General features: G+C 42.4%; 1 protein-coding gene and 1 long non-coding RNA gene across 2 annotated transcripts; both read right to left on the bottom strand.

Annotated features, from left to right (window-relative positions):
- Positions 1-91906: 91906 nt before the first annotated feature.
- TGFA (transforming growth factor alpha) lies at positions 91907-224760 on the bottom strand. The gene is made up of 7 exons (XM_064269066.1): positions 224757-224760; positions 221787-222506; positions 175139-175192; positions 109219-109339; positions 100581-100730; positions 98788-98897; positions 91907-96598 (listed from the first exon to the last, which is right to left on the bottom strand). Exons 1-7 carry the CDS (start codon positions 224758-224760, stop codon positions 96591-96593), a joined length of 1167 nt encoding a protein of 388 aa, XP_064125136.1. The 3' UTR covers positions 91907-96590.
- LOC135227776 (uncharacterized) lies at positions 185920-221773 on the bottom strand. The gene is made up of 2 exons (XR_010317947.1): positions 188565-221773; positions 185920-186408 (listed from the first exon to the last, which is right to left on the bottom strand). It is a non-coding gene; the product is annotated as an uncharacterized LOC135227776 (long non-coding RNA).
- Positions 224761-288358: the final 63598 nt, after the last annotated feature.

Here is a 288358-nt window from a genome sequence, read left to right on the forward strand (position 1 = left end):
CTGGTAGTGCAGTGGCTAAGCTCTTGGCTGCAAACCAAAATGTCAATGGTCGAACTTATCTGCTGTTCCATAGGAGAAAGACGTGGAAGTCTGTTTCTGTAAAGCTTTACAGCCTTGGAAATCCTATGGGGCAGTTCTACTGTATCCTACAGGATCACTATGAGTCAGAATTGACTCAACAGCAATGTGCTTTTTAATGACTAATGATATTGAGCACCTTTTAATGTATTTGTTGGCCATTTGTATATCCTCTTTGGTGAAGCATCTATTCAAGTCCTTTGCCTGTTTTTTGATTGAGTTGTCTTTTTGTTGTTCAGTTGTAGGAGTTCTTTATATATTCTTGATATTAAATCCTTATCAGATATTCACCTAGAATCTTGCCACTTAATCTGTTGAATGAGTCTAAACATTTTAAATTGATTGCTTTGAGTTTTCTAATTGTACACTTACATTATCTACAATTAATGATAGCTCCTCCTTTCTAATATATAACCCTTATGTCTGTTTTATGTCTTATGGCCAATATGATTTGGGCTCTATATTGCGACTTATTGTACTGTAGTTTCATTCTCCTTTCAATAGCTCATTAACAATACCTGTTACCCATTGCTGTTGAGTTAATTAACTCATAGCAACTCTATGGGACAGAGTAGAACTGCTCCATAGGGTTTCCAAGGCTGTCATCTTTACAAAGCAGATGATGGGCTTGAACCTCTGACCTTTTGGTTAGCAGCCGAGTGCTTAACCACAGTGCCACCAGGGCTTCTTTCATTAACAATTGGGCAGGCTCTATAATAACTTATAAAGCAGAGCAGGATATGCATACAAAATTAGTTTGGTCTGTTTTTGGAAATGCTGAATAGCCAAGGTATAAACCTGCTTACTGGGATATTACTAGGAACAGAGGAATCACACTGAATGGGAAAGATAGCTCACCTGCATGTTCATGCCAACTGTGTGTTCCTTAGAAGCTATGTGACTAGGCCGGGAGGAGGGATGAAACTTTGAAATGTCTGTTCCAACAAACTATGAGGTACAGTGACATGTTTCTCCCTTGCATAAACAAAGGTGAAAGTATCTTCTGGTCTATGGATTTCTATGCTAAGTGGCCGTGTTTCAGAATGATCACCTAAAAGCCAAGGGAAGACAGAACACAGGAAATGTGGCAACAGGGACAGGACACGTCAGTGTGTGAAACTAAAGAGAGAAAAAGCACCAAGTATTTAAGTATTTGTGTGCCTAACATTCCACGGGTTAAGCGGTGCAAATGTAAGTCCCATAAGACAGAATGCCCTTTAGGAACTTTCTAAACAACCCTGCAGGAGTCATGTACCTGTATGCTGCTCCTGGTGGTATTCCAGCACTGGGCCATCCACCAGGGGGCTGTGGCTGGAGTCTGGAAGTTCATGCAAGGCCATTTGAGGGCGGCTGGACATGTGCACACTCAGGCACAGCATCTGGGGATGGTGAGGTCTTAGGCAGAGATGATGGGTGCAGGGGGATGTGGACACTTCTGTACAGATGAAGCTGTCCACAGGGATGGTTCTGGGTGTTGGGGGAGGTGGGTTCATCTGCTCGGGCCTGGAGCATGAGTCCTTCTTCAGGGATTCTTCTGGGAGAGCCTGTCTCCAGGGGCCATCTTCACTCCAGAAGCCCTGTCTTAGCTAGTGCTACTGTAACAGAAATACCACAAGTGAGTGGCTTTAAGGAACAGAAATTTATTTTCTCACAGTTCAGGAGGCTAGAAGTCCAAATTCAGGATACCAACTCTATGGCAAGGCTCTTTCTCTGTTGGTTCTTGGGGAAGGTCTCAGGTTCTGTAACCACAGTGTGTTCCTTGGTTCCTTGGTGATCCTCACTTGTGCTTTTTGTCTTCTCCAGTTTGTGCTTGCTTGTCTCTGTGCCTAACCTTTTTTTTTTTTTAATTTTATTGTGCTTTAGGTGAGAGTTTATGGCACAAATTAGTTTCTTGTTCAAAAATTTATACACACATTGTTTTATGACATTAGTTGCAATCCCTGCAATGTGTCAACATTCTCCTCCTTTCCACCCCAGGTTCCCCATTTCCATTCGTCCAATTTTCCTGTCCCTTCTTGCCTTCTTGTCCTTGCTTTTGGGCAGGTGTTGTCCATTTGGTCTCGTATACTTGATTGAACTAAGAAGCACGTTCCTCATGTGTGTTATTGTTTGTTTTATAGGCCTGTCTAATCTTTGGCTGGAGCCCTGGTGGAGCAGTAGTTAAGAGCTTGGCTGCTAACCAAAAGGTCAGCAGTTTGAATCAACCAGCCACTCCTTGGAAACCCTGTGGGGCAGTTCTACTCTGTCCTGTAGATTCGCCATGAGTCAGAATCGACTTGACGGCAATGGGCTTGGTTTTAATCTTTGGCTGAAAGGAGGAACAATCGAAGAAATAAACTTGATGGTGAAAGTGGCAACTTAAGAACAGGCTTGGGAGTCAGGAAAGTCATCAGGCTACTTGCTGTGTATTTTGGGTCTGTGAAATGGGTTTTACTCCCCCAGCTGTCTCTCTGAGGAGGGAGTGGTATACAGAGGACTGAGAATACTTGCAACGTGCCGGGAGTTCTTTAAAGAAAAGCCAAAGAGGACTAAAACCAAAAAGCAAGTCCCACTGCCGTTGAGCTGATTCTGACTCATAGTGACCCTATAGGATGGACTAGAACTGCCCCATAGGGTTTCCAAGGTTGAAATCTTTACGGAAGCAGACTGCAATATCTTTGTCCTGCGAAGTGGCTTGTGGGTTTGAACTGCCCCACCTTTCAGTTAACAGGTGAGTGCCTAACCACTGTGACACCAGAGCTCCCAAGAAGGACTACAAGGCATTTATTCATCAAATACCTTTCATCCCCCCAACCCCACCCCCAACATGGAAACCTTGGTTATAACGAAATAAAGTAATAACTGTGTTGCAACATGTTTTTCTTCTGGTCTGTTGGTGTAAGAGGCATGGACATTACAACCTCAACTGAAGGCATTGATTGGAAGGGCTTCTCCCAGAGTTGGCTCACTTGGAAACCAGGTAATCTGAGCTGGAGGAAAAAGGGGGGGGGGACCCAGCTTGTTAGCACGCACAACACAAAGCGTTTAACTCAGATCAGAGAGTTCAGTTGGTCTTTACGGGGCTGGAAGGCAGTTGAGTTCAGTTGGAAAGTGGATGGAGGGAATGTGCTCAGAGTCAAGATTCTGTTGAGGGGTGGGGAGAGGAGAGAGGGAAATTCGAAAAATGGCAAAGGAGGAGCCAGAGAAAGGTGGAGTGCGCTACAAATGTTCTTGAGAGTTATCAGAAGCTGAGCCTCCTTTTATGGAAACCTGGCTGTTGCGTTGGCTGATATGTTTTTCCAAACTCCAGACTCCCACGGTTTGGGACTGTGACTTTAGTAATTACTGAAGCACTACTTCACCCTTGTGCGTAAATGGCCAATTACCTCAAACTGCCAAAAAGGCCCAGAAGTCTCAACTAAGGATCAGTTTCCTCATGTCAGGGAATGAGCTGACCTAATTTTAACAAGTTCCAGGCATGTATCTGGAGACAGCATGGCTTTGTGTGGGTATATGGAAATGTGGGGGAGTCTTACAGGGCCTGGAAAGGCCAAAATGTACCGGGCCAGCCTCTGGAGAGAAGCCCCCACAACGTACCCACTGTGTGTTCACCACCTTACTGAGTGTTCATATACCCGTCCATTTATCCAGTAAACATATCTGAGGTGTTCACTGTGCCCTGTGCCCTTCTCCTTCCCTTGGACTGACGTATTTCTTTTTCAGTGAACATTTATTGAGCATTTCTTTTGACATGTTCTTTTCTAGGCACCAGGAACATGGTGGTGAACGAGAGTGTATAGCACCAAACTTAGGGTCTAACCAGTGAGATAAAAGTCAAACTGATAGTTACATGCTCACAAGACCAACACAGTCTATGGGAGGGGTGCATAGAATGATATAGGAGCACCCATGAGGGGCGCGTGGGGGAGGGGAACAGGGAAAAGATTCTCAAAGGAAGTAGACTGGATTGGGACATCTTGGAAAGTAGGCAGGGGTCCAAGTGTGTTTCAGGCACATGCCAAGGCCCCAGTAGGCCCTCCACAAAGATCGATTTCCCAGTGGATCCTCCTTTGCTATTTGGTTAGTGTGCAAATAGCCATGAGCAGACCCCAACAGGGTCTACAGAGGACCTAAGGGACGGAGTGAGTCTAAGAGAAGAGAGAGAGAATTGCTGGGGCCAGCCAGGAAGCATAAATATAACTTCCTCTCACTTTCCTGAGAGATATTACCCAGCCTGTCGTCCTTCTCTTCCCACAAATGTCTTCCTGGGGCCATCCATCATGTGACTGTTCTCTGGGACTCTGCGGTCACTCAGGGGAAGGCGCTCAGTTCAAATCCTGCCTTAGGTAGTCACAGATGTCTACTTTACTTTGTTCAGATGGGCAGGCCCCAAATGCACCACCAAACTATTTGGTTGTAGAGTGACCAACCATCCAGGGACTGGGCTGGTTTTAGCGCTGAATGTCCTGTGTCCTGGGAAACCCCTCAGTCCAGGCAGAGGTATATCGAAGGTATGGTAATTATGGCACATGCCCTGGGAGCCATGTGAAGGGGGCTCCACTGAGCAGTTTCTATTTACCATTGCAGTTCCATTGCCAGCTGGGAGAGATCATTCAGCAAGTTAGAACTAATACTTTGGTATTTGAGAGCCTCCATAGGTTAAGACAAACTCTGCCCTGTTGCTGTTCAGAGTGTAGAAAGAGAAGAAACTGAAAAAAAAAAAAGAGACTTTGAGCCTATCATAGACCCATTTTCGTCAGTGGAAGCAAAATAGGTGCCGTTGTAGTTTTCATGTAGTGCCATAATGTGTCAATTAAGAGGTTAACCAGTTTGACTTGTCTTTTTGAGCTGATATTATGGTAAAGTATCTAAAAGATGGGTGTCAGATGGTTGGGCTGGGGCACAATTTCAGTGCTTGCTGGAGGTGCTATTTTCTGTAGATGTATGCTTCTGAGTCCTGGGTAAGCTGGGACAGTTGGTCACCTTCTCAATAGACAGGTGCAGCCTTCAGAGAGGTTGGTAAACCATCTAAAACTAAGGGTCTTGATGCATCTGGGAGCTGCAGTGGTCTAGTTGTTGGGTCCTTCTCTCTGGAACTGGACAGACCTACAGACTTAGGCTAGGCTTTACGCTTAGTGGTTTCCTGACAACCACTAATGGACTTTGGTCTTTGTGCATTTGCCTGTTCTAGACATTTCATATAAGTGGAATAATAAAATACTTGTCCATTTGTGTCTGATTTGCTAATAATAATTTTTAAATGACTCTGAGGCACTTTGAAGGTCTACCTCTATTCTCCTGAAAGTGCTGAAAGTTACAAAAGTTAATGAATGTTCCCCAGTTATGAGCTGCCTTTGGGCTACTTATCCAACATTCTGAGCCTCAGCTTTCACATCTGTGGAACTGTGAGAATCATGCTAATCTCATAGGATTATTGAGGCTTAAATGAGAGAATGCCTATAGAGTGCTTGGCACAGTCCCTGAAACATTGTAAATGACCAATAAATGGTTAATACTCTTGTTCAGATGTTGGCAAGGGCTAGCTGGCGGACCAAATCCTGCCATTCTCCTGTTATTATAATTAAAGTTTTATTGGCACACCAAAAACCAGCTGCTGTTGAGTCGACTCCAACTCATGGCCATCCTGTCTCATGGCAACCCCGTGTGTGTTAGAGTAGGATTGTGCTCTATAGGGTTTCCAATGGCTGATTTTTTGGAAGTAGATTGCCAGGCCTTTTTTCTGAGGTTCGTCTGGGTGGACTTGAACCTCCAACCTTTTAGTTAGCAGTTGAGTGCATTAACCCTTTGCATCACCCAGGGACTCCTGTCGAACCGCAACCATGCCTGTTTTTTCGCGTGTTGTCCATGATGGCTTTCAAGTCACAAAGGCAGAGCTGAGTAGTTGCCACAGAGTCTATAGCTCACAAAGCCTAAAATATTGACTTTCTGGCCCTTTACAGGAACAGTTTGCTGACTCCTGCTCTTGTTAATATTCCCAGGCACAGTTGAGGGGTCCTGGCTCAGGGCCTAGAAGACTGGGCTCCATTCTTATAGGCATTAGTTCTTGGGCAGGTAACCCCTCAAGGTTTATCTCTTTGTCTGCAAAATATACATGCAATTTATAAGGTCCATCCATGTGGCCAACCTTCTGCGACTTGATTATGAACCTATGAGATGCTTAGTGAAAGAAGCTATGTGAAATTGAGTGAGAGGCACAATGAATTCTGGCTTCCCCAGAGTTGACAGGATCCTCCCATTCCTGGCTGCGCCCTTTACAGTAAGCCCAGGTAGTCTTCAGAAAGGCAGGCCTGGCAAACTCATCAAATCCACCAGAAAGTCCTTGGTCAACTGTTCTGGAGAAGCCAGGGGCTATGTCCTGCACCTTCCCCCCTCCTCCTCCAGGGACCCTGGTTTCTGGTATGAGGAAGAGTGAATCATAGCCCTATCATATCCGGTCTACCTGCCCACAACGGGTTGTGGTGAGTCACCCTTATTGCTGATAGTAATTTAAAAAACAAGTTTTTTATTAAGGTGAACATATATATAAATATAAATGAAAAAATATATATAAAACAAAAAGTTTGCCATTTCAATAGTTTTTGCATGTACAATTCAGTGACATTAATTATTTCATCATGTTGTGCAACCACTACCACTATCTGTTTCCAAATTTTTCAATCGCTGTTAAGAGAAGTTCAGTGCCCCCCAAGCAATGACTCCCTCCTTCCTGCTCTGCCTCACTCCTGGTAAAGCACTAATAGACTTTGGTCCCTATACATTTGCCTATTCTAGATATTTCATGTAAGTGGGATCATACAGTATTTATCCACTTGTGACTGACCTGCTAATGACAATTTTTAAATTACCCTGTGCCATTTCAAGGGCCCTCCTCTATTCTCCTGAAAGTGCTAATTACAGAGTGATGCCCTTTGCTTTCACAACTGGACAAAACGCACATCATGAGCTGAAAGAGAGAGAGAAGGAGAGAGATACACAGCACACTAGGCCCTCACGAGGTTTCCATAATTAATAGCCTGAAGCATAGAAAACTTCCACCTACTCTTCAGATGTGACTCCATTTTATAAAGAAATCTGTTTTTCTCTCCCTTTTCTCCTTCTCTGTTCCTGCTGCAGGTCCTCCCCCTTTGTGAAACTCCTCTGGTTAATCCGGTCCTGCCATCACTCCCTTTTCTGCATTTCTGGCCCAAACAATCAGAGTGCTCTACCCAGTACTTCCTCACACATCATCCCAGGTAGTTTTCTGCCTGTTCTGAGGGCATTAATCTCTTGTGTCCAGGACTGTAATTTCCACAAGGGTGGGGCCGGGGCTGTCTGCCTCATCTGCACTCCCTGAGGGCTTGAGCTGGTAGGGCACAGCAGGAAGCGTGGTCTTGGTAGACTGTTCTCGCTTACTGCTGCCATCTCCTGAATGAGGGCTGGGACTTTCTCTCCTCATTCAGGAGGTAACATCTAAGCCTTTCCCACACCGGGGCCTCTTCATGACTTCATTATCCTAGCAGGCTGATTTAATCCACCCTGGGTCTATTAGTATACGGAGTTCCTGGGTAGTGCAAATGGTTAAGTGCTCGACTATTAGCCAAAAGTTTGGGAGTTCAAACCCTCCCCAGAGGTGCCTTGGAAGACAAGTCTGGTGATCTGCTTCTGAAAGTTTACAGCCTTAAAAACCCTATGAAGCACTTCTACTCTACACACATGGAGTCTCCATGAGTTGGCATCAACTCAACGGCAACTAACAACAACAATTTTGTATCAGGGCTGGACCTCCATCTTGACTAGGATAATAGCATCCTGAGTTTGGGTGGTGTGCAAAAAACCAAACCAAACCCAGTGCCATCGAGTCGATTCTGACTCATAGCGACACCATAGGACAGAGTAGAACTGCCCCATAGAGTTTCCAAGGAGTGCCTGGCAGATTTGAACTGCCGACCCTTTGGTTAGCAGCTGTAGCACTTAGCCACTACACCACCAGGGTTTCCACCCTTCCTTAATGAGTAGAAACCAAATGGTAACATCACTGCAACCTAATATTTATCTATTTGTCTTGTTCTGTTTCTGCAGAATAATTAGCATTGTCATGTGTCTAATCCCGCTACGAGGGCCAAAGGCCCCATGGACATTCCTTGTTCACATAGAAGATGAGGACCAGCGTGGAACACATCAGTCAGGATCGTTCATTTACTCACTTTTCATTGTGTGCCTGCTAAGAAAGAGCCAATTGCTGTTGAGTGGACTCTGACTCACAATGATCCTAGGTGTATCATGGGGTTTTCAATGGCTGATTTTTCGGAAGTAGATTGCCAGGCCTTTCTTCCAAGACTTCTCTGGGTGGACTCAAACCTCCAAGCTTTTGGTTACAGCCGAGTGCATTAAACTTTGTCCCACCCAGGGACTCCAAGTATTTACAAATAAGAACACACTATTTTCTGTCTGTTCATTCAGCTAAGGCTCTGTTTTCCACACATGGACTTCAGATTTTCTAGTTCTTTATTTCCTGTCTAGCACATGCCTGGTGAACCAGCTCTATCTTGGAGTGGATGTGCAATTGGATGTTGAAAGGAAAATTTGACAGGAAGCCATTTGCAATTGCCCAACCATACTAGGCTTTCCTGTAAGAGTGATGCTCAGTGCCAGGCCCATAAAAAGCCCCAGGGACTGACTGATGCTGAAGAGCCCATGGGAAGCAAAGGAGCCACCAAGCTCTGTCTGGGAAGGCACCTTAGGTAACATGTGACTGACCTGCTCTATCAACTTTGTTAAGGAAAGTGTTGTGACCACTAGGGGATATGAATACAAAAGCTGTGGGTGGTTTTTGACATTTTTCCTTGTGTATAAAGTTAGCTAGTCAAACATTTGTTTGAATTTAGATGCAGCAAGTGATCACAAATTTCATCTTGTTCAGAGAGACCCGTACTTGGTTGGGAGACAAGGATCCTTTGCAAATGGTCAAGTTGAGTCTAGGCCAAGCTTGGAGAAGTGTTTCGATGTTATCTTGATGTTTTTTGTCCCAGTAAACACTAATCAAACCTGACTATATTGCAAGTCCCTTTTTAAAAGGGGGCACATTGATTTTTTAAAAACAGCTTTATTGACCTGTCGTTCATGTTCCTTACACCTTATCCATTTAAAGCACACAATTTAATGGCATTTAGTATATTCACAGAGTTGTGTGTCTCTACCACCACTTTCCCTTTCAGGACATTTCACTACGCCAAATCAGAATTCTGTACCCTTTAGCTGTCACCTCCCAATCCCCTTATTACCCTCCCCAACCCTAAATAATGATAATAATAACAATAATAAAACAAACAAACAAACAAACCCATTGCTTTCAGGTCAATTCTGACTCATAGCAACCCTATAGGACAGAGTAGAACTGCCCCATTGAGGTTCCAAGGAGCACCTGGTAGATTTGAACTGCTGACCTTTTGGTTAGAAGCCATAGCACTTAACCACTACACCATCAGGGTTTTCTCCCCAACCCTAGGCAACAGCTAATCTGTTTTTTTGTCTCTATAGATTGGGAGGCATATTGGTTTTATTTGTTTTTGTTCAGTTTGCCTTCTTATCAGTTCTTCCGCCTAATGTGGGCCCTAATTCATAACACAGCTCCTACCCCTCTGCACTTTTAAAAAAGTCAACACATACTTTGTTCTGAGTGATACAATTTCTGGTCAGTTTCTTACAGGATCAGAAGACTGCTTTCCAGACTTGAAACAGCTTTCCCTACCAATCTGGAGGCTGTTTTGCTCCTTGCTTTGGTGGGTTTCCAAACACAGGCAGGCACCAACGGATTTCTTTTTGCAGAAGGCTGCTGAAGATTTGGAAGAGTCTGAAGAAAGTGTGTAACCAGAGGAGGGAGGGGCTGCCCCTTGCCTGGCTTGCCCCTAGGTGTGAGCCTGCTGGCTGACAGTCTCCAGACCAGCCTTGCCGCCTGACAGTGCTGCTTATTTGGGACCAGGCCAGGGCTGCAGCACAACCTTCATCCTAACCTAGGGATTTTGTCACATGAATAAAGGCAAAACCTCATTTTATTTATTTATTTTTTATTGTGCTTTAAGTGAAAGTTTACAATTCAAGTCAGTTTCTCACACAAAAACTTTGTCTTATAGTTCAGTCTAATCTTTCTCTGAAGAGCTGGCTTCAAGAATGGTCTTAGTTTTGGGCTAACACAGAGTCTGGGGCCCATGAAAATTGCATTTACTTTTGAAAGTCCTCTGTTTGTTCTACCCTTGCACATGGAACTCCATGGCTGATGAGGAGAATCTGACAAGAGCGCCCAGGATTCAGAGCAACGGCTGCTGAAAGTTTGGGGTTTGACTCTTCAGGGAGTCCTGAGGTCCTGCTCTGGCTGCCTGACTGAGGGACCTCAGCTCCACTGTTGTCTCTAGACCAATGTCTTACCAGAGTAGCCCAAATTCCCCTTTGAGGGAAGAGGAAAATTTGGACAACACCCCACTAGTATGCTGAGAAGGAAACTTTACTGGGTCTGGTGTTTCTTATATTTCTGGCAACTATAAGCTCCTCAGCCAACCCAAGGTATTTCGTGGAACTTTTTTCAGTCCTTAGTAAACCCTCAAAGGACATTGCCCTTTAAGTCCGTCAAGTTTTCCACAGTGTTTGTGCCTTACTTTTTTTATTTTTTGCATTCTTTCCTTCTTGGTGTAGTGGGAAAACCATAGCTGGGAGTTAGGAGACCGAAGCCCTAGTTCCAGGAACACCCTTATCAAGTCATCTGACCTTGGGGAGGCCACACAATCCCTGAGGGCCTTGTACTCCTGACGTGTAAAATGAGCAGTACAGCAGGACTCTCTGGAGTGTCCCTCCCGGCTCTGAAAGACACTCCCAAGACTCTACCATTAGCCCTGAATTTTAAACTCTGGTGAGCTCCCTTTATCTTTTCTCAGGTTGCTAATTTCTCCCACTCATGAAATAGCTAGAAAATTCATTCTTGCTAATATGTGGAAGGGAGGCCATCAGACTAAAGGTCGTCTTAGAGTTCAGACATACCAGTAAGGGAAGGCAGAAGCATAGTTCCAATTCCAGTGAGACTTAACCTGAAATTCTAGAGCTGTCAGTTAAATTTCCAGTGATCTCTGACTTCGTTAGATCAGGCAAGTTGATGAATGACTTTTGTTGCAATAAAGGCAGTGGTTGAGGTAAAATCAGGTGTCCTTACAAAATCATATCATCATGAAGACATAAAATAGTGCAAAAATGGACTAATGGTGAACAAATCCTTTGAAGCTGGCACCTACTCTAGGGAAGCTTTGCATTCTGGCTCGGCCTATGCTTTGGTATTGAGTCTTGATCCAAATAAATTATGGATCTTCCTCTTTTTTTCCCTTCTGCACGTGCAGGCCACTCAATCCAAAGCTCCACAGGGTTCTGTCAGCTTACCTGTTGTAAGAGGTACTGGAGCCCACGTGTCATTCTGACATATACCTAGGGCCCATCCTAGGCATTACTCATCTGAAATTGGAGGCCACTGACCATTTTCTTGATGGATGCCCAGTGGCCTCACGTTTTGCTGTTATCTCTCTTTAATTATGCAGCCCAATAAATGTTGAGCACTTCCTGTGTATTCAGTATCATGAGGGGCACACAGTGTCACATACAAATGAAGTACATGACCCAATCCTGGACTCCAGGGTGCTTTCAGTTTTCCCAGGAAGACAAGATACTTACATGAAACAGTCTGAGAATAGTCAAGAGAAGAAAGCCATAATCTCTACTGGGCGAAATAGAGGCTCAAATGGATGGCGCAGTCAGTAAGTTCCATGACTGGGGAGGAAGGAGAAAGATCAGATATTGCTGCAATGTTCAGGAAAGGCTTCAGACAAAAGATGTGGCTTTGATATATTCTTGGCATTTTTAAATGAGTTAGCCGATATAAAGTTGATGTGTGCATTTCAGGCCCTAGAGGATTAGGGAGAAATCCCTAGACTCTTATAGAAATAAGACATTGGGGTGAGGGAGAAAGCTTTTAGGAGAGGTGAGAATTAGTAGAGAGAACACAGCAGAGATGGAAAGTGGACTTCAGAAAACAGCTTATTTAATTTGGACTGTGCGAGCTGGTTTCCAAACAAACATCCCTCCCTTCTCTCCATCCCATGCCTTCTTCAGTTTCCAGACCTTGACGTCATGAGTGCAGCTGAGTTAAATATCTTTTCCTTTCCGCTTGACCCCCCCGCTCCCCCCCCCCCCCCAGCTAAAGTACCACTTTCTTGGCACCCAAACTGAAGTGCACTGCCAATGGAGGAGTGAGAGATTGACTTTGGACTGTTAGTCCTGGTGGAAATCTAAGGGCTATTGCATGGTGTTCCCTGAGGTGGCCACTAAGAAATGGTGTGGGGTGATTCTTCTGGTGAGTGGAATTTGAGATGCCTACAAAATCCTTCTCTAGAACACAAACACTGGGGCCCTCCATCCTTCCTGAATTGGTCAGGACCGTGACCCTCTTTAGATGGAGCACCAGGGCCTACTCCCCTCCAGTGGTTCAGAGATAGAATTTTCTTTGGAGTTAATATGATGCTTTAGAAGCGAGGATGGCGAGACTTCAGCTCGCTTACTTTGGACACATCATTAGGAAAGACCAATCCATAGAAAAGAACGTCATGTTTAGTAAAGTAGAAGGTCAGCAAAAACAAAGGAAACCCTTCATGAGATGGACTGAAGGATTGCTGCAACAATGGACTCAAATATACCAATAATCATGAAGATCATGCAGGACCAGACAATGCTTTGTTTTGTTATATATAAGGTTGCTATGAGTTGGAGCCAACAGACAGCAACTAACAACAATAACAATGTGATGGTTGACTGAGTGTCCAAGGGAAGAGAGGGATGGTTGGGGCAACGACCCATGTGAAACTATGACAAGAAACCACAAACCTAATAGGAGAGAATAGATTTTCTTTTTTACTGGGAGAACCATCTCCTTGGAGGATACTGGGAGAACCATCTCCTTGGAGGATGCTAGGAGCCCATGGGCTTTCATTATTTAAAATATCATCTGAAAGAACTCTGGGTAGGTCTTAGTCTTTCCTAGGTGGAAGAATAGACACATGACCTAATGAGGGTTCCATTAAGATAACTGATATCAGAGGCCTTGGAAGTGGCACTTTGCTGCCCAGAACTCTGGATCACTCCTGTAAGTTAATTCATCCCTGCCCACATCTTCCCAAGACAGGTAAAAGGAGGGGAGAGCAGATCCACAGAGGGAAGCCTACAAGTTGTTTGAAAACACACTTTCTTTTCATTATGCTGCCATCATCTAAATTATTCATAGGCAGTTAAGTGTTGCTATGGCTGGTCCCCACTTCAGTTGTTCTGGTCAGACTCTGCTAGCCGGAAGAGATGACCTCAGTGACTCAGTTATCTCAGAAGGCAGCCTTACTGCTCACTGGCAAACACCTGAAGAATCCAAGTCTGACAGAAGAATTTGGGATGTATGTCTTTTCTTACGGAATTTTGACATAAGAAAAAAAAGGCGATTCACTTATTTTGTGGCCTTGTAAGAGGCAATGCAGTGGTTAAAAGCAGGGACTTTGGACAGACTTGTTCACGTTTTGTGTCCTTTGCTTAACAGCTGTATGACCTAGGCCAAATTTCTTAGCTTCTTTAAGCCTCAGTTTCTTCATTAGTAAAATGGGGACAATTAATACAAATCTAAGAGTTGCTTTAAGAACTCGGTGAGATAATATATGCATGGCACATGGTAATCAATCAGTAAATGAGATCTAGTAGTAATAATTATTACTTACATCTCAGGCTTGGATAGGGAAATACTTGGTGGACTTAATGAAATGGGTCATTTGGCAAAGAAATTTATTGTAATAGTTGTTATTAAACATAAAAAACCAGACAAATAAACATCAAAAACATTGAGTGGAATGAACCCCCAAAACTATTGCCCTGAAATAATTTTTAAATCTTAAACCATAAATATTTCCTGAAGTCTTCTTAAAACCAAACAACAGTTTATCTTAATTACTAAAGAATGCCTGCCTTGAGCGTTGTGCTCTTTTAAGCTCTATCTATGTGGGATCAAACTGACATCAGCAACTGCAAAGATTAGGTAGGAAGCTTAGGGAGCAGTGAGTTTATGTTAATGGTGGAAAAACATTTCAGAAAAAGAGGGTGAGAATGTTTATGACTTGAAGAATGTGGTCAATGTCACTGAACTGTACATGTAGAATTGGTGTGTGTTTTGCCGTGTATATTTTCAACAACAAAAATTTTTAAATTAAACAAATGAAAAAACTCAAACTGGAGATATGAGTAAGGTAGATGCCCTTGACCTCTTCTACGCTGGCTATGCCCACCTGGAACCCAGCAATAACCTCTGACCACTGGGCGGTAGACCGTGACCCATGAAAGCATAGTACCTTTTGTCTTGTTGGCAGCTAACACAGAAGGTCCGTGTTGGGATCTATAACATATTCACTCAAAAAAAATTTACTGAGGACCTGCTATACCACTATACCACATATAACATACATGCCAGACACTGTTCTAGGAGCTGGAGATCCAGCGTTGAATAGGTAATTGTCCTTGACTCCACAGAACATACATGGAGGTACAATTAAATTAACAAGGTAATTTCTGATCGTGATAAGCGCTATGGTCTATAGTCTCTTTTCCTCCAGGCTCATGTGTTGAAGTCTTTCCCATAGACAAAACTCCCGATGATGTCAAATATGGCTTTCAAAGCCATCAGGACTGATTCTATGGAGTCTACATAGGACTCCAGGGCAAAGCTTCTGGCTGATGAGACACAAAGGCCCCAAGGTCCTCCAAGAAACAGAGCGCCACTGAGCATGGGGAGAGTCTTGGAAAATCCTGTTCCTTTCCTGCTGGGATCATGTTCACAGCATTAATATCCTAAAGGATCCCTTTGCAATAAAGTTCAGCTGTTTCCACCCAACTCAATACTTCCCTGTCTCTTCCATTTATGCAGGTCTATGTGCTTGACTATTTGTGGGCTTAAAAAAAATTGTAGGGTCTTTGGAATTACATGGTTATTAGTCAAACAGAAATATGTTCCCTATTTTTTCCTACATGCAGAAAAGTATCTCTGGAAACATAACCAACCAATGCCAAGTGTCCAGGAGTCAGGAACAATGATGCTGCCAAGTCTTTAAAATTGGATACACTGCCATCCAAAGTAAAATTTAGGGAGCTGCCTCTCCTGAACTCTGGATTTGTGATACAGGAAGCTGAGTGGGCCCCGAATTAGAAGTCAGGGATCCCACATTCTCTGGCAGTTATTAGCCATATGACATTAGACAAATCACCAAATATCTTTGGGGCTCAGTTTCCTCATCCGTCAAATGAGGCTATTGGAGCATTGTTGCAAAGGTCAAAGAAGGCAAGGGCTACTCCCCAGTGCCTTGGCTGTGAGGATGTAGGCTAACAGCAGAGCAGGTGTGAGCTAGAGGGTATAGGCTAGGGCTCCAGGGACTGAGAGGTATGGTGGCATTTGGTATCTCAGAACCTTAGAGGGCACAGTGACCTCCAGTTGGAGCCAGCCTGCCAGCATCCATGACTTGTGGCTGGGGTGAGGCTGCGAGGGCTTTTGAGTAGGACCCTAGCTCTGGGGAGGTGTGTGGGAGGCAAAGCAGGGCTTTAGTCAGCAGGAAAGGGTAAAGGTAGAATGTACTAGGCTTCAGAGAAGGGGCTAGCGCATGCTAGGAAAGCAGTCAGAGCCCAAGCTAAGTGGGTTGGGGGCTCAGGGCAGTATAGGTCTCATGGGTACACTCGTAAATCTAAGGCAGAACAGGATGTGGATTATTGGCCTGAGGACTCCTGTTCAGAGCAGGCTTTGAACCAGTTTAGTCCTGTTAGAACCAGTTCGGTCCTGTTCCAACCTCTGCTGAGAATCTGCATTTCTAACAAGTTCTCAGGAAGGTACACATAAGGATCACCAGGGGATCCTGTTAAAATGTATGTTCTGAGTTCCTGCAGAGAGCACAGTGAGACGCAGACCACGGAGTGCGTCCCTGGGCCTTGGGCCAGCAGGTAAACTGGGGGGCCCGTCCTCGGCCCCCGGCCCTGTGGAGATCCAGAGCCTTTCCCGCAGCTGCCCATCTGCCCAGCTGCAGCCTTGAGGCAGAGGTGACCCCTCACCCCTCCGTGAACTGATGATGGCCTCTTGGAGCCTGCACTCCTCCGGCCACTGGGTCTCCCAGTCCAACCCTGCTAGGCAGCTGGCTAGCTCCCCGCCAAGTGGCTGAGGACACGGCCCCTTCGGATAGGGGGCGTGGCAGAGCGAGAAGAATGGCCCTCACCCTAACGCAGCCGCTGGAGGGCTGTTAGGGGGCTGTAGGCCTGAGAAGGCGGCCTAAGTGGCCTCAAGCTTAGCCACCACATCTTCAGGCCATGGACCCTGAAGTTTATAGGAGGGGCTGTCTTCTGGAAGTGACCTTTGTTAATTCTCCTTGGAGGTAGACGTCTATCTGTACTTAGTCATTGAAACGGTGGAAGAAAAAGGGGAAGAATGAAAGGCTCTGGCCCAGTATCTCCATATCTAGAAAAGTTTTATGTTATAACCATAAGCCTATATGTGCATTTTTTATAAAGACTCATGTTTATTGTGCATAGTGTTTATTATTTTGCAGCAATACACCTTCAGTTGCCTATCTCAGAGCTTCATCAACTCTCCAGCCCTATGTCATAATTTAGTCTGAAGGCAACTCGATTGCCTTTCACTTCCACAGGACGTCACACTGGACCATTACATTGATGACATTATGCTGATTGGCTCTAGTAAGGTAGAAGTGTAAATGACTCTGGACTTACTGGTAAAACATTTCCTTGCTAGAGGGTGAGAAATTAATCCCACAAAAATTCAGGCACCTTCCTCCTCAGTGAAATTTCTAGGGGTCCACTGGTGTGGGGGCATGTCAAGATAGTCCTTCTAAAGTGAAGGATAAGTTGTTGACCTGGCTCCTTTCACAACTAAAAAGGAGGCACAATGCCTAGTAAACCTCCTTGGGTTTTGGAGGCAACATATTCCTTATTTGGGTGTGCTACTCCAGCCTATTTATCAAGTGACTAAAAAAGTGCCCAGAACAAGAGAAGGCTCTGCAACAGGTTCAGGCTGCTGTGCAAGATGCTCTGCCACTAGGGCCATATGATTCGGCTGACCCAATGGTGCTTGAAGTGTCACTGGCAGATAGGGATGCTGTTTGGAGTCTTTGACAGACCCCTATTGGTGAATCACAGCTCAGACCCTTAGGATTTTGGAGCAAAGCCCTGCCATCCTCTGCAGTTAACTACTGTCCTTTTGAGAAACAGCTTTTGGCTTGTTACTGGGCCATAGTAGAGACTGAATGCTTAACCATGGGACATCAAATCACCAAGTGGCCTGAGCTGGCCATCATGACCCACAGGCTCATAAAGTTAGACATGCACAGCAGCACTCCATCATTTAATGGAAGTGGTATATATGGGATCTGGCCCCAGCAGGACCTGAAGGCACAAGTAAGTTGCTTGAGGAAGTGCCCCAAATGCCCATGGTCTCTACTCCTGTCACATTCTGTTCCATCTCCCAGCCTGCACGTATGGCCTCATGGGGAGTTCCTTATGATCAGATGACTGAAAAGAGAAAGCATGTGCCTGATTTACAGATGGTTCTGTGCGATATGCAGGCACCACTCCAAAGTGGACAGCGGTAGCAGTACAGCCTCTTTCTGGGAAGCTCATACCACAAAGAAAGCAGCGCCGGGAATACAGCATGTACTTTGGACCCTGGGTGCCCAGACAGAGAAGCTCCTAGTCCAGGGAAAGATTGATGACAAGGACCGTCCTCCAGAGCCAACAGAGAGAGCCTTCCCCTGGAGCTGATGCCCTAATTTGGACTTCTGGCTTACTAGACTGTGAGAGAGTAAACTTCTGTTTGTTAGAGCCATCCACTTGTGGCGCTTCTGTTATGGCAGCACTAGATGACTAAGACTTTGTGTGACCTCAACCACCTAAAAATGTATGCTTGGTTGTCTATATACATCCGTAGGATATAGAAGGACATGTGAAAATGAAATCAAATCACCAGCATGATTTTGGATGCCTTTTGTGTTCTTCTTCTTTGCTTTTCAGTTTTTAGTAATGTACATATTTTCAAAGTTTGAAAAGAAAAAATAAATGTTATTTTAAAAACCTGCAAAAAAAAAAAAAAAAGTAGATTCTGATTCTGTATATCTGGGGTGGAAATGCAAGTTCTCAGCAGGGAACTTATCAGATATGCAAATTCTCAGCAGGGATTCGAACCACAATGAATCGGTTCAGAGTTAGAGGGAATATTGCAGGTCAGGATTGTTCTAATTTAGGGCAGTAAGAGCAATTCAGGAGCCTGCCTAGGCAGCAGGGTAGGGGAGGTTGGGTTGCTAACACACTGCCAAGGTGTCTGGGACAGACACATGTTGAAAGGTATAATATAGTGTAACGTGATAATAATAGTTAATATTTATTCATTCAATGTGTTAATCACTGAGCTTAGTGCCTCATATGCATCACCTATTTTATTTAATCTTCCTAATAATCCTATGAGATTTCTCCCATGTTACAGGTGGGGAAATTGAGGCAGAGAGAGGTTAAATAACTTGCCCAGGGTTATAGTGATGGAGCTAGGGTTTCAAATCAACTTTCTCTGACTCCAGAGCCTGTGTTGTGGTTACGATTTTACTAACCAGCAATAGCAAATAACAAAACCATAACAACAATAATAGTGGTGGTGGTTGGAGTGGTACTGGCCCTGCCACATTCTGTGTAACCACATGGCTCAGTCTACTCCTCACACAACCTGTGACATAGATATGGTCTCCATTTTACAGAGGAGGAAAACAAGACCCAGGGAGGTAACCTGTCCAAGGTCACAGCTGATGAGAGGTACAGGCAAAACAAAAACCAAGTCTGTCCTATGGCAAAGGCTCCCTTCTCAGCTCCTGGAGATGGGCCGTGATTGCCCCTTTCTCTGAGAATCTGTTCTGGACTTGAAAAGCTTGTTCACAGCATATTAGTGGCACTTGAAGGAACTTAAAGGCCTATGTATTTAGTACCCACACAAGAGCCCTTTTCCTTTCACCCTTTTCTCAAATATCATTGCCTTTATAGTCCTCCTTGCCTCCAACGCAATTCGGGGTTAAAACTTTTTGAAAACACCCATTCTCTCATTCATTTTTTCTCTGTCTTTGTCTCTCCATCAGGTTAAAAATTTGAATTAAATAAAGAAACTTCTATTGGAAAGAAGGAAAACTTGGTCTTTTAGGAAGCGTAAAATACTTTGAGTGGGTACTAAACCCAGGTGTGGTGTAGCTTTCACTTGAGGTATTTGTGAGGAAAACAGATGATAGTGGCTGTGTCTTGCTTAATCCGAAAAACCAATTGCGGTTGAGTCTGACTCACGCTGACCCTGTGTGTGTCAGAGTAGGACTGTGTTCTGTAGGGTCTTCAACAGCTGATTTTTCAGAAGTAGATCATCAAGTCTTTCTTCTGAGGCATCCTGGGTGGACTTGAACCTCCAACCTTTTAAATAGCAGCCAAGTGCTTAACCTTTGTGCCTTCAGGGGCTCCTAGCTTAGTATCAAACTGAAAACCAAAAAACACCAAACCCATTGCCGTCGAGTCGATGCTGACTGATAGTCACCCTATGGGACAGAATAGAATTGCCCCATAGGGCTTCCAAAGAGTGCCTGGTGGATTTGAACTGCTGACCTTTTTCTTAGCAGCTGTAGCTCTTAACTACTATGGCCGCTAGGGTTTTCATCCCTCCTGATAACCCATCCAAAGTATGTGGGACGCGGTCGCGCCATCCTTGCTTCTAAGGAGCATTCTGGTTGTACTTCTTCCAAGGCAGATTTGTTTGTTCTTTTGGCAGCCTTGGTATATTCAATATTCTTCTCTAACACCACAATTCAAAGGTGTCAATTCTTCTTTGCTCTTCCTTATTCATTGTCCAGTTTTTGCATGCATATGAAGCAATTGAAAACACCATGGCATGGATCAGGCAAACTTTAGTCTTCAGGGTGACATCTTTGCTTTTCAACACTTTAAAGAGGTCTTTTGCAGCCAGTTTTTTTTTTTTTTTTTTTTACCCAATGCAATGTGTCTTTTGATTTCTTAACTGCTGCTTCCACGGGTGTTGATTGTGGATCCGAGTAAAATGAAATCCTTCACAATTTCAATCTTTTCTCTGTTTATCATGATGTTGCCTACTGGTCTAGTTGTGAAGATTTTTGTTTTCTTTATGTTGAGGTGTAATCCATACTGAAAGCTGTGGTCTTTGATCTTCATCAGTAAGTGCTTCAAGTCCTCTTCCCTTTCAGCAAGCAAGGTTGTGTCATCTGCATATTTTGGGTTGTTAATGAGTCTTCCTCCAATCCTGATGCCCCATTCTTCTTCATAGAGTCCAGCTTCTCATATGATTTGCTCAGCATACAGATTGAATAGGTATGGTGAAAGGATACAACCCTGACGCACACCTAAACACTTCAAACATTTCACTCCACTCTCTTGTTGCTTGCAGGGTTGTCTTAATTATCCAGTGCTGCTATAACAGAAGTACCATAAGTGGATGGCCCTAACACACAGAAATTACTTATCTCACAGTTTAGGAGGCTAGAAGTCTGAACTCAGGGTGCCAGAGCTAGGGGAAGGTGTTCTCTCTCTGCAGGCTCTGACGTAAGGTCCTTGTTTCTTTTCAGCTTCTAGTCCTAGCTTCCTTGGTGACCACGTGGTGTTATGGTTTGAATTGTGTCCCCCCAAAATATGTGCTGTAAATCCTAACCACTATACCCGTAGTTATAATTTCATTTGAGAACGGGTTTTCTTTGTTATGTTAATGAGGCAATATTTGTATGGGGTGTGTCCTAAGTAAATCTCTTTTGAGATATAAAAGAGATTACGCAAGGGAGCAAGTATTTCCCTTCCTCCACATTTGTTAGACTCTGTTAAACCTCACATATAAAATGTTTCCCTTGAAGACAAGCTGTTGTTAAGGAGAACAGAAGGACACTGTGGACATATTTCAAAATACTGGGCCTCCAGGAGTATTTATCTCTCAAGCTAATCCATGTTCACTCTCTAGCAATTAGTCCACTACCCTTTAAATTCCTACTAGATTCTGGGTCCAGTGGTAGTTTCTGCTCCCTGGAAGCTGGGGTTCTCTTTATCTGCCTGTATCTCCAGTTTTGGGGGTGTTGGTTTTCCCTGTGACCTCAGTTCTCTGATTCATTTAAGAAGAGTTGGTTTTCATTTTTTCCTTATTGTAAGGATGATACGGAGGAGTTCTAAGCTGTTTACATGTCTGATTGGAATCTGGAAGTGGCTGATAACTTTTTAATGATTAGGATTTCTGAATGTCAAAAATGAGGTAAATTTAAGTTTGAACTCACTGAGCACCATTCCACTACAAGGTGAAAGGAAAAAAAAAATAGAAATCGCTATGACAGATTGTATTTTCCAGTGGCCACACCAATATATTCCTGTCTCATATTATAAGCGCTTCCTATAATGTGAACTTGACACTCCTTCATTGAAAGTTGAAGTCTCTGCTTCTTCCACTTCAGTCTGGGTGGACTAGGCTGCAAGCGATGCCATATGATTATCAAGGCTAAGTCATAAAAAGTGATCCAGCTTCTGCCTTGAATCTCAGCTGCTGTATTGTGAGGAAGCTAAGCTGGCACAATAAAAGGTCACATTTTGGTGCCCTGGTCACAGCCTTAGTTATGGTTCCAGCTGACAGCTGGCATCAACGGTCAGACATATGAATGAACAAGCATTCAGATTATTCCAGCCTTTGAATCATCCTAGGTGACATTGAGACCAATTGTCCCTGATGAACTCTACCCAAATTCCAGACTTATAAGCTAGATAAATGCTGTTTTAATCTAACAAATTTTGAGGTGGTTGGTTATGCAGCAGCAGATATCCTTACACACCCTACTAACATTTATGGCCATGTCCTTGCAGTCTTCTGAAAAACTTTTCAAAAAAGTCGGTTTAAATTTTGACAAACAAGGAGCTGGAGTAGGTGTCTTCATTATACTACATATTCCTGCTTCCAAACCATTTCTCCTCATTCTCCCTTTAAATAAGCAAAAATCAAGAAATGAATAACCAAATGTACCACTTAAAGTTTGTACCACCCTTCTCTGATGTTTGTGCCACCTTGCCATAACACCTATTGCCTCTCCTCCCTTACTGATGGCTTTAGCACTATCTTCTTCTCCATCTGTACATTTATTAACGTTGATGACTTCAATACTTACTTGCATAACCTGTCCAACACCCTAGGATCTTTGTTCTCACTGCCAAGAAGCTCTTCCTCCATCTCATCTCAGCCACCCATTCTCTTGGCTGCACCGTAGATCACTTTATCGCCAGCAACTGTTATCACATCTAAAATTTGATTTCAAGGATTCCCTGCTCTGAGCATGAGATACTCTTCTAGCTCCCTTGAGCTCCCTTGCTTTAGTATCTGCACTGCCACAATTCTGTGATCTCCTTAGGACTACCTGCCCGTTGACTCTATCTCTCTGGCATTATTTGTATCTCTCCTTTTGGCCTCACTTCCTTTCTTGTTTAGTCTAGAATCAGTGGTTTATCACAATCACTTCTTCTTTCCTCTATCACACTTCTTGGCACAATTACAGCCATACTTGAGCCCAACTGTTCATGTTTTTCCAGCCGAATGTGGCTGGGGAAAATCATATAGCAGGACAGTTTTTCCTCCATTTAAATGCCATGACCCCATTCCTTTTCATTTCATTTACTTTTTTATTTTTTATTGTGGTAAGAATATACATCCTCTACTCATCTGTCAGTTTGTTGTACTGTGGGGGTTTGTATGTTGCTGTGATGCTGGAAGTCATGCTACCAGTATTCAAATACCAGCAGAGTCACCCATGGTGGACAGGTTTAAACTGAGCTTCCAAAATAAGACAGACTAGGAAGAAGGGACGGGTGGTCTGCTTCTGAAAAAAATTAGCCAGTGAAAACCTCACAAATAGCAGCAGATCATTGTCTGATATGGTGCCGGAAGATGAGCCCCTCAGGTTGGAAATGATGCTGGAGGTGGCATGATAGAATTTTGCAAGACCAATGACTTCTTCATTGCAAATACTTTTTTTTTTTCAACAACATAAAAGGCGACTATACACTTGGACCTCTCTGGATGGAGTATACAGGAATCAAATTGACTGCATCTGTGGAAAGAGACAATGGAAAAGCTCAATATCATCAGTCAGAACAAGGCCAGGGGCCTACTGCATACAGATCATCAATTTCTCACATGCAAGTTCAAGCTGAAGCTGAAGAAAATTAGAAGAAGTCCACAAGAGCCAAAGTACGAGCTTGGGTATATCCCGCCTGAATTTAGAGACCATCTCAAGAATAGATTTGATGCTTTGAACACTATTGATTGAAGACCAGATGAATTGTGAAATGACATCAAGGACATCATACATGAAGAAAACAAGAGGTCATTAAAAAGACAGGAAAGAAAGAAAACACCAAAATGGATGTCAGAAGAGACTCTGAAACTTGCTTTTGAATGTCAAGTAGCTAATGTGAACAGAGGAAATGAAGTAAAAGAGCTAAACAGATTTCAAAGGGCAGCTTGAAAATAAAAACTGAACTATTATAATGACAGCCTTAAAGACCTGGAGGTAGAAAACCAAAAGGGAAGAACATGCTTGACATTTCTCACGCTGAAAGAACTGAAGAAAAAATTGAAGCCTGAAGTTTGTATTGAAGGATTCTGTGGGAAACATATTAAATGATGCAGGAAGCATCAAAAGAAGTTGGAAGGAACACAGAGAGTCACTGTACCACAAAGAACTGGTCAACGTTCATCCATTTCAGGAGGTAGCATATAATCAAAAACCGACAGCACTGAAGACTGAAGACACTGGTGAAAAACAATGTTCCAGGAATTGATGGAATACCAACTGAGATGTTTCAACAAATGGAAGCAGTGTTAGAAATGTCACCCGTCTATGCCAAGAAATTTGGAAGACAGCTACCTGCCCAACTGACTGTAATAGATCCGTATTTTTGCTTATTCCAAGGAAAAGGTGATCAAACAATATCTCTAATATCATGCACAAGTAAAATTTTGCTGAAGATCATTCAAAAGCGGTTGCAGCAGTACATTGACAGGGAGCTGCCAGAAACTCAAGTCAGATTCAGAGGAGGATGTGGAATGGCGGATACCATTGCTGATGTCAGATGGATCCTGGCTGAAAGCAGAGAATACCAGGAAGATGTTTACCTATGTTTATTGACTGTGCAAAGGCATTCGACTATGTGAATCATAACAAATTATGGATAACACTGTGAAGAATAGGAATCCCAGAACACTTAACTGTGCTCACAAGGAAACTGTACATAAATCAAGAGGCAGTCATTTGAACAGAACAAGGGGATACTGCGTGGTTTAAACTCAGGAAAGGTGTGTGTCAGGGTTGTATCCTTTCACCGCACCTATTCAATCTCTACACTGAGCGAGTAATTCAAGAAGCTGGACTATATGAAGAGAAACATGGCATCAGGATTGAAGGAAGACTCATTAACAACCCAAAATATGCAGATGACACAACCTTCCTTGTTGAAAGGAAAGAGGACTTGAAGCACTTGCTGATGATCAAAGACCACAGCCTTAAGTATGGATTACACCTCAACATAAAGAAAACAAAAATCCTCACAACTGGACCAATTAGCAACATCATGATAAACGGAGAAATGATTGAAGTAGTCAAGGTTTTCATTTTACTTGGATCCACAATCAACATTCATGAAAGCAGTAGTCAAGAAATCAAATGATGCATTGCACTGAGCAAATACGCTGCAAAAGACCTCTTTAAAGTGTTAAAAATCAAAGATGTTACTTTAAGGACAAAGGTGCGCCTGACCCAAGTCATGGTGTTTTCAACTGCCTTGTATGCAGGCAAAAGCTGGGCAATGAATAAGGAAGACCGGAGAAGAATTGATGACTTTGAGTTATGGTGTTGGCGAAGAATGTTGAATATACCATGAACTGCCAGAAGAACAAACAAATCTGTCTTGGAAGAAGCACAGCCAAAGTGCCCCTTGGAAGCAAGGATAGCAAGACTTTGTCTCACACACTTGGAACATGTTATCAGGGGGGATCAATTCCTGGAAAAGGACATCATGCTTTGATAAAGTAGAAAGTCAGTGAAAAAGAGGAAGACCCTCAACGAGATGGATTGACACAGTGGCTGCAACAATGGGCTCAAGTGTAACAACGATCATGAGGATGGCACAGGACTGGGCAGTGTTTTGTTCTGTTGTACATAAGGCTACTATAAGCTGGAACTGACCCAACAATACCTAACAACAACAACAACAAGAATATACATAACAAAAATATGTCCATTCAATCATTTTCCAGGTACAATTTAGTGACATTGATTACAACCTTCATGTTGTACAGCCATTGTGACTATCTTTTTCCAACTTGCCACTGTCGTTACCGTAAACTCAGTGCCCCCTAAACAGTAACACCTCCTGTCCCCCTCCCTTCCACCTCTGGTAAGCATATTTCATATAAGCGAGATCATACATTATTTGTCCTTTGTGCCTGACTTATTTCACTCAGCATAATATTTTCAAGGTTCATCCATGTCTTAGCATGTATGAGAACTTCTTTTCTCCTTATGGCTGAGTAATATTCTACTGTATGTATACACGTTTTGCTTATCCATTCTTCTGTTAATGGACATGTAGGTTGTTTCCACCTTTTGGCAATTGTGAATAGTGTTGCAATGAACACTGGTGTACAGGTATTTGTTTGTGTTCCTGCTTTCAAAACTTTTGGGCATATACCTAGGATTGGGATTGCTGAGCACGACCTCATATCTTAAATGAGCATTCAACACTGTCTAGCAATTCCACTACGTTTCCCTGCAAGCTTGCTTTTCCACTCACCAAAGTGGCTATTTTATACTCTCTTCTCTTGTCTTAAACTTCCTGTATGTCTTCCTACACCTCCCTCTGATGGTAATTTCATTTTACAATTCACAGAGAATATTGAAGGATTCAGACAGAATCTCCTACATCTTCCCACCACCTGTCTACATACCTCTTCACACCTGTACCCACATTCCCCCATCTTCTCTCTTAATTCAAAGCGAAATCTACCGTTTTTGCCTGGGTCCCTCCCCTTCTCAACGACTTCACTCCTGAGGTTAACCTGTCTTCATTTTTGCATCAGTGTTCTCTCTACTGCATCTATTTCCTCACATACAAACTTGCTGTTAGATAGCTTAGAACAAAACCAAATACATTCACTTTTGACCTTGCATCCTGCTACTGCCAAGGTTCTCTGCCCCTTCTTGGTGACATACTTCCGGAGAGTTGTCTACGTCTCCACCTTCACTTCACTGCCTTCCATTTATTCTTCGACCCACTCCATTCTGGATTTTGCCTCTACTGCTCCACTGAAGCAGCTCTTGCCCAGTCACCAATGACCATACTGCCAATACAATGTTCACTTTTCTGTCCTCTTGCTTTACTCTCCCTCCTTTGGCTGGATACAGTTGCCTCTTTTTGTTTACCTGATCAACCCTCTGGTGTGCCTGGGTGGTATAAGTGGTTAACACACTTTGCTGCTAACTGAAAGATTAGCTGTTGAATTCACCCAGAGGCACCTCAGAAGAAAGGTTGGACAATCTACTTTTGAAAATCAGCCATTGGAAACCCTGAGTAGCTCTGTTCTACTCTGACACACATGGGATCCCCATGAGTCAGAATCGACTTGATGGCAACTGGTTTTACTGGATCAACCCTCTTCGGGTTTACTTTCAAACCCTCTGGCAACCCCCTCCTTCTCTCCTCAGTCTCATTTGTGGACCTTCTCCACCACCTGACCACTAAATATCGGTGGGCCTCAGGGCTCAGCTGGGCGCTCCCTTGCTCTTTCCTCTACCTTTCCCTCCCCTCCCCTTTCTTTGCCTCCCTGTTGAGTATCATGTAAGCTCTTCTCTCCATATCTACATTTAGTCTCTGGACGATATTACCCAGTTTCATCTATATGCTGACAAGTCCCTAATTAATATCTTCAGCTTTGACCTCATCACTGAACTCCAGATTCATATATACAAACACATACAACATATCTTCACCAGGATATTTACAAGCCACCTCAAATGTTACTTTCCAAAATAAAACTAAGGATTCCCCTCAAGATTGGTTCTTCTCTGGTGTTCCCTATTTTGGTAAATGGCACCACCATTCCACATACTTGCTCAAGCCAAAAATCTAGGAGTCATCCTTGATTCCTCGCTTTTCTCTCAGCCCTCTTTCCAGGCTATCAGCAAACTCTGTCATATCATGTCTGTGGTATATTTCAAATATGGCACTGCACTCCGTCTCCACTGCGTGCTCTGCATTGTGGCCATCATCAGCTCTCACATGGACACCTGCTATGGATTTCTCATAGGGTTTTCCAATTCTACTCCTACTTTCCTTCAGTCATTTGACAACTGGCAGAGTTTTTATTTTATTTACATCATTAATACCACATGCAAGCAAAATTTTGCTGAAGATCATTCAAAAGCAGCTGCAGCAGTATATCGACAGGGAACTGCCAGAAATTCAGGCTGGATTCAGAAGAGGATGTGGAACCAGGGATATCATTACTGACGTCAGATGGATCCTGGCTGAAAGCAGAGGATACCAGAAAGAAGTTTACCTGTGTTTTATTGACTATGCAAAGGCATTCAACTGTGTGGATCATAACAAACTATGGATAACATTGCGAAGGATGGGAATTCCAGAACACTTAAACGTGCTCATGAGGAACTTGTACATAGATCAAGAGGCAGTTGTTCGAACAGAACAAGGGGATACTGCATGGTTTAAAGTAAGGAAAAGTGTGCGTCAGGGATGTATCCTTTCACCATACCTATTCAATCTTTTTTTTTTTTTTATTCAATCTGTATGCTGAGCAAATAAGCCAAGAAGCTGGACTATATGAAGAACTGGGCATCAGGTCTGGAGGAAGACTCATTAACAACCTGCATTATGCAGATGACATAATCTTGGTTGCTGAAAGTGAGGAGGACTTGAAGCACTTACTGATGAAGATCAAAGACCACAGCTTTCAGTATGGATTACACCTCAACATAAAGAAAACAAAAATCCTCACAACTGGACCAATAAGCAACATCATGATAAATGGAGGAAAGATTGAAGTTGTCAAGGGTTTCATTTTACTTGGACCCGCAATCAACACCCATGGAAGCAGCAGTCAAGAAATCAAAAGACACATTGCATTGGGCAAATCGGCTGCAAGAGATCTCTTTAAAGTGTTGAAAAGCAAAAATGTCACCTTGAGAACTAAAGTGTGCCTGATCCAAGCCATGGTGTTTTCAATTGCCTCACATGCGTGCAAAAGCTGGGCAATGAGTAAGGAAGACTGAAAAAGAGCTGACACCTTTGAATCGTGGTGTTAGCGAAGAATATTAAATACACCATGGACTTCCAAAAAACAAACAAATCTGTCTTGGAAGAAGTATGACCAGAATGCTCCTTGGAAGCAAGGATGGCAAGATAGCATCTCACATACTTTGGACATGTTGTCAGGAGGAATCAGTCCCTGGAGAAGGACGTTATACTTGGTAAGATAGAGGGTCAACAAAAAAGAGGAAGACCCTCAACGAGATGGATTGACAGTGGCTACAACAATGGGCTCAAGCATAGCAATAGCAGTAGTTGTGAGGATGGTGCAGGACTGGGCAGTGTTTTGTTCCATTGTGCAAAGAGTTGGCATGAGTCGGAACCAACTCAACGGCACCTAACAACAACAATGTTTACTTCTAAAAAGATAAATCACTAAGAAAATGAAAAGACAAGCCACAGACTGGGAGAAAATATTTGCAAAACATGTATCTGATAAAGGACTTGTATCCAAGATTTGTAAAGAACCCGTAAAATTCAATAATAAGAAAACAAACGACCCAATTAAAAAATGAGCAAAAGATCTGAATAGACACCTCACCAAAGAAGATATACAAAAGGTAGACAAGCATATCAAAAGATACTATTATATGTCATTAGGGGTTTGCAAAGTAAGCCAACATGAGATACCACTACACGCCTATTAGAATGGCTAAAATCCAAAACACAGACAACACCAAATACTGATGAGAATTTGCTGGTGGGAATGCAAATGGTATGGCCACTTTGGAAAACAGTCTGGCGGTTTCTTGCAAAGCTAAACACAGTCTTACCAATAATCCAGCAATCATGCTCCTAGATATTTACCCCCCCAAAATTAAAAATTTATGTCCGTGCAAACAGCTTTATTCATAATTGCCCAAAATTGGAAGCAACCTAGATGTCCTTCAATAGGTAAATGGATAAACAATCTGTGGTACGTCTATACAATGGAGTATTATTCAGAGATAAAAAGAAATGAACTATCAAGGTATGAAAAGAGATGGAGGAACCTTAAATCCATATTACTAAGTGGAAAAAAAAAAAGTCTGAAAAAGCTACTTGCTGTACAATTCCAACTATATGACACTCTGGAAAAGGCAAAATTATTGAAACGGTAAAGAGAGCAGTAGTTATCAGGATTGGGGATGGGAATAGGGTGGGGAAAGATGAATAGGTAGAGCACAGGCTATTTTAAAGGTAGCAAAACTATTCTGTATGATACTGTAATGGTGAACACAGGACATTATGCATTTGTTAAAAGCCATAGGAATGTACATTAATGTAAACTATGAATTTATAGTTAATAATAGTATATCAATATTGATTCGTCGTATAACAAATGTACCACACTGATACAAGATGTTAACAAGAGGAGGAACTGTGTGCAGGGGGTGAGAGGGTAAATACTTTCTGTACTTTCTCCACAATTTTTCTGTAAACCTAAAACTACTCTAAAAAATAAAATGTATTTAAAAATTTTTAAAAACTTAAATCAGACCATATCATTCTATTGTCTGAAATGTTTTACCGGTTTCTTGTTGACTTAGAATAAAATCCAATGTCCATGTACTGTCTATAAGGCTTGCTATGATCTGGCCCCTGCCTATCAAGCCAACCTCCTGCTACTGCTACATGGATCCTCTTTTCTTCTTTACAGAGCCAGTGTTCAAGCCCAGACCTATGTGACGCCACAGCCCACAGCCATAACCAGTAAAACACAACAACACTGTCTCTCAAAAGCACCACTGAGCTTTAGCAATGTGCTCATGGCTGATGGAGGAAGCACATGGAACTATTTTCAGAAAATCTATTTGAAGAATCCCCAGGGGGATCTTTGGGGGCTTAATAACAACAATAACAGGTGTTAAAAAAAGAACACATGCAAAACAAAACCCTCCAACAGCACTCATCATTTCCCTTCTGGTGTTCTCTGCCACTGGCCTTGGCTGTAGGCAGGAGCAGAGCTAGCCAAGGAGGACAGGAGAGGTAGAAACATTGGGGAGAAAGGTGGGTGGGTGTGGCAGGGACTCTCCAAGTCCTACTGAATGCATTTATGAGATACGCCTTCAATCCACTCTTCTTTTCTGTACTCACTTTCATGGAAATATGTTAGGAGCTCATCACATTTCTTCCTGAGCGGTAAACATCCTCTTTGCTCCTGCTGCCACCCAGGATCCAATATCATCACCAAGCCAGGGCTTTCTCTGATGTTCATTTCTCTCCTGAAGAGCTCTGGTGATTTCCTTCGGTCCTGGCACTGCCCACCATTCCCGAGTGTCCTCCAGCTTTCTTCTCTAACTTCAGTTCCTGCCTACTCTTGACAACCCTTGCCCTTGCTCCAGTCACACTCACATCATCTCTTTCTAGCCCCCATGCTCTATCATTATATCCTCCTTTGCCTGACAAGGAACTCTTCCAGACCAGTCCAAGCATCCCTTTCCCTGTGAGAGAAGTCATTTCTCTGCTCAGAGCCCCAGGGGCCTCCTGTACATCTCCCTTCAGGACGGCCTTTAAGCACTGCACAGTGCTTTGTTGGGTTAATTTGGTTACTTCTGTCCCTAGTCTCTGAGCTCCTGTGGGATTCTTGTTCACCAATGCGTTCTTAAAATCCATTGTGCTTGGTAAGTAGTACTTGGTAAGTACTGTTGAGTGAATGAATGACGAAAAGAAGGTATATGCAGGTCATCTTCCCTAGCCACATTCCAAGCAGAAGGGAGGGGGTCTCTGGTGTCATCAGGAAAGATGTGTGTCTAAGCCATCCTTGGGCAGGGCAGCAGCCAGGTTCTTGTTTCCTCTCTTCTTAGGTGTAGGAAAACAAACCTGTGAGTGGCAGCTAGGGCGAGACACCATGTTCCCTCTGCTGAGAGTTGGCGTGAGATACGAGGAGAGCCCTGGTGGCACAGACTCCCCAGCCTGGGAAACCTCAGGAACTTGCTTGCACACAGATGAGGTCATTTGGCTGTGCACCTGCAAAAATTAAAGGCAGGGGTTAACCACAGCTTGCTCCTTCCTGTCTTTTTCCGCAGCTCCACCTTCCATGGTGCTGATGTGCTGTTCCCAAAACACATGCCTGAGGGTGGGTGATGCTGTTTGCTTAGAAAAAGCTCCAGAAACCAGGCTCGACATTGGCAAACAAACCTCTTGCAGTGGTTCTCAAACTCGACTGCACTTTGGAATCCCCTGGAGAGATTTGAAAAGACACTGATGCCTGGGCCCATTCCCAGATGCTTGGTCTGGCGGGCAGGAGGGAACCAAGCATTGATATTTTAAAAAGCTCCCCAAGCGATTCTATGTGCAGCCAGGTCTGAGAACCCTGAGGTAAGTGAGTTGCTGTTGTTAGCTACCACCCAGTCAGTCTCCGACACATGGTGACTCCGTGCACAGCAGAATGAAACGCCGTACAGTCCTGAGCCATTCCCATGATTGGTTGTGAGTCGCACCTTTGTGATCCGACCATAGGGTTTTTAATGGCTGATTCTTGTAAGCAGATCACCAGGCCTTTCTTCCTGGCCCACCTTAGTCTGGAAGCTTCACTAAAATTTGTTCACCATTATAGCAACACGTAAGCCTCCACTGATGGGTGGGTGGTGGTTGCACACGAGGTGCATTGGCGCGGAATGAACCTGGGTCTCCCACATGGAAAGTGAGAATTCTACCACTGAGCCACCACTGCCCTCAGTAAGTGGACCGAGCCACTCAAAGACCCATTGCCTTCGAGTTGATTCCGACTCATAGTGACCCTACAGGACACAGTTGAACTGCCCCATAGGGTTTCTAAGGCTACCATCTTTACAGAAGCGGTTTGCCACATCTTTCTCCTGGGGGTTTGAACCACCAACCTTTCGGTTAGCAGCTGAATGCTTAACCACGGTACCACCAGGGTTCCTTATCCTCAGGTATAGGGGTTAAGATTTATAACACATATTTTTGGGGGATATTAGACAGTATAAACTTTTCCTCTCCTGCTGAGATGGAAAGAGCCTTGTCTGCACATGGGCTGAGGGTTGGCTCCTCTGGAAGTTCTGACTTCAGGCATGGCTGCGCCCAACGCCTGGGGGCCCCTGTCAGGGCCTTTACACTAAGACAGGGGTTGGCATACTTTTTCTGTAAGGATCAGATAGCACTGTAAATGTTTTAGGCTTTGTGGGCCATTTGGTCTCTGTCACAACTGCTCAACTCTACCCTTATAGTGCAAAGACAGTGATAGGTAATATGTAAATGAACAAGTGTGGCTGTGTTCCAAAAAACTTTTATGGGCACTGAAACTTGCATTTCATATCATTTTCACATGCCATGAAACGTTATTCTTCTTTTGATTTTTTTTTCCAGCCATTTAAGATGTAACATCATTCTTAGCTTGTGTGCTGTACACAAATGGGTGGCTGGGCTGGATTTGGCCAGCAGATTCCCTGCTCCAAGAGATGAGTGGGAGCCACTCCTCACTGCTTAATAAATGGTAAAATGCTTCCCCACCCTTTCCCCTCCCAGGACCTTCCCATCTCTCCATTGGTAATGGCCTGCCAACCAACTCTCACCCACAGGAAACGTCAAGCAGGAATGCTAATTTATTTACCTGTCAACTTTACACTGGATAAAAGGTGCCCTGGCAGCACCTGAAAGAACTGAAGAAAAAATTCAAGGCTCAAGTTGCAATATTGAAGGATTCTATAGGCAAAAAATTGAACAATGCAGGAAGCATCAAAAGAAGATCGAAGGAATACACAGAGTCACTGTACTAAAAATACTTGGTTAGTGTTCAACCATTTCAGGAGGTAGCATATGATCAAGAAGCAGTGGTACTGAAGGAAGCCGTCCAGGCTGCACTGAAGGCACTGGTGAAAAACAAGTCTCCTGGAATTAACAGAATACCAACTAAGACGTTTCAACAAATGGGTGCAATGCTGGAAGCTCTCACTTGTCTATGCCAAGAAATTTGGAAGATAGCTATATGGTCAACTGATTGGAAGAGACCCACGTTGTTGTTGTTGTTAGGTGCTGTCGAGTCATTTCTGACTCATAGTGACCCTATGAACTACAGAACGAAACACTGCCTGGTCCTGCACCATGCTCACAATCATTGTTATGCTTGAGCTTATTGTTGCAGCCACTGTAACAATCCATCTCTTTGAGGGTCTTCCTCTTTTTCAATGACCCTCTCCTTTGCCAAGCATGATGTCCTTCTCCAGGGACTGGTCCCTCCTGATAACATGTCCAAAGTATGTGAGACATAGTCTTGCCATCCTCACTTCTAAGGAGCATTCTGGCTGTGCTTCTTGCAAGACAGATTTGTTTCTTCTTCTGGCAGTCCATTGTATATTCAATATTATTCACCAGTACCATAATTTGAAGGCTTCAATTCTTCGATCTTCCTTATTCATTGTCCAGCTTCTGCATGCATATATGAGGAGACTGAAAATACCATGGCTTGGGTCAGGTGCATCTTAGTCCTCAAAGTGAAGTCTTTGCTTTTTAAGACTTTAAAGAGGTCTTTTACAGCAGATTTGCCCAATGCAATATGTTGTTTGATTTCTTGACTGTTGCTTCCATGGGCATTGATTGTGGATCCAAGTCAAATGAAATCCTTGACAACTTCAAGATTTTCTCCATTTATCATGAAGTTGCTTATTGATCCAGCTGTGAGAATTCTTATTTTCTTCATGTTGAGGTCCAATTCATACTGAAGGCTGGCTCAGAATTAGGGTGGGTCAAAGTTCAGGGAAGTGTGGAAAAAGAGAAACTTAACTAAAATCTGGTTAATAAGCATCTTGTTTCTGATCGATCAGTGGGGACAGGAAATTCAGTTACTCATTTCTGAGTGTAAAATGGTGGGAGTAGTAGCGTCTGAACTTGTCTAACTTCAGGGGGGGTAAGAGAATCAAGATCAGCCCAAGGCTGATCCCTATGAGGAGGAGGTCAGACAAACTTTTTACCAATTCTGACACCAGGCATGCCTCCCACGGCCCTCTCTACTTCTCTTCTGGGTTTAATAATCCCTTGCAATGAACTCACAGGTCTCACAGGCCATACTTACAGTTAAGTGGTTTATTAAGAATTCTACAGGATACAACTCAGGATCAGGAATCAGGTAAGCAAAGTCTCCCTTCTTCAGTGCAGGAGAGCTCTCTCAGATCCTCTTGATTGTGCAGGTCTCCCTCTTTCAGGACAGGCCTCCTCTAGGCATCCTGAGGAGAGGTTTCTCTTGGCTCCTGAGGACAAGATCATCTTGGCCCTGCCATTTGTCATCACTGACTCTGCTGCAGGGTCCCTTCTAGGTCTGTCAACACTGGCTCTGCCACTGGGCCCTGTCACCACCTTCAATGTTACAGTCCTTGACCGTGTTACAGCTCTTTTAGGAGGTTCCTTGCCTCATCTCTCTCTCTCTCTCTCTGCTTCTGCTCTCTTCTTTCTTCCTTCTGCTTCTTCCTGTCTTAAAAACCTCTGTAGGATTGGCAGCTTGTATCTACAAACTTCTCTTAAATTTCAGGGCATGGTATTCCCACCAGGGCCACAAACTGAGCAATCCCCTCTTGGTAGGCCACAGACACTTCTTTTGCATAGTAGGCTATAGGTACTTCATTTGCATAGTAGGCTATAGGTACTTCATTTGCATAGTCTATTGACCAATCCCTGCAAAGTGCACACCAACCACAGGCCAGGCTGCAGCCCAGGACCAGAAAAAAGTATCAAACCAAATTGTTTACTGCTTACCTAGCAAATGCAACAAACCCTCTGGAGTAGAAAACTGGGCAAAGGTAACTCCTCATAGCTTAGGGGAAAAATCTCTCAAGCTGTTTTTCCAAAGAACCAAGGCAAAAGGCCACATAAAGGAACTCATTTCACCACAGTGAGGCAAGAAGTGGGAATGTGGACGATCTGTGTCTGGCCTTGTTATAGGTAAACAAGGGGCTATCCCTAGGCCTTATCTAAGTCATGTGGGAAAGGAGATTATTTGCAATAAGCCATTTTCCTGAATACAGATTGTGGGGGGATTTTGTTAGTCATCACTGTTTTCTGCGATCACAGGGTTCAGGTAAAATTTGACATTATCAAATCATTTTGAACTGGGTTTTGTTTTTTACAGCTGAAAACACTAAAACTCATACAGAGTTCTGGAAAGATACATCTTCCACAGCAACCAGTAATGGGCACATAGTTGGTTTCTAGATGATGGACTGAGGGAGCTATTTTAAGTGCAAGCATGCCATTGTTATCTAGCAAACAGACTTTATAAAGATGGCCCTTTGTAAAAGGGCTGCCTTCTTCCTGCATCTCTGGCTTGGGTAGTCATCTCCAGTTTATTTTACTTGAAGTTTAAGTGACAGATTACAGAAGAATTGGGGGCCCAAACACCTTCCCTCAAACTGAAGAGCATGTAGCACATGAACTGACCCTGTCCTACCAAGGGTGACAACCAAGGCACTGCTGGTTAACCCAACATCTTCTGAAACCCTGCAACTCTGAGAGAATGACTATACAGTCATTCTCATACCTAATGAACCGATCAGATATTTGCAAAGTCACCTTTGCAACAACGGATCCTGCTTTATAGTTTGAGATGCAAATAATATCTCCTCACCCATTCCAGTATTTTGGCTGCTTAACAAATTACTCCAAAATTTAATGGTGTAAAACCACCATTTATTATGTTCACAGATTCTGTGCGTCAGGAATTCCAACAGGGCATCTCGGTGGGGCAGCTGAAAGCCTGAGGCTGGCATCTCTGGAAACATCACTCACTCACAGGTCTGGTGGCTGTTGCTGGGAAGATTCAAATGGCCAAGGGTTCCTCTGACCTTTCTCTGTCTCTAAACGGCGTCCCCATATAGTCTCTCCAGTATGGCAGCTTCAGGGTAGCTAGACTTCTTACATTTCAATCTAGGCTCTCAAGGAGCATGCCTGGAGAGAGAGAGCCAGGTGGAAGCCATATCGACTTTTACGAATCAGCCTCGAAAGTCACTCAGCATCACTTCTACCTCATTCTATTGCTCCAGGCAGTTACATAGATCTGCCCAAGCTCTAGTTCTCCGGTTGCCGTTGAATTGATGCTGGCTCATGGTGATCCCATGTATGTCAGATTAGATCTATGCTCCATAGGGTTTTCAGGGGCTGATTTTTTTGGAAGTAGATCTCCAAGCTTTTTTTCCAAGGCAAATCTGGGTGGACTCGAATCTCCAAACTTTAAGTTAGCAGTCATACATGTTAACCATTTGAACCACTCAGGGACTCCTTTCCCAAGTTCAAGGGAAGGGGATATGGAGGAATGTCAGCATTACATTACATTGTAAGAACATGTGGCCTGGAATATATATTGGTTCATGCCTGAACTTTTGCTATCTCTCTAAGACATGAAGGAATTCCAGCATGTAAAGACAAAGGGACAAAGGGGAAATGTCCTGCAGCTGAAGCCCCAGCCAGGCTGAGCCCTTGGTGGGTAAAGTAAGTGATAGCAGCTGCTCTTGGGTTGGTTTGTTCCCAAAGGAGCTTGGATAGGGTTTTCATAACCTACTGAGGAAATTCCTTCAGGTTCCTGCCTCAGAGAAAGGGGTACAGATCTGTGTGGCTCAAAGGACTTTGGTCTGGAGTCAAATCCAGAGGAAAGCTTGGCGCTTGATAACTTAAACCTTCTACCTTTGAGCTGTTGTGGCTAAGAGGCCAGAAAATGAACCAACAGGCCGATGCTGCCTATGCATGAATTTTTAGGGTTTTATGAAGCAGCCCACGCTGTGTTTTATTGACAGATCATTTTAAACAAGCAGCTGAAGTCCACTTCAGCTCAAAAGTCAAATAATCACTTACTAGAATCACACAGAGATGAAAGGGAGAGAGAACTGTCAAGTGGAGGAAGTTGTGTGCTGAGGCGTGCTGGGGGTAAGGGTGGGGCAGGGAATGGGGAAGGGTGGCAGAGAAGGCAGAAGCTGTCCCAGAGTGCTCTTAGGAGGTGGGTCTGGAACCTGTCCCTTCTTTCCATAGAAAGCAGGAAGTGAAAATGCAAACAAATTTATACCTAAGTCAAGAAAATGGTGTTTCAGTGGACAAGCTGTGTGTCTTGATTGAAGGGAAAGAGGAATGCCCCTTCCATCAGCATGCCTTCAACTCTGTGAACCAAACTCTTTTCTTTCAACTTAAGCATTGCTGCAGTGAAACCAATGTCTCCAAAAATCAGGTACCAGTGACAAGAACGTTTTCTCTATCACGTAGTTTCCAATATTGGAAAAAAAGAAGCAAGCGGTGTAGAAAGAGAGTGGATTCCTGCAGATAAAAATGGTAAATAAATCACACCTGATCTGAAAATCAAAATTAATATCAGGAGAGATTGATGCTTGGGTTCAGCCAAACTAGAGAGAAGCCATGTCCAGGAAGTTTGGTTAGTCCAGTTTCTGGCCCAAGAGTATCTGGGCCAATACTGGTGTCCTAGTACTATTTGAGAGGACCAGAGCCTTACACTTCTTCTTTCCTCAGTCAGTATCAGGCTTTTTAGTCAATTCATTATGGTTACAAAAGCTGAAGATTATGTCTTAGGAGCATCTTCAGGAACTGGAGAGAAGAAGCCATTCAGAGAAGAGAAATAGGCCAGAGAGCAGGAGCAGGATTAGAAAAAAAAAGAAGGAAACAAGGAACCAATTCCAGATGGTTTTAAGAAAGATTGTAAAGTTCTCCTTGTAGCAGGGGAATAAGGACAAAAACCAGTTGAGAATATTTTTGCTTTGAAGAAAAATGAGTTAGGAAACTATCCTTTGTCTTTGCTTTGATAGTGGGCTATCCCCTCATTTAGCTAACTTTAACTGTATGCCAGGCAGCGTGCTGGGTATTCAGCTACTAATAACATGAATGGTTTCTTTTCTCATTGGTCTTATATTGCAATAGGGAGACAGACAATGAGCAAGTAAACAAATGGTAGATAAGATAATGACAGTGTACATCACTCTTTAGGAAACTGAATGGGATGATTCCATAGGGGAGCTGCCATTGCCAAGAGAGTGGAGGTGGGAGGTCTCTGAGGGGAAGACATTGGCCTGAGACCTGAGGATGGAAACTTTTCTGGTCGATAGACAGTGGCTCCCTATTGTCCCTACTTTGCCAGCCTGAGTGCCAATCATACTAAATCCTGTAGCTATTCTGGTCCTTCAAATCCTGGGTGTTATACTGAACACTTCAAGGCTAAAGCTGCTTTCTTCACTCAGGATGGCTGATACTAAGGAACTCAAAAGAGCAGGAGTGACGCCCTTTCAGGGAGGTTGAGGCATCCCTGGGAGGCAAGTTGCTGCTGAGAGCTCCCCAGGAGGAAAATAGTTGTTTGAAAGTTCACAAAAGGTAGCCCAAGGAGCCCTTGAATGGGAAGGAAGCTAAGCGAAGTTAAGTGATTATCTAGGTAGGTGTGGTTACCAAAAACCAAACCTGTTGCAGTCCAGTTGATTCCGACTCATAGTGACCCTATATGACAGAGTAGAACTGCCCCAGACGGTTTCCAAGGAACGCCTGGTGGATTCGAACTGCTGACTTTTTTGGTTAGCAGCAGAGCTCTTAACCACAGTGCCACCAGGGTTAGTCGCCATTATTGTGATCCATACTTATTAAAATCCTCAAGCTGGACTGGCTTAAAAATATGGATTAAGTTATACATATATATTATTATTTGATTTATATAAACAAACATGTAGCTATTGTTGTGCATAATTTTATGGAATTTTTTTCTGCATGCAGGGAAAGCCTGGTCCAGTAGTGGGCTAGCACCATGCTGTGCTTTAGCGGCAGGGAGGGAGAAGGCGGCGAGCTCTCTCATGTACGCAGGCTGATCGTCCTGAACATTCTATCAGAAGGTCTCAGGTTTTTGACATTTACAGTCCTGCCTGAGGAAAACTCAGAATCAATGTGAAAAATCCAAGTTTTCCACGTGTCTCTTCCCAGTGTTCAACAGTTAAGACCTCCATTCTAAAATTAAACAGCTGGTTAGCGTTGAATAAGTTTTTTCCCCTAAAATATTCAGATTTAGTTTATTTCATGTGAGTGCTTATAACTGCCTTTCTATTTAAACCACCCACGTTTGCTTTTTAAATGTGAAAGAGATTTTTGACAGCTGAGAAATTTCTTAAATTTGATTCCCACGGAATGTTCCAGAAAAGGCATCAGCTGCGTGTAAAGACAACCCAGGGAGTTGAGTTTTCAGGTAGCTTGAATGCAGTGGGAAATGTAAACTGTCCCTAGAGAGCAGTGCTGTACCCAGGGGCAGGCGTTAGGTACAGGAGGAGTGAAGACACCCTGTCTGTCCGCTGGTGTCGACCAGCACCTGCTCCAGGCCCTCAAGATGATTTTTAAGGGGTTCTGTCCTGAAGGGTCGCTATGAGTCGGAATCGACTCGACAGCACTGGGTTTGGTTTTGGTTTTGGGTCCCGAAGGCTATGAGGAATAGAGGTCACTTTGGCACTGGGGAGAGTTTAGAGAGAGGATATAGAAGTCAGGAATAAACAAAAGAACTGTCAGGTTTCCCCACTCAAGTGTAGAGATAAATTTTTTTTTTTTTTAGCGCTTTCATAATTTTCCACTAAAAGGTAACACCCAGTTAAATCTGCATTTTTAATATGTATAATATTCATAATGTAATGATGTGCTTAATATGTCCCAGCCGTTTTTCTCAGTGCATCACATATGTGAACTCTCTACCACTTACAAGCTGTTGACCTTGGGCAAGTTACTTCATCTCTTTATGCCTCAGCTTCTACATTTATAAAATGGAGATATATTAGCACTTCTGTCTTGGTTATCTAGTGGTGCTATAACAGAAATACCAAAAGTGGATGGCTTTAACAAAAAGAAATTTATTCTCTCACAATCTATGAGTCAGAATTCAGGGTGCCAGCTCCAGGGGAAGGCTTTCTCTCTTTGTCGGCTCTGGAGGTAGATCCTAGTCATCAATGGACTAGGAGCTTCTCAGCACATGGACCCGAGTCCAAAAGACATGCTGTGCTCCTGGCACTACGTTCTTGGTGGTTTGAGGTCTCCATGTCTCTCTACTTGCTTCTCTCTTTTATATCTCAGAAGAGATTGACTTAAGACACAACCTAACCTAGTAAATTGAGTCCTTCCTCATTAACATAACTGCCAATAATCCTGTCTCATTAACATTATAGAAGGAAGATTTACAGCACATGGAAAATCAGATGACAAAATGGTGGACAATCACACAATACTGGGAATTATGGAGTAGCCAAGTTGACATATATTTTGTCAATCCTTGATAACCTCCCTTGTAGGGTGGATGTGAGGATTAAAACAATAATGGCTTCTATTTATTGAATTCTTACCAAAAAAAAAAAAACCCATGAAAATCAAACTCATTGCTGTCAAGTCAATTCCGACTCATGGTGACCCCATGAGTTACAGAGTAGAACTGTTCCATAGGGTTTTCTTGGCTGTAATCTTTTTTTTGTAGTGGTTAAGTGCTATGGCTGCTAACCAAGAGGTCGGCAGTTCAAATCCACCAGGCGCTTCTTGGAAACTCTACGAGGCAGTTCTACTCTGTCCTATAGGGTCGCTATGAGTCGGAATCGACTCGGTGGCAGTGGATTTTTTTAAAAATAATTTTTACTGTGCTTTAAGTGAAAGATTACAAATCAAGTCAGTCTCTTACACAAAAACCCATATACACCTTGCTACACACTCCCAATTACTCTCCCCCTAATGAGACAGCCTGTTCTCTCCCTCCACTCTTTCTTTTTGTGTCCTTTTCGCCAGCTTCTAACTCCCTCCACCCTCTCATCTCCCTTCCAGGCAGGAGATGCCAACATAGTCTCAAGTGTCCACCTGATCCGAGAAGCTCACTCCTCACCAGCATCTCTCTCCGACCCATTGTCCAGTCCAATCCATGCCTGAAGAGTTGGCTTCGTGGGAATGGTTCCTGTCCTGGGCCAACAGAATGTCTGGGGGCCTTGACCACCAGGGTCCTTCCAGTCTCAATCAGACCATTAAGTCTGGTCTTACGAGAATTTGGGGTCTGCATCCCACTGCTCCCCTGCTCCCTCGGGGTTTCTCTGTTGTGTTCCCTGTCAGGGCAGTCGTCGGTCGTAGCTGGGCACCATCTAGTTCTTCTGGTCTCAGGATGATGTAGTCGCTGGTTCATGTGGCCCTTTCTGTCTCTTGGGCTCGTAATTACCTTGTGTCCTTGGTGTTCTTCATTCTCCTTTGATCCAGGTGGGTCAAGGCCAATTGATGCATCTTAGATGGCTGCTTGCTTGGCTGTAATCTTTATGGAAGCAGATTGCCAGGCCTTTCTTTTGTGGCAGCACTGGTGGGTGGGTTCAAACCACCACCCTTTGGATTAGTAGTTGCATGTAAACCATTTGGGCCACCCAGGGACCTTTAAATTCTTACCACATGCCAGTTATTATTCTAAGAGCTTTTCATGGATGATCTCATTTTAAATGTGTGTGTGTGGTTTTTTGGGTATAAATAAAAGTTTATTTTATGAAAGCAGAATTGTACGGTGTATACTAGTTTGAAAATGCTTTTTTATTTAATAAAACAATTAGAACACCTTTTTTCTGTGTCCTTAAGTATTCTTATCTCCCATAGTTTTAAATAAATAACTTCATAGACTGCCATAATAGCGATGTGCTATAATTTATTCAACCAGTTTCCCTAACAATGGAGATGTATGTAGGTTCTAATTGTCTTCCATTATAAACATTTTGATGAACAAGCTTGTTGGGTAATTTTTAACTTTAGTTAAGCTGTTCTTTCTACTGTGAAGAGATTTTAAATGTTAATGTAGTCAAATTTATCAATCTTTTTTTCCCTTTATGATTTATACCTTTGGCATCATGTTAATAAAGGTTTTCTCTTCATCAAGATTACATACATGTTAATTTACTTTTTTTTTCATAGGTTCATTTTACACACTTAAATCCATACTTTATCTGTAATTTATGTTGATATCTCATGTAAGGAAAGGGTATAGCTTTCTTTCCCCCACCTAAATGGTTATCCACGTGCCTCAGACGATTTAGTTGAGAGACTTACTATCACATATCAAATTTTTATACAGACTTGCATCTGCTTCTGGGCTTTCTATTCTGTCCCACTGATTACATTGATCTATTTCTATGCCATACCATACTGTTTTTGATATTTTAGTTTTATAGCCTATTTTAAGATCTGATGGGGTGAGTACTGAGTCTCATTTTCAAAGTATTTCTTTGGCATTTTATCTCTGTTATTTTCCAGCTGAACTTCCAAATCATGATATGAAGTTTCAAGAAAATTCCATTTGTATTTTAAATGGTATTACAACAAGCATAACGAATTATTTCGGGGGAACTGACATCTTTCCAAAACTGCATCTTGTTACTCTGAGCAATACCTCTAGCATGCTGTATTTTCTTGATTCTAGGACACTACCAAGTAAGAACCACATCATCAGTCTGATAATAGACGTTTGAAAATGAATACAAAACATTGCACTAAATGTCCCACAACTTAAAAAAAAAAAAAACTAACTGGAAATAGCCTACTTTTCTCCATGAACTTGATATTGCTTCGATATTGCAGTTTGAGTTTGTATTTCCTTGATTCCAAGACTTCCAATTTAGGTCTGAGTCTTTACATTCAGAATTTAATGATTGTTCTAAATCACGTTTAGCCATTGACAGTAATCACAGTAATCAAAATTTTCCATTTCAGTGCTTTGTCTTATGATAAAAAAAAAAAAAAATTTCTGGCTTAAGCAATCAGGAAATTTATTATCTTACATACTTGGGAGATCTGACGTCAGTGGGTTTCAGGGCTGGTTGATTCAGCTACTCAGCAATGTTATCAAGGACCTAGCTTGTTTCCTTCCCTCTACTCTGCTATCCTGAATGTACTGGCTTCACCTTCAGGCTGGATGTAGCATCCGGTTAGCAATGTCCAAACATAGAAAGGAGCTGTCTCTCAGTCTCTTTTTTTCAGGAAGGAGGAATCATCCTAGAAGCCCCATGGCACCCTTCCCTTCTCACTGGAAGAACTGGGTCACTAGTCCTTCTGAAACTGATCTCTGGCCAGGGAAAGGGATGACCGTCATAGTTAAATGCTACACAGAATGTACCCCAAGGTGGTGGTGGTTGTTTTTTCGTTATTGGAGATCCTGAGGATTAAGAAAAAATTTGAGGTGCAACAAAAAATAACTGCCTCTTGAACTGCCTAATTTTGTGAACTTCCCAGTTTTGTTGAATTAGTATTGTAGGAAATTAAAAATGTCTCTTGAAAGTCATCTGGGAGCTTTTGACAAATAGCTGTTCATCACCTCACCAGTAATTCTCCACAACAGCCATGCATCGGCCATGCCAACCTCTCCTAGCTTTGAAATTCTATCATCTGTTCTGAGTTATTGTTTAACTGACCAGCTTTGTATGTGACAGGAAAAAGTCTGTGAAACACAGCTTTCCATTTCAGTGCTTTGTCATAATGTAATCCTTTCTGATGGTATTTTAGTTGGTAATTAGGGATCCAGATATAAGTTACTACTTAAGAATGGGAGGCTCTAACAATAGTAAGTATTCAACTGAGATGAGAGTCAGATGAACAGATACTTCTATGCATGGATAATTTCTCACAATCCTGGCTAATAACAATAGCATTTTAATTTTTTTGTCTGGTGGCTGGCTAAGTTTCTTTCACACTGATAGTAAGATATACCTTGATTTCCAAAATATTGAAATGTGAAAAATTTTGTATCTTCGACTGGAGACAGTAGAATAGAATGGTAGTTGATATACTACGTTAGGTCACCGGATCGAATTGAAAATTCATCCTGGTGGTAATTTACTGAAATTAACAAGATTCAGCTTAATAGGGTAAAGTGTTAGTTCACTTCATTAAAAAAGTCAGTAAGAGGTGGAAGAAAAGTCTTAACGGCAGTACTTTTGAAAAAGATCTGAGAGATTTTGTTCACAGCAAGTTCAATGTGAGTTATATAATGTAGTGATAGTAGCTGGGTAACATTCTGAGATATTAATTTTTTTTTTACCCTGTATATCCCCCTTTCCTGTCTTACATGTAGGTAAGCAGTTTTCAGGAAGCCCAAACATTTAGAAGCACTCAGTCGGAGGTGGAGCTGAAAGGGGAGAAGGAGAATGGAGGGAAGAGTCAGGGGAGATTGGCATTCCCTCCCACCCCAAAACTAGAGAAATTTCCAGACTGACAGACAGGGGCCAGAAGACAGAGAGAGCAGTTGGGGCTGGGGCCCAGCTTCATGGCAGTACAACCAGGAGGTGGCCAGTATACCCAGAGAATGGCTGTGTGGCACTCGGGCCTTTGTTGCTGTTAGATGTCATTGAATCGATTTTCAACTCATTACGACCTCTTGTGACAGAGTAGAACTATCCCATAGGGTCTCCTAGGCTATATTCTTTACAGGAGCAGATTGCCGGGTCTTTTCTCCCATGGAGTCGGTGGGTGGGTTCAGACTACAGACTTTTTGGTTAGGGGCCAAGGACTTAACTATTGTTCCACCAGGGCATACCTTTAATTACCTTCCTTCAATTGTATGCAAATTGCACCCCAATTTAAAAAAAAAAAAAGAAGAAATGCTAAAATGATCAATAGCTATTGGTCGCCTGAAGTCAGAATTTATTAAGCCAAGACCTCCTTATGTTATAAGTAAGGCCTTCTAATATTTCTCATGGGTGTCAGGGTACAGAATTCCTTGTGGCTTGGCCTGTGTCTCTGGGGTTTAAACATCTGCAGATTGAAGCAGAAGCGATAAAGGAGACCCTCAAGAAAAGAAGAGGCTCTATGTGAGCTTGGTGACTGCTGCGAAACTGTGAGCTGTTCCATTTAATACAATCGCATGACAGGATGATAAATCATCTCAAAATCATATAATAAAGACCGTAGATTAAACTAAACTCCTTTCTACACAGCAACTCCTGAGTCCCGACTTTCTCACTTCCCCCAGTTTGTCCTCAGTAGTCTGTTTCCAAGGAGCTCTTGTGGCGCAGTGGTTAAGCACTCGGCAATTAATCAAAACGTTGGCAGTTTGAACCCACTGGCCGCTTTACTGGAGAAAGACGTGGCAGTCTGGTTCTACAACGATTTACAGCCTTGGAAACGCTCTGGGGCAGATCTACTGTGTCCTGTAGGGTCACTATGAGTAGGAATCGACTGGATGCCAATGGGCTTGTTTAATCTTTACAGGAGCGGATTGCCAGATCTTTCTCCTTTGGAGATGCTGGGTGGGTTTGAACTACCACCTTTCAGTTAGCAGCCCAGAGCTTAACTGTTTTGCCACCAGGGCTCTTTCATGGGCCTGTAAAAACAAAAAACAAACCCCTCCTCCCAGTGGTAGTGTGGCATCAACTGCTTACATTCTTGAAACTTTGACATAACCCTGGAGGAAAGAAGCACAAAGATAACCAAGTTAAATTTTCTGCCATCTTGTTGGGAAGGGGGCCTGGAGTCAGAAAGTAAGTTATAAAAAAATAAAGGGCTATTTCTTGCACACCCAAATTTGGCAACTAAGATAGCTACAGCTCCATAATCTTGGGCTGAACTGACAGCAGCATAGTAGCTATAATACAATCCACTGTACCCTGCGCTGGAACATTTTATTTCATTCCAATGGCCAGAATTTTAAGCATGCAAGCAAACGGGAATACTTCTGTCCTCTAGGGGGTGCTCAAGATTCCCTCACCCACCTCAGGTACTCCTGGGATGTGAATCATGGGCAAGAACATTGCTGGCCTTACTACTAGCGCCCTGGTCACTCTCTGGAGGAGGCTTGTTCTTCTCACATGGGGTCTACGTGATAAGACACTCCAGCGGCTGCTGCCAACCTGGAAAGATGGGAAGGCCTGAGAAGAATCAGTTCTACTTTGACCTTAAGAGAGAGTCATCGCTTTCCCTCTTTTTCTTTTTGGACTGTTTTCTCACAGCCATAAGGGCAGAGTTTAAGATGTGAGCATTGGGAAAAAGGGCCCAGGATGCAGCTCCATTTGTTTTTAGAATTGGGCCTTAGGCCAACAGAGGCCCATAGCTGCACATAGTCCTGTTCAACTCAGCAGGAGACCAACTAGGGCTTGGGGCAAGAATGTTACAAAATACAGCAATTTGAGGGAGGCTGACAGAATTTTTCTTTTCTTAGGAAGTGGAAAGACCACCATTCCCCATTGCCTAACAAGCTTGCTTCACTACTACAAAGTATGTAAGAGACCACTTCCAAGATGACAAAGTATGTAAGAGACCACTTCCAAGATGGAGGCTAAATTAGAAACTATTGCTCACCTTCTCACAAGGATATCAGTATCAATCCCGTCATGCATTGTGCTCCTGTTTATGGCAAGCCCCACTAGAGTCCAAGTCCAAGTCTCCCAGGGTATCACCATCCAGAAGAAACGTCTCTATACTGCAGCAATGTACATTGCTTAATCTGACCAATCTCCTGCTCTTCTCTGTCCCCACTACTCCCACTGTGCCTTCTGGAACCCTAGGTTTGTCACCAGACGGATTGCCTACATCCTCAACTTTTTTTCCGAGTGGAACTTGACCTTGCTTTAATGAAAACCTTGTTGTCTCCTGAGGACAACATTTTTAAAAAAAAATTTTCAGGTTTCTCAAGGCAAATAACACACGGCCTGAAGGCTTGCTCCTCACTGACGCTTCTAGGATCTTTCTTCTTCCTCCTTCCTCAGCCCCTCCCCGCTCTCAGCTGTTGTGAGGCAGTACCATCAGACCCTACTCACAGGTTACTGCTCCTTCTTAAAGTCACATACATACCTTCAGTCTTTCCCCTTCTTCACTGGGATTCTAACAACTGGCTCACTGTCTTTCTCTCACCACTATTCCCGTTAGCATTCTTGGTGACTTCAACCCCTACATAGATGATTCATCCCACACATGGCCACTTTGTCCCTTTACCTCTTAATCTTTCTCCCTGCCCCAATGTCATCCATTCTTTCCAATGGTCATACCTTAAACTTCATCATTACCAATAACTGGTTGTTGTTGTTAGGTGCTGTTGAGTCAGTTCTTACTCATAGCAACCCTAGGTACAACAACCATTCTCATACTCGTTACCCTTGAGCCCATTGTTGCAGCCACTGTGTCAGTCCATCTTGTTGAGGGTCTTCCTCTTTTTTGCTGCCTCTCTGCTTTACCAAGCATGATGTCCTTCTACAGGGACTGATCTCCCCTAACAGCATGTCCAAAGTATGTGAGATGAAGTCTCGCCATCCTTGCTTCTAAGGATCATTCTGGCTGGACTTCTTCCAAGGCAGATTTGTTTGTTCTTTTGGCAGTCCATGGCATGGTCAATACTCTTTACCGAGACCGTAATTCAAATGCATCAGTTCTTCTTCGGTCTTCCTTATTCATTGCCCAGCTTTCACATGCATATGGGTCAATTGAAAATACCATGGTTTGGGTCAGGCGCACCTTAGTCCTTAGAGTGGCATCTTTGTTTTTTAAGATTTTAAAGAGGTCTTTTGCAGCAGATTTGCCCAGTGCAATTTGTCATTTGATTTCTTGACTGCTGCTTCCATGGGTGTTGGAACAACTGTAATACCTCTTAAATCTAGACTTCAGCATCCTCTTCTCTGGCTACCACTACCACCTCCACCACCACCTGTCTCTCCAGCTCATTTATCCAATTACTCCAACCCCAGCAATTCTTCAACTCCATTGAAGCCTCTGGTCCATTGACCTGACTTTTACACTGTCCACCTTCCCCCTCATGATCTCATTTCCTCCCTCACCCAACATATAGTCCAAGGTCCATCATTATAGTCATTTCTTTGTAAATACCTCAACTCCCTTGTCCTTTACTTTCCCTAGTACTTTCCAAGCAAAAACCCAATGCTGGCTAAAGTCATCTCTCTACCTACTCAACTTGCAAGCAGTAGACATGGCTGAAGAAAAATCCCACAGCCATGCTGACTATTCTTTTTTTTTTTTAATTAATTTTTATTAAGCTTCAAGTGAACATTTACAAATCCAATCAGTCTGTCACATGTAAGTTTACATACATCTTACTCCCTTCTCCCACTTGCTCTCTCCCTATTGAGTCAGCCCTTTCAGTCTCTCGTTTTGTGACAATTTTGCCAGCTTCCCTCTCTCTCTATCTTCCCATCCCCCCTCCAGACAAGAGTTGCCAACACACTCTCAAGTGTCCACCCGATTTAATTAGCTCACTCTTCATCAGCATCTCTCTCCCCCCGCCCGCTGACCAGTCCCTTTCATGTCTGATGAGTTGTCTTCGGGAATGGTTCCTGTCCTGTGCCAACAGAAGGTCTGGGGAGCATTGCCGCCGGGATTCCTCCAGTCGCAGTCAGACCATTAAGTATGGTCTTTTTATGAGAATTTGGGGTCTGCATCCCACTGATCTCCTGCTCCCTCAGGAGTTCTCTGTTGTGCTCCCTGACAGGGCAGTCATCGATTGTGGCCAGGCACCAACTAGTTCTTCTGGTCTCAGGATGATGTAGGTCTCTGGTTCATGTGGCCCTTTCTGTCTCTTGGGCTCTTAGTTGTCGTGTGACCTTGGTGTTCTTCATTTTCTTTTGCTCCAGGTGGGTTGAGACCAATTGATGCACCTTAGATGGCCGCTTGTTAGCATTTAAGACCCAGACACCACATTTCAAAGTGGGATGCAGAATGTTTTCATAATAGAATTATTTTGCCAATTGACTTAGAAGTCCCCTCAAACCATGTTCCCCAGACCCCCGCCCCTGTTCCGCTGACCTTTGAAGTATTTATTTTATCCTGGAAACTTCTTTGCTTTTAGTCCAGTCCAATTGAGCTGACCTTCCATGTATTGAGTGTTGTCTTTCCCTTCTCCCAAAGCAGTTCTTATCTACTGATTAATCAGTAAAAAACCCTCTCCCTCCCTCCCTCCCCCCTTCGTAACCACAAAAGTATGTGTTCTTCTCAGTTTTTACTATTTCTCAAGATCTTATAATAGTGGTCTTATACAATATTTGTCCTTTTGCCTCTGACTAATTTCACTCAGCATAATGCCTTCCAGGTTCTTCCATGTTATGAAATGTTTCACAGATTCCTCACTGTTCTTTATCGATGCGTAGTATTCCATTGTGTGAATATACCACAATTTATTTACCCATTCATCCGTTGACGGACACCTTGGTTGCTTCCAGCTTTTTGCTATTGTAAACAGAGCTGCAATAAACATGGGTGTGCATATATCTGTTTGTGTGAAGGCTCTTGTATCTCTAGGGTATATTCCGAGGAGTGGGATTTCTGGGTTGTATGGTAGTTCTATTTCTAACTGTTTAAGATAACTCCAGATAGATTTCCGAAGTGGTCGTACCATTTTACATTCCCACCAGCAGTGTATGAGAGTTCCAATCTCTCCGCAGCCTCTCCAACATTTATTATTTTGTGTTTTTTGGATTAATGCCAGCCTAGTTGGTGTGAGATGGCATCTCATCGTAGTTTTAATTTGCATTTCTCTAATGGCTAATGATCGAGAGCATTTTCTCATGTATCTGTTGGCTGCCTGAATATCTTCTTTAGTGAAATGTGTGTTCATATCCTTTGCCCACTTCTTGATTGGGTTGTTTGTCCTTTTGTGGTTGAGTTTTGACAGAATCATGTAGATTTTAGAGATCAGGCGCTGGTCGGAGATGTCATAGCTGAAAATTCTTTCCCAGTCTGTAGGTGGTCTTTTTACTCTTTTGGAAAAGTCTTTAGATGAGCATAGGTGTTTGATTTTTAGGAGCTCCCAGTTATCTGGTTTCTCTTCATCATTTCTGGTAATGTTTTGTATTCTGTTTATGCCTTGTATTAGGGCTCCTAGGGTTGTCCCTATTTTTCTTCCATGATCTTTATCGTTTTAGTCTTTATGTTTAGGTCTTTGATCCACTTGGAATTAGTTTTTGTGCATGGTGTAAGGTATGGGTCCTGTTTCATTTTTTTGCAAATGGATATCCAGTTATGCCAGCACCATTTGTTAAAAAGACTATCTTTTCCCCAATTAACTGACACTGGGCCTTTGTCAAATATCAGCTGCTCATACATGGATGGATTTATACCTGGGTTCTCAATTCTGTTCCATTGGTCTATGTGCCTGTTATTGTACCAGTACCAGGCTGTTTTGACTACTGTGGCTGTATAATAGGTTCTGAAATCAGGTAGCGTGAGGCCTCCCTCTTTCTTCTTCTTTTTCAGTAATGCTTTGCTTATCCGGGGCTTCTTTCCCTTCCGTATGAAATTGGTGATTTGTTTCTCTATCCCCTTAAAATATGACATTGGAATTTGGATCGGAAGTGCGTTATATGTATAGATGGCTTTTGGTAGAATAGACATTTTTACTATGTTAAGTCTTCCTATCCATGAGCAAGGTATGTTTTTCCACTTAAGTATGTCCTTTTGAATTTCTTGTAGTAGAGCTTTGTAGTTTTCTTTGTACAGGTCTTTTACATCCTTGGTAAGATTTATTCCTAAGTATTTTATCTTCTTGGGGGCTACTGTGAATGGTATTGATTTGGTTATTTCCTCTTCGGTGTTCTTTTTGTTGATGTAGAGGAATCCAAGTGATTTTTGTATGTTTATTTTATAACCTGAGACTCTGCCAAACTCTTCTATTAGTTTCAGTAGTTTTCTGGAGGATTCCTTAGGGTTTTCTGTGTATAAGATCACGTCATCTGCAAATAGTGATAACTTTACTTCCTCCTTGCCAATCCGGATACCTTTTATTTCTTTGTCTAGCCTAATTGCCCTGGCTAGGACTTCAAGCACGATGTTGAATAAGAGCGATGATAAAGGGCATCCTTGTCTGGTTCCCGTCCTCAAGGGAAATGCTTTCAGGTTCTCTCCATTTAGAGTGATATTGGCTGTTGGCTTTGCATAGATGCCCTTTATTATGTTGAGGAATTTTCCTTCAATTCCTATTTTGGTAAGAGTTTTTATCATAAATCGGTGTTAAACTTTGTCAAATGCCTTTTCTGCATCAATTGATAGGATCATGTGGTTTTTATCTTTTGTTTTATTTATGTGATGGATTACATTAATGGTTTTTCTGATATTAAACCAGCCTTGCATACCTGGTATAAATCCCACTTGATCATGGTGAATTATTTTTTTGATGTGTTGTTGGATTCTATTGGCTAGAATTTTGTTGAGGATTTTTGCATCTATGTTCATGAGGCATATAGGTCTATAATTTTCTTTTTTTGTAATGTCTTTACCTGGTTTTGGTATCAGGGAGGTGGTAGCTTCATAGAATGAGTTGGGTAGTATTCCGTCATTTTCTATGCTTTGAAATACCTTCAGAAGTAGTGGTGTTAAGTCTTCTCTGAAAGTTTGGTAGAACTCTGCAGTGAAGCCGTCCGGGCCAGGGCTTTTTTTTGTTGGAAGTTTTTTGATTACCGTTTCAATCTCTTTTTTTGTTATGGGTCTATTTAGTTGTTCTACTTCTGAATGTGTTAGTTTAGGTAGGTAGTGTTTTTCCAAGAATTCATCCATTTCTTCTAGGTTTTCAAATTTGTTAGAGTACAATTTTTCGTAGTAATCTGAAATGATTCTTTTAATTTCATTTGGTTCTGTTGTAATGTGGTCCTTCTCGTTTCTTATTCGGGTTATTTGTTTCCTTTCCTGTTTTTCTTTAGTCAGTCTAGCCAATGGTTTATCAATTTTGTTAATTTTTTCAAAGAACCAGCTTTTGGCTTTGTTAATTCTTTCAATTGTTTTTCTGTCCTCTAATTCATTTAGTTCAGCTCTAATTTTTATTATTTGTTTTCTTCGGGTGCCTGATGGATTCTTTTGTTGCTCACTTTCTATTTGTTCAAGTTGTCGGGACAGTTCTCTGATTTTGGCTCTTTCTTCTTTTTGTATGTGTGCATTTATTGATATAAATTGGCCTCTGAGCACTGCTTTTGCTGTGTCCCAGAGGTTTTGATAGGAAGTATTTTCATTCTCGTTGCATTCTATGAATTTCCTTATTCCCTCCTTGATGTCTTCTATAACCTAGTCTTTTTTCAGGAGGGTATTGTTTATTTTCCAAGTATTTGATTTTTTTCCCCTAGTTTTTCCGTTATTGATTTCTAGTTTCATTGCCTTGTGGTCTGAGAAGATGCTTTGTAATATTTCGATGTTTTGGACTCTGCAAAGGTTTGTTTTATGACCTAATATGTGGTCTATTCTAGAGAATGTTCCATGTGCACTAGAAAAAAAAGTATATTTTGCAGCAGTTGGGTGGAGAGTTCTGTATAAGTCAATGAGGTCAAGTTGGTTGATTGTTGTAAGTAGGTCTTCCGTGTCTCTGTTGAGCTTCTTACTGGATGTCCTGTCCTTCTCCGAAAGTGGTGTGTTGAAGTCTCCTACTATAATTGTGGAGGTGTCTATCTCACTTTTCAATTCTGTTAAAATTTGATTTATGTATCTTGCAGCCCTGTCATTGGGTGCATAAATATTTAATATGGTTATATCTTCCTGATCAATTGTCCCTTTTATCATTATATAGTGTCCTTCTTTATCCTTTGTGGTGGATTTAAGTCTAAAGTCTATTTTGTCAGAAATTAATATTGCTACTCCTCTTCTTTTATGCTTATTGTTTGCTTGATATATTTTTTTCCATCCTTTGAGTTTTAGTTTGTTTGTGTCTCTAAGTCTAAGGTGTGTCTCTTCTAGGCAGCATATAGATGGATCGTGTTTCTTTATCCAGTCCGTGACTCTCTGTCTCTTTATTGGTGCATTTAGTCCATTTACATTCAGCGTAATTATAGATAAATAAGTTTTTAGTGCTGTCATTTTGATGCCTTTTCATGTGTGTTGTTGGCCATTTCATTTGTCCACATACTTTTTTGTGCTGAGACGTTTTTCTTATTAAATTGTGAGATCCTCATTTTCATAGTGTTTGACTTTATGTTAGTTGAGTCGTTACGTTTTTCTTGGCTTTTATCCTGAGTTATGGAGTTGATATTCCTTTTTGTGGTTACCTTATTATTTACCCCTATTTTTCTAAGTAAAAACCTAACTTGTATGGTTCTATATCGCCTTGTATCACTCTCCGTATGGCAGTTCAATGCCTCCTGTATGTAGTCCCTCTTTTTGATTATTGTGATCTTTTACCTATTGACTTCCATGATTCCCTGTTATGTGTATTATTTTATTTATTTATTTATTTATTTTAAAAAATTAATCTTAATTTGTTTGTTTTTGTGATTTCCCTATTTGAGTTGATATCAGGACGTTCTGTTTTGTGACCTTGTATTGTGCTAGGTACCTGATATTATTGGTTTTCTGACCAAACAATCTCCTTTAGCATTTCTTGTAGCTTTGGTTTGGTTTTTGCAAATTCTCTAAACTTGTGTTTATCTGTAAATATCTTAATTTCGCCTTCGTATTTCAGAGAGAGTTTTGCTGGATATATGATCCTTGGCTGGCAGTTTTTCTCCTTCAGTGCTCTGTATATGTCGTCCCATTCCCTTCTTGCCTGCATGGTTTCTGCTGAGTAGTCTGAACTTATTGATTCTCCCTTGAAGGAAACCTTTCTTTTCTCCCTGGCTGCTTTTAAAATTTTCTGTTTATCTTTGTTTTTGGCAAGTTTGATGATAATATGTCTTGGTGTTTTTCTTTTTGGATCAATCTTAAATGGGGTTCAACGAGCATCCTGGATAGATATCCTTTCGTCTTTCATGATGTCAGGGAAGTTTTGTGTCAGGAGTTCTTCAACTATTTTCTCTGTGTTTTCTGTCCCCACTCCCTGTTCTAGGACTCCAATCACTTGCAAGTTATCCTTCTTGATAGAGTCCCACATGATTCTTAGGGTTTCTTCATTTTTTTAAATTCTTTTATCTGATTTTTTTTCAGCTATGTTGATGTTGATTCCCTGGTCCTCCAGATGTCCCAGTCTGCGTTCTAATTGCTCGAGTCTGCTCCTCTGACTTCCTATTGCGTTGTCTAATTCTGTAATTTTATTGTTAATCTTTTGGATTTCTACATGCTGTCTCTCTATGGATTCTTGCAACTTATTAATTTTTCCACTATGTTCTTGAATAATCTTTTTGAGTTCTTCAACAGTTTTATCAGTGTGTTCCTTGGCTTTTTCTGCAGTCTGCCTTATTTCATTTGTGATGTCCTTAAGCATTCTGTAAATTAGTTTTTTATATTCTGTATCTGATAATTCCAGGATTGTATCTTCATTTGGGAAAGATTTTGATTCTTTTGTTTGGGGGGTTGGAGAAGCTGTCATGGTCTGCTTCTTTATGTAGTTTGATACGGACTGCTGTCTCCGAGCCATCACTGGGAAACTAGTTTTTCCAGAAAATCCGCTGACTGGTTACGCTGGCTGCAGGCTCTGTAAACAATCGCTGCCTCCCCGTATTTGTTCGTTCTCCGTCTCTAAATCTGTGTTTGTTGTTCAGAGTTCGTAGATTGTTATGTATGTGATCGATTCACTTGTTTTTCCGAGTCTTTGTTGCAAGAGGGATCCGTGGTAGCGTCCACCTAGTCCGCCATCTTGGACGCTACTCCCATGCTGACTATTCTTGTCTTGCATTTATGACCACAAATCTCAAGAGATCTCCTAATGCTTTCCAGAAATCCTGCCAAAGTTTTCTTTTCAATTCATTTTCCTGATTTCCAAGAGGCCATTTGTACACTTCACTGTCTGTAAGATACAACTTGTCTTCTCCCTACTTGTTGTCTCTTATTTCACAATAGCTCATCTTCCCATCACCAAATTGACCAGCCTACCTGCCTCTGTTCTCATATACTCTACTTTTGTTTCCAGGTCAGTAGAGGTATTATCCCCTGGTCTAGAGCTAACTTCTCCACTCGTGCTCTGGATCCTGTCCCCTCTGGTCTACTGTTATTGTCTCCTCTTTCCTCCATCATTAAAATGTTACCCTCTCTCTGCACTCTAGTCAACTGGCCTTCTTGCTCTCTTCAAACCCAAGCTTGTTCTTGCCTCAGGGTCTTCTCACTTGCTGTTTCTTTTTACCAGGAATGCACTTTCCACATATTTCCTTAAGTCTCACTCTCTCACTTCATCCAGGTGTTAAGAGTTACCTCACCAGAGAGGCCTTCCCTGCCCATCATATATTAGATAGCCACTGGTCCCTGTGGCTCTCTATCCCTTCATCTTGCTTTATTTTTTTCTCCTATTACGTGCAACATTATATATATATATAAAATTTATTGCCTGTTTCCTCTACTGGAGTATAAACTCCGTGAGAGCAGGGACTTTTCTTAATTGCTAATCATTCATTGTTATCTCCAGCTAGCACAGCAACTGCACATAGAAGGTACTCAGTAAACATACTTTGAATGAATACGTGAATTAAATTGAAATATTTTCCCTACCCCTGCATAGTTTCTTGAAGAACCTGTGATGGACTTGAGTAGCCCTGGGACCTAGCCGAATACCATCTTGTGGCAACTAACAAATGCAGCCAGGAAAGGTGAAGGGTCTTGCAGCTCAGTCATCTGGGTGCTGAATGAAATACCTGGGGTGCTTCTTCTGAATAAAAGATGATTTAGGGAGGACAGACTAACTCTCTTTAAATGTTCAGAAGTATCCTGTGAAAGAGTGGTTAGATTCATTCATTATTGCTCTAAAACTCTGGTCTTCAAATTAAAAAAAAAAGTTCGTCTGTATCAGTAAAATAATTTCATCACCCTTCCAGTAAGTGTATATTTATTTGCAAATTATAGTCACATTAATCATTAGCAAATCTGGATATCTTTCTTGTTTTAAGATAGAAAATAAACAACTCTAGTGTTTTTTTCCCTGTTATTTGGCTGCTATTCATAAGGTTTTCACTGGCTAATTCTTTTCAGAAGTAGGCTGCTGGGTCCTTCTTCCTAGGCTGTCTTAGTCTGGAAGCTCAGCTGAAACCTGTCTGCTATCTGAGTACCAGTGTCATAGTTTCCAGCATCACAACAACACGCAAGCCCCCACAGTATGACAAACTGAGAGATGCGCGGGGGTGTCAACAAATGGATGCAACACTGGAGGTACTCACTTATCTATGGCAAGAAATTCGGAAGACAGCTACCTGGCCAACTGATTGGAAGAGATCCATATTTATGCCTATCCTCAAGAAAGGTGATCCAACCGAATGCAAAAATTATTGAACAATGTCATTAATATTACACACTAGTAAAATTTTGCTGAAGATCATCCAAAAGCAGCTGCAGCAGTACATCAACAGAGAACTGCCAGAAATTCAGGCCAGATTCAGAAGAGGACATGGAACCAGGGATATCATTGCTGATGTCAGATAGATCCTGGCTGAAAGCAAAGGACACCAGAAAGATGTTTACCTGTGTTTTACTGACTGTGCAAAGGCATTTGACTGTGTGGATTGTAACAAATTATGGATAATATTGTGAAGAATGGGAATTCCAGGACACTTAACTGTGCTCATGAGGAACTTGTACATAGATCAAGAGGCAGTTGTTCAAACAGAACTAGGGGATACTGCGTGGTTTAAAGTCAGGAAAGGTGTGTGTCAGGGTTGTATCCTTTAACCATGCCTATTCAATCTGTATGCTGAGAAGCTGAACTATATGAAGAAGAATGGGGCATCAGAATTGGAGGAAGACTCATTAACAGCCTGTGTTATGCAGATGACACAACCTTGCTTGCTGAAAGTGAAGAGGACTTGAAGCACTTACTAATGAAGATCAAAGACCACAGCCTTCTGTATGGATTACTCTTCAACACAAGGAAAACAAAAATCCTCACAACTGGACCAATAAACAACATCTTGATAAATGGAGAAAAGATTGAAGTTGTCAAGGATTTCATTTTACTTGGACCCACAATCAACACCCATGGAAGCAGCAGTTAAGAAATCAAAAGATGGATTGCTTTGAGCAAATCTGCTAGGAAAGACTTCTTTAAAGTGTTGAAAAGCAAAGATGCGCCTGACCCAAGCCATGGTATTTTCAATCACCTCATATGCATGCAGAAGCTGGACAATGAATAAGGAAGACTGAAGAAGAATTGATGCCTTCGAACTGTGGTGTTGGCGATGAATATTGAATATACCACATGAACTGCCAAAAGAATGAACAAATCTGTCTTGGAGGAAGTACAGTCAGGATGCTCCTTAGAAACAAGGATGGTGAGACTGTCTTACATACTTTGGACATGTTATCAGAAGGGATCAGTCCCTGGAGAAGGACATCATGCTTGGTAAAGTACACGGTCAGTGAAGAAAAGGAAGACCCTCAAAGAGATGGGTTGACACAGTGGCCATGACAATTGGCTCAAGCATAACAGTGATCGTGAGAATGGCGCAGGACCAGGCAGTGTTTCATTCTATTGTACACAGGGTTACTATGAGTCAGAACCGACTCGAAAGCATCTAACAACAACAACAACTACAGTGTTTTTTTTTCCCCCACATTCTGGGCATTATGGATTTAATTGTGTCCCCCTGCAAAGTGTATGTTGTAAATCCTAACTCTTATGCCTGTGGAAGAGCCCTGGTGGTACAGTAGTTAAGCATTTGGCTGCTAATCAAAAGGTCGGCAGTTCAAATCACCAGCCATTCCTTGGAAACCCTGTGAGGCAGTTTTACTCTGTGCTCCTTGGAAACTCTATGGGGCAGTTCTACTCTGTCCTATAGGGTCGCTATGAGTCGGAATCGACTCGATGGCAGTGGATTTGGTTTTGGATAGGGTCACTGAGTTGGATTCAACTCAATGGCAACTGGTTTGGTTTTTTGGGTTTTTTTTATACCAGTGGATGTAATCCCATTTGTAAAGAGAATGTTCTTTGTTACGTTAATGAGGCCATATCAGTGTAGACTGTCTTAAAACTACTGGTTTTTGAAATATAAAAGGAGCAAAAAAGGCACAGAGAAGCAAGTAAGAACAAATGGGGGAAAGGTAGGTGCTAAGTAGAAATCTCCAAGCAACACCAAGAAGAATGCTAGAGTAGCTATGGTAAGGATTTCCCCCAGAATGTACAGAGACAGCCTTCAGAGACAGCATTCCCCTAGAGCTGACACCCTAAATTTGGACTGCTAGCCTCCTACACTGTAAGAAAATAAATTTATGTTCTTTAAAACCACACATTTGTGGTATTTCTGTTACAGCAGCACTAGCTAACTAAGATACTGGGGGAAGTTCAACGGAGACCATGCTTTAGGGGCCCCAACTAGTACTAGTGGGGAGAGATTTAGGGAGGCTGACTCTGGCTGTACTGAATCATTTGATGAAGCTCTAAGCGCTTTCATGTTCACAGCCCTCTTCTAGGGAACAGCCAGGGTATTAGTTTCTTCACAAAGCAGTTATGGCTGGGCTTGTGAGACTCCAGCTACCTGATTAGATTAAGGTTGTTATCTAAGCCAGAAGCAAGAATGGCTACATAGACTGGACATAAAAGAAGTCGTTGCATATACTGTGGTGTGTTAGTTTGGATCCTTCAGGAATCAGATGGCAAGACAGAGTCAGAAGTACAACAGATATATGTGGGAAATGCTTGCAAAGGGTAAAGGAGAGAGAATGCAGGAGTAGTTGGGAAGATCTTGCTGATGACACCAGTGAAAGGAGAGAAAGAAAGAGGGATTGAGTAGGAAGAGCCTCAGACTGCAGTGCATCTCAGAAAATCTCGGCCTGCTGGATGGGGAGTCTTCATACATAAGTTGTCTGCTAGAAGAGTCGTTTGTCTGCCCAAAATGGCCTAATTCTTCTCTTTCACGCTCTGTCATTGACTGCAGTTAGTCTGGATAGAGTTCTGAGAAGATCATCTCCATGATGGCCTTAGGTGGCCTAGCAAAAGGCTGACCAAATAGGGGACTCTGAATTGGGTGACAACAAACTGACCCAACCATATTTTCTTTCTTGGGAAGAATGAATGTCTGCTTCTGAAGGCAGACAACTTACTGGGTCCTTAGAACTGCTTATTGGACTGGAATGACCATAAGCACTTCTTCTAGTTCCCCATGAGGGACCCCTGAAATCCAGGCCAGAGTCCTGCTGTGGAAGTCCTGCTTCCTTCCTTCTACATGTGGCCTTACATTACACTTTCCTTTCCTAGGGTCACCTGTGCACATAACTCCCCCATACCTGAAAGAGCTTTTCTGAAACACTGTTTAATGTAAGGAAGAACTTTCTTAAGGTAAGAGCCTCCAGTGGTGGAATATGCTGGCCTCTCAGGAATTGTGTGACGTCTTCACCTTAGGTGGCATGCTTTCCTCATTAATTTTGGAATTTACTGGAAAATTGGACTAGATCAATATTTCTCAAAGAGTGTATTGTCTGTATCAGAATCAGCTGTGTGTGTGTGTGTAGTGGTGTGTGTGTGTGGGGGTTGTTAAAAATGTAGATCTCTGGGCCTCACCCAGATCCTTCATATCTTGGAGAGGGATTCAGGGATCTGCAAACTTCAGTGGGAGTCTGGCTGGATAAAACACACTATGAAGTCTCTCTCTACTTTAAGAGCCTACGATTCAACTTCTAATGCTGTTTATTAACTGGTACGAGCTAGGAGCCCTTGGGCAGTTTAGTTAACCTTTTGAATCTTGACTTTGTCACCTGGAAAACAGAAGTTACTATACAAGATTCTCTCCTAGCTTTGGACTCTCATGAGTCTGTTTTATACCCTGTCTCCTTTTATTTGATGTTTTCTTCGTAGATGGGTACAAGTGGGCTTGTTAAAAAAAAAAATGTGTGTTCCAATGAAATGAAATAATAAGTGCTCAATAAATTTGCTTTGGTTGATAGTTTGGCTTAGTCAAAGGAGACCATTCAAAACAGCAGGAAAGCTACATCTTAAAAGCCAGGAGCTTCCCAAACCTTGGCTCACTTCAGAGCTAAACATGAAAGCCGTTATTTAAGTTGTACTTCTGAAATGAATTAGAGGGAGGAGGCAGTGACTTACACATCATAGGGCTGATACCAGCCAACAAACCCTCTGCTAGTGATGCTTGTTGCCTAAAAGAGGTTTTCCTTGTGTGGCTTTATCAAAGGCCACGAGCTGCAGCCGAACACACAGAGCTGCTCCTGTATGGGCACAGAGACCCTCTGTAAGGCTGCCCCTCAGAGGAGCCACAGGGCTGGTTTTCCATCCTCTCTGGAGGTAGGAGGATGGAGGAGGAGAAGGAGGCCCATGGGGTTTGTCCAGATCCCAGAGGTAGCAGGCAAGACATGCAATATTCACTGTCGTATCTAAAGATCCAGAAGTCCCAGGCTGGTGGCTTTGGCTGCAGTGCCTCCATCTACTTTGCTTTTGAGTGAATATTTAGGAAAAGGAGAGCTGTATTTCTCAGTCAAGGACATTTTATGTTGTTTGGGATCTGATAGAAACTTCTGTCAGAGTGGGACCTGTATGGCTCCTATTAGCTAAACCAAAACCAGACCAAACCGATAAGATTTTCAATGGCTGATTTTTTTGATGTAGATCACCAGGCTTTTCTTCTAAGCTACCTCTGTGTGGACTCAAACCGCCAACCTATCAGTTAGTAGCTGAGCACTTAACTGTTTGCTTCACCCTCCCCCCAAACAAAAACAAAACCAAACTTGTTGCCAACGAGTGGATTCTGACTCCCCAGGGACTCCCTATTAGCTAAAGGCAGCTGTTACTGAAGTCAGATTATCTGGGTGAGAACCTGGGTTCGTTCTTCACTCTTTTTCTGGAGAGTCTGCCCTCAAGAACGTTTGAGTGAGTAGTTTCTGCTGATGGTCATCCCTGCGCTTGTGGCCTTGGGAAGGAACCCAGTGCAGTGACTCAGTGATCTTACCCCTCGGTCCTCAGGCTCTGGTTGAGCACAAGACTTTTCCAGCCTCAGGAATCCTCAAGTGCCCCCCTGACCTGATCCCCTTCCTTGTTCTTTCTTGAGACCCTTGTCCTTTAGAGATAAGCCTCTGAAGTTCACCAGAGCTGAGGACTGGATGACATTCCCTGCCTTTTTCCAAACATTTCCCCCAGGGAAGAGAATTTGCATTAATTAAGCACTCATTAAGTGTGAGGCTGCGTATTTTTATACTCACGCTCTCCGAAGTGGGGTGGCCTTGAGATCCCCACGGATGGTCTATGGGGGAGCAAGAAGTACATACGAGGACTTCTACTTGTGTGTATTTTCTAGTGCAAGAAATAAGGAATAAATAAAATTTGCTAGTATTTAATGCAGTTCGAATCCACCAGGTGCTCCTTGGAAACCCTGTGGGGGCAGTTCTACTCTGTCCCGTAGGTTCACTGTGAGTTGGAATTGACTCCACGGCAACAGGTTTATTTTTTTGCTTTTTTTGGTTTAATGCATACTAGGAGTTCCTGGGTGGTGCAAACAGCTAAGCACTTGGCTACTAGCTGAAAGATTGGCAGTTTGAATCCACCCAGAGATGCCTTGGAAGAAAGGCCTGGTGATCTACTTCTGAAAGGTCACAGCCATTAAAAACCTTATGGAGCACAGTTCTACTCTGACAGACATAGAGTTGCCATGAGTTGGAACTGACTCGATGGGAACTGGCTTAAAGCACCTTCATGCCTGGTATGTGCAGTGTCCTGAGGGTAGAAAGGGGGGCTACATCTTCCCAGAAGGCTAGCTCTGACACTTCCTACAATCTGTTTGTTCATTTTTAACATATTGAGAAACTGCAGTAAACGTGAGCCAGAGCAAGTGAATTTATAGATTTTAAAATTATTCTCGCAAAGTGGACAAGTGGCTTAAAAAGATACCATGTGTTGAAAATAATACTGAAATGTGAATGCAAGCAAACAGCAAGAAGATGGGAGGCAGCCACTTCAGCTCCCAAAATGAGCTGTATCAGCCATGTTGTAAGTAAAACCAATGACCATTCAATCAGATGATCAGCTCTGACAAAAGTTCATTAGAAAAAAGAAAGAAATTGGAAGACTATTTGAAATACGGATTTTCTTTAAGGTGTACCTCCTTCTGAGTTTATATAGGCTTTTAATAATAGTTAATGATAATATAAAACCATCACATTTAGCAACATATTAAAAAACAAACACCCAAAACATGAAGACAGGCTTCTACAGTTTTTATGTCATGAAAAATTAATTCCATTTGTTAGAAAATTTCACTCAACTTAATAATGCATGCTTAAAGTCTCTTTTGAGGCTTCTTATACAATAGTAAAAGACAAGAAGTCATATACTTTTGGAGAAACACTTCCTAACTTAGTAAAAATGGATGAAATATGCAGAAAACAATATGGCAAAAAGAAACTAAGATACATTCTTTTTCAGCAAAAGAATATTGAAAATTGTTGAATGATGATTAGAAAACATAGTTTAAGATTTGAAACAAGAAGTATTAGAACAAATTGCGAAGGGTGAGAGGTTTTCTATACAGGTAGATGGAAGCACAGGTGTGTGTAACATGTTTCAGATTATGGTATTTCCTAAATTATATTTCAATAAATAAATACCAGGAAAATTTTGCTTCTTAAGATATAGAAAGTCTTAAGAGATCTTTGCTCTCACCCTAATAATGAGAACAAGCTGGATGATACACAAAGTCATTACATTTTTTTCAACCCATTAGAGGGCTGAGTTCTCAAAGCAACCAGGTGAACTAAATTCCAGAGAGCAAGTGACAAGCCTCTCTGAGGAGAAACAGGACACATGAGCTGTTTCACATTTGGTAGAGCATGGGGGCAAGAGGAATTTACAGTAAAAAGAAGATCTATATGGGATTGAATTGACAAGAGCAATTTGAAAGATTAGACAGGAAACTTAGGGAGCAATGAGTTTATGTTAACGGGAGTGGGACAACTTGGAAAAGGAGGGTCAGAATGGTTGCACAACTCGAAGAATGTAATCAGTGTCACTTAATTGTACATGTTGAATTGGTATGTGTTCTACTGTATATATTCTCAACGACAGCAACAAAAATAAAATAAATTATATTAAAAAAAGTGAGAAAAAAACAGCCAACAGTTTAATGAATTCTTAAGGATAAAGCGTGGGCTGGTATGACAGTTTAGGATCCCTGGAAATCTCATACCCAGGTGGAGTCTACACTGAATTGGCAGCTCTTTTCCGTGAGCTTCCACTGGGTGTTCATGAAAAAGATTTGGAGTGAGGTAGGAGACCTGAGAGAACCCTCCCCTCTGTAGTGCACAGACCTGAAACCCCACTTTCTCCCCAGATTCTTCCTTCATATGATGCAGAAGCTGTATGCTTCTAATGGATGGGAAAGGAAACATTCCCGTCCCCTGGTCCCTGGCAAAGATCTACTACCACTGGGCCAAGGATAGAAGCAAAAGTCGTATGCTTCTGGAGGAGGGATGGGAAAGTTACTTGGGGATTTTATAATATGTGTACAAGTTTAAAAAAAAAAATTTTTTTTTTAAATGAATAACAATAATAGCATGAAGGATGAGAGGGAGAATTTGGAAGCATACTGTTGTAATGTTCTCACACTATACTTGAGATGGTGAGATAATACTTGAAGGTAGACTGTATAATGTAAACCCCAGAGAATCCCTAAAAAATAAGACAAAGAAGCATAACTATTAATCTAGTAGCAGAGATAAAACAGAATTATAAAAATACTCATTATTCCAAAAGAAAGCAAGAAAAGAGAGAAAAAAAGATGAAAGAACAGATGGGACAAATTATCAGATAGCAGATTTAAATCCAAGGAGACCTGGTGGTGCAATGGTTAAGCTCTTGGCTGTTAGCTGGAAGATGGGAAGTTTGAGCCCCCCTAGTCACTCAGGGACTGGGAGAAAAAACCTGGTGATCTGGAGTTCTGCTCCTGTAAAGATTACAGCCTAGGAAACCCTACAGGGTGGTTCTACTCTATCACATAGGGACTGTATGAGTTGGAATTGGCTTGGCGACACACAACAACAACAACAGATTTAAATCAACAGTATTTATAATTATATTAACTATAAGTGGTTTAAACACTAAATGTAAATGGTTTAAACACTCCAAAGAAATGGCGGAGATTGTCAGGTTGGAAAGAAAAGAAAGATCCAACTGTATGATGCCTACAAAAAACCTACTTTAAATACAAAGATGTGTTGTTGTTAGGTGCCATTGAGTTGGTTCTGACTCATAGCAACCCTATGTACAACAGAATGAAACACTGCCCGGTCCTGCACCATTTTCACAATCTTTGTTATGCTTGAGCCCATTATTGCAGCCACTGTGTCAATCCATCTCCTTGAGGGTCTTCCTCTTTTTCACTGACCCTCTACTTTACCCAGTATGATGCCCTTCTCTAGGGCCTGATTCCTCCTAATAACATGTCCAAAGCATGCGAGATGAGTCTTGCCATCCTTGCTTCTAAGGAGCATTCTGGCTGTACTTCTTCCAAGACAGATTTGTTTGTTCTTTTGGGAGTCCATGGTATATTCAATGTTCTTTGCCAGCACCATAATTCAAATGCATCAGTTCTTCTTTGGTCTTTCTTATTCATTGTCCAGCCTTTGTATGCATATGAGGTGATTGAAAATATCCTGGCTGGGGTCAGGCACACCTTAGTTTTCAAGGTGACATCTTTGCCTCTTAATACTTTAAAGAGGTTTTTTCCAGCAGATTTGTCCAATGCAATACGTCATTTGATTTCTTAACTGCGTTTCCATGGGTGTTGATTGTGGATCCAAGTAAGATGAAATCCTTGACACCTTCAGTCTATTCCCTGTTTATCATCATGTTGTTTATGGGTCCAGTTGTGAGGATTTTTGTTTTCTTTATGTTAGGGTGCAATCCATGCTGAAGGCTGTAGTTTTTTATCTTCATCAGTAAGTGCTTCAAGTCCTCTTCATTTTCAGCAAGCAAAGTTGTGTCATCTGCATAACACAGGTTGTTAATAAGTCTTCCTCCAATCCTGATGCCACCTTCTTCTTCATGTAGTCCAGCTTCTCAGGTTATTTGCTCAGCATACAGATTGAGTAAAAAAATAAAAGATTGAGTAGGTATTATGAAATAATACAACCCTAATGCACACCTTTCTTGACTTTAAACCACGCAGTATCCTCTTGTTCTGTTCGAATAACTGCCTCTTGATCTATGTACGGGATCCTCATGAGAACATAAAAATATGAAAAGAACTATATTATGCAAACAGTAATTTATAAAAAGGTAGAGTGGCTATGCTAATATCAGACAAACTAGACTTCAGCATATGAAATATTACCAGTTATAGGGAGACTTTACATTAAAAGGACATAATAATCCTAAATACTTACGTACCTAATAAAAGAGCTTCAAAGTACATAATGCAAAAATAGATGGAATGTAAAGAAAGAATAAACGAATCCACAATTATAGTTGGAACTTCAAAAAAGAAATACCTAAAAAGATCTTTTTTTTTTTTTTGTAGTTGTTAAGGGAAGAATGTACAAAAATGATACATTTTTAATAGTGAATGGCTTCTTTAATAAACTGAATGATTTTAGAAAACATTGTGTAAACGTAACTATTAATGGAATGATTGCTTTGAATGGAACGCAAAACAGGATTCAGGGATAAGATTATAGAGCTAGTCCCTTAGATAAAATTAATTCTCTGAATTATTAAAAAGTAAAATTTTCATCAAAAGTTTTTGAAGCTAGAAATACTCTAGGGGCTATAAGATATTGCCAACCTGGTAATTTTTGTCAAAAGAAGGCTATAAAAATATAGTAGAATCTTAACGTTACTATGAATGAAATGGGCAGTAACCATAAACATCTTTTGTACCATGCAGAAATTTGCTAATTATCTTGTGGCAGAGTACTTAAACATAAAATGAGTTAAGCATTTTTCTTTTTATAAAAAGAGAAGAGTTCTGAATATGCCAACTTTTTATCAGTGATTACAAGTGGTTCTTGGAGGTAATTAAAGAAAAATAAACGCATATATTTTGTCCCTTCAAGGTTATGGCAATACTCTAGCAGTGAGGAAGAAAGAAGCTGTTTTATGACAGAAGCTTGTGCTGTGGAGAAAGCATTTTGAAAACAAATGTTTGGCAATATCATTATGTAATTTTTATACTCAAAATTGAAGTCAGTGGGTCACTTTAAAAAATGCTGAGGTCTTCTCTCTTAAAAAACACAAAAGCATGCTTTCTCACTGTTTTAAAATCTTTAAATGAAGAATTCCAGTGAATTTTAAACCCATTCATTAGTAATTTTAAAATGCAACACTTTACAATTAGCTTGTTGAAACAACTGACATCAAGAATAAGTAACTTTAGCAGCTGCATTTCAGCAAAAACCTTTGTTTTGTTCTATCAGTTTTAGTAGCATGACTCACATCTCTTAATTAGATGCCAATCAAAGGAAGCAGTGAAAATACTAAATTTAGGGAAGATCTTGGAATTGCTGCATTAAAACGAATCAAACAAGATTCTAAAATGTAATGAAATGTATCTAAGCACATTGTTCTCATTTAAAATATTAATAGAATTTTTAAGTGAGAGTACAAAGAATTTTTACATAGTTTAATAAATAAAACAAAATTTATGTCAAATTTTATTTCATCTTTAGCTTTTCCTCTCAAATTTTCTATTGTTTTGTGCATGCAAATAATGTTATATTAGAACAGTCATACATGTACATTATAAATAACTACATATATACATATATACGGAAACACAGGTGGCATAGTGGCTAAGGGTTCAGCTGCTAACCAAAAGGTCAGCAGTTCGAATCCATCAGGTACTCCTTGGAAACCTTATGGGGCAGTTCTACTCTGTCCTATAGGATTGCTATGAATTGGAATCGACTTGATGGCAATGGGTTTGGGTTTTTTTTTTTTTGCTTATATACATGTACATGCATAAAATGTTTTTTATTGACAAGGGTGCTGACAAAAAAATTTGGTGACCTCTGCTTTATAAAATATGTTTCATTTTCACCTTATCATAATTCTGTAAAAAAAAAAAAATTCTGTAAGGTAAGTATTAATAAACTCATTTTTTTCAGGTAGATAAAATGAGGCTCATAGAGGTAAGATAACCTGTCCAAGATTATATAGCTGGTAAGTAGCAGAACCGGGGTTTTACTTCAAATTTGTCTGATTCCAAAACTGTTCCTATGCTTTGCATCTCAAGTAGAAGAAGGACTGGAGGCCTTCAGAAAACTTCCTGAAAGTTCACATTCCTCCTAAACATCTCCCCTAGTAGAAAGGATTCACTCAAACCTTTGAGACATTGATTCCCCTGCCCCACTCCCCCACTCACCCCCAAATTGGCAGTTCTGACCCTGAAACAAATTCCTTTATTCTATCACTTACAGAAAAAATGCAGACATTTGGCACAGCCTCCCTGCTTTGCCTGAGAAGGTAGGTAGGCAAAGTCTAGTCATCCTTAGGCCTAAGACAAGAGGCTACTATGGGTGTCCATGGTGGGGAAGACATAAGAGGTTAAAGAAAATGATAGACCATGTCTATTCCAATCTCTTCGTTTTACAGATGGGGAAAGTGAGGCCAAGAGTTGTTAAACAACCGACCCAAGGTCTTATCACTGGGACGGGACGCCTGCCCTCAGTCTAGTGCTATTTCTGGGAGAGGAGAGAAGTGTAGGGGTTTGGAGGGGGCGGGGAAGAATACACACAAGAAGAGGAGAGGGGAGAGAAGAGGAGAGCAAGGTGGGGGAAGGGACCTAATCAGTGGTTTTCGGACTTAAGCTATGCCTTTTGTTATGTTCTAAAGCTTCAGTTTCATAATGATATGGACTCCCTTAGAGGGCCCGTGCGGAAGGGCCAGAGGGAAGGCCAAGGTAGGTGGTGAGACCCGCCTTGCCTGGGAGAATCAAGGTTTCACAGAAGGTGAAACATTTTACATGACTCCAGAACAGGTTCCTAAATTATCTGCCAGAACCACCAAAAATCTTTAAAACAACAAAAAGGGCTGATCCCTGGGCCCTTCCCCAGACTTACCAAATCAATATTTAAATGGGAAAAACTGAAAATCTTCCTATATTTTCCTTAATAGCTTCCCTGAAGGCAAATGGAGACCCTTGAAGGGCTGGAGCCACCGCTAGTTCCTGGAGCCTCCCAATATGACGCAGTTCCTCTGCACTCCTGTTCCCTGGGGCTGGGTTCGAGGCCCTCTGAATAGAAGACCAAGGTCCCGCCTGTTACTCTGGGTACATAGCCTGTCCAGAGACCAGGGTCCCATCATCAGTGCAGGGGCCTCTCCATGATATAATCTGAGCAGCTCGGACTTGTTTACTGCCATCTGCCTGAGGACTGTACTTACAGAAACGATTTCTTTGTGAAAACACAAGACTGGGAGCCTGCTTTGGCCCCGGGCTTCTGTTTCATAACCCTTTTTTATTGGAGCAGAAAGAAGTAGCACATTATTGTTCTGCTCCACGTTTTCTCATGGACCAGGAAAGCAACAAGTACTTTGTGCAAATAGAAAAGCCTGCTTTGTTGTCTGAGGACCAGGAGGTGAGGTTGTAAGCAGAAGGTCCTTTCACAGATCATAAAAGAGACACACCACACAAAGCAGGCTTGCTGTGGATGGGTGGGAGGGCCCGGGCATGGTGGAGAGAAAGGATTTGTACCTATTCACTGGCTACATCAAAGCTTTACATGTTTCAGCAGTGAAAATGACCTTGGCAGGTGTGGGTCAAGGCTTTGACAGGATCTCACTCCTGGCAGAGCCATTTTCATTAGAAGGATCACTCTGGGCTGATTTTAGATGAGCCACATTTTATGGAATCATGACGTTTCTGAAAAGCAGAGTGTTGATCAAATTTGTGAGGGTCACCTGCTGCTTTAAGAAACCTCGGTACTAACAATAACACAATATGCCTTCCTGGGTGTCATTTGTTCCTCCCTGTGACCTGTGAAGAGACGAGGTGGTGATTGTCACAGATGAAGCAACCAAAGCTCGGGGAGTCTGCCTTCTCTTTCCTCAGGTCACACAGCAAAGGCCAGGTTCAATTCCTGGTGCCAGTGTCCTTTGTACTTTACTCCGGGGTGTCAGAAAATCATTGTCATGGGCTTCACAAATCTGAAATTCTGCATGATGGACTTTCTTCAAGCAGAGCACAGAAATGGGTTCTTATCAGTCGCCACAACCTCTTATAGTACGCGCTCAATTTTGAGAAGCATTGCTCTCTAATATAATTACAATTTTTTGCAACAGTACAGAAGTGCACAGACAAGTTGAAATTTTCCCCTAAGCTACTTCTCTCCTCGCCCTCCTATAAATGCTCTCTCTGGAGCAGTGATTCTGAAATTTTAGTGAGCATCAGAATTCCCTGGGAGCCTTGTTAAAACGGATTGCTGGGCCCCACCCCCAGGGATTCTGATTCAGGAGGTCTGAGGTGGGGCCTGATAATCTGCATTTCTAATAAGTTCCCAGATGAGGCTGATGCGAGTGGTATGGAGTCTCATTTTAAGAATCACTGTTCTACAGTGTTTTTTCCTGTTCTAACCGTACACAAACCTGTGATGAAGACAGCGGTGGTTCAGTGCTGGAACTCTTGCCTTCCATGTGGGAGGCTGATTCAATTCTTGGTCAACGCACCCCATGCGCAGCCACCACATGTTTGTCAGTGGTGGCTTGTGTGTTACTATGGTGCTGAACAGATTTCAGTGGAGCTCCCAGACTAGGAAGAAAGGCCTGGTGATCTGCTTCCGAAGATCAGCCGATGAAAACCCTATGAATCATAATGGTTCACTTCCCAGCAGATCATGGGGATGGCCTGGGACTGGGCAGCCTTTTCATTCCACTGTGCATGGGGTCACCATGAGTTGGGAAACGACTCCACGGCAGCTAACAAGAACACACCAACATGTGTATCTCCATGTCCCTGCATGTATACATACGCAGATTTTAACACACGAAACCATGCTTTATTTATACTTTTGAAACTTGTTTGTTTTCATTTAACAAAATATCCTAGACGTCATTGCAAGTCTGTAGATTTAAGCTCTAAATTATTTTTAATGGCTGCATAGAATTCTATGGTACCTGTGAGCTATTAATTACAAAGAAGACATCCAGGCAATCAGCCCTCCTGGTTCAAAGGCATTAGGGGCTCTCTGGGATGGAGTTGGGATCTAGCAAGGCCTCTCAAGGCAGATGAGCTTGAGGTGGATCTTGAAGGGTGTGTAGGTAATGTGGAAGGTGCCCTGGGTTATCCATCCAGCAGTCATTCCCCTTCTTTCGAGCTGCAGAGGTGCTATTTGTCTTCTCATAAGTCCAGGAAAGGTGCTTCCCACCCCCACCTCATGGAGTGAATCTTGATGGGTTCAAATGAATCATGCTGGTAATTCCCCTTGTGGTGATTGGGCTTAGGCTAATGGGACCTGAAGCGAAGTCTTTTGGGAGGCAGGGGGAAGACTCCTGGTAGAGGTTGTCTTCCCTAATGAAAAGAGAGGCATGGGAGAAAAACCATTCTTCTTCACAGGCGTTGCCATTCATGCATAGGATTCTGGAACTGCAGCTGCCATCTTGCAACTGTGAGAGGAGATATCAACATGCCAAGGTTGGCAGAGCAGAAAGGTAGAAAACATTTAGATCTTTGAGGGTGTCATCAAACCTGCGAATTAACCAACTCTGGGGAAATACTTTCTACCCCTAAACACCTAGTACGTAAGATGAGAAACTTTTACTTCAGTCATTTTTAGTTGAGTCTTTAGTTACTTGCAGCCTGAAACATTAGCCAATGCAGGTGGAATGACTATTTTCTGGCTTGCAGTCCTGGGGTCCCAGTAGATGCTATTCATTTACTTGATTTCCCCAAGATCAAGCCTACAGACTGTGGGTGTACTACTGAATACCAAATCTGTAGTCTGGACTGTTGGAGAATTGGGAGATCAGGAGCTCGAACATGGGCCAGGGACCCCCTTGTCCACTCTCATCTTATGCCAGGCAAGTACCCAGCACATGGAGAAACCATTAGCATCCAAGCTGGAAAAGCAGCTTGGCCATTGTCTGGGTGGGAAGTCAGGCAGGCGATATAAATCAATGAAACACGCCTAGAGTTTGCTAATTAAATATGTAGAATATTCTTTACTTCACCAAGAAAGGTGGTGGTTGTTGTTTTGTCCTGTCAAGTTGATTCTGACTCCTAATGATCGTATAGGACAGAGCCCCATAGGGTTTCCTAGGCTGTAATCTTTATGGGAGCAAATCTCCAGGTCTTTTCTCCTGCGAAGCGGCTGGTGACTTTTTTCTGGATCTATCCGTTGACTTGCTGAGCACCTGCAGGTTATGGGGATGCCTGCCTGGAGGTAGAACCTAGGGACAGAGGTATCTGGAGTTAGGAGGGCAGAGTGGGTGGGGGGAGATGTAGGGAGACACAGGGAGAAGACAGGACCTTGGGCTTTTGATAGACAAGTGGCGAAATCTAGCCTGGGTGACAAACATGGTAATAAGTTTAATAAGCACACTTTGTAGAAGATACAGAAAAACACTATGAAGAAAATGAAAATCACTCACAGTTCTGCTATATAGAAAAAGCACTAATTTTTAGTCTCTTTCTTTTTCTCCTGACAGTCTTTTTTCCTGACCTCAGATTGTGAGTTCTGTCCCCTCATCGCTGAAAGCTCTCTGGAAACTTACTTTTGAATGGTGATAGCTAAGACGAGTGCCCTGACTATTAGGATATTCTATTCCATCAGAATAACACTTGGCAAATTTTGCCTGGCAGCTCCGTTTGCTCTGTCATATATGTTAGGCTGAAATGTCACGTGTCTTCCTTTAGCAGTAGAATGTCTGTATCCCAAGCTCATGAGGCACAGAAAAAGATAAAGACCAGAAAGAGAGAAATCTAGGGAGAGGAACAAGGCTAAAGTTGTCACTGCAGATGTTAAGTGGAACGAAAATCAAACTTCAGTTTGCTTTCTCTGGACGCGTCATCAGGAAAGACCAATCGCTAAAAAAAGACCAATCATGCTTGGTAAAGTGAGTTATCAGTGAAAACGAGGGACACCTTCAACGAGATGGACTGACACAACAGCCGCCACAATGGATTCTAGCACACCAACGATCGTGAAGGTGATGTGGGACCAGGCACCCTGTTATTCATAAGGTTGCCTGGAGTTGGAGGCCACTAGATGGCAACTAACAACAACAACAAAATCAAACTTATGCCATGCCCTGAGCGTGATTCCTTTTAGAAAAGTTCAATTAAATAAACATTGAGCCCTTCCTGGGAGTTTGCCACACCTGCTCCTGGGCTTCTCAGGGGCTCCTGGGGTGGGTAGGATGCTTCTATACTTGCTTCCTTCTAATGTTATTCTCAGGCAACCCGGAGTGGAAGAAAGGGTCCAGGCAAATCCATTCCCAGTCCTGGAAGGATGACTCAGAATGCTAGCCAAGCAACCATTTCGGAAGGCCGTTAGTTACTCAGCGCTCTCGAGGTCCTCTAGCTGTCTGCTCCAGGACAGGTGCCCCAGGGGCCAGCTGGAAGAGGTGTGAGTGAGGAGGACCTGCCTGAGGAATGAGATTGTCACATGGTTTCTGAGTCTCGTCTTTGTGTCTGTCACCACTCCCTGCTCCCTGGTTTGGGGAGGAGGGGGCCTGGCAGAAACACTGTACCTGCTTTGTGACTACGTGAGTCTCCCTGAGGGCGTGTTCCCTGTGCCTTGTGCAATGACTGCTGAGTAGCTGGGCACAGATCTGAATGCATTTCCCAGGCACCTGGCATGGTGAAACCCGGCTGGCCCAGCTCCCCTGCGAACTCTTGTCTTCCGTCATCTCAACTGTATTTCCTTAACAGACACTTGACATGGTAATGGGAACCAGCTTCAAAGATCATTCACAACACACCTGTGTTGAGTGAGATCTCGCTTTGTGTATATGTAACACGATTCCCAGGGATCAATGAGGGTGAAACCCACAAAACAAACAGGATTATAATGCAGATTGTTTGTACTGCTAGTAATAATTAATACAATAGTAATTATTGAGAATTTGCTCTGTACCAGTGTGAGCTAAGGACATTTAAGCCTCATGAAGCCTCCCTCAGTTAGGGACAAATATTATCCTTTTTTTCACTAATGAGGAAACTGAGGCCTAGAGAAGCTGAGTAACCTGTCCAAGGTCCACAGTGGTGGAGCTGGGACTCACTCACAAGCCTGTGCACTTGACCATGAAAACACGTTCATAGGAATTAACTGAAAAATAAGTAGTGGACCAATTTTTAAGCATGCTCCTTCAAGTAACAGTTACATTTTTAAATGTTTATTTTCCCATTATAAATATCAATAAAATACAGGAAATGATAGTAAAAGTTATTTATAGCTCATCATCTAGAGAGTCTCAAAAAAAAGCCCCGTTGCCATCAAGTCGGTTCCGACTCATAGTGACCCTATAGAGTTTAGGCAGTTATTATTACATGGTTTGTGCTTTTTTAACTTACAGAATATACTTTTTTTTTTACATAATTATCATCATATTGTGCATACAACTTTGTACCCTAACTTTTCCCTTACATTAAACCATATTTTTTCATGTCATGAAATAGTCTTCGTCAATTATTTCAAATGTTTGTGTTATAATGCATTGAGTGATATACCACAATTTACTTAACCATGCAGTTATTGAACATTGAGGCTATTTATGATTGTTGCCCAATTTAAAAAGAACAAGATGGCAAATAACTTTTTGAAGAAAAGGCTTTTTAGATCTTTGGGGACTTTAGCTTTGACTGTGGAATTATGGGATCAAAAAATCATATTTGGTGCTCTTGTATAGATGACCAATTACTTTCCAAAGGCTTTTAGCCATTTATAGTCCAACTCCACTACTTGTCTGTCAGTTTGCTCCACTGTGGTAGCTTGTGTGTTGCTCCAACATTGAAAACTATGCCACAGGTATTTCAAATACCAGTAGGATGGACAGGTTTCAGTGGAGCTTCCAGGCTAAGATGGACTGGAAAGAAGGGATGGGTGATCTACTTTCCAAATATTAGCCAATGAAAAACCTATGAATCAGAATATTGTCTGATATATTGTTGGAAGATGAGCCCCCTAGGTTGAAAGGCATTCAAAATACACAGTGACTACTCTGTTGGACTTGAGCATACCAACGATCGTGAAGATGGCACAGGACTGGGCAACGTTTCATGCTGTTGTGCATGAGGGTGCCATGAATTGGAGCCAACTCAACAGCAGCTAACAACAACATAGTTCAAATGTGCATGTGTGAGAATGCTCATTTTCATCACACCCTCACCACTGGACCTTATCATTGTTTCTAATCTTTGCTAACTTTTAGGGGAAAAAGAGATCTAGTTTTTATTTGTATTTCTTTGATTATCGGTAAGGCTGAACTTTTCCTGTACGTTTGTTTACTAATAGTAATTTCTTCTATTAAATGAGTAGTCATACTCTTTGTCCACTTGTCTTGTCTATTTCTGCCTTTGAACATTTCAATTGATTTATATGAATTCCTTATATAAGAGAGATATCCTTTTGTCAAATCTGTAGCAATTATTTTTCTTGTCTTTGTATTTTTCTTTTTACATTTAGAAGATTAAATTTTTGTATGTAATAAAGTCATCTTTTCCTCTGTGATATGTTCTGTCCCTTCCAAGTTAGGAAAGTTCTTTCTCCACTCCTAAGGTCTGGTAAATGCTCACTTCTATTTTCGTATTTTTTCCATGTTTTGAAATTTTTATATCTCATTTTTAATTCATCTAATTTATTGTGGTTTTTGGTATAAGGTGAGGATCTATAGTGATTTTCTTTTCTGAATTAATAGCCAGTTTTGAATTCCATTTATTGAATGATCTTCGTGTCTCAGTTGATTTTTTATATCTCTATCATTATTAAATTTTAAATCAGTGTATATACATATCACACATAAAAAACCAAACCAATTGCTGTTGAGTCGATTCTGACTCATAGCGACCCTACAGGACGGAGTAGAACTACCCCATAGAGTTTCCAAATAGCGCCTGGTGGATTTGAACTGCCAACCTTTTGGTTAGCAGCCATAGCTGTTAACCACTATGCAATCCAGGGTTTCCATATCACACATATCCATATATAAACTATTGTAATGCTTCTTTTAGTTTTATACTTATACCATATTGTTTGATTTATCACAGTTTCATAATAAGCTTTCAGGTCTATTAGAGTTTTATTTCTATTTTCACACTTTTAAAAGATTTCTTTTCTTTGTAATTTTCATCAGATAAATTTTAGGTAAGTTTTTCTTATAAAAAAATCCCACTGGGATTTTGATTAGAATTGCATCAAATTTATGAATTATACATTGGGAGGAAATAAAAACTTTACAAGACCTTTTTTTTAAAGTCAGGAACATGATATGTCTCTCCATTAAAAAAATTTTTTTTTTGCTAGAGCATAACAGTTTCTTCACATACATTCTGCATATTCCTCATTAAGGTTGTTCCTAGATATTTCATTTACCTTTTCTATAGTTAATGAGATTTCCTTAGAATTTCATTCAGCGAGTCACTATGGACTGTATATATATATATATATACACATGCACATATATATAATTTTTATTGTGCTTTAAGTGAAAGTTTACAAATCAAGTCAGTCTCTCATACAAAAACTTATATATACCTTGCTATATACTCCTAGTTGCTCTCCCCCTAATAAGACAACACACTCCTCTCTGTCCTGTATTTCTGTATCCATTTAGCCAGCTTCTGTCCCCCTTGGGCTTTACATCTTCCCTCCAGACAGGAGCTGCCCACATAGTCCCATGTGGACTGTGTATTATGTGCCAGGTTCTGTGCTAGGTTCTGGGATTTTAATGATGATCAAGGACAGGCACAGTCCTGCTCTCATGGATCTTATAACATTATGAGGGAAACTGTCATTAATCAAATAGTTACACTAGATTAAGGGTAGAGTTGCACAGCTGATAATTGTAATTGCTGTCAATAAGTTGCACACCTGTAAAAATTGGTATTGGCAAAAGTTGTGTGATAGATATAGTTACAACAACGACCAAAAAACAAAAAAACAAAAAAGGAAGTAGCTGCTGAGGCTGCTTATGTACAACCAAAACCCTCATGGGATTTGGTTTCTTGGTTTGGAGGTTTAGGGTCATGGTTTCATGGGACATCTCAGTTAATTGGCCTAATAACATGTTTAGTGCTTCTGTTCTACCCTCTAGTTCCTTGCGTAGAGCCTAGGGTCTTGACAACTTGCAAGTGGCCATCCAAGGCACACCAATTGGTCTCTATTTGCCAGGAGCAACAGAGGAAGAAGGAGAGTCAGAAATAGAAGAAGGATGTGGAATGTGTGGCTAATTACCTCCATGAACAACTGCTTCCTTTGCCATGAGACCAGAAGAACTAGATGGTGCCTGGCTACTATTACTGAACATCTTGATCAAAGATCCTATAGAAGAATCCTGATCAAAAGGGGGAAAATGCAGAACAGAATTTCAAATTCTCTTGGACTCCAGAGTCCCAGAGCCATGAAGGTTGGATGAATCCCTGAAACTATTGCCCTGAGACAGTCTTTAAACCTTAAACTGAAATTATTCCCTGAAGTCTTCTTAAAACCACACAATAGTTTAGTTTAACTAGTAAAAAATGTCTGCCTTAAGCATTAAGCTCATTTAAGAACTATCTCTATGAGATCAAATTGACAACAGCAACTTGAAAGATTAGATAGGGACCTTAGGAGGCAGTAAATTTATGTTAATGGGGGAGGAGCAAACTCAGAAAAGGAGGGTGAAAATGGTTGTACAACTTGAAGAATGTAATCAATGTCATTAAATGGTGCATGTAGAAACTGTTGAATTGGTGTATGTTTTGCTGTATAATCTCAAGAACAACAATAAAATAAATTAAAAAAAATAGCCACATTACTGGATGTGTAGCCACAGACTAGGATAAGAGTATTGAAGGAATGGAGTAAGATCCCATGAAAGCACATTGTTGTTGTTGTTGTTAGGTGCTGTCGAGTCAGTTCCGACTCATAGCAACCCTGTGTACCACAGAAAGAAACACTGTGCGGTCCTGCAACGCCCTTACGATCGTTGTTATGCTTGAGCCCATTGTTGCAGCCACTGTGTCAATCCATCTCATTGAGGGTCTTCCTCTTCTTTGCTGACCCTGTACTTTACCAAGCATGATGTCCTTCTTTAGGGACTGATCCCTCATGACAACATGTCCAAAATATGTAAAATGCAGTTTCACCATCCTTGCCTCTAAGGAGCATTCTGGTCGTACTTCTTCCAAGACAGATTTGTTCATTCTTTTGGGAGTCTGTGGTATATACAATACTCCTCGCCAGCACCACAATTCAAAGGCATCAATTCTTCTTCGGTCTTCCTTGTTCATTGTTCAGCTTTCACATGCATATGATGCTATTGAAAATACCAGGGCTTGGGTCAGGCGCATCTCAGTCTTAAAGGTGACATCTTTGCTTTTCAACACTTTAAAGAGGTCCTTTGCAGCCAGTTTGCCCAATGCAACGCGTCTTTTGATTTCTTGACTGCTGCTTCCATGGGTGTTGATTGTGGGTCCAAGTAAAATGAAATCACATTATAAAAAAACAACACTCCAAGACTGGCAAGGAGGGGCAAAAGAGGGCTTTCTGAGGAAATACCATAAACTGAGAGCTGGAATGTTAACAATTTTTGAAAGGTTTATGTTATATTTAATGAATTTGCTGAACTCTTTGTATTGGTTTTCTGTTGCTTTTCTAGGATTTCCTAAACAAAACAAAACAAAAAAACCCCAAATCCATTGCCACTGAGTCAATTCCAACGCGTGGCAACCCCATGTGTTATAGAGTAGAACTTCTCCATAGGGTTTTCTTGGTTGTAATCTTTACGGATATTGTTTGCTAGGCTTTTCTCCTTCGAGAATTTCCTAAGCATACATTAAATCATGATATTTCCTTGTCCTCTTCTATATTTGTATTTCTAATTTCAGTTTCATGTACATGGTACTGGTCAGGTCTTTCAAAATAGTGCTAAGTAACCATGACAGTGGTGAAAATTTGATGATTTTATAATGAATAATTTATGGTGTTTCACTACTGAGTCACCAGTGGTGACTACTGGTTTGAAAGAGATAATCATGGTAAGAAAGTGGCCTCTGTTCCTGCTGATTTTATATTTTGTGCTGGAAATGGATATTGGATTTTATCAAATGCTTTTAGGAAAACATTGACTCAATCATAGGGTTTTCCTCATTTACTTAATATAAAGTGTTTTTAGCTGCCCATCATTCTTGTAGTCCTGGAATAAGCTCTACTGTTTGTGAGTTTTTATAATATTCTTCAGATTAAAAATGTAAAATTTATTTAGGATTTAAAATTTTCGACCTATAAATGAGATCGAGCTATAGTTCTCTCTCTCTGTGTCGCATGATATCTGGACACCTAGTCATATTTGCTTCAAATCTGAAATAAGTAGCTTCCTAGGTTGTAAAATAATTTCTAATTCACTAGGGAAGGAGGGGAAGACTTTCCTAAGCAAGACAGGGAACCCAGAACCAGTGAAGAAAAAGAAAATTTACTACATGCATAACATTTTTTTTTAACATCGCAAAATACGACATAAATCAAAAGACAACAAGAAATTGGGAAATATTGGTATTACAAACAACAGAAAAATAGTTGATATCACACAAGGAGATTCTACAAATTATAAGGAAAGAAAGACAAACCTCTCAGAAATGAATAAAGAATATGAATAGCACTTCCAAGAAGAGAAAATCCAAATGGCCAGATACATGACAAGATACTTAGCCTCACTGTCAGGGAAATGCAAATTAAGACATCTTTGATATAATTTTCACACATCAGGCCAGTAAAAATGAAAAAGGCTTATTGTATCTAATGTACACAAGGATGTAACACACGGTTACTTTCGGTCATTGCTAGTGGAGGTGTAAATTGTTATTTGGAAACTGTCCTGGCACTGTCTATTAAAAAAATACACTATGACAGACATTCTTAGTTTCCTAATATCCACAGCTTTCTTCTTCCTTGCTAATAGAATTCTAATATCATTTATGGCAGCAAAGTGATAAGTTGTAATTGACCTAAGTGATCAATCATGACAATCCTGTTCTTTTCCAGTTAATTTCCCAGTCTCCCTAGCAAAGTGGTGGTCAAGTAACTCAGTTCCAGCCAACGAAACAGAAGGGAAAGACGGCTGCAGAGTCTCTGGAAAAGCCTCTGCTTTGCTGATACCAGGTGCAAATGTGGCTGTTGCTACCCTTTCCCCTTTATCTGGAATACAAACATGACTCATGGCAACCATCTTGTAGCTGCAAAGAGCATGAGAACAAAAAACTAACATGCTAAGGATAAAAACAAAAAACAAAAAAACAAAACCTATTGCCATCGAGTTAATTCTAACTCACGGCAACCCTACAGGACAGAGTAGAACTGCCACATCGCGTTTCCAAGGAACAGCTGGTGGATTGAAACTGCTGACATTCTGGGTAGCAGCCGAACACTTAACCACTGCACCACCAGGGCTCTTGCTAAAAATAACAGAGAAAAACATACAAGAACTTGGTATCCTAAACCAATACCAGATACTACTTACCTCCAGACTCTTGTTATGTGAAAAAAAAGATCCATATTTGTTTCAGCTTCTATCAGTAGGGTTTTCTGTTACTTATAGCTAAATGTATCTCTACCCAGACACACACATACCCTTTGACTGCCCCTCAAAGCAAAAACAAACAAAAAACCTAAACCATTGATGTTGAGTCTATTCTGACCCATGGTAATCCCATGTGTTACAGAGTAGAACTGACCCATAGGGTTTTCTGGGCTTTCCTCTTTATGGAAGCAGATCACCAGGCCTTTCTTCCATGATACTGCTGGGTGAGTTTGAACCACCAACCTTTGGGTTAATAGTCAAGTGCAAACCATTGGTACCACCCAGGGACTTCTGTGTCACCCACGGACCTTTTGGGCCAACCAATCATATTTGTGACACCATCCTAAAGAAATGAAAGCCCCAGTGTATAGAAGTTTATGTACAATTTGCGTATAACATTGCTTTTGGAAGCAAAAAACTGAAGAGAAATAGAGTGTTCATCAATAGCCATATTGGCCAAATAAAATGTGTATAATCATACAATAAAATTGTATGTAATTATTAATAAGAGTGATTTAGATGAACAATTATTGTCCTAGAGGTATGTTCATGATGGGTTATTATGTAAAAAACAGCAAGTTGGATAGTTAACACTTACAGTATAATTCCTTATTTGTGAAAAAAATTCTCTATGCATGTTTGTACATGTCTACATATGCATAGAGAAAGGGGTAAAAAACAGAAGTCATAAATTAAAATGCCTGATGGCTGAGGGAAGTAACGTAACTGAGTGAAACAAGCCTGATAGAAAAAATAAACTGCCTTAGGTATCATCAAACTTTATTTTCATTGAACTATGAAGAGAAGCATCTAAGGTGGCTTACATGATATTGGCAATTTTGTTTTAAATATAAAATTGGCTAGAAGAAAAACTTGACAATTATATATTTTTTTCTCTTAATTTCTTATTCCTTCTCTATAGATCATGAATTGCACCCTACCCCCAGCCTCTGTACCAAGAATTCATAGACAGGTTTTGTTTTTCTTTTATTGATGTAAAGGCAGAATTCAGCCTTGACTCCTTTACCTGGGGGTGGTATTTAGTTTTCAGAATAAAAGAAACATCTGTTTTTAAAATGTGGAATTTCTAAACAGAGATATAATGCTTGCAGAATGTTCTTGTTAGAATGAGGATAACCATTATAGGAACACTTTGTAGAATGCTGGTACACCAAAGCTTTTTAGTTTTCAGTACTGATTTTAAAACCTTTTTTTTTTTTTTTTTGCAGTTCTTCACCCACACCATCAATATTTATTTAGAAAGACAACTGAGAAATGTTAGTTCATTTTCGTATGTTTAATAATAGGGGCCCATTTATGGAATTCAATATTTACCTTCTCAATTTGAGAAGGAACTTCAGATCACCATTTTTACTACTAGAATATTGATTTTTAGGTAGTAAAATGAGCCAGACTATTTCTTGCTGAATAAATCTTCCAATTTCTCTACAAAGAACAAATCAAATCTTATGATTCAGGAACTACTTGTGAATTCCCTTCAAAGGCATTTTGTACGTACTGTCTTTTTTAAAATTTAATTTATTATTATTATTTTTGTGTGTGTGAAAATATGCCCTGCAAAAGATACACCATTTCAACAATTTCTACGTGGACAATTCAGTGATGTTGAATACATTCTTCAAGTTGTGTAGCCATTCTTGCTATTCTTTTCCAAATTATTCCACCACCATTAACATAAAGTCTTTGCACCCTAAGCTTCTCACCTGACCTTTCAAGATGTTGCTGTCAGTTTGATCCCACATAGATAATTCTTCAAAAGAGCACAATGTTCAAGGCAGACATGCTTTATTAATTAAGTGAAGCTGCTGTTTGGTTCAAAGAAGACTTCAGGGGATAGTTTTGGTTTGAAGTTTAAGGTTTAAAGATTATCTCAGAGCAATAGTTTTCGGGGTTCATCCAGCCTCCATGGCTCTAGGAGGTGGTGTCTTGCCAAAAAAAAAAAAAAAAAAGACCAAGAATTGATCCAATTTTAACTGATGAGCTGGGAACTTTTACTTGGATGACATAACAATTCCATTTTTCCCCCTACAGTTCAAAAAATCTCTTTTGCACCATTTTTTAGACACAATCTTTCAGTTCATGTTCTGAACAGCCTGGGTCAAGGCAGGGGTGGGAACATAGTTCACAATGTTAATTACTACATTCATCATGTGTTCTCTTTTCAATGTTTTAACAACAAAGAGATTCCTCGTGAATGACACAATGAATTTAAATTCCGTGTCCTTGCTGAAGGGTGCCACCTTGGAATTAGGTTTCATAAGCCGTCCATGTTAACACCAACATCACAACAGCACTGTCTCTATGTCATTATGCTGACTAATTTTGATCTGTCTGGATTAGTTTCAAGAATGTTCTCAACGGAAAATATTTTGTTCCCTAACATTGTATCTGACACGAGGACCATGTCTAAAAGTTCTTTGCTCATATAAAAAAAAAGAAGGCAACAACCAACAACACATACTGGATTCAGTGAGTAAGTATACCAAAACAAACAAACAAAAAACCCAATGCCTTCAAGTCCATTCTGCCTCATAGCAACCCTGTAGAATAGAGTAGAACTGCCCCATAAGGTTTCCAAGGAAAGGCCGGTGGGTTCAAACTGCTGACCTTTTGGTTAGCAACCAAGCTCTTAACCACTGTACCACCAGGGCCCTGAGTAAGTATAGTTAGCTGTGTATTATTTATATCTATGCTTTCATAAGTTACAAGAAAGAATATCACAAACTAAATAATTGTTTCCAACTAACTTATTCTCTGTGTTCTGAACCCTGTATTCATAATGCTGAACAATATTTCCAGAAAATAATATAGAGACAAAAACAACTGAAATGCCAGCTGATCTCTTTAGTTCAATAATTTTTTTAATCTGAATTCTTGTCTATGTACTGGTCACCATTTTTTTCTTCCTGTTCCATAATAGGGTCTTTAGTTGTTGTTTTTTTTTTTTTCTAATAACACCTTTATTAAAATATAGCTTACATTTCCATAAATTGATGAAATATACCATAAATTTCACCCTTTTTAAGTGTACAACTCAGTGGTTTTTGTATACTACTATCTAATTTTAAAACATTTTCAACATCCTAAAAAGTAACTAATGCCCATTAACAGTAATTTCTCATTTCCGCCCTCCCACAAGCCCCTGGAAACCACTAAACTCTGTCTCTTTGAATTTGCCTATTCTGGATATTTCACATAAATGGAAACATACAATATGTGTTCTTTTGTAACTGGCTTCTTTCATTTAGCATAATGTTTTTAACACCCATCCATGTTGTAGCAGGTACCAGTATGTCATTCCTTTTTTTTTTTTTTTTTACTTTATTCCTTTTTATTTTATGCCAAATAATATTTCACGGGTTGTTTCTATTTTCTGGCTAATATGCCACTATGAAAATTTGTATACACATTTTAGTGTAGGCATACGTTTTCGTTTCATTTGTTCTTGGGTCCATAGAGTTCTCAAGGCTGTGACCTTTCAGAAGCAGATTGCCAGGCCTGTCTCCTGAAGCACCTCTGGGTGGGTTTGAACTGCCAGACTTTCAGCTAGTAGTAGAGTGCTTAACTCTTTCTGTCACCCAGGGACTCTTAGCAATGTATGAGGGTTCCAACTACTCCACATCATTGCCAACACTTGTTATAGTTCATCTTTTTTATTCTGGCCACCTTAGTGGCTTGGAAGTGGTATATCATGGTGGTTTTATTTGCATCTCTCTAATGACTAATGATGTTGAGCACCATTGTACAATTTTTCTCTTTCTCACTTAGCTGGTCAGAAGCAATTCCCCATGAAGCAACAGGTGCAGACTAGGAGAAGAAGGTAATGTGACAGGAGTGGAGATCATGGGCATTTGGGCCACTTTCTCATGCAACTTACTTGTGCTTTCAGGTCCTGCTGGAGACTGATCTCGTGTATACCACTTCAATTTAATGATAGAGGGGTGCCATGAACATCTGACTTTATGACTCTGTGGGTCAGACAACACCCAGTTCATGATGGGCAGCTCAGGCCACATGGTGACTTGGTGGCCCATGTTTAAGCATTCAGTACTTACTAAGGCCCAGTAAAAAACCAAAAACTGTTTCTCAAACAGAGAGTAGTTATCTACAGAGGATGGCAGAGCTTTGTGTCAATGTCCTAAGGGTCTGCGCTGTGATTCACCAATAGGGGCCTGTCAAAGACTCCAAACATCATCTCTACCTGCCACTGCCACTTGAAGAATATTGAGTCAACTGCATCATATGGCTCAAGTGGCAGAGCAGCTTGCATGACAGCCTGAACCTGTTGCAGTGTCTTCTCTTATTCTGGGCCCGGCTCAAAACTAGCAGCTTTTCAAGTCACTTGATAAATAGGCCAGAGAAGCACACCCAAATGAGGGCTATGTTACCTCCAAAATCCAAAGAGGTCCACAAGGCTTTGTGCCTCATTTTGAGTTGTAGGAGGGGCCAGATTGCAACAATTTATCCTTCATTTTAGAAGGAATATCTCGACATGCCCCACACTACTGGACCTTTTGAAATTTCACTAACGTGGAAGGCACCTGGATTTTTATTGAATTAATTTCCTACCCTCTAGCATGCAAATGCCTTACCAAGAAGTCTTGCCTTACCAAGAAATCTAGAGTCACTGATACTTCTTCCTTACTAGGTCTAACCAGCATAATGTCATCAATGTAATGGACCTGTGTGATATCCTGTGGAAGGGAAAGGTGGTCAAGTTTCCTGCGGACTAAATTATGACGTAGTGCTGGACAGTTGATATATCTCTGAGGAAGAACAATGAAGATGTATTGCTGGCCTTGCTATCTGAAGGCAAACTGCTTGTGGCAATCTGTTGAAACCAGAATTGAGAAAAAGGAATTGGCCAGATCAATAGCTACATACCAGGGTTAAGGAGATATAGTAATTTGCTCAAGCAATGAAACCACTTCTGGAATAGCGCCTGCAATTTGAGTTACCACCTGGTTGTTTACGATAATCCACTGCCATTCTCCAAGATCCATCTGTTTTCTGCACAGGCCATATAGTTGAGTTGAATGGTGATGCAGTGGAAATCACCACCCCTGCATCTTTCAAGTCCTTGATGGTGGCAGTAATCCCTGCAATCCCTCCAGGAATTCAGTATTGCTTTTATTTTACTATTTTCCTAGGTAGGGTAGTTCTAATGGCTTCCACTTGGCTTTTCCTACCATAATAGCCCTTACTTCAAATGTCAGGGATGCAATGTGGGCTTTCTGCCAGTTGCTGAGTACGTCTATTCTAATTACGTATTCTGGAACTGGAGAAAAAACTACGAGTTGAATTCAGGGATCCACTGGACCCAATGTGAGATGGACCTGAGCTAAGACTCCATTAATAACCTGATATGCCCCTGGTGGCACAGTGGTTAAAGCATTCGGCTGCTAACCAAAAAGTCAGCAGACTGAATCCACAAGCCGTTCCTTGGAAATCCCATGGGAGCAGTACTACTCTGTCCTATAGTGTCACTATGAGTCAGAATCAACGCAATGGCAACTTTTTTTTTTAATGCCCCTAATCTGACTGGTGGGCCACAGTGATGTTTTGGGTCTCCTGGAATTAGTGTCAGTTCAGAGCCAGTGTTCAGTGAACCCAAAAATTCTAATAATTTTTTTTCTCTCCAGTGAAGTTACTCTTGTAAAAGGCTGTAGTCCCCTTTGGGGAAGGCTGGGAAAAAAATTAACAGCATAAATTTTTGTCAGTGTAAGTGGGGTCCTAGGGCCCTGGGGGGGTGCAGTGGTTAAAAGCCATAGCATGCTAAAAGGTTGGCAATTCAAATAAACCAGCTGCTCCTTGGAACCCCTATTGAGCAGTTCTACTCCATGTATGGCAGAGCCTGAGATAAATGAACAGCTGAGAGTGGAGGCTGCAAAGGGACGGTGCAGACAAGTTTTGCTGGGGCCACATAAAAAACCCAACCCACACTTTGGAAATCTATCTGGCGTTTTCTTAAAAAGTTAGAAATAGAACTACCATACAACCCAGAAATCCCACTCCTCGGAATATACCCTAGAGAAATAAGAGCCTTCACATGAAGCGATATATGCACACCCATGTTTATTGCAGCTCTGTTTACAATAGCAAAAAGCTGGAAGCAACCAAGGTGTCCATCAACGGATGAATGGTTAAATAAATTGTGGTATATTCACACAATGGAATACTATGCATCGATAAAGAACAGTGACGAATCTGTGAAACATTTCATAACATGGAGGAACCTGGAAGGCATTATGCTGAGTGAAATTAGTCAGAGGCAAAAGGACAAATATTGTATAAGACCACTATTATAAGATCTTGAGAAATAGTATAAATTGAGAAGAACACATACTTTTGTGGTTACGAGGCGGGGGGAGGCAGGGAGGGTGGGAGAGGGATATTTACTGATTAGTTAGTAGATAAGAACTACTTTAGGTGAAGGGAAGGACAATACTCAATACAGGGAAGGTCAGCTCAACTGGACTGGACCAAAAGCAAAGAAGTTTCCGGGATAAACTGAATGCTTCAAAGGTCAGCAGAGCAAGGGCGAGGGTTTGGGGACTATGGCTTAAGGGGACTTCTAAGTCAATTGGCAAAATAATTCTATTATGAAAACATTCATCCCACTTTGAAATGTGGCGTCTGGGGTCTTAAATGTTAACAAGCGGCCATCTAAGATGCATCAATTGGTCTCAACCCACCTGGATCAAAGGAGAATGAAGAACACCAAGGTCACACAGTAACTATGAGCCCAAGAGACAGGAAGGGCCACATGAACTAGAGACTTACATCATCCTGAGACCAGAAGAACTAGATGGTGCCCAGCCACAACCGATGACTGCCCTGCCAGGGAGCACAACAGAGAACCCCTGAGGGAGCAGGAGATCAGTGGGATGCAGACCCCAAATTCTCATAAAAAGACCAGACTTAATGGTATGACTGAGACTAGAGGAATCCCGGTGGTCATGGTCCCCAAAACTTCTGTTGGCCCAGGACAGGAACCATTCCTGAAGACAACTCATCAGACATGGAAGGGACTAGACAACAGGTTGGAGAGAGATGCTGATGAAGAGTGAGCTACTTGTTATCAGGTGGACACTTGAGACTGTGTTGGCATCTCCTGTCTGGAGGGGAGATAGGAGGGTAGAGAGGGTTGGAAGCTGGCAAAATTGTCACAAAAGGAGAGACTGGAAGGGCTGACTTATTAGGGGGAGAGTAAGTGGGAGTATGGAGTAAGGTGTATATAAGCTTATATGTGACAGACTGACTTGATTTATAAACGTGCACTTAAAGTTCAATAAAAATTATTAAAAAAAAACAAAACCCAACCCAGTGCCGTCAAGTCAATTCCGACTCCACATTAAAAAAAAAAAAAAAGTGCCTTATAAATTTGAATCACATTTAGGAATGGTGAGATTTCATGAAAAAATCCACATTTCCCACTTCTCTTGAAAAGTTGGAAAATCTGGCCCCCTGGGTCTACATTGCTGGATGTCCACCAGGGGTTGGCACTGAGGAGTGACGGGTGCCCCTTTCAGATGGGGTTCATGCCTCCAGTTATCACAACATCCACCCTCTCATCCCCAGATTCAGATATACTCAAGGGCTTTCACATGTCCACCAAGCTGCCTTACTAATTCAGATGCCTGGCTTCACTCCTGGAGGCATCTGAGTTTCCAGCCTCTGCTTAAGAATTCAAATCTACCAGCTGCTCCTTGGAAAGTTTTGGGGCAGGTCTACTCTGTCCTATAAGGTTCCTATGAGTGGGAATTGACTCGACTGCAATGAGTTTTTTTTTTTTTTAAGAATTAGGCTGCCTGGGTGGTGCAAATGGTTAAACATTTGGCTACCGACCATAAGGCTGGAGGTTCAAGTCCACCCAGGAGCACCCTGGAAGGAAAGACTGGCCATCTACTTCCAAAAGGTCACAGCCATTGCAAACATTACAGAGCAGTTTACTCTGACACACATGTGGTTGCCATGAGTTGGAATCAACTCAACGGCAATTTTTTGTTGTTGTTAAGAACGACTGAAATTAAAGAGTAAGAAGGAGATTATGGGCAGAGTTAAACTAGCAATGTTGGAAGCTATTACCACCCCTAGGACTGCAGGGACTAGGGGAGGAAGTTGTGTTACTGGGCCTTAATGAGAGCTGGAGCTAGTGGGGAGAGGCCATGAGCCTAGTCTTAGGGCATAATTACTGCTAGACACAGCCTGGGAGCAGCGAGGGAGAGAGGAGAAAATACCCTGACCTCTCTCCTCTTGTCCCCTGGTCTCCGACCAGGGCCTCGTACTGGCTGAACCAGAAGCCAGAAGGCAAGAAAGCCTCAGGGGTCAGCCTTGTGCACAGGCAAGGCAGAGGAGGGTGGAGTGTGGATCTGGGAGGGCAGAACCTAACCAGCACACCTAAGCACCAGTGGGAAGGGGGAGAGCCAGGAAAGCTTTTCCTGAAAACCATTCAGGCCGCTGTCCCTGTCTGGGGACCCTCCTAAGAATGAAAAGCCACAAGCTCTCATTCCAGCAGGTGGAAGAGAAGGCGCCTGGTGGGGCCTCTGCTTGATCATCTCTGGTGTGCACAAGCACACTAGCCCACGAGGCAGCCAGAGCCAGGAGGCGACATGAGAATGAAAGAGAAGCTTCTACTGAGCTGGAATCAACTTCTCTGTCTCCTGGCTTTAGGCCAGCCTGAACACCTTCCTAAGTCTGAGGGTAGTTTTCCTCACTCCTCTGGGCCCTTGACCTCTTCTAGGGTGGCATCCTGAGACCATCACCCTCTGGATGCAGCCCCATTTGCCACTGACCCTCTGGAAATGATCTCACGACACTCCCCGCAACCTATGCCTCCTTTACTTTGAATTGAAGGCTGACGGAGGACGGGGTAAGTGGGGCCTCCTTTGAGTTGGATAATATATTTATATTAATACCATTTAGGGTCACACTATGGAGCCCTGGTGGCACAATGGTTAATCATTCAGTTGCTAACTGAAAGATTGGCAGTTAGAACCCATCCATTGGCTCCAGGGAAGAAAGGTCTTGTGATCCGCTCCCGTAAAGATTACAGCCTAGAAACCTCCCTGGGGCAGCTCTGCTCTGTGGCATGGGGTTGCTACGAGTTGAAATTGATTCCATGGTGCCCAACAACAACAGGGGTCGCACTAGATCTTTTTATTCCAAGAATCGGGCTGCACAAGCGGTGTATTTGTAAGCTTTATCACAACAACCCCTGAGCTGAACAGGCAGGTGTTAATACTCTCCTGTACTGGTGAGCACCTGAGGTGCAGAAAGAACCAGTAACACCCCAGGGTAACATAGTCAGCAACAAGCGGGCTGCAACCAAGTCCTTCCACGCAAGCCAGAATCCTGGCATTCTGGTTGGGGGGCTTCGTTTACCAAGACAGGGGAGGGGTGTGGCCGATTGTTCTGGCAGGAAGAGGTTTAGGTGATGGTGGCTTCTCACAGCACAGCCCTTCTGGGATGTCACATTTCCAGATCCATCCCCCCCGAATGTGTAGGGCAGACCACTGGCTGAAGGCCCAGCCCCAGTTTCGTGGCGCCTGTTCTCATCCCCAGCTCTGAACAGCGCCTCCCTTGGGGTGGGAGTCTCCACCTCCACCTCTGCCCCTGCAGAGCTTGTGACGCACGACTTCGTGCCAGAAGGAGCACCTCTGGTCCTAGGGTGCGTGTGCAGCTGCCCACACGGCCTGAAGCATCCGTTGGACCAACTGTCCCTGGAAAAAGGCTTTTTTTTTTTTGGCTCCTGTTTCCGTTTCAGCATTACACACTCACCTTGTTTTGATTTCCAATGCAAAATTTGGCTCCTGAAATGCCATCATCCGCTTGTGTATGACCTAGAGCCCCAGCCATGTGCACTCCTGACAGGGTGCTATACTCTAGGAGTTTTCTCACTTCCGGAGCCTCTGTGTGTCCCCAGGGATTGACACCTGCTGGCGATTAGCGGACATTTGACCATGGACTAGGGTGGGATCCCTGCGTGGCACCAGGCACTCCCTGCTCCAGGCCTCGAACCTCTCCCGTGCCACCTGCTTGATGCACCCAAGAGGGCAGCAGGAATTGGATTAAAATCATCTGAAGCGATTTTAAAAAGATGCCCAAGTCCACCCCCAATGACTCTATTTCAGGTGATTTGGGGTGAGAGACACCAGCCCAGTGAAACAGGCATCGCTAGACCCAACTCGTGTGACCATGGGCACGCCACTCCTTATTTCGGAGATGGAAGACTGGCAGAAACCGCAAGGCCTGCTGGAAGCAGCACGTCCTGCAGAGAGCAAATGCCAAACGGAGTTTCAGGAGACAAGGGGGAGTCTTGGTGCTGGAATTCCAGAGGCTGCAGGGCAAGGAACTCTGAGCCTGAAAGGAAGGTAGGCTAGGGTCACAGACAAATATCCTCAAAAGTGGGTCAGGCAGAAGTCAGGGCATACAGAAACCAGGAAAAACAGGGGTGTGATGCTGGGCCAACAGGAATTAAAAGGCGGGGTCACAACAGTCTGGACCATGGATTCAAGCTGGCTACTGCAAGTCACCTGGATACATAAAGGAAGGCCTAGCTTCACTCCAAGTTCATAGGTGTGTTTTCCTGGGAGGTTTTCTCCCCACCCCAGACAGTCCAGTGCACCTGACCAGATGCAGGAATTGTCCCTGGACACAGGTTCTGGCAGGCAGGAAGAGGAGGGCTTGGAAATCAGGGAGAGGGAAAAGAAGGGGATGAGCTGAAAATCTCCCAGTTTAGTAGTAAGGCTTGGAGGCATCCCTGAAGACTGAATATGGCCAGTGGGGAGAAGGCGAAGTACAGGCAGCAGGTCTCTCCCTTCCCCTCCTATGAGTTGGGTAAATGCTCTATTGAGGAACAGACACCAGGCCAGGGAACTTGGGACAAAGAGTCGCCTAGGTTTCCATCTTCCTGCAAGCTAGGTGGACCCCAAGCCCGCTGAGGCCTGGACAACAGGCTCCAAAGGCTCATCCCTCACTATAGAGAACCAGACTTTGAGGCCAAGATCTCTCTCGGGCCATTCAACAACTATTTCACTCTTACCTCTTCTCCACGAACTCCTCAGACGTGGCACACATGAGGTCCACACATGGGTTAGAAGTGTGGAGGCTTAACCCCATGGGAACTCAAGTGCAGCGAGGCTTGTAGAACAGGGTTGACAATTTTTCAACAATTTCTTATAGTTAGAAACTGGGTGGGGGGGGTTGGGTAGGAGGAGGCTGGGTGGGCAGGCCTGTTTTTTCCTCAACCAAAGAAGATTCAAACAAATGCTGGCCCTAAATTCAAAGGCCATATTTCCTGACAGCTATTAAATTGGAACCCTAAGGGGTAAACTGTGTTAAGTTTCACTTCCTCTGCAAAGCCTCTACAAAGCTTTCCTTAAAAACTCTAGCCTCACACTAATTTATCCCTTCGATGAGTCCTAAGGCACAGTAGTGGTTCTTAAACTTTAGCGTGTCTCAGGATTTCCAGGGGGCTTGTTAAAATACAGATTGTGGGGTTCCACCCCCAGAGTTTAGTAGATGTTGGGGTAGAGCTTGAGAATTGGCATTCCAAAAAAGTTCCCAGGTCATATTGATGCAGCTGGTCTGGGGAAGACACTTTGAGAACCAGGACTATAGCACACACTCTTTACAATCTCACGCTTTATTTGTATTTTGCCTACAAATAACCCAGAATTATTTTCTGCAAATCAGTTTGTCTTCCCAGCCTGATCCCAGTGATGTTTGGGCAAGGATTGTGTATTATGTATTTTCCCCCACATCGGTCAGCGCACTGCTGGGCACACAGTAGATTCAATACTTATATTTTGGGGAAGAACTTCAGCGAATTTGGTTTCTTCAAGTAGACAGGGATCAACCATGGCTAATTTTTGGATGCCTACATTTTGCAAAAGATCACCTAATTTATTCTCAGAGTTCACATTTGTAGAGAAAAATCTTAATTTACTTCAAGCAATATCCCAATTTCATTAAAGAAGACTCGATCTTGAGTTGAGTTAGGAAAAAACAAACCAAAAAAAAAAAAAGAGTTCATTCCTTCATCCTTCCAAATAAGGTACAGTACAACTGGACAACAATGTACATTACTGGAAAAACACAACAACTGCATTTATATTGCTCACTACTCTTTAAATAACTATAATTCAGATATTAAGGAAAAGAACCGCTAATCACATTAACACATTACAGAAATCAAAATTAATTTACCACACAAAATAAATTAAAACATTAAATATTAACCTTTTCAGTGCAACATATACAGAAGTCGGAGTAACAAGTTATATATATATATATATTTATATAAAAAGCCTCAGGTTTGTTATAATAAAGGTAATGAAAAGTTGAACATTTCATAAGTGATTTCACTAGGAAGAGGGGTTGCTTTTCAATACTGTGTGTGTGTGTGTGTGTGTGTGTGTGTACACCACTAGATCTTTCAGAAAGCCTGGTAAATCCAGTGGCTAGAGAGAACAAGCTCTTAGGGTAGAACTTTAAAAACAAACATGGGTGTTTGCCTTGTTTCTGTGCTGTCCCCTTGGTCCTTTGGGCCTTTGATTCATCCCATCATCCCCTCACCTTGGCTGGGCAGGTTGGGAAGATCAAAGCCCAGACTCTACTAAGAGCTCTCATGAGGAGTGTTGGAGCCTAGTTGGTTCCTGCCAAAATTGCCTGGAGAAGCAACTTCTGGTGCACGTGCACGAGACAACCCTGGATAACCCAGCTTAAAGGTGCCGGGCAGTTTTCTCAACCTGAGGGTACAGTCTCCCAAGAAGCTCTAGAACCACAAACTCTCCTCCCTTACTAGTGTTGGTGGGTGCATGTCAATCCTACCTCCTCCTCCATTCTCAGGAAAAAGAATTCTGGGGCCAGTGTGCCCACCTCCTCTGCTGGGCCCAACTGCAAGCTCATCCCTTGCTTGGGTGCACGGGTATCCAAAATGGGCCTTGTCTTTCAGATCAGCATTGGCTGCTATTAATCTTCCCGTCTAGAAGAAAATGTTTCCTGCCAGTATGTTTAAAGAAGTCACAGCCTATAAAGCAGTGGGAAAATCCAGGCTCTACAATGGATTTGGAGGCCTTGTTTTTGAAAGGTGGCTTTTCATTGTCTCCTGAGACACTGGAAATGGCTGTGTTCCTACTGCGAGGTGTATGGCTGCTGACCAGGTCAGGTTCCCAGAATGATTCCCTAAGCATAATGAATACTCAGCTTTCCAAAGGGCAAGGAAATACATGGAACCTGCAGAGACGGATTAGGAAATGCATCTTTTAACCCAGGAAGGGAGCATTTTTACAGCTAACCAAAGAAGTGTCACTGCCATGAAATGGCACAGGAATCCAATGCCAATTGGCCATGGGGTTTGAAAAGAGAAATCATCAAGGAAGCAAGGCTCTCATCTCCTGGGGTGGGTACGCAGGTCCAATCCAGACTGCCTTGGCCCCAGCCTCTGCTTCCAGCCCTTTTCAGACCCACTGGTTTACAAATAACTGATTTGGAGGGCACTTTTTGGGAGGCACCCATTCGAGCATAGGTGTGCTGGCACAAGAAAGGAGGTACCATAGCTGTGACTGCTGGACACCCGGACCAGAGCCTTCACAGACACTAAATATGAAGTCCCCACAGGGAACCAAGAAGGTTTCCTCTGCTTCCATCATCTGCCCATCATCAACTTCCCTCCACCAGCAAGGGCTCTTGGATACCAATTACTGACACCGTCTTTAGGCTGAACATGGATCATTCCATCCATTAGGTGAAGAAAGCCCACTTCCACAAGACATTGTCACATTCTTTCATGCTTTTTTAAAGGCAATTAGAGCTCAAGCAGCCTCTAACAGACTGAAAAAAGATTTTCCTAAAGTGAAAATGTATGTGAACTCAAGTTAAAAATGAGGGATACTGCTCCACTTTCTTAGTGTCTCTCAACCAGCATCTCATGCTCTCAGGACAGTCTGGGGGGACAGATGTGTGTAAACAGGGGTCTCAAAACCAGTGTTAATGTGATGGGTCTCTGAGCTCTTAAGATGCTACAGTCAAGCCTTAGCCCATGTATCTGCTGCTGGGGAACTGGCCCAAGGAATGCAAACTTTTACAATTAAAACCTGAGTGCTGAGTCAATTAGATTGTTAGAAGGACCTGCTGGTGAGCAGACGCAGTTCCTCCTCTTAGTACTTCAAGGGCAGCATTGTTCAATAAAAGTGCCCAAGTTAAGACACGGGGCACAAGACTGTCTTAATTCTAAAACACAAAAATTCATAGAAATGGACTGGGGACAATGAATTAAGGAGAGGACAGCATTTTCTGACAAAAATTTCAAGCCAACTTGACATATTTTGAAAGTTTCATGATGTGAGGAGCTAGATGCACTGAAGGGCTTTTATAAGTAGAAATCTTTCATTTTTCAAATACAGGTTTACCCCACTATCCGAAAGTAGAGCATTCCTGTGAAACCTTTTGTAAACCCAAATGGCATAAAGCAAAGAAGGAATTACCATTAATTCATATGGGAGAATTTTTTCAGCATTCCCAGACTCAAAAAATAACCTACCAAATCATACCAGATAACACATAAAGCCCTTACGAGCTATCTTAGGCTTTTCTGATACCTCAGGACACATCTTGCTAACCGATGTACAAAATAAACTGAGGTAAAGCACACAGATGCTCACAGACACAGTTCGAACCTATGGCAGCTTGATGCTGAGATGTTGGGTGTAGCTTCCTGGAAAGGAGCTTGGCGATGCCACCCTCGCTGCTCGGGATGTGTGCTGCCTCTTTAATGGCTCCATGCAAAACAAACACTGAACGCTATTTCTGCTTTCACCTTTTCTTGTAAGAGCGAAAATCCTCTTCGGATTTCTTTCGGTTATCAAAAACAGGTACTAGTGTAGGTCTTTTGTAAAAGCAAGATGGCGTAAAGCGGACTTTTGAAAAGTAGGGGATACCTGTAGTAGTGATTAAAGAGTATCCTCACGTAAGGAGTTCAGACATTATTTCATTTGTTATTCTGCTTTCAAATTGTAATGAAAATTCCTAGGGATGAGACATCCACTGCTCATTTGGAGGAAACTGGTGCTTCCCACATACAGGCCAGAGGGCCTGGGAGGCCCAGTGGGTCAGAATGGACCCGGAAGCTCAGGAGAAAAGTTTTCTCCTTCTTTGAGGGGAAAATGAGACCCGCTCAGGAGAGATGGCGTGTTAGATTTTTTTGTTACTACAACCTGCATCCTGAATGGAAAGGAGAGAATCACTGAAATATTTCTCCAAATGCTTAAAAATAAATAGGAAAGTTAAATTTCTCCTTTCAAAAATAAAGCAACAAACCAAGCAAGCAACAAAATGGAGAATAAATGATTGGTTCCCTCTCTCACGGATTCAGCCTAAATACCCACGGCTCTCTGGGATTGTTCTACTTCTAAGCATACTGTCTCGGAGGGCTCACTAGAAGTTAACCAAACCAGACGCTGCTGAGTCGATTCCAACTCACGGAGACCCCGTGTGTGTCAGAGTAGAACTGTGCTTTCTAGGGTTTTCAGTGGCTGATTTTTTGGAAGTAGATCACCTGGCCTTTCTTCTGAGGTTCTTCTGGGTAAACTGCCGACCTTCTGGTTAACAGCCGAGTGCGTTTACCATTTGTACCACCCAGAGACTCCTAGAAAGTTACAAATTATGTTTCATAACCGAGCCGTGTAGTGTGACAAATGCCTTCTGTTGATTTTCTATCTGGACTGTATCCAGGGGATTTACCTATTCATCATGTCTTAAATAGCATGACCTCTGAACCCTAATCTTTGTTCCCATCAGTAACTCATTCGCTGGCTCCATTTCTGTACCCCTGGGTACCTTTGCCTGGGTCTCAGCTGTCCCAAGAGACTGAGCATTTCTCATCAGTGTAACCGCAATACATACATCATTAATGTAGAAGTCCAAAGGAGTTTTATGCTTTTTACACTGGCTTAAGAGATAAAAAATAGAACCATTACCCATCTAATAAATAAGACCACTCTGATGGTGGCAACAGCTTGGGAAGGTCTTCAACATCTTGAGTCTATAGAAGATGTGGGGTGGGTTGAGGGTCTGTATGACAGAGGGTCCAGCTCCTCTTATACTTGACGTCTTCACATAACAGTGAGTAGTTACCTTTTGTCCATCTTCCTCCCCAATAAGCCAATGAGAAAAACCTGTAACAAGTACAGGCCTCTCTGGTGTTGGGCAGGATGCTGTAAGGAGCAGATGATTCCATTAAAAAGAAGCACAGCCCAGGGTCCACGTCTGGCAGAGACAACTACACACAACTGGACGACACACTGACCGATGCACACCCCTTATCTACGTAAACAGGGTGTCCGCCTCTTTGCAGTTCTTTTTTGACCAGTTTTTACATCGTGGTCTGCTGATTTCTTTTCTTGGTCACACCAAATAACCCGCAGCAGACAGAGTTCTTCTCAGAGTTTTGAAGGCCCAAAAAGATAAAAGGCTGCACAGGCGATTTCAGGCAAAGAAGGAAGGATCTGCTGGCCTGTCCCAGGCATCCCTCACAGGGCTGTCCTGAGGAAGTCCTTTCTTCTCAAGTGGCTGCAGTCCACCTGGCTGAACTCCCTTTCTGGGCTCCTTAGACCACTGCAAGGAAGGAAAAACATGTTAATCACTGTGGGCCAGACCCCAGCCTCACTGAAAAAACAAACTGGGGACAGGAACTTGGAGATGGCATCAGCCAACATCACCAGGTTCTCAGGCAGTTAGGCCCGAGTCCAAATTCTGCTGGTTCAGTCTCAGAGGAGCAGCTTTTGAAACTGTGCCCAAGAAAGCCAGAAAGGATGACTGAAGTAAAGTGAGCAGAAGCAGAAGAGAACGAAGACACACCCTGTTGTGAGGATCTTAATTTAATTGGAGGTGATCCAACCGAGCCTGTGGCTGGCTCCCCTGCAAGGGGTGGCTTGGTGGGAAGTTCATGAGCTGGTCCAAGATTCTGGAGGCAGATTTGCTTCCCCTAAGGCTCTGGTGACATAGTGGTTAAGAGCTTGGCTGCTAACCAAAAGGTCGGCAGTCGAAATCTATCAGCCGCTCCTTGGAGACCCTATGGGGCAGTTCTACTTTGTCCTATAGGGTCACTATGAGTCGGAAACGACTCAATGGCAGTGAGTTTGGACCCACTTGTTTTTTCATTGGGTGGGGTCCCTAGGGTGTCCTCTGTGGCTGTCAGGATCAGGCAGCATGGACCTCTCCTCAGCAGCTCCTGAGTCCAGCTCAGCCTGGACTCTTCCTGCCCTGGTCCTTCCTGTGGTTTCTCTAAAGAAGGGGAGCATGCTGGCCCAGGGCAACCATAGCTGGGCTGCTCCAACAAGGCTTACATGTGAGTACCCAGTTCACTTATCCTTAGGTCCAGCAGGCCTGCTTGGTGCTACCTGAGGTCATGGAGGTAACTCATCATCTTGTGGGGAGGGGGCATCTCTGAAAGGTCGGATCCATCCCCAGGTTCAAAACTAACCTCTGTTCAAATGTGAGTAGAGAAGTGACAGTAACAAGAAACCTAATACTCCCTCCCAAACGACTCTGCTGAGGTGTGGACAAATGCTACAAAACTTACCTCAAAATTTTCTTTAAAAATTTAAACAATTTTTCTATTGGTAATAAAATATAAAGGAGAAATATTTACCTTTATTAGCTCAATGCATCCCCCCTCCCTTGCCCCAGCTGGTGGAAAAGACACTTGAGTAGGATCTTTAGAGGCTTGGTCCCATCCTCATTCCCTGACCCCTGATGCAACCCAAGCAGACCTTTGGCTGACTCAGTTTCCCTGTATCACTCACAAATCATTCTTTTAAGGCCATTATGAAAATTAATGGATTACCAGCATCAAGAGCTGTGGGGTCCAGCATCAACAGGCCGCTTGTGCACAATTATTACCATTACTGAAATGAAGAACAAGTAAATGATGCTCCTTGGCCTCCAGCTCCCTCCACGTCAGATTACCATGTGGTTTAAGGAACACGTGAGGGTTCCAGCTTCCCGGGTTCCTTACTCCCTACCCTTGCCATGCAGCCTTGACCTTCTGAAATGCCAACTGTTTACTAGAGAATACCGCCCCAGTATAGAACGGCCTCTTACAATTGTCTCCTGGCCCACTACTTCCTTAAATTTTATGATGGGCTCTATTGATCAAAAGAGCATCCCAGAGAGGCTTGTTGATGTGAGTGAAAATTTCAGGGCTTGTCTGGATAAAGGAGCTACTCAACTCCACGATCCCAGAGCTAGTGACACTCTGATGAGGGCTCCTGAGGTGCCAGTTTGGCCCCACATCCAGATGTCCAATCTCCTTCACGGGTGCTAGTGAAGATACTAATGCGAAAATGGTAAACTTAATGAAGATCCTACGATCTAAGAGTTTGAAAGGTCCTTAGAGACCTCTTCAAATCTCTCATTTTACTGAGGAGAAAGGGAAGCAACTTTCTTAAGGGAGAAAGAACGAGTATCTGTTGTGTGTCTATAATTCGTCAGGTATTTTATATCAGTACTCATTCAATCCACACAGTGGTCTTTTTAAGAGTATGAAAACTGAGGCCCAGAGAGGTTAAGTAACTAGTCAAAGGTCACACAGTCATCAACAAGGACAAAACAGCTCCGTGCTATGTAAAACATACCTTAGAATAAACTAAACCTGACTGGGGAGGATTAAACAACCTCCTCCTTTTTTTCCCCCTCTTCTTGCTTCATCCTCCAGGAACTTCTGACTTGGAGAAGGTGGTCATTTTCTCCACCCAACAGTGCCTCCAACCGGAGTAAAGGCCCCCTTCAACGCAGCCCCTTACCTGTTTCTGAGTGGCAGCAGGCAGTCCTCCCCTTCAGGAGGGCACTGGGCTTCTCGTGCCGGCAGATGAGGGCACGGCACCACTCACAGTGCTTTCGGACCTCACAGCAGCTGCAAAGAAGCAGAGAACATAGTCTGGGCAGGGGGCCTGGCAGTAGTGCCCAGCTGATGTATGTCTGCCTGACAGGCCTGCTGGGAAGCTCTGGGCTCTAATCCAGCCTCCTGTGGGGGCCTCCCAAGAGGGCGCAGCAGGAAGCTAAGGGCTATGCAGGACGGTGGCCCTTTGGGGCAGACAAAAGCACCTGTGGGCTGCTCTGAAGTACCAGCTGTGTTTCTGCAGTTCTGTTCTGGGCTCCAGCTTCCCCAGATGTCAGAGGTTACCAGCCACCCACCCAGCTGTTCCTCAATAAAGAACCAGTTGGGTAACTCCATGGATGTAGTAATGGCTCAGAACTATTGTCAGGACTGAGACAAAGCAGCTGCCTCAGGCTGGCAGGCTGGCAGGGCTCAGGAGGGGCCATTCATCAGATATTGCCAGGAGCAAAGCTGGGAACTCGGCCGGGCTGACCTGACCCATGGAGGGATCAGGGTCTGAGTCATGGATCTCAATGGCTTTGCATCTTGACCCCTTTCTCTGAGGACTAAAAGTCTCTAGTTGTGGAAAAGTCAACTTCTCTGTGAGCCTGTGTTGCCCAAGTACCACAAAATCAGAGTTATAAACGCGCCTGCCTCCCTCTTTGGGCAGGAACGAATGATTTTCAGAGTTAGAATGGAAACAGAATCAGGGAACCCAAAGAAAAGTAGAGGAGAAAGCGCTGAGACCTTGACTACCTACACAGACACTGCTGGCTATTTCCCCTGGGCTATAAAAAAAAAAAAAAAAAAAAAAAAAAATTTTTTTTTTTTTTTTTTTACCCTGTTTCTACTATTCTAACCTTAATGCACACATAACCTACGCAGCCACGGGCTGGGCCTGGGGGGTGCTTCCTGGCTGATAAAAGCCCAGAGACAGACGAGGACGCGAGCCTGTTGCCGGTCCAGGGTGGCATTTCACCACCCCCCTCCCAGCCTCTTGCTCGCCAGGCCCTGGTGTACAAAGCTGGGAAGGTTACTGGGATCTCTGGTCTTTGGGCAGCAGAACTGAGAGGGGGCCCTGAGACCCTCCCGTCCAACTTGTCTCTAATGAGTGGAAAATGTGAGACCAGAACACTCTGCCTGTGGGTGGAACCCTCCTGAATTGCAAAGTCCAGGCAGGAACCAGCTTATCCAAAGCTAGAGGAATCTAGAAGCCTTGGCCCCACAAGCCGGAAAGATCTAGAGGCCTTGACCCCATGTATCAGAGGGATCTAGAGGCCTTGATGCCACATGCCAGTGAGATCGAGAAGCCTTGACCCCATGTGCCAATGGGATCTAGAGGCCTTGAACCCACATGCTGTAGGGATCTAAAGGCCTTGACCCCACATGCCACAGGATCTAGAGGCCTTGACTTCACATGCCTGGGGGGTCTAGAGGCCTTGACCTCACATGCTCGAGGGATCTAGAGGCCTTGATTCTGGCTTCCTGTACTGCACACACCCACTGCTGGGGGACCCTCCCAGGATGCACGACCATTACACAGCCTGGCTGCCATACCATGCCAAGAGCCACCAAAGTTCCTCTCAGCTTTGCTGACACCCATCAGGCATCATAGCAACAAGCTGTGCCAAGGTGGCTCTGTTATCTCGGCATGCTGCAGACGTCCCCGGCAGGGACAGGCAGGCGGGACACCTGGTCTTAGAGGGAGCAAGTACTCACTGTATCAGCACACACGTGATGATGAGGATACCCAGGGCCACGATGGAGACTACGACCAAGGCGGTGATGGCCTGCTTCTTCTGGCTGGCGGCCACCACGGCCAGGAGGTCTGCATGCTCACAGCGTGCACCGACATACCCAGAGTGGCAGCTGGGGAGGGAAGGAACTTCAGCACACTTTCCAGACAGAAGGTCTCATTCCGCCAACTCCCCAGGGTAGGCTGGGCTGGAGGGACCCAACGCCGACAGGAAGAGCCCTGGGGCTCCTCTAGTCTTTGCTATTTGAGGTAAAGGTATCAGCAAAATAACGGCTAATTCTCTGCCATGGCCACTTCCTGGATGGGGAACCGTTGTTGTTGGATAACTGTTGTTATTAGCCTCTGAATGAAAACTTCCTAATGTGGGCAGACACCTGGGGTTGCTGTCCCATCGATGGGACCTCAGGTCATGGCCTAGGTGAGCTCCATGAATACTGTGGGCCTCAACTCCAGCTGGGAGATCCAGCAGCCTGTGGTTCAGGTTCCCAGGATTCCCCCAAGACCTCCCAGATAAAATATTTCTGAAAGAAAGAAACATCTAGGTGTTTTAAAAAAAGGCCCACAGGTAATTCTATTCAAATCAGAGTTGAGAGCCACCATGGTGGTTTTACCAGTAAAACCAATGGTTCTCAACTTGGCTGCTCACTGGGAACTACCTAGGGAGCTTTAAAAAATCCTGACGACCAGGCCACACCCTCAACCAACTAAATCAGAATCTCTGGAAGTACGGCCTGGGCATCAGTGTTTTTAAAGCTCCCTAGACGATTCCACTGGGCAGCCAAAGTTGAGAACCACTAGTCTAGACTTTTTGGCCTTGGAGTGGAGAGAGGCCTTTTCCCCTCCCCAGTCATTTATAATAATGGGGGTGCTATGACATGTAATTATTTATGACAGGAAAAAAAGAAAAGATTTTGTAACATACTTTTTTTTTTAAACCTCTCCAAGCCTCTACTAACATTAAAAAAAAAAATTAGCCTTATATTAATATTAATTATGCTGATTATTTTAGGAACAAGTCACGCAAGGAGGGCAAAAGGTCAGTTCACCTGGCCAGAAACGAATCACACCTGACTCAGCTGCTGCTGCCTTCTTTCTTTACCCAGCCAGGCACTGATTTTCACCTGGGCTGTATGTTAGAATCACCTGGGAAACCTTGGAAAAGGCCAGGGACAAGGCCATACCCCAGAGACGCTCCATTGGTTGGTCTGGGTACCCAGGTGATTTTAACTTGCAGCCAGGGTTGAGAACCACTGAGGCAGAATGATCATTTAAGAACACAGATCAAGAACCCCTAAAGACAAAATCTACCACTTCCCCTCTCTCTCTCTGGGCATTTTTTTTTCTGGAAAATGGGCCACCTCCTGCAGAGTGGGGAGATAACGCACCTCGGTTTATGAAAGGAACCTGAATAAACTAGGAGGTGTTCTGTCACGAAGGGGAACGGGACATGTATAAAAGTAAACATTCTCTTCTTCCGTCTGACCATCAATTTCATCTGTCAGCAGTGGGTTTGGGGACTCAGTGACTGCCATTGGCTAAACACAAGGTTCTGGAATGCTGTTTTGTCTTCCTTATTCTGAAAATGAGGCTTTGGAACCACGTTCAGGCTGTTCCTCCCCTCCCCCTGCCCTTCTACACACACACACACACACACACACACACACACTCACACACACTCACACACACACTCACACACACTCTCTCTCTCTCTTCCCCCGCCCCCGCCCTTCTAAACACACAGTGTGAAAGAAAGGAAGGAAAGAGTGTGGTCAGGAGTGATTAGGAGGTTGTCTGGGCTGCAGAGAGAACCATCTATGGCTGTAAAGAAAAGGCAAAGTGCCTAGCCATGTAGGTTCCTTGAAGTCTTTTATTTGCGTTACTGATCACATCTGGAGGGTGCTTTGCTGCTTTTCTTAGGAGCAAAATCTGGCTGGAGGCTTTTTTTAATCTATCTACTAATTTTTAATTGTACTTTAGATGAAGGTTTACAGAACAAGCTAGTTTCTCATTAAACAGTCAGTACACACACTGTTCTACGGCATTGGTTAGCAATCCCATGACATGCCAACACTCTCCCTTTTCAATCTTGGGTTCCCTGTTACCAGCTTTCCCGTTCCCTCCTGCCTCCTAGTCCCTGCCCCTAGGCTGGTGTGCCCCTTTTGTCTCGTTTTTCTTTATTGCCCTCCATTTTAAAAAGAATAATCAAATGATCTATGAAATGCCTTTTATTTCTCTCTGTTGCAGGTTTTCCTGTCCTGTCGAGTTGCTCAGTTTCTTCCTTAAGTTTCTATTTCACCTGGTTCATGGTGCTCATTTAAAGTTTTTTTTTAATGTATTCTCCCCAACTAGAAAATAAATGTTCATTATAAGCAAATTGGGAAGTATATAACATTATAATAAAGCAGAAAAAAAGAAAGCAAAGAAAGGCCACGTTATCCTCCCATCCCCAGCCTCAATGACAGTCCAAACAACATGGTTCTTTCCAGTCTATTTCTACATAGTTTTTAACATAGTTGAGATTCACACTTTCAAAAATACATAATTTTGTGTCTTTTTTCTCATTTAGTATTTCTCCACCACTTCACTGTGTCATTAGAAAACTCTTGCAGACATCATTTAAAGCAGTAATTTATGTACCACAATCTGCTTCACTGAACTGTTAACATTTAGACCATATCCAATTTTGATATAAATAATGACACAGTAATTATCATTGTGCACACATCTTTGTTTGCATTTCAGATTATTTCCCTGGAACAAGGTTCAAGAAGTAGGAGCAACATGGCACAGACTCTGAAACCCAATTGCCATGGGTTCAAATCCCATTCCCTATTTACTGCCTGGGTAAGCTTGGGCAAGTTACTTAACCTTCTGTGCCTCAGTTTCTGCATCTTTAAAGTGTTATACTAATAAAACCTACCTCATAGAATTACAAGCATTAAATGAGTTAATAGCTTGTGAAGTGTGAACAACATTGCCTTACACTAAGGAAGGGCTGTATAAGTGTTTCTTGAAACGTACAAATAAAAGGATGGGAACATTTTGTTGTCCTCATATACAGTGATATACTCTTCTGGCCCTGATTTTTAGCCAAGTCTTTTGGGGTAGGCCCCCAGATAAAGTCTTTAATATGGGGGCCAATGACCAAAATGGTTTCAGAAATATGTTTTACCCCAACTTGCCTTTAACATGGAGGAATTCCACAGGGCTGGGGTAGGAATGGAAACCCTGGTGGTGTAGTGGTTAAGTGCTGTGGCTGCTAACCAAAGGGTCGGCAGTTCGAATCTGCCAGGCACTCCTTGGGAGCTCTATGGGGCAGTTCTACTCTGTCCTATAGGGTCACTATGAGTTGGAATCGACTCGACGGCACTCGGTTTGGTTTGGTTTTTGGGGGTAGGAATGGGAGGCAATAAGCCCACAGACTTGTATATTGGGCTAATCCTCTTCTTAGTCTCTCAGGAACTGGACTGTCCAAGTCCTATAACCTCTCTGCTCCAGAGGGGATAGTGGGTTGGATGGGGTAAGGGATTCCTTTGCAGCTTTGATCCAAGGAACCCCCTGGGACAGCCACGGGGTTTATGGTCTACCCTACTGTCACAGCTCCTTTCAGCATGACCTCACGTGATCCCAGCGATGGTGGTGGTAAGAGTGGTGATGATGATGATGATGATGGTGCTGATGGCAGCTGCAATGGCAAACACTGGGACCTGGGCTTACATGTTCCCTGGGGCTAACAAAAAGAAACTGAGGCTTACTGAGGCTAAGTCACTTGGAAGAGTGACTCAGCTAGATGTTAATTTGGGTCTGTCTGACCACCAAATCCATACCCTTAACTGCTAAGTTATGCTACGTAGAGTCTGACCCTCAGTTTCTGCTTTTGGTGGGGCAGACAGACAGAACGAGAACACGTGCTTTCTTTAGACAGGTGGGTGGGAATGATGTCATCCCTCCTCAACTCCTGCACCCACCACCTGCTCTTTGGTGAAAGGATATTAGAGCTACAGAAAGTGACTCAAATGGCAACTAGAAAACCGCTCACAATCCTGATCTCTCAAGAGGTGAGGCCTTGGTCAGCCTGCTTGAGTACTGATGGCGGTCCTTTCTCTTCCGAGTTCCACTGGAATGTAATGTGGCCAAGGCCATGCGGAATGCTTTCCTTGGCTGACAGCAATATGTTTTCACACTCTGCTATGGGAAAGTTCAGTCAGGGAGTTCAGTCACTGAGCAGTGTTTTGGACAGGTGAGAAACTTCAAACTGGCTGGCACTGGTTGCCAACACTGAAACCTTAACACTTGAAGGAAGGTGGCATCCTTCAACTGTTTTGTTTGAAGGCTTCTGCAGGCAGCAGACCAGCAGTTGGAGGAATCTGCCTCAGGGAAGATGATGGTACGCTGAGTCCCAGTCTTGTCCTTCTGTACGTACAGTGCTTTAGTGTCCTTGAGGATTCTTCTGTCAATTATTTTCTCATGTCTTTGGGTACTAGTGGGGCTCCAGAGTTCATCTGATCCACAAATGTTAAGTACAATCTCCACGACCTTTGGCTATCTCTGACTAATTATTTGTTTAAGCTTTCTTTCCTTCCTGTCATTTAATGGTATGCAATGTCATTCTCCGGAAACCTAAAGATGATTTGTTCTTGTGAAAAACAAACCTTTAAGAATGACATATTTTTAGAAGCGCTCCCAGTTAATCTCCCAGTTAGAGTCTGTGGGTTTTCTTTATAATGTGGTGACAGACGGAGCCTCACCTCAAGGCATGTCAGTTTTATTGACCAGAATGTGTATGTCAGCTTCCCAAAGGTGGGGAGGTTCTTAAGAGCAGGGACAGAATGTTCTACCTTCTCTGCACAGACTCAGAGTTTCTGGTCTAGTGGGAACCAATTAATTAGAACATTCTTCTCGGTGCTGTAAATATAAAAAGGTATAAGGTGTGGTCCTTTCCTCAGAGCTTACAAGCCGGCCAGTGGGTAAGAGAAGCAGATCAGGAGCTGTGTCAGTGCCAAGGGCTTCACTCACCAATATATGCACCCTCAGAGCTCTGAGCAGATGGGATGACACATCACCCTCTACCCCCTCAGCTGTGCCCTTCTCAAAGCTGTCAGAGCTAGAAGGGTCTGCAGAAGACTCCTGTCTAGGGGTTAAACACTCACATGCCCCTAGGGGTCACTCTAGAGGGAGAAGGGGCAGTGGTGGTTCAGTGGTAGAATTCTCTCCTTCCATGAGGGAGGCCTAGGTTTAATTCCTGGCCAACCCACCTCATGCACAGCTACCACCCATCTGTCTGCGGAGGCTTATGTATTGCTATGATTCTGAACAGATTTCAGCACTCTGCTTCCAGACTAAGAAAGACTCAGAAGAAAGGCCTGGTGATCTATTTCCAAAAAATCAGCCAATGAAAACCCTACGGTTCACAATGGTCCAAGCTACAACTGATCATAGGGATGGTGCAGGACTGTGGAATATGTCATTCTGTTATGCACAGGGTTGCCCTGAATCAGGGGCCAACTAAATGGCAGCTAACAACAACCAGAGGCAGAAGTAAGCAAAGCAAACCCGTATAAGCAAAATACCAATGGAAGAAAGAAGATGGAACCAACATTTTGCTTCACTGTCTAAGAGTAGTGGGGAGAAGTAGAGACTGGAGGACTGGGGAGGGCCATCCCTGTTTGTAGGTGGTGGGCCAGGTGCAACTGAGTCCCTGCAAGTGGCTGCATTTGGGAGTTCAGAACTGGTCTTGCCATTCTTCTGCTTGTTCAAGAGAAGATGGGCAACTAGATGGAAATGTGACATCCTACTGCCACTAAAAAGAAAATCTGCGAGCTAATGCTGTCCCTGGGCCTTCAAAATCTCATGGGGAAACAGGTTTGGGTGGCTGTGCCTTCCCCCGATGGCCACTTTTTCCAAACTGTGACAGTGTCTCAGCTGTTCCTGGAGTTCCCACACTTGGCCATAGGAAGGACTTGCTTAGGGTCTGTGGTTAGGGGAATGATCTTGGGAGTGATCGTGGCCTGTCTCTGGAGGCAGGTGTACTTGCAGGAGAAGATGTTAACACCTTTTCCTGGAAACGAAAGGGCTTTGTCATTCTAGGTGAATGTTGTGAGGCTAAGGCTAAGTGCGCCCTCTGGACAGTGGCTAAGGGCATGGTTTTAGGACTGGAGCCAATTGGACTGAATCCCAGCTCTGCCACTTACTATCTGTGGGTCTCTGGGTAAGTTGCTGTCATGGATTAAATTGTGTCCCCTGAAAATATATGTCAACTTGGTTATGAGTCCCACGTATTGTTAGTTGTCTGCCATTTTGTGATTGATATAATTTTCCTATCTGTTGTAAATTCTAATCTCTGCCTGTGGTTAATGAGGCAAGATTAGATTACAATGAAGACGATTAGGGTGGGATATAACACCCTCACTCTGGTCACATCCCTGATCCAGTATAAAGGGAGTTTCCCTGGGGTGTGGCCTGCACCACATTTTATCTTACAAGCAGAGAATGGTGACCTCAGATCACCAAGGAAGCAGCTCTAGGAGCAGAGTGTGTCCTTTGGACCCAGGGTTCCTGCACAGAGAAGCTCCTACTCCAGGGGAAGACTGATGACAAGCACCTTCCTCCAGAGCTGACACCCTGAATTTGGACTGTGAGAATAAACGTCTCTTTGTTAAAGCTATCCACTAGAGGTATTTCTGTTATAGCAGCACTAGATGACTAAGACAGCTGTTTAACTTCTCTGAATCTCAGCTTTCTCATTTAAAACATTAGGGTAACGATGGCCTACTTTTGAGGGTCGTTGTGAGAACTGCATGAGACAATGGATGTGGAGTGCTTGGCACTGAGCTTGCCATATAACTATAGCTTCTCTTGAGAGATTACTATTATTACCAAGAGTAGTACTTATAATGTGAATGAGGAGAGAGGTGGTCAGTCCTTCTGATTACCAGAATGTAATTGGACAGACATTCAGTCATCCTGATTACCAAAATGTTAATGGTGTGTAAATGTAATGGCTAATTATCTTTCTGGGGTCAAGAGCAGAGCTTTGCACCAGATTGAGGAGACCCAGAGAGCAGCCACCACCCAGCTTTCAGAGTGTTTTTCCACCCAGCCATGGGTGGGTTTCAGCCAGAGATAAGGTCATTGTTTTGGCTTGTCTGATGCCCCATTAGCTCTGGAAAGTTTATACCAGCCCCTGATCTCGTAAGGAAGGTACCTGAGAAGGAAAACCTGAGCTTCCAACCCACTTTTGATCAGAGCTCTGCAAAGACTAGCCCTTTCTTTCCAAAAAGGATTTCCCTAACTCCAGGCCTCAAGCCTGCCCTCTGGGCCCAGCACAGGGGCTGATGGACAGGAGACTGCCTTCAGTCTGTTGCACAAAGGTGCTGGGAGGCTTCCTTCCTTCTGGGTCAGTCTAGATGCAAATCGTTACTTTCTCACATTGACTGGGTACCAATAAAAACAACCCCATCAGTCCCCCAGGGGCTGGCTTAGTGACCTAGCGAAGTATTTTAATAAGAATGATAATCACAAATAATGACAGTGCCTATTAATATCATCCTGTGCTTTGCATTTACAAGATGAGGAGGCCGCTTATGTGGGGGAGTCTTTTAGCTCTGCAGACACAGCTTGGGGACCTCACACAGTCCTCCCCCTAGAGGAAGGTGGCCTGGCTGCCTGTCCAGGTGAGGCTCAGAGGCATCTGGAGGGGCTGGCCCAGGCTCACACAGCTGCCACTGAGCGCTGCTGCAGCAGCCTCCTCTGGCCCCCATATTTCCTGGGCTAATGTGCCTGATACCATTACACGTCATGGTTAAGGGCTCTGCTTCAGGAGCCTGAGAGTCTGGGTTTGAATCTAAGCTCTGCTAAGTGACCTGCACACAACCTCTCTGTGCCTTCCTCATGGGGCCACTGTGAGGAACAAATGACTTAAACACGTGCATTGCGCTTAGAACAGTGCCTGGCATGAAGCAAAAGCTCAAAAAATGCCAGTTTTTTAAATAACATTTACTATTACTTATGGAAACCCTGTGGTGTAGTGGTTAAGGGCTATGGCTGCTAACCAAAAGTCTAGCAGTTGGAATCCACCATGCATTCCTTGGAAACTCTATGGGGTAGTTCTACTCTTTCCTATAGGGTAGCTATGAGTCGGAATTGACTTGATGGTGATGGGTTTTATTAGTTATTGGTACTATTAGGTTGTAAGGAGCCCTAGCTAGCGCAGTGGTTAAAGCGCTTGGCTGCTAATTGACAGGTCGCTGGTTGGAACCCACCAGCTGCTCTGAGGGAGAAAGATGTGGCAGTTTGCTTCCATAAACATTACAGCCTTGGAAACACTATGGGCCAGTTCTATTCTGTTTTATAGGGTTGCTATGAGTTGGAATCCACTCGATGGCCATGGGTTTTTTTTTGGTTCATTAGGTTGAACCATATGAAACTGCCAATTTTCAACCATTTTGATCTATAAAAACGGCAGTTTGATGTGGTTAGTGGTCTTAATCCAGGGCAATTTTACCCCAAGGGACATTTGATAATTTGATAAGGTAAATGCTCTCTCAAGTGGTTGCTGGACCACCCCTATCCCAGGACCCCAGGAGACCAGGGGATACTTACACACAAGCTGGCTTGTCCTCCTGTACCAAAAACCTGCAGGTTCCATGGAAGCAGAACTGGCTGTGGGAGTCTGGGCAGTCATTAAAATGGGATACCACAGCGGCGGCTACAGGCGGTTCTGCTGGGGAGAGAAAAGACATTGGGCTCAGATCCATGGCACAGCTGAAAGAAGTCCCCACATACCCACCCCCGTTTTCATGGTGTGCGGCAGCTCACTTCTCAGCTCTCGCTCACTTGCTAACAGCCAACCCAGCACCAGAAGCTCTTACATCCTGTGTTTTCCAGCAAGGTGGTTTTTTGTTTTTTTTTTGGGTAGAAAACAAAACAACCACCTCAAAAGATTCAGTGTAACTGAAAGACACCAGACCAATTTTACTATTCAAAGCCTATTATCCAATTTTACCTTTGCAAGGTGATGATAATCATTTTTAAAGTTAACCTTCACCAAAATTTCTGTTAAAATCAAGAAATCAGAATAAAGGTACAAGGGAGTATTATAAAACCAAAAAAAAAAACCAAACACGTTGCCGTTGCATTGATTCTGACTCATAGGGTTTCCAAGGAGCCCCTGGTGGATTTGCACTGCCAACCTTTTTGGTTAGCAGCTGTAGCTCTTAACCACTAAGCCACCAGGGTTTCCAGAGAGTATTACAGAACCATTAAATGGATGCTGAGGAAGATGAGTCAATGATGCAAAAAGATTCGTGATATATTGGTAAGTGAAATAAGGGGGTTGCCGGTATGTTCCATAGGGTATGATTCTACTTAAAAAAAGAAAATAATAATAACAGAAATTTAGACATTAAAAAGTCTGGGAAGGATATACACTAAATGGTAGCAGGGCTTCTCTCGCGTGGTGGGATTGGGAGTGGCAAGGCTACGAAGATTATTTAAAGGAAAAAAAGCCATCTGGGAGCAGCGCAGCCAGCACTGACTGGGAAAAGGAGCCAGTCAGGGAACAGACATGGGTCTTCTTCAAGGCTCCAGCACCCATAACTCTTATGAGCTTGAGGTGGTCACCAAATCTCTTGGGGTTTTTCTTCCTCTGCTTTCAGACAGGAATAAAAATAGCCAGTCTATTCGGGAGCATGAAACAGCATGAAAGGCATCATTTTTGATTTATTTTATTTGACTCTAATAGCATTATTTTGTCCAACACTTGAGACACAGCAGGTAGCTACTTCAAGACAGCATGATGGATGTCATTTCCATGGCTTCTTCCAATAGGTCCTCTTTTGCTTGTGTTTTGGGTATTTGGGTGAGTGAGCCTTTCCCACTTATTTTTTTGGGAAAAAAAGTGTTTTTGGAACTCTCGCTGCTTGAGAAAGGGCAGAACATTTCATATTGTGGGGTTTTAGACCCCAACTAAATATTAAATGCATGCTGACATCTCTCTATTCATAAATTGCTTCTGGAAGTATCATAATTTTAGAAATCTCATAATTCTACTGGAAAAATCAGAGGCTAAAAATGCAACCACATCTCTGATACAGAAGGTGGAGAGGGTGTAGTGATTAAAATCATCGGCTTTGGAGTCAGAGACAGGGGTCTGAATTCTAACTCTGCCATGGGTATGAATTACTTGACCCCTTCTAGTCTGTGTCCACAGCTATAATACAGGAATTCCATCTGCTGGTACTTCATAGGGGGTTAGGGGGTAGTGGTAGTTCAGTGGTAGAATTCTCGCCTTCCATGTGGGAGGTGCGGGTTTGATTCCAGGCCAAGGCACCTCATGCACAGCCACCCCCATCTGTCAATGGAGGCTTGCGTGTTGCTATGATGCTGAACAGGTTTCAGTGGAGCTGACAGACTAAGATGGATGAGGAAGAAAGGCCTGGCAATCTACTTCAGAAAACCAGCCAATGAAAATCTTATGGATCACAACAGTCCAATCCCATTGTGCTTGAGGTCAAGATGAGTTAGGGCTGTCTCAATGCTAACAACAAGGCTCTAAGGATTAAATGAGGCAAAGCTTGTAAGGTACTGTACTTGGCAAAGTGTCAGCTATTAGCTCTTCTATTAACGCCATTGACAATCGCAAGATACTAATGAACCCCCATATATGATAAGATCACCATAGTATATAATCTCCCCCTCCTCCATAAATTCAGTGATGTGTAACTAAAAGTCCCAGTGTCTCCTTCAGCCCTTAATGACAGTTGCTTTCACTTGTGCAGAGAAGCTGACCCAGGGCTGCCAGGTTCCCTGCCAAGCAGAAGCCTCCAGGAAGTGTGGTTCAACGGCCTTGGCTCATTACAGTTACCTGCGAGTCCCAGGCCTGGGGGATTCATGAAGAGACTCAGTCCTTCATGAACACTGGGCACTGGGGTGTTAAAGTGAGACTGGAGAGGGCCTGCTGTAGTTCATGGAAGTGGCTTCTCTGTGCTAACTGAACTCAAGGAGCAAAAACACAGAGATGAAGGGGCAAGGGACCACTGTATCTAATTGAATTTAGACATTCAAAAAGACCCTTGATGAGCTCCACGAGAGGTCATTCAAACAACCACCTCCAAGCAGCTAGAGGGAGTCCTTTCTCAGGGCTGAGAGATGCCATCCTCAAAGCGTGGTCTGTGGACCAGCAGCTCATATCCTCTGGGAGCTTGTTAGAAAGCCAAGTTCAAGGGCTTTACCCCAGACCTACTCAATCAGGATCTCTGGGGTTGGGCCCAGGCATCTATGCCTGACAAGCTCTCCAGATGATTTTTTGAAAGTCAGGTCTATTGAGATATACAGTAACCTTCAACCCAGGAGGAAAGGCCAGGCAATTTACTTCTGAAAACCAGTCAATGAAAACCCTATGGAGGGAAGGGCCAGGGAAGATGGGTGAATGGAAACAGGGAAAACGGGCAGGAACTACGTAGTGTACTGCAGCTAATGTCATGAAAGAAAATGAGTATAAATTGTTGAATGGGACACTATTCTGTTTTGTAACCTTTCCCCCAAATCACAATAAAATGTTCCAAAAAAAGAGAGAGAAAAAAATCCCCCCAAACCCTATGGATCACCATGTTAGACCCACAATCAGTCATGGGGACAGTGCAGGACCAGGCAGGGTTTCCCTCCGTTGTGCATAGCGTCACCATGAGTCAGGAGACAACTCGACAGCAGCTAACAACATCCATCTTTCAGGTGATTCGAACGCACACTAATGTTTGAGCTGCATGGGCTTATATTACACAGACAACAAAGGATAGAGACAAATGGCCACTTTCCTCCTCGGAGAAGTAAAATGGCAGAGTCCTGCAAGGTATCATTTTTGGAGCTGATCAACTTTCAGCTCTTCAAATCCTGTGTGACACTTACTAAAGCCTTATAAATCTGCTGAAGTTCTTTGTGGTAAAGTCTCAAGTCAATAAAAATACACTAAAAGGAAAAATAGAAACAAAATGGAAAAAACACCCTGCGTTTGTCTTTTGTGAGCATTACTCACAAACTAATTGGGAGACTCGATGCATTGTCTCATGTGACCTGTATTTCTCTATAGTTTGCCTCTTCTCATAAAGACTCTTTGCAGGGGGTGCTGTCCTGGACGCTGACTCACAGAAATTCAATGCGTACAATATGAGGTATGGGTCCTGTTTCCAAACTCATATTCTGCAGTTTTGGAGCTCTTCACAGGTTTTCAACTAGGGGATGTGATTTGCACTTGAGAAATAAGTGGACAAGGCGGAGCAGACGGTACAACAGCCCCAAGGTGAGCCCTATCCTGGCCATTCTGCTCCACTGTGCAATCCCAGGGGGAGCCAGTCCACCCGACCCAGAGGATGAGGGGGCCATTAGGAGTTGTTCACCCCTAGAGGTGCTGTGCAGGCCTTGTGGGCTACTGCACTTAAAAGCCACTGCAAAGTGTGAAACATGCCAGGAGTGAGAGATGGGGGTTACTATTACTCTTTGTGTTTTTTTAGGTGTTTGTCTCAGATACCACCACAGTCAGCAAGGAAAACCCCAACATCACAGCAAGTTCAGCCCAGACAGACAAGACTATTGCTACTGACAGTTCTAGAAGCTTCACCAATGTTCCAGAAGGAAGAAAGGAATGTTGCGGAGGGGTGAAGAAGGGAATACCATTTATTCAGAGCTTGTTCTGTGCCAAGGTTGCTGGGTGGTACAAACGGCTTGTATTTGGCTACTAATCTAAAGGTTGGTTGTTTGAACCCACCCAGTGGCTCCTTGAAAAAAAGGTCTAGAGATATGCTTCTGTAAAGATTATAGCCAAGAAAACTCTATGGAGCAGTTCTCTTCTGTAACACAGGGGTCGCCATGAGTTGTAACTGACTCAATGGCAACGGGTTTGGTTTGGTTTTGGTTTGTTACATGTCAGGTGCTTGTCTCATATCATCTTACCAATAGAAGTGGGGCAGGTGGTCACAACAGGCGAAGAGGTGCTGCCTTCTGGGTCCAGAAGAACTTGCTCAATAACAAAAAGCACCATGGCTTCATTAGGGTAAATTGCCTCTAGTTCTTTTATAAAAATAAGTATTACAAGGAAACCCCCAAATTCCCAGCATCTTCCCAAAGAATAAGTTTCTCAGCCTCTCTCCAAGCTTCTGTCTCCCTTTCCCCTCTTTTTTCTCTTCCCCTTCTCTTTCCCTCCCTATTTTTTCTCTACCTCCTTCCATTCTCTCCCTCTCCCCTCTTATTTTTTCTTTCTCTTCCTTCTGAACACTCAAGGAAATATCAAGGGGGAGAAAAAAAGGCCTAGAAACTTAAAATGGGGGAAAAAAAAATTAGAAAGGCAGGCAGGGAGGGTTGACAGGGACAGAAGGCCTCCGGTGAGGTCCCAGCGGAAAGGAAGAAAAGGCTCTGGCTGGGTCTCCATCGGGCACGGGGTCTGATTAGAACTCGGGACTGATATGAAAAGCAAACGTTCTGGTTTTTGGAAAAGACCTCATACCGAACCCATCAGCAGCTGGACTTTCAAAGTCACTCAGTTCCTGTTCCTGTGAAATTTATGAGTGGCCCCTCCAAAGTGTTAACCAAACACACATCTTGCAAACACCACTATTCTCCAGGGAAGCTGGAAAAGCTTTGCCCACAGACCACAGACCCCACTAATGAGACTCGGAGCTCAGCCCCACTCAGAGGAGGAGGGCCTGGAATAGTAATCGAGGGGCAAGACAATCACAGCTTCAATTAGCCGGAGGGTTTTCTCCAGTTCAGGGGCAGCCATCTGGACAGCTCCTCCCGACAGCTCCACTCCCCTGGGGAGCAGCGTCTACACCCAAGTATGATCGCCCCCCTTTAAAAGCCGGTCTAATTGGACTTTCCGGCTGAGGTGGTGGCTCTTCATTCTCTTCTCCAGATGTCCAAAACTGTGAGCAAGTGTGGCTGTCGAAAAGGTTACATCACTTATAACCATTTCATTACTTCCTCAAATATGGCTGGCGTCTGACAATTTAATAACGATGTCTGGCTTTTCAGTAGAAGTTTCAGCCAAAGTTTTTGACCTGGGATTAAATATTTCTCTTCAGACACTCCAACGGCAGAGCCAACTAACACCTCTTTGAGTGTCTAGGAGAAAAGGCAGTATATTAATCTAATAAAGATGGGAGTCAGCAAGCAACTCATGGTGAAGCTAACCAACTAACTGCCATCCAGTCAACTCTGGCTCACGGCAACCCCTACGTGTGTCAGAGTAGAACTGTGCTTCATAGCATTTTCAATGGCTGATTTTTCAGAAGTAGATTGCCAGGCCTTTCTTCTAAGGTGCCTCAGGATAGACTCGAACCTCTACCTTTTGGTTAGCAGCCAAGTGCAAGCCCCCAGGGACACCACAGTGAAGCTAGGGGGGTGTATGCATCTAAGATCTGCACTCTGATGGCCCTGGTGCCTAGGCCTCCATTTTAAGCCCAGGGCAGTTCTGTGCTCAGCATGCCCATTTTACAGGGATGGAACTCCAAGTTCACATGAAGCAATAGGTAAACCTGCAAGAGTAGCCTGTATGTGAACCAAAGGCTGTGAGTGAGGCTCATTCCCTGGGGCTGTAGAAGTGCTAAGCCAGGGCTTAGGGAAGTAAAAGGTATAGAACACACAGGCATGCTGCCGCTAGAGACTGGTGAGCAGAGGCTGTAGTTCCCTGTGCACTTGAAGGAGGGGCCAAGAATAATAACTCTTAAATTTTTTATATATGATCCCTGTTAAGGATTGAATTGTATACCCCCCAAAATGTTGTACAATCCTAACCACTATACCTGTGGCTGCAATCCTGTTAGAAATAGCATTTCCTTTGCTATTGGCCATTATCAGTATAGGGTGGGTCCTAAATCTAATCATTTCTGAGCTATAAAAAGAGCAGACTAGCACTGTGAGATACAGATGGATGGGTGCACAAAAGGGGGAAGACAGACGCCATGTGAGGGTCCTCTATGAGTCAAGGAACACTCAGGACTATCTACAAGGGAGAAATTGATCTGGCCTAGACCCCGATTTGGGCTTTTAGCTTCGAGAACTGTGAGGAAATAAATTCCTGCTCTTTAAAACCATCCACTTGAGGTATTTCTGTTATGGCAGCACTAGGAAATTAACAATCCTGCAAAAGAAGGGCATTGACCTTTGCCAGAGACAGGAAAGCCCCGTCAGAGAAGATAATAAAAGATACTTCCAGAGGCTGTGTGGGTGAGTGAGCAGACGAGCAAGAGGGAAGTTTTAAAATGAGCAGTGGAAGGTGACAGAATTCAGAAAATTAATCCCAATGACATTTATAGATGGAGTGAGAAATTCATCTCATCTTCATGCATTACTGACCAACGAAGGGAACTCGATTTTGCTGTTTTGGGCTCGTGTGCGTGTGCATGTGGTTGTGGGGATGAGATAAATATGACCACTCAACTCATTTACTATGGAAACCAAGGACAGTGAATACTTTCTAAATAATAGATACAAAACAATTAAGATAACAGAGCTTGGTTTCACAATGCCATCGTTTAAGAGAGAAGGGCGACCATTTTAGTTAAGCCATCACAGAGGGAGGAGTGACTTTCAACGGGGCTGCAATTCCTCCCGCCACTCTGCAGGATGAGTTGGGGAGGTAGACCCATTTTGTCACTATCATCCCCCAGCCCCAAGCCTCCCAAGTTACTGAGAGAGTTAACCCTTATACTTGAAAGAGACATTTTTTTCCCATAACACAATTCCTGAACACAAGTTTACTAATTATTTAGCAATCTTTTCCAATACTGGTTAATTTGAGCCCTATTTGATTTTCATCTTTCCTGATCCATCTTTTTCCCCCATCCACTTTCCACATAAAGGGCAGGAACATAGTTTTATCTCACTGAACTTCAAAACCACCCTCTGGGGTAAGCAGTTATTATTCTCTATTTTTCAGAAAAGGAAACTAAACGGAAGCTTAAATAATCTTGCCAATGGTCATGTGGCTAGAAAGTACCTGGAACTGGAATTTTAACTCAGTTCTCTCTGATTTTAAGAGGAAGAATTGCTGAAGACTCTTTAAGCCCAGTGAAACAAATGCTGAGAAGGGTCATGATCAAAATTTACCATTCATGCTAGCAGTGAGAAAGGTGTTAAAAGCTTGGCTGCTCACCAAAAGGTCAGCAGTTCAAATCCACCAGCCACTCTTTGGAAACCCTATGAGGCAGTTCTACTCTGTACTATAGGGTTGTTATGAGCTGGAATCAACTTGACAGCATCGGGTTTGGTTTTGGGTTGGTTAGTAACTGGAACAGGGCACTTTTAGGACAAACAAGAGGGAGTACTACTTTATTTGGGTAGAAGTGGGGAACTATTCATATGGAAAATATTATTCCCTTAAGGGAGCAGTGGCTGAGGAATATCAATAGATTCAAAAGAGATTTTTATACATCCACGGATGATAATTAATTAAGGAGTAGCTTGATGTAGGGTGTGGGGCTAGTTCACATGATGATGCCATGCCACCCCACAAAGCAAGTGCCTATGCCCTCCCCACCCATCCCACTCTCCTGCACCTCTGGGCTACATGGTACTCCTGTTCTAAAAGGCTGGGAGCTTCTGCTCACAGATGTGCTAGAACCAACTCCTGAATTGGTTCTGCAGCTTAAAACAGGATGCTTGGGGGAACCCAAGTGAACATCTGGTCCAATTTAATTCCCTCTGATTGTTTATCCCTTTAGGTAACACCCAAGGGGCATCTGATATGATGGAACCAAATTCAAGAAAAGTTAAAGAAGCAGACAACATATTTACTACAAAGATATTGGTTATTAGTAACATGATCTCTCTCTCTCTCTGTGGAGGATACACATTCACAAAGAAAGTCACTGGATGACCCCAATGGGGTTCAACCTGTTTGTGCTTAATTTTAAGTTGAAGGCAGGGTTTGCATAACTTTTGGTACCTTTTTTTTATTCCAACAAAGAGAAGAAAACCAGATAACATGAACTTAGGAGTGTTTTGCTAGGTTCATGGGCCATCTAAAGTACTTAGAGTTTTTAATCTAATGTGTGTTTTCTGGGGTTGGACTAAGATGATGATGATAATAATGAAGATGATGACTATTAGTAATTGCAGCTACTACTAATAGATTGGAGCCCTGGTGGCTCAGTGGTTAAGAGCTGGGCTGCTAACCAAGAGGTCGGTAGCCCAAGTCCACCAGCTGCTCTTTGAAAACCCTATGGGGAAGTTCTACTCTGTCCTATAGGGTCGCTATGAATCAGAATTGACTTGATGGCAATGGGTATATTGATAGGTTGTCTCCTAACTGTAAGCACTATGCCCAGCATTTTATAGACGGGATTTCATTTAATCGTCACAAAAGCCCGGTGAAGTAGTCATTCCTGTCTCAGTCTCACAGATGTGGAAACCGAAGTTGAAGAAATCAAGGTTGTCCAGCGTTGCTAATTTAGTAAATGGTAGAGCTGAAACCAGAACCCATGGTTTGCCGACTCTAAAGCTGTTGTTCTTTCTAATACACCACACTGTCTCTTTAGAGAGGGCATATGTGTCTCTGTGTGTGTCTGTGCGTGTGGCAGAGAGAGAGAGAGAATATGAATGGACAAACTGAGGGGTAAGAAATCCTTACGGGCACAGTCAAGACAGGGCTTTCATTTGGAGAGTAAACAGGGAATTACCACAGAATTCTCAGGGGCATTTTAAAATGAAAAGGACTAAGAGTCATAATGCGAAATGGCTTTGATTAGCAAAGTGGCTTTAGGAGTCTGAGATAAAACCTCAACAAAATCATGTGGAATCATACGGGCTAAAATCAGAGCTTGTGCATATCCCTCTAAAAACACACAATACACAGATTTCAAGTTGGCCCCTTAGTTGAACCCCAACTCCTGCCAGTAACACCACCGCCTCCCCCAAAAGGCAAGAGGATGGAGGGACATGTGTGAGGCACTCCACCCGGCCTGTCAATCTAGATTCACAGCGGATTAAAATGAGAGGGAAGCAGAAGGGAAATGCACAAGACAAAAAATACACCCTCCCCACCCAGCTCCTCCTCCTCACCACCCCATTCTCCAGCCCCCAGCTTGCTCCTCCCATCCCTACAGTGGCCTCAGGAGTTTTGAGCAAAAAACCAATTAGGAAAATTGCAGGTCACGATTTCTCTTTGGGGAGTAAAAGCCAAACCTCCCCCTTCTCTTTCAATATTTAATGATTTGATTTCAAAGAGACAGATCATTTCTTTCATTACCTTCAAACCAGAAAGCCCCTTATTCTAATTACATCCTCTTGGGCATCAATCAGCATTTTGAAAATACTTCACTTCAAATTTTCATTCACAAAGTAACCAAGGACATCAATGTTTGGCTGTCATTAGCCAGCTTTGAACCAGAACGTGAATGGCTTCGGAAACTATAGCTGAGACCTTGTTGGACGGGGAATTCTGTCTTGGCTTAGTGGGAGGAACGGCCCCGTTGGAGCCCAGGGCTACCTGGCTTTGCAGTTTCTGTGTGTCCCTGTTCTGTTTGTTAATATCAAAATTGTTAGGTAAAGCGGCTGGCAGGAAACCCTCAATTCACCCTCAGGAAAAAATGCTTCCTCTTGTTAAGTCTTTGAACCGTAATCCCTTCAAAGCCTTCACACTGAGTACTTGTAAGCACTACAGGATGACTGTTTCTCTAGAACATTTTATGTCCTCTGAACTTTTGACAGATGCCTCTTTCATCTACAGTCTGTAGATGCTGTCTGGGCAGATAAAGGGTATTCTTCATTTGAAGTGAGGAAACTGAGGCACACGGGGGTAAATTTAAGGGGCCAAAGGCAAGCTCAATAGCCTTGAAAACAAAGAAGTGAATTTGTGGCTCTAAGTTTGTCCCACGACAAAAAAGTGCTCCTCCCCCATCTGAGTTTTAGATCGATGTATTTTGGTTGCCTTTAGATAAAAGCCCTTCAAAATTAAAATTATATTCCAGAGGAAACATTCAAAGATGTTGAGAGTGGTGGGATTATGGGACATCATTTTCTCTTTTATAATTTTCTAAATTTTACAGAACAAACGTTTTAGAGTTTGAAAATAAACATTATTTAAAATTAAAAAAATTCAAAAACATTGTTAAAGCTTGAAATTTTTTATTTTATTTTAGGATTTTACTCACAGATGGAATTGTAGTTTTATAGATGACTGGCTTTTAGGAATCTAGATTTGAATTGGCATAGGATAAGTCATGTTATCATCTCATGTTTTATCATTAAGGAGGGGATGAGGAGGAGGACACAAAGTAATTATTAAGAGAAGATGGAAGACGCTCAGATGAAAGATGTTTGGTAAGTGTTGTCCTTGGCCTCTAGGGAGGGGCAGAACCACACACACTATAAATAATAATGGCAACAAAACCCAGAAAGAATGCAGCCTATTTGATCTACTACTCCATTTCCAACTATTACACTCAATTTTTATAGAGAGGAGGCAGCAGGGAAACAGTTCTATGAGGAAGACAGGGAATATGAGAAGGAAGGAAAAAGCCTAGAGCACACACTCCTATGAGTTCCCCTGAACCAAGGTTGTTTTCCCTCCTGGGCACACAGACTACATTTCCCAGCCTCCCTTGCAGTAAGGTGTGGCCATGTGGCCAGATTATGGCCAATGGAGTATGGCCACTTCCAGGTTTGGTCCACAGAAACCTACCTTGGTGAGATCTTTTTCCCCATCTGCCACATGAATGGAGAGGACTCCTCCAAGGATTGGAGGGAGCAGCCACATAAAGGAAGGCTGGGGCCCTGAATAACCACGTGGAAAGAAGTCTGTAGGGCTTATCTGTTACCGTAGGGAGTGCCACTCTAATGCCAAGCCTGAAGTCTGAGCAGTGTTTGGGGCTTGGTTAGTGACTTTCTGATGAGGGAAGAATCCTCACGACAAATCATATCCTTTTTGTCCGTTCTCCTAGTATCCCTTCTGGGAACCTCATTTAAACACCAATACACTGACAATCTGAGGTCAACCTGGTCCTGACTGGAAGCCTCCCTTCTGAAATCCTTGCTCTTCAGCTCAAGGTATGCCCTGTCCATTCTCCAGCCAAGAGGGGCCCGGTCAACCTTACAAACCTCTAGGGAGTGGTAATAGTTTTTTGGGGTGAGGGTGACCTGTGTTTGCTCTGAATGCTTATGAGGTCACCACTTGTAACTGAGCAAAGTATAGATGAAGCAAAGGCTGCTTGATCAACTGCAGTCTGAGAACAAAACAAAACAGTAGTACTGCTACAGTCACCAGCAGACAGGGTGTAAAAATTTGATTGAAATGCCACAGCCGATGCAAATTTACTGAGTCATCAAAACTCTCTTGACACAAATCACTAAGACAGAACAGCTTTGTAACTACTATAACTTTAGTCTTCTTGAAATGGGATATGGGTGCCCTATAATTTCTCCAAATTGCCATGATCTTGTATCTCGCCAGTTGCAAAGTCTTAGATCAATACCACCCTGACCCAGAATATCCTAATAATATCTCATTGTGGGTTTTTTACACATTCTTTAGTTTTACTGGTACTGTGTTGTATATAAAACAAATTTTTATAAGAGCCCCATAAAGTGTTTTTCAAATTATTATTTAAAAACTAATACATGTTCTTGCAGAAATTTTAAAAAATACAAAAATCCTAAATCAGAAAATTATTTGCCATCTTATCACTGAGAAATAACCACTACGTTCTTATGGAACATTCTATGAATGCTTATTGTTTCTAGTGGCTTTCCTTTTTTTTTGTCTTCTGCATAATGCTCTCTTTTCCCGTGTAGCGATTTAGAATGTACGCACCCTCTTTTTAATCTACTGATGACTACCTGTAAGTTTTTTTAGTTTTGCTTATTTTCTCTAATTATAAACGCTAAGAATGAAATTTAATGTTCTATTAGATAAAAAATTTAACAGACCTTTACTTCCTTCTTTCTCTTTCCCAGTTACCAGGTTTTGTTATTATCTGATATGAGATCCCTATTACATTATTTTTATATGCTACTTCTATTTTAATAGTAAGTTTGACATCTGTACCAGTATAACTAAACCAATAACAGAAACATGGACATATATTATCATTGTTTTTTCTACACCACATCTTCCCCATTTTGGGATTTTTATCTTGATAAATTATGGATAACATTGCAAAGAATGGGAACTCCAGACACTTCATTGTGCTAATGTGGAAGCTGTATAAGGATCAAGAGGCAGCCATTCAAACACAACAAGGGTACACTGCGTAGTTCGGAATCAGGAAAGGTGCATGGCAGGGTTGTATTCTTTCATCTTACTTATTCAATCTATGCTGAACAAATAATCTAAGAAGTTAGACTATGTGAAGAAAAACGTGGCATCAGGATTGGAGGAAAACTCATTAACAACCTGCAATATGCAGATGACACAACTTTGCTGAAAATGAAGAGGACTTGAAGCACACAGTGATGAAGGTCAAAGGCTACAGCATTCAATATGGATGAGACCATTTTGGGGAGTTAAGTAAGGTAGGTTCACAGTCAGTGACTGTGAGACTTTGTTAAATATTTTCAGCCCAGATAAAGACAGAAAAAAAAGTTTAAATTTATTGGCTTCAAATATCTGAGCAGTCTGCTTGGTAGAAGACACAGCAGGTACTGCAGAGGGTTTTGGAGCCAGAAGGTTGTTCTATGTCATTTGTTTTTATCCCCTGTGTTTGCCAGGCCAACCATGCTACACCAGAGGTAAGAACAGACTGAGTTCATCAACTGTGGCCCTGACTGGAGCCCTTGGTAGGATCCAGGTGTGCCTCCCCTGCCCCACTGCCACATGGTCCACCCTCACCCCATACCTTGGCCTTCCAAGGTTGGGCTGTTGGTGTCACTCTGCCCATGACAATCCCAAGCCTCCCAGAAGAGTGGCTGCTGCAATGGGGTAGGATGGGTCCCATCTGTATGTTCACTGGCAGAAATTCTTCAACGCTTCTAGTACTGATATAAGTTTAAAAAGAGTTTCATATTCCATTGATTATTTCAGTGAGCATCCAGTGGCATATGGGGGAAAAAACCCATTGCCACCGAGTCAATTCCAACTCATAGTGACCCTATAGCACAGAGTAGAACTGCTCCATAGAGTTTCTAAGGAGCTGCTGGTGGATTCGAACTGCCAACCTTTTGCTTAGCAGCCCGTAGCTCTTAACCACTGCACCACCAGGGCCCGTATGGGGAAAGGGAGAGTAAAAGTGGTATGCTTGTCTCCCTTCATTTTACCTGGAAGCCCTTCCTTCTCCTACAGTCATTTTCTACATTATCTGCACATAGGGTGACCAATCTAACATTGCCACATTACCTCACTACCCTGCAGATCAGTTAAGAATGTGCTGAGCTTAAAAATGAGTGCATGCCCAGTTCTCCCCAAAGGTATCCCTTAGCAAAGTGCCAGGAAGTACTTTTGCCTGCTCAAAGAGGAGATGGTTCCCATGGGGGGATGGCTGAGCCTTACTTGGCCAATCTCCATGAGGCTGCAGCCTCATCCCTCTTTCCAAGGTCTTCCGGGATTCCCAGTGAGGAAAAACTTAGTGCCAATTTTCCTGTCCCTTTCATGATCTAAAGGCTTTGCCTCATAAACTAACCACCTCTGAACTTTGTTCTTAGAAAGATGAATTATTAGGGGATTTCAGAAACACTAGGGTCATTTTTCCTTTTGATAGTTTCTCCAAGCCATACTGGTTCAGAACAAAGGCCTTATGCTTCAATGAAAGGTTTCTTTTCCATCAAAAGTAAAATAATAGAAATGATGCCCTAAAGGATTCCATTTCATGAAATTCTTTTGTACCCCAGAAATGAAATATCACAGAGTTGGAAGGGGCCTTTGAGGTGCTCAAATCTAACTTTCTAGCCAGTGTAAATCCCTCTCCATATGCTATCTCTAAGGGAGGGTGCCCAAACTATACACAGAGGGGATAGGCATGTGTGGAGCTAGCAGAAAGGGAAAGAGAGTCGGGAGGAGACTGGGGGAGAGCCAGGGACATCGTGGTAGGTGGGTGCAAGGTCACAGGAAGAGGGAGAACCAGAGACCCTAGAAGAGACGGGATGGGGCTGGAACTGGGTGGCCTCTTAGGATCCAAACAATGCCTGGCCAGGTCAACACCCGAGGACAACCACCTTTTCTCCAGTGTTTCCCAAGTCCTTCCATTTGGTCAGCAGGCTGGCTGGTCTTGGTGGGGACATGGGATTGCTAATGGGGAAGCCAGCCTAAAGGAAGCAATCTCTGGGAAGATCCAACTCACTCAACTGATCAGCACTCAGCCCTGCCCAATAGGCAGGGTGTGGTGTCCATTTGGTGGTGGGCTAGAGGCCTCATTCCTGTCCTTCCATCTAGAGGGAGTTGGTGGTGGTGGCTTTGTTCAGAGATACTCTGGTGTAATAGATTGAACTGTATTGTGTCCCCCCAAAATGTGTGTTAACTTGGCTATGCCAGGATTCCCAGTGTTGTGTGGTTTTCCTCTGATTTGTGATCTGTCCTAACTATCCTATGCGTTGTAAATTCTAACCTCTATGATGCTAATGAGGCAGGATTACAAACACTTATTTTAATGAGGCAGGAGGCAATCTACAGGATTAGGTTGTATCTCCAGGCAATCTCTTTTAAGATAGAAAAGAGAGAAGCCAGCAGAGCGGAGAGGGACCTATTAGCACCAAGTGATAAGAGGCAGGGGCAGAGCATGTCCTTTGGACCTGGGGTCCCTGTGTTGAGAAACTTCTAGACCAGAAGAAGATTGATGACAATGACCTCCCCCACCAGAGCTGACAGAGAGAGAAAGCCTTCCCCTGGAGCAGTGCCCTGAATTCAGACTTCTAGCCTCCTAAACTGTGAGAGAATAAATTTCTGTTTGTTAAAGCCATCTACTCATGGTATTTCTGTTATAGGAGCACTAGATAACTAAGATACCAGGTCATCGGGACACTCAAAGGAGAGATGCATGTGGCAAGGAACTGAGGCCTCCAGCCAACAGCCATGTGAATGAGTCATCCTCTCTCCCCAAGTCTAGCCTTCAGATAACAGTGCAGGCCCAGCTGACATCTTGACTGCAACCTCGATGAGAGACTCTGAGTAGAACCTCCCAGCTAAGCTGTTTCTGAATTCCTGACTCTCAGAAACTGTGTGAAATAATGTTTGCTGACTTAAGCTGCTAAATTTAGCTACAAATTACTTACAAAACAATAAATAATTAATACACACTTTGAGTTCTCTTTTTAAGACAGAAAGTCTGTAGACTCTTTACCCTAGGACACACTCCATTTTTTTTTTTAGTGCCCTTTGTAAATTAGTAGACTGGAGAGTAATAATGACAAAAATAATAACAATAATAAGAACATTCATGGAATGCTTTAGGTGCTGGCCACTGTGCTAAGTGTTTTACACATGCCGTCTAAGTCAATTCTTTAGAAAATCCCTGGGACCAACCAAACCAAACCAAACCCACTGCCATTGAATCGATTCTGACTCATAGTGACCCTGTACAACAGAGTAGAACTGCCCCATAGAGTTTCCAAGGAGTGCCTGGTGGATTCGAACTGCCAACCTCTTAGTTAGCAGCCGTAGTACTTAACCACTATGCAACCGGGGTTTCCTCCCTGTGACGCAGATTCTATTTTTCCATCCACTTACAGATGAGGAACAGAGGTTTAGAGAGACAGACAATCTTACCCAAAGTCATTGTACTAGGAGGGGAAATCCAAAAATAGGCGGAGTGACTCTAGAACTCATGCTCTAAAGCTCTGGCCTATGGGAACAGAGTACAGTAGGAATAGCATTTCCTATGGCCTTATTTCTATACTAATATAACTTCATTCTCCATTAATTTTGCTAGCAGTCCTGGAAAGCTGTTGGATTATGTAAGCTTGTGGTCAACGAAGGCCTTTAGCTTTTCTCCACATAACACTGCTGTCAAACTTGGACTCATATCCTTCCTTATTAAATCATTATTCTTAATCCCTAAATGCTAACTATTAAGCATATCACTGTTCAATTTAACCTCGTTGGTGGTCTTTGATCCATCATTTTAGCTTAATACCTTTTTTTTCCTTCTTCCTTTTGAGCCTTTATCACCCAGTATTTCAGCTATCATTCTGGGCTTTGTGTCACCTCTAAATTTGGCAAATTTGCTTTTCTTATGTCTTCTTTTAGGTTGCTTATAAAATTCTCAATAGAAAAAGGAGAGGACAAATCTTGCCGGTATACCCTAGAGGCCCCTTTCCAGATCAATATAAACACATCAGCAAACATTTTCTGGGGATGTTTAAAACTTCCTGTCCTTCTTGTGGGTCCTTCCCAAAAGTCTGCAAGTGAACCATGTAGATATGCCTGCGGATCCATTCATTTCAGGAGGTTACTGTCATTTTCCAGTCTTACTGAGCAACCAACTGTGGACCCTTTTAATTCATATTTCTACTTTCTGTCCATTGGAATACTTTGAGAGATTCTCTCATGCACCTTGCTGAAATCTAACTGTATTATCTCAGTAGCATTATCCCTGTAGCATTTCCCTTATCAGTTCTATAATGCTAAAAAAGAAATTAAGTTAGCGAGCTGTGTCTAATTTTTGGTGAATTCATTCAGGGTCCTCAGTATTCATTCTCTCTTGCTGTTGTTAGGTGCTGTCAAGTTGGTTCCAACTCATAGTGACCCCATGCACAACAGAGTGAAACACTGCCTGGTCCTGTGCCATTCTCATGATCGTTGCTATGCTTGAGCCCACTGTTGCAGCCACTGTGTCAATCCATCTTATTGAGGGTCTTTCTCTTTTACGTTAACCCTCTCTCTACTTTACCAGGCATTATGTCCTTCTCCAGGGTCTGGTCCCTCCTGATCACATGTCCAAAGTATGTGAGATGAATTCTCACCATCCTCGCTTCTCAGGAGCATTCTGGCTGTACTCCTTTCAAGACACGTTTTTTTGTTCTTCTGGCAGTCCGTGGTATATTCAATCTTCTTTGCCAATGCCATAATTCAAAGGCATCAATTATTCTTCGGTCTTCCTTATTCATTGTCCAGCTTTTGCATGCATATGAGGCAAATGAAAATATCATGGCTTGAGTTAGGTGCACCTTAGTCTTCAAATTGACATCTTTGCTTTTTAGCACTTTAAAGAGGTCTTTTGCAGCTGATTCGCCCAATGCAATGTGTAGTTTGATTTCTTGACTGCTGCTTCTATGGGCATTGATTGTGGATCCAAGCAAAATGAAATCCTTGACAACATCAATCTTTTCTTCATTTATCATGATGCTGCTTATTGGTCCAATTGTGAGGATTTTTGCTTTATGTTGAGATGTAATCCATGTTGAAGGCTGTAGTCTTTGATCTTCATCATTCTCTATCTGCTTTAATAATTTGGTATAGAATTTTCCTGGGAGTGTCATTAAGTTTTAATCATATATATTCTGAAGAATTTTCAGGTACTTTTACTTATTTAAAGTCAGAAACATATCTATTTCCACTCTTTGAGCAATGTTTACATCTGTGACTACTTCTTAAAAATCACCAATAAGGAGGGAATGATTTTTGTTACGAGTTACCTTAGTACACTGAGGTGTAATTCATCTGCACCCTTGAAAAATAAATTAATTTATGGTGACGGATGGTCTTTCACTAGGCTCCTCACTTCTTCTATTTTTTATTTTCTATGCTTGTTTTATTTTCTCCAGTTTGAAGATTCTTCTTCTTGACAGAAAATACGAAAGCAAAATAATAGCCAGTAGCAGTCTCTTCCTGGTCTTGCACTAACCTTATTCCATCCGTCCCAAGGAATGAACTTATTCCTTCTTTTTCACCTGTCTGCTCCCAAATAAATCCTTAGGAAGCCCCCTCCCCGCTTTTTTTCATGGCCAACAGCCATGTGGGCAAGCCTCTGTTCCTTCGTCCTTCAGTTTTCCTGACTTTCTCATCAACACCTGCCACCCAGGAAGCACCAGCATCCTTGTTTATTTAATAAAGTGTCATTCTAGATTGTTCTTTGTTGCCTTTTGGGACACGCCCTTCTTTTGATCTTCCCTGCACAACCTATTAAATGGTGTACCAGACACACTTGGGTTTTCTTTAAATGTCTCTTTACCCTTTTCTTTTTTTCCTTTCTCACACATTCTCTGGCTCCAAACTCAGAACCATTATGTACTTCCCAACTTTCCCAGGACATAGTTTCTTTTAAGATCCTGCTCATGGGATCATATCTGATTTTTTCTCTGAATTTTTGGAGACTCTGCTTTCCTGAAGTCTATCTACATAATGTTTCCTTCTTTTGCTGTTGTTATCCTCTCCGGTCAAGGCTGCAATCAAAGAAGCAGGTGTCCCTGTTGCCTTCTCTACCTTCTGAGTAATACCACAGCAGAGGTATATAAAGAATTTTTCAGGTGTCAACCAATTTGTAGCATGTAAATTTAAGATTTCCAGAAAACCTAACAATCTGAAGTTTGCAGTCAAGCGACATTCTACCCTTACAACTACTTCGGAATCAGAATTCAGACGGTATTAATTATTTGGATAGGCCATGTATCTGTAGACTGTATCCACGATATAACTTTTGATATTTTCTCCTTTTTATCTTGGATCAAACATCCACGTCTCCGTTGACTACATTTACGCCTGCCTGGTATACATTTCCCTACTTCCTAACAGTACCCAGATTTTCTTTCAGGGAATCACCTCTTCTCTCACTGGGCTTACACTGGTTAATGGCCACAATCAGACACCCTGCCTTCCCTTATATTCTCTTCCCCTAGAATGTGAACCTTGAGAAGACAAAGAAATAACGTGGCTGGAGCTCAGGCATTACAACTGTGGCATATTGAATAAAGTTCGGCTTCAAGATGGATTCTGTAATTCCTAATTCCTGGCTCCCTGGGGCCAACTTGGTTTACTGTTCATTTCTAAGTATGGTTCTACTGCTTTCCTGAAGATACTATGGGCTTCCAATAACCTTCCATTAAGGTTACTTTTGGTTGTTACCCAGAATTGATTGCTGCCACAAACGAACACTAGTTGATGTATCCAGAAAAGGTATATTCTTCCATGAACTTATTCCAATGATGCTCAGTTCCACCAAATCTCAAAATGCCCACAGCATCTGAGAACCACCCATTTAACTCACTGGAATCATCCCTTTGTTTTGGTTTTTCAAAAGCATTTGCCTAATAAGCCCAGAAGGCACAAATTGGATTAAAATTTCACGTTTAATCCTATAATGAACTCTATGCAGTCTACAGTTATCTGAGGGTGGAAGTATTGTCTATGGTAATGCTGTGTTCTGTGTCTTTATTGTTCTTTTGTTTAAAAAATTTTCTTTTGTATTTTTTTCATTTTTGTGTTCTTCTTTCTTAACTCAAGTTCTTCCTCCCTAAATTGATAAACATGACAAATTCATGCACTCCTTTAATGTTTTGTAAAATTTAAAAATAAATATTGTAACTTAAAACAAATCAAAACAAAGATGCTGAGTGCTGCTTAGTTTTCAAACTATACCTGGATCCTTCTCATAGCATTGTGCTGTACAGTTTAAGTCTTTATCTTTCTTTCCTCTGAATTTCTGCTTAAGGATATTTATCAACATAGTGGCTCTTTTGCCAAACATGTACTTCCGTGTCTTGGCACGTTAAAGTCCATCTCTTGCTGGAATCCCTATAGGCCATGGTCATATTTCTATATTATATTTACATAGGCAGCAACCTCATTTTGATGGCCACCTGTGTTGGCCATTCTCCATTATGTCTCAGACAGATGGTCAAGAAAGATCAAACGTTTACTAATAAGCTACCTCAAGCTCAACACCATACCCTGCAGCAGACAGTCACCATTCACAACCATATTGCCTCCTCCTGGAATTGAAAGCTTTCAGGATCTCCTACTCTCCCAGGGGAGCTCTGGTGGTATAGTGGTTAAGTGATATAGCTGCCAACCAAAAGGCTGGCAGTTCAAGTCCACCAGCCACTTCTTGGAAACCCTGTGGAGCAGTTCTACGGTGCCCTTTAGGGTTGCTATGGGTCACAGCTGACTCAATTGCAATGGGATTTTTTTTTTTAAACTCTCCTAGAAGTCAAGGTGATGGTATTTGAAAGAAAAAGTTCACATAGCAAGTATCCTAATTAATGTGTCCTGAATATATATATATATATTTTAGAATATATTGTTCCAAGTTGGCTTAGTGGTTAAGAGCTACGGCTGTTAACCAAAAGGTGGGCAGTTCAAACCTACCAGGGATTCTGTGGAAACTCTATGGGGCAGTTATGCACTGTCTGTCCTACAGGGTTGCTACGAGTTGGAATTGACTTGATCTATATGGTTACAGAACTGCCCTATACAGTTTCCAAGGAGCACTTGGTGGATCTGAACTGCTGACCTTTTGGTTAGCAGCTATAGCTCTTAACCACTAAGCCATCAGGGTTTCGTGTTTACCGTAGCCCTCCCCTGATCCTCTCTTGTATACCTCTAGGGTGTACTCCTCACGATGGTACAAGACCTTAACCACAAGAGTCTAAATGGTCTTTCAAAACATCTGAGCAAATCGCTTCCAGATTTTACAACCGCTCCCCAACCCACCTTCATTTCTTTCTTGCCTTGTGTTAATAACTTCTGAAATTACAAAAGCAGCGCACGTTCAAGGGAGAAAACTTGAGAGAATAGAAAGTACAAAGAAAAAATCCAAATCACCTGAAAGCCCATCACTCACAGATAACCACTGTTAGTACTTCGGAATATAAGCTTCATCTTAATTCTGTGCCTCCACTCTAACAGGGAATAAAATGATACTATCATGAACACGGAAACCCTGGTAGTATAGTGCTTAAGTGCTATGGCTGCTAACCAGAGGGCCGGCAGTTCAAATCCACCAGGTGCTCCTTGGAAACTCTATGGGGCAGTTCAGAATCAACTCGATGGCAATGGGTTTGGTTTGTTTTGGTTTATCCTGAATATACAGGAGCCCTGGTGATGCAGTGGTTAAGAGCTTGGCTGCTAACCAAAAGGTTGGCAGTTTGAATCCCTGAGCCTATTGGAAACCTGTGGGGCAGTTCTACTCTGTCCTATAAGGTCGCTGTGAGTCGAAGTCGACTCAATGGGACACAACAATGACAACATCATGAACATTTCCCCAACTCAATAAATGTTATACTACAAGGTAATCTTAACTGGTTGAACATCTCTGCCAATACATTTTATTCAAACAATCTCCTCTGGTTGGTCGTTGTGATTGCTTCCCCATGTCTCGCTATTGTAAATAATAGAGAACTGAGCTTCGCTCGACACAGATCTTTGTTCATGCACATTTCTGATTATTTCTCTGGGAGAAGAGCTGCTATGTCAAAGGAATGCTCATTTCTAACATTTCTGAGACATACTGTCAAGCTGTATTCCAGGACATTTGTAACAATTTCTTCCCATCCTTCCCAACACTGGCTCGTTCATTTCCCTCTTTGCCAAATTCATGGCTGTCAGATGGGAATCTCATATTAATTTGCATTTTCTTGGTTACTTGTGGCATCCAATAATTTTTCTTATGCTTATTAACCATTGTATTTCAACTTTGATTAATTAGCTATTTCTATCTTTTGCTCATTTTTCTAATCATATATTCTTTCTTATTTATTTGTAAGAGCTCTTTAAAATATTAAGAAAAACAAATCTGTACCCTGTTATATAGATGGCAAATAATTAATGGTTAGTGTCTTCATTTTGTTTATGTAGAAGTCACCTCAGCGTTGTTAGAGCCCTTTTCTTTCTCTTAAGATTATATAAATATTTACCTATTTTATTGTTTACATTTAATTTTAGACTATCCATAATTTCTGTTGGTGTACACTGTGTGTACTACACTATTTCCTAAACAGTACACCAATTATCCCAGCATCATTTAATGACTAGTTCATCATTGCCCTACTGATTTGAAATGTTACCTTTATCATATACTAAATACTTTCTGGGCTTTCTATTCAGTTTCACTGAGATTCTATTTCTGCACCAGTACCAAACCATTTTATTTACTGTAACTTTTTAATATCGTTCAATATCTGGCAGTCCAAAATTGTCATTCTCCCTTACCTTCACCTCTCACTTTTTTCTAAATTTTACTTATTTTGTTGTTGTTGAGAATATACAGCAAAACATCCACCAATTCAACAGCTTCTACATGTACAAGTTAGTGACGTTGATGACATTCTTTGATTTGTGCAACCATTCTTACCCTCCTTTCCCCGTCCCTCATTTTAAAAAAATAGTTTGAATAGTCTGACCTGTTTACTTTTTTGAGAAGAATTTTAGAATCATTTGTAAGTTTCCTCCCTCATTATCTAAATCTTTTGGGGACTAACATTATAATTATAAATTAATTTAGAGACGACTGGACCATTTACAGAGCCCTGGTGATGCAGTGGTTAAGAGCTTGGCTGCTAACCTAGCTGCTCCTTGGAAACCCTATGGGGGCAGTTCTACTCTGTCCTGTAGGGTTGCTATGAGTTGGAATCGACTCGAAGGCAACAGATTTGGTTTGATTTTTTCGACCATTTACAACTTGGAGTTTCCCCAAGTCACAAACATGCTGGTTTCCCCATTTATTCAAATCTCCTTTTTGTATCCTGCACTAAAGTTCTGCACATAGCAACCACTGCTGGATTTATTATTTCCATGTAATACCCTAGGCTTAGCATTACCCACTCCTGCTAGAATCTGAAAAGGCCTCCAGCCACAATGGCTTCTGTGATGTGATGCACCCGGGGGCTCTAAGGCAGCAACACAAAAGACTTCGAGGTGGCAGCCTGGGTCCTGGTGGTGACTTGGGCACACACACTCTTGAGGACATTGGCCGAGTCACTTCCTTCTCTGGGTCTCACTTGATACCTCTAAAAAATTAGGGGTTCATTGTGCATAACCAAAGTTCTTCTCAAAATTCTGATTCTATAAAAAAAAAATGAGACCGTGGACAGGAGAGGCCTTTGAGGAGGATGGTGCCCCGCAGAAAAGCAAGTGTTGGTCTATTGTTAATGGAATGCTTAGGTGCTGAAGGAATAAAGAATAAAGGGATGACTGTTTAATTGTGGCTAGTTTAGTCCGAGAAGGCTTGTTAGAGAAGGCAAGCTGGAGTGCAGAATCTTGAAGGGCGCAGGGAATATGTGGGATTAGCACACTCCATGTGGGGTGCATGTGCAGAAGTGCAGGGGTCAGGGGTGGGGTGAGGTGAGGGGTGGGAGGCCAGGGGACAGGGTCGGGGGAGGCAGATTAGATTTGCTGTGACTGGAGAGCAGGACCCAAGGTAGGTTCTTGTGTAGTGAACAGCAATGCAGGAAAATGGTGTTTGAGGAAGTTTTTAAATGTGCTTCCTTTAGCTCAACCTTGGGCTGCCATTCTACAGAATCTACTAACTCTAAATAAAGAAACCTAGTCCTCAAAGCCCAGCTTTGGGCCAAAGTTTTCCTTGGTCCCCAGGATGACCAAAGAATCCCTGCCAATTAACTTAGGGGTCTCGGCGTTGACTAGACCCCTCTAAGAGCTGTGTGGTCATGGGGAATACAGAGCACAGAACATGGGGCCTTTTGTGAAGGGCCGGGTATGGGAGTCCTGGGCAGCAGCTGCACCTCCATTCCACACCCAGGCCCCAGAGTAAGGCTCAGACAGGCCTTGGTGTTCTGTGCACCCAGAGCCATGCCAGAGACACCAGGCCGTCTGTCAGCTCTTACAGGCACACACATCCTGATGCTGTGCACCGCCTGCCTGGGCCCTGGGGAGAAGGTGCTGGCTAAGCAGCCAAGGGCCCAGGCTACGCAGCAGGTGAGAGCCTTCTCCAACCAGCTGTTAGAAAGAGGTGGGCGTTGGAATGCGGCTCCAAGGCACCCTTGGCCTCGCTCAACCTGGCATTTCACACACCCATTCCTAACCTCATTCTCTTCCCATCTCATTCCTCTTCCCACACTCCCACACAGTGTTTACTAAAATCTCTCCACTCCACCAGACGAAGCACGAGACCAGGGCTCCCGGGGCTGCCTGGGGAATGTTCCCACAACTGGGAGAGACGCCTGGTGAGGGATCTCCGTCAAGGTCGCCACCCTGCAGGCTGCAGCACCTAGGCCACCCACTCAGGAAAAGCACCCCATCTCCACCTCGGGGTGACTGATGTTCTCAAGGACAAGAACACCACCAGGCAAAGTCTCAGGAAGGGTGGCTTTTCCTCAGCATTCACAAATAAAAAAACAAAAGTCTTTACAGGAAAAGGGAAATAAAGATTCCGGGGACTTTGCTGTTTGTTTACAAAGCCAGGGCAGCAGTCAAGGGACAAGTAAAAACCTGTGTGGTGTTTTAGAATTACTGTGTCTACAACCTGGTGTCTAACTGTACGTTCACTTCTAGAGTCTAGGATCTTGCTCTTTAAAGTATGGTCCACGGACCAGCAGCCTTGGTGCTGCCCAGACGCTTGTTGGAAATGCAGACTCTCAGGTCCACCCCAGAGATGCTGAATGAGATCTGCACTTTAACCAGATGCCCAGGAGGTTCGTGTGCACACTGCAGGTTGAGAAGTGCGGCTCTAGGACAAGGCTGGTTCTCAGTCTTGGTCACACATTGGAATCACTTTCAAAAAGCACTCATGTCTGCCCCCCACCAAAATTGTAATTTAATTGTTCTGGGTGCAGCTCGGACAATGGGATTGTAAAAACTGCCCAGGTGATTCTAATATACAGCAAAGTTTGAGACGCACTGGTCTAGTACATATAAATGGATTGAAAGAAAAGGAAAATGAAACCAAGAAATTCCTTCCCAGGTTGTAAACAGAATCATAGAAAGCTTTGCGAATAATTATAGCAAAATTTACTGAGAATAAACTGAACATATAATCACCAATTTGACGTGCCTTTACCAAATACCTGGTGGTGCAGTGGTTAAAGCGATCTGCTGCTAACTGGGAGGTCGGTGGTTTGAAACCACTAGTGGCTCCACAGGAGAAAGATGTGGCAGTTTGCTTCCATAGAGGCTGATAGCCTTGATACCTTATGGGCTCACTATGATTTGGAATCAACTCCATGGCAGTGGGTTTGTTGTTTTTACCATATACCAGTTGCTGTCAAGTCGATTCTGACTCATGGCGGCCCCATGTGTGTCAGAAAACCTTGCTCACAGGGTGTTCAGTGGTTGAGTTTTTAGAAGTAGCTCACCAGGCCTTTCTTGCAAGGTGTCTCCGGGTGGATTCCAACCTCCAACCTTTTAGTTAGCAGCTGAATGCATTAACCGTTTGTACCGTCCAGGGGCTCCCCTTTACCATATAGTGTCAATAAATGATGTAATTAAAAAGGGGAAAATAAAAACAACATTTAATTGCAATTTTCAGTGCAGGTAAGAGACGACACTTCTCTCCCATCTTCTCACCTTGTGACTAATAAAAAAACAACCCCCCCGCCAAAAAACAAAAAACAAAAAAACAACCCATATAACAATTTTTAAACCATGGCGAATGGGATTATTTTTGTGCTTCGGTTTTGCTAGCACAATTTTATTTCTGCACTGCAAATTTCAGGTCTGATAATGCTCTTTGCACTAAGGCTCCATAGCACAGTGGAAGTTCTTGTGTTCACAGGCATACAGAGTTTCTTTTTACTACACGCTCCTTTAATGTAGTTGGACATCAATCTTTCTAGCCTAGAAAGAAGGTTTTATTTCACTGCCAGAGCTGGTATTTGGGGATAGAACTTCCAAAAAACACAAATGTCTTTCAGCATCATGTTGAGTAAATAATCAAGGGGGTATGAATTGGTCTCTCTCTAACTTCCTGCCTTGTTTTGCTTCAAACTCATAGCTGAGCTATGAAAAGACATGTGCCCTAACGTTCCAGTCACCTAGGCAGTATGTCAGCCCAAAGACAAGTCTTGGTTTCCGGTGCTTTCTACACTTTGCATGTTTTATCTGGTCCAGGAGAACGCCAACAAGAGAAACAAAAGTATAGGCATATCTGTGTACCAGTTTTCGCTCCCTTCAATTCAAGCCATTCATAATACCAACTCAGCAAAATACAAAGTGACTCCTAGTACAGGTTTCCCTAACCATAATCAGGTTTTATATACCACATGACCACATTCAGTGGGAACTAACAGAGGAAAAACTGTCAGTATTCGCTTCCAAGCCCAGCAGAAGCACGGAGTTCAGCCACCCACCCAATCGCCTTTAACTTCCGAAGAAGGCACTATTACCTCCCACGGTCCCACCAGAAACCCAGCAAGTTTGTTGAGAGTGGGGCTGAGGACAGTGAACAAAACTCCTGGATGGTGCTTCTTTCATACCATTCAGCGGCCAGGAATGCAGTGTCAGAAATGAGGTTGGAACAGAGTCCTCCAGGACAAACCTATGTTGAGGCAGGGCCATGATGAGTTGTCAAGAGGTTGCCAGGACCATTGGCTTTCAGTTCAGCAGAGTGAGGGTGACCAGTAACCCTCCTGACTCAAACCAAACATTTCAGCTTGGCATGACCCAAGGGAAGTCATCCCCACCACACACATTCAAAGGAAACCAGTTCCAGATGGTTCCATAAAGCCCACCCACGGCTTTCTTGAGCCTCCTCAGATTGTGAACCGGCCTATATATGACTTACCGAAAACCAAACCTGTGGCTGTCGAGTGGATTCCGACTCATAGCAACCCTACAGGACAGAGTAGAACTGCCCCATAGGGTTTCCAAGGAGCACCTGGCAGATTCAAGCTGCTGACCTTTTGATTAGCAGCTGTAGCTCTTAACCACTACACCACCAGGGTTTCCATATATGACTTGGGTTTTAAAACTTTCATTCTCTTTATCTTCTAGAATATTCAAAAAGAACAAAAGTGCATACTGTGAAAAGTCTTTCTCACCCTGTCCCCAGAGACAGTGGGGTAACAGGGTCTCATGCACATGACTGTTGACACCACTTTCTGGAAAAGGCTCTACTCTGATGAGTAAAGGGCCTTCTTTGCTCTTCGTCCGCCCCCTAAGAAAGGCTCACATACAACTTTGCTGCCATATGGAAGATATTACGGCTCTGAAAATTTCCTATCCTAATCTCTTGGAAGTACCAGGAGCCATGGCACAGATTGAGAGTGCATTAAGCCCAGAAAATGAGTGGCATGAAGGTACACCTCCAACTTACTGTAGGCGGACCCTGCGATTCCCCAAATGTCTTCACCAAATATTAACTGAGCATTTTCCCTGTGCAGAATAACTTACTAGAGGCTGCAGAAGATAAAAACTGTAAGCAAGTCATGCTCTGCCTTATCGGGACCTTATACCTGGGTGAGGTTAATACCCATACTCTAACTGATGGTGATAGAGGCATTGGTGCTTCAGTGGTAGAATTCTCACCTTCCATATGGGAAACCAGGATTTGATTTCTGGACCAATGTACCACATGCATAGCCACCACCCGTCTGTCAGTGGAGGTTGGTGTGTTGCTATGACGCTGAACAGATTTCAGCAAAGCTTCAAGACCAAGACAGGCTAGGAAGAAAGGCCCAGTAATCTACTTCTGAAAATCAGCCAGTGAAAATCCTATGGACCACAATGGTCTAATCTGCACCTGATCACGGGGATGGCACAGGGCTGGGGAGCATTTCATTCTACTCTGTATGGGGTAGCCATGACTTGGGGGCTGAGTCAATGGCAGCTAACGACAACTTATGGCGATACAAGAAAGAGAAAAACAAAGGTGTCAAGAAGGGAAGAGAAGAGTGGAGATAAGACTATAGACAAAACCTTGGGAGCCGACACAACAAAGGATTGGGAAGGGGAAGAAAAGCAATAGAGCTTGACCTGTATTGATTTAAGCCACTCCGCAGCCTAGGCCTTAACAGACACTTGAACGTGGCATTTCCTTCTCCACACCGGGCCAAGGTGGGGCTAAGGTGAGAGGATTCTACAGCAGGAATTCATGGGCTCTGTCTTGGATCATGGAAATTGAGCATGGCCCTGGTGTTTTCTCAGTGGGGTTGCGTACCTCCTGAGGTTCGGCATGGACTGGATATGTGGCTGCCATGTGTCAGCATTACCCCTAATTCTCGTAGGCACCAGACAAGGCAGGTACTACCGTCCTCACTTAATAGACAAGGAAACAAGATTCAGTGAAGTGAAGGGACTTGCCCAAGGTCGCAATGCTAGCTGGTACTAGTGCCATAGCTGGAATCCAAGACTACCTGCCTCTCAAGCCAGGGCTTTTCCTTGTTGTTGTTGGTTGTCATCCAGTCAATTCTGACTCATGGTGACCCCCATGTATGCAAAGTAGAACTGCATTCCATAGGATTTTCAAGACGGTGATCTTTCAGAAGCAGGTAGCCAGGCCTGTCTTCAAAGGTGCCTCTGCGTGAGTTCGAACCACCAATGTTTTGGCTAGTAGTTGAGCACTTAACCATTTGCCACCCAGGGATTCCTAGGCTGTTTTGTTCACCTTGATGTTCCTTGTCCTTTCTTCTGACTGTTAAAATGAATTCATGTAAAGGAGGGGTTTTCCATCTTCTCATCTTTAACTTCAAAACCCAAGTTCCATTTCACAACCTTTCCACATGTTGGGGTACCAAGTTATAACTGTGACCCTCTTGCACATTTCTCAATCACCAATTGTACTTCAAATGTGCTCTGAAAAACAAAGGTGGCTTTCATGTCATTCCTTGATGAAAACGACTTTATTTTTGTGTGAATGCTAAATTCTATGGCAGTTTGTTCCCAGTGGTTATAAGATTCTTTCTCATTTTGAATGTAGTCCTGATTCTTTACAGGCACAAACACAAATTTCAAAACTACATACATACATTCAACTTTAATATAGTCCAAGTCAAACAGTGGTGAATATTCATTATGATTCTTGTGCTTATATTTACAGGAAGAATGGACATGACAAAATCTGCAAATGTTCACATACTGAGTTACTGAACATGTCACACGCTCCACAGCATGGAGTGATAACTCTCACCATTAATGTTTTGAACAGTTTCCTTCAGCAACACTTACTTTGTGTTTTTTGTGGGCCAGCGGGCAGACAGCATGTAAGCAGAGAAGATTGGATAAGGTTCACCCTCCCTTCTGGGCAGGTCCTGTAGGCCTGCTGGATGAGTGACTGGAAACCCAGGCTGTTCTACTGCACGGCCTTGATGTGACATTATAGCTTCAAACTTCTCATTCTGTATGTATGAAACTTTGCAGTGATTTGGAGTAGGGGGTTGGGGTAGGAGGCACCCTTCTAGAAAATCCTTCTGGTTAAGATTTAGAACCACCACAGGATACTCTATAAGGCCCACATGCCTAATTCCAGGTGTACTTTGCCATCCCTTTGTCGTGGCTCTGATGGCTTCTAACCTCTGTATGTCTTCATTCACCTCCATAGCACTCACTGCAGATCCTCCATATTAGCACACCACACACTCAGGCACACACCCCAAAAGGGAAAATGTTAACAATAGTGTAGCCAGCTTCCAAAACAAATAAACTGAAATCTACTCACCAGCCTCACCCACACTTATCAGTATCATAACAATCTAATGATGGTAAATAAATGCTTAAGGAGGAACAGAACTGTAGAGCAAGAAGGGAACCTTAGGGATGAAGAAAATGAGATCTAGAGAGGTGGCCTTCCCAAGGTTGTGACTAGAAGCCAGGTCTGAACTTCTAACCCAAGACCAACTAGGGTAGAACTACGGCTCAAGTTTGATAATTTTCCCACCTTTTCCAAGTGTATTTGTTTCTTCCTGCTGCTGTACCAAAGCACAACAAACTTAGTGTCTTGAAACAATAGCAATTTTTCATCTTATAGAAGTGTGAGAGGAGTCTTATGGGAGTCAGATCAAGGTGTCAGCAGGGCTGGTTCCTTCTGGAGTTCTAGAGGAGAATCTAGAGCAGAATTCCTTGGCTTTTCCAGCTTCTAGAGGCTGCCTACATTCCTTGGCTTATGGTCCCATCACTCTGACCTCTGCTTCTGTCATCACATCTCCTTCTCTGACTCTGACCCTCCTGACTCCTTCTTAAAAGGACCCTTGTGAATACATTGGGGCCTACAGGATAATCTCATTTCGAGATCCTTAATTTAATTACACCTGAGGAGCCCCTTCTGCTATATAAGGTGACATATTCAGAGGTTCTGGGGATTAGGATGTGAACATTGTTGAGGGTCCATTGTTCAGTCTACCACATCAAATAAAAATAATTCTCTTCTGTTTGGCCAGTCATCTGTTTGTCATCCAGCAGAAGAAAATCTACAATTTTTTGTTTATACAGTTATAATCTGAAGGCCAATATCAAGTCAGGATTCTAGCAAATTACTAGGTCCACTAATACTATATAAACATATGCAGGCATTCAATAGCAAGGCTATAAATGAGAAATTTGGCCCTAAATTCAAAGTAACTTGAAAGATACAAGCCTGAAAAACTTCTAATGGAAAACAACAAAAAATGACAAACTACCAAATGTATCATTGCCATTTACATGTATGCCTCATTCAACCCTCATCCAGGGTCTTGAGCACTAAACATTACCTGTGGTTCAGTAAGATTCACATAGGCCCTACCTATCCATTTCAAAGCAATTCTAAACCTTCCCCAGCACTTCTTACCATTTTAATGTTATTATCGGGAGTTTTCCTGACAAAAATCTTACTGTGATGAACGTTATCTTTGCTAAGTCTTGACACAAATCTACTCATGCTTATTTCCTTAGGATAAATTCTTAGAAGCACTATTTCTGGGTCTATGGGTAAGCAGGGCATTTTAAAGTCTTATGATGAGTGTTACCAAATGGCTCTCATAAAAGTTGTAGCAACTTACACTCCCAACGAGTCCCCAGCCTTATCTACTTTATACCAACACTTATTTTTATCTTTGCTAATTTGATAAATGAAAATGATACACCTCATGAATCTGCATGTCTTTGATGACTAGCAAGGCTGGACATGGTTTCCATGTTTATTAGCCATACGCAGTTGTTCTTTTGTGACTTGCCTATTCAAGTAATTTGTTCATGCTCTTGTTGCTGTTGTTGTTAGGTGCCGTTGAGTAACTTCCAACTCATAGCAACCATATATACAACAAAAGGAAACACTGCCCAGTCCTGCGCCATCCCCACAATTGTTGCTACGTTTGAGCCCATTGTTGTAGTCACTGTGTCAGTCCATCTCATTGAGGGTCTTCCTCTTTTTGGATGACCTTACCAAGCATTATGTCCTTCTCAAGGGTGTGGTCCCTCCCGATAACATGTCCAAAGTATGTGAGACGAAGTCTTGCAGTCCTTACTTCTAAGGAGCATTCTGGCTATGCTTCTTCCAAAACAATTGTTTGTTCTTCTGCAGCCCATGATATATTCAATATTCTTCACCAACACCATAATTCAAAGCTATCAATTCTTCTTCAGTCTTCCTTATTGATTGTTCAGCTTTCACATGTATATGAGGTGAAAGAAAATACCATGGTTTGGGTCGGGTGCACCTTAGTCCTCAAAGTGACATCTTTGCTTTTGAAGACTTCAAATAGGTCTTTTGCAGCAGATTTGCCCAATGCAATATGTTGGAAACCCTGGTGGTATAGTGGTTAAGTACTACTGCTGCTAACCGAAAGGCTGGCAGTTCAAATCCACCAGGCAATTTCTTGACTGCTGCTTCCATGGGTGTTGTTGTCTTGGTCATCTAGTGCTGCTATAACAGAAATACCACAAGTGGATAGCTTTAACAAAGAGAAGTTTATTCTTTCACAGTTTAGGAGGCTAGAAGTCCGAATTCAGGGCACCAGCTCCAGGGGAAGGCTTTCTTTCTCTGTTGGCTCTGGAGCAAGGTCCTTGTCATCAGTCTTCCCTTGCTCTGGGAGCATCTCAGCACAGGAACCCCGGGTCTAAAGGATGCACTCTGCTCCCGACACTGCTTTCTTGGTGGTAATAAGGTCCCCATGTCTCTTTGCTTGATTTTCTCTTTTATATCTCTAAAGAGATTGGTTTAAAACACTATCTAATCTTGTAGATCTCATCAATATAACTGCCGCTAATCCACCTCATTAACATCATAGTGATAGGATTTACAATACATAGGGAAATCACATCAGATGACAAAATGGTAGACAATCATACAATACGGGGAATCATGACATAGCCAAGTTGACAGGTTTTTTTGGGGGACACAATTTGATCCATGATAGGTGTTGATTGTGGATCCAAGTAAAATGAAATCCTTGACAACTTCAATGTTTTCTCTGTTTATCAGGGTGTTGCTTATTGGTCCAGTTGTGAGGATTTTTGTTTTCTTTATGTTGAAGTGTAATTCATAATGAAGGCTGTAGTCTTTAATCTTCATCAGTAAGTGCTTCAAGTCCTCTTCACTTTCAGCAAGCAAGGTTGTGTCCTCTGCATATTGCAGGTTGTTAGTGAGTCTTCCTCTAATCCTGATGCTGCATTCCTCTTCATATAGTCTAACTTCTCGGATTATTTACTCAGCATACAGATTTAATAAGTATGGTAAGAGGACACAACCCTGACACACGCCTTGCTCTGTTCCAATGACTGCTTCTTGGTCTATGTATAGGTTCTGCGTGAGCAAAATTAAGTGTTCTGGAATTCCCATTCTTCGCAATGTTATCCATAATTTGTTATGATTTGCACAGTCAGATGCCTTTGGATAGTCAATAAAATACAGGTAAACATCTTTCTGTTGTTAGCTGCCATCAAGTCGGCCTCCAACTCATGGCGACCCCACACACAATGAAACGAAATACTGTCTGGTCCTGTGCCATCCCCATGACTGGTTGCAGATTGGCTCGTTGTGATCTATGGGGTTTTAACGGGCTGATTTTGTGGAAGCAGATTTCCAGGCTTTTTTCCTAGTCTGTCTTAGTCTAAAACCTTCACCAAAACCTGTTCAGCACCATGGCAACACGCAAGCCTCCACTGTCAGATGAGTGGGGGCTTTGGATGAGGTGTGCTGTAGTGTCCACCACTGAATCGCCAATGCCCTTCCCTTGCTCATTCTCGTACTGGTGTGTTACAATTTTTGTTATTGGTTTGTAAGAGTATTAAACGTATTAAAGATACGAATCCTCTCTAGGATTCAAATATTGGCCAATACTGTCTACAGATTTTCTTTAATTTTTTTTGTGTGTGTGATTATAATTTGTATGTATCTATTTTACTTTATGGTTTCTGTTTTTTTTGTAGCCCTTCCGTTTTGTAGGCTATATAAATATTAACCTATATTTTCTTAGACAGTCTATGCTTCCATTTTTTATACATTTAAATATTTCAATCGGCTATTCCTTATTTTAGAATGTGATTAAGTTTTCAGACCTAAATTTCTTTCTTTTCACATGTTGACCCACCATCCCATAATCCACTTTTCCCGTACAGATTTGAAATGTTATTTTTATCATCACATATTAATTAAATTGTTATGTGTAACTGGGTCTCTTCTTAAGTTTTGCCTGCTGGCTCATGGATGTATCTATTCTTGTGCCAGTGTCACACTGTTTTAATTGCTATAGTTTTATAATATCCTTCCATGTATTATAATCATCATTTTCTTGTGCCTTATTCTTAAAGACGAACTTTAGAATCATTTAGTCAAGTTCCCTCTTACCCATTCCGATCCTGTGGAAAGACTGTCTAGAACTTCCTTAAATTTCTAAGTTAATAGGAAGAACCAGCAATTTCATAACATTGTGTTTCCCCCCTGAGGCACAGGTTTCTTTATTTATGCAGACAAATAACCTCAAAAGGCAAATATTTTACAATATTCTTCAGATTCTGAACACATATTTTAAAGTTTATTCCTACCTAGTCTATATCTTTGTAACTGTTTTGAATGTAATCTTCCCTAGAATATTTTTCATTGGTTATTGATGGCTTGTAGGACAATCACTATTTTCTTCCTTGCACCCTCTTTTAATATTTCTAATAGGCATTCAGGTAGTTTGCATGCATGTGTTTTCTAGGGATATGGTTATACAGTTTGTAAAAATATATCTCCTTTCTGACAGGGAACACAACAGAGAACCCCTGAGGGAGCAGGAGAGCAGTGGGACGCAGACCCCAAATTCTCATAAGACCAGACTTAATGGTCTGACTGAGACTGGAAGGACCCCGGTGGTCATGGCCCCCAGACCTTCTGTTGGCCCAGGGCAGGAACCATTCCCGAAGCCAACTCTTCAGACATGGATTGGACTGGACAATGGGTTGGAGAGGGATGCTGGTGAGGAGTGAGCTTCTTGGATCAGGTGGACACTTGAGACTATGTTGGCATCTCCTGCCTGGAGGGGAGATGAGAGGGTGGAGGGGGTTAGAAGCTGGTGAAAAGGACACAAAAAGAGAGAGTGGAGGGAGAGAGCAGACTGTCTCATTAGGGGGAGAGTAATTGGGAGTGTGTAGCAAGGTGTATATGGGTTTTTGTGTGAGAGACTGACTTGATTTGTAAACTTTCACTTAAAGCGCAATCAAAATTATTAAAATATATACATATATATATCTTCTTTCTGACCAGGGGTTACTGAGAACCCTTTGTCAGTCTTCTAATCAAAGGAGTCTGGCTGTTGCCCTCGGCAGCACTGCAAAGCAAAGCTGCACCTACACGTGTGAATCCCGGAAGTCCCTGCACTGGGGGAAGGGGGTATTGTCACTAGACCATCAGTAGTGTCTGGAGCTTGGCCCTGCTTTTCAATTGCTGCCCTAATTATTTTTATTATTGTGTTTTCCAAAATCTAAACTTTAAGATGTTCGTTACTTTTCAAATAAGAGTTATCTGTAATCTTCATGCTCAGGCAGATGTATGCAACTCCCTCCCAAATAAGCTGCGAGAGTGAAACTTCCTTGTTACCCCCAAGTTCTTTGTGCACAAAACTGTGGGCAAGGGCCTATTTCTAAGGCCACAGACAAAATGTTTTGAGCCACAGGAAAAAATAAGACTCTTCATACTAAAATATCCAAAACTCAAGACTGAACCTTAACCTCAGACCTGAGTCTAGCATGAACTTTTGCAGGCAGATAGAGCTGAGATACAGTCTTAGCTGTTTGCAACTTACTAATTCTAGCCTTGGGAGAGTTTCTGAGACCCCCTGGGCCTCAGTTTTCCCATATATCAATATGAAATGTCATAAGGATGCAATGGGTGATGCAAAGTGATTGGTACAGTGCTTAGTAATCACTCACTCACTCACTCACCCACCCACCCACTCATTCACCCACCCACCCACTCACTCACCCACCCACCCACCAAAATATCAAGTACCCTCTATGTGCCTAGCACTTGGCTGGCACTGGGAATACAGTAATGAGCTAGATAGACAAGGACCCTGCCTTCAAGGAACTTACATCTAATGGGGGAGGCAGTCAAATGGTAAGTAATCAAACAAATAAAGTTATTACAGACAGCATTGAGTGCTATGAAAGAAATGAAGAGCAATGTGTTAGAGAACTCCTATGGGAGACACCATTCAGGGAGGACCTCTCTGAGAAGGTGAAGCAGATCTAAGATCTGAAGGACACAAACGAGTCAGCGATGGGAAAAACTGGGGGAAGAGCATTCCAGATGGAGGAAACAGCAAGTGCAGAGGCTTAGAGACACCTGGGAAAAAGGAAGGAGGCCAGAGAGTTGGAACACAGAAAGTAAGGAGGAAAGAGGCGTGAGCTGCAGCTAGAGGAGGCGGCGAGGGTTGGATCCGGCAGAGACTTGCAGGGCATGGCCAGGAGCTGGGGCTTTACTCTGAGATCAGGGTGCTGTTTCTACTGTTGCTCTTCTAAGTTGTTGCTGACGTGGAGACACTGCACTGGGTTTGCAGTTTAAACCAGAAGCTCCTATAAAAAACCAGTTCTCATCAAGTTGATTCCGATTCATGGCAACCCCATGTGTGTCAGAGTAGAACTGCGCTCCACAGGATTTTCAGTGGCTGATTCTTCAGAAGTAGATCACCAGGCCCTTCTTCTGAGGTGCCTCTGCATGGACATGACCCTTCCACCTTTTAATTAGCAGTTGAGTGTGCTAACCATTTGCACTATGCAAGGGCTCCAGAAATTCCTATACATGTTCCAATATCTCTTTTGCAACAACATATACCATAGAGATCATACAAAAGGAGGTTCCTTTTAAGGTTGCTAAGATCTCTGTTCAATTCAGTGAATCTCCTATGTCTATGCCAGACCTAATACCATGCGCATAATAAGGAAAAGCGCCTACTGCACCTAGTGCACCAGTGGTCCTGCCCTACTAGGAGCTGAGCTGCTTAAACATCTTTTCCTTCAGGCACATCTCATTCTAGCCCTGCCAACTTCTGGTTAAGAACCAGCTGAAGAAAGGAAGGTCAGGCTGATGGATAAGACAGAAAAAAGTGGCCACCAACCTTTGGAAAGGCTGGGGTGCTGAAGTCTGATATGTGATATAAAATTTCCACTGCCAAGAACCTCAGCTTATCAGCCTTCTCAGGCTGGAATGGGAATTCCAGAACACTTACTTATGCTCACGCTGAACCTGTACATAAACTAAGGGGCAGTCATTGGAACAGAGCAACGAGTTACTGGGTGGTTTAAAATCAGAAAAGGTGTGTCAGGGTTGTGTCCTTTCACCGTACTTATTAAATCTGTATGCTGAGCAAACAATTCAAGAAGCTGGACTATATGAAGAAGAACGCGGCATCAGGATTAGAGGAAGTCAACAATTCATGTCAAATTTACTTTTAGCAGCAACCTGGATTTTCTTAGGTAGCACTGTATTTATTGCATCATTTGTCAGTTTGTTGTACAGTGGTGGCTTGCATGTTGCCATGCTGCTGGAAGCTATGCCACCAGTATTTCACATACCAGCAGGGTCACCCATGATGGACAGGTTTCAGTGGAGTTTCGAGACAAAAACAGAGTAGGAAGAAAGGCCTAGTGATTTACTTCCAAAAATTAGCCAATAAAAACCCTATGGGTCATAACAGACTACAGTCAGATATAGTGCTGGAAGGTGAGCCCCTACGTTGGAAGGCATTCAAAATACACAGTGGCTTCAAAAATGCATTCCAACATGCTAATGATGGTGAAGATGACACTAGACCTGGCAATGTTTTGTTCTGTTGTACATGGGGTCGCCATGAGTTGGAGCTGACCCAATGGCAACTAACAACGACAACATTGCATTTATTTAGAGTGAAGAACTCTTGGCTTGCTCTGCCTGGAAGCTGTTAGACCTGAGAGGAAAAATAATTAAAAACAGCTTATTCCAGCATTAACTCTTGTCAATGGAAGGAAGTTGATGAGATATTTTCATAATCAAAGAAAATCACCTTCTGGGGTACATTCCAGTTGCAGATTGGTAGCATTTGAAGAGCATGTTTGCAAATCAGCTGGTTAGATTCCAGAATCCACTGGGAACAAAATATTGTAAAGAGTGGGTGAGAGTACTAGACCACAAAAGCTGGCCTTACCTACTGCATACCTTACCTCTCAAACGGAGAGCTGTGGAACCTGCCACCCTGACCAATACCATGACAGGACCATGCTTTGAGCACATGTTTTCTGAGTATGGCTCCCTATGCAGCTCAACCTATCAGAAAGCAGGCAAGAGCCTCACTCAGGGCCAGGGGACTCACTGCCTTTGCAGGCCTGGGGCTGAGATGTTGGAGGATGGGTCACAGGAAGAGGCTGGAGATAGGGTTGCTGGGGTCAGAGGTGTAAGGCACAGGTCCTAGGTTGAAGGGAATGTGAGGCAAATGGAAACTAGGGAATGGAGATGGCAGGATAAAAGCCCCAGGCTAGGGGCTCTGAACAGGCTGGGTAGAGGAAAAGAGAGGCAAGGAAGGGGTTGTTTCCCTTCTCTTTTATCCCCAAAATAAGCTGAGGGGAGGGGGAAAGGACCACCCATTTACTGCTTATCAAAGGAGCCAGGTGTCAAGGTAAGGGAGTATGGAGGGCACTTTCCTTCCTCCCCTGGTTCTCTGGGCAGGAGGTGCCATGTGCATAAGAGGGTACATCCTCCTTGTAAAGAAGTCTGTACCTGCCAGTATATAGCAATGGCCAATATTTGGTCAATATTGGAGTTGGCAAATATCTTCACATTCATTTGATCTTTGCCGCCATTTGAGAGATACGCAAAACAGGGCTCAGTCAGTATTAGACTCAGGATTCAACCTAGGGGGTCTGAATTCCAGGTCCTTGCTCTTTTTCCTACACCAGTAGTTTTTGGCCCTGGCTGCACACTAGAATCCCTGGGGAGATTTAAAAGGACTGATGCTTGGACGCCACCCCAGACCCTGTGCATTAGAACCTCTAAAGGAGGGCCAGAACGTGGTGTTTTTGTAAAAGCTCCATAGGGAATTCTGATGTGCAGCCAAGGTTGAGAGAGACTGTCCTACACAATGGTTCTCAAACTTCAGTGTGAATATGAATCACCTCTGGAGTCCAAAATGTAGACTCCCAGGCCCCACCTCGAGATTCTCATTTAGCTTGTGTAGCAGATATTATTATGGCTTATCAATATATGCACTCCTCTATTTAGGAGCCCTGGTGGTGCAGTGGTTAAGAGCTTGGCTGCTAACCAGAAGGTCGGCAGTTTGAATCTACCAGCCACTCCTTCGAAACTCTACGGGGCAGTTCTACTCCGTCCTATAGGGTTGCTATGAGTCGGTACTGACTCGACAACAATGGGTCTGGTTTTCAGTTGTTCTAGGCACAGGAGTCCCTGGGTGATGCAAACGGCTAAGCACTTGACTACTAGCCAAAAGGTTGGTGGTTCAAACCCACTCAGAAGCATCTCAGGAGATAAGTCTGACAATCTGCTTCCAAAAAGCCACAGCCTGGAAAACGCTATAGAGAAGTTCTACTCCGCACACACCAGGTTGCCATGAGCCAGAATCGACTTGATGGCAACTATTAATAACAACATTCTAAGTAGAAGACTTGATCTTTTCCAATTCTTGAGGTTAGGTCTGGCCATATGATTTGCTTCAGCCAATGAAAGGTGAGCAGAAGTGACACGTCTGGGTGACAGCATTCAACGGCTGGTGTTACACCTCACACCCCACCTGGCAATGTGGAGGTGCAACTTGAACCAACAGTCTGCCCTGGAGAGTCAACCAGGGCCCACAGTGGACTTTGAGTGAGTGAGAATTAAACTTATGTTGTGTTAAGTCACCGAGATTTTGTTACTGCCACATAACCTAACATCTCCTGATTTAACATGTTAGTTTAGAGTACAGATTAAAAGTTCATACCTCCAGGGAGCCTTCTTCAGTCCTTGCAGGCAAACAGAACCTCAGTGTCCTGGAAGTGTTTTTTTTACAACTAGCTGGGCAGTCTTTTAATTCCAGTATCACGTTGCAGTTCTACTCCTGACCCCTATCACTAAAGCTCCTTGAGGTCAGGGGCTGCCCCTTGTCCACCTCTGACCCCCAGCACAGACCTCTGAGCAAGCCCTCACCCTTAGTCTTAAGAATGTGAAAGAAAAAAATTCAACTTGAAATGGGCCAAAGATCTTAGATGGAGAAACTGAGGCACAGAGTGGTCAGGTAACTCACCTAAGGTCTTTCTCAAGAGTACTAAGAAACTTTTTTTCTCTTTTTAAAAAAAAGGTATGATTTCTTCCATGTTGCCACACTGAACCGTTAAGAATTTAATCCTAATAGCTCTAGTTCCTCAATTAGCTAGACTCTCAGTTTAATTATCTAATTATCTTTCCATCTTTATGCATTTCAAACCCCTACTTCCACTTAGATTCTTAATGCATTATAATCAAAAGGGAAATGAGGCGTGAACTTTGCCCACATAAGTCGCTATAAATAGTCTCCTCTGTGATCATCAGCCTCTCCCTGAACTTTTCACATGAAGTGGAACTCAGAGCACAACCCATTTGTATTTGATTTTAAATATGGTGTAAAAAGTGCTTCTATGTGGCAAGCGAAAACGTGAATTCTTCAACCAAGCGATGGTGTTATTTTCACTGGGCACTTAGCACAGGGAGCTGAGACCTTCCTTTGTCATCCTTTTTTTTTTCTTGCCCTCTGGTGCCTCCCCTCCCCAGCTGCTTCATCTTGGGACCTTCAGCCTTTCTGTAGGGCACCCCCCTGGTTTCTCCCAATTTCTCTGCTCCTCCTAAATCATGTTGCCCAGAATACAGCACCATGTCCCATGTCTCCCGTAACTGTCACCGAAAGGGCAGACTGTTTCCTCTGCTTCAGGTACCATAATCCTAAAAGTAAATTTTAAAAGTAAAGCTTCATTTTTTGGCATCTGCTGGAATTGCTGTTAGTTGCCATCAAGTCCATTCCGACTCTTAGTGACCCTATGTGTGCACAGTAGAACTGCTCCATAGGGTTTTCAAGGTGGTGACCTTTGGAAGCGGATTGCCAGGCCTGTCTTCTCAGTAGGTTCAAACCACCAACCTTTTGGCTTGTAGTCCAGTGCTTAACCATTTACACCACCCAGGGGCTCTCTACCGGAATAGCAGTTTCCACAATACAATAGGCAAGGTGAGGCCCACTTCTAACTGTTCTTTGAGTTTCAAGAGGATGCTCCTTAGCACTTGAGTTAAGGGATTTACCCTGTCAAGATCCTTTATGACTTCAACACCAAAGACACAAGGTAATTATGAGCCCAAGAGGTAGAAAGGGCCATATAAAGCAGAGACTACATTAGCCTAAGACCAGAAGAACTAGATGGTGCCCAGCTACAACCAATGACCACGCTGACAGGGACCACAACAGAGAACCCCTGAGAGAGCAGGAGAGCAGTGGGATGCAGACCCCAAATTCTCATAAAAAGACCAGACTTAATGGTCTGACTGAGACTAGAATGACCCCGGAGGTCATGGTCCCCAGACCTTCTGTTAGCCCAATACAGGAACCATTCCCAAAGCCAACTCTTCAGACAGGGATTAGACTGGACTATGGGATAGAAAATGATACTGGGGAAGAACGAATTTCTTGGATCAAGTAGACACATGAGACTATGTTGACATTTCCTGTCTGAAGGGGAGATGAGAGGGTAGAGGGGGTCAGAAGCTGGCCAAATGGACAGGAAAAGAGAGAGTAGAGGGAGGGAGTGTGCTGTCTCATTTGCGGGAGAGCAATTAGGAGTATATAGCAAGCTGCTTATGAATTTTTGTATGAGAGTTGGACTTGATTTGTAAACCAAGCACAATTAAAAAAAAAATCCTTTATGACTTCAAACTCTATCATGTCCCTCTCACCAACTGGCCCATGCCATTTTGGTATTTCAGACACTATTTCTTACAAGTATGGGATTGCTTTCTCATCCTCTGTCTTTGTAATCTATATGAAGAGATCTGTATTACAAATACTCACAGAGAACTTACTACGTACCTCGAACTCTTTTAAGCACTTCACATATCTTAGCTCATTTTATTCTAACAACGACCCCATGAAGTAGGTTTTAGTGTTATCTCCACTTCACAGATGGAGAAACTTAGGCACAAAGTGGTCAGGTAACTCACCTAAGGTCACAGTACCCAAGTGACACAGTTAAGATTTGAACTGAGGCTGTTTGACTCCAGATTCTGCTTTCACAGCTGTGTTATCAAACACTTAGGATTTTTATCCTTAGGCACCTTCCCATCAAGTCAAATTTAAACAGATAAAAAAGGTACAATTCCCTCACCTGCAAAAGAGAAGCTGAAATCAAAGAAAATATAAGCTCTAAGAATAAACCCGAGAATTTCTAACGAAGAAACCACCCGCACTGGATATATATACCTAAGGCAGCTAGGAACCAGGGAACACTGCAATTTTATGCACACTGACTTTGTGACCTTGAAGACCTATAGATTCAGTCCCTTGTATTTCAAGTGGTTGAGTGGTAGAATTCTCACCCTCCATGAGGGAGGTCCAGGTTCAATTCCTGGCCAATGCACCTCACGCACAGCCATTACCCATCTGTCAGTGGAGGCCTGCATGTTGCTATGAGGCTAAATAGGTTTCAGCACAGCTTCCAGACTACGACAGACTAGGAAGAAAGACCTCGAGATCTATTTCTAAAAATCAGTCCCCCATGGGTCACAAAGGTCCAATCTGCCGTGGAACACGGGGATGGTGCAGGACTGTGCCGTATTTCATTCTGTCGTGCTTGGGTCACCACGAGTGGGAGACTGACTTGACAGCAGCTAACAACTAGTAACAGTCATACTAGATAAATTTATAAAAGATTATTTTAGGAAGCACCTATCTGTGACCAGATTTATGCAAAAACTATTATAATATTAGTAATTGACACACCTTCCTCGGTGGGTTGCTGCTTTCTTCCAGCCTCACCTCCACACCCCACAAGCATACCCCTCAGGCCTCGGACCTTGGCAGTTCCTAATCCCTCTGGGCACAGAGGGCCTGGGTGTTTCTTTACCCCAACATCTGCCTGACCAACTCTTTCTCAGCCTTCAAAACTCAGCTCAAAAATCACTTCCTTTGAGAAGGCCTCCCTAATACCTCCCAAAGAACAAGTCTGGGTTCCCTCTTCCCCACCCACAACACTGTGTGTAGCCCCTGTTAACAAACCTGCCAAACAAGAATGCCATTGTTTGTTAGCCAGAGAATGCTGCTCTGGAGATGGTGAGATTTTCAAGGGCAGAAACTATGTCTTATCTGTTCCCTGACACTCAGCATATCATAGGAACTGAGACAGCCGTTGTTGAATGGAAGAATAAACAGATAAAGGGATACTCCTTAGCTTCATGTTAAGAACATAAAATTAAATGAAAGTGTACACACACACGCACACACACACAGGTACATATACATATGCATATGTGGATATACAGAGACATAATTATATACACACATATTTTGCTTTCAGATATATGTCTAATTTTTCAGAGACTGGAGAAACCCTGAGAGTATGGCCCCTGGACACTCTTTCAGCTCAGTAATGAAGTCACTCCTGAGGTTCACCCTTCAGCCCTTAAAGATTGGACAGGCCCACAAAACAAAATGAGACTAAAGGGGGACACCAGCCCTTGGGCAAGGGCTAGAAGGCAGAAGGGGACAAGAAAGCTAGTAACAGGGAATCTAAGGCTGAGAAGGGGGAGTGCTGACATGTTGGGAGGTTGTTAACCAATGTCATAGAACAATATGTTTATTAACTGTTTAATGAGAAACTAGCTTGTTCTGTAAACCTTCATCTAAAGTACAATTAAAAAAAAAAAGATATATGTTGAATTTTTAATGCAATGCAGGATTATAAACCCAAGAAAGTAGTTCCCAATCCTGGGGAAAGGGAAAAAAGAGAATCACTGAGTTACTTAATGCAAGGCACTTGAAATGCCCCTCAAGTAATACCCGCAGTCTGAATGAAATACATGTGTGTCTGCATGTTTAAGTTATACTTTTAAGCAGAGTAGTGAAGTGCTTGAGACTCTGCAACCAGGTTACTTGAGTTCAAATCTCAGCTTAGCCACTTTCTAACTATGTGAACTTGGGCAAGTTACTTAACTTCTCTGTGCCTCAGTTTCAATCAACTATAAAATGGGGCTAGTAATTGTACCTTCTCCTTCTTCTTAGGTATGGGAATTAAGTGAGGGTATATAGAAGTACCCGCACACAGTGAGAGGTCCTTAAGTGTTAGCTCATATTATTAGTTTGTGAATTATACTGTGATCAATAAAATATAAATTCATTTCAAAGTGCTCCTGAGTTCTCATAGCAGCCTTTGACCATTATATATATTAACTAAAATATATACTAAAGGCACAACTACTATCTGTGGGGCCTCACACACTTTTGATGTTAAAAATCAGCCTTTACTCTGAAAAAGGCTGGGAAGGACTGACCTCAGGTTAAATCCTTGGGAGGTGGTCCACAATGACAACTACAATCTGGTTATCATTTGGTCAGGTGTGCATCTAGGTTTCCGGAACCTTGCTGGGCTGAGCTGTGTCCATTTAACAAGATATCAGGTGGAAAGCCTGTTGGAAAGGGAATTCTATGGAGAGGTGGTTAGGGGATTAATGATTTTCCTTCTATGTCTCAGAATACCAGGAAGATTTATTTGTGGCAGATTTCATGGCAAGGTCTGACACCTCCCACCTTCAAGATCTCAAAAATGCCGTCTCAGACCTAAAATGCAAGTTAGGGAGAGGTGTTCACTGTATTCTAAGCTCCCAAAGTCAGGATGAATAAAAGGCCCAGAAACAGGGGTTCCTAACCAGGTTGCTAAGTGCTAAATGACTACTGGGAAGAAACGGGTTCTCTTTCTGAACCCCAGGGTGCATTGCACCAGAACCGTGGCCCTCCGCTCTGTTTCATCTTATCCATTTCCCTCCACTTAGGGTCAGCATGTTTCAGTATTTAAGAAACATTTCAGTCAATGCAACCTAGTGATAAAATGGCTAGAGGTGTGAAATCACCTTCCATTACAAATTCTGATAAAGAAGTTGAGCCATAACTTTCAAGACAGGAAGCTGAGAGATGCAGAATACATCCGTGAATCAGTTGCTGAGCCTGCAAAGCAGGACATCTGAGCCTGGTTGGATAGAACAGCTAAAGGTCCTTCACTGGCCAATAACCAGACACTCCAGGCTGTTCCCCAAACTCAGAAGCTGGAGGTTGGGGCTCAGGCTCCCTGAGAACAAAGTTGATGGCGTACGGAAAGGCTACCGTGTCTCAACATGTCACCACAGCAAGGCTAATGAGAAAGATGATGCCTCAAGGTGATGGCTTGAGTTCCAGGTTTTTGACTTTTTTTTACCAAGCTCCTGGGCGAATGCTAGGAAAGTCTGTCCTGGAGCACAAACATTTCAGATTCCCAGAAACCACCACTGTCCAGCTGAGGAGCAAGAGCTCTAGGGATGAGGAAGAGCGGTCGCTTTGGCTAATGCATGTTGGCCCACACGGCAGGGGCCACGTCCAGGGCTCACACTGCTCAGCTTCTGCCCTCAAGCAGTCATCAAAATGTGGCTGGGGCCCACGAATCTGCATTTTAACTCATTTAGTAGAATGACTGTTACGCACGCAAAATGTGAGAACTATTGCCTTAGGACTAATCTCCAAGTGATAGCAAGCACCATAAAGACACAGGTCTTGCTTCACAAGACATTAAAAAAAAAAAAAAACAAAAAAAACCCAGTGCCATCAAGTCGATTCCAACTCATAAGACATACACTACCAATAATAATATTAATAACAGTAGCATAGTAGTAGCAGCAGGAGTCCCTGGTAGTGCAAATGGCTCAGTGCTCAACTACTAGTCAAAAGTTTGAACCCACCCAGAGGCACCTTGGAAGACAGGCCTGGCGATCTGCTTCTGAAAGGTAATAGCCTTGAAAACCCTATGAAGCAGTTCCATTCATGGGGTTGCCATGCGTCAGAATCAACTTGAAGACAATTAGCGCCACCAACAACTGTAGTAGCAGCAGCTAACACTTTGTGCATTTAATGCGGGTGAGCAGAGTTCCACGTGCTTTATGTATATTAATCTCTTAACCCTGTCAACAACCTTAGGAGTCCCTTTCCCTCCCACTGCCATCAATTCAGTTCCGACCCATAGCGACCCTATGAGTAGGCACCATTATTATTTTCACTTTATGGATAAGGAAACTGAGGCACAGAGAGGTTAAGTAACCCCCCCCCCCAAGGTCTCACAGCTAGTAAGTGGAGAAGTGGAATTTAAACTCAGTCTATCTAGTTCCAGAGCCTTCACTAGCAAGAGACTGACCCTGGGGCTAGGGGCCCAGAAAGATTCAACCTCTTTGCTGAAGCCCAAAGGCATCAGGTACTCAAAATTTCTGCGAAGTGGATCAGGATTTAAGAGCTATCGGGCCACTGAGGGCGAGTGTGGACGAGTATTCCCAGAACTCTGAAGTAAGCTGACCATTGCTCTGGTGGGACCAACCTATCCAGACAAGGCCCCCAGGAGGGCCCACCAAGCTGCAGGGAACAGGGCAGCCCTCATGCAAGGCACTGTCCATGTGGCAGGAAGCAGGGTTCCCCATGAGACAAAAATAGCAGTAATGACTGAGCACTGGTATCAGCTGAAATTTCTGGATAGAAAGACCAGGGTAGCTTGTACCCAAAGCATGCTTGCTACCAGACCTACAAGGCAGGAAAGCAACCACTACTTTTTCTTTCTTTTAAAAATGTAGGCCTCCCCCCCCTTTTTTTTTATCGTCCTTTAGATGAAGGTTTACAGAACAAACTAGTGTCTCATCAAACAGTTAACAGACACACTGTTGTATGACATTGGTTAACAACCCCACGACATGTCAACACTCTCCCTTCTCAACCATGGGTTCCCTATTACCAGCTTTCCTGTCCCCTCCTGCCTTCCAGTCCCTGCCCCAGGGCTGGTGCACCCCTTTAGTCTTGTTTTGTTCCATGGGCCTGTTCAATCTTTTGTAGCCCCTTTTTCTGTTATAATATTAAAACATCCTCACTGTACACACGGTAGAAAAACAGGAAGGTACAAAGGAAATTAAAATCCGGTACACTCCTCTTGGAGTCCCTGAGTGGTACAAATGGTTAAGCATTTGGCTACTCACCAGAAAGTCGGTAGTTCACATCCACCCAGAGGCTCCTTGGAAGAAAAGCCTAGAGATCTGCTTCCAAAAAATCAGCCACTGGAAATTCTATAGAGCACAGTTCTACTCTGACACACACGGGGTTGCTGTGAGTCAGAGGAGACTCTCGGGCAACTGGTTTTTCGGTTTTTATATTCCCAAAACCAGAGATAATTACGGTTAACACTATGTTTGTCTTTATTTTTGCAGCTCTGTGTGTACAGTTCATAAACTGGGGATAGTATATCATTTGATTTTATATGCCACGTTTTCTATGTATATATCATGGATATCTTCCCATATCATGGAATATTCTTTATCGACATGATTTTTAAGAGCTCTATAATAATTTAAAAAAAAAATCTTTTTTTTAATAGTAGTTCATCTACCTACCAGTTCCATAACTATTTCCTTCCTGCTGACATTTACATTGGCTTGTTTTTTCTACTTTTTAAAGAAGGTTTTATAATTTTTATGAAGAAAAACAAAAATAAAAACAAACTTCAAATCCTTTACATGCTATGATACTAAATGTCACGTATTAAGTCTCTTGCAAGCAAATCTTTTTTAAAAAATATACATACTGTACATACTTACTTACATTCAAGTTTGGTAACTGAGGTCCAGGTATAGTTCAGGTTCTAATCTTGACCTACCCCGCGAATCTGTTCTGCTACTAACTAAATAGAGATTGTATCTTCACTCAGGCACACTGAGAGGTAGAAACTGCTTTTTAAAGGAAAAAAAATAGAGTGCAAATGAGAAGATAACCATTGCAGCAGCTTAGCTACATCAAGGGGCCTGGTGGCACACTGGTTAAGCATTTGGCTGTAAACCAAAAGGTCAGCAGTTCAAATCTACCAGCTGCTCCTTGGAAATCCTGTGGGGCAGTTTTACTTGGTCACCTCAAGAAAGCTGAATGCATGTAGCTTTATCCTTTACATAAGAAACAAAAGAACTTGGGACAGGTGCTCTTCTAAACAGACCTGGAGGCTGTCAGAGTTCAGCAAGTAATGCTGTGCCACTCTTTACCCCCAGAATCGCATATGACTAAGTCAGGCAACTGGTTGGCAGCTGGGCACCTTTTCCCTGATAAGACACAGACAGTGTGCAAACAAGTGGCTTAAGGGGCATAAAAATAATTTCTGTACACACACAGGCTTGAACTCAGAAGCCAAAGTAAAACATTTCTTTTTCCACCTGAAACTCGTATGAATTTATGCTAAGCCCACCCCCAAACATCTAACATCTGATTATTTTTTGTAGAATATATATCCCTAAAAAGCAATTGCTGGGCCATAGGGCATGAACAATTTTCAGGCTCTTGGTCCATAACACTAAACATTTCCCAGAGAGGTTAGGCCAATATATGTATCCATTAGCAATATACATAGCTGTCTCACCTCACTCACGCTATCATTCAGTATTCCTATTCTCAAAAAGATGCAAACTTGATAGATTTAAAAAATAGCCTATCATTATTCAACATCTTTAATGTGTTTATTTTCCTCTGGTATTTTTTTCTTCTGTGACTTGTTCATATTCCTTGGCTACTTTTTCTTTTTTTGAATATTATTGTTTTTCTCTTTGGTTTTTAAAAATACATGTGAGTGAGTGTGTAGACATAATTGATGTTTTCATAACACTTGGACAACCAATCCTCAGACAGGTTGTTTCTTCATTTGGTTAAACATTTTTGAAGGTCTCTTTGCAATGATTTGTAGTATTTATTCTTGATCATTTTTGCTTATGACCATTTTCTGATATTTTATAATTTTGGTTGCTATTGTGAATGTGATATTTTCCCTATATAGCCTATATCCTGTTAATTAACAGGAAAGCTATTCATTCTTGTCTGTTTATCCGTATACATTATTTCTTATTAACAATAATCATTCATGATTAATTGTATTTGTTTTTCAGTTCACCATCTAATATTTGTTGGGTATAGAATCATCTATAAGTTATGATATCATCTTTCATACCCATCTATCCATCCACCCATCCACCTACCCACCCACCCACCCACCCACCTAATCTTTGCCTAAGGCATTTCTAAAGCAGGATAACTGGTAACCTTATTGTTTTCCTGATTTTAATGGAATTGCCTTTTGTAGTTCACCATTAAGAATGATTCTGATTTCTGATTTAAGATAACTTTTTTATCATGGTTAAAAAAAAAAAAAAACTTCTGTTCATTACTAAACTCCCCAAACTTGTTCTTGTTTCAACCAAGAGTGTTGTTATAGTTTATAAGGTGTCCTTTTAGAAATTATTGAGACAATTCTGCAGTTTCTCTTATGTGACTATTGATGAGATACATTAATTTATTTCTCTAATATTAAACCATATTTTAAAACATCCTTGATGGTTTGGATTGCTTTAAAAAGAAATTGGCAAAATACTAGTGAACCAATTTTATTTAGGATCGCTACAGGTTTGATATCATTTCTAGCACCTTTTCAATGAATCTATATTAGTTATACATTTTTAAGCCCTTTCATACTACTGGGCCAATTTATATTGCTGCTGTCACCATAGATCCCGTAAGGAACACATTGCAGTTGAATGATCTGTAATCAAGTATATCCTAAAAATACTCAGTCCTTTATTTCTATCCCTCGGCACGTTCACAAGCAAAGAAAGATATTCATCTCGTTGCCGTTGAGTCAATTCTGACTCATAGTGACTCTACAGGACAGAGTAGAACTGCCCTATAGGGTTTCCAAGGAGCAGCTGGTGGATCTGAACTGCTGACCTTTTGGTTAGCAGTCAAACACCTAACCACTTTGCCACCAGGGCCCTATAAGAAAGATACAGCACTGAACATATCCCATCCTCATATTTACCCTTCTATTGTCTCACTGAGCATGTGAGTAAGATCTGGAGAAGGCTTGCCTGAGTTCAGGTACCAGCCATTAGGAGGGAGGGTGGGTGAGCCAAACTCTACAGGCCACTTGTGAGCTTAATGAAGGGGCAAGGAGAAGATGTGGTCCTGGGACCCGCTTTGTCCCTTTAAACACACAGAGGCTTATCAGCAAACACACATTTCCCAAAACATCAAGGGTCAGTCAAAATGTAGCACCGTAGTATTCCATTTTGTATATGTTCCACAGTTTGTTTACGCATTCATCCATTAGTGGGCATGAGAGGTAAGGCGAATGGAAACGGGGAACTCAGGGTGGTAATGGGGAGGGGGCTGACACATGGCAGGACACAATGCCACAAAACAATTTGTGTCTCAATTATTGAACGGGGAATTAATTTGCTATGTAAATATTCCCCTAAAGCGCAATAAAAAAATAAATAATAACACCCCTCCCCCCCCAAAATAGATACTGAAACAAACAAAAAATATAGCAGCATGCTCCAGCATCACTACAAATGCAAACTCTCTCTCCTGAGCTTGGCAAAATAAAGCAAAGAGTCCATCAGGATCTCTCGATAACTTGTCCATTTTCCCCACGATAAATGTCAAGGAGCACAGAAAAATTTTATATTGATCATTAGTGAAAACAACAACAACAACAACAAAAAATGTCCCAAATTTGGCACATTTCTCTCTGTCGGCGGGTGGGTTCTCTTTTACATGATATCCTGTAGTACCAGATACAGACATGGGGACAACATGGCAACAAAGACAGTAGGACTGAAGGAACCCAATCTGGTGAGGAGGTTCTTAGGGACATCACAGGACGTCCTTCTCAAATGTCTCACTAACCACTTGGATAGGGCACCGGGGCTACCAGTGGCCTTCTCGGTGCAGTTTCTTCCACGCTCTCTGGTCTTCTCATTCGTTCTCAAATTCACTAAGCACATTTCCCCAGGGCCTCTGAATTTGCTGTGCTCACTTCTGCCTGGAACCTTTTTATTTTTTTTCTGATAGTCTCACCTCCTTCAGGTCTGTAATGAGCTCCGATGGAGTACAAGTTAAGTGCTCAGTTGCTAACTGAAAGGTTGGTGGTTTGCACCCACTCAGTAGCTCCATGGGAGAAGGCCTGGTGATCTGCTTCCATAAAGATTAGAGCCTAGAAAACCCTATGGGACTCGACAGCACACAACAACAACTTCAGGTCTTTACTCATTGACACTTTTCTCACAAGGATCTGCCCACCACACATCTTTCTCCATTGGTTTATTCCGTCCTTTTTTTTAAATTGCACTCAGCACTACATGCATTTTATGTTGTTGCATGTGCATATAATTCTATAATATTATATCTGTCTTTCTCAGGAGAGTATAAGGTCCTTGATGGCAGGGCCTTTGTCTGTTTTGATCAGGGCCTGGCACACAGTAAGTGCTCAACAAACATTTGTTGGTTGAATGGATGATTCAATGAATCAATCTAATGAGGAATCTGCCCTTTCCAAGCCTTAAAGCTACCCTTTGGAACCTGACTACCCTATAGTCTTCCTCCCCCGACCCTGCCATGGCTGATGGGTGACCACTTGACCAAGGAAGACCAATCAACCCAATTCTCTCTTGAGCATCTGAACTAAGAAGTGCAGAGATGGAACAAGTTGCTATGGGAATTATCTTCACCTTGGTATGAGTGGAAACTGCCACAGGCTACTACAGCTGAGATTCCTGCAGCCACCTTGGTTCCCACACTCCTCAGGCTTGGCTGCTCAGCATGTCCTTGGATTCTTTGACTTGAGCGGACATGTGGCTGGGTTCTGCTCCTGCAACAATAGGTGCCTGGCAGAGATCCCTGTTTGCCAACTTTGAGGATGACAGCCATGGCTCAGCAGAGTAACTGACAGATGGGAAGCCAGCCCAGCACGATGGACCAAACTAAGCAAGATGTAATTTAACAAAGAGAATACAAAGTACATAGTTTGACAATTAGATTAGAAATGGGGCCCTGGTGGCACAGTGGTTAAGTGTTTAGCTGCTAACCAAAAAATCAGCAGTTCCACTCTACCAGCGGCTCCTTGGAAACCCTAATGGGGCAGTTCTACTCTGTCCCATACGGGAGCTATGAGTCGGAATTGGCCCAACAACTGGTTTTAGATTAGAAATGAGAAGTCTGAATACAATAGAGGAGCTGTTTTCTTCAAAGAAACTCATTATGGTGGATCATGGCTTTGCCTATGTTAACGATTTACTTTTGAGATGTCAAAACCATCACAATTATCTGCTTGACCCTAAGTCCTCTGTTAGCAAGGCTCACGTTTAATGTGCACGTCTCCTCCAGGGCCCTAGCACAGTGTCTGGTATGAGGTAGTCCTTAGAATATGAGTTGTTCTTGGGTGCCATTGAGTCGAGTCCGACTCATGGTAACCACATGTGACAGAGTAGAACTGCGCCACAGGGTCTTCCTGGCTGTAATCTTTATGGAAGCAGATCACCAGGTCTTTCTCCTATGGAGCCACTATGTGGGTTCAGACTGCCAGCATTTCAGTTAACAGCCGAGTGCCTAGCGGCTGCACCACCTGGGCTCCTTCCCATCATGGTAGATCAGGTTTTGCCTATGTGTACGATTTACCTTTGAGATATCAAAGTCATCACAATTATCCGCCTGACCCTAATTCCTCTGATGGCAGAATTCATGTTTAATGCTCACGTGCATCTCCAGAGCCTAGCACAGTGCGTGGTATGAAGTAGTTCTTAGTATACAAGTGCTAAATAAATGCTGAAAACTAAAAAGTGGGAGGACAGTAACACTTCTATAGTTCTAGATTTAAAAATATCCACTGCTTCAATAGGTGGTAGACACTCTCTTAACTAACCTCTACTTAAACTAAGCCCCTGGTGTACCTAATGTCATTCTCCCCATTCCTTTGCTAAAACATCTAGACTCAGCATGAAAATCTCAGAGTTGGCTGGCTACTCCAGTTTACCAGCCCATTTCTCTTCTTACCACTAGGCTATACATTTACCGAGAGGTCATTTGTGTTTGTTCCTAATCCTGTTTATGTCAGCTGTATTCATTATTATATTTACATAATTTAATTACATATTGTCTTAGTTATCGAGTGCTGCTATAACAGAAATACCATAAACGGATGGCTTTAACAAACAGCATGTTATTTTCTCACAGTTTAGGAGGCTAGAAGTCCAAATGCAGGATGCCAGCTCTAGGGGAAGGCTTTCTCTCTCTGTCAGCTCTGGGGGAAGGACCACGTCTCTTCAGCGTTTGTTTCCTGGTTCCTTGCAGATCTCCATGTGTCTTGGCATCCACCTTTCCCCAGCTCTCCTCTGCTTGCTTGTTTAATCTATTTTATATCTCAAAAGGGATTGACTCAAGATACACCCAACACTAATCCTGCCTCATTAACATAACAAAGACAACCCATTCCAAAACGGGATTATAACCCTATGTTACAGTGACCCTGACAGGTCTTGTACCATCCTCACAACCATTACCATGTTTGAGCCCACTATTACAGCCACTGTGTCAATCCATCTCGTTGAGGGTATTCCTCTTTTTTGCTGACTCTTTACCAAGCATGATGTCCTTTTGCAGGAACTGGTCCCTCCTGATCACATGTCTAAAGTATGTGAGAACTCTTGGGGACCATCCTCGCTTCTAAGAAGCATTCTGGTTGTTCTTCTTCCAAGACAGACTTGTTCATTCTGCAGTCCATGGTATATTCAATATTCTTCGCCAACACCATAATTCAAAGGCATCAATTCCTCTTCAGTCTTCCTTATTTATTGTCCAGTTTTCACACCTATTTTAGGCAACTGAAAATACCCTGGCTTGGGTCAGGCACACTTTAGTCCTCAAACAGACATCTCTGGTTTTTTAACACTTTAAAGAGGTTTTTTTTTTTTTTTTTTAATAGCAGATTTGCCCAATGCAATATGTTGTCTGATTTCTTGACTGCTGCTTCCATGGGCATTGATTGCAGATCCAATTTAGAATGAAATCCTTGACAACTTCAACATTATCATGATGCTGCTTATTGGTCCAGTTGTGAAAAATTCTTTTTTTCTTTATGTTGAGATATAATTCATACTGAAGGCTAAAGTCTTTGATCTTCATCAGTAAGTGCTTCAAGTTCTCTTCACTTTCAGCAAGCAAGATTATGTCCTCTGCATATCGAAGGTTGTTAATGAGCCTTCCTCTAATCCTGATGCCATGTTCTTCTTCATATAGTCCACCTTCTTGGATTATTTGCTTAGCATACAAATTGAATAAGTATGGTGAAAGGATACAGCCCAGACACACATCTTTCCTGATTTTAAACCATGCATTATTCCCTTGTTTTGTTTGAACAACTACTTCTTGGACTACGTACAGGTTCCACATGAGCACAATAAAGTGTTCCGGAATTCCCATTCTCTGAAACGTTATCCATAATTTGTTATGACCCACACAGTCGAATGCCTTTGCATAGTCAATAAAACACAGGTAAACATCTTTCTGGTATTCTCTGCTCTCAGCCAAGATCCATCTGACATCCACAATGATATCCCTCGTTCCACACTCTCTTCTGAATCCGGCTTGAATTTCTGGTAGTTCTCTGTCAATGTACTGCTGCAACTGTTTTTGAATTACCTTCTGCAAAATTTTGTTTATGTGTGATATGATATTGTTTGATAATTTCTGCATTCTGTTGGATCGCCTTTCTTTGGAATGGGCACAAATACTGATCTCTTCCAGTTGGTTGGCCAGGTAGCTGTTTTCCAACTTTCTTGGCATAGATGAGTGAGTATTTCCAGTGTTGCCTCCGCTTGTTGCAACATCTCAATTGGTATTTGTCAACTCCTGAAGCCTTGTTTTTCACCAATGCTTTCAGTGCAGCTTGGACTTCTTCAATATCATCAGTTCTTGATCATATGCTACCTCCTGAAATGGTTGAACATTGACCAATTCTTTTTGGTATAGTGACTCTTCCATCCTCCTTTGATACATCCTGCATCATTCATATCTTGCCTATAGAATTATTCAATATTGTGACTCGAAGGTTAAATTTTTTTCTTCAGTTCTTTCAGCTTCAGAAATGCCAAGTGTCTTCTTCCCTTTTGGTTTTCTATCTCCAGGTCTTAGCACATTTCATTGTAACACTTTGTTTTCTCAAGCCGACCTCTGCATACCTCTACGTCTCAACATGTATTTTTTAAGGACATAATTCAATCTATAACATTCTACCCTTTGACTGCCCAAAATTCATGCCCTTGTCACACGCAAAACATATTCACCCCATCGCATCATCCCAAAAGTCTTAAATCAACTCCAAGGACAAAATCTCATCTTCTGAATCCTTTAAGTCAGATGTGAGTGAGACTTTAGGCATATTCCATCCTGGGGCAAAATTCCTCTTAGTCTGTGAATCTAGAATACAGGTTTCCTGTTTCCAAAGCACAATGGTGGGACAGGCACAAGGTAGACATTTCCATTACAAGTGGGAGAAATTGGAGGGAAAGAAGGGATGTTCTTGTTATTAGGTGCCGTTGAGTCAGTTCCGACTCATAGTGACCCTAAGTAAAACAGAACAAAACACTGTGCCACACTCACGATCTACGCTATGCTTGAGCTCATTGTTGCAGCCACCGTGTCACTCCACCTCCCTGAGGATCTTCCTCTCTTTCACCGACCCTCTACTTTACCAAGCATGATGTCCTTCTCTAGGGACTGGTCCCTCCCAGTAACATGGCCAAAGTATGTGAGTAGAAGTCCTGCCATCTTTGCTTCTGAGGAACATTCTGGCTGTACTTCTTCCAAGACAGATTTGTTTGTTCTTCTGGCAGTGCACAGTATATTCAATATTCTTTGCCAACACCATAATTCAAAGGCATCAATTCTTCTTTAGTCTTCCTTATTCATGTCTAGTTTTTGCGTGCATATGAGGTGACTGAAAATACCATGGCTTATTTTTTTATGTCAGGCACACTTTAGTCCTCAAAGTGACATCCTTGCTTTTCAACACTTTAAAGAGGTTTTTTGCAGCAGATGTGCCCAACACAATACTTTGTCTGATTTTTTAACTGCTGCATTCCATGGGATAACAGGCACCAAACAAGTCCAAAACCTAGCAGAACAAATTACATTAGCTCTCAAGGCTTGAAAATAATCCTCTCTTCTTTGAGACTATCTGGGCAACGGCCCTGCCCTCCAGGCTCTGAGTTGGCCATGCCTTTTGGATTCTGAGTGGAGGCCCCTCAGCCCTGGAGTTCAGCTCTGCCTTCCAGGTCCTCTGGGAGGGCAACTCTGCTCCCGCGGCTTTAGGCAGCACTGTTCTAGGTCATCTGAGTGGCAACCCCATCCCTTTGGCCCCAGCAGGCCCCATTCTTCTGCCCCTCGGGCATGGCAGCCCCACCCTCTCAGCTTTGGTTGTTGGCACCCTCCCCCCCCGCCCCCGTACACCTTAATGGCAGCCGCACATTCAGGATCTGGCTCTTTGAAACCTAGGAGGCCGTGGCCCCACCCTTTGAAACCAAGAAGGCCTGCTTCCTATGCGCCTTCGGACAGTTCTGCTTATCTCCCAGCTGCTCCAGGGATGGTCCTTTTCTTTTCTTGGAGGACAACAGAGGTAGCTCCTTTGGCCTGTTTCCTGCCTATAGAATTCCAAGGGGCAGACAGCATTCTTTCCTTTCATTCTTTCTCTGTCCCCTCCAGTCTAAGCTGATGGGTTTTCTGCTGTGATAGCTGGTTAGATCCATCAGTCACAGGCTTAATCTCTTTAACAAAAGATTGCATAGTCACGTTCTTGCTGAAAATTGAGGACACGTGTCCTTAGTTTGTACAACAGAATTTTCAAATTCTTTAAGCTTTGTTTTCATTTTGCACAGTTCATTTTTAAGTCCATCTCTTTCCTCTGGTATTTTATTACAAGCAGCAAGGTGAAAACACGTGGTTCTTAATTAGAAATCTCATCAGCCAGATATCCAAGTTCATCACTTAAAAGTTCTACCTTCCACCAAGCATTTGAACATAATCCAGACAAGTTCTTTGCCACTGCATAAAAAGCATCGTCTCTCCTCCATTGTTCACTCACATGTTCATTTTCTTTTAAAGCACAGAGGCACATTTAATGTCCATATTTAAAACCAGGGGCACATTTAATGTCCACATTTCTAGCAACATTCTGTTGCTGGTGCCATATGTATTCCTTAAGATGATAGAGACTTTCTCTATAACTCTCTTTATTTCCTTCTGAGCCCTCACCAGAATTGCCTTTGACACCCATAATTTCACCAACAGTCTCTTCGAGGCAATCTAGGCTTTTACTATTGTTGTTGCTGTTGTTAGGTGCCATTGAGTCGGTTCTAACTCAGAGCGACTCCATATACAACAGTACGAAACACTGCCCTTAAAATCTTAAAACTGTTGCAGCTCCACCTATTACTCAATTCCAAAACCACTTCCACACTGTAGGTACTTGTTAGAGTAGAACCTCCACTTCTCAGTACAAAATTCTGTCTTAGTTATCCAGTGCGGCCATAACAGAAATATCACAATTCAGTGACTTTAACGAACAGAAATTTATTTTCTCATAGGTTAGGAGGTTAGAAGTCTGAATTCAGGGTGCCAGCTCTAGGTGGAGGCTTTCTCTCTGTCAGATCTAGGGGAAGGTCCTTGTCTCTTTTGAGTTTCTATTCCTGGGTGATCTTCATGTGGCTTGGCATCTATCTTACCCAATCTCCCCTTTGCTCATTTGTTTAATCTCTTTCATATCTCAAAAGAGACTGACTCCAGATACAGCTTAAGTTTATTCTGTCCTATTAACATAACAAAGATGACTCATTTCCAAATGGGATTATAAATATAAGCATAAAAAAAAGCATAGAGGTTAGGATTTACTACCCTTATTTTGGGGGGACATAATTCAATCCATAACACATATTAAGCAAACTAATGAAATATCTGGGCACGAAGAATGAGCTGTTCCTTCTATTATAAACTGAACGGTTTGGAAAGACTTGATAAAGATCAGTAGATAAAAAAAAAACTGCTGTCAAATTAGGGGTAGACAAGACAACTATAAAAAAAACTAGGGAAGTGGGGGAGATGTTCAGGTCTAGAAAGATTTTATGGCAGTTATTCTGCAAGTGTCTAAATCCTTACACTAAAGAAATCAAATCTGGAAATTATAGAGGATACACTATGGGTGCAGTTCATGAAAATAAGATGATACAGAACACAACAGTGAATCCATTGATAACTCAAACTAAAGTATCCTGAAAAATACTTGTCCTTCCTTCATGTAATACTCTCAGAAATTCATTCTAAGCTATTCAATTTCAACTTTTATAATGCTGGCTGTGATGAGGGCTTTGAACTGGTTCTTCCCAGTTCAGTCATGGTCGAGGAAATGAAACTGGAACACACTCGAATTTTAAAAATTTGGGTGAATCGGAACAATATCCAGAATGAGAAAAATTACGAGTCAAAGCCCTGCTAGAAACCTAATCTTCCTCTTAGCAAATGAGGGCAGCGTGTGTGTTGCATAGCAACTAAATCTCTTGCCCTTCAGATTTTGAGCAGAGTCAGAGACAGCAGAGTCTTGCTCAAAGATGGTGGCCAACCACGTGCTTTGAATGTGTGTTGCTCTCCAGTCCTGCCAGTAATTCAGTCTCATGCATTAGGCCCCAGAAAAGTCTCACTATGCCTCTTCCAAGTCTCCCATTCCAGGGCTTCGATCTGTAAATTTTCCCCACTCCGGTTATCCTTCCAGAACACCCAAATTATAAAAATCTGGGTCTGTTCCAGTTGTGCTTCATCAGCCACGACTGAACTGGTTCAAACCGGTTCAAAGCCCTGGTTGTGGTCCACTCAATTTTTATTTTACAGCTCACAGTTTGAATAGACACTGATTTAATCCTATGCCTTTATTTTATTGATGGGGAGCTGAAGTTCAGAGAGATTTAAAAGATATATTAAGGTCACACAGCCAGTCAGTCAGAATTAAAATCCTTGATTCCATATCCTGTGGTTTTTCTCCTACCCGGGGTGACTTTCTTTCCCTCAAAAAGCAACTGAAAAAACCAGTTTCTGTAGAATGTATTCTGACTCATGGTGATCCCGTGTGTGTCAGAGTAGAACCGTACTCCAGAGGATTTTCAATGGCTGATTTTCTAGAAGTAGATTGCCAGGCCTTTCTTCTGAGGTGCCTCTGGATGGGCTCGAACCTCCAACCTTTCGGTTAGCTACCAAGAGTGTTAACTGTTTGCACCCAGCACAATTAATTTCTTTGCAAAAAGTAGGCAAAATGAGGTATCAGATGACAAGAATCACGCCTAGAGAGAAAAGGAAAGAATCTCTTATTCTCTCCTGCCTCTCTTTGCTCCTTTAAGCATTCTCTAAAGCAAGCAAGTACCAGCACACACAGGCGCATGTGGTCTCATCCCCCAACGAAGACATACCAAGTCGCTTGTGTTCGGAACAGGTGAACCATGTACTTAGGTGGAACACGTGAGCCTTCTAATTTTAGAATGACTTCAGCTCCATGTGGGAAAACTCCAGACGAAGGAACGGGGAAGCAGTTTGAAGTTCTGAAAAGCTTTTGTTAGGCCTGACGAACAATAAACAGATGCCCTGCTTGCTGGCTGACTTGTGCACTACCTGTGTTCCAAACAAGTAAAGCCTTCAAAGACTTCCCCTATAATCTGATTTGTTCGTCCTCTGTGCATTCCCAGCCCAAACTCACCATCTCAACAAATATAAGCCCAGTGTCCCCACCAAGTTCTGACCACCATCTCCCCGAGGAAGCTGATAATGGAGACATTCCCCATGAATAACACCACTGTGAATTCTCTACGCTCTTTCATCATCACCTCTGAAAAGTCTCCCAAACACTAAAGTAGGCAGGGCTTCAAACATGCCCTGATTCCAGGTGATTAGGCACAGGTTAGAGGAAGGAGCAGAAGTTCAGAGGCTTAAGGAGCCACCCTGAGTACCCAGACGGTGCCAGGCAGACAGTGCCTGAGCAAGACACTCACCACACCCTGTTGGTCATTAGAGGGAGCCTCATTAAAATATGAGAACCAGATGGGCAGCCTGGGAACTGTGTGACGTTTCTGAGGGTTAAGCAAGCAGTCACCCAGCAACTTCTTAATCAGGTGCATTCTGTCCCTTTCAAGGGGCACTACAAGGTGCCTTTTGAAGATTGGTCATAACTCCTTCCTGGGGAGGGTGTGACAGATGTTCTAAGCTAGAGGTGCTGCCACCCTTGCTGTCTCCAGCTAATGTTTCTTTGCCTACTTTACAAATGGATGCCCAACGAGATAAAAATTTTCTGTTCCAACTCACAGACTATTGATTTCACTCCCCTAGCCATTGTTTAGGAGCCCTGTGGTGCAATGGTTAAGTGCTTAGCTGCTAACAGAAGGGTTGGTGGTTCGAGACCACAAGAGAAAGATGTGGCAGTCTGCTTCAGTAAAGATTACAGCCTAGGAAACATTATGGGGCAGTTCTACTCTGTCCTATAGGGTCGCTATAAATCGGGATCGATTTGAGGGCACAAAACAACAGCCATTGTTTCCTAAATCATGCACTAAAGCAGTCAGCCAATACTACCTTGTATCATGATGAGTCTCTCATTATGGGTTCCTGTCCTGTCTTCTCACCTGTGTGGTGGGCTCCCTAAGGGCAAGAACAGAGAAGGCCTGCTTCTCTATACAGCCCAGCAACTCCAATGCTAGAATGTGTATGTGAAATAGCATCTAGTTGCAAGAGAATCCAACGTGTGGTAGTCATACTACCACCTCCCTATGCTGGGTCCGTGACAGGCATCACTGAGTGATCACCACAGTATTTCAAACAACCTTATAATCCTTCCCAAAGCAGCTCTACCAATCCATCAGAGTGGTTATAGGACAAACCTACAGGCCATTCCTGATGCAAGTCCAGCAGGTAAGGAAACTAAGACCCAAACAGGATCCAGATAAACAATTTGCCCAGGGGTTTGGCAAAACTGAGACTAAACTGGGCCCACCACCCAGAGTTCCTGACCTCCAGCCTCGGCACCAAATCTCTCCAATATCCCACCCAAAGCAGATGTCAGAGAAGCATTCCCTGATGACAATCACACCAGTTTCCTATGTGTCTGGCATTATCTACCCTCCATATTTTGGGATCTAAGAGACAGGAAGTTCAGAAGAACAAACCAATGAAACCTCAATAAGAAAGGCTAAAGGCAATTGTCAAGTCATAAGAACATGGAACTTTTTTTTTTTTTCCAAAAAGTACAAGAAAGCTACTTGAGTCAGCCCCACGGTCCTTCAAGCCCATACACCACCATTGATTTGGCACATGGAGTTTCCAATTTTCTCTCCATGGTGATGCTCCACTTGAATGTGAGGACTTCACTCTGAGTATTCCTACAGTCCTGCTCCAGTGCCATCATTTAGAAATGTATCAAGGCCTATCTTATAACCATTACTGTTTCTGGTCCCCACCAACTCTTAGAGTAAAGAGACCTGTACATTTAGTACATCAGGGGTCAAGTCCTTGTAGCTTTTGTCTCAAAGCTACCCATCTTCACACCTAAATGCATAGTTGCAGGGTTTACTAAATGAGCCTACCAACATCCAGAGCATAAGGGGTGAGGAAAGACTAAGATGTGAAAGAAGGTCACCCAGTATATAGATGAATACATCTGATGGAAACATTGTTCACTGAAAGAAAATATAAGTAGAGAGCAATAATCTGGAAACATTATAGTAATGCAAACTAAAATGAAGTGCCATGAAATTGAACACAGCATCATCTAGCCTCCGTATTTGAGAAAAACGGATTATTGTTAATTTTGTTGGTGCAATAATGGGACCATGGTTATGTTTTTAAAAGTCCTTATCTGTTAGATATACATAATGGAGAGCTCACAAGTGAAATGGCCTTTGCTGTAAAATACCCCAGCAAAAAAAAAAAAAAATTAAAAAGTGGAGGAATAGATGAAAGAAAAATGGCAGAGTGTTTACAACTGCTAAAGCTGGTGATGGGGATATGGGGATGGATTTCACTATTCTGGGTGGGAAACTTTCAATAATAATAAGTTAATATATAGCTTTATTTATTATATTAGCCAAGAGTTACATACACACAAACTCCAATGCTGGTGTAGTGAGTGAGGTGATGGGATGGTCCCCAGCTTAAGCTGCACCACCAAGTCTGGTGAGGACAAAGTGGGGGTGGCCAAGGCCTACCAGGACCTGAAGGATATTCTGTGGGATAGGAAGATCATCCTAAAGGAAGAGAAAGTCAAGCAAACAAGCATGGTTCAGTCACAAAGCCCCAGTCTTTGCAGAGGTGACTATGACATGATAATCACCATTTGGACTTGTCTCCTCACCCAGCCCTCTCTGGACTCATGTCTGGGTCCACCGGGGCAGGACAGAGAGCAAGTAAAAATGGAAAGGGCTTTTTCATTGAACACTGAGACACTAAAGTGCAAGCTCCATATCTTAGTAGCCCATCAAACCAAGAGCTCCAGAGAGGCCAGGCAGGCAGTCCACCTCCCTACTTCACAGACCACCAAGAAGTTCTGGGGTCTCAAGGCCCTTGGACATTAGAAGTTGTGGCACTGACCCAGCTCTTACCTACCATGCTGGGTCATAGAGTGGCCTTCAGCCAGTTACAGGTAATGTGTGACACAACAGGGGCTCAACTCTTGTTTTCTGAACAGACATCAAAATGGAGAATAAACCTCAGGTTCTTGTTGATGTCAGAGACATTCTCACAGAAGTCCAGAAAGAAAAGATGGAACAGAGGTTGTGTCAATACTGCAACAAGGATGGTTCTTTCTTTTTTTTTTTTAGACTTTTTTTATTATACCTTAGATGAGGGCTTACAGAACTAGATTCTTGTTAAACAGTTAGTACACATATTGTTTTATGACATTGGTTAACAACACCAAGACATGTCAACACTCTCCCTTCTCAAACTTGGGTTCCCTATTACCAGCTTTCTTGTCCTTGCCCCAGGGCTGGTGTGCCCTGTTAGTCTCGTTTTGTTTTACCAGCCTATCCAATCTTTGGCTGAAAGGTGAACCTCAGGAATGACTTCATTACTGAGCTGAAAGGGTGTGCAGGGGCCATACTCTCAGGGTTTCTCCAGTCTCTGTCAGGTCAGCAAGTTTGGTCTTTCTTTCTGAGTTAGAATTTAGTTCTACATTTTCCTCCAGCTCTGTCCAGGATCCTCTATTGTGACCCCTGTCAGAGCAGTCAGTGGTGGTAGCTGGGCACCATCTAGTTGTACTGGACTCAGTCTGGTAGAGACTGTGGTAGATGTGGTCCTTTAGTCCTGTGGGCTAATCTCTCCCTTGTATCTTTAGTTTTCTTCATTCTTCCTTGCTCCCAAAGGGGTGAGACCAATGGAGTATTCTAGATAGCAGCTTACAGGCTTTTAAGACCCCAGGTGCTATTCATCAAAATAGAATGCAGAACATTTTCTTTATAAACTATGTTATGCCAATTGAACTAGATGTTCCCTGAGACCATGGTCCCTACAGACCTCAGCCCAACAATTTGGTCCCTCAGGAAGTTTGGATGTGTCTATGGAGGTTCCGTGAAGGATGGTCATTTCTTAGATAAATGTAGCAGGTCCAACTATGTCTGCCGAGGAGTGGCTGGGAAACCCAAAGGGCCTAGGCAGGAATCACACCAGGCTCCTAAAGGGAACAGGCTCAGGTTAGATGTTCACTCCCTAGGCTTTCCTTGTCTGTGTGAACAGATGCGAACTGGGGGGAGGGGGTGAAATCAGGGGCATAGCAAGGATGATGAGTACCCAAGGGCAATCTCTAAGTTGTATCCTCCCCAACTTCAAGATGAATAGACATTGATAGTGGATACATGTGAGGAGAAATGCCTTCCCCCCTCTTGTCAGGCTGCCTCAGTCAGGCGCCATTCATATTCCTGGTGCCTCAGAATGCCATTCCATGCCTACTCTGGTGCCCCTTTGGACTTGCGCCGAGGGGAAAGTACCCCTCTGCCTCCCCCCATCCCCACCCACCCATGGCTCTGGGTAAAATTACCAGGAGCACACTCCCTCCCCGTGGAGGGTAGCACTGGCACTAGTTATCACTGCAACCTGTTATCTGAAAATGACTTGGTAGAGTACCTGGCTCTTCCCCTACTAGGCCATACAGTGAAAAGGGGGCTCTGCAAGGTAGCCAGAGAACAGGGATGGAGGCCTGGGACAGAGGTCTCCAACCTACCCATCCGGCCTAAACTCAAGGCTTTTATGTCTCAGCTCCACCCAATCTGGCCTACAAGGGTGTAAGAAGGGCAAGGAAAACACAGGAAGCATCTCAACCCATGGAGATGCTTAAAGATAACAGTGACAATTATTAGAAGAGGTGGGGACCCCAAATTGGCCCAGTGTCTAGGTTCTCTCAAATGATGTTCTTCCAGTGTGTGAGTGTTACTAAGGCATCAGGGTGTGGGGCTGAAGATGTACCTGAGGTCAAATGCATCCTGGGAGGCAATTCTGAGAACAATGTGGTGGCTTCAGTAGGCTGACCATCCTCCACCTCTATATTCACATCTGAGCCCTTTGTGGTGTGGGAGGTAATTAAAAGGGGGAAAGAACTGCTATATGGAAACTCTGGTAGATCCTGGACCCCAGAATCATTGCTTTGGTTGGGATGGTCACACTCACACCCTGCCTCTCATAGCTCCAACAAAGCATAACAGAGGAAGCGGGGTATTTGTTTTTTCATGTCATCATAGACCACCAAAGTGCATCGGAGATAACAGGGTCAAGGGGAGGTTATGGGACTGTAGAAGCAGTGGTCCCCAGCAGAAGTGGCAACATCATCTCTGTGTGTTTGGAGAGAAAGTTCTGGACGAGGAGAAGAGCAAAAGTAGCAGAGCACTGTGTGGTTGATTAGAGAATTTGTGAGTACATAACACTCCCTGGGACCTCCCTGAAATAACTAGGGGACAGAGGCAAGGGCTACTGCAATAAGATGAGGCAGAAGTCGGTGAGACATACTCCGTGTCAACAAGGGATAGTGAAACGGGAAGACTCATGCATTGCTGATGTAAACATCAGCATAATTCATTTGGAAAGCTATTTGGCAGCTGGTACCAAGGGTCACACAAACAAACAAACCAAACCCGGTGCTGTCAAGTCAACAGCAACCCTATAGGACAGAGTAGAACTGCTCCATAGGGTTTCCAAGGTGGATTCAAACTGTCAACCTTGCTCTTAACCACTTAACCACTAAGCATGTGTATTCCTGCTCCTGAGGATACATCTAAGGGAAAGCATCCGAGAGAAGGAAAAAGATTCTGGGCGTAACGATGCAGTGTCTCAACTTAAAAATTGAGGCATAAATATCCAATTCCCCATAAATATCCAATGGGGAATGTTTAATTCAATTATGCATGCCTATTTGAGTAGAACATCCCTGACATTTTAAAAGGATAAATTTCAAGACTTTGCAACAACATGGAAAAACGCACAACCCCAAAACTTGAGTAAATAAAAGGAGGAATCAAAATCATGTTCTCACCATGACTAATAGTATAAAATTATTAACACACATGGACAAAGACTTAAGGCAATGCCCAAATGTCAGAGTGGCTGCTTTACTGCAGTGCCATGATAACATGCAGTGTTGCCTCCTATATTTCCAAAATGTTCCAAAATGTTGATATAAAAAAGAAAAAAACTTTTTTTTCTCTTTTTTTAAAATGTTGATATAGGATCTTTAAAATGAGAAACAGGAAATATTACCACAAATGTCAATGCATAAACCAAAAAATAACTAAACAAAGATCACCAGGAAGAAGCAGACAAGAGGGCTCAGGAATCTGGATTCTTCTATATGGAATATTATGTGAGCCAGAAAATGCAGACAGTCCTGAACTCTGGGGTCCTGAAGGCTCTGTTTTCTAGTGCGCTTGTCCACACTAACTGTCTGAGCCACTGATGAGAGACAGGGGAAGGTGAGTCGCTGAGGGAGCAGGGAACAGCCACTGAAGGCCTACGGTTAAGACATCCTAGCGAGTGCCTCTGTGATGAGAGGACGGAGAGGGCTCAGGAACAACTGAGTGCTCAGTAGGCAGGAGGCTCTTCAAGGTCAAGGCCAGGGTTCCGTCTCCACAAACCAGCCAACATCTGCTCACCTTCCCAGACCCCACACACCGTAAACACATCGAGGAAAGGCTGGACTCACCGCTCAGGGCAGATGTAGTATTCTCCAGGGCCTGGCACACAGCTAGTAAAACACCTGTGAGGGGGAAGAAGAGAGAAAAGATAAGAGTCTATTCAGCACATGACTTCTGCAGAGACTTAGTGGTTTTACAAAGCAGCTAACAGACAGGACCAGCGACATAATTTGTGAGGCCTGAGGCAAAATGAAACTGTGGGACTCCTTGTGGAAGAACCAGGAAAGGGGTGCCATCAAAGGTGCTGAGAGTGCCATCAAAGGTGCTGACATAAAACTTTTCCTTTCTTCTGTGGTCTCTCTAGGCCTGTCAGGGTGTTTTGCATTTACTATTTAATGTCCTCAGTCTCCTCTGGGTACAGGTATATTCATGGGGTGAGGGCAGACCCTTGTAGGCACCTGGGGCCCCCAGTGACAAAAGAGGCAAGCATTCAGGTGACCCACGATCTGCTGGGTTCCCCTCCCGCCAGCAGCTGAAATGACATGTCTTGCCTCAGTTAGGGGTGAGGAAGTCTAGTCAACAATTTCCTCTTTCTGGGGACTGGCAGCCCCAACCCACGGCAGACAGTGACCCCTAAAGGTATTGCAACCTCCACACCAGGACATGTAGATACCTCAATTGGTGGCGGGGAAAAGGCTCACCCCTGTCTAGTCACCCACTGAACATGCTATGAACATGCTGCCAGCCCAGGATGGGGATGGCCAGCACTTGTCCTGCCTGAGATACTGGGGGGAGCACACATCTGACCTGCCCTCTGTGTCCAGGCTCCCACCAGGTGCAAAACATGGCAGGGACGGGAACTTACTCAGGTGAGGCAGGGAGGCTGCACCATGGGAGCCAAGGCTCCAGGCCCCCCGCACACCCTCTACTGCCCCATCGGGCACCACTTACAAGACACAAATTCAAAGATTAAGAACGAATTCCAAGGCTGCAACTGCCAAGCATCAAACTCCAAGCTCAGAGCTCTTCTGCACAGGTTGCACGCCCAGAAAGCCAGCCCTGCTAACAGATGACCTTACGTACCCTCATGTTACAGTATTGGAGGTTTCTGGAAATAGAGCAACAAAATTTCAATAGAGAAGGAACCTCTTAAGAGTTTTGCAATCAGTTTAAGTACTAAATTAGAATGACTTCCTAAAACTGAAATGCAAAAACAGGCCTTGGTGGCCAGGCAGAGAGGCTGGGCCACCCGCAGGTTAACTCAGCAGGTTAATAAGCACGCCTCACTGCACAGGACCTATGCAAACCCCCAACATGTGCGTTGCAAGGGCTCCTTTCCCCTTTCCCTCAGGGTATGGACAAAGAAGTTCTGGCACTCAGGGGAGAAAACAAATTTGGAACGGACAAAGCAGTCATGCTCACGTCTCTCCTTTAGGCCTTTGAAATGAGAAACAGCACAAAAGCTTTTAGTGGTGGCCTGGCGTGGACCTCCAAAACACCCTGTGTTAGAGAGTTCCAAAAGGAGCCCTGGTGGCACAACAGTTAAGTGCTTGGCTGCTAACCAACAGGCTGGCAGATTGAACCTACCCAGAGGCTCTGAGGGAGGAAGGCCTAGTGATGTACTCCTGTAAAGTGTACAGCCTAGAAAAACCCTATGCGGTGGTTCTACTCTGTCACACGGGGTCACTAGGAGTCAAAATCGACTTAACAGTACCCAGCAACAACAACACAGAGCCCTGAACTGGGTATTTGGGCTTGGGGTAGAGGCAGGAGCAAGAAGGAACATTACTAAAATCACACACACCTTCTTTGTGCAAGTCTTTCTTGGTGCCCAGTGGACTCTACCCAGTGAGCCAGGCCACACGGCTTCCGAAGCATGGCTCGTGGGGTTCCCCTGGACAATCTAAAAGGCTCAGTTTGTAATCCACACATCCAGAGTCACAGCGAGGCACTCCTGCCCAAAGTCAGACAAAGTTTCTTAGTGACTCAGCACGGCCAGCTAAGGGTAACGGTCACGTGCTGAGTTTGCTGGAACCTCCAACCACTCTGGGCCGTTGCCAGCCACTGACCCACAGTAACGTCAAAGGAGGACACAAGATGCTCTGCATACCTCTTGAGAGGCCTGTCACGCACTACCCCTGAACAAATGGATTACCTTCACACCTCACTCGCCACCCCACACCCAGGCAGTCAGGGGAAATACAGTTACTGGGATCTGTGGTGCCCTCTGCTTAAGCAAAACCAAGACAAAAAAACAAATACCGTACTACTTCCGTCCAGGACAGGGCACAGACAAACATCAACTCTCTGGGAAGAAGAGGAGGCCCTGCTGAGGGCCCCGCTCCCCCAGCCCTGGGGCAAGTTACTTCACCCCCTCTGCTCCTCAGATGTCAGCTGCCAAAGTCACAAAGGCATTTTGAAAATAACGTTTGCAAAACCACCATCTTCCACAGATAAAAGGCGCTAGGATTTCATTCATAATCTGAGAAGAATAGCTCCTTTTTGTGTCCTCATACTCCCATAGAAAACAACTTTTTTTTTTTTTTTCTTATTGTGCTTTAAGTAAAACTTCACAGTTCAAGTTAGCTTCTCATACGAAACCTTATATACACATCGTTATGTGATCCTGGTTGCTCTCCCTATAACGTGACAGCACACTCCTCCTCTCCACCCTGTATTCCCTGTGTCCATTCAGCCAGCTCCTGTCCCCCTCTGCCTTGTCATCTCACCTCTGGACAGGAGATGCCCACTTAGTCTTATGTGTCTACTTGAGCTAAGAAGCACACTCCTCACCAGTATCATTTTATGTCTTATAGTCCAGTCTAATCTTTGTCTGAAGAGTTAGCTTCAGAAATGGTGTTAGTTCTAGGCTAACAGAGTCCAAGGGCCATGTCCTCTGTGGTCCCTCCAGTCTCAGTCAGACCATTAATTCTGGTCTTTTTACTAGAATTTGAGGTCTGCACCCCACTTTTCTCCTGTTCCATCAGGGACTCTCTGTTATGTTCCCTGTCAGGGTAGTCATTGTCGGGAGCTAAGCACCATCTAGTTCTTCTGGTCTGAGGCTAATAGAGTCTGGTTTACATGGCCCTCTCTGTCTCTTGGGTTCATATTTTCCCTGTGTCTTTAGGGCTCTTCATTTTTTTTTTTTTTTTTTACCAGGTGGGTTGGGACCAATTGATGCATCTTAGATGGCCTCTTGCTAGCTTTTAAGACCCCAGACACCAAAATGGGATGCAGAACATTTTCTTAATAAACGTTGTTATGCCAGTTGACCCAGATGTCCCCTGAAACCATGGTCCCCAGACCCCTGCCCCTGCTACTCTGTCCCTCAAAGTGTCCGGTTGTATTCAGGAAATTTCTTAGCTTTTGGTTTAGTCTAGTTGTGCTGGCTTCCCCTGTATTGTGTGTTGTCCTTCCCTCCCTACCCTCATAACCATCAAAGAATATTTCCTTCTCTGATTAAACCTTTTCTTGAGTTTTTATAATAGTTGTCTCATACAATATTTGTCCTTTTGCGACTAATTTCACTCAGCATAATGCCTTCTAGATTCTTCCATGTTATGACGTATTTCACAGATTCCTTGTTGTTCTTTATTGTTGCATACTATACCATTGTGTGAATATACCATAATTTGTTTATCCATTCATCTGTTCATGGGCACCTAGGTTGTTTCCATCTTTTTGCCATTGTAAACAGTGCTGCATCGAACATGGGTATGCATATATCTATTTGTATGAGGGCTCTTATTTCTGTAGGATATATTTCAAGGAATGGGATTGCTGGATCATATGGTAGTTCCATTTCTAGATTTTTAAGGAAGTGCCAAGTTGATTTCCAAAGTGGTTGTACGATTTTACATTCCCACCAGCAGTGTATAAGTGTTTCAGTCTTTCCACAACCTCTCCAACATTTATTATTTTGTGTTTTTTGGATTGATGCTAGCCTTGGTGGGGTGAGATGGTATTTCATTGTAGTTTTGATTTGCATTTCTCTAATGGCTAATGATTGTGAGCATTTCCTCACTTGAATATCTTTTTTGGTGAAGTGCCTGATCACATCCTTTGCCCATTTTTTAATTGGGTTATTTGTCTTTTTGTTGTTGAGGTTTTGCAGTATCTTGTAGATTTTAGAGATTAGACCCTGATCGAATTTGTCCTAGCCAAAAATTTTTTTTCCAGTCTGTAGGTTGTCTTTTGGTGAAGTCTTTGGATGAGCATAAGTGTTTGATTTTTAGGAGCTCCAAGTTATCTAGTTTCTCTTCTGGTGTTTGTGTGTTGTTAGTAATGTTTGGTATACTATACACTGTTTATGCCGTGTTTAGGACTCCTAGGGTTGTCCCTGTTTTTTCTTCTGTGATCTTTATCATTTTAGATTTTATATTTAGGTCTTTGATCCATTTTGAATTAGTTTCTGAGCATGGTATGAGATATGGTCTTGTTTCATTTTTTAGCAGATGGATATCCAGTTATGCCAGCACCATTTGTTAAAGAGACTGTCTTTTGCCCAATTAATGGACTTTGGGCCTTTGTCAAATATCAGCTGCTCATAAGTGGATGAATTTACCTCTAGATTCTCAATTCTGTTCCATTGGTCTATGTATCTGTTGTTGTACCAGTACCAGACTGTTTTGATTATCGTGGCGGTATCAACAGGCTCTAAAATCAGGTAGTGTGAGGTCTCCCATTTTGTTTTTCTTTTTCAGTAATGCTTTATTTATCCAGGGCCTCTTCCCTTTCCACATGAAGTTGATGATTTGTTTCTCCATCTCATTAAGAAATGTCACTGGAATTTGTATTGGCATTTTATTGTACCTTAGATCGCTTTGGGTAGAATAGAAATTTTCACAACAGTGAGTCTTCCTATCCATGAGCAAGTTATGTTCTTCCACTTATGTAGGTCTCTCTTAGTTTCTTGCAGTAGTGTTTTGTAGTTTTCTTTGTATAGGTCTTTTCATCTCTGGTTAGATTTATTCCTAAGTGTTTTATCTTCTTGGGGGCTACTGTAAATGGTACTGATTTGGTGAGTTCCTCTCTGATATTCTCTTTGTTGGTGTAGAGAAATCCAACTGATTTTTGTACATTTATCTTGTATCCGGATACCTTGCTGGGCTCTTCTATTAGTTCCAGTAGTTTTCTTGTGAATTCTTTAGGGTTTTCTGTGTATAAAGTCATAGCATGTGCAAATAGAGATACTTTTACTTCTTCCTTACCAATGTGGATGCTCTTTATTTCTTTTTCCAGAGTAATTCCTCTGGCTAGGACCTCAAGCACAGTATTGAATAAGAGTCATGATAAAGGGCATCCTTGTCTGGTTCCGTTCTCAAGGGAAATGCTTTCAGACTCTCTCCATTTAGGATGATGTAGGCTGTTGGCTTTGTATAAATACCCTTTATTATGTTGAGGAATTTCCCTTCTACTCCTATTCTGCTGAGAGTTTTTATCCAGAATGGGTGCTGGACTTTGTCAAATACCTTTTCTGCCATCAATTGATAAGATCATGTGGTTGTCTTTTGTTTTATTTATGTGATGATTACATTGATTGTTTTTCTAATGTTAAACCATCCCTACATGCTTCGTATGAATCCCACTTGGTCACAGTGATTATTTTTTTGATATGTTGTTTAATTCTTTTGGCTAGAATTTTGTTCAGAATTTTTGTGTCTACGTTTATGAGGGATATTGGCCTGTAATTTTCTTTCTTTTGTGCTGTCTTTACCTGGTTTTGGTATCAGGGTTATGCTGGCTTCATAGAATGAGTTTGGGAGTATTCCATCCTTTTCTCTGCTCTGAAATACCTTTAGTAGTAGTGGTGCTAACTCTTCTTTGAACGTTTGGTAGAATTCTCCAGAGAAGCCATCAGGACCAGGGCTTTTTTGGGGGGGGGTGGGGGTTTCAATGGCTTTTTCAATCTCTTCTTTTGTTATAGGTTTATTTAGTTGTTCTACCTCTGTTTGTGCTAGTTTAGGTAGATAGTGTGTTTCTAGAAATTTTTCTATTTCCTCTAGGTTTTCAAATTTGTTAGGGTATAATTTTTTATAATAATCTGTTATGATTCTTTTAATTTCAATTGAGTCTGTTGTGATATCGCCCATCTCATTTCTTATTCAAGTTATTTGCTTCCTCTTCTGTTTTTCTTTTGTCAGTTTGGCCAATGGTTTATCAATTTTGTTTATCTCTTCAAAGAATCAGCTTTCGGTCTTGTTCATTCTTTCGATTGTTTTTCTGTTCTCTATTTCATTTAAATCTGCTCTAATTTTTATTATTTGCTTTCTTCTGGTGCCTGAGGGCTTATTTTGCTGCTCTCTTTCTATTTGTTCAAGTTGTAGGGTTAATGCTTTGATTTTGGCCCTTTCTTCTTTTTGGATGTGAGCTTCTATTGCTATAAATTGACCTCTGAGCACTGCTTTTGTTGTGTCCCAAAGGTTCTGGTAGTAAGTGTTTTCATTCTCATTTGATTCTATGCATTTCTTTATTCCGTCCTTGATTTCTTCTGTAATCTAGTAGTTTTTGAGCAAGGTGTTGTTCAGTTTCCATGTGTTTGATTTTTTTTTTTTCCCTTGCTTTTTCTGTTATTGATTTCTTCTTTGATGGCTTTACAGTCAGAAAAGATGCTTTATAATATTTTGATGTTTCAGATTCTGTTAAGGCTTGCTTTATGGCTTAATATGTGGTCTATTCTGGAGAACGTTCCATGTGCTTTGGAAAAGAAAGTATACTTGGCTTCTGTTGGGCAGAGTATTCTGTATATATCTATGATGTCAAGTTGGTTGATTGTGGCATTTAGGCCTTCCGTGTATTTATTGAGCTTCTTTCTGGATATTCTGCCCTTCACTGAAAGTGGTGTGTTGAAGTCTCCTACTCTTCTTGTGGAGCTGTCTATCTCTCTTTTTAATGCTGTTAGAGTTTGCTTTATGTATTCTGAAGCCCTATCATTGGGTGCATAAATATTATGGTTATGTCCTCCTGGTGTACTGACCCCTTAGTCATTATATAGCATCCATCCTTACCCTTTGTGGTGGATTTTACTTTAAAGTCTATTTTGTTAGAAATTAACACTGCCATAGCAGCTCTTTTTTGATTGTTGTTTGCTGGATATATTTTTTCCCCATCTTTTGAGTTTTGGCTTGCTTGTGTCTTTAAGTCTAAGGTGTGTCTCTTTAGGCAGCATGTAGAGGGACTGTGTTTTTTAAATCCATTCTGCCATGCTCTGTCTCTTCATTGGTGCATTTAGTCCATTTACATTCAGTGTAATTATTGATAGGTATGAGTTTATTGCTGAAATTTTGAGTCTTTTCTGTGTGTTGTTGACAGTTTCTTTGTTCCCCTTAATTTTCTGTGCTGAGTCATTTTTCTTTATATTTTCTTTTCCTGTTTTTCATTGTTGTTGACTTTGTATTTGCTGAGTCTTTGTTCTTCTTGTTTTTTTACTTTGATGTGTAGGATTGTTGGTCACCTTTGTGGTTACCTTAATATGTACCTCTATTTTTCTAACTTTAAACCAACCGTTTACTTCTTGATATTGCCTCGACTTCCTCTTTCCATATGAAAGATCTATGACTACGTTTTTTAGTCCCTCCTTTTTGTTTTAATGTTGTCATCTTTTACACAATGACATCTCTGTTTCCCTGTTTTGAGTGTTTTAGCTGTTATTTTTTTGATTTCGCTATCTTGGTTGATATCTGGTTGCTCTGACCTGTGTTCTAGTCTTGGGTTGTGATGTGATGTTACTGATTTTCTTACCAGAGAACTCTGTTTAGTATTTCCTGTAATTTTGATTTGGTTTTTGCAAATTCCCTAAACTTCTGTTTATCTGGAACTGTCCTAATTTCTCCTTCATATTTGAGAGAGAGTTTTGCTGGATGTATAATTCCTGGCTGGCAATTTTTTTCCTTCAAGGCTTTATATATGTTATCCCATTGCTTTCTTGCCTGCATGGTTTCTGCCGAGTAGTTCAAGCCTAGTCTTATTGGCTCTCCTTTGTAGGTGACATTTTGTTTATCCCTAGCTGCTCTTAAAATTCTCTATCTTTGGTTTAGGCAAGTTTGGTTATAATATGCCTTGGTGACTTTCTTTTGGGATCTACCTTGTATGGGGTTCAATGAGCATCTTGGATAGATATCTTCTCATCTTTTATGATGTCAGGGAAGTTTTCTGCCAACAAACCTTCAACAATTCTCTCTGTATTTTCTGTTCCCTCCCCCCCACCCCGTTCTTGTACTCCAATCACTCGTAGGTTATTCCTCTTGATAGAGTCCCACATAATTCTGAGGGTTTCTTCATTTTTTAAATTACTTTATCTGATTTTTCCTCAAATATGTTGGTGTGGAGTGCTTTATCTTCAATCTCACTAATTCTGATTTCCATTGCCTCAATTCTGCTCCTTTCTATTGAGTCGTCTAATTCTGAAATTTTATTGTTAATCTTCTGGGTTTCTGTTTGCTGTCTGTCTATGGATTCTTGCAGCTTATTAAATTTGTCATTATGGTCTTATCTAATCTTAAGTTCTTCTATTGATTTGTCTGTGTGCTCTTTGACTTTTTCTGTGTTTTGTCTGATCTCCTTCCTGATCTATTCAAGAGTTCTGTATATTAATTTTTTGTATTCTACCTCTGGTAATTCCAGGAATTTCTCTGGAATCTGGAAGATGTCTTCAGTTTTTGTTTTGGGAGCTTGTTGAAGCCATCATGGTCTGTCTCTTTATGTGATTTGATATTGACTGCTGTCTCTGAGCCAACAATAAGTTATTGTATGTATTTATTTTATGTTTGCTTACTGTGTCCTAGCTTTTTGTTTTGATATGCCCAAATAGGTTGCTTGAGTGAGCTAGTTTGATTATCGGTGCCTTTGAAGTTCTAACGTCCTGCCACCAGGTGGTTAGACCTGTTACTAGGTATGTGAGCCTAGGAGTCTGTTTACTTTTCTTGTATGGATTCAGCTCAGGTGTCCAGGTAGTCTGTCACCTAGTGTGTGGTGCAGTCTCTCTCCTACAGTCCTAGACAAGCAAGGGTGATTGGTGTAGGCACAGGTATCTGGCTGTAGTAGGGGGTCACATGCTGAGCAAGGTAGAGGGCTGACAACCGCCCGAGTATCTGTGAGGAAAATGCATCCCTGTTCCCTAGAGAGCATAGGTGGGTGGGTTTTGCAGCTGGACTATGGGTACCCAAGTTGTTGGCTATAAGGACGGGGAGGCATCCCTTATTCTTGGATCCCTGATGTAGGGGGGCTAGGTGGTGTGGGTGGAGCCACCAGTCCTCAGGCCCTTGATGTGGGTAGGTGAGGATCCTGCTTAACAGGCAGAGGGGTTTCAAATGTCACAAACTTGTCTCTCCACCATATAGCTTAAACAGGTGAAGTTGTACTGTGCTAATGAGGGCCTATGCTGTTGAGATGGGCCCATACAAGTCTATGCAGGGGTGAAAGGCATTCAAAGCCCATGGACCACTTATGCCTGTGCCTAGGCAAAGGAACTGTTTCTGGACTGTGTCCCTGGCTTAGCGGAGCTGGCAGATTACTTTTTCCCTGTTTGTTAATTCATTCCCTCTCCAAGGCGAGGAGAATGGCTCAGGGCACATGACGGGTCCTATTTCTGGCCAAAGGAATGAGGCAATCTCTGAAGCCAGTTTGGACCCACTGCTGACCTGGAAGGGGGCAAGTGGGACAGAAGTTTTTCCCAAAGGGGTGTTTTTTGATCCACGGGGTAGGTTACCTATCTTTTGCCAATTGAGCGTCGCTTTTCACTGATTCTGGAGGTGTGAGTAGATTCTCTGCCACTCTGTCTCTCCTGTTGTGGAAAATGCATCCCGAATGCCACTGCCTGCCTTGCCGCTGGCACCAGCTGATACCAGCCTGCAGGGTGCCAGTTACCACCATGTCAGGTCTGGCAACCCCTTGCTGCTTCTGAACCATCTCTCCCTCCCCCTGCCACTCAGTCCGATTTCTCAACTTTGCCTTTGATGTTGAGGGCTCCTAGATTTTCACATATAATCGATCCACTTGTTTTTTCAGGTCTTTGTTGTAAGAGGGACCACAGGAAGCACCTGACTACTCCATCATCTTGACCCTACCTCTCTAGGAAAACAACTTCTTAATGCCCTGGGCTTCCCTCTGCCATCTTCACTCATGCATAATGTCAGCGACGTGCTGTGACGAGAGGCAAGGCTCCTGATCTCTCTTCACTGTGTGCTGAGCTCCCTACAAGAGTCTTGGACCAAGTCAACAGGAATGCTCAGGCCTCCTTCACATCTCAGGTGGGTCTGCACCACTTTCTGAGCATTTACGGTTGCAGGCCCAGCACTAGGGTTCATGTGCTATTATGGACTGAATTGTGTCTTCCAAAAATATGTGTTATAACTCCTAAACCCCTACACTTACAGATGTAACCCACTTGGGAATAGGGTTTTCTTTGTTAATGTTAATAAGGCCATATCAGTGTAAGGTGTGCTTCAATCCAATCACATTTGAGATATAAAAAGAGCAGATTAGGTGCAGAGAAGGAAGCACAAATGGAGAGGAAGATACATGCTACATGAAGATCATTAAGGAACCATGGGACAGAGGCTGAAAAGAGACAAGAACCTTCCCCAGGGCCAATGGAGAGAAAAAGTTCCCACCAGAGCCAGCGCCCTGAATTCGGACTTCTAGCCTCCTAAACTGTGAGATAATAAATGTTCGTTAAAGCCACTCACTTGTGGTATTTCTGTTACAGCAGCACTAGGAAACTAAGACACATGCATTATCTTATTTAGTCCTCATAATAACCCATAATACAGGCATCTCCCACTCCCCATGCCTTCTGGTCCAGCTTATGGAAACACCCAGTTTTACACATGAGGAAACTGAGCCTTAGAGATTAAAAAAAAATTTTTTTTATTAGGTTAAGAAATTTGCCCAAGCTCCTGTAGCCAAGTAAGTGTCAGAGCCAAGTTCAGACTCAAGTCTTTCTGACTCCTCTGCCCAAGACAGTGTTTCATTACCACACTACATGACAGTCCTTTGACCACAGCACATTATGAAACACCGTAGATGTATATTCACCAGTTGTGTTGTTAGCTGCCATCAAGTCGGCCCCGAACTCATGGGGATCCCACGCACAATGGAACCAAATGCTGCCCAGTCTCAAACCATCCCCATGATTGGTTTGGGATCAGACTGTTACGATCCTCAAGGTTTTCACTGGCTGATTTTCTGAAGTAGATCACCAGGCCTCTTTTCCCAGTTCATCTTGGTCTGGAAGCTCTGCTGAAACCTGTTCAGCATCATAGCAACACACAAGCCTTCACTGACAGATGGGTGGTGGCGACGCATGAGGTCCACTGGCGGGGAATGGAACCCAGGTCTCCTGCATGAAAGGCAAGAATTCCACCATTGAACGAGCACTGCCCCCATTCACCACTCCCCAAATGAGATAAAAGAGGCCCAGCAGGTGAGGCGTGATCCCTCTCTTCCGGGAGGTTATATCTGTTACCTCTCGGGATTCTTCTATGTCTGCACAGCCTCCAATTCCTCCTGCTAGGAGCAAGCCCTGAGGAGGGGAAGTGGCCTCTCAATCTGCTTATGCCCAAGAGCCTAGATGGCTGGCCCCATGGCTGTGCTTGGGAAAGACAGGCTATGTGAAGGCCTTCCAGAAATACGTGGCCTTGGCAGGCTCCGAGGCCCATCAGACACAAAGGAAATCCTCCCCTGGAGGCAACTGTGTGGGGAGAGGGGAGTTGCAGGGACACACACCACACAGTGGCTCCAGCACAGAGGTTTGGCAGCCACAGGCTCTTCCCGTGGGACCTGAAAAGCTGGACCTCAGCTACCACAAGTCTGGGATCAAAGGGCAGGCTCAGGGCCACCCAGTGGCCCTTCCTCTGGGGCAGGAACCCCTAGTGGGCTGCTTCTGACAGCTTCCCACTTCTGTTTAACTGGCCCCACAGAGGGGAATCCCAAGACTGTGGACTTAAGAAAGAAAAGAAAAAAGGAGGTAGGGTAGAAGGAAAACCACAGACAACGGAAGAAAAATGTGATGAAAGGCTCATTCCAAAGAAAGTGGAGCAGGAACTCCAGGCCTGCCTCCAAGCGGGGATCATGGCTGCAACGTTTATAATTCAGCTATTTAGAACTCAGATAAAAGTTTCTAACAGAAACAATAGAAAAACCAAGGCTAGTCTATTTGTCTTGTCAGTTCAGAGAAGCGAAGCAATCTGAACCCCATTCGCTGCTGTGCCAACATGAGAAGCTGTTGAGAGCAGCTGGGAACTCCCGTCTCCCGGTCACAGAGCAAGGTCCCACAACTGCCCCTCTGTGCAGCCCTCACACATGCAAGAGTTTCGCATGTCTAGATGGGGACACCCTCTGCCCTCTTTTACCAGTCAGCCTGGGGACAGCCTCATCTGTGGAGCCTGGCTCTAGTGCCAGGACCTCTGAGAGGCAACCACAGGCCCACTACCACCCCCGCAGACCCTGCTCTGGCCTCCACTGTAGCCAGTATTTGCTTCCAGACTCCCACCTGCTCCCCTATAGGCATCATTTGTTCCCCTGTGAAAATCAAGAGCTCTGCATTGCAGCTGTTTTTTGATTCCCTAGGCCAGGCTTCCCGAGGGAAGGGGTGAAGAGTGAGGTTTGGCGTTTGTGGAGGTGGGAGGTGGGAGGGTGGAGCGAGGTGGCAGCAGGAGGATGCAGGAGGTGGAGATGAAAGGGCTACTGGGGCAGAACTAATGCAGGGCAGGAGGAGCGGGGGAGTGTGTGTGTTCGGGGCACAGCCAGGTTCCCTCTTTCCTCTTGCCATGCTTTTGGCTGGGGGTCATGAACAGAGCCAGGGGCTCAGGAAGAGGTGGGTGGTACCTAGAGGGTGCGGTGGGAGCCAGCTACCTTTTTAAGGGTACTCCCATCTCAGAATCCTGCAGCTAAGCATGGGATCAGCAGGGGACACCATGGGGGCAGGCATGGACACACAAAAATATATGTCAATGGGTCACACAGAACCCAGGGCTGGCTGGTAAAAAGCTTAGGCATCTTTCTGTATAAATTACATTCCAACAGTTAAATTGTATCTGCAAACATGGCAGGATTTTAACTGCAGAGCAAAAATTGCAATGCCGTACAATTTTATCAATCTTTTTACATCCCAGAGGTTTTGAGAGCCAAGTAAATATGCTGGCTTCAGGGTAAGAACTGATCAGGAAGAAGGTAAAAGGAAAAGCACTGCAGGTAAGAGAAATGAGGTATGCAAGTAGGATCAGGAGACCAGGAGTGTGCCATGTGGCACCAACCATGGACGGGTGCACAGCACACAGGCTGGGGACAACCCACAGACGAGCTGGGCTAGCTCTTCAAGAAAGAGGTGATGGTTCACATGTGCCCCTGCTCACAGTGATTTTCTGTGACATTGTTCCTGAGGACATCAGTGAAGCTGAAGGGGACTGCGTGGAGGAACCGGCCAGACGGGATTAGGAAATCTCTGGGGATGGCAAGGAGAGGAGTTTAGAAATATGTGACACAGGAATGACTCACCTTGGACAGACAGGCTCAGGGACCAAGAGCTCTTTCTTCTTCCACCCGGATCGGAAGTGCTGCTTTAAAAAGCAGGTGGGGCCCTGCTGCCCAAGGAGACAGTCTTATCACTGAGAAATTACTTGTAAAAGTTGGTATCCTGTTTCAGGTGGCAGGTCTGATGCACAAAGAAACCAACTCTGTAGGGAATGGGCCACTCTTAGTCATGAGCCTCCACGAGTGAGGTCTTAGTCCCTGCACCCATACGTGCCCATGATATCATACGAGTTAGCAGGAAGACATTGCTGTGTCAGTGGGGGCACAGTGGAGACAAGACCATCAGAGCCTGATGGGTCTCCTGAGTTCCCTCCTCACATCACTCAGGATGGGATGATTATTGTGGCTGATATTGTTATTAATAATTATAGCAGCACACAACATCTTATTGAATATACAAAGCAACTCCTACATAGTAGGTACTATCATGTTCCCATTTTAGAGGTAAGAAAACAGAGGTCTGAGGTTAAATAACTTGCCCAAGTTTCCCCAGCTTGTAAGTGACAGACATTGCTGCTGCTATTGAGTCGATTTTGACTCACGGCAACCTTACATGTGTCAGAGTAGAACTGCACTCCATAGGGTTTTCAAAGCTGTGACCTTTCAGAAGCACATCACCAGGCCTTTCTTCCAAGGTGCCTCTGGGTAGATTCAAACCTCCAACCTTTTGGTTAGTAGCCAAGCACTTAACCATTTGTACCACTCAAGGACTCCTGACAGACATTATGTAGCCTCAGGATGAAGGGTCCAACTGGCCCTACTTCGCTTGGGTTTCCCCCTGTGAAGCACACAAAGAACACAGGCATGCTGCAAAGACCCCTCCTCCCTTTCTCACCTGGGTATAAGCTAGGTATGTGCTGGAGTATGGGGAACGCAGGCCACCAGGGGAGCCCAGAAATGAGGGTCATCCATGATTGGTATCATCTTTAGAAAATCACTTCACCTTTCTCCGAAACAGGCTGCTCAGCCATATTGAAAACCCCAATCAACACCTCTGCCCCCCTCTCTTTGTCTCGCTAACCACGAGCTTGTTTTGAGCAACATTTTTCAGGAAGTCGCAGCAGGTAGTGGCTCCATCCACTGAACTAGCCCGAGTTACACCTTGAAGCGTGCACAGATTGAACAACTCACAACCTCAACTGACCCCCCCAGACCCCCAAATGTGGGCATGGGAGGCCTAAGGGCAGAAACTTCTGGGTACAGAACCCAACCCCCGATGCCACTGGAAACAAAAAGCTCCCCAGCCCCCTTGTCAGCGAGCATGTGGTCTATGGTCACTAGGTCCCACGCGCTCCTTGTATGTGCAGACAATAAACTTGTCACTTTCTGTTTCCGTTGCAATTAGTGTCTGTCTTATTTCAATTGGCTAGTAAGACAGGACAAGAACCCGAGTGGTGTCCGGTTACACCTCTACCTCAGGTTATCTTAAAATGACAGAGCTGGGCCAGAATATCTGTAAAATTCCTAAAATCCTGGCATCTGAGAAGACACAGGGCTATACATCTCTCTCAGCTATCTGACCGGGGACTGACTGGACTTATTCCAGTCCCATGTAGTGGGTCCCCTGCCTTGGGGATCAGGCAGAAAGGCAGCTGCAGGTGCAATATCTGAATGAGAGTGTACAGTTTATGACAACTTTGTGCGATTCTACCTTCTATTTAGCATGGCGTTTACGGCCCGGTGATCTGCTTCCAAAAATCAGCCATTGACAACCCTTCGGAACACAGTTTTACCCTGACACACTTGGGGCCACCACGATTTGGAACTGACTTGATCGCTACTTGTTTGGTTTGGTTTTGGTATTACATCAACTAGAAGATAGGAGTGATCCTCCACCAAAGCACTTTCCATCTGAAGATGAGAAAAATGCCAATCAATGTAGTGTGGTATCAACTTAATAATCTATTCCAAGCTGGCAGCCAGTGAAGGAATGCACTTTGGTTAGTTAGCTCTGGACCCTCAGCTGCCCTCTCTGATGACCCCTGGGGTGGCAAAGTTCAACTTGATGAGTCTTGGCCGTATCTCATGACGATGATATCGTGGAAAATCAGCCAGTATTATCTGAACGCTCACAGGACTGTTCCATATCCATCTGTCTACACTAAATATATCTGAGGATGAGAAAAGCAAAAGGAGACAGAATGAACTCAGGGAGGCGGGGGAGCCTGGCAGATGGACGCCTGCACTGCAACCCGCTATCGCTTTCTAATTCTGACTCGGGGTCTGTCATGGCAGAGCAGAAAAGGGCTTTGCTGTCAGGCCTGGGTTCAAATCCTGGCTCTGCTACTCCTGAACTGTGAGACCTTGGCTAAGTCCTCTAACCTCGCTGAGCCTCAGTGTTCCCATCCATAAAATAAGGAGAACCACCTCCTCACAGGACTCTTTCAGGGACTGAACGAAATAAAGCCCATAAAGTCCCTCTAAATCTGGCTGTGGTCATGCTTCCTCCTTGGCTTGTTTCACGATTCCCAAGAAGTTTGGGAATGAGGAGAAGGTGGTCATAACTACTGATTCCTGCCCTCCCTCTGGGACTCACCACAAGGACATAACAAAGAAGATTCAACTGAGACCCCAGGGTTGCTCAGCTGTAGGCCACGTACGTTCCATGACACTGATCTTGGAGTATTAAGTCTTGTGAGGGTTTAAAAAAATTGCTATTGACTTATGTCAAATAATCAAATACCTACTGATCACCTACTGAGGGGGAAAAAAAAAAAAAAAGAAAATCTACGACACATTAATTGCGTTTAAGATGTCCAAGCCAGATGGTATAGCAACAATACCCACATTATCAGAGATAAACAGAATCTTCTGCATTACAGCCCAGGCAGGTGAGTAGGGGCCGCTGAAGTGCTGCCACAGCCCACAGAAGGCACCACACTGATGTCACGTTTTCATAGACACTTCCCCAGCTTCCACATCCCAACACCATCTCCAACCCAGACCCCTCTCTATGGCCTGTACCTCAAACCACGCGTTCAAAAGTAAGCTCATCTTTTCCCCTGACCTGTTCCTCCTCCTCGTTCTGGGCAGGGCTGAAGACCCAACAGCCATGGTTAACCCCTCCCTCCCCTTAACCGATATCCAAGCCAAGCCCTCCTACACACACACTGCCTCCACAAAGTCTATTTATCCACCCCCACCCCGCATCCATACTGCCACTGCCCCAGTTCAGGCCTCAGTACCTCTCCCTGGGCTATCACAATAGTTGCCTAACTGGTTTTCCTGCCAACAGCTTTCTTCTTACCTTTGCTATCACTGTGAGAGTGATCTTCCTGAAGCGTGTGCTAGACCATATCCCATATCACTCCCCTCCTCTAAACTGTCCAGTGGCTCACAAAGCCCAGCTCAAAGTCCTTAGCAGAGCATTTAAGGTCTATAATCTGGTCCCAAGCTCCATTTCCACCTAAACTCCTCCCACACACTCCTGCCCCACATCCCCTGCACTTGACTTACCCTTACCCGGTGTCGTGCCTTGGACTCATGCCCCTCTGGTGCTGGGGTCCTGACTCTGGCCCTTGTGGCTGTGTGACCTTTGCTTAGTTGCCTGAGTTTGTAAAAGTGATAAAGATGTTCATCTCCCACACAGGGTTGTGGTAAAGATTACATGAGGTAACACATACAAAAGAGCGCCTAAGTGATGCCAACAGTTACTGTGCTCAGCTACTGACCAAAAGGTTGGCGGTTTGAGTCTACCCAGAGGTACCTTGAAAGAAAGGCCTGGCGATCTACTTCTGAAAAATTAGCCAATGAAAACCCTATGGAGCACAGTTCTGCTCTGACACAGGGGTCACCCTGGGTTGGAACTGACTCGATAGAAACTAGTTACATCGAGCAGCATAAGAAGCACGTGACAAATGGCAGCTGTTATTAGGATTAGTATGCTGATCTCTCAAGCTGGCATGCCTGTTCCTCTTCCCAAGGAATCAAGTTTGCCTCTCCAAGCCTTGCTCGAATATCAGAAATATTCATTTCTTCCTCAGAGCAGTCCGTATTTTATTCCACCTTGTAATTCAGAAATTTTCATGTCTTGTCTGTCTCCCCTTCTAGTGTTGTCAGAAACTTGCATGTGCCTCATCCATCTCTGTATCTTCACACCCAGGCCACAGCACCTGGTTAAGTTTTCACGAAATGTACATTGAATGGAAGGAGCCCTGGTGGCATAAACAGTTAAGTGTTCAACTGCTAACTGAAAGGTTGGCGGTTCGAACTCACCTCTCCGCTCTGTGGGAGAAAGACCTGGTGATCTGCTTCCATAAAAATTTCAGCCCAGAAAGCCACATGGGGCAGTTCTACTCTGTCACATGGGATCACTATGAGTCAGAATCGACTCGATGGCACCCAACAACAACAACACGTTGAACCTAATTTCTCTAAGAGGGTCATCAGCTTGAAAACAGCTATGGGGGGGGGTAAGTACCAAAAATGTGCAGCTGGGGAATGAGAAAGCCGACGGAGCCTCCGGAATTCCTTCCCCATGTCTATCCCAGATTCCACAGCTACAGCTCTAAGTCTTGGCTCTTCTTCTGACATCAGTGGAAATGGAGAACACTTGATGCCTGGCATTCATTTGATCAACAAATGTTTACTGAGCAGCTACTACATGAGAGATGTTGTGCTACGTACTGGAGGTAAAGTGATGAACAAGTACCTACAAGCTACAATTTATACGAGTAATAATCCTTCTAATTCTTGAAAGCCATTGTAAATGCCTGGCTGCACCACTACGCAGTTGGGCGGTGAGTTAAAATGTGCCCTCTATGTAAATAATGATGTTAAATCGTCTCATTTAATACAGAAAAATTGCTGGAGTGAAGGACTTACCATCCTTATCCTTGGCCTGGAATTCAGTCTGCTGAACTGCCATACCGAGGTGATGCTGAGTTGTGTGGTCACCCCATGAGATGGCCCCTGGAAGGTGTTCTTTCTCACCCTTAACTCATTTTGTCGGCAGCTTTTCCTAAAACTTTATGAGAAATCAGAATGGCCTGCACTCAGTGACCTCAAGTAGCCTGACCATTTTCCAAGGAGAAGAAGACGGAGAGGGTGAAAAGGGGCATAAAGCTCATTGAACAGCTTTGTGGCAAGAGGCTGGCCAACTAATGAGTGTTTAACCAGCACTGCGTGTTCAGGGGCTCTTCAAGGAAAGGCAGAACCTACCCTTAGCAACTTACAATCTAGATGAGGGCACACAATTGAAGCAAATGCACAACAGTATCTCTGTCAGTCCAGTTGCCATCAAGTTGATTCCAACTCATGGCGACTCCATATGTGTCAGGATAGAACTATGCTCCATAGGGTTTTCAATGGCTGATTTTTTTGGAAGTAGATTCTCAGGCCTTTCTTCCAAGATACCTCTGGGTAGACTTGAACTTCCAACCTTTCGATTAGCAGCCAAGAAAATTAACCATTTGCACCACCTAGGGACTCCTAGAACATCTCCGGATGCTCCCTACTCAAGACCTTTGTTCCACCCAAATGTATCCGTTTAGTCAAGGTCTCCTAAATACGCTAAGTCATTCTCTCCTGCCTGAAAAACCCTCTTCACTGCCTTGGTCTTATTTCTCCCCAGCCTTCCAGGCCTAGCACAATCCTACACTCTCCACAACCCTCTTTTGACCATCTCAGCAGGCAGTGCTCTCTCCTTTCTCCCCCTAACACCCTTCAGCACTTAGGCTGGGTGAGGGCCTCGCTGTAGCCACCTACATAGATGGGTACCCCCGTCCCTCATTCCCCACCATCTCTGATTTAGGAGACCTGGTTACTGATCTCCATCTACTTCAAGGGACAAATAAGAATATTTGAAAAATGCTTTGGGCTCTTTAGAGTTGTTGCTGTTGTTAGCTGCTGTTGAGTTGATTCTGACTCATGGAGACCCATGTGTGCAGAGTAGAACTCCTCCATAGGGTTTTCAAGGCTGTGATCTTTCAGAAGCAGACTGCCAGGCCTGTCTTCCAAGGCACCTATGGGTGGGTCCAAACCACCAACCTCTCAGTTAGTAGTTGAGCACTTAACCGTTTGCTCCACCCAGAAACTCTTTAGAGTTGAAGCCCTTATAAATACCCAGGACTGACATTACATGCACAGAATCATCAGAGAAGAAACTCAGCTGCAAAAGGAGCTGACTTGTGCTCTTCCTGACATCTGGAAAAGCATGCAAAAAATAAACAGCTACATGAAAAGGTGCAGATATCCTTCTCAGAAGGAGATGGGCCCTGCCCTGTTCAGGCTCATTTTTTCTACAGGTCAGCAGGTATTAGGCAACACCTCACACCTTCCTTCTCCACTCCCCACCTACTGCAAAGCCTGACAGAACAATGCTGCCACCGATCTGGCAGTCTGAGATGACCCCCTTCTACAGAGCAAATAGTGTACAGCGCCAAAATATCTTTACCAAACAATCAGCAAACCAGGATCCAGCGGGTGAGGAAGGTCCTGTGCTTGCTCCACACCTGCGCAGAATGGCCCCACACCTGTTTTTGCTAAGAGGAAGCAGTTGTCTCTTCTGAAGCATGAAAGCCTTATCAAAGACCTGGACCAGGGGCTGGGTACTGAGTCAAACTTCCTTTTCCCTAGGGCCCACTCCCGCACCGGCTGGCTGAGGCCACCATCCAAGTTCCTGGGATTGCAAGGTGACAGGATGAGCATTGCTGAGCCCTCCCGGGCTGGCTGGAGTTCCCCAGCCGCTGAGTCACCAACAGGCTCTACCAGGGCCATGCTCTGAGGTTGTAAAGAAGCTGCGCCAAATTGAGGCACTCCAAAAACCTGTTCCAGCTGACTAGGATTCAAGGCATCAAAGTGTCTCTGGAAAGGGCTACACTTGTCTATCCCAGAGTCCCAGAGGTAAGAAGGGGCAGGGGGAGTAGACTAGAGGCAAGACTGGGGATAAGGGGGGTAGACAAAAGGACTCTATCAGCAAGACCCAAGCCCCTCAGTGCTGTAAACTGCCTGAGTGGAGAGCCCTCGGCTGCCAGGAGATAGGAGCCAATGCCCAGCTCTCAGAGAGTCTGCTGGGGATGTGACAGGCACCTCCCCATCCACGAAGGCCCCCTGGCCCTGTCTCAGCTGCCACTTGCCAGCCTCTGGGCCCAGGGCCAGCAGTGATCTATTCGTGGGGACTGCAGGCCAGCAGAGTTAACCTCTCAGTGGCCCCAACAAAGCCAGGCCCATCCCCTCTGTTCTGTCAATGCCATGTATACACGTCACTCCCAGCAAGTGGCTTGGAAATAGGGTAAGAATGGGAACCAAAAGAGTGGGAAGGAGGTGAAAATAAGCAATCCTTGAACTCTGCCCCATTTTCTCCATGAGAATAGCTTGTTGATGACAAACTCATCACTTCTTACAGCTCCACAATACCCAGGACACCCCCGGAACCACCCTCCAAAGGCCTTTCCAGCCTTGGGTTTTGGGCCAATGTAAATATCAGTGTGACTGGGCAGCATTTCAGACCAATGAGCATCGGCCTTGGGGAGGGGAGGGTGCTGTCCCAAGGCAATCACCACCGTGTGTCCCCCACCGTGCTCTCTTAGTGCTGGCCACAGAATGCCCCTCAGAATTCACGTGACAAGATAAGGGTTGCTGGCGAAGAAGCAAGGCTCAAAGTGAGGACACAAATCCCATAACTACAGATTTACAAAAGTTAAGAGGGAAAAAACCCACATGTTCTTGAAGCCTCACATCACATTTCAGGGACTGATGACTAAGTTCTCTTCTTTGGGACCCAGAAGTGAGGAACAGCTTGAGGGTGAAGAGGAGAGAGTGGGTGAGCAAAGACTTGGGGACAACTGCAGACATCAGATGAAGAAAGGGCCAGAGGAGGAAGTGGGCAGGAGGTGGGAGACCCTGACCAGACCAGCCTCCTAGCCCAGGGGTTCTCATCTGGTGGTGCCACCCTCTAGGAAGCATCTGGAAATCTGCGGGTGTAGTTTTTGATGGTCACAATGACTAGGGGGCACCCCTGGCATTTAGTGGGTAGGTTCAGGGATGCTAAACATCTATTATGCACAGGACTTTGTTCTGCTTAAGGTACTAATGGTGCAGCCTGTTGAGAAATTCTGAACCCTAGCACAGAAAGTCCCCTCAAGCATGGGTCATTTAGCTTCCAACTGCACACGTGCAGAAGTAACCAAAACTCAGGGGAACTGGAAGCAGCTCACAGTCACATGAACTGACAGGGCCACTCATCAGAGCCTTACAAGTGGTCTCTGAGAGGCTGGCACACTGGCCTACCCTCCCTTAACTGGGATGGTCCCTTCCCCTTCCAGTTCTTCCCTCTCTCCCTATGCCCATCTGTCTCTCTAATTTAACCCAAAGCATTTGGGTCGTACAATAGGAAACATACCCATAGAGTAACAAGACTGCCAAGCCACAAACAAAGCCCACTGCCAGGGTTTTATAGTCGTGGGGTTCCAAAAAGACTCCCAGGAGGCCCAGGAGGGAGGGAACAGACAGGAATGTGAACCCATTTGACTTTCTAGATCCACTGCCTGATTTTAAGGCCTATGGAATATTCCTCTCGGGCCAATACTTGTTCTTATGGCTATGTGTGGGAAAGCTGTTTACCAAATAACCCAAGTGCACTTGATTGTATGAGGAGAGAGGGTAGCTCAAGACGACTCATTTGCTGACACTGGAGACAAACCAGTAAGAACGAGGCAAGCCACGGTTGTGGGGTGGAGAACATCAAGTACCTTTTAGTCGTGTCAACTTAAAACAAAAAGCTGGGGAAGACACAGGAATAGCTCTCCTCTGGGAAATGGAAGCAGGGTCTCCTTCCGCCATCCAACACTACTCTTCCCGTTCCCTAATTTTTTTTATATTGTGGTGAATATGTGTGTAGCGCAACAATTGCCATTTCAGCATTCTTCACAGGTACAATTCGGTGACATTGTGTTCATCATGTCATGCAAGCATCACCATTACCCGTTTCCAACTTTTTCCATCACCCTTTTCTCTACTTACTCCTTTGACTTTTGGTGGAGAAGGAGCAGAAATGAGAAGCAAAAGGCAGAGGGAGCAGGGAGCAACATGAACAGGCTCAGCTCCAGCCTGTGCCCAGGGCGTGTACTCGCTGCAAACAAAGCCAGGGACTACTCTCTGCTGTGGGTTTCTAATGTCCTGCCTTTGCAGCAACCTCTTACGCACAAGCCAGGTCTACACTTTCCTTCCTCCCTCCTCCCTCCTTTGCCCTCTCCCCAGAGACAGCCACCTGTTAAGGTAGTGTAAATGATGCTGGATGGCTGTCGGCTGGAGCACTATGACAGACCACGTATCTTCCACGAAGAGGAGCCCTTCCCTCTTAGAAAGGCAGAAGTCAGCGTTCCCTCTGACGAGGAGGCAGCCAAAACACTCACAATCTCACATCCGTGCACTCTCATGCACACACTCATTCTCACACACACTCACCCCCACACTCTCACACACAGTTATTGTCAACGGAGCAAGGGGTCATCCAGAGAGACCGTTAGTATGACTTCAAAAGCCCAGTGGATTCTTCTCCCCCCTGCATGAGGGAGACAGTACATGAGAATATCAATAGCTATTCATACCAATTTATTCACCTCCTCGAAGCAAAAGGTTTTTATATAAACTGAGTCCTAGTTTTTCAGAAAATTTCTGCCTCTACCTTTCCTGTGAAGCCTCTGAAAATAGCTCATCAGGTGATAAACAGCCCAGGTGAAAGCAGTGACTAAATTATTTATAAAAGAAGCCAAAATGGAGAAGGAGCCCTGGTGGCTCTGTGGTTAAGAGCTATGGCTGCTAACTAAAAGGTTGGCAGTCAGAATCCACCAGGTGCTCCTTGGAAACCCTATGGGGTAGTTCTACTGTGTCCTATAGAGTCGCTATGAGTCGGAATCGACTCGACAGCAATGAGTAAAATGGAGAAAACCAAAAACAGAACATAGCCAGGTAGTTTAGAACAATCCAGATCTTCTTAATGCTTTTTACTTATCATATTGGGAGCCTAATCATGCTTTCTCACAAAAGTGAATGACTTTATCTTCAGGGCCAAACGGTGAAGTCATTCCTCTGCGTTTGCTACGCTTACAGTAGAGTCAGATGACATCAGAGCCCCAGAAGGGTACCCTTGATTGAAGAGAACCAGCCTCTGGGCCTGGCAACCCCAAGAAGGAAACCACACTCATGAGGCGGAAGTCTCGCCTTCCAGCCTGACCCTCTCCCACACTCCCAAGGGCAACTGGTGCTCTGCCTTGTTTAATGAAGTATAGTCAAGGGAAGGTGCATAATATATCCTGTATTCTGGGGTCAAACACTACCCATGCAGCCCCCTCTGCAGTTCATTTCTCAAAGTTAGGAGCTCACTGGCCAATGAATAGCCACCAATGGGGCAGAACCATCTCCGGGCTTCAGGCGATTCCTCCCACAGAAGAACAGAAAACACCGGATAGTGTTCCCTGATTAGTAGGTGAAGCACATCTATGAATGATTAAGCACATTTATTTTCTTTATCTTTTTTTAGTGTGCTTTAAGTGAAAGTTCACACTTCAAGTCAGTTTCTCACACAAAAACTTATATACACATTGTTATATGACCCTAGTTGCTTTCCCTACAATGTGACAGCACACTCCTCCTCTCCGCCCTGTATTTCCCATGTCCATTCAACTAGCTCCTGTTCCCCTCTGCTTCTCATCTCACCTCCAGATCTGAGCTGGTCACATAGTCTCATGTGTTTACTTGAGCTAAAAAGAACATCCGTATCATTTTACGTCTCATAGTCCAGTCTTTGTCTGAAGAGTTGGCTTCAAAAATGGTTTTAGTTCTGGTCTGAGAATCCGGGGGCCATGTCCTCTGGAGTACCTCCCATCTCAGTCAAACCATTAAGTCTGGTCTTTTTACCAGAATTTGAGTTCTGCATACCACTTTTTTCCTGCTCCATCAGGGATTCTCTGTTGTGTTCCCTGTCAGGGCAGACATTGGTGGTAGCTGGGCACCATCTAGTTCTTCCCGTCTCAGGCTGATGGAGTTTATGTGGCCTTTTCTGTCTCTTGGCCTCATATTTTCCTTGGGTGTTCTTCATTCTCCTTTGCTCCAGGTGGGTTGAGACCAGCTGATGCATCTTAGATGGCCACTTGCTAGCTTTTAAGATCCCAGACACCACTCACCAAAGTGGGATGCAGAAGGTTTTCTTAATACATTTTGTTATGCCAATTGACCTCGATGGACTCTGAAACCATGGTCCCCAGACCTCCACCCCTGCTATTCTGTCCCTCAAAGTGTTTGATTGTATTCAGGAAACTTCTCAGCTTTGGGTTTAGTCCAGTTGTGCTGACTTCTCCTGTATTGTGTGTTGTTCTTTCCTTTACCTAAAATAATTCTTGTCTACCATCTAGTCAGCGAATACGTACCTCTCTCCCTCCCTCTCCACTCCTGTAACCATCAAAGAATGTTTTCTTCTCTGTTTAAACCTTTTCTTGAATTCTTATAATAGTGGTCTCATACAATATTTGTCCTTTTGCAACAGACTAATTTCACTCAGCATAATGCTTTCCAGGTTCATCCATGTTATGTTTCACAGATTCATCGTTCTTTATCATTGCATACTATTCCATTGTGTGAATATACCATAATTTGTTTATCCATTCATCCATTGATGGGCACCTTGGTTGTTTCCATCTTTTTGCTATTGTAAACAGTGCTGCAGTGAACATGGGTGTGCATATATCTATTGGGCTCTTATGTCTCTAGGATATATTCCAAGGAGTGGGATTGCTGGATCATATGGTAGTTCTATTTGTAGCTTTTTAAGGAAGTGCCAAATGATTTCCAAAGCGGTTGTACCATTTTACATTCCCACCAGCAGTGTATAAGTGTTCCAGTTTCTCCACGACGTCTCTGACATTTATTATTTTGTGTTTTTTGGATTGATGCTAGCCTTGTTGGGGTGAGATGGTATCTCACTGTAGTTTTGATTTGCATTTCTCTTTTAATGGCTAATGATCGTGAGCATTTCTCATGTATCTATTAGCCACCTGAATGTCTTCTTTGGTGAAGTGCCTGTTCATACTCTTTGCCTATTTTTTAATTGGGTTATTTGCCTTTTTGTTGTTGAGGTTTTGCAGTATCTTGTAGATTTCAGAGATTAGACCCTGATTGAATTTGTCATAGCCAAAATTTTTTTTCCTAGTCTGTAGGTTGTCTCTTTACTCTTTTGGTGAAGTCTTTGGATGAGTGTAAGTGTTTGATTTTTAGGAGCTCCCAGTTACGTAGTTTCTCTTCTGGTGTTTGTGCATTGTTAGTAATGTTTTGTATACTGTTTATGCCATGTATTAGGGCTCCCAGCATTGTCTCTACTTTTTTCTTCCATGATCTTTATTATTTTAGATTTTATATTTAGGTCTTTGATCCATTTTGAGTTAGTTTTTGTGCATGGTGTGAGGTATAGGCCTTGTTTCATTTTTTAGCAAATGAACATCCAGTTATGCCAGCATCATTTGTTAAAGAGACTAACTTCTCCCAAGTTAACGGACTCTGGGCCTTTGTCAAATATCAGGTGCTCTCAAGTGGGTGAATTTATGTCTGGACTCTCAACTCTGTTCCATTTGTCTATGTATCTATTGTTGTACCAGGCTGTTTTTTACTATCGTGGTGGTATAAATAGGTTCTAAAATCAGGCAGTGTGAGGCCTCCCACTTAGTTCTTTTTCAGTTATCTTTACTTACCTGGGGCCTCTTCCCTTTCCATATGAAGTCGATGATTTGTTTCTCCATCTCATTAAAAAATGCCACTGAAATTTAGATCGGGATTGCACTGCATCTATAGATTGCTTCGGGTAGAATAGACATTTTCACAATGTTGAGTCTTTCTGAGTCTTCATGAGCAAGGTATGTTTTTCCGCTTATGTAGGTCTCTTTTGGTTTCTTGCAGTAGTGTCTTGTAGTTTTCTTTGTATAGGTTTTATACAGCTCTGGTTAGATTTAGTCCTAAGTATTTTCTCTTTTTGGGGTCTATTGTAAATGGTACTGATTTGGTGAGTTCCTCTTCAACATTCTCTTTGTGGTGTAGAGATATCCAATTGATTTTTGTATGTTCATCTTGTATCCTGATACTTTACTGAACTCTTCTGTTAGTTCCAATAGTTTACTTGTGGATTTTTTGAGGATTTTTGGCGCATAAGATCATACCATCTGCAAATAGAGATACCTTTACTTCTTCCTTACCCATTTGGATGCCCTTTATTTCTTTTTCTAGTGTAATTGCTCTGGCTAGGATCGCCAGCACAATGTTGAATAAGAGCATTGATAAAGAACATCCTTGTCTGGTTCCTGTTCTCAAGGAGAATGCTTTCAGACTCCATTTAGGATGAGGTTGGCTGTTGGCTTTGTGTAAGTGCCCTTTATTATGTTGAGGAATTTCCCTTCTATTTTGCTGAGAGTTTTTATCATGAATGGGTGTTGGACTTTGTCAAATACCTTTTCTGCAACAGTTGATAAGATCATGTGGTTCTTGTCTTTTGTTTTATTTATGTGATGGATTACATTGATTGTTTTTCTAATGTTAAACCATCCCTGCATACCTGGTCCCATTTGGTCATAGTGAATGATTTTTTTTTGATATGTTGTTTAATTCTATTGGCTAGAATTTTGTTGAGGATTTTTTATGTCTAAGTTCAGGAGGTGATACTGGTCTGCAATTTTGTGTCTTTACCTGGTTTTGGTATCAGGGTTATCCTGGCTTCATAGAATGAGTTTGGGAGTATTCCATCCTTTCCTATGCTCTGAAATACCTTTAGTAGCAGTGATGTTAACTCTTCTCTGAAAGTTTGGTAGAATTCTCCAGTGCAGCCATCAGGACCAGGGATTTTTCTTTTGGGGGGGGGGAGGAGTTTTTTAATGACCTTTTCAATTTCTTCTTTTGTTAGGTTTATTTAGTTGTTCTACCTGTGTTTGTGTTAGTTTAGGCAGTTTCTAGAAATTTGTCCATTTCCTCTAGGTTTTCAAATTTGTTAGAGTACAATTCTTCATAATATTCTGTTATGATCCTCTTAATTTCAGTTGGGTCTGTTGTGATATCGCCCATCTCATTTCTTATTCAGGTTATTTGCTTCCTCTCCTGTTTTTCTTTTGTCAGTTTGGCCAATGGTTTATCAATTTGGTAGATCTTTTCAAAGAACCAGCCTTTGGTCTTGTTAACTCTTTCAATTGTTTTTCTGTTCTCTATTTCATTTAATTCTGCTCTAATTTTTACTATTTGCTTTCTTTTGGTTCCTGAGGGTTTCTTTTGCTGCTCTCTTTCTATTTGTTCGAGGTCTCTGGATAATTCTTTGGTTTTGGCCTTTTCTTCTCTTTGGATGTGTGCATTTTTTGTCATAAATTCACCTCTGAGCACTGCTTTCACTGTGTCCCAAAGATTCTGGTAGGAAGTGTTTTCATTCTCATTTGATTCTATGAGTTTTGTTTATTTTGTGCTTAATTTCTTCTAGAACCCAGTAGTTTTTGAGCAAGGTGTTGGTCAGTTTCCATGTTTTATTTTACCTTGCTTTTTCTGTTATTGATTTCTACTTTTATGGCTTTATGGTCAGAAAAGATGCTTTGTAATATTTCCATGTTTTGGATTCTGTTAAGGCTTGCTTTATGGCCTAATATGTACTCCATTCCAGAGAATGTTCCATGTGTGTTGGAAAAGAAAGTATACTTGGCTGCTGTTGGATGGGGTGTTCTGTATATGTCTATGAGGTCAAGTTGGTTGATTGTGGCATTTAGATCTTCTGTGTCTTTATTGAGCTTCTTTCTGGAAGTTCTGTCCTTCACCGAAAGTGGTATGTTGAAGTCTCCTACTATTATTGTGGAGCTGTCTATCTCTCTTTTTAATGCTGTTAAGAGTTTGTTTTATGTATTTTGGAGCCCTGTCATTGGGTGCGTAATATTTATTATTGTTACACGCGCCTGGTATATTGATCTTTTAATGATTATATAGTGTCTTTCCTCATCCTTTGTGGTGGATTTTACTTTAAAATCTATTTCGTCAGAAATTAATACTGCCACTCCTGCTCTTTTTTGATTGTTGTTTGCTTGGTATATTTTTTTCCATCCTTTGAGTTTTAGTTTGTGTCTTTAAGTCTAAGACGGGTCTCTTGTAGGCAGCATGTAGACAGATCGTGATTTTTATCCATTCTGCCATTCTCTCTTTATTGGTGCACTTAGTCCATTTACATTCAGCACAATTATTGATAGGTATGAGTTTAGTGCTGTCATTTTGACGCCTTTTTTTGTGTGTTATTGACATTTTCTTTGTTCCACTTAATTTTCTGTGCTGAGTCGTTTTCTCTTATATATTTTCTTTTCCTCTTTTTCATTGTCATTTTGTATCTGCTGAGTCTTCACGTTTTTCTTGTTTTTTATTTTGATGCATAGAATTGTTAGTTTCCTTTGTGGTTACTTTAATATTTGCCCCTAATTTTCTAAGTTTAAACCAATCTTTTATTTCTTGATATCGCCTTGACTTTCTCTGCATATGAAACTTCTATGAGTACAGTTTTTAGTCCCTCTTTTTTGTTTTAATGTTGTCATCTTTCACATAATGACATCCCTGTTTCCCAGTTTTGAGAATTTTAGCTTTGATTTATTTTTGGATATCCCTGTTTGGGTTGATATCTGGTTTCTCTGTCCTGTGTTCTAGTCTCAGGTTGGTATCTGATGATACTGATTTTCTAACCGGAGGACTCCCTTTAGTATTTCTTGTAATTTTGGTTTGGTTTTTGCAAATTCCCTAAGCTTCTGTTTATCTGGAAATGTCCTAATTTCTCCTTGATATTAGACAGATGGTTTTGCAGGATATATAATTCTTAGCTGGCGATTTTTTTCCTTCAAGGCTTTATATATGTCATTCCATTGTTGCCTTCTTGCCTACATAGTTTCTGCTGAGTAGTCCGACCTTAGTCTTACTGACACTCCTTTGTAGGTGACTTTTTATTGTCCTTTGTGACTCTATCTTTGGTTTTGGCAAGTTTGATTATAATATGTCTTGGTGACTCTTTTGGGATCTACCTTGTGTGGGGTTCAATGAGCATCTTGGATAGATATCTTCTCATCTTTCACAATATCAGGGAAGTTTTCCGCCAAAAACTCTTCAACAATTTTCCCTGTATTTTCTGTCATCCCCCCATTCTGCTACTCCAATCACTTGTAGGTTATTCCTCTTGATAGAGTCACACATAATTCTTAGGGTTTCTTCATTTTTTTTTAATTCATTTTTCTGATTTTTCCTTAAATACTTTGGTGTCAAGTGCTTTATCTTAAATCTTACTAATTCTCACTCCCATTTCCTCAATGCTTCTATGACTTTCTATTGAGTTGTCTAATTCTGAAAATTTATTGTTTATCTTCTGGATTTCTGTTTGCTGTCTACGGATTCTTGAAAATGATTAAATTTGTCATTACGCTCTTCTCTAATCTTCTTAAGTTACTCTAATGCTTTGTCCATGTGTTCCTTGGCTTGTTCTGCATTTTGCCTGATCTTCTGAAGAGCTCCCGTATATCAATCTTTTGTATTTTATGTCAGGTAGTTCCAGGAAGTTCTCTTCATCTGGAAGATTTCTTGATTCTGTGTTTTGGGAGCTTACTGTTTATGTGATTTGATACGACTCTTGTCTCTGAGCCATCAATAAGTTATTGTATTTATTTATTTTATGTTTTCTGTGTCCTAGCTTTTTGTTTTGTTTTGTCTTGTTTTGATACGTCCAAATAGGTTGCTTGAGTGAGCTATCTGATTATTGGCAACTTTGAAGCTCTAACATCCTGTCACCAGGTGATTAGAGCTGTTACTAGGTATATGAGCCCAGGAGTCAATTTACTTTTCTTGTATAGATTCATCTCAGGAGTCCAGGTAGTTGATCACCAAGCATGTGGTGCAGGCTCTCACAGTCTTACACACGCAGAAGTGATTGGTGTAGGCACAGGTATTTGGGTGTAGCAGGGGTCACACGCTGAGCAAGACAGGGGACTGACAATGACCCCTGAGTGTCTGTGAAGAAAGCATGTCCCTGTTCCCTAGAGCACGCACGTGGGTGGGTTTTGTAGCTGACTATGGGCACCCAGTGCTGTTGGCTGTAAGGACTGGGAGGCACCACTTATCCTTGGACCCCTGTTGTGGTGGCTAGGTGGCACGGGTGGAGCCACCAGTCCTCAGGCCTCTGATGTGGGCAGGTGAGGGCCCTGCTTAATAGGCAGAGTGGTGCAAATGTCATGAACCTACCCCTCCACCATATAGTTGAAACAGTTGAAGTTAGACTTCAGGTATCCACCCTGTTGTAATGTGCTAATGCAGGCCTATGCTGTTGAAATGGGCCTACACAAGTCTATGCAGGAGTGAAAGGCGTTCAAAGTCCATGGACCCCTTATGTCTGTGCCTAGGCAAAGGAGCTGTTTCTCTCCTGAGTTCCCAGATTAGGGCAGCTGGAAGATTATTTTTTTCTACTTTTTTAACTTATTCCTTCTTCAAGGCCAGGATAATGGCTCAGGGCATGCAACAGTTCCTACTTCTGGCCCAGGGGAAGCAGCTATCACTGCAACCGGCTCTGGACCTGGTGCAGAGTGGAGAGTAGTCAGGTAAACGGGAGAGAGTTTCTTCCCCAAAGGGGTTTTTTTTGATCCACGTGGTAGATTAGACGTGCTTACTTATCTTTTATTGATTGATCACCACCTTTCGCTGACTCTGGAGGAGTGAGTGGACTCTCTGCCACTCAGTCTCTCCTGATGTGGAAAACGTGTCCCAAGTGCCACTGTTCGTCTCACCACGCTCACACCAGTGAATCCAGCCTGCAGGGTGCTGGTTCCCTCCGGGTCAGGTCTGACAACTCCTCGCTGCTTCTGAACTATCTCTTCCTCACCCTGCTGCTCAGTCTGACTCCTCAACTTGCCCTTGATGTTCAGGGCTCCCAGACTGTCATATATACTCGATTCACTTGTTTTTTTCAGGTCTTTGTTGTAAGAGGGACCATAGGAAGCATCTGAATACTCTGCCATCTTGGGCCCCTCCTGCTATTTTCTTTACTGCTGGAAAACAGTGGGGCTTATTTCACCAAAACTTTTTCCTGGTTATCACTCACCAGCTCTGTGCAATTTTGGTTCCTTGGGCTGTGAGGTACAAACTGAAAAGGTGAAGACATTTTGATCCAAAGGAACTGCTCTGTTGTAAAAGATTAAGCCTCCTTTTTAAAAAAAATTCTGCTGTATGTTACAACTAAAAATCATTTAGACCGGGAAAAAATAATAGATAGTGGTTCCTAAGAGATTAATTGACACAAATGAAGATCAAGGAAGCCGAACGTGCAACTGTGGGAAATACGAAGCCTCTGCTCCAAGGATGACAGAATTTCTATAAAGAGTTGCTGTCTGTGTGTTTAAATCTCAGGAGATAGTTTACTTCCCTGGCTCCCTGAAACATCAACTCTTCCCCTTACTACACATACTGCAGCCCCCTAATGGACCTGTAGAATGAGTTTATAGAGTCACCAACTTGTCCACTTTTTTCTTTTGGCCACTGCAAGTGATCCATCTATTTTAAGCGAACCAGCAACATGAATGATTTGCATTTACAAATTAAGGGGAGACTATTCTAGAAGAGGATTATCAAACAAGTTTAAAAAGCATACAGATTTTTAGAACCCACATTTTTTGTGTGTGTTTGTTTTCAGAAGTTCACTGATTGCAAAAGAGAGGTCGACCTCACTGGCTGTTTTACTGTTTGCCAATGTATACAACTCCCTTCCCTCTACCTGGAAAAAAAAAAAATATCCCACCTTGAACAAACATTTGCACAATGCCCACACCGCGGCCCTGCTCTAACACCTGGGGATCCAGACATGAGCCAGGTACTAAAGTGTCTAAGTATCTGTTCAGTGGGGCAAAGGCCATCTAAAGAAAAAAAAAAAAAAGATGCAGCTAGCTGAATGAAGTTCCTATGCACAATGAAACAGCAAAGGCATTTTTTGTTCTTATCTGCTATTAGTCAGGGGAAATGCCTGTTTTTTTCTGGGGGTACCTGTCATCACTAATGTTGCAAATGTGCTAATGTTACAGGTTCTATCTTTAGCTGGACTGTGAAGAACTAAAAGTGTTAAAGTAAAAGTGTAAAAGACTGCCATCTTGAGCTATTACTTGGGGTAACCATTGACTGGGGAAGACTTAGAAGTGGGGGCAGTGGGGACAGGAAGCTGGGACCCAGCAGAATGTCCTAGGGGCTGCAGCCCACCTGCACTGTGACTTTAAGGCATGTCACCCACTGGGTGACAGGCTGCCTGCATAAATGGAAGAGTTCACCCTTTAAAGCAAACACCTTTTACAAAACGTAGAGTAGAAATGCAAACCAAAACTCAGGTGCTGTCCAGTCGACCCCAGCTCATGGCGCCCCCACGTGTTTCAGAGCAGAACTGTGCTCCATGGGGCTTACAATGGCTGATTTTTTGAAAGTAGATTGCCAGGTCTTTCTTTTGAGTTGCCTCTGAGTAGACTTGAACCTTTAACCTTTTGGTTAGCAGTCAAGTGCAGTGACTGTTTGTACCACCCAGGAACTCCAGAAATGCAGACTCTCACCATTAATGATTATTAGAGGTTTCCTGTTCACAACAAAACATATCAAATAGCATGCCTCGCGTGATTACCTGTTTTCTGAGCATCTGAACTCTTGACTGAGGAGGGGAAAAAGCACTCTTCCACACTTGCTTTTTTTTTTTTTTTTTTTATCATACTTCACAGCATTGGCAAGCAGCAGTACAGTATTTCTTTTTAACCAGCATGGCAACAACCAGCGTGGCAATTACTCTCGATATGTTAATGCTTAGGGGAACGGCTGTCTGAAAGTCTGGTTATGTATAAGCCTGATGTCTACTGCAATATGGCACCCTCACGCAGGAATGGCTCCAGGCACCTCCGCATCCATAGCCTTCCATGAATGACACAGAGAAGCAGAACAACAGAGTGGCTAGGACGGCAGGCAAGCCCTGGAGCCAGGCTGCCTGGGTTCAAACCCTCATTCTGCCACTTGCTGGCTGTAGGACCCTGAGCACGTTGCTTAGCATTTTTGTGCCTCGTTATTCTCATCTGTAAAATGTCTTAAAGGATTGCTAGATGGACTAAAGGAGTTGGTGCAGCAGGTAAGGCACTTAGAGAGTGAAATCTGTGCCAGGCAGTGTCCTAAACGTTGGCCCTTAGCTTCTTTAAAAAAGTGTCCTAGCCATGTCATATCACTGACTCTTCTTTTGAGCCCAGGTTGCCTGCTGTGCACCTAATGCTGTTTTGTGAAACATTGTGTGTGTGTTTCTGCCATCCTCTGCAAGGAATTCAGGGGCTGGGGTCAAGGGTTACGTCACAGTCCCCTTTGTATCAATTATCTGCACAGCTCAGCAAAGTATCTGACACACACAGTAAATGCTTGCTGAAATGAACAACCCACATACAAAAACAAATAAAATAAATAGCATCCCTCACTTTGCAGTGATAGATCCTGTTTTTGTTATTCATTTCTTTGGCTCTATAATCCAGCATAAGTGAATAAAGTAGCCTCCTTGAATGAATTAACAACCAAATTCTACACTATGCCTGGTTCACAAAGGTTCCAAGTACTGTTTGATCACTTAGATACAGCCCACGTGAGTGACAGGCGAGATACTCCAAAGCCTCTGTTACTAGCGTTAAAAGAAAAACGCCCTGCCTTTTATCTGAAATCCAAAAAATCCAATTTAGCTGAAAGGACTGTTTTGTTTTGTTCTCTGTTGCACAGTAAGGGAAAGAGCCATTTCATAAGAAAACGAGTTCCCATTACACACCGAGTTGATGCTGTGTTCTTAAGCCTAAATCTCTAATTTTCAAATGGCCTACTGGGCATAACCAGTCCAGTCTCTGAAACCTTCTTCAACCTACGAGGGCTAAAAATATAACCCTTTCTCCCTGTGGAATTGACACCAGTTGACAACTCAAAGATCATCGTCTTACCCCCATTGCTGTCAAGTCGATTCTGACTCATAAAGACCCTATAGGACAGAGGAGAACTGCCCCCTTAGGGTTTCCAAGGAATGGCTGGTGGATTTGAACTGCTGACCTTTTGGTTGGCAGCCGAACACTTAACACTGTGTTACCAGGGCTCCATATAGGTGATAGGAGCAGAAATTTGTACAGCCATTCTGGAAGGTTGTCCAAACATAATTAAAGAGATGGGAAAGATATGTGCCTTTTGACCTAAGAATCCATTTCTGGGGGTATGTCATAAACGATAACTTAAAATGTTAGCAAGGATTTCGCTGCCAGTATTTTCACCTCAGGTCTGAATATTTAAAAATCTAAAACAACCTACATCTCCATCAATAGGGATGGATAAAGAATCATAGGTCATTGATTATATTTATATTTTTTGCCTCAGAAATGTTTACACTATATGTTGCTGGTGAAAAGCAGATTTCAAAACAGAATCTACCAAATGTCGTTTTTCAAGGAAAGAAAAAACATGGCTATACAAATTACCTGTATTGGGCACAGAAAGAAACCTGGTAGTTTCCCTGGTAGTTAAACCGAGTAAAAGGATGCTGCTGGGGAGCTCAGGTTTGGGGGTTGGGTTTCAGATTCTTTTGTTTGTAGGTTCTGATTTTGGTTTCATTTTGGAGGAAGAATGAGCAGGACTTAACCAGGGCTAGTGGAGAAGAAGTGTGTTCTGAACAGCCCACATGGGTAGGTAACGAAAAGAGTATGCGTGTTCTGTAAGCACCAAGTAGCCTGGACTGTGGCCAGCACAAGGGCTGTTTGTTTTGGGGGTTTTCTTTGGGGGCCAGGGGAGTGGTTGATGAGGTTCAGGGAGAGTCCAGCTCCAGAAGGATTACCCATTTGTGTGATCTATGAGTTGACCTCACATCCCTAAAAGAATGCTCAAGCCCCAGGCTTGCTTTCATTCCAGTTCAGGGACCTATGATTCATCCCCTGAAACCCTAATTTTAACACCCAAGGTCTGCTATGTGCAAAAAAACATCTGTCATTGTTTAAATTTGCTGGCAGGGACTGTGTTCAGTATGCAAACCGTCTGACACATTCCTCTGATGTAAAAACTATAACCCAGAAACCCTCCCAAGGTGTGAAGGGCTCAAGCATGCAGTTTTCAGTAGAGCTCAGTGACAAATAAGGTGAACAGAGGATGGCTGGATGGCTGGATGGCTAGATGGATGGATGGATGGATGATAGATAGCTGTGGTCAAGTTGACTCCAACTCAGTGACCTTATACATATATACAGCAGAATGAAACGTTACCCAGTCCTGTATCATCCTCACGATCACCTGAATGTTCAAGTCCATCATTGAGGCTATCGTGCCAATTCATCTCATTGAGGGTCTCCCTCACCCTTGCTGGTCCCCTAATTCATCAAACATGATGTTCTCCTCTAGCGATTGATCCCTCCTGATGACAATGGGCAATGTTCTGTTGTGATCCACAGGATTTTCATTGACTAATTTTCTCGGAATAGATCAGCAGGCCATACTTCCTAGACTGTCTTAGTCTGGAAGCTCTGCGGGAACCTGTCCACTGTGCATAACTCTGCTGGTATTTAAGATACTGGTGGCACAGTTTCCAGCATCACAGCAACACACAAGCCTCCACAGTACGACAAACCGACAAACTGAAGGGTTGTGGAACAGGTTATGCCCTGCGAGAATTCATATGTCAATTCCTCAAAGCCACTGCCATGGTAGAAGTTACAGGCCGTAAGCTGTTTTTCAACCAAGAGAAGCACCGTAAGTTTGTGTTTCCCTTGATAGGTGCCAAGGCTTGGCAGAGGGAGGGGGCAGAGTGTGTAATTGCAAACCTCCCAGTTATCAGCTCCAGGCGCCTTTGTATCACCACATTACGGGTACCACTTAGTCAGTCAATCTCCTGTGCCTTTTGGAAGGACAGCAGTTACACAGAGAATGCTTCAGACCTGGCAAGAGATGACGACAGAGTTCCAAGGGCAGTAAAAGTGCCTCACTCTTCTAAGCGCCCAGGGAGTTGTATACTGACCTCATTCAGACTCAGATTAAACCAAAACCAAACCTGTTGCTGTCAAGTCCACTCCAACTCATAGGGACCGTACAGGACAGAGGAGAACTGCCCAATAGGGTTTCCAAGGCTGTAATGTTTACTGCCACATTTTTCTCCTGCAGAGTGGCCGGTGAGTTCGAACTACTGACCTTTCAGTTAGCAGCCGAGCGCTTAACCACTGTGCCACCAGGGCTCCTTAAACTCAGATTAAAGGCACTAAAAAACCTAAACGGACGATTTAGTTTCTTTGCAAGAATCCAGTATTTCAAGTGCTGATCTTAAAAACAAAACAAAACAAAAAAAGTACAAACAACAATCTCCCCTACCGGCACTGATTGTCTTACTCCAAACATTGCCGTCGAGTGGATTCTGACTCATAGCAACCCTGTAGGACAGAGCAGAACTGCCCCATAGAGTTTCCAAGGAGTGCCTGGCAGATTTGAACTGCCAACCTCTTAACAGCTGTAGCACTTAACCACTATGCCACCAGCATTTCCCCAAACACTATAGTAGCCCCTAATGACCACAATGTTGTATTTGAAGGTTTTTAAGCTCAAGGAGCCACCAGGAAGCTACTTAGCAGGCTGTATAATAAATTGCAATGCCATGTACAATTGAAAGCAGAAATGGCATTACTGTAACAATCTGGGCACATGCAGTTATGCAAACAAACTAAAAAGTTATTTACCTGGGTTTACGGAAAACTACTCAATATGAGGAGACCGGGTGGCGCAGTGGTTAAGCACTCAGCTGCTAACTGAAAGGTCAGTGGTTCCAACCCACCAGCGGTTCCATAGTGGAAAGATGTGGCAGTCTGCTTCCATAAAGATTTATAGCCTTGGAAATCCCATGGTGGCAGTTCTACTCTGTCCTATAGGGTCACTATGATGGGAATCAACTCAACAGCAATAGATTTCAGCAATGGGATTCAATGTGAAACTTGCATTTGAATCTGATTTATTGATTAAGAAGAAGCCCCCCCCCCACGAAAACATCATTATCGAGAAAAGCCAACTTAAAATACTAGTTTATTTTTGAAGCCTAGGTGTTAATTTTGTTTCATATTTGGTAAAGTGACATTAACTGGGGCTGCAGATGCAAAAGAAAAAAAATTAAAAGGAGATCATTTACAAATCTATGGTAAAATTTTAGAAATCTGAATTGAGTAAATTTTGAAGAAAATAAAAAATTACCAAAACTGACCCAAGAAAATAGAAAATCTGCACTGGCCACTAAAAAGGGGCCATGCCCTGAAGTGTCATAAGCAATTTCTTTCAAGGCTTTAAACCGCTGGTTCCAATATTTCAACTATTCCAGAGAATAAAAGAAGATGAAAAGTTCAAGATTTATTTTATAAAGATTTAGATTTCAAAATCTAAAAAGAGAAAGCAAGGCCCAAAACACCTTGCAACAGATCAAATCTCGCTATACGTACAGAGAATGATACCACATAGCCAAGAAGAGTTTACTCTAGGCATTTAAGGATGGTTTTAATATAATTGAGTCAATAAATATCCTCAAAACATTTGGAAGAAAAAAAAAAACATAACACATTATCTCCTCCTGCTTTAAAACACAAAACAGAACAAAGTGCCAAGTCTTTCAGAAAGTCATGGCCCCCACTTTGGAATGGGCTCCCCAAACCCCCTATCATGTTCTTTAACCTAGCCAGCACTGTAAGAAAAAGTAATGAGAGAAAACTACTCCAGGAGGCCAAATGATCATTATTCAAAATTATGAGATCATCAATCATGATTGCACAGAAAACCCAAAAGTATCAACTGAAGGACTGTTAGAACAAGACCCATTAAAAAAAAAATACGGGGGAAGAAAGCTTTGCTATACCAGCAATAACCATTTAGATAAAACCAAAAAACCAAATCCACTGCCATCGAGTCGATTCCGACTCATAGCGACCCTATAGGGCAGAGTAGAACTGCCCCGTAGAGTTTCCAAGCAGCACCTGGCGGATTCGAACTACAGACCTTTTGGTTAGCAGCCGTAGCACTTAAGCACTACACCACCAGGGTTTCCTACCATTTAGATAGCAGGGGGAAATTTCTCACCACTAGAACCGAGCTTTATGAGAACAAGGGCTCTGTCCCACTTTTGACTGATTCCCAGCATTTAGAAGCTGTCCCACCACAAAACAGGTGCTCAATAAATATTTGTAGAATAAATAAATTCACAGGAGCAAAATTCAGAACAATGGAAACAAACTGAAATTCCACCAGCAGATCCACGTACTCGTAAGAATTTAGCATATGATAAAAATGAAATTTCAAATGGCAAGCGGAAGGACGGATTATTCTATAAATGGCAATGAGATTACTAGTTGGCTATCTTTTTTAAAAAAAATGAAATGAGTTGTACCTTATGCTACAGACTAAAATAAAGTATAAAGAGTTCAACTTAATATATGAGACCACTAAAGAATTATAAGAAAAAATGAATAAATGTTTGCCTTATCTGGGGTTAACCAACCAGTTGCTGTCGGGTCAATTTCAACCTATGGTGACCCCATGTGTGTCCGAGTAGAACTGTGTTTCACAGGGCTTTCAATGGGTGATTTTTTAAAGTAGATCACCTGGTCTTTCTTCTGAGGTGCCTCTGGGTGGACTTGAACCTCCAACCTTTTGGTTGCAGCCAAGTGTATTAACTGTTTGCATCACCCAGGGACTCCCACTACAGGGTAGGGAAGGTTTTTCTAAATATACAAGCAATGGTACAAAGCTTAAGGGAAAAGATTTATAGTTACTGCTACATAAAAATAAAAACCTTCGGTATGTCAAAATACCATAAACCAGTAAAAGACAAACAATAAACGGTGGGGGGGGAAGGGGCTTGCAATACGGGATTAATACGCTAAGAGAAGGCTGATCACTCATAAGGAAAAAAAAAAAAAGAAAAGGTTAAGATGCAAATAACAAGATGGCAAATGGCCAACAGATAAAAATATTCACCCTAAAAAATAGTAAATATGAAAATTGGACTGAGATCTTTTTCCCCTAGTCAATTTGGCAAATGTCAAAACTAACTTCTGGTGTTACGGAAGATTCATGCAAATGGGCCTCCATACACTGCTGGTGAGAGAAAAGGCCAATTTCTAGCAATTTGTCCAAAATAATCACATATGAGCTAAAAATTTATGCACAAGAATGTCTGTTGTATCATTATTTATCTTAACTGACTTTAAGCATTATACATTTAATATACGCTTGCTATAAAAAATGAACTGATTTAAACCAAAGGCATTGTACTCTCCATTTTGTTCTGCAACTTGCCTTGTGAAATGTAACGTGTCATGGAAATCTTTCTTCTTTTAAATGGGCACATAGTAAAACACTGTATGGATATATAAACACTTATTTAAGAGATCTTATCATAGCGGGGTACTAGCAAACTGTTGCTGTTACAAAAGATGCCAACTACAAGCACCCTTTACATTTTTCTTTGTACATTTAGGTGTTTATGTAGGCTATATTTCAAAAAGGGAAATTACTGACTCAAAAGTTATGCCATTTAAAATCAATAGCTATTGCCACGCTGACTTCCAAAAAAAGTTATATCAATTTCCAACAACACTGTGCAGATTATTTATAACAGAGAGAAATTAGAAACACTTATGGCCAAAGTATTTCAAAATTGGTTAAATTATAGTACATACAGTCAAGAGAAAGGAGCCCCGGTGACACAACGGTTAAGCAACCAGCTGTTAACTGAAAGGTTAGCAGTTCTAACCCACCCAGTGGCTCTGCAGGAAAACAACCTGGTGATCTGCTTTTGTAAAGATTACAGCCAAGAAAATCCTATGGGGCAGTTCTACTCAGTCACATAGGGTCACTATGAATTGGAATGGACTTGATGGCATCCAACAGCCAACCAACCATACTCAAGGGGATATAACCCAGCCACTAAGAGTGATATTACGGATGAATGTCTAGTGACATTAAAAATGTTTATTATGAAAGGTTAAGTTACAAAAACAAGTCATTTGAACAGAGTGAGCTCACTGAAAATCATACATTCTTTTAAATAATATCTACCTATGCATTCATCTATCAGGTTCTATATCAAAATGTTAACTGTGGTTATCTTTGAGTGATGGATGGGATTATAGGTCTTTAAAACATTTTTCTCTTATGCTTCCCTGCATTTTCTATACGTTCCACAGTAAAAATACATTTTTGCAATCATAGAAAAACATTAAATCACAACATGTTTTAAAAACAACAAAACACCATTCTGAGGACTAAGTTACATCAGTGATGTAAGAGTTCATATGGGACCACCTTTGATTATCACAATAAGAGTTTATCAGGATTAACGTTAACGAAGCAGCCAAGTGTTTGCCAATTGAGTCCACACTGGAGCCTCCTGCACTGGGCACCCACTCCGTGGAATCACTGAATGCTTATTGGTCCCCTCCAAAGACTGGCCTGTGCTCAGTGGTGCCAGCAGCAGAGATGAAGACCAAGGGTCCCAGCTCTCAAGGGGCCATCCAACTAGTCGGGAAAAGAGGGCATGTGCCAGCAGACATTAATCTGAGGCTGAACACGGAGGAGCCAGGACTCTGCTACTGGGGTTCTCAGTCAGAAAGTTAACACATTCAAAGATTAAAACCCCAAAAGACCAGACAATAGCAGGCTGGATGAAAAGGAGTCACATGTAGAAGTCCTTCTTGATAAATGCCTCACCACCACCACCTGCCATCGAGTCGATTCAAATGCACGGCAACCCCGTGTGTGTCAGGGTAGAATTGTGCTTCACTGGATTTCTAATGGCTGTGGCCTCACATAAGCAGATAATTGGGCTTTTCTTTCGAGACATTTCTGGGTAGGTTCGAACCACCAACCTTTCAGTTTTATAGTCAAGTGCTTAACCGACTGCACCACCCAGGGGCTGGAGGAAGCCCTAATCACCTACAAATACTTGAAGAGTGTAAACACTAAGGTGGGGAAAGCAAAGTTTTTCAAGATAAGGGGGGACAACAACACTAACAATTAAAGGCAAAAGTACTCAGTACAGAATTCACTTGATTGGGCTGTGTATGACTCTTTATGAAGAAAAATTATGTTGAAGTTTCTTCTAAGACTAGACAAAGCTCTGGTAAATACACAAAATTCCATTTCAGTAAGCTTCCAACTTTTTCTAAACCCAGGTTAAAACAAAACAAAACCCACTGTGGTCGAGTCAATTCCGACTTATAACAACCCTACAGACAGAGTAGAAGTGCCCCACAGGGTTTCCAAGGAGGAACTGGTGGCTTTGGACTGCCAACCTCTTGGTTAGCAGCTGAATGCTTAAGCACTGCGCCACTAGGGCTCCAAACCCATTAGCAGCTATTTATTCCTTAAGTCATATTTAGTACAATAAATTCATAATGCTTCGAAAGAACTTACCCAAATTTTTAGAGTTGATCCAAAGGGAATGTGCCCTATACTTGGACTGAAGAGCTGCTTCCAAGAGATGGTTCTGGAGTTGATTTCTAGCTTCCCTGATTCTATATTTCTTATACTTGACATTTCACAGGAAAAATAACCCAGCAAAACAAAACCAAAAAGTCACCATAAAAATCCCCTAATCCTCTCTCTAAATGCAACCTAAACATATTAGCCTTTAGCATAGAATTAAGGTCATACTTTAAAATTAAGTGATTAAAAATATTTGAAATGGCAGCAAAACAATGGTCAATTTTTGGCAATCAAAAGGAAAGCAAGCAAGCCAGTCAGCCTGACATGATTAACGTTGGTAAGCTTAAATTTAATAACGCAGGGTCATTACATTTTCCATGGAAAAAGTACAAGAACACTTACAACAATTAAGACGTTTCAGCAAGAGTTCTAAGTCTGCCCTGGTCAGCAAGACAGACCATAGAGGCACCTTTGATAATGGCTCGTAAATCCACATACTTTCAATAAAATGTAATTTGTTATGCCAGACATTTCCCTAACAGCAACTTATCGTACAGCAATGGTTCTCAGAGTGAGACCCCATATGAGCAGCATCAGCCACACCTAGGAACTTGCTAGACATGCAAGCTTTCTGGCCTGCTGAATCATAATTCTGGGGAAGGAGCCCAGCATCTTTTTAACAAGCCCTTCTGGTGATTCTGATATATGTTCATGTTTGAGAACACTGCTGTAGAAGATACTATAGAGCCTTTGAGCAGGAAACCAAGAACACGATGCCTAATTCAGTGCGTGTAGGCTATTAACTCTCATTTTGATTGACCCAACCTCCACTTCCCTTTGCCCATCCCTTTTAGTGGGCAACCCAAAGAATAGGACCTTGTTCAAAACACACTTTCAAAAGGTCCCTAGAGACAGATCTAATGGAAAAGTCATCTCTACTTCGTATGTTACCATAGTAACACGAAGCATCATTTACTCATACAAGAAAGGTCCCTTTTGCAGGGGACACTGAGTATTTACAGGCAGATGACTTTATCCTGAGGAAAACAAATTTTGGAAAAGCAAACATGGGAAACTCAGCCTTTAAGTCTTCCATATACAGCTTTACAGCCCACGTTCTAAGTGAACGTTCCCTAATATGGCTGCCAATCAGGAAAACATGTGTCCTCGGCAAACCTCCACTATCTACTGTGAAAGGCCTCATTTCCCTGTAATGCAGAAAAGACATATTTTACTTCATGCCCCCTACTGGTCCCTCAGTCCTGAATTCCACAGGCAAGTTGACCTATTCCACCTCCACCCATCCTTAGTCCACTTAATGCCACTGTGTGTCCTGTGACATCCTTCTTTAGGTCTACATCAGTCCCCACTTCTGGGAGCTCCAATAAAAATAACTGATGTTTGCCTGGCACTTTCCCTCTTCTCCTCCCCACCACCCCGATCATGGACAAGCACCAAGAGGCCTTGTGATGCAAAAACCTTTGCCCCATTTCTATATTATAAAATCAAATTCGTTTTGTATGTAGCCCATTATTTTTACAGTTTATAAACAGCTTCCATATTTAACAACTCATTTGATTCTCAGAACAACCTGTGAGGTGGTGCAATTTTATTATTCCTACTTGACAGATGAGAAAACTGGAAATTAGTGCTGACCTCAATAATTGAACATTGAGGAAATAAAAATGTTTTGCATCAAAAGTGAAAGAATTCAAGATTTCTGAAAAACCCCTAAGCTTGCCTGAATTTGTCATCTGCTAGATGATATTTCCCAGAAATCGCTAGTTAGGTTTTTAGGCTAGATGGTATTTTCCTGATTCAGGAAGGGTGGGGAGCAGGAAGATGAGATAGGTAAGACGGATAAACTCTCCCAGTTACAGAGCCCACAGAACCTGCAATGACATCTAGAATTCTATTAAGTTCAAAGTAACAACAACAACAAGGATGATGGTGCTAAGATTAATTAATTAACCTCTTACTAAGTGCCAGGCACCATTCTCCATATAGTAAAAATACTCAACAACCCTATTATTATCCTCATTTTACAGATGAGGAAAACAAGGCACAGAGAGGCTAAGGAACTTGCCCAGGATTACACATCTTGCTCCCTGGTCACAAAGGAAACATGCGGCTGGAAGTGCCAAGCCCCTGTGAGGTCTGTCCTGCCAGAGATGGAAACTGGACTCGGGAGGGCAGTGACCACAAGCACCTAGATTACATTCCCATATTGTCATTCCATACTCTCTCCCAAAAACATCAATCAATACTCAAGTTCCAAGTAATCAAGAGCTTCAACTCAAGTTCCTAAAAGCCAGTTCCTTCCCAGACTGTCCCTCTGAGGATGGAGAGAGACCCCTGTTTTCTAGATCTTGGTTAGCAATGGAACACTGGCTACTGGCTGATTCACCCAATCCGCCTTCCACCAATTTAAGAGAAGAAAGTAGCTCTGGGGAAAACCGGCAAATTACAGATGTGCCCTGAAGAGTATTTAGCAGTCTAGGTGTAGTGGTTAAGTGCTACGGCTGCTAACCAAGAGTTGGCAGTCCGAATCCTCCAGGCACTCCTTGGAAACTCTATGGGGCAGTTCTACTCTGTCCTATAGGGTCGTTATGAGTCGGAATCGACTCGACTGCACTGGGTGGATTAGCATAAAGTAAGGTGGGAGGTAGCGGTTCTCAGCAATGCACAGAACTAATGGCTCTGATTTTTTTTTAAAGAAAATATAAATAAGAAGGAGTCCTCAGTGGTGTAAATTCCTACTGCCTTTTTTCCTCTACCTTTTCCAACTGCTTCGTATTTTGGAAGTGTATGAGCCAGCTTTTACAAACTAATCAGTCTTTCTGGGTTTCTACACCTTTTTTCTTAAGGAAGGAATCAACGATCAAGTTTAAGAGAATGTTCTCAGTCAAAGAGAAAAATGACATGATAAAAGAATTCAGTCTTCCCTGGTGAATATACTATGATGGGGCTGGGGCAGGTGGGGGTGGGGGGGCCTTTCAAATTTGCTTACCTTCATCATTCCCTGCCTCTAATTTTCATTTAATAACCTAAGACCACATTGACATCCCATGAGTTCAATAGAAAACCCAATTCCACACCAAGTTCCAGGGCTTTTCACCTAGTCTCTCCTCAAGGTGAAGTCCCAAACCTAAGGTGGGACTACACTGATTGCAAGTTAGGTGACTTTCATGTCCAACTACTACTAACTGTGGGCTCTGTATACTTTACTTCGCTCATCTATAAAATGGGAATGGCAATAAAACCTTCTTCATCAGGTTGGTGTGAAAATTAAATAAATTAACACAGGTAAAGCACTTAGAACAGTGACTGCCACTGAGTACACACTCAAACCGTGTTAGTTACTACGACTACTAGCAAATACATCACAAATACAGGATGCTTCCATTGTATCTGTAATGTTTTATTGCTTTAAAACAAATCAACTGTCATAACAAAAAAGGTAGTACTGAGGAAAAAAACACTCATAATCATGCCACCTGTTGGCCAGTTTCAGGTGAGGGTGCAGCTTGGATCATCCGGTTCCACGACTGCTCTGCATTTCTTTCCCCTAGCTGATGAACCCCTTCGCCTGAAGTTCTTAATCGGCGTTTCAAGCACAGGATTGCAGGCGGGGCCGTGAACCCCCTGAAATTGTACACGGAACTGGGTGAGGCTGCGGCTCTGGCATTTTTGGGGAAGGGTTCCACAGCTTTCCTCTCGTAGATGACCTTGTAGCTCGCAACTCAACTTATTTTACAGGGTTAAATTCAGGGGATAACTTCCCTGCAATTCATTTCACGGAAGGTTGCAGCAATAACCGGGACACCTGGTCTGTTAATCAGCTACCTCAACACGGGAGAGAGCCAGCAGTGCGCGGGAAAGAGGCGGCAGGGCAGGCACCGCGCTGCGCCCCTGACCATTTACAGACCCACCGGTGAGCCAACCGCCGAACACCTCAGCGGCTCCGCAGTCTGGACCTGGGTTTGCGGGGTTTCATTTACCCTTCGCTCCTCCATCCCTTGTTCATTTCCAAAAATAAACGCAAAGGAAATTGGCAAGGCTCAGTCTAGGGTTTCACTCCTGCCCGGCAGAGACTTAAACCACTTCTCCCAGGGAAGTTAATTGAAAGAACAATTAATCAAAAAAAAAAAAAATCCAAAATCTACCCCAAAGCTCGAAAGCGCTTAAAGTTCGAAGATTAAAGGCGCCTCCCCTGATGGTGAAAATCTGTCCGTCTCTGCGGCTGAGGGTAGGAAGGGGTGGGGTGGGGGGTACGGAAGGGAAACAGGCAAGTTCCGGCCACACGGTCCGGCACCCGCCACCCGCTCCGAGGAGCCTGGGTCTCCATGCTCCCGACGCTGGTGGAGGCGGGCTTGGAAGCAGCAGGTAAGCAGGCAGGTGTGTGGGCAAGTGTACGAGCAGACACAGCCGCGGCGGATTAAAGTTCACTCGGGTTGACACACTGCTTCCCCGTCCCCGGGGTACTCACGCACGGCCCACGCAGCCACTTCCCGGAGGGAAGCCTGGGGGCTCCACGGCCCCCGCTTTGGAACTGGCTCCCCGAACCCCATCACCTTGATACTAACGACTCTTCTCGCCTCCCAACCTCCAACCCCCTTAAAAGCGTTGGCTCCCCTCTACTCTCCCAGGCGAGCATGGAAAGCCCCCGAGAAAGAGAAATGGAGGGGAGAAGGCAAAGCGGGGTGGCGCGGGGGGCAGAGGGCGCAGGGCGCGCGCAGCAGGCGGCGTACTTACCCAGCGCGAACAGGGCGAGCTCTCCTGCCGAGGTGACCATTTTACGGGCGGGCAGGCAGCAGGCGCTCCAGCCTCCTGCCCTGCCAGCGGTGCCCGAGTGTGGGAGCGGCGCCGGGGTGCGGGGGAAAAAGGCGCAGGGGAGGCAAGGCCGGCCCCCGGCGCGGGCGGGCGGGCGGGCTGGCGGAGGGAGGGAGGACCGAGCGCCTTTCTGCGGGCACTCACCCCGCCGCGCTGCGGGCAGGGCGGAAATAGGAAGGCGGTTACCGTCACCTCTCCGCCACTTGGCGACCGGGGCACGGCTGACCACCCTCCCGCCCCAATGGGGGTGCCCCCCTAAGGGCACAGGGGGTGGGGGTTTGGAGCTGGGGGCGGGGACGCTGCGCGCTCCGAGCAGGCGGGGCGCGGCGGCCCGGCATTCCTGGAGCCGGCAGCGGGAGAAGGCCAACGGAGCCAGGCGGAGGAAAAGGCAGGAAGCGCCCGACTTCAGACACCACCCCCAGACTGCCAGCGCCTTGCGGCCGACAGGTCCCTGCGCGCGGGTTGGGAGACCAAGGTGGAGCCCGGGCGTCCTGGGGCGCAGTGGCCGCTTCGAGGCTCTAGGCGGCGGAATGGAGCCGCCCTGGCGACGGCCACCTGCGCGGAGGGCCGCTCCAGGAGGCTCCTCCGGGCGGGGAGCTGGGGGCGCTGCTAGGAACCGGACCTGCGAGCTTCGCCGGCAGCCTGCCAAGAATTGGCCTAACACAGTGCTCCCCAGAATCAAGCAAAGTATTTGTTAAGCCAGGTTTCCCACCTGCGACCCATCCCCGTGAGGAACATTCAATTCTAGGGAAGCGTGCCACCTGGGCTCAACCACCTCACGTTCCCAGGCGGATAGATTGTTAGGATCAACGTGTCTACATACATCTGGCCTGGGGCTGATAACGAAATGGGTCCACGGGGAACTTGGTTATCCACGCCCCCCTCCAAGGTGCTGAGGCCAAGAGTGGGCAGTGTGTGACCAACTGCTCACCAGAGAGTGGAGTGTCTGGGCCGAAGCTACCTGAGTGGCCCTTTCAGGATTTGTGAACCTTGAGCTGACCCTTGGTGCTGGGATTCGGGGAGGTGGAGGAGACAGAGGGAAAGCACTCTGGGAGAAGTGTGGAAGATCTCTTAAGTTCCTCGGGACCGCCCGGAGAGGCAGTGACCATCATATTTTCCAGGTGCCAAAGCTCAGCCTTCTGTTCTTGTCCCCTCCCGCCTGGCTGCTCAGAGGTAGACCCACTCTCCTGATGAAGGTGGGGATGGGGGAGGGAATTCTCTTGCTGCTTCCTTGAGCATAGGTTCAGACCTCCCGTGGACTTTTGCTAAGTTTGTTTCATCTGAGCAAAGGGGCCTAGTTTCAAAAAGGAGGCAGGAGGCCATTGGTCTCAACATTTGGGCAGGAAGCACCAGTGTAAAAAGGAATTTTGAAAATGCTGTAAATTTGCATTGACAGATTACACCTTTCAGTGCATTATTCAGAGGATGTTTTGTTGTCCTTTCAACCCTTAATGATCTGTAGTGAGGGTATTATGGTAAGTTCTGGGTACTTGTTCCCTTCATGATTGTAACATCTCTTTAATCAGGAGATAATTTGCCATTTTGTAATCTAAAGAGTACCCAAATCAAAGTACATTCTAATCATTAACTCTCACCCAGCTTTTCCAAGAGCTGGTCTATATCTGTAGTTTTATCACCTTCCAGTTCATTCAAGTCAAACAGATAATTAGGATTTTTTTTAACTTCCACCCCATTTTTGGAAAGTGATCTGAAATGATTTTTTAGAACCTTTATTTATTGAACTAGGAGGAAACTTAATGTCTTAAAATGTTAAAACATTCTGACTTATTTATCCCACTTAAGCCTCAAAACAACCTTGTGAGATAGATCCTATTGGATACAATATGATAGCCTATAAAATAGATAGGATGAAAACAACTGAGGCTGAGAGTTTGGTAATGTATGCAGAGTTACACAGCCAACAAGCGGCACAGCCCGATGTTGAAAGCAAAACTAGCTAGTTCCAAAGCCCAAATATAGGCTTCTATGTTGTGCTGCCTCAGTTTCCACATTTTCAATAAGGATAATACTTAACTCATTGGATTGATATGAGGACTAAATGCAAGAATTTGAAAGTTTAGCACAGAATTAAATGTAAGTGTTCAATGAATCTAGCTACTATTTAAAGAAAAATTCCCTGTGTGGACATAGCTTTTCCTTTCTCTCAATTTGCTACCATTGTCTTTATTTGATCATTTCCATATTAGTTCCCCTGCTTGTGTATATGAAAATGTGCAATCGTGTGTGTGCACACACACGCATGCATCTTCCTATGGGAGATAATTTTACAGGTGACCAAACAAACAAACAAACACAAAAAAACCGAAACCTGTTGCCATTGAGTCAATTCTGACTCATAGCAACCCTATAGGACAGAGTAGAATTGCCCCATAGGGTTTCCAAGGAGCAGCTGGTGGATTTGAACTGCCGACCTTTTGTTTAGCAGCCAAGTTCTTAACCACTAAAATCAGGAGCCAATAATTTCAAGTTTTTTTGGCCTGTAGTATAACAAAAATGAGGGAGGGGGAAAAAAACTCACAGAATATGATTTACAGCCAAGAAATCCTTTTTCCTAAAGGGTAGTGTGATGTTTCTGTAGTTTAGCAGTATGGATATTTCTCGCCAACATTTTTGCACTAAGTAAAATTCCAGCTGTAACTTCTGGAAGCTGTGTGGAGACTCAGATGTATTCCTTCACATACAGACACTGTACCTACTATCTCACTTTGCCAGTGGAGTCCTGTCTCTGTGTGCACGTGGGACCTGGCTGACTATGTGGCCTTCCCGCTAGGATGAAGGCCTGGGCTGCCACCGTACACACCTTGCTTCAGTTAGCCTTAAACTCAGGATAATTCCTTCTGTAAAAAAAAAAAAAAAAAAAAAAAAACCTACCCATGGACCATTAGCCTCTCCTCCTAGCTGTGCAAACAGGAGAACTATGTTATGTTCTACTCAGAGGCCAGTAAAATCCCCTGTCAGTTTTCTCTTTCCTTTCTTCTACATGCTTATTACAGAGTGTATGTTTAAATAGTCTCTTTCTCCACTGTAATCAGCCTCCCCCTCCTTCCTGAATCATTTGTGGAAGTGATTGTGGGGCCATAAGCACCCGAGTCTTCCCTGAGTGATTCAGGCCAGCTAAGCGACTGTTTAGATGGGGCAATTACCCAAGATACTCATGAGTAAACAGCCCAGACCTTCTTAGGGAGGAAGCACAGCCGTGGGTCACAATGTTGATGGAATTACAGTTCCTGCAGACAAGCCTCGGAAAGCCATGGCCAAAGCCAGCTGCAAGTGGCTGCGGGGCCTTCCTGGGTAGCAGCAGCAGAGAGCTCAAAGGGAAAACAAGAAAGGGTGCTTGGCACAGTAGGAGGTCAAAGGTCAGAAATCATCTGTGAGAAAGAGAAGCTTTAATTTTTTTTTTATAAAGGACTCTGAAAACCATGTTTTGGTGAGGAAACTTTAATGTGTTAAGGGATTTAGGAAAGGAAATCTAAAGTGTTGTCCAAATCGGCCCCCTCTGAAGCACCAGCTGTTAGTGTACTCCTTATCTCTAGCAAAGCAGAGAGTAGGAAACCTTATACTGAGCTCATTTTTGCAGTTTCCATCACCAGCATTATGGGTGGGGGAAGAAGAGATAAGAGGAGTTATCTTTGCCTTCAGCTGCCTGGGTGATTTTCATTGTGAGTACTGTCCCAAGACTGGTCCTACATTCTGTTTAATATCTCATCTCCCAGCTCTTAAATCTGCTTTGGAGATGTTCCCTGCAGTTTTTTATTAAGCTTGAGTCCATCTTTCCCAAGGGATATCACACATGGCTCTAAAGTCCATAAGTGAAGTCTGGAGGTTGGTGGTCTACCGTGGGTTCAAGCAGTTCCATGATGTCAAGGTGCTAGGTTGGTAAAACTGTTGGAGAGTGGAGATATGTCTGACCTTCACCTCACAGGGATCGCCTTTGGGCTGTTCCGGGTCATTATCCGTCCGGAAGTTAGACAGGTTCTGATACTACTACTACTACCATTTACAGTTGTCTTTGCTGCTGTCTCCCAGTAGCCTCAACTGTACTATCATACACTTCTGAAGACTGGAAAGATTGACCCTAGACTTCTCAGGAGTCCTCAGGGTAAAACCCTAAGTCGAATGCCCAGAATTCTTTCGGGAAGTGAAGCTGACAGTGTTGATGGAGATAGGGTAAGGATGACCAACAGAAGCAAAAGAGAAACAGGAAAAGTAGCTGCCACCTGTCTATCAGTGGAGGCTTGTATGTCTCTGTGATAACAGGTTTCAGCAGAGATTCCAGATTAAGACAAACTAGGAAGAAAGGACTGGAAATCTGCTTCCAAAAGTCAGCTAACAAAAACCCTGTGGAGCACAATGGGCTGATCCACAACTGATCATGGGAACGGGGCAGGACGGGGCAGCCTTTCCTTCCATTGTGCATGGGGTCGCCTTGAGTCGGGTGCTGACCTGACAGCAGCCAACAACACCAACACGGGGAGAACGTTACCGAGGAGGCACCTGACGAGGGTACTCCACCAGCTCCCGGTTGACTTAAAACACACAGAGGAAAGACACTCCTCAGTTTGAAGAAGAAACTCTGCTTCCTCTCCAATCTCCACAGACAACTCAATCTTAATTGTTTTCTTTCACCTGTTCATTCCACTCATGTCCACTGAGAGCCCGTTCTGTTCAGGCACTAGGCTAGGCTCTAGGGATTTACAATGATAAGTCAAGTGTTTTCTGCCTTTTGGAGAACTCAGGCAGAAGAATCAAGTTACCTCTGGAGAAAAATAGTCATATTGACATTTGCCACAGTAACTGCCAAAGACAACAAAGCAAAATCCACAGAATATTGAGGGGGAAATTACTATGACACAAGATTCTGTTCCTTACCAAGATATTTGAGACAAGAAGCTAAAAAAAAGTAAACCGGTCATGTACCACTCTATGAAAAAAAAAAAAAAAAAACTAGAGAAAGCATTCTAGCCAAGCAAATAATGAACTCAATAATGTATAAGAAATCATATAGAAGAAATGTCAGGGAGCAATGGAGGCAGTAAAACTTAACTGCTAACTACTTATTTTTCATACATTTTATTGTTGCACTCACTGTTGGTTGCCTATGGGATGAACATTTTTCTTTCCTTCCTGTTAATGGAATCCCAATTTTGTTTGATTGACAATGTACCCAGCTCCAGAGGATCAGTCAGGGCAATCCCTTGTCCATTGGTGATGATTGGCGTAGGCATGAGCATGTGACTCAATTCTGATTAATGAAATGCCAGGGAAGGTCTCCAGGTAAGCTTCTGAGGGGGGAATTTGCTTCTTGATAAAGAGAGACAGTGAGGTACCCTGACGTGAAGATGGTTATTTAAAGATGCAATATTGAGTTGTGGCATCCATCTTGTGACTATGAGGAGAAGGTCAAGAGAATCTGAGAGGTGCCCACACAGCGCCCTAACATTGAAGAGCTGCTAAACCAACCCCGGACCTGCCTCTCTTTACCCTCCTTTCTTTGTGGTATAATTAAATGTCTTTAATGTCTGAGCCACTGGTAGTCATTTAGTCTGATATGTGAAGTTAAAAGTATGAGTGGAAATTTAATAAAACATACATATGAGTTAGGAGTTGGGGTTAAATAATAATAATAAAAATCTAAAAGCCTAGATTGTTGTCACAGAAATTGGAAGGGCAGGGTGGCATAGGAGGAGAAGAGTAAAAATGTGCTTATTTTCTCATCTTACATTGAGGAGAATTAATAGCTACTGTGAAGTTGTTTTCTTTGATAGATATATACATTCATTAAAAAAAAAAAACTAAAGGTAACCAGCAATAAAATAAAAAACGGGATATATAACATCCAAATTTCTAGAGGAAAAAGGGAATCAAGTTTTTAAAAATGTGATTAATATAGCAAGAAGAAAAGTCCAAGAAATGTAAAAACCAGGAAGCATATGATCAGATGGTAGAAGTAAACACAAATATATCCCTGTTCCCAATAAACACAAAGAGGTTTAACTCCCCTTTTAAAATACAAAATCCAATTAGAGCCTCTAAGAAACACATCTAAAAGTAAAAACAATTGTCTAGTAAATGCAAACCAAAAGAAATCTGGGTGAGTGAAATAAGTCAATCACAAAAGGATAAATATTGTATGAGACCACTACTATAAAAACTCTTGAATATATGTTCACACACAAAAAGGAACAATCTTTGATGGTTATGAGGGAGGAGAGGGTTGGGATTGAAAAACAATAGACAGGTGGTAACTTTCGTGAAGGGTAAGACAGTACAGAATGCTGGCAAAGCCAGCACAACCTGTAGAATTCAAGGTCATGGTCACTCCACAGACACATCCAAACTCCCTGAGGGACCCAGTTGCTGGGCTGAGGACTGTGGAGACCGTGGTCTCAGGGAACATCTAGCTCAATTGGCATAACATAGTTTGTGAAGAAAATGTTCTACATTCTACTTTGGTGAGTAGCATCTGGGGTCTTAAAAGCTTGTGAGTGGCCATCTAAGATACTTCACTGGTTTCACCCTGTCTGGAGCAAGGGAGAATGAAGAAAACCGAAGACACAAGAGAAAGATTGGTCCGAAGGACTAATGGACCACAATTACCATAGCCTCCATCAGACTGAGTCCAGCACAACTAAATCGTACCTGGCTACCACCACCGACTACTCTGACGGGTCACAATAGAGGGTCCTGGACAAAAATGTAGAACTAATTCTAACTTACACACACACACAAAAAGACCAAACTTACTGGTCTGACAGAGACCAGAGAAACCCCAAGAGTATGGCCTCTGGACACTCTTATAGCTCAGTAATGAAGTCACTCCTGAGGTTCACGCTTCAGCCAAAGTTTAGACAGACTCATAAAATAAAACAAACTAAATGGCACACCAGTCCAGGGGCAAGGATGAGAAGGCAGGAGGGGACAGGAGAGCTGTCCTGGGGAATCCAAGGTTGAAAAGGGGAGAGTGTTGAAAAGTTGTGGGGTTGACAATGTCACAAAACAATATATGTATTAGTTTTTTTTAAATAATTTTTATTGTGCTTTAAGTGAAAGATTACAAATTAAGTCAGTCTCTCACACAAAAACTTATATACACCTTGCTACATACTCCCAGTTACTCTCCCCCTGATGATACATCCCGGTACCTCCCTCCACTCTCTCTTTTCGTATCCATTTCACCAGCTTCTAACCCCCTCCACCCTCTCATCTCCCCTCCAGGCAGGAGATACCAACATAGTCTCAAGTGTCCACCTGATCCAAGAAGCTCACTCCTCACCAGCATCCCTCTCCAATCCATCATCCAGTCCAATCCCTGTCCAAAGAGTTGGCTTCGGGTATGGTTCCAGTCCTGGGCCAACAGAAGGTCTGGGGGCCATGACCACCAGGGTCCTTCTAGTCTCAGACCATTAAGTCTGGTCTTATGAGAATTTGGGGTCTGCATCCCACTGCTTTCCTGCTCCCTCAGGGGTTCTCTGTTGTGTTTCCTGTCAGGGCAGTCATCTGTTATAGCCGGGCACCATCTAGTTCTTCTGGTATCAGGTGTATTAGTTTTTTTAATGAGAAACTAGTTTGTAAACTTTCATCTAAAGTACAATGAAAAAAAATTTTTAATTAAAAATCTGGAGAGAGAATAAAATTATGAGAAAATGAAAATTTGCAGCAAAAACCAATTTAATATAAAACAAAATTATTTTGTTCAAAACTGTTAGAAAATTAAGGAGAATTGCAAGGACAAATTATAATCCCATTACCCTGTTGCTGTTGAGTTGATTCCAACTCACAGCAACCCTATAGGACAGAGTAGAACTGCCCCATAGGGTTTGCAAGGAGTGGGTGGTAGATTTGAACTGCTGACCTTTTAGTTAACAGTCTGAGCTCTTACCCACTGCACCACCAGGGCTAGATTGTTATATAGTGGCTCTCAATAAAGCACACCTCCCATTATCCATATCCTTACCCATTGTTTATGATTAGCTTAGGCGCGAGTATGTGACTTAGTTCCCCATCCACATTGACTCTAGGTTTGGTCATGTGACTTGCTCTGTTCAACGGGGACATTAGTAAACAGAATGATGCAAACAAAGGTTTAGTGCACTCTGGTACATTAGTCCTAGCCCTCTTGGAATGCCTGGGCACACTGTAATCAAACAAAATTAGGACTCTGTTATCAGGAAGGAAAGAAAAATGCCCATTCCATAGGCAACCAACAGTGAGTGCTACAACATGTTAAAAATCAGGAGTTAGCCTCAATGTTAAGTTTTACTGCTTTCATTGCTCACTGGTATTCTTGGAATGCCTTCATGGGAAGAAGCCCAGTCTAGCGTACTAGAGGATGAGAGACCACATGGAGGAGAGATAAGCCATACCACTGAACCCAGCCCCCGCCGACCCACCTGTTGAATGCAGCTTCATGAATGAATCCGGGCAGGGGCAATCAATGAACCATCCAACCAGCCCACAGAATTGTGAGAAGTAATAAAATCCCCGTGTTTTAAACTGCTAAATTTTAGGGTGACTTTTTAGGTAGTGATAGATAATGGATACACTTTGTGAGACCTGAGCATCTCTCTGTGTGTCTGTGACACCACAAAAGAATAAAAATTAAGTATTGGAATCAACTTGATGGTAAATAACAACAACATGATTAATTTGAATAATTTATCCAATACAATTGGCTTAATATACAAAAACCAAAATTTTCTATTCTGGAAAGTATACACACATTCCTTTCAAATATCTGTAGAAGATTTTTAAAAAAATGATCCTATGCTGACCCTCAAATAGAATCTTAATAAACCCTAAGAAAAATTGTCTTGGTCACTGACTATGATATAATTAAATTAGAACAGTTTTTTTTTTTTTTTAAATAATAAAGGGACAACTTAAACATGTAATCATTTGGAAATAAAATTATTTTTTCTAAATCAATATTAGACCAAAGAGAAAATTAAAACTATGATGGACAATAAAGATGAGAGCAAAACCAGAACTCTGGGACTCAGCAAAGCTATATGCAAAGAAAATTTGTATTTGAAAATTTTTTATTGTTAAGAAAAAAACTAAATGAAGTAACAATTTAACTGAAATAGAAAGAGCAATTAACTGAATCCAAGGAAAGCAAAAATATGGGATACCATTTAAGTAAAAATTAATGAATAAATGCAAGAGCATCTTTGAAAAGAATAACAAAACCATGCCAAGACTAATCATGAAAAGTGGAGACAAAATAAAAATATATATAGCATTAGGAATGAGATGTGGCATAGAACATAGGACAGGATTTTCTTAATTATAAGAGAATAATATGTGTAATTCAACGCTGAATTCAATGCTCAATGTTGAATTCGGTGTTGAAAAGGAAAGATGTCACCTTGAAGACTAAGGTGTGCCTGACCCAAGCCATGGTATTTTCAATCACATCATATGCATGTGGAAGCTGGACACTGGATAAGGAAGACCAAAGAAGAACTGACGCCTTTGAATTCCGGTATTGGCGAAGAATATTGAACATACCACAGACTGCCAAAAGAATGAACAAATCTGTCTTGGAAGAAGTACAACCGGAATGCTTCTTAGAAGCAAGGGTGGTGAGACTGCGTCTCACATACTTTGGACATGTTGTCAGGAGGGATCAGTCCCTGGAGAAGGACATCATGCTTGGTAAAGTACAGGGCAAGCAGAAAAGAAGAAGACCCTCAATGAAATGGATTGACACAGTGGCTGCAACAATGGTCTCAAGCATAACAACGATTGTAAGGATGGCTCAGGACCAGGCAGTGTTTTGTTCTGTTGTGCATAGAGTGCCTATGAGTCAGAAGTGACTTGACAGCACCTAACAACAACAACAACAACAACAATTCAATGCTAATGAATTTGAAAACCTCATTAAAATCTTCTAGGAAAATATGATTGCCAAATTGACTCAAGAAGAATTAGAAAACTTGAAAAGGCCAATAATCGGAGAAGAAATGGAAAAGGTTGTCTAAGAATTACTACATAAAATATACCTATTCTATAGAGTTATACAGTAAATTTCTTTTAGCCCTTGGGAATTTAATGTTCTTGCTATTTAAAATGTTCCAGAACACACAAGAGGATGACAAGTGTTCCAATTCAGTTTTTGAAACTAAAATGACCCAATATCCGAAACTAACAAATAGCAAAAACAAAAGGAAAAGAAATAATAAAACTATAGACCAATCTGACTTATGAATATAGATGAAAAAATATAAATAAAATACTAGCAAAATCAAATCCCAAATTTATCAAAAATAATATACTGTGACCATGTAGGGTTTGTTCCAGTAATGCAGGTAATATTTTATTAATATAAAGAATTACATTTAAAAATCAAAGACAAACTTATAATTATCTCTATAGTTGCTAGAAGAATTCTTAGTTAACTTCAAATAGAGTACTTCCTATGATCAGGAACTGATGGTACTGGAAGAAGAAGTCCAAGCTGCTCTGAAGGCATTGGTAAAAAACAAGGCTCCAGGAATTGATGGAATATCAATTGAGATGTTTCAACAAATGGATGCAGCGCTGGAGGTGCTCACTCGTCTATGCCAAAAAAAATATGCAAGACAGCTTCCTGGCCAACTGACTGGAAGAGATCCATATTTATGCCTATTCCCAAGAAAGGTGACCCAACCAAATGTGGAAATTATATAACAATATCATTAATATCACACGCAAGCAAAGTTTTGCTGAAGATCATTCAAAAGTGTCTGCAGCTATATATCGCCAGGGAACTGCCAGAAATTCAGGCTGGTTTCAGAATAGGATGTGGAACCAGGGATATCACTGCTAATCTCAGATGGATCCTGGTTAAAAGCAGAGAATACCAGAAGGATGTTTACCTGTGTTTCATTGACTGTGCAAAAGCATTCGACTGTGTGGATGATAACAAATTATGGATAACATTGCGAAGAATGGGAATTCCAGAACACTTAATTGTGCTCGTGAGGAACCTGTACATAGATCAAGAGGCATTCATTTGAATAGAACAAGAGGATACTGCGAGGTTTAAAGTCAGGAAAGGTGTGCGTCAGGGTCGTATCGTTTTACCATACATATTCAATCTGTATGCTGAGCAAATAATCCAAGAAGCTGGACTATGTGAAGAAGAATGGGGCATCAGGATTGCAGGAAGACTCATTAACAACCTGCAATATGCAGATGACACAACCTGGCCTGCTGAAAGTGAAGAGGACTTGAGGCACTTACTGACGAAGATCAAAGACTTTAACCTTCGGTACGGATTATACCTCAACATAAAGAAAACAAAAATCCTCACAACTGGACCAATAAGGAACATCATGATAAATAGAGAAAAGACTGAAGTTGTCAAGGATTTCATTTTACTTGGATCCACAATCAACACCCATGGAAGCAGCAGTTAAAAAATCAAAAGACACATCGTATTGGGCAAATCTGCTGTGAAAGACCTCTTTAAAGTGTTGAAAAGCAGAAGTGTCACCTTGAAGACTAAGGTGTGCCTGACCCAAGCCATGGTGTTTTCAGTTGCTTCCTATGCATGTGAAAGCTGGACAATGAATAAAGAAGACCAAAGAAGAATTGACACCTTTGGTGATGTTGGAGAAGAATATTGAATATTCCATGGTTTGCCAAAAGAATGAACAAATCTGTCTTGGAAGAAGTACAACCAGAATGCTGCTTAGAAACAAGGATAGCGAGTCTACGTCTCACATGCTTTGGACATGTTGTCAGGAGAAGGACATCATGCTTGGTAAAGTAGAGGGTCAGCGAAAAAGAGGAAGACCCTCAACAAGATAGATTGACACAGTGGATGCAACAGTGAGCTTAAGTATAACAATGATTGTGAGGGTGGCACAGGACTGGGCAGTGTTTTGTTCTGTGGTACATAGGGTCATTATGAGTCGGAACCAACTCTATGGTACCTAACAACATACGTGGACCTCAGGTTAACAACACCTGAAATAAATGTTCACGTATATTTATTCCAATGCTCTTATATTTAGTTTTTCAATCCAGTTGAAATTTATTTTGGTGTATATTTATAAAACATCCCTAAAAAATATACTGTATGATGCAATTGTTTTCCTCCTCCATGAAACAAATAGAGGGCTGTACATATGCCAAAATATTTCAACACAAGTCTGGATGGTGAAATTGAGTGATTCTTTGTCTGTTCTCTTTGCTTTTCCTAATTTTAAAATTTCCGTAATGAATATGTTTCACTTTTGTAACAAGAAACAAACCACCTTCTTACGGAAAGAAAGGTAATAAGGGCAGTTTGGTGGCTTACATCATTGCCAAGAATGAGAAGCGAGAGGGCCTCTCTTCCTTCATAGAGGTAGTAACGATGACGGGGGTTCAAAGTTGGGAGGTGAAGTTTGAACATCAACTGTGCACTGTTGCACCAGCCTGGACAGAAGTCAGAGGCTGCTGTGCCCACCTCAGCTGCCGCAGACACAGGGCCTCAGTGTGAGCACGGCCTGTGATGGGCCTATACCGAGCGCTCTCCAGACAAGGGCCCTGTGTCTGCCACTGTCTGATACAAAGGACAGAGTCCTCCTGTTTACTTTGGATTAGACACGTTCAAATGAGGGACAGCAAAAACATTTGAGTTTTCCCTCTTTTCAGTTTCTTACAAAAAAACAAATTATACAGAGGGATTTTTTGGCATCTTCCAGGAATAAAAATCAATCAGACTAGGTTGCTACTGGAGTTGTAAAGAGCTTCCCTTGTTTGTTATTATTGTTATTATTTTTTAGGTTTATGGCTTAAAGGTTAAGAAGTAACAGTGTTTGGCTAGGCCCCTGAATTGTTCATTCATTTCCCAGGAAATGAGGCATTCCCAGTACCTCGGTCAGCTGGGCCAACTGACCTTTGACCTTTTGCAATAAAGTCATTTATACGCTGGAAGCACCCAGGTATTCATGGACACGCCTCTTCCTCCCTCCCTCCCTCCCACACACTGTGATACTCCTTTCCTTCTAGGTGTTCATTTTAACACCCACTTCTTAGAAAATAAGATCTACATAGGGATGGGACATTTATCAGACACAGGAGTTTTTCAATCATAAAAGTCAAGGTGGTTCTACATGGGAAGATTACCTGAGGCTATAGGGAATTTTTTTTTTTTCTTTTTTTTTTTTATAGGGAATAGGCCCTTGAAGACATGGTGGAAATTGTATGGACTTTAGTGGTTTCTAGGTTCAAATCCCAGCTCTGGCAGTAATGACCCCAGGGCAACTTTCTTAACCTTTCTGATTGTCAATTTCCTCACCTATAAAATGGAGGTTATCCTAATACCTAGTAGAGTCATTGTGAAGATGAAAATTAAATGAGACGATGTGTGTTAAAGGGTGTAAGTCAGAGCCTGACACATGGAAACTGCTTAAAACATGTGGCTGTCATCACAGCTATGACCTGCAGCTGCTATCGCATCACATGCAATAGGCTTTTACAGTGTTTGCCCAGTCTAGGAAGATAGGCTGTCCTGGGGCTAAAATGGTAAACCGGTACATGTATAAAACCAACCCAACTGCCACTGAGTTGATTCAGACTCATGGCGACCCATGGGTTGCAGAGTAGAACTGTGCTCCATTTGAAAGTAGATCTCCAGGCCTTTCTTCCAAGATGGGTTCAAACCGCCAACCTTTTGGTTAGTAGCCACAGGCTTAACCGTTTGCATCATTCAAGGACTCCTGGTGCATGTACAGGACTGGCAAACCACAGCTTGAAAGGCCAGAGATTTTCTGAGGCCAACATGTCACTACCACGATATCAGTAACTATCAGAGGGGTGGATATAGACTTCTTGGGGAGGGGCTTTTACACTCCACACCTGACCCTGCCCTCAGAGTCTGCTGTGCCTTCCTGGCAGTATAAGATGGAGAATGAGCACGTGATGAGAGACATCCCCAGTGGGGGCGTGGGGTGCATATGAACAGTGTGGAAGGGGGAAAAGTGGGACTGCTGATTTATATCCATTTTATCATTCTCTGCCTGTCAAATCTAACATGTTACTAACCTCAAAGGCAAAGTTCTGAAGTGACATTTGCTTGTCATATCTCAGAAATAGTGGTTCCTCAGTAAGCTTTACTAGGTCCGTTATTCAGAGCTCAATCTCTGAAGCTCTGATACAAAGCAGGGAAATAGCTGTGTTCAGAGGCATGACCTTCCCACTTTTTTTTTTTCCACTGAAAAAAGATTTTTTTTTTTTTTTGCTGGCTATCAGTAGGAACTTCGGAAAAAAGTGTCTTAGTCATCTAGTGCTGCTATAACAGAAATAGAGAGAGACGTTTGTTCTCTCACAGTCCAGCAGGCTAGAAGCCTGAATTCAGGATGCCAGCTCCAGGGGAAGGCTTTGTCTCTCTGTTAGCTCTGAAGGAAGGTCCTTATGATGCATCAGCCTTTCCTTGGTCTGGGAGCATCTCAGCGCAGGGACCTCAGGTACAAAGGACAAGTTCTGCTCCCGGCGCTGCTTTCTTAGTGGTATGAGGTTCCCATGTCTCTCTGCTTGCTTGGGTCTTTTATATCTCAGAAGAGATTGGCTTAAGACGCTATCTAATCTTATAGACCTCATCAGTAAAACTGCCACTAATCCATTTTATTACATCATTGTGATGGGATTTACAACACACACAGAAATCACATAAGATGATAAAATGGTAGACAATCATACAAGGGAATCATGACCTAGCCAAGTTGACAGATTTTTGCAGACACAATTCAATCCATGACAAAAGGTAAACTAAAAGATTTTCAGATACAACTAAGATAACAAAAGAAAACTCCTAAAACTTAAGTCATCCTTCACACATGGCAAAACTTTCAGAATTCCAGTGGAAACAAGCATTGATTCCTAAAACAGGTAGATGAGCTATTTCTAGAGCAGAAATGAGTGCTCTGAGAAATACTCAGAAAACCAAAGTCAGTAATACCTTATTTGGAGATCCAGGCTTCCAGTGGAAAGAGCAGTTTCTTTGGCTCCATGCTAACTTTAAAAGCTTTCGTCACTCTCTTTCTCCCCTTAGCACCTCAGTGTCCTCTTGCCCTGCGTAGCTCTCCCACCAACTCCTCCTTCCCTTCTTTGCATCACTCTCTGCCCATTTCTCACTCTCTGTTTACCAGCAATATCAGAAACTAAGCATTCAAGTGATTGTTTATTAAATTTTCATGTGTGAGGATTTACATTTTGTCCTGAGTTCTAAAGAGCCTATGTGGACATTTTGGAAATCCTAGTGGTGTAGTGGTTAAGAGCTACGGCTGCTAACCCAAAGGTCAGCAGTTTGAATCCACCAGGCACTCCTTGGAAACCCTATGGGGCAGTTCTACTCTGTCTGATAGGGCCGCTATGAGTCGGAATCAGCTCAATGGCAATGCGAAACGTTGACATTTTATCTTTTTCTAATTAAAAAAAAAATCTAAATTTAGTTGGTCTTTATTCAGGTGTGACTTGCTTAATCTTTTCCCCTCTTAATTGCATTTGGAGCCTTCAATTAACAAAAACAGCAGCAACAACATCAAAAACCCTTGACTTCTATTCCGGTCTGAAAGATACTTTTATACTGTCATTTTATTTCTTACTCTCAGATAACTGGGCTTCCGGTTTGGGGTTTTTTTTTTTTTTCTTGTAAGCATTCATAGAAACTTGATGAAGCATGTTTGCAAATACAGTCATAAACAGCTTCGGCATAACCCAGTTCCTGCCCATGACCCAGCCTTCAACTATGCCCTGAAGCCACACCTCAGATCTGAGTACAAATGTGCCTGCCTACGGTACCCCTTGCCTGGTCCTAGATTTCCGTATCACTAGAGAGCTGCTTGCCTGCTGTCAAAGACCTCTTCCTGATACCAAATCCTGATGATAGGCAGGAGTCAGCCAAGTGACCAGCTTCTCCAGTTGGGTAGCATCTTGGAATTCCCCTGAAACAGACTTCCTATGTGCTCTTGGATCACAGTGGATGAGATAACCAATATTTCCCTATCATGGAACCATTTACAAAGAGCTTCTGCGTAATTATATCAACCTGTGAAAGGAAGCTACTAATGTTATCCCGACTTTACAGATGTTATAACTGAGGCTCAGAGAGACTAAGTAATTTGTTTAGGGCTACATAGCCAGGAAGTGTCAGATCAAGGATTTGAAACCCAGGCCTTCTAAACTACAAATCCAGGGCCTGGCACACAGTGGGCTCGATAACATTTGTTCCTCCCATTACATCTGCTACAAGCTAGATAGAAATCATTGCTTCTGTCTGTAGGGACATCTCTCCAGGGGAGGACATCACCACCACCAAGACCCTTGGCAAAGAGGAATTAGAGATATGATCTTTGTGATATTCATTATGTAAAGCTTGGAGCTCTCCTGGCTTTGGATTTCCTTTGCCTGCTCAGCTGATTGGTTAGACTGCTGTTTTATGTACTACCTACATGAAAATGGGAGGAATAATTTTAAGAGACTGCTTGAAGACATTAACAGCCAAAAGAAGCTACAAAGGAGCTGGATAGAGAACTTAGTGACTAAGAGAATGAGGAATGACGAGTATGTCCTCCCTTTGGGAGGGGTTCTACCAGTGCAGAGCTTCACACACAGGAATCGTAACCCCAAACATGTTCTCGCATGTACGGTGGCGGTGAACGATTTGAAAAAAACCAAAGCCAGAACAAAGATGAGTCTGGAAGGTGTTTAATGACACCCAGGGAGATCACCCTAAACAACCTCAAATTTTGGGAGACATCTCCAAATTCCCCGGCTCTTGCGGAATTTGGCTGGGAAGTGAGAATCAACACCTAATCCTTTCAGAAATCTCTAAAAGGTAAGAAATAGCTAAACATGAGATTTAGTTGAGGTAGTCCTACTCGAGCTATACTCAAAATCAAAATATCACCCTTCCAATCCCATTAATGGAATCCCTGGGTGGGGCCAATGTTAAGGCTCTCAGCAGCAAATGGTAAGGTTGGCAATTTGAGTCCATCCAGAGGTACCTTGGAAAAAAGGCCTGGCAATTCACTTCTGGAAAACCAGCCATTGAAAACCCTGTGGAACACAATTCTACTCTGACATTCATGGGGTCGCCATGAGTTGGAATTGACTGGTTTGGTTTAATTGCATTAATAATTTCCCACACCTTATTACATTCTCTGAAAAACAACAGCACAGACACACATACACATGCAAAGTAGAAAACAACCTTCTATTCTACCAGCTCTAAAACTTGACGGATTAATTCACACTCACCCCTCAGGGCTCGATCTAAATATCACTTTCTCAAGCCAGATTTAATTTGATCCACGGAAACCCTGGTGGCCTAGTGGTTAAAAGCTACCACTACTAAACAAAAGGTCAGCAGTTTGAATCTCCCAGGCTCTCTTTGGAAATCCTATGGGGGCAGTTCTAATCCTATAGGGACACTATGAGTCAGAATCGACTTGATGGCAGCAGGTTTGGTTTGGTTTAGAGAAAACAAGGGGCATTTTCTTTCATCTAAATTCACAGCTATCATACTAATACCACAATTATAATCATATAAGACCTTTCGAAATTGTTGGTTTTATGTCTACCTTCTCCTCTTACGGTGATGCAATGGTCAAGAGTTCCACTGCTAACCAAAAGGTCGGCTGCTCAAATCCACCAGCCGCTCCTTGGAAACCCTATGGGGCAGTTCTACTCTGTCCTGTAGAGTTGCTATGAGTCAGAATTGAGTCAACAGCAACAGGGTTTTTCTCCTGTTAGAAGTTTATGTATCTAGCACAAAGTCTAAAATGTGGCTGATTCTCAGTAAGTATTCATTCAATGAGTGAATGAATTAATCTTTGAAAAATTCCTGAAGTTTTCCAGTAATTACCAGCTCTCTGGTTGGAAGCCTTTACCAAAGTGAAATCCTAAAACCACCACTACCATACCGCGTATTTTTCAGAAATCTGCATGTCAGACCTGCAAATCTGAAATCACAATTTCTGAAAACACTTTTGGTTTGTTTTTTAGAAAAAAAGTAAAAATAAAGGCATTTTCACCAGGAGTGGGCCTCAAGTCCCTACGGATTAAGTGCCTTAATGGCTCACCCTCTCCACCTGGTGGGTCCTACAGACCATCTCTTCCTCTTGTATTTTCCCCACTCTGAGTGCCTGATCTAATGTTTTTATAAGAATAAAGCCCAGAAAGGAGACTTGAGAGTGGAGCAGCTGAGACTGGTGTTTTTACTTTGCTGAGAACTTGCTGAATAGAGATCTGCATGCTAGGAGGTTTCAGGTGATGGGAGAACTCTAGTGTTTTAACGGCTAAAGAGCATGACCTGCCAAGAGGGGACAAGGAGCATGGAGAGAAAAGGGGGTGTGGTGCCTTCTCGGTGAAGTCAATGCAGCGACATCTGATACATATGGAGAAAAACGGGTCCTCTGTAAATACCTCACTACGGGTGACAAGATAATAGCATTCTCTGATGTAGTAAACTCTATTTCTTTATGTTATTGATACCCAACCAAAAATAAACAATCCTATTTTACAGATTTCTGGCATCTCTTCTCTCCCCCTAATGACAGAACTAAGCACATATATAAAACTAGCTGGCCACGAAGAAATGACTTCTGGCTTTAAATGCCATTTGGCTAGAAATGTTCTAGGCAGCCTCTCTCAACTTTCCTTATAGTATTAGTAAAAACAAAGAAAAAAATGAGAACTCAAAGCAAGAAACTTCAACCTAATCAAAGGCTTAACCAGATTCTAGGGAGTATTTTTATTCACTAAAAAAAAAAAATTTTTTTTTTTTTTATGCAGTGGGATGTATTGAATTGGTACAAACCTATCCCGGCTATGTGTCAGGTACAGAGGCCAAGAAGAAGCCAGCTGCCCCCACACTTTGTTACAGACACAACAATCCAAAGTCTGTACAAAAAAAAGAAAAGAGGGGAAACAAACAAACAAAAAAAAGAAAGTCTGTACAAGAACACTAGGTAGGCACCCTTCTGCCACGGAAGGGCTGCTCTTTGAGGACATGAACACTACATCTATTTGGAGGTAGTACCTCCCAGGAAATAACTGGTCGGAACTGTGTGTGTGTATGTGGGGGAGAGAAGGGAGGAAGGAAAACCAGCAATTTTGTATTGCATCCTGAGAGATTCAGTCTTTACAAGTTAAACACTACAGGCAGGGGTGGGGACAGGAAGAATCCTAATAGGAGTGTTGTTGTTGTCGTTAGGTGCCATTGAGTCCATTCCAACTCATAGTGACCCTAAGTACAACAGAAAAAAACACTGGCCAGTCCTGCACTGTCCTTAAAATCATTGCTATGTTTGAGCACATTGTTGCAGCCACTGTGTCAATCCATCTCATTGGTTTTCGTCTTTTTCGCTGACCTTCTACCAAGCATGATGTCCTTCTCCAGGGACTGGTCCTTTCTGATAACATGTCCAAAGTATGTGAGACAAAGTCTTGCTGTCCTACCTTCCGAGCGGCATTCTGGCTGTACTTCGTCCTAGACTGACTTCTTTGTTCTCCTGGCAGGCCATGGTATATTCAATATTCTTCACCAATACCATAATTCAAAGACATCAACTCTTCTTCAGTCTTCCTTATTTGTTGTCCAACTTTCGCATGCATATGAGGCAACTGAAAATACCACGGCTTGGGTCAGGTGCATCTTAGTCCTCAAAATGACATCTTTATTTTTTAATACTTTAAAGAGGTCTTTTGCAGCAGAGGAGCTCTGGTGGAGTAGTGGTTAAGAGCTAGGCTGCTAACCAAAATGTTGGCGGTTCAAATCTACCAGCCACTCCTTGGAAATCCTATGGGGGTGTTCTACTCCATCCTATAGGGCTGCTATGAGTTGGAATCAACTCAACGGCAATGGGTTTAACAGGTTTGCTGCAGATTTGCCCAATGCACTATGCCATTTGATTTCTTGACTGCTGTTTCCTTGGGCGTTGATTGTGGATCCAAGTAAAATGAAATCCTTGACGACTTCAATATTTTCTCCATTTATCGTGATGTTTTTTATTGGTCCAGTTATGAAGATTTTTGTTTTCTTTATGTCAAGGTATAATCCATACTGAAGGCTGTGATCTTTGATCTTCATCAGTAAGTGCTTCAAGTCCTCTTCACTTTCAGCAAGGAAGGTTTTATCATCTGTGTATTGCAGGTTGTTAATCCTGATGCAACATTCTTCCTCATATAGTCCAGGTTCTCAGGTCATTTGCTCAGCCTACAGATTGAATAAGTATGTGTAAGGATACAACTCTGACACACACTTTTCCTGATTTTAAACCACACAATATCCCCTGTTCTGTTTAAATGACTGCCTCTTGGCTCTTGGTCTATGTACAGGCTCCTCATGAGCACATTTAAGTGTTCTGGAATTCCCATTCTATGATCCACATAGTCAATAAAACACAGGTAAACATCTTTCTGGTATTCTCTGCTTTCAACCAAGACCCATCTGACATCAGCAATGGTATCCCTCGTTCCACATCCTCTTCCGAATCTGGCTTGAATTTCTGGCAGTTCCCTGTCAATGTACTGCTGCAACTGGTTTTGAATTTTCTTCAGGAAAAATTTACTTCTGTGTGATATTAATGGTATTGTTCAATACTTTCTGTATTCTGTTGGATCACCTTCTTTGGATCGAGCACAAACAAGGATCTCTTTCAGTTGGTTGGCCAGGTAGCTGTCTTCCAAATTTCTTGGCACAGATGAATAAGCATTTCCAATGCAGCATTGGTTTGTTGAAACATCTCATTTGGTATTCTGTCAGTTCCTGAAGGCTTGTTTTTCACCAATGCCTTCAATGCAGTTTGGACTTCTTCCTTCAGTACCATTGGTTCCTGCTCATATGGTTCCTCCTGAAATGGTAGAAAGTCAACCAATTCTTTGTGGTATAGTGACTCTGTATATTTCTTCCATCTTCCTTTGATGCTTCCTGTGTCATTCAATATTACATAGAATCCTTCAATATTGCAACTCGAGGCTTGAATTTTTTCTTCAGTTCTTTCAGCTTGAGAAATGCCAAGCGTGTTCTTCCCTTTTGGTTTTCTAACTCCAGGTCTTTGCAGGTGTCATTATAATACTTTAATTTGTCTTCTTGTGCCACCCTTTGAAATAACCTGTTCAGCTCTTTTATTTCATCCTTTCTTCCATTCCCTTTAGCTACTCTACATTCAAGAACAAGTTTCAGAGTCTCTTCTGACATCTGTTTTGGTCCTTTCTTTCTCTCCTGTCTTTTTAATGGCCTCTTGCTTTCTTCATGTATGATGTCCTCGGTGTTATCCCATGACTCTTTTGGTCTTTGGTCATTAGTGTTCAATGCATCAGATCTACTCTTGAGATAGTCTATAAATTCAGATGGGATATACTCAAGGTTGTACTTCAGTTCTTGTGGACTTGTTTTAATTTTCTTCAGCCTCAACTTGAACTTGCATACGAGCGGTTGATGGTCTGTTCTGCAGTTGGCCCCTGGCCTGATGATATTGAACTTTTCCATTGTGTCTTTTCACAGATGTAGTTGATTTGATTGCTGTGTATTCCATCTGGTGAGGTCCACATGTATAGTCACCATTTATGTTGTTGAAAAAAGGTATTTGCTATGAATAAGGTGTTAATCTTGCCTAATAGCAGTACACACTATCCATTGTAGTTTTGCAGGTGGCTCCGTGGGACAGAGGAATACAGAAACAGGTGTGGGAAGGTGCTACATCAGTAGAATGAAATTACTAGGTTCATGCCTGCTGAAATTTAAAATTGGTCGGACACTATGCTTGCCAACTTGTTCTCCATCAATAGACTTGAAAAGGGGATGCTCACCACACAGTGTACTAACTGTATGGCCAAGGGAAATCGACTTACCCTGACTGGCTGTTAACCAAAATCTAATCTGGAAAGACTTCATCTTGGTTGGAGGAAAAAAAAAAAAAAATCCTATTGCTCATACTCCAAAATGGGCATATGAAAAAAATCCTTCAGGAAAGGAAAGGAGAACATAATTCTGAAGACTTTGAAACAATCTATTGTAGTACCAGAAAAAAAAAAAAAATCCAGAAAGGTTACAATTCAATAAAATACAAGAAGACATAGTATTTGTTGTTGTCATGGTTAGTTACCACGGAGTCAGTTCTGACTCAGGGTGACCCCATATGTGCAAAGTAGAACTATGCTCCATAGTTTTCAAGGCTGTGACATTTCAGAAGCAAATCGCCAGGCCTGACTTCTGAGGTACCTCTGGGTGGTTTGAACCACTAACATTTCAGCTAGTAGTCAAGTGCTTAACCATTTGCACTACCCAGAGACTCCACAGTATTTATTAAGGTGACTATATAATTAATCATCCTATTTAGAGTGAAATAGGGTACTATTAATAAAGCCAGCTACAGGCCAATATTTTCATAAAAATAGATACAAAACTTCTTTAAAAAAAAGTTTTATAAAATAGAGCCCAGAAAATCTTAAAAGTATAACTAAGTGGAGCTTATTCCAAGAATGAAAAGTTTGTTTAACATTCGAAGAATCAATATAATTCATATATTAACAGACTAAAGACAAAAAAAAAAAAATAGTTATCTCAGTAGGTGAAGAAAAAATATTTGATAAAATGAATATCCATTCATAATGAAAACTCTCAGACAGCCAGGAATAGAAGGTAACTTCCTTAACCTGATAAAGAGTATCTCAAAAAACCTATAGCTTATATTATAGTTGATGGTTAACATCATGAAGGCTTTCCCTCTGAAATTGAAAATAAGGCAAGGATATTCATTGTCACAACTTCTATGGTATTGAATATTCTAGCCAGTATAATAAAGCAATGAAGGAGCCCTGGTGGCACAGTGGTTAAAGCAATCAACTGCTAACCCGAAAGTTTGGTGGTTTGAAACCACCAGCGGCTCCACAGCAGAAAGGTGTGGCAGTCTGCTTCTGTGGAGATTCACAGCCTTGAAACCCTATGGGGTCGTTTTGAGTTGGAATTGAGTTGACGCCAGTGTTATAACAAAGCGAAAAGAGAGGGTATAAGCTTGGAAAGGAAGAATAAAACTGTCACTATTTGCAAACGACGTGGTTGTAGATGTAGAAAATTCAGTAGAAGGTACAAACAATTAGAGTCAGAATTAATAAGTGATGTTAGCAAGGATGCAGAATACAAGGTCAATATGAAATATCAATTATATTTCTACATACTAGCAATAGAAAATTAAAACTACTGTTTACAATAGCGTCAAAAACTTAGGAATAAATATAACAGAAGATGTTCGAGATTTCTATGTTGAAAAATATAAACATGGACAAGAAAAAATTAAAAAAACCAAAATAAATGTTCCTGGATCCAAGCACATAATATTCTTAAATGTCCCCAAATTTCTCCCCAAATTGGATTGCAATTTAAATCCAAATCTCAGCAGAATTATTTTGTAGAAACTGACAAGCTGATTTTAAAATGTATACAGAACTGCAAAGGTCCTAGAATAGCCAAGACAATATTGAAGAATGAGAGACAGGACCAGGTTTCAAGACTTGGTAGAAAAGTTACAGTGATTGAGATAATGTGATATTGGCGCAAAGGTAGACAGATGACTGTAACAGAATAGAGACGATAGATCCACACACATATGGTCACTTTCTTTGTAACAATGGTCCCACTGAAATTCAGTGATAGAAAAGGTGACTTTTTTCAATAAATGGTGCTAGAGTGGTTGGAGATCTGTATATAAAAATAAACTTTGAGCCCTACATCACCCCCTACAGGTAAGTTCATTTGAAATGGATCTTGACTCTAAATGAGAAAGGCAAAACAACGTTTTCTAGAAAAAATAAAAGCTTTATGATTCTGGCCATTTGTATTTTCCAAATACGACCATAGTATCGCCTCTTGTCCACATGCTCTTCTGCAGTGACCCTGCCCTGGCGCCATCAATACATGTTCTCCAGTTTTTCTCTCTTTCAATCTAGATAGGCTAGGTCATAATGGCAATGTGGCTTCAACCTGGGTGGCTGGAATACTTACTGCTTAAGCTTTCAGGTGCCATGTAAGCAGTCCAACTGCCCTGAGGTTTCCTGCTGTGGGGAAACTCAAACTAGCCTATGTGGAGAGATCACATGGAGAGACCCTGAAACTACATAAAGTGAGAAAAATTCCTAGCTGCCCTAGTTCTCTGCTTTTCCAGTTCTATTCATCACCCAACTACAATAGCATGAGAGACCCCAGAACCACAGAGCTAAACCCTTCCTAAATTTCGGACCCACAGCAACCATGAGAGATAATAAAATGATTGCCAGTATTTTAAGCCATTACATTTTCAGTGATCTGTTATGCAGCAAGAGTAATCAGAACATGGGCCTTGGAGTAAAAAAAAAAAAAAAAATTTCTTAATCAAAGCACAAAAATAACCATAAAAGAAAAAAAATTGATATATTCAATTTTGTTAAAATCAAGAAATTCTGTTGATCAAAAGACACCCTTAAGAGAGTGAAAAGGTAAGTGACAGAATGGGAGATAATATTCACAATATAAAGGAATTGTATACAGAATATAAAAGAATGTCAAAATTCAGTAAGAAAAAGACACTAGACAATCCAATGAAAAAGTAGGCAAAAGCCTTGAACAGTTACTTTATAAAAGGGAATAACCAAATAACTAATAGTGTATGAAAAGTTCTTAATATCATCACTTACTGAGAAATAAGAATTAAAACCACGATGAGATGCCAGTACACACTCACCAGAACGGCTAAAATTAAAAGATTGTTGAGACCAGTGTTGGCAATGATATGGAGAAGTTGGAACCCTCATGCATTGTTGGTGAATGTGAAGGAGTGAAACCAGTTTGAGAAAATATTTGGCAGTATCCATTAAAGCTAAATGTATTCCTACCCTACGACCCAGAAATTTCACTGCTAGGTCTATATCCAGGAAAAAAGAGTGCGTATATCCACCAGAAGGCATGTATAACAATGTTCATAGCAGCCTAATTAATTGTAGCTCCAAACTAGAAACAACCCAAATGTTCATTAATAGGAGAATGGATATAGTGTGCTGTATTCATATAACAGAATACTGCTCAGCAATGAAAATGAACTACTGATGAATACAACATGGATGAAGGTCCCAGGTACCATGCTGAGCAAGTTACAAATACATACATACTGTTTGGGTCCATTAACATGAAGTTCAAGAGCAGACAAAACTAATCTACGATGATAGAAATTAGCATAATGCTTACAAGGGAACTTTCTGGGGTATTAGAAGTGTTCTTTATCTTGATATGGATGGTGGTGTACACTTGTGTATATGTAAAAATTCACTGAGCTATACACTTTACGCCTCAATTAAAAAGTAGAAAGTAAAACCAGAGAAGATATGCTAGGATAACAAGTGTAAAACAGGACTGTTCTGGGGAAACTGGGGTATAATATCATCCTATTTTTTAAGGGGAAACCCTGGTGGTGTAGTGGCTAAGTGCTACGGCTGCTAACAAAAAGGTCAGCAGTTTGAATCCACCAGGTGCTCCTTGGAAACTCTATGGGGCAGTTCTACTCTGTCCTATAAGGTCGCTATGAGTCCGAATTGACTCAACAGCAGTGGGTTTGGTTTTTTATTTTCTACGGAAAGGAATATGAATGACATAAGGAAGATTTTAATAGAAACTGAAACTCAAAAACCAAATTAAAATCGACTCTGAGTTCAGTAAAAAGCAGAATTGGTCCTGAATTGAAAACCGAATTCATTATGAGAATGAAAAAGCCAGGAAAACTTTCTCCAATTCAGAGAAAAAGGGAAAATCATGAAAATGGTGAGAGAGAAGATGAAAGGCTTAGACAAAAGAGATTGGAGACCAATGTTCAGCTAGCTGATATTGTCGAAGAAAAACCAAAACATAGTAGACTAGCCACAATCAAAGATATGATGGAAGAAAAGTTTTTGAACTCTATTCTACTATGTTTTGGTTTTTCTTCAACAATATCAGCTAGCTGAACATTGGTCTCCAATCTCTTTTGTCTAAGCCTTTCATCTTCTCTCTCACCATTTTCATGATTTTCCCTTTTTCTCTGAATTGGAGAAAGTTTTCCTGGCTTTTTCATTCTCATAATGAATTCGGTTTTCAATTCAGGACCAATTCTGCTTTTTACTGAACTCAGAGTCGATTTTCTTTGCCTCCCACTCAAAATTTATGAACAGAGATCCACTCGTGGCAGAGCTGGCTGACTGTGCACCATGCTCCTGGTTCCCTTCCATGGTATAGTATTGTTGCTAGGAGACAGGTCCCCAGTTAGAAATCACATTTCCCAGCATCTGCTGCATCTAGGACAGGCCATGTGACGAGTTCTCATCAATGGAAGTGACCATAGTATTGAAAAATTGGGTATACCTTCTCCTTCCTCTCTTTCCCTTTCTGCCACCTGGATGTTAATGCCCAAGGTGACTTTAGAAACCATGTGCTGAAGATGGCACATGTTCCATCAGACTGGATCCCTTAATTATACTGTGTGGAGCAGAGCCTCCCCCTTGAGCCCCACCACAAACCAGGAACCCCATATTAGACTCTTCGATTGTGGTAAGCCACTGGAATTTTAGGGTTTATCTGTTTCATCTAGCCTTACCCTAATTATCCACACTCCTAGACCCATCTTGGTAAATTTTGTGAATCACAACACTGAAGTATTGCCAAGACTTGAACAGACATTTTTTGCCACAGAAAATTCAAATGTATCACAAACATATGAAAAGGTAGTTAACTTCATTAACAATCAAGGAAATTCAAATTCAAACCATTTCACATCCACCAGATTGGAAAAAATCAAAGCCTGACAATGTCACAGGTTCACAAGAATGTGGCACAATGGAAACTCTCATAGACTGCTGAAGGGAGAGGAACAACTGCATGGAAAAGTGTGTGAATTACCTAATAAAGTTGAACATGCAGATACCTATGACCCAGTAATTTAACTTCTAGTTACATATCCTGTAGTAAAAGAATTTACAGCAGCTTTGTTTATTGTGGTGAATGATAGAAAACCATCCCAATTTTCATAAAAAGTAGGGTGGGTGAATTGTGGCATACTCTTAAAATGGACAACTTTTCAGCAGTGAAAATAACTACAGCTATATGCAGCAATTAGTGACCGAAGACTAGACAAGTCGTGGAATGACATCAAGGACATCATCCATGAAGAAAGCAAGAGGTCATTGAAAAGACAGGAAAGAAAGAAAAGACCAAGATGTATGTTAGAGGAGACTCTGAAACTTGCTCTCGAATGTCAAGCAGCTAAAGCAAAAGGAAGAATTGATGAAGTAAAAGAACTGAACAGAAGACTTCAAAGGGCAGCTAGAGAAGACAAAGTAAGGTATTATAATGACATGTGCAAAGAGCTGGAGATAGAAAACCAAAAGGGAAGAACATGCTTGGCGTTTCTCAAGCTGAAAGAATTGAAGAAAAAATTCAAGCCTCGAGTTGCAATAGTGAAGGATTCTATGGGGAAAATATTAAATGACGCATGAAGCATCAAAAGCAGATGGAAGGAATACACAGAGTCATTATACCAAAAAGAATTAGTCGATGTTCAACCATTTCAAGAGGTGGCATATGAGCAGGAACAGATGGTACTGAAGGAAGAAGTCCAAGCTGCTCTGAAGGCATTGGTGAAAAACAAGGCTCCAGGAATTGATGGAATATCAATTGAGATGTTTCAACAAACAGATGCAGCGCTGGAGGTGCCCAGCTTCCTGGGCGACTGACTGGAAGAGATCCATATTTATGCCTATTCCCAAGAAAGGTGATCCAACCAAACGTGGAAATTACAGAACAATATCATTAATATTACACGCATGCAAAATTTTGCTGGAGATCATTCAAAAACAGCTGCAGCAGCAGGGAACTGCCAGAAATTCAGGCTGGTTTCAGAAGAGGACGTGGAACCAGGGATATCACTGCTGATCTCAGATGGATTCTGGTTGAAAGCAGAGAATACCAGAAGGATGTTTACCTGTGTTTTATTGACTATGCAAAGGCATTTGACTGTGTGGATCATAACAAACTATGGATAACATTGCAGAGAATGGGAATTCCAGAACACTTAATTGTGCTCATGAGGAACCTTTACATAGATCAAGAGGCAGTTGTTCAGACAGAACAAGGGGATACTGATTGGTTTAAAGTCAGGAAAGGTGTGCGTCGGGGTTGTATTCTTTCACCACACCTATTCAATCCATATGCTGAGCAAATAATCCGAGAAGGTGGGCTATATGAAGAAGAACGGGGCATCAGGATTGGAGGAAGACTCATTAACAGTCTGCGTTATGCAGTGACACAACTGTGCTTGCTGAAAGTGAAGAGGACTTGAAGCACTTACCAATGATGATCAAAGATCACAGCCTTCAGTATGGACTGCACCTCAACATAAAAAAAACAGAAATTCTCACAACTGGACCAATGAGCAACATCATGACAAACAGAGAAATGATTGAAGTTGTCAAGGATTTCATTTTACTTGGATCCACAATCAACAGCCATGGAAGCAGCAGTCAAGAAATCAAAAGACGCATTGCATTGGGTAAATCTGCTACAAAGGACCTCTTTAAAGTGTTGAATAGCAAAGATGTCACCTTGAAGACTAAGGTGTGCCTGACCCAAGCCATGGTATTTTCAATTGCATCATATGCATGTGAAAGCTGGACAATGAATAAGGAAGACCGAAGAAGAATCGATGCCTTTAACTGTGGTGTTAGCGAAGAATATTCAATATACCACGGACTGCCAAAAGAAAACAAATCTGTCTTAGAAGTACAACCAGAATGCTCCTTAGAAGCAAGGATGGCAAGACTGGGTCTTACATACTTTGGACATGTTGTCAGGAGGGATAGGTTCCTGGAGAAGGACATCATGCTTGGCAGAGTACAAGGTCGGTAGAAAAGAGGAAGACCCTCAACGAGGTGGATTGACACAGTGGCTACAACAATGAGCTCAAGCATAACAACGATTGTAAGGATGGCGCAGGACTGGGCACTGTTTCGTTCTGTTGTGCTTAGGGTCGCTATGATTTGGGACCGACTCGACGGCACCTAACAACAACATATGCAGCAATATGGGTGAAAGCCAAAAACAACGCTGAGTGAAAGAAGCAAATCCCATAAGAATATACACAGTATGCTCCCCCTTACATGAAATGCCAGATCAGACAAAAATAAGCAATCTACGCCTATCCCTTACTTAATGACTTTAATCCATTCTTGAAAACCCTGCTGCTAACTAATTAATGACAGTATTTTCTCATTAAGTGAGAAAATACTGTCATTGATTTTAATTGGAAAAATTAGGATATGCTGTTGCAACCCAAGATACTTAAACAATTTTCGTATATAAAAATATATCAGCAATGAAAAAACAATTTTCTAAAAGTAATGAACAATTTGAAAGTAAAAAACTAGACATAAAAGGAAGTACGTTACTTTACTCATAATACAATTTGGAGAGATGCCTCTCCCAGAAAATTTTCACATTATTTAAATGGTCTTAGAACAAGGAAGGATGGTACGTCTCCAGTGCCTTTCTCAAAGTTGGCATAACCCTGATACCAAAACCTGACAATGACTGGGCCAAAAAAACTACAAATTGCTCTCACCTATGAATACAGATTTTTTAAAAAAAAAAAAAAAACATAAATAAAACACTAGCAAGCTGAAATCAGTTGTAAATAGAAAGAAAATACGCCACGGTCAAGTAGAGATTGTTGAGGTAAGGTAAAAACAGTATAATTATGAAGCGGTAAGCTTAACTAATCGTATTATTGTTAGGTCAAGGAGAAAAACAAAACGACAATATTAATAGATGTCCAAAAGTAATTTGAAAAAAATAATTTCATGAAAGTCGATATCTACTTTTGATTAATCCTAAATTAGAAATAAAGGATTCTTTCTTAATATGATAGAATATATCTAAATAAATCAGCTGCCAATATTATTTTTACTCATGGCCACTAGAGGCATTTCAAGAAATCCAGGAAAAGCGAGCACTGTGTCACATACTCATCACTTTTTTGGGAATTCTAACTAATGCAACTGTATTTTTTTTTAAAGTGTAAATATTGGAAAAGCAGAGAAAAAAAGAAAATTTAAATATACTATCCAATTTTTTTACCTGAAAAATTATTACATGGGTGGAGTGACAGGAGCCATTCTCCCAGGGTGTAGGCAATAAGAGGGTGTGTTGCCTGTAAAGAATTTAAAAACAATGGTAAATTGACCAAAAGTCTATCTACTTTTTACTATCACTTCCTACCGGCAATTCTAAGCAATGGAGTGAAAAAATACTCTTCCTCCCCTGGTGGCGCAGCAGTTAAGTGTTTGGCTTCTAATCAAAAGATCAGCAGTTCAAATCCACTAGCCTCTCCTTGGAAACCCTATGGGGCACTTCTACTCTGTCCTATAGGGTTGCTATTGACTCAACAGCAGTGGGTTTGGTTCCCCCCCGAAAAAAGTTTTTTTTGTTTCTCTAAGCTCTAGACAGTTATTGCAGTTAATGTTGAGTTTTAATTATAAATATATATATATATTTTTAAATGCCTGTTGCCGTGGAGTTGACTCGAACTCATGGAAATCCCTTGTGTGTCAGAGTAGAACTGTGCTCCATAGGATTTTCAATGGCTCATTTTTCAGAAGTAGATCACCAGGCCTTCCTTCTGAGGTGCCTCTGGGTGGACTCAAACTGCCAACTTTTTGGTTAGCAGCCAAGTGTATTAACAACTTGCACCACGCAAGGGTATATATACCAAACCAGTTGCCACTGAGTTGATTCTGACTCAGGGCGACCCTGTGTGTGCAGAGCAGAACTGCACCTCATAGGATTTTTAAGGAGGTGACCTTTATAAGTTTATGTAAAACATAGGAACTTATAGTGAATTTTCTGATGAAGATAGTTTAGTGACAGCATTGCAATTTCTACCAATTTTATCCTTTTGTTGTAGACTTTTCCTGTTTCATTGCCAGGCCTTAATCCTAAGGTACCTCTGTGGGGGTTTGAACAGCCAAAACCTCCTTTTGGTTAGTGGTGTTGTTAGATGCCATTGAGTCAGTTCCAACTCATAGCAATCCTGTGTACAACAGAATGAAATACTGCCCAGTCCTGAGCCATCCTCACAATCATTGCTATGTTTGAGCACACTGTTGCAACCACTGTGTCGATCCATCTCATTGAGGGTCTTCCTCTTTTCTGATAACCCTCTACTTTACCAAGCATGATGTCCTCCTCCAGGGACTGGTCACTCCTGATAGCATGTCCACAGTACACGAGACAAGTCTCACCATCTACCTTTCTAAGGAGCCTTCTGGCTGTACTTCTGTCTGTACTTCTTTCAAGACAGATTTGTTCATTCTTCTGACAGTCCATGGTACACTCAATATTGTTGGCTAACACCATCATTTAAAGCCATCAATTCTTTTTCAGTCTTCCTTATTCATTGTTCAGCTTTTACATGCGTATGAGGTGATTGAAAATACCATGGCTTGGGTCAGGTGAACCTTATACCTCAAAGTGATAGCTTTGTTTTTTCACAATTTAAGGAGGTCTTTTGCAGCAGATTTACCCAATACAATATGTCGTTTGGTTACTAGTTGAGCATACATGTATGTATATGAGCACATTTTCATTACTTCTCCTTTAGGAAACATTGTATCTGTGTGGAAATTGAGAGAACTCCCAGTTACATAGTCAGCCTGAAACACATGGGACCCAGGAGTTAAGTTTTATAACTATTTAGAGTCATTCCATCTTGCTTCAGGAGCATTTTGTGGCTCCGACCCTGTGGTACTGCATAGTCAAGAGGACAGAGCCATTTCAAGGTAAGCCGTAAGGGCACAGTGATCGTAAAGATACAGAACTAGTGTTAATTAAGTTTGGCCATGTGACCATTGCCCAAAGAATTCAAAAGGGCAAGGTGTGAATGCCTCCATCACTTTCACCAAGAGCTGCAAGCTCTCTCTAAAGCAATGGATCGATCATGGCAATGCTTGCTTTCATTCATCTATTTTCTATGATTTTTTTCCATAAGAAGAAAAACTATAAGTTTATGTAAAATATAGAAATTCATAATGAATTTTCTGGTGAGGATATTGTAGCGACAGCATTGCAATTTCTACCAATTTTAACCTTTTGTTGTAGGCTTTTCCTAACTGTTTGTGTGCTTGGTGCTTCACGTGACAAATTCTTTTTGAAATTAAGACTAATAAGAAAGTATTCTTTTATCAACTCTGAATGAATATGGGTTGATAAATCTGGCTATATCTTCCAATGAGCATGCAAAAAGAACAATTTCGATGAAGGCATTGCCAAGTTTATAGTCCACTAAGGCTCAGAACCAGAAATTGTATTTATTGTATTATTTGCTTTATAATTCATTACAATGCCAGATCAATATGTAGATATGTCTCCTTGCCCTTTTTTTTTTTAACAAAATACATTCATGTAAGTAAAATGTATTAATCTATTAGTTTTTCCTTCTTATACTGTAACAGTTTATCTTAAATCATTGTTTTTAACTGGCATGTCATATATAAAAGTTTCAAGAAAAATTTCACTGTTTCTGTCATGATTATTCTGTCATTAGTGTTTTTTCATTTATTATTATTACCATTTGTTTCATTTCATGGTTATTACTAAAAATAATTTTGTTGTATAGAGAAGGGGGCTACAAAAATGACCTGCTCCAGGTATCACATATGCTAGGTGTGTCACTGCCAATATTTCCAGCATATTACACAGACAACATAACCCTGTCTGAGGACCAAGCACATTACATTGGTTCCTTCTCTTATAATCATCATTATCTATGCGGGACCATAATACTTTAAAGCTGGCAAGCACTTCACATAATTGAAATCCTTGACTTTTCTTTTTTGAATGTAGAAAAGGGTTCTTGCTTCCAGGACACCCATTGTCAGCTTTACTGGGAGCGATTTCAAAGGGTCAAGACAGCAAGGATAGCAAGACTTCTGGTTGCTTACTTTGGACACATCATCAGGAAAGACCAGTCACTAGAAAAGGACATCGTGGTTGGTAGAGGGTCAGAGAAAATGGGGGATACCCTCAATGAGATGTATTGACATAGTAGCCACAGCAATGGACTTGAACATACCAGTGATCATGAACATGGCCAGTTACATTCTGTTATTAAACATAAGGTCACTAAGAGTCAGAGCCAACTCAGTGGCCACCAACAACAGCAGCAGCAGAGTTTAAGGCTTGGATCTCTGTGTAGATCAATCTCTTACACTGTGACATAGCTTCCAACTGATTTTTCAAAGCAAAAGTTGCGTCACATTACAGCATCCACCATAATACTTTGACGTATAAGCAGTGAAGGCAAATTTTCCACATAGCACAAATAAATTTCTGAATGAATGAATACATGTTAAATGCAGCCTACATCCTTGAATACCCCCCATGTTTGTCCTTGAATGTATGTGTGGCACAAATGTAGGGTGACCAATAGCCCAGTTTGCCCAGGTCTGAGGGGCTTCCAGGGATGTGGGGTTTTGGTGCTAAAACTGGGTAAGTCCTGGGCAAACCAGGATGAGGTGGTCCCCCTAAGTGTAGGATTTGCTCACCTGTCCTGTATATATATTTGTAAAATTTAGGAATACTTTTGATGGCTAGCAATAAAAAACCCTCTCCACTGTTATCTAAGCAAGGCAGATTTTCATATTCTCATATAACAGCAGCTGGAGGTGGGCAGAGCAGACTGTACAGCCATCCTACATGCCAGTAGTGTTCCAAGCCCCTTCCACAGTTCTGGTCCACTGTGCTTCACATTTTTTCTCATTATCTCATGGTTGCTGGAATGTCAGCTATATTTTCAGGCATCCTTTTCATTCCAAGGGAGGGAAGAGGGGAGCAGATGACATCATCAGACTGTCTTAGGTCTCATTGGCCAGAACTGTGTCCCATGGTCACCCCTGGCTGTGCAAGAGACTGGAAAACCTGGAGTCACCTTACAGCCTCTAGGGCAGAGGAAGGCAAAGGAGAAGGGGCTGGAAAAGGGCACTGAATGATCCAGCCTACCTATTGGAGTTGCCACAATAGTCAAAGCCGTAAACGTATTTCTCTATATTATCTTACTCTCTGATAAGCCCCAGAAACCTGATGACTTAACGTATTTTGGAAAATGTTTACAATAATTTCATAGGACAAGCCGTGCCTAAGTATGACTCTCAAAAGAAATATATTTAAAAGTTTTCTCACATGATGGTCTTTATGGTGGCTCCCAGGCTCTTGTGCATTGTCCAACAGATTCCTGAATAACAAGTCTTACAGTGGAGTCAGTGGAACATTTGATTATATTTCTTTCAATTGGTTGGTGACCCACAGCAATGGGAAAATATACACAGCCGTTTTGAGTTTATGTCCTCAAGTGGGATGATAGTCCAAAAACCAAACCCATTGTCGTAGAGTCTATTCCAACTCATAGTGACCCTATAGGACAGAGTAGAACTGCCCCATAGAGTTTCCAAGGTGCACCTGGTGGATTCGAACTGCCAACCTTTTGGTTATAGTAGTCACCCCTATAAACACTCAGAAAAACCTTTTCATTTGGGACAGGTTGATATTTACCATGTAAAAGCAGACTGATACTCCCATGGCAAAACATTTCCATCCGCCCCAGTTATTGGAAAACATGCTAACAGCACTCAAAAAGAGCCATAGCACTTAATTTGATCTACCACTCTCAGGAAAATATCAAAGTTCATGCATTCTTTCATCAACGTTGAGCATCTATTATGTACCAGGCACTGTTCTAGGGGCTTGGAACACGCAGTGAAAAATAAGGAGCGGACAAAAGTTCTCACCCTCCTGTGGCATATATCCTAGTGGGAAAAACAGATTGTAAACAAATAAAATATATGCAGTAATATGATGGTGATAACTACAATGCAGAAAAATAAAGCAGGGAAGGGAGAGAGCAAATGAGGGAGTGAGCAGTTATTTTGTCAAGGGGAGTCAGCGAAGGCTTCACTCTGAAGATGGATTTGAGCAAAGATCTAAAGGAGGTGAGGGAGTGAGCCACGCAGATATGGTCCAGGCAAAGGGAAAGTAAGTGCAAGGGCCCTGAGGGAAGAGCATGCCTGCCCTCTAAGGATCAGGGAAGCAGGGGGGGAGAGATAGGAAATGCAGGGGGGAGGGCAGAGATATAATTGATGGGGAGAAGGGGCAGACTGGGTAGGGTCCTATAGGATAAATTGTAAGGACTCTGGGCTTTTCTCTGAGTGAGATGATGGGATGCATTGGGGGTTTTAGGCAAAGTGACATGATCTGATTTATATTTGAAAAGGATCACTCTGTGGAGTTAAGGATAGAACAGAGGGTGCAAGAATAGATGCAGGGAGACCAGACAGGAGGTTCCTGCAATAATCCAGATGGGAGGAGATGGTGACTTGGATCAGGGTGATACCAGTGGAATTGGTAAGTTGTTTTTAGATGTCATTGAGTCAATTCTGACTCATAGTGACACTGTGTGCAACAGAACGAAACACTGCCCGGTCCTGCGCCATCCTCTCAACCATCGCCATGCTCAAGCCCATTGTCGCAGGCACTGTGTCAATCCATCTGGTTGAGGGTCTTCTTTTTCGCTGACCCTCTACTTTCCCAAGCAAAGGTTAAATTTTGGATATATATTCACGATGGGGATGGCAAGATTGGCTGATGGACATCTGAGAGAAAGATTTTTGGCCTGACAACTGGAAGGCTGGAAATGCCATTTGTTGACATGTAGAAGACAGTGAGAAGAGCAACTTGGGCTGACAGAGGTCAGTTCGGGACATGCTAAATTTAAAAGTAGGCATTTAAGCAAAGATATCATACAGGGCAGCTGAATATGCCAGTCTGGGCTAGAAGTAAGAATTTCAGATCTTCATGAAGCTAAAGGGTCTGCTTTGTTAGCTGGGATTTTGTCCTACTCGCTCTGAAAACAAGCAGGAGAGGACAAATTATCACCTCCATAATTAAAGCTTTAGGATTAGGCGGTTTAGTTTGGATCACACAGCTGTGAATAACAGATTGTATCCATCTGCGCCTCCACCCATGCTCTGAACTACAATCATGTTAACCCCAACGTCCTCAGGAATTGCTCTCTTGCTCTGCAGCATAATGAAATGTGATCTACAAACACATCAATATCCCGTTTTAACAAACATGATATCAGCGAGTTGTTTAAGTCAGAGCGATGCAGTTGAAGCTGAAAAATACCCTCAAGGCCAATATGTTCTGGGAAGTCACCCTCGGATATGCTATAAGCCTTCGTTACAGGACCCGGGCTCATCAAATGAACCAACTGAAATTTTTAAAACATTATTTACCTATTCTGGTGGCTCAGGGGTTAATGTGCCTGGCTGCTAAGTGAAAAGTCAGCAGTTCGAACCCACTCGCTGCTCTGCAGGAGAAAGATGTGGCAGTCTGCTTCCATAAAGATTTACAGCCTTGACCAGCAACCAACTTCCACTGTTTTCTTGGAAACCCTGGTGGCATAGTGGTTAAGCACTACAGCTGCTAACAGAAAAGTCGGCGGTTCAAATCCACCAGGTGCTCTTAGAGACTCTATGGGGGCAGTTCTACTCTGGGATCAACTCTGAGTTGGAATCAACTCAATGGCAATGGATTTTGGGTTTTTGGGGTTCTAAAATGGTTTCTGTGCCTTACCCAGACTCTTTCACTTTTAAGAAGAAAATAAAACATGAGGGCCAAGGTCAAGGTCAGAGGCCCTTCAGCAGTCTGTGGTGATTCTGGGCCTCAGGTTATGATGGATATATCTATAGGTGTCTCATCCTTGCTGTCTCTGGCTCCCAAAGCCTAAACACAACTGTAGCTTGCAGTCAAGAGTGACCGTGGAGGTCGTGCTGCAACCTGAAACTTATAAATGCAGCCACAGGGCTTCCAAGGCTGTAAATTTCTAGGGAAGCATACTGCCACATCTTGCTCCCTTGGAGCCACTGGTGGTTTCAAACGGCCGACCTTTCAGTTTGCAGTCAATCACTTTAACCACTGCACCACCAGGATAATGAAAGTATATTTTCTGACAATCTTCAAACAAATGTTTAAAGTCTGTGGATGGTTTTATCTCCAAGCGCAGTAATCCAACAGAAAGCATCGAGCGCCTAAGTTCCCCGTCCTGTGATCAAAGCTGATTCAGCAATGCTGGAGGGAGAGTTCTTGGTGAAGAACTGAAAAACTTCAAATCAAAAAACAGAGCTAGGCTTCTTCAAAACTGCCTGTGCTTACAGCATCTTTAGATATATCTTTGGAAAAAGCAGCCATAAGCTTGATGTTGGAAACTCTGTGATGTCAGAAGTGGTTTGATTTTTTTTTTTTTTTTTCTTTTTAAGTGGGTTATGCGTGTCATGTGGAGACAGTAGAGAATGTGGCAAGTCTAGGAATTTTAAGGAATTACACGAGCTGCCTAAGGGTCTTCTCTACTTACAGTCATTAAGCAGAGAACTACCTTTCCTCTCTCTCTCTCCTTCTCCTTGTTCACATTTTCCAAGCATTGAACTGTGCAGTGAGTTTATGTCAGCAGAGCCCTGTTAGAATGTAGAACCATTCAACGTGTGTCTGCAAATCATAGATGCCAACCTGATCTACTCATGTTCCTTGAGCACTCTTTTTGTGTGCTCTTATAAAACTGCGTGATGAAGAAGCTGCAGCAGGAGAAATGGCTGGATGTGTGGTGGAGTGCAAGGGTGTTCCGTGCTTGTACACGTGTGCCCAGGGGTGGCGGGCACCGACCAGTGATGGCTCAACTGTTTGAGATTTTTAAGGAAGATTTTGGTGGTTTAAACATCCAGAGGGGACTAGTGAGATTGTCTTTATTTCTACTTTTTTGAGCGTTTAAGGAAAATTGGAATCTGTGGTTTCACACTTAGAAGTGTGACATAGTTTTCTCATCTCTTCAGAAAAGCTTCTAACATGGAGTGGGGCTGGTTCAGGAAGGGGAGATGGGTGCAGAGTCTGAGGCTTTCCAGTTGTTTGGTGTTATACATTTTCCTGAGATTTTTGGATCTACCATTTTCTATTTTTCAAAAATTTTGGAAAGAATCCCTAGGCAGTGCAAACAGTTAACTCACTCAGCTGCTATCTGAAATGTTGGTGGCTCCAGTACCCCCAGATGCGCCTCGGAAGAAAGGCCTCGCAATCTACTTCTGAAAATTTAGCCATTGAAAGCCCTATGGAGCACTGTTCTGCAATGACACACGTGGGGTCATCATGAGTCAGAGTTGGCTCCAGGGCAAATGGACTGGGAAAAAAAAAATGTCATCAGACAGCCAAGACAAGTAAAAAATAGGAGGGGAAGGTGGTTTGAGGCTTGTCAACCCTTAGGGTCAGATGGAAACCTCAGATGGATTGTAAACCTTTTCCTGAGTTACATGCTTACTTTTCTGAGGGTTTCCTCACCACCCCCCACAGTTCCCAGAAATAGTAGCTTCAGATATATGGGGTGAAGCACTTTCTGAGAAGCAGGTGGCATATAGGTAGTTTTTAGTAAAATCTTTCAACCGGTGAGAGGGGTAAGAGTCTTTAAACGTCTTGGTTTTGTTTAGACATAATGGCTGCAGGCTTATTTGTGGAATGAGGATTAAAAACACAACCAAAAAACATTTGTGAGGGTGGGCTGTATGGGTAGCTGATTAAGGGATTAGCTTGGGGACATCAGCATGAAAATAAAAGGAGGCAGAAATGATTGAATTAATTAAAAACACACGGCCAGTGTAGTATGCTACAGACGTATTCTCACGTTTGAAGGCTTCTGTTTCTGGTTAGCGATTTAATGGGAAAATTGCTTTTCAGGATGAGGTCCTTCCTTCCATGGCTCTTTGCTTCAGTTGTGTGCATTCCGCAAACAGGATACGATTCTGCTCATTCTCTGAGAGGCTGTGAGATCTGAGCACTGGCCATGGCACACATCTCAAATTCACGACCCTCTCAAAGTTCATCTTCACAGAATCCTTCCTGCTTCCGCCCCATGCCCAAATAACCTGGACTTGAGGCTGGGAAGGTTGTTTTTGGCCTCTGATCACTGCAAGAAGGGTTTCTGCCTAAGACATTCCGGCATCCCTCTCAATTCAGTGCAATGTAGAGTTGACATTATCTTCCCATTGTCACTCTGATTACAGCGAAGTAAGGGCAAAGCAAGGGCTTAATTTTTTAAAAGCCATTTACCTGCAGTGTTTCAAGATAGATTAGGGACAGCCACTGGAAACTCTATGGAGCACAATTCTACTCTGACACACATGGGGTCGCCATGAGTCAATGACAACTGTTTGTTTAATTACAGGGAGATACAAAGAGTTATTGCTCTTACTTCTGCTGGATGGACCCCAGTGCAGCCAGAACTCGGCAGAACTCAGAGCCATATCGGAACAACTCGAGAAATTCTGTTTTCTCTGACCAAGACCAGTGAGTGGAAATTCCAAGAATGCAGATTTTACCTTGATATAGGGAGTGACCTTAACTGTTAACCAGTAACCAGCTGCCATGGAGTTGATTCTGATTCATGGATCCCCCATGTATGTCAGAGCAGAATTGTACTCCATAGTTCTGAAATGACTGATTTTTCAGAAGTAGACCTCCACGCCCTTCTTCCAAGGTGCCCCTGGTTGGACTCAAACTTCCAACATTTTGGGTAGCAACCAAGTGCTATAACCACTGGCATCACCCAGGAACTCCTCCAACTCTTAGAAAGGCCCAATGAGGTAATGAAAACTCTGTGAAGTTCAAGCACAGCAGCCCTACCAGGGAAGGGGACACCAGGACTCTGAATTGATCTGGGTAATGGATGTCTTCTAAGATGGCTTCCAACTCTGAGGTTCTGGGAGATATGCAAATTCCTTTTTTCCTCTGGGACTCTAATTGACCTGGAAGGGAATGTTTGTGTGCTGCTCTGAGATTTGCTGATGAAAGAGGCTGGAGGAGCACGAAGACTGAGACTAAGGGAGTAACAGGAACTCAACAACCAACAGACTGCAATTGTGCCTCCATAATAATAGTAATTAATGCAAGAATAATAACTTCATTTTCAATTTCCTATTGCCGCTTTTGTTCTGGGCAGTTTGCAAGCCCAACAGAAGGAATTTTAGCCACTTCTGAGGCGTGGTCTTAGAGTTGTGCTTTTTGTTCGTTTGGTGTTACCATTTATTTATTTAATTATAAAAGTGCTATGTTGCCTATAAGAAATTTGGAAAAGGCAAAAAGTAATGAAAGACCATATAAATTAAATGGGAACCCCACAAGCCAGTGATAACCACTATTAACATGTATCTTGTTATGTGTTGGTATATATTTTTCTGATCTTTTTTATGCATATAAGAAATATATGGTTTTACAAAACTAAAAATGTGGTATATACTGTTTAGTAAACCGATGTCTAATTTAACCATATATTTTTCATGGTGGCATAGGATTGTAATATACAATCTATAAAGTAGGTAACACGTTTTGTGCTAAATGAAAGGTTGGAGATTTGAGCCCACTCAAGACGTCTTGGAAAACACCTTCCGAAAAATCAGCCATTAAAAACCTATGGAGCATGGTTCTACCCTGACACACGTGGGGTTGCCATGAGTTGGAGTTTATGTTAACTGGTTATTTATATATTAATATATCATTAGTATATTGTACATATCAAATATACTTTAGTATATTTAATCCAGGGGCCCTGGTGGCACAGTGGTTAAGAACTTGACTGCTAACCAAAAGGTCGGCAGTTTGAATCAAAAGCCACTCCTTGGAAACCCTATAGGGCAGTTCTGCTCCGTCCTATAGGGTCTCTGTGAGTTGGAATGACTTGACAGCAATGGCTTTATATTTAATCCATTCCCTACATCTTTTTTTCTACATCTAGGTTACTCTAATTGCTTTTGCTATTAAAAACCGTATAGCAATGAAATTTTTGTAGTCCAATCCTTGCACATATATTTAATATAAATACTCTGAACATGGCCCTAGCTGTGGAATTTCTTGTTCAAAATATATAAACATTCAGATTTTTGATATTTATTTCCAAATTGTCCTTCGAAGAGTTCATGCCTATTACACTCAAACCAGCAGGATCTGAGAGTATTCATTTCCCTGTATCTTCTTTAATTCTAGTTATACTAATAATTATTAAATATTTGCCAATTTGGTAGGTAAACAATGCTATCTTTTAAAAAATTTTTTTCATTGGTTATTATTTGGGCTTGACCATTTCTTAACATCAGTGTTTATGTTTCTTCTTTTGTGAATTGCATGTTCATGTCCTTTGTTCATTTTTCTGTTGGACCATTTGTATTTTTCCTGTTGATTATAAAAGCATTATGTATGTATTATGGGTATCAATTCTTTGCTTCCCTGGCAAGTTGCAAATATCTCCTCCTATAATTATTTGCTCTTTAATTTTATTTCATATATCCTTTGATATACAGGTTTTTAAAAATATTGTCAAAATCTAACGTCTTGCTCTTTACTATTTGTTTTTGGTATCATTCTTAGAAAGTATTCCCCACCCCAAATGTATATAACTATTTATTTAACTTGAGAGATTTTATACTTTAATTTTTTACTTTTGATTCTTTAATCTGTCTGGTGTTGACACTGAAGCATTGTGTGAAGCAAGAACTTGTTTTTTTCCAAATGTTAGTCATTTAACCAATTTTTGAAAATCCTTTCCTTTACTTAACTGGTTTGAAGGGTCAACTTTATCATATATTAAATTTTTATGTATGTTTGGATCTGTTTCTGGACTTTCCATTCTTTTTCTCGGCCTGTCAGTCTTAGCCTATGTTGCTCCCAGTTTATCTCAAGTAATGTTATATATAGTAATATACATAGTAATAGGGTCGCTATGAGTCAGAATCAACTCGATGGCAATGGATTTTTTGTTGTTGTTGTTATATATAGTATTATATATTGTAGTATCTGGTACAGTAAATTGCTGCTCATTTCATATGAAACTTATTCCTAGCTATTTTACAATTTCTATGGTCTCTGGGAATCTCTTATCCCTTGGCGCAGTGGTTAAGTGCTCAGCTGCTAACCTAATGGTTGGCAATTTGAACCCACCAACTATTCCACAGGAGAAAGATGTGGCAGTCTGCTTCTGTAAAGATTACAGACTTGGAAATCTATGAGTTGGAGTCAACTCGATGGCAATTTTTTTTTTTTAATACATATAGTAAAATCCTTGACTTTTAAATGTGTGTTTTAGAACATCATGACTAACTAAACTCTTTTATTAGTTCAAGTATTCTTCCATAGAAAACCAAAAAATAATCTATTCTAAAAGATGACAGATCAGTCCTGAACCTCCAAACACATTCTCCTTCTGTTTGTCCCACTGGGACCTCCTGTGTCTGGCAGATGCCTCTAAATCAGTTGCCATGGATTCATTTCTGACTCATGGCAACCCCACGTGTTTCAGAGTACAATTGTGTTCCATAGGTTTTTTTTAACTATGACCTTTCAGAAGTAGATTGCCAGGCCTTTCTTCTATGCAGCCTCCTGGTGGAGTTGAACTTCCAACCTTTTGGTTAGCAACACTACTGTTTAACCATTTGTGCCATCAGGGACTCCTCAGTTGCCTCTGGGCATGTCTTAAACTCAGTTTGTTCTCATGTCGTGAATGAGCAGGAGCCATCTTCACGTCAACAGATTTCATAAGTGAGAAATTAAACACATTTCTCACAACATAGCCCCTTCTACCTCAGAGGAACACATAACGATGGACCTCAGGATAAGTTAATCGAGTGTTTAAGGCATCTAATAACCACACAGGAGTGCTAATGAAGGCAGTGTGGGCTGCATATTTGCAGAGAGAAGAATTCTCTCCATCACTGAGGAGAGTGAGCACTGGACAGCAAATCCTCTTCCTCAAGGCTTAGGCTGCTTGAGCTTCATTCTTTAATCATGGTCTGAATGGAGGATGGACCTGGCCAAGAACTGCAATCAGCCAAAGGACATAGCAGCAAACTGAACAGGTCAGTAGAATGGTGATGGCAACTCCCCAGTTAGAACCATTGGAGAAAAACCAAGGCACCAAGAGGCCATCAAATTCCAAGGACACATCCCAGTGAAGGCACTTTGAGGCCCTTGTATGCCAAGGCTGCTTCCAAAGCTGCCACCTGGAAACCCACTGGTGCACTTTGGTCTCCTTGTAGTTCCAATATTTTTAAAGTTTATTTCCTCTTTTTTCTGGTTAGATAATAATATTATCTGTAATTAATGAAAATTTTTTTATCTCTTTCCTATATGTATTTCTTTTTCCTTTTTGTGTCTTACCACATTGTCTAGATTAAAAAACAAGCAAACAAGACAGACTTAGCTTGACTCTGTAAACCATTGGAATGCCTCTAATTTTTCATTGTAAATGTATTGTTGGCAGTTTGTTTCAGAAATAATTTGTTACATTAAAAAGTTTCTTTTGAGGCAGGGCCAAGATGGCGGAGTAGTCAGACACTTCCGGTGATCCTTTCTACAACAAAGACCCAAAGAAAACAAGCAAATCGATTATGTATGACAATCTAGAAGCCCTGAACATCAAAGGCAAAGTTGAGGAATTGGACTGAGCGGCAGGGGACGGCAGAGACAGTATAGAAGCAGCAAGGAGTTGCCAGACCTGGCCAGGCGGGAACCAGCACCCTGCACACCAGACCCACTTCGCAAGTGTAGAGAGACAAGGAGTGGCACTCAGGGCGCATTTTCCACATTAAGAGAGACTGAGAGGCGGAGAGTTCACTCAGCCTCTAGAATCAGTGAAAAGCAGTGCTCTCGGCATAAGTACTTGCCTCTAATCTACCACACAGACCTGAAAACATCCCTTTGGAAAAAACTCTCTTGTTTAACTGACCCCTCCCTGCTCTGCACTGGGTCCTGAGCTGGCATCAGTGATAGCCACTTTCCCTAGGCTGGAAGTAAGACCTGTTGCGCACCCTGAGCTGCCCTCCCAGCCTTGGAGGAGGAACAAATTAACAAACAAGGGGGAAAAATAATCTGCCAGCTCCCCTAAACTGGGAACTCAGGGCAGAAACTGCTCCTCTGTCTAGGCAGTCCACGACTTTGAATGCCTTTCACTACTGCAGAGACCTCTATGGGTCCATTTCAACAGCTTAGGCCCTCATCAGCGCAGTACAACAGGGTAGATACCTGAAGTCTAACTTCAACTTTTTCAGCTACATGGTGGAGAGGCCAAAGTGCAACACCCATTCATAATAAAAACTCTCAGCAAAACAGGAATAGAAGGAAAATTCCTCAACATAATAAAGGGCATTTATACAAAGCCAATAGCCAACATCATCCTAAATCGAGAGAGTCTGAAAGCATTCCCCTTTAGAATGGAAACCAGACAAGGATGCCCTTTATCATCACTCTTATTCAACATTGTGCTGGAGGTCCTAGCCATGGCAAGGCTAGAAAAAGAAATAAAGGGCACCCAAATTGCTAAAGTATCTCTACTTGCGGATGATATGATCTTATACACAGAAAATCCTAGAGAATCCACAAGAAAACTAATAGAAGCAAAGTATCAGGATACAGTATAAATATACAAAAATCAGTTGAATTCCTCTACACCAACAAACAGAATGTCAAAGAGGAAATAACCAAATCAATACCATTAACAATAGCCCCCAAGAAGATAAAATGGTTAGGAATAAATCTAACCAGAGATGTAAAAGACCTGTACAAAGAAAACTACAAGACACTACTGCAAGAAACCAAAAGAGACCTACATAAGTGGAAATACATACCTTGCTCATGGATAGGAAGACTCAACATTGTGAAAATGTCTATTTTACCCAAAGCAATCTATAGATACAATGCAATTCAAATCCAAATTCCAATAGCATTTTTTTAATGAGATGGAGAAACAAAATCACCAACTTCATATGGAAAGGGAAGTAAAGCATCACTGGAAAATAAGAATAAAGTGAGAGGCCTCACACAACCTGATTTTAAAACCTATTATACTGCCACAGTAGTCAAAACAGCCTGGTACTGGTACAACAACAGACACATAGACCAATGGAACAGAATTGAGAGTCCAGACATAAATTCATCCACTTACAAGCAGCTGATATTTGACAAAGGCCCAAAGTCCATTATTTGGGCAAAAGACAGTCTCTTTAACAAATGGCCCTGGCATAACTTGATATCCACCTGCAAAAAAATCAAACAAGACCCGAACCTCACACCATGCACAAAAACTAACTCAAAATTGGTCAAAGACCTGAATATAAAATCTAAAACGATAAAGATTGTTGAAGTAAAAATAGGGACAATGCTAGCAGTCCTAATACATGGTATAAACGGTATATAAAACATTACTAACAATGCACAAATGCCAGAAGAGAACCTAGATAACTGGGAGCTCCTAAAAATCAAACACTTCACCAAAAGAGTAAAGAGACAACCTACAGACTGGGAAAAAAAAATTGGCTATGATAAATCCGATCAGGGTCTAATCTCTAAAATCTACAAGATACTGCAAAACCTCAACAACAAAAAGACAAATAACCCAATTAAAAATGGGCAAAGGATATGAACAAGCCTTCACCAAAGGAGACATTCAGGCGGCTAACAGATACAGGAGAAAATGTTCAGGATCATTAGCCATTAGAGAAATGCAAATCAAAACTACAATGAGATACCATGCCACCCCAGTGAGGCTATCATCAATCCAAAAAACACAAAATAATAAATGTTGAAGAGGTTGTGAAGAGACTGGAACACTTATACACCATGGGTGGGAATGTAATATGGTACAACTGCTTTGGAAATCGATTTGGCACTCCCTTGAAAATAGAACTACCATAAAAAAAAAAAAAATAGAACTACCATAGGTTCCAGCAATCCTACTTCTTGAAATATAACATTGAGAAATAACAGCCCTCACACAAAATAGATATATGCACACCCATGTTCATTGCAGCACTGTTAACAATAGCAAAAAGATGGGAACAACCAAAGTGTCCATCACTGGATGAATGGATAAACAAATTACAGTATATTCACACAATGGGATACTACGTAACGATAAAGAACATGGATGAATCTAGAAGGCATTATGCTGAGTGAAATTAGTCTGTCATGAAAGGACAAATACTGTATGAGACCACTGGTGTAAGAATTCAAGAAAAGGTTTAAACAGAGATGAAAACATTTTTTGATGGTTATGAGGGTGGGGAGGGAGGGAGAGTGATATTCACTAACTAGATAGTAGACAAGAATTATCTTAGGTGAAGGGAAGGACAATACACAATACAGGGGAAGTCAGCACAACTGGACTAAACAGAAAGCTATGAAGTTTCCTGAATACCACCAAACACTTCAAGGGAGAGAGTAGCAGGGGCTGGGCTCTGGGGACCATGATTTCAGGGAACATCTAGGTAAATTGTCATAAAAAAGTGTATTAAGAAAACATTTGCATCCCACTTTGATGAGTGGCATCTGGGGTCTAAAAGCTAGCAAGTGGCCATCTAAGATGCACCAACTGGTCTCAACCCACCTGAAGCAAAGGAGAATGAAAAACACCAAAGACACAAGGAAAATATGAGCCCAAGAGACAGAAAGGTCCACTTAAACCAGAGGCTCCAGCAGCCTGAGACCGGAAGAACTAGATGGTGCCCAGCTACCACCAATGACTGCCCTGACAGGGAACACAACAGAGAATCCCTGATGGAGCAGGAGAAAAGTGGGATGCAGACCTCAAATTCTAGTAAAAAGACCAGACTTAATGGTCTGAGACTGGAGGGACCCCAGGGGTCATGACCCCCCAGACTCTCTGTTAGCCAGATACTAAAACCATTCCTGAAGCCAACTCTTCAGACAAAGATCAAATTGGACTATAAGACATAAAATGATACCAGGGAGGAATGTGCTTCTTAGCTCGAGTAGACACTTGAAACTATGTGGGCAGCTTCTGCCTAGAGGTGAGATGAGAAGGCAGAGGGGGACAGGAGCTGGTTGAATGGTCACAGGAAATACAGGGTAGAGGGAAGGAGTGTGCTGTCACATTGTAGGGAGAGCAACTACGGTCACATAACAATGTGTGTCTAAGTTTTTGTATGAGAGACTGGCTTGAATTGTAAACTTTCACTTAAAGCACTATAAAAAAAAAGTTTCTTTTTTAATCCTTATTTACTAAGAATTATCTTTTTAAAATATGAATTACTAAATGTCTTCTTGTCAGTTTTCTAAACTATGTGATAAATTATAATAATTCCACTGTTGAGGCAGAATTGCATTCTAGAGTAAACCCTTATCTGCACACTGAATGGATATATTTTTTAAACCATGCTGTTCCAAAAAATTTGCTAACATTTTATCCTGGAATTTTTCCTTTGTGTTGAGAAGAGAAACTGGTCTGTAGTTTTTGTTGTCATTTTCGCCATCGAAGTGACGTTAGCTTTACTTTATAAATTGAATTCTATTTTATAAATGAGAAAGTTTTTTTTTTACATTTTTGTATTTCCTGGAGCACTTTTTAAAAGGTGGAAATTATTTTTTTCTTAAATGCTTGAAAGAACTCTCTGGTAAATTGTTCAAATCTGTCCCTTTGGAACATTCCATCCCAAGTCAGCGGTGAGCGCCCCATGTCCACGTGTTCTCCTTCATCAGCCTTCTTTTCCACATGCCCCAGTCCAACATCTCAGGTGTGTTCTATGGCTCCCCCAGGCCTATTAGGGCTGCAGAAGTCAGGTCCTACAATTCTTCCCGGAGCAAGAGCTGTGTTTTCTCCTCAGACTGTTCTGAGACATGCTGTTGGTGGTCGGACTATAGACAACTACGAGTGATGAGGATGGATACAGCAAGGTACTTGCCTCAGATGAAGTCCTTGCAGGATTTCCGGGCAAAGGGGCACTGCTCTTTCTGGTAAGGGAGAGGCGGCCACTTCTCCTGGTGTAGATGCTTCTGGGGAATCTGGGGCTTCAAGTTTATCAGATTCATACATCCAAATATGCTCCTCCCAGGTCTCATGGATTAACTTGTTTTCTATCAGGGCTCTCATTCCACCATGTGAGACCTATGCATCCTGGTTGTACATGTTGTCTCTTTTTCAATTTTGCTACCCTTACAATTTCACCACCCGTCTGTCAGTTGGTCATATTGTGGTGGCTTACAAGTTGCTGCGATGCTGGAAGCTATGCCGTCGGTATTTCAAATACCAGCAGGGTCACCCATGGTGGACAGGTTTCCGTGGAGCTTCCAAACAAAGACAGACTAGGAGGAAAGGCCTGGTTACATACTTCTGAAAATCAGCTAATGAAAACCTATGGATCACAACAGAATATTGTCCAATTTGCTTGCACTGGGCACATCATCAGGAGGGACTAATAGCTGGAGGAGGACATCATGATTGGTGAAGTAGAGGGCCGGCAATGGCAAAGGAGGCCCTTTCTGAGATGGGTCGGAACAATGGTCACAATGATGCACTTGAGTGTACTGGTGACCCTGAGCATAGTGCAGGACGGAGCAATGTTTTGTTCTATGTACACAGGGCTGTCATGACCCAGAGTTGACTTGATGGCAGCTATCAATTGATCAAGCAGCCATTACAATTAAATGCTGGGCCTGGTTTTTCAGTCCACACTATAGCTGCTGGAAATGAGTTTCATTAAGCTTCAATAGAAGCAATCCGGCTTGCAATGTGTGCTTTGTGAGTGGAGAGTTGGCTGTCCCGATTATATCATTTCTTTTTTCAAGATTCCAATGCAGATAACAAAAGCTAAACAGCTTTATAACCCTTATCGTTAGGTACCATTGTCTCCAGCTGTTCAAACACTATTCCTACCACCCAACCCGAGACATTACCTTCCATCTGCACTTCATCCCAGTCGACATAGTTAAGAGTCTTGTAATTGTGATGTCAGTACATCTTAGGAGTTATTACTACCCTGTTTACCACCACTCTGGGGACCTGATGGCTATCTGACTAGTGAGCGACCCAGCTATGAAGTCCTACCTGAGGATCTGCTTTCTTGGACTGCTCTTGGTACCAACTGTCTTAGCCTGGGCTCTCCTTAAAACAGAGCCTGAGACCAAGGGTCACATGCGATTGTTCATTTGGGAGTGTCGATCTAGGAGGTGGGGCAGGAGTGAGAGATACGAGAGTGAAATAGGGAGGAGAAAATGCCAAAACAAGGGTGCATTATTGAATGGGCCAACTGCTACAGGGCACTCAATCCTACTGGACCATCCAAGAAGCTTTATGGCATGGATGTCAGTGCCTTGCACCTGGGGAAAGAAATGGGAGTGATTTTATCCATTAGCTTTCTGCCCCACCTGCATAAGGGTTACCCCCAAAGGACATTAACTACTTAACCCTGGTTGAGCAGGTAGGCTCCCACTGACAACCCACACTGAGAGGTGTCAGACAAGCCCTGGGGTGTGATGTAAGCGGCACCACATCCTTGGCCTGAGCATCAGCTAGATGCCGCCCAAAGCCCAGGCAACTGGTAGCCATAGTAGTGGGTGAAATAAGGGCTGAGGCCCAGAGGATTTGAAGTGGCATCCAAGGGGCGTCCAATAGGCCATTCAAACACTGTGACTACAAACTTTCTTTTGTTGTTATTGTGTGCTGGCAAGTTGATTCCAACTCATAGAGACCCTACAGGACAGAGTAGAACTGCTCCATAGGGTTTACTAAGCTATAATCTTTATGGGAGCAGATCGCCAGGTCTTTTCTCCCCCGGAGCTGCTGGTGAGTTCAAACCTCTGACCTTTTGCTAGAAGTCCAGTGCTTTAACCATTCGGCCACCAGGGCTCCCTTTCTTTTACAACTTAAAATTTTTTCTTAAAGGATTAGTAGTGTAATCAGGTTTTCTACTTTCTATTAACTTGATAATTTACAAGTTCCTTTAAAAGTCATTCATTTTATCAAGATCTTCAAATATGCTACCATAGTTCTCTCTCTCTCCCCTCCTGTGCTCCTCTTTCTTGCACTGTCTCTTTTACTAAACTTTTAAAGCGTTCTCTAATTTATTGTTTTTTCATAAAACCAGCTTGGATGGATTAGTAGTGACACTGCTCTGTTTCAAAGTTAAATAATTTCTGCTTTTATTAATTCCTTTGTACAGTTTTACTTAGATTTATTTTACATTTGTTAAAAACTTACTTCCTTAAGACAAATATTTAATTCATTTGTTTTCATTATTCCTTTTAAAAAACAATAACAGCATTTAAGAATATGATTTTCTTTCAGAGCATAGCTTTGCCACATGCCGAAGTTTTGAAACCTGGTGGTGTTGTTATTGTTATTTTCAAAACAGTACTTAATTACATGTTTTATTTCCTTTCTTACCCAACAGTTATTTAAAAAGAAAATTGCTTAATTTTCCAGTGTTTGGATTCTACTACTTAATATTTTTCTTACTAATTCCTGGTTTTGCTGGATTATAGTCAAAGAGAATTTATACCTAAGAATTTGTTGAAAATTTTTATGGTCTAATATAGTATCTTAGTTTATAAATGTTCCATGCTCATTTTAAAAGAATATGAATTACATGTTTTTGGACTATAAATGTTGAGAGGATTATTGATTACATTATTTAATTTCTTTTTTTATGTGCTCCCTTGATTAATCAAAGTCCATGAAAGAAATGACAAAGGTTACCACTAAGATTACTAAGTCTTATCAATTTCTTTTTGATTTCCAAGATTTTTATTTTTAATACTTAGATGGCAGTTTATCTAGAAATAAACATCCATGAGTCTCACATCTTTGTGATTTGTATCTTGTATTAATATAACAGTCTATATAATTTTTTTCTTGAATACTTTGTCTAATATTAATATTGCCACCTTTATTTTAGTTTTTGGTTTGTTTTAATTTGTGTAATATATTTTTGTCCATCCTTTTAAAGAAGACCATTATGTGCCACTTTATTTGAGGTCTGTGGTTTGTAAACAATACACATTAGTCAGATCTCCATGGAGGAAGCAGAAACCACCTTATGTGTTTCAAGTGCAAAGGGATTTAATACAGGGAGTTGGGTGCCTACACAAGTGTTAGGGGGCAGTTGGAGGAGTAGAAGTTGGGGGCCTCCCTTGGGCTACTAAGTCCAAGTTCATGGAACCACAGCTGCTGTACAAGTTCAGGAAGCTATTGCTGTCACTGCCAACACAGCTGCCTCCTACCTGTCGAAGCTTGTCACCAGACACTAGACCACAGCTCTGGCCACCACTAATGCCCCCCATCTATCCAGACTTGTTTCCTGTCAGCCAGCAGCAGGAAGATGGCCTCCACCTTGCCTCCACCTGCCAAATCTCTCCCTTGAGTGCATCTAATTGGCCCAACCAATTTGCATCCAGAACCCTCATTTCAAAGGCTTTTGGGAAGGTAAATTTCAGTTTTATAGCTTCTCCAAATAGAAGGAGGGTGGAATGGAAGTTAGAGGAGCCAGTCCAAGAATTTACCACACAATAATATAGAGTTGGATTGATCCTTTTGAATACTGAGAACCCATCCCTTTCAAATGGGGAGTGTAACCCAGTTGCATTTGTTACGATAATTGATAATATTGATCTAACTTCTTTATTCTTGTTTCCTTGCATTTCTACCTTTCTTCTTTTCTATCTTTTGGTGTATTGAACAGCCTTTACTTACTCTTTTTTTGTTATATAAGCATATATATTTAATATATATACCTTTATATTAAATTTATATGTATTTTCACACACATGCACACACATATATGTTTTTTTAGAGTCAAGCATAAATTATTATCTATTGACACATGCTCTAATCAGAGTTTTTGTTTGCAAATAAAAGAAGCACCTCTGCTAACTTGAGTTAGAATGGGATTTTAGTGGAGGGATATTTGGTGGATCACAGAATCAGTGGGAGGCCTGGAGAGCAAGGCTGGGAAAGTGAGCAGGAGGCCAGAGACCTAGACCAAGCTCTCACCTAGGACTGGTCTGTTTAGAGTCCTGCTGCTACCACAATGGCCATAGAGCCCAGGCCTCCACATCTTTACTTTTTTTCTCAAGGTTCAAATCCTGGGTGGGGTATCCTCTAGGCTGAATGTAGTCCACCCACCTGTGCTGTAGTTGCCAAGGTCTGGGAGGACAACTATTTGGCTTTGTTAACTTCAGTAGTGAAAGGCTGCTAACTGAAAGGTTGGAGATTCAAGAACACACAACAGCACCTCAGGAGAAAGCATGGTGATCTACTTCTGAAAAATCATACACTGAAAGCCCTATGGAGCACAGTTCTACTCTGACACACATGGGGTCACCATGAGTCAGAACTGACTCCACAACAAGTGGTTAGTTCATATCCCACCATGACTCACACAACGGCAGATTGTTTAAATCTAGGATGGCATCAGATGCTGGTATCCCCCAAATTGAAGTGTCTATTGCACACACCCCTCATTGTGAAAGATGAGAGGTTTTGTTCTTTTTCCCTTCTTTCTTCTCTTTCATTTAGTCAACAAACATTTATTGACTACCTTGTGTGAATCAGAAGCTGTGTTAGACATGGCATATGGAACTCAAAAGGTCAGTTTCTGTTTTCAAGGAATTCACAGTCTGGTGGGGGAGTCAGATACTTAAACATGCTATTTTAATACAATGAGATACATGCTATGAACATCTTTGTTCACAGAGAGAGACTGGAGCAGAAAAAAGGGATGCTCAGCTCAGCCTGAGTAACACAGGACTAAAGACTGATCTGATTTCAAAAAAGGAGCATATTTCCAGGTGTGGAGGGCAAAGAAAGATACAAGGACCCAGATGTAGGAACCCCATGGTGAACAGGAAACATAAGCACTTTGCTGTTCCCAGGGCCTGAAATGCAAGATGGGGTAAGAGGAGCTAAGCCTGGAGAGGTAGATGGAGCATCTCATGCTAGAGGTGTCCAAGGAAGCATGACTCTAAGAGAACATAAATAGTTCCCTAACTCCACCAAGTGGGGGTCTGATGGTCATCTCTCTCGGAAAGTCCTAGGGGGCTTTGGCTTCATAGAGGTTTTTACTCTATTTTAACAAAAATGTGAGTGCTTCCCTTAGGTCTAGGAGACACCAGAGAAAGTGGCCAGGCTTGAGCTGTCTATGTTGGTTGAGGGTACCCCAGTGGCATTTACTGAGAGGAGGGCCCCCTGAGTCAGGGAATTTGCATGGAGGGGGCCTCACTAGCCCAAGAAAGGGCCACATTTGGATATCTGACTCTTAGAGGCCAACAGTGGACAGTTGGTGTTAGCCAGAGAAGTAGAAATAACTAACACAGGGACCACAGAAAATGCTCGTCCTCTTCCCTCTGTCTCCTCTGAGCTTGGGCTCAGAATGGGAGGGGAGGTATTTGAGATGTGGCCCCATCCCACCTCCCAGCTGCAAGCTGCTGGGGCCACAGTTTTCACCTGCCCTGGAAAGACGGCTGAGGAGGTGAAGGGCTTTAGACTGAGTAAAAGTTTGAAATTTGTTAATGAATGAGATTGAGTCTTCAGCACTAATGTGAAACTGTTTCCATCATTGAAAGTGGGTGCAAAGTTCTAGAGTCTCCACAGGATGTTAACGGGGAACTGCTACCTGGTGGAAGAGCAGAGTCTGGCGCAGTAGAGTTGGAGAGCAGTTATTGAAAACACTAAAAAACATTTCATGCCCACAGTGAGTTGAGCCTTCTCAATAAACCAGTTAAGCTGGCATTTGCTGGTGGAGGGAGTTTGTGACACAGCAGGTAATACACAGCAATACTTACTAAAAATCCTTCATAAAATCTTTTCTCCTCACAGCAGCTACTTAAATTCCCTTTCCCTACCTCCTAAATTCTTTTCCTCCCTGTGAGTTCTTATGGAACGCAATCTAGCCCTTCCATCAGTCATCCCCACCCAGAAAGCAAGAACCTGTCTTGCTGAGACCTGACCTCAGCAGGCTGAGTCACACCTGCATCACCTTGGTGCCAGCTCTGCCTCCCGCTTCCGGCCCCAACTCCACTCTAAGGTCTGGTTCCCTGAGGAGAGCTTGGCTGCCTCTTTCTCTTCTTCCTTCTGAATTAGATCCCCCAACAGCAAGAAGGTAGGCTTCCTGGTAAAATCTAAGTGGTTTATGAATTTGAACAAAAAGACCCAGCTGAACAAGCGGCCATCTAAGATGCATCAATTGGTCTCAACCCACCTGGAGCAAAGGAAAATGAAGAACACCATGGTCACACGACAACTAAGAACCCAAGAGACAGAAAGGGCCACATGAGCTAGAGACCTACATCATCCTGAGACCAGAAGAACTAGTTGGTGCCCGGCCACAATCGATGACTGCCCTGTCAGGGAGCACAACAGAGAACTCTTGAGGGAGCAGGAGATCAGTGGGATGCAGACCCCAAATTCTCATAAAAAGACCATACTTAATGGTCTGACTGAGACTAGAGGAATCCCGGCGGGCATGGTCCCCAGACCTTCTGTTGGCACAGGACAGGAACCATCCCCGAAGACAACTCATCAGACATGAAAGGGACTGGTCAGAGGGGGGGAGAGAGATGCTGATGAAGAGTGAGCTAATTAAATCAGGTGGACACTTGAGATTGTGTTGGCAACTCTTGTCTGGAGGGGGGATGGGAAGATAGAGAGAGAGGGAAGCTGGCAAAATTGTCACAAAACGAGAGACTGAAAGGGCTGACTCAATAGGGGGAGAGCAAGTGGGAGAAGGGAGTAAGATGTATGTAAACTTACATGTGACAGACTGACTGGATTTGTAAATGTTCACTTGAAGCTTAATAAAAGTTAATTAAAAAAAAAAAAAAAAAAGAGCCAGCTGTTTTTGCCTTTCCAAAGAGCAGGCCATGGTGAAAACTCATTCTTGTGACAGTTCCAGATGGGTAATTTACCTGCAGAGTAATTCAGGTCGAAAACCCAAAATGTGACCTGAACTTCTCAGGCTGCCTTGCAGACCATTGCCATGACGTCAATCAAATAAACATAAATCCCACCTCAAAAAAATTTTGCTAAGTAATACAGGTCTTTACTGTAGTTTTCTTCTGGACTATGAGGAAAGGATTACATAGCACATCATGAAAAATATCTCCTAAGCAATTCTTCTTACGCCCAAACTTTAATTTCTCATCAATTTCTTATGGCAAATGCTCTAAATCTAAATCTCTCTTGTTTTTCGTCTTTTTCTCTGCCTCATTGTCCTTTCTAGCTTGCTTTCTCTCTGCCTCTCATTCCATCTCTGCCTGTGTCCTGTGTCAGGCAAACACATTCCCTTAGCCTTTCATTACATCTACTTCTCTGATCAATGAAACAAAACCATTTTCCTTGAGGCTCACCCTCCTTAGAGGGAGTATAAGAGAAGAATTTTTTTTCTGCTATTATTTTTTTTAATTACATTTTTTATTTTGACATAAATGTAGATTCACATGCAGTTGTAAGAAATAATACAGAGAGATCCCCTCTACCCTTCATCCAGTTTCCCCCAAAGCTAACATCTTGCCAAACGATAGTACATGTTCACAACCAGGATATTGACATTGCTACAGTCAAAACACAGGACATTTCCATCATCACCAGGAACCCTCATGTTGACCTTTTACAGCCACATCCACTTCCCTACGCCCACAGTCCCAGCCCCTCTTAACCACCGGCAACCACTAATCTCTTCTCCATTTCTATAATTGTGTCATTTCAAGACCATTATATAACTGTTTTTTTAATCATATAGTATGTAAGCTTATGGGATTGACTTTTTTTACTTACTACAATTCTCTAGGAATTCATCCAGGTTGGTGCACATATCAATAGTTGAATTACTATTTTACGGTATGGATGTACCATAGCTTCTTTAACTATTCACTTATTGAAGGGTATCTGGGTTGTTCCCAGTTTTTGGTTATTGCAAACAAAGCCGATATAGACATTCATGTACAAGTTTTAGTATGAACATAAATGGTCATTTCCCTGGAATAAATATCCAGAGGTGCAATTGCTGGGTTGTATGGTAGTTGTATGCTTAGTTTGTTGAGAACTTACCAGACTGTTTTCCGGAGCAGCTGTACCATTTTACATTTTCACCAGCAATGTATTAGTGATACAGTTTCTCTACATCTTTACCAGCATTTGGTGTTGCCACTACACCTGCTCCTCATTTACTGACATGGTTAGGTTCCAAAGACCAGGTTATTATGTGAAAATTGGCATTACATGAAATGGAAGATGACCACATCAGATCGCAAAATGGGGGATGACTGCTACCTTAGTTAGTTATCAAGTGCTGCTATAACAGAAATACCTCAAGTGGGTAGCTTTTATGAACATAAATTTATTCTCTCACGGTTTAGGTGGCTAGAAGTCCAAATTCAGGGCGCCAGCTCTAGGGGAAGATTTTTTCTCTGTGTCAGCTCTAGGGGAAGGCCCTTGTCATCAGTCTTCCCCTGGGTCTAGAAGTTTCTCAGTGCAGGGACTCCAGGTCCAAAGGACGTGTTCCGCTTCTAGCTTGTCTTTTTGGTGGTAGGAGGTTCCTCTCTTTCTGCTCTCTTCTCTCTGCTTTTAACATAGCAGGCTCAACCTAATCCTCATTAACATGACGTAATCCTGCCTCATTACCATAAGGGACGGCTCACTCTTAAATGAGACCATAACCACAGGCATGGAGGTTAGGATTTATTTACAACACATTACAAAATGGAGGATAATCAGATCAAGAAATGAAGGGTAACCACACAATACTAAGAATCATGGCCTAGCCAAGTTGACGCATATTTGGGGGGACACAATTCAATCCATGATAATTACATCATTACATAACTGCCAAATTACATCATTACAGAACTGTCAAACCACTGAGAATTATGGCCCAGCCAGGTTGACACACAATCTTAACCTCACAGCCAGCGTTACTCTTGCCTCGCACCTCGGCTTTCATTACTTTAATATTTACCCCTATTTTTCTAAGTTTAAACCAATCTTTTATTTCTTTATATTGCCTAGACTTCCTTTCCCTATGAAAGATCTATGGGTACATTTTTTATTCCTTCATTTTTGTTTTAATGTTGTCAACTTTTACATAATGACATCTCTGTTTCCCTGTTTTGAGGGTTTTAGCTTTGATTTATTTTTGTGATTTCACTATTTGGGTTGATATCTGGTTGCTCTGTCCTGTGTTCTAGTTTTGGATTGTTATTGACTTTCTAATCAGAGGAATCCCTTTAATACATCTTGTAATTTTGGTTTAGTTTTTGCAAATTCCCAAAAGTTCTGTTTGTCTGGAAATGTTTGCCATCGTATTTGAGAGACAATTTTGCTGGATATGTAATTCTTGGCTGGCATTTTTTCCCTTCAAGGCTTTATATATGTCATCCCATTGCCTTCTTGCCTGCATGGTTTCTGCTGAGTAGTCCGAGCTTAGTTTTATTGACTTTCCCATGTAGGTGACTTTTTGTTTATCCCTAGCTGCTCTTAAAATTCTCTTTATCTTTGGTTTTGGCAAGTTTGATTATAATATGTCTTGGTGACTTTCTTTTGGGATCTACCTTGTGTGGGGTTTGGTGAGCATCTTGGATAGATATCTTCTCATCTTTCACGATATCAGGGAAGTTTTCTGCCAACAAATCTACAATTCTCTCTGTATTTTTGTTATCCCCTTCCTTGTTTTGGTACTCCAATCACTTGTAGGTTATTCCTCTTGATAGAATCTCACATAATTCTCAGGGTTTCTTCATTTTTTTTAATTCTTTTTATCAGTTTTTCCTCTAATATGTTGGTGCCAAGTGCGTTATCTTCAATCTCACTAATTCTCACTTCCATTGCCTCAATTCTGCTCTTGTGACTTTCTACTGAATTATCTAATTCTGAAATTTTATTGTTAATCTTCTGGATTTCTGTTTTCTGTCTCTCTATGGATTCTTGCAGTCTATTAAATCTGTCATTATGCTCTTCTCTAATCTGCTTTAGTTTCTCTAATACTTTGTCTGTGCCTTCCTCGGCTTTTTCTGTGTTTTGCCTGATCTCCTTCCTGATCTTTTGAAGAGTTCTGTATATTAACCTTTTGTATTCTACCTCTGGTAATTCCAGGAAGTTCTCTTCATCTGAAAGATTTCTTGATTTTTTGTTTTGGGAGCTTGCTGAAGCCATCACAGCCTGCCTCTTTATGTGATCTGATATTGACAGTTGTCTCCAAGCCATCAATAAGTTATTGCATTGTATTTATTTATTTTATGTTTGCTTACTGTGTCCTAGCTTCTTGTTTCGTTTTGATGTGCCCATATAGGCTACTCGAGTGAGCTAGTCTGACTATAGGTGTCTTTGAAGCTCTAACATCCTGCCACCAGGTGGTTAGAGCTGTTACTAGGTATGTGAGCCAGGAGTCCCTTCACTGTTCTTATATGGATTCAGCTCAGGTGTCCAGGTAGTCAGTTACCAAGTGTGTGGTGCAGGTTCTCACCTACAGTCCTAGACGAGCTGAGGTGATTGGTGTAGGCACAGGTATCTGGGTACAGTAGGGAGTCACACACAGAGCAATGCAGGGGGCTGACAACTGCCTGACTGTCTGTGAGGAAAGACTGTCCCTGTTCCCTAGAGTGCATAGGTAGGTAGGTTTTGCAGCCAGATTATGGGCACCCAATGCTGTTGGCTGTAAGGACTAGGAGGCACCACTTATTCTTGGGCCCTTGTTGTGGGTGGCTAGGTGGTGTGGGTGGAGCCACCAGTTCTCAGGCCCCTGATGTGGGTAGGTGAGGACCCTGCTTAATAGGCAGAGTGGTGTCAAATGTCACAAACTTACCTGTCCACCATGTAGCTGAAACAGTTGAAGTCAGACTTCAGGTATATACCCTGTTACACTATGGTAAGGAGGGCCTACGCTGTTGAAATGGGCCCACACAGGTCTATGCAGGAGTGAAAGGTATTCAAAGTCCATGGATCTCTTATGCCTGTGTCTAGGCAAAGGAGCTGTTTCTGCCCTGAGTTTGCGGTTTAGGAGAGTTGCAGGTTATTTTTTTCCCTGTTTGTTAATTTGTTCCCTCTTCAAGGCCAGGAGAATGGCTCAGGGCAAGTGTAGGGTCCTTCTTCAGGCCTGGAAGATGCAGTCAGCTAGGACCCAGTGCAGAGTGGGAAGGGAGCATGTACGTGGGTGAAAGGTTTTTCCCGGAAGGGGTATTTTTGGATTATGGTAGGTTAAAGGCAAGTACTTATTGTTTGCTGACAGATTCTCCGCTGTTTGGCCTCCTTGGATTGGAAAACACACCCTGAATGCCTCTGCTTGCCTCACTGTGCTCGCTGCAGTGGCAGAATAGGCCTGAGGGGTGCTGATTCCCACCAGGTCAGGTCTGGCAACTCCTCACTGCTTCTGAACCATTTCTCCCTCCCCTTGCCTCTCAGCCTGATTCCTCAACTTTGCCTTTGATGTTCAGGGCTCCCAGCTTGTCATATATAATCGATTCACTTGTTTTTTCAGGTCTTTGTTCTAAGAGGGACCACAGGAAGTGTCTGACTACTCTGCCATCTTGGCCCCCCCTCAGCATTCATTACCGCCAGACATATGTCATTAATGTGCAAAATAGTTGGACAGTAGATTTTTCACTATTGTTATAAATGTGAAATGTCAGATAACAAGATAATAAGTGAGGACTGTTTTTTTATTTTAGCCATTCTGATAGGTGTGTAGTGATATCTCACTGTGATTTTAATTCCCCCTATGGCTAATGATGTTGAACATCTTTTTGTGTGTTTATTTGGCATCTGTATGTCCTCTTCAGTGAAATATCTCTCCGTGTTTTTTTGCCCTTTTTCTTATTGGATTGTTTTTTGTTTTTATTTGGTGTTGAGTTTTGAGAATTCTTTATATATTCTAGATATTAGCCCTTCGTCAGATATGTAGTTTGCAAATATTTTCTCCCACTCTGTAGCTTGCCTTTTCACCCACTTAACAAGGTCTTCCACAGAGAAAAAGTTTACTTTCAATGAAGTCCAATTTATCAATTGCTCCTTTTATGGATTATTCTTCTGGAGTCAAGTTTAAAGAACTCTTTGCCTCACCCTAAACTTTGAAAATTTTCTTTTTTTAAGTTTTACATTTAAGTCTGTGGTCCATTATGAGTTAATTTTTGTGGAAGATGTGAGACTTAGGGAGATATTCTTCTTTTTCCCCTAAGATGTCCAATAGTTTTGATTTGTTGAAAAGGCATTTTTTCCTCTATCAGATTACTTTTGCACCTTTGTCAAAAATTAGATGAGCATATTTGTGTGGTTTCATTTCTGGGTTTGCTGCTACATCCCACTGATCTATGGATTTCTCTCTCCACCAATACCACACAGTCTTGTTTACTCTAATTATCTGTTAAGTCTTGAAATCAGGTAGTCTGATTCCTCCTCTCAGCTTATTCTTCTTTTTCAAAATCGTTTGGAGTTATTCTGGTTCTTATGCTTTTACAGCTAACCAAAAATGTTGGCAATTTGAATCCACCAGCTGCTCCTTGGACAGAATTGACTTGATGGCAATGAGGCATATGGTTTGCTTTTCCAATACAAATTTTAGAATAATCTTGTCTAAATCTACAAAAATCTTGCTGGGATTCTGATGGAATCACATTAAACCAGTATATCAATTTGGGGAGAATTGACATCTATACTTTGTTGAGCCTTCCAATCCATGTAGGTGTCTGTCTCACCTATTATTTAGATCTTTGATATCTTTCTTTGATATTTTGTAATATTCAACATACAAGTTATGTACATGTTTTGTTAGATTCATACCTAAGTATTTCTCTCTTTTTTGAGCAATTGTAAATACTATTGTATTTTTAATTTCAGTTTCCACATAGTCATTGCTAGTATGTAGAAATACAATTGATTTTTGTATGTTTATCTTGTATCTTGCAATCTTGCTGCACTCACTTATTATTTCTAGAAGTTTTTATAGATTCCTTATGACTTGCTACATAAACAATTGTGTCATATGCAAATAGGAACAGTTTTATTCTTCCTTTCCAATTGATATAACTTTTCTTGCCTTATTGCACTAGCTAGAACTCCCAGCACAATGTAGAATAAAAGTGGTAAGAGCGGATATCCTTGCCTTGTGGATATCCAATCTTAGTGGAAAAGCATTCAGTTTTTCAGTAAGTAAAATGTCAGCTGTAGGTTTTTTGTAGATACTGTTTATCAAGTTAGGGTTGACCTCTCTGTTCCTATTTTTGAGAGTTTTTTTTTTTTTTTGCTTGAATGTGTGTTAAATTTTGTCAAATGCTTTTTCTACATCAGTTGATATGATCATATGATATACTTTCTTCAGCCTGCTACTGTAGTAGATTACATGGACTGATTTTTGAATACTGAACCAGCCTTGTATCCCTGGAATAGATCCTACTTGATCATGTATAATCTTTTTGATATATTGCTGAATACTATTTGCTAATATTTTGTTAAGGAGTTTTGCACCTATATTCATTAGGGACATCGGCTTGTATTTTCCTTTCTTTTATTTTTAATTCTTTTTGGATACTGTCTTCATATGGTTTTAGTGTCAGAGTAATATTAGTTTCATAAAATGAATTGAGAATTTCCTCCTATTCCTGGGAAGAGATTGTGTAGAATTGGTATTAATTCTTATTAAATGTCTGGTAGAATTTCCAATTGAAACCATCTGGGCATGAATATTTCTTTTGGGGGGAGTTTTGAAAATTATGGATTCAATTTCCTTAATAGTTGTTGTTGTTGTTAGGTGTTGTCAAGTCGGTTCTGACTCATAGCGACCCTGTGTACAACAGAACAAAAAGCTACCTGGTTCAGCACCATCCTCACAGTCATTGCTGTGCTTAGCCCATTGTTGCAGCCAGTGTCAAACCATCTTGTCGAGGGTCTTCCTCTCTTTCACTGACCCTCTACTTTATCAAAATGATTTCCTTCTCCAGGCACTGGTACCTCCTGATAACATGTCCAAAGTACACGAGACGAATTCTTTCCATCCTTGCTTCTCAGGAGCATTCTGGCTGTACTTCTTCCGAGACAGATTTGTTCATTCTTCTAGCAACCCATGGTATATTCAATATTCTTCTCCAACACCATGATTCAAAGTCATCAATTCTTCTTCGGTCTTCTTTATTCATTGTCCAGCTTTCAAATGTATATGAGGTGATTGAAAATACTATGGTTTGGGTCCAGCACACGTTAGTCCTCAAAGTGACATGTTTGTTTTTTAATCCTTAAAAGAAGTCTTTTGCAGCAGATTTGCCCAATGCAATGTATCATTTGATTTCTTGACTGCTGCTTCCATGGACATTGATTATGGATCCAAGTAAAATAAAACCCTTGACAACTTCAGTCTTTTCTTTGTTTATCATGATATTGCTTATTTGTCCAGTTGTGAGGATTTTAATAGTCGTAGAACTGTTCAAATCTATTTTACATGGGGTGAGTTGTAATAGTTTGTGTTTTCTAAGGAATAGTTCATTTAATCTAAGCTCTCAAATTTATGTGTGTAGAGTTGCTGTTTTACATTTGTTGAGGTTTGTCCCTTTACCTTCCTTCTTTTATAACCTAATCGTTTTAACATTTCCTCCTACATACATTTAGAGCTACATCAGACAGTTTTATAAATTTGCTTCAACTGTCAAACATAATTTAGAGAAGTCAAGAGAAGCAGGAAAAACGATTGTATTTACCATATTTTTGCTAATCATGTTGTTTCTTCCAAGATTCCTTCTTTTATATTTCCTTTCTGTTTAGGGAATGTCTACTGGTGTCAAATTCTCTTAGTTTTCCTTCATCTAAGAATGCCTTCCTTTCCCCTTCATTATGGAAGGATATTTTTGCTCTGCGTGGAGTCCTGGATAGTCAGTGCTTTTCTTTCAGCACTCCAAAAATATTGTGCCATTTTCTTTCTGGCCTCTGTGTTTTGTGCATGTGTTATTTATTTATTTATTTTTATCGTGATTTAGGTGAATATTTACAGAGCAAGTTAGTTTCTTATTAAAAAATTCATACACAAATTGTTTCTTGACATTGGTTGCAATCCCAGATTGTATCAGCACTCTCCCCCTTTTCCTTTCCACCCCAGGTTCACCAGTTCCATTCGTCCAGTTTTCCTGTCCCTTCCCACCTTCTTGTCTTTTTTTTTGGGCAGGTGTTGCCCATTTGATCACACATACTTGACTGAGCAGAGAAGTATGTTCCCATGTGTGTTATTGTTTGTTTTATAGGCCTGCCTAATCTTTGGCTGAAAGGTGAACTTTGGGAGTGGCTTCAGTTCTGAGTTAGAAAAGCGTCCAGGGACCATTGTCTTGGAGGTTCCTCCAATCTCTGTCAGGCCAATAAATCTAGTCTTTTTTGTGAATTTGATCATTTATTCTACATTTCCCTCCTGCTGTGTCAGGGACCCTCCGTTTTAATCCCAGTCAGAGTAGTAGGTAGTGGTAACCATCTAGTTCTACTGGTCTCTGGGTCATGTAGGCTGTGGTTCATGTAGACTGTGGTTGATGTGGTCCATTATTCCTTTGGATTAATTGCTCCCTTGAGTCTAGTCATTTTCCCTCTCTTTTGCTCCAGACTAGAAAAGACTGATAGTTGTATCTTAGATGGACACTCAAAAGCTTTTAAGACCCCAGATGCTACTCATCAAAGTAGAATGTAGAACACCATCTTTAAGAACTACATTGTGCCAATTGACATAGCTGTCCCCCGAGTCTATGGACCTTTGCCTTTGAGCCTGGGAACTTCATCCCATGAGGTGTTTAGTCATGTCTAAGAGGTCTCTCTGACTGTGCCTCTTGTGTGCTCTATTGTCTATATTAATATATGAGGAGAACTTACAGTCATGTATTTAGAAATTTCTACCACCAAACCTGTATCTGCCGGTGGGTGTGTTCCCATACCCCTTTCTTCATCTCTTGGCATATCTATCTATGTATCTATGTATCCATTCATAGGTTGGTTTTTTGATTCTGTTGTTGCAGGATTTTCCGTGATATGGTAGTTACCATAAAACCAAACAAACCTGTTGCCAGTCGGGTCAATTCCGACTCATAGTGACCTTATAGGGCAGAACAGAACTGCCCCATAGGGTTTCCAAGGAGTGGCTGGTGGATTCAAACTGCCGACCTTTTGCTTAGCAGCCATAGTTCTTAACTTCAGAACCACCAGGGCTCCGTAGTTACCATAAAAAAAAAAAAATTAAAAAAAAAATTTTTTTGTTAGCTGTCCTTTATTCCTGCATTCCTCTCAGTGACCTCTCTTGCCTTGATGATGTTGTGCTGACTTCTCCCATACTGTGTATTTTCTTTCCCTTCACGAATAATAACTTGTGTCTACTATCTCTTTGGTAATTTTCCCTCCTTCCCTCTCCCATCCCTGGTAACCTTCAAAGAGTTGTTGTTTTTTCTGCTGTGTGTAAACCTTTCGTTTTTACTTTATAAAAGTGGTCTCATATAGTATTTGTCTTTTTGCAATTGACTTATTTCACTCAGCATAATGCCCTCCAGATTCATCTGTGTTGTGAGATGTTTCACAGATTCATCATTATTCTTTATGGTTGCATGGTGTTCCAGTGTGTGTGTATGTACCACAGTTTGTTAATCCATTCATCTGTTGATGGACACTTTGGTTGCTTCCAACTTTTTGCTATTGTGGATAATGCTGCAATGAACATGGATATGCACATATCTATTTATGGCATGGCTCTTATTTCTTTAGGCTGTATACCTAGGAGTGGGATTGCTGGATCATATGGTATTTCTATTTCTAGCTTTCTAAGGAAGCACCATATCATTTGAGGAAACACCACACCATTTTCCACAATGGTTGTAACCCACCAACAGTGTATGAGAGTTCCAATCTCCCCACACCCTCACCAACATTTGTTATTTTCTGTTTTTTTATTAGTGCCAATAATGTCACCACTTGTCTGTCAGCTTGTTGTACGGTGGGGGCTTGAGTGTTGCTATGATGCTGGAAGCTATGCCATCGGTATTCAAATACTAGCAGGGTCACCCATGGTGGTCAGGTTTCAGCTGAGCTTCCAGACTAAGACAGACTAGGAAGAAGGCCCCAACAGTCTACTTCTGAAAACAACTAGCCAGTGAAAATCTTATGAATAGCAGCAGAACATTGTCTGATATAGTGCTGGAAGATGAGCCCCCCAGGTTGGAAGGCACTCAAAAGATGACTGGGGAAGCACTGCCTCCTCAAAGTAGAGCCAACCTTAATGACGTGGTTGGAGTCAAGCTTTTGGGACCTTCATTGCTGATGTGGCATGACTCAAAATGGGAAGAAACAGCTGCAAACATCCATTAATAATCAGAAAGTAGAACGTATGACGTATGAATCTAGGAAAATTGGAAATCGTCAAAAATGAAATGGAACACATAAACATCAATATTCTAGGCATTAGTGAACTGAAATGAACAGGTATTGGCCATTTTGAATCAGACAATCATATGGTCTGCTATGCTGGAAATGACAACTTGAAGAGGCATGGCATTGCATTCATCGTCAAAAATAATATTTCAAGATCTATCCAGAAGTACAACTGTTTCAGTGATAGGTAATATCCATTTCCCTGCAAGGAAGACCAGTTAATATGGCTATTATTTAAATTTACACACCAACCACTAAGGCCAAAGACGAAGAAATTGAAGATTTTTACCAACTTCTGCAGTCTGAAATTGATCGAACATGCAATTAGGATGCATTGATAATTACTGGTAATTAGAATGCAGAAATTGGAAACAAAGAAGAATCAGCAGTTAGAAAATATGGCTGTGGTGATAGAAACAATGCCAGAGATTGTGTGATAGAATTTTGCAAGACAAATGACTTCTTCACTGCAAATACCTTTTTTCAACAACACAAACAGCGATTATACACGTGAACCTCGCCAGTTGGAATACACAGGAATCAAACTGACTACATCTGTGGAAAAAGACAATGGAAAAGCTCAATATCATCAATCAGAACAAGACCAGGGGCCGACTGCGAAACAGACCATCAATTGCTCATACTTGAATTGGAATTAAATTTGAAGCTGAAGAAAATCAGAACAAGTCCACAAGAGCCAAAGTACAACCTTGAGTATATCCCGCCAGAATTTAGAGACCATCTCAAGGATAGATTTGAAGCATTGAACACTAATGACCAAAGATCAGATGAGTTGTGGAATGACATCAAGAACATCATACATGAAAAAAGCAAGAGGTCGTTAAAAAGACAGGAAAGAAAGAAAAAAACAAAATGGATGTCAGAAAAGACTCTGAAACTTGCTCTTGAATGTCAAGTGGCTAAAGGGAATGGAAGAAATGATAAAGTAAAAGTGCTGAACAGAAGGTTTCAAATGGCAGCTCAAGAAGACAAAGTAAAGTATTATAATGACATGTGCAAAAGGGAAGAACAGGCGTGGCATTTCTCAAGCTGAAAAAACTGAAGAAAATACTCAAGCCTTGAGTTGTAATATTGAAGGGTTCTATGGGGGAAATATTAAACCACACAGGATGCATCAAAAGAAGATGGAAAGAATACACAGAGTCACTGTACCAAAAAGAATTGGTTGATGTTCAATTATTTCAGGAGTTATCTATGATC

Source organism: Loxodonta africana, chromosome 15, assembly GCF_030014295.1.
Source record: "Loxodonta africana isolate mLoxAfr1 chromosome 15, mLoxAfr1.hap2, whole genome shotgun sequence".
Taxonomy (NCBI): Eukaryota; Metazoa; Chordata; class Mammalia; order Proboscidea; family Elephantidae; genus Loxodonta; species Loxodonta africana.

What these genes read in the sequence shown, in the direction of transcription:
- TGFA (XM_064269066.1), bottom strand. An exon ending in GCTCGCCCTGTTCGCGCTGG is followed by an intron (nt 175,193 to 221,786) that starts GTAAGTACGCCG and finishes TCCCCCTCACAG; the next exon opens with GTGTTTTACTAGCTGTGTGC. An exon ending in TACTACATCTGCCCTGAGCG is followed by an intron (nt 109,340 to 175,138) that starts GTGAGTCCAGCC and finishes TTCTCTCCCCAG; the next exon opens with CAGAACCGCCTGTAGCCGCC.